The following is a 274,841-nucleotide window of genomic DNA, read 5'->3' as shown; positions in this document are numbered from 1 at the left end:
TATTAGTTTCAGGTATATAGCGTAGTAGTTAGACATTTATATAATTTAAGAAGTGATCCCCCTAAGGTAAGTACCCACATGGCACCAGACATAGTTATTACATTATTATTGACTATATTTCCTAGGCTGTGCTTTACATCCTCGTGATTACTTTGTAATTACCAATTGTGCTTCTTGCTCCCTTCACCTTTTTTCACCCAGGCTCCCACCCTAAATTTTTTTTCATTAAAATGTAAATTCCATGTTAGTGGGAACTTTTTTTCACTGTTACTAGTATATCCCCAACATTTTAAAAAATATTTTTGTATGTTTTTATTTCAGAGAGAGGGAGATAGAAACATCAATGATGAAAATCTTCAATTGGCAGCCTCCTCCACGCCCCACATTAGGGATGGAGCCTGCAACCTGGGCCTGTGCCCTGACAGAAATTTGAACCATGACCTCCTAGTCCATGGGTCAGTGCTCAACCACTGAGCCACACCAGCCAGGCATATATCCCAAACATTTAAAACAATGCCTGGTATGTAATAGCTGCTCAAATATTTGTTGATGAAAAGTCAGAATCATGCTACTTGAGAGCTGAAGGGCCTTGAAAGGCTATCTCATGTAATCTCATTGTCCAGATGGAAAAAAAAGAAACCCAGAGAGAGAAAGCGAGATGACCAGGGTCACAGCTCATGGGCAAGCATTAGTTAGAACCCAGGCCTGCAAACACCCACCTAGTCTTGGGGTCATTGTGTCAGCAAACACCTGTGCCCTTTGTATAACCCACAAGGTTATGGTTTTTACACAAAATGATTGAGGAAAGAGTCAAGAATACTATTTTATGACACATGAGAATTACATGAACTTCAAATTTCAGTATCCATAAATAAATTGTTTTGGAGCACAGCCATGTCCATCATTTGTGTATTTTCTATAGCAATTTTCCCACTGCAGTAACAGTTGAATAGTGCAACAAAGACTATGGCTCACAAAAACTATGTGCCATCTGGCCCTTTATAGAACAAGTTTGCCGAGCCCTTCTCTGAACTATATTCTATTACTGGAAATGTCTTTCTTAATCTGTGTGTGTATTGAAGGTTTTGGTGTTAATGGCACAGAATCAAATCAACACCAGGTGAAGGAATGGTGTGCAGTGAGCACTGTCAGTTCCTCATCAACTCTCTGATTCCTTATACATCTTTTGAGATAGAGAGCTGGCTATCCATGCCTAGAAGCATCACTAAACTGGAAAACACTATGCAAGTGCAGACTAAATCCCATCATCTGTGTGAAGAACTAAGACCCAAAGATCTTTGGTGTCAGAGGTGCCTGAGTTTGACTTCTAGCCCCAGCTGTGTGACCAGATTCGTCAAGACTTAGTTCAAGTGACAAAAACCCTACTCCAACTTTCTTCTGGTAAGACACTTATTGGCTCATGTAACTGAAAAATCCAGGTGTTCAAATGATAGGGTCAGGAATCTGTCTATCTCCTGATTGTGTTTTCCTCTGGGTCGGTTTCATTCTTAGATAGGCTTTCCTTCGTGGTCTCTGGAGAAAGACTTGAATCCTAGGTTTAAAAACACAATAGGTCTGTCAGAATTTATCCCAGAACATGCTGCTGTACCTTCCTTCCCTGTGCATTCAGTCTTACTTGGCTAGGATTACTGATTATATAGAATGCCATTTTATTTTTTGCTATGTCCTATGACTTTTCTAAGCTAGAAATAGAATTTAAAATTCAGCCTTAAAAATAAAACAAACTAAGTTTTTCTCTTCTGGCCTCCCCCCATGGACAAGCTTTCTGATAGGTACCTCATCCAAAGGAAAGTGACTGATTCCTCAAACACATACTGAGCATCTGCTATGTGCCAGAGGCGGGGGATGCAGGGAGGAGGATGCTAAGTTGTGGTCCCTGTGCATTGTCATGAGCCAGGATAAAGGGGAGATTCAGGAGCTGCAAGAGCACAGAAGATGGGCACCGAACCAAGCCGGAAACGGAGGTGAGGCCATATATACACGATTTCCCAGAGGCAACAACACCTGAGCTGAGCGCCGAAGGATGTTGAAGCCCTAGCCAGACAAAAGGGGTAAGAAAAGTGCTGGAGGAAGAACAAGCCCAGGGAAGTAAGTGAACTGATCAGGAGAGGAGCTAAAACACTTCTGAATACTTAGAAACAGGATAAGCCAGGGGGCTGAGGACTTCTAGGATCTGCCCAAATGTGTATTCTCCCCTAACCACAGGACAGTGCTTGTCTACCCAAACACGATGCAATCTCCCAGCTCTCTATGTCCCTGTGCAAGGCTTTCCTTCTACTTGGAAAGTCCCTTCTGCACACCTCCGTGTATCTAACAGACATCTTCCCATCATCCTCAGTCCCCTCCCCCCACTCTCCTCCCCCACGGCAGTTAATAAAACCTTTCTGGGTCTTAAATACCTGGTTCTGGTTTAGTGCTTATCACTACATATATGCTTTGTCATTTAAAAATGATTTCTACTGAACATAAGATAAGCCTCAGGGACAAGTTGCTTTCCCCTGAAATTAGAAAGCAAATGAGTCAACCCTCTTCTGTACACGGAGTTGGTCTTGCATGCTGTCAAATCCCAGCTCCCATGGCTTCACCACCCATCCCTGCACTGAGGTCTCTGCAGTTCCTGTCTCAGCTCCAGCCTCTCTTCTTTAAAAAAAATTATATATATATATATATATATATATATATATACACACACACATACTGTATATTGATTTCAGAGGGGAAGGGACGGGGAGAGAGAGAAACATCAATGATGAGAGAGAATCATTGATCAGCTGCCTCATGCATGCCCCCTTCTGGGGATCAAGCCCACAACCCAGGCATTTGCCCTTGACCAGAGTAGAATCTGTGTCTCTTCAGTCCACAGGCCAATGCTCTATTCACTGAGCCAAATCAGCAAGGGCTCCAGCTTCTCTTCTGAGCTACAGACCTGTGTATCCAGTTCATCCCTGGCCACCTCCACCTGAATATTACCCTGGTACCTTGAACCCAAACTGAGCTCATTATCCCCCTCTTGAACCTTTCCCCAACTGCTGCTGTGTTCCATATTTTTGGGAACAACATATGGAGAGAAAAAAATTAGAAACCTGAAGTTATCTTTGACATTTTCTGCTCCCTGACTCCCACACCCAGTCTCCTAAATAATGAACTTTATATTTTAACATTATAGGTGATGTTATATAGAGTCACATATTACATATATTGTATATAATATATGTATTAGTATTATATATCACATATGATTCCATATTAAATAGAACTTTATTTAATATGCAAAAATTATTTAGGAGGCTGTTTTATTATAGGTTTTATAACATGTTTATAATATGTGACCATATATAACAATAAAGTAACATACGGTTTTCATTATATTCCTCTTTCCATTCTTCTTGTCCCTGCAGCTGCCTCATCCCCTCTCCCCAAGGTTATTGCAATATCTTTAGGGCTCAATGAAGGACTGGTCGACTGCTTAGGTCATCTTTCCAAACCCCCAATTTGATCATATCATCTTCATGCTTAAGAGCCTTGGATGGCCCCTCATCATTTATATTTTGAAGTTGAAATTCCTTATCATGCTATACAAGGTTGTTCCAATCTAGTCTATTTTTAGCCTTTTCTACACTCTGCTGGGAAAAGATTAGCATAAGGGACTTACTTCAAATAGCGAGGTCAGGGCAGAATTCTCTGAGAAGGAATATTTACCCTGTAAAGGACTCCCCCCTTAGCTACTGTCTCCTGTGCCTTCTTTGTACTCTCTTCTTACAGATAACAATGGCACTAAGTGACTGGGTGCTTATTGGATGCCAGGCCAGTGCCAAGGTTTAAGCTTAGAGATGTGTCTTGGTCTCTTGGAATCACCACAGCGTTTGTGAATGGGTTCTCTGTTGATGTCTGTTTGTGGTTGAGGAAACTAGGGCTCATAGAGTTTGTCACTCACCTTAGGTCCCACAAGCAGTGTGTAATAGAGTCAGGTATCAACTCAGGCAAGCACCTGCCTCCAGACCAGGATCCCTAAGCACCACATGCCGTGTGCCTCTGCAGAGTCAGGAGGCTGCTTCCTGGAACTGTTGGCTCGTACACCCAGAGCTTTGAAGATGGGATCGCCTTAAAAATTCAGCCTTCAGCCGAAACCGGTTTGGCTCAGTGGTAGAGCATCAGTCTGTGGACTGAAAGGTCCCGGGTTCGATTCCGGTCAGGGGCATGTACATTGGTTGCAGGCCCATCCCCGGTAGGGGGTGTGCAAGAGGCAGCTGGTCGATGTTTCTCTCTTATCGACGTTTCTAACTCTCGCTCTCTCTTCCTCTCTGTAAAAAATAAATAAAATATATATTAAAAAAAAAATTCAGCCTTCAACTCAGCTTTCTGTCCTCCACGGTCTGGCTCCTACCTATTTATGAGTCTTCTCTCCCAACATTGCCTCAGCAGAACACCACTAGCTGTGCACCCACTCATCATTCTGAGCCAACTCTCTACAGGCATGGCCTGCCTCACCCTTACTCATCCCTGAGGACTTCACTGAAAGGTCACCTCCTCTAGGTTGCCTTTCCTGATACCTACCTGAAAGCCAGGTTAAATGCCCCTCCTCCTCCTTCCCCAGCACCTGTGTCACTGCGCTGCAAATGCTGGCTCTTGGCCCTTCCAGTAGACCGCGCTCCTCATGGACATGGGCGAGGATGATACACTCTGCGTTTCCTCTGCCCAGCCTGGAGCCTGGTTCAGAGCAAGTGCTTCATAAATGTCTACTGGCATGAAGTTCCACAGTGAGTGTCAGAATGGGAAGGGGACTTGGTGACTGTAGCTGCTCCTATCCAATGTACTTTGAAGTCCAAAAAGCCCTTCCACACGAATTATCTCACTTACTCCTCCATGGTTATTATCCCCAAAGTTTAAGAAACTCAGGTTCAGATAAGCGACTTTTCCAAGTTCACCCCGCCAGGACGTGGAGCTAGGGCTTGACCTCAGGTCTCTCTGACTCCAAGGCTAGAGCTCCCTCCATCACTTCCCCACTCATCTGATTCAAGCAACACACACATTTTAGCGAAGAGGACACAGAGGCCAGGAGAGGTAAATTTCTTGCCCAGGCTCATGCTGTGCTACGCCCATTCCATGCTCTTTCCTCTAGTCAAACAGGAAGTGCCCAGGAAGGTGACAAGGTGAGGAAGGGGTCCTGCGTAGGGAGGGGTGTGCCGCCTGTGTCCCATGCCCCCTTCCCATTTGTCACAACCTGAATGTTTAAATTTTGTATTTAGTATTTACTCTGAAAATGGCTTTCATCTGATTTCCCCCCTTGCTCACCAATTTAGCTGTCAGAGTAAATAAATGTGAAGCCGGGTCTCCAGCCTCCCCCAGCTCACATTACCTTCCTAGAATTACTCCCCGGCAGGGCGGAACCGCTGCTGGGGGCGATCCCACAGAATTACCCAGTTACTAATGAAGCCCCTTTTCAAACCCAAACCGAGGACCTAGACTCAGGTGGAGGAGGGTAGCAAAATCCACCTCATCCTGTTTGGGGACGAGGAGAAGGATTGAGGTGAGAATTGGGTGACATGGCACACAGGATGCTGATGACATTGCCTATGTAGACTCCTTATAACAGTGTACAATAGTAGGTGCTTACACAGGAATAGAGGCAACACTTCAAAGATATTAGTTTCTAATAGATGGTTCATTGTCACCACACTCCAGAGAGGAACATCCCCATTTTGCAAGTTGTTACCCCCATTTTGCAAGTAAGGGAACTGAAGCTCTGAGAAGCGAAAGGACTTGTCCAGTCTCCTGTAGGGAGAAATCAAATATCCTGATGGGATGTCTTACATGTGCTAATCCTGATTTTGCCAAGGTCACTCCTGTCTGGACTCTCCTTCCTGCTGGAGCCAGGCGTTGCTGGAAGAGAGTTTTCTCTTCCAAAGTAATTTCATTTTTATCTTCTTTGAAGTCAGGCAAGCCCTGGGTTGCAATAACCGTTCTGCAGCTTCCTCAGGCAAGTTATTTGGGATAATATTTGATTATTTGGTTGATTTATGCCTTGCCTTCCTCCATAAAATATGTGAAGTGGCATCTAGAAGCGTAGCAACTGGACAACGCAGCTAGTCCATACTGTGATGATAGCTAATATTTATTTGTTGCTTTCAGCATGCCAGGGATGATTCTGAGCCTTTTTTTTACATGTAGCATTTGCTTCATTTTCACAAACATAAGAAGTGAACTCTGTTATCATTCCCCACTTTACAGATGAGAAAACTGAGACTGAAGAATGGCTGAATCACTTGTCCAGCGTTACCCTGGTACTAAAGGGCTGTGCCAAGATGGGCACCATGGCAGTCTGGCTCCACAGTCCTTGTGCTTCTCTGCTGAGTTCAATGCCTCTTATTCCAGGTTTGGTTTTCTGTGCATCTAATCAGAATTCAGGAGCAAAATTGAATAGTAAGTAAGCATTTGGGTTCTGGAGTCTGAGTACTAGAGCTTGAAATGAAGCTCCTATAAGCTTGTTTTCTCAACTATAAAATAGATATAATAATACCAGTATGACATTCTTCAGGGTTCCCAAAAGAGAAATGCAGGTAAAATGTTACTTGGCACATAAATGCTCAACAGTCCAACCAGCGTGGCTCAGAGCTTAAGCATAGACCTATGAACCAGGAGGTCCCCATTTGATTCCCAGTCGGGGCACAGGCTTGGGTTTCGGGCTCTATCCCCAGTGTGGGGCATGCAGGAGGCAGCTGGTCAATGATTCTCTCTCATTGTTGATGTTTCTATCTCTTTCTCCCTCTCCCTTCCTCTCCGAAATCAATTAAAATATATTTTAAAATAAATAAACAAATGATAGACAAACGGTAGTTATTACCATTACCATTCAGAGGGTGCGTGCTTCACATTCCTTCTCATAGTGCCACTGCTTGTTTGTCCATCCCCGGGATCTTCGCACTCATCTCTCCTTTCATACTTCCTTTTCTCTCCCGAATCCACCCAAAGCTCCTCTGCCTCTAGTTTTAGCTCAAGCCTCTTCCACACTTGTTGCCTGAGGAGTTTTGCAAAGCCAGTACCATCCTCCTGGTCTTCTCCTTTTCTGGAGTCTTTCCACACTCGCACATCTGGCAGATGTGCAGTTCTGCATAATGTTCAATGACCTCCTGCTTTTCCCAGCCACCCAGAAAGGGAGGAAGAGAAGGAGATAAAGGTCATCCTATCATTACTCTCATTTTGCAGATGAGAAAAGAAGCTTAGCCATGAGTGGTGAGGCCAGGAGTCATATCCAGGTCTTCTGACAAATGTGTGTGTGTGTGTGTTTTTTAATGTGATTGTGCACACCTGAGTGTGTGTATGCAGAGAGTGGACACAGTCATGTACACAGCCTGGAATTCTTGTATAAGCTCTGATGTCAGACGAATCTGCTGTTGAGTTCTTAGCTCTGGCCATTAGCCATGTGACACCATTTTGGACCTATCAGGTGCTCTCTCTGAGCCTCAGTTTCGTCATCAGTAAAATCAGTGCAATAACATACACTACCTCATAACTTTATGGTTAAAAGAAAATGAAGCTATGATTATAAAATGCCAAGCCTGTCACAGATTAAAGTGTCCAGGAGCAGTAACTGGGCTTATTATGTGCAAAAGAGATTATTTGAGGGGGCGAGGCTGTGTGATCTTTTGAATGTTTGAAGGTGCATGCATATGTGTGTGCACATGTGTGTAAATGCACATGCCTCACCAGCTTTCACATTGCAATTGTGCTCTTCTTGTAAAAGATTGAGGTTTAGAGAGAAACTTTTCCCTCTGAATTCCTGTCTGAGAGCCATCCTGGTAAATGACTGGAATGCAGGGGTACAGAGGGTGGAAGATGCCATTGGCTGGGGTTGGGGCTGTTTCTGTGCACCTTAGTGCCAGGAAAGGAACAGATATGTGTACTTTTCGAAGATGTTGCTGTGCAAACACCCTTGTCTGCCCTTGTCTATTAGGAAGTGCCTGTGTGTGCACATCTGTGGGTGTCTGAGGAGAGGGCAGGAGGTTTGCCATGTGTTTGAAGCACTGTGGGAGTCTGTGCTCTCTTGAGTATGAATGTGTGTACACGTGTAAGAACACTTGTGTGGGGTGTTTACATTTGTAACTAAGGGTAACTAAGGAGGCAATGGCATGAGTGAGGACACCTCACCTCGATAGGGCGGGGTCTAAGTCTGAGTGCTCACATTTATTTTCAGAAGAGTCTGTATATTTACCTGTGTCTCTCTAGGGTCAGTTTGTGTGTGGAGAAGGGGGCTGAGGCTTTGAGTTCACGTGTGTGTGTGTGTGTGTGTGTGTGTGTGTGTGTGTGTTGTAGGGTGTTAGTTGTCCAAGGTTCTGTCTTTGAGAGTTTGTGTCTGTGTGTCCTATCCAAATGCCAGGGGCCTCCCAGCCTTTCCCTCCTCTATCAGCAGAACCATAGAGAAGGCAAGTGGGGAAATTGGGCTGGATGGCTCAGCACATCTCAAAGGGAAGGGAAGGGAAGAAAAGGGAAGGAAAGGGAGATGTCCCAAGCAATCCCTCCCAGGAGAATTCAGGGGAACACCTCCCCTCCAAGAAGCTTTTTCCCCAGCCAAATCCCATTCAGTAGTTCAGAGCTAGAGCACTCTCTGGTTGTTACGGAGCAGAGTTATCCATGCAGGTGTGTGAGGGCAGCAGATGCCTGACCTCCTGTAAATAAGGTGAAGGGCAATCTTTTGCCTCAGCATGGACGCCGAGGGACCAGGCGTGGGTCTGCACCAACAGGGCATCGCGTGTGAGTTCATACGGTGTGTACCTGGGAGTGCGGCTGTGCCTAGGGCTGGGGTGCCCGGGAGGGAGGGGACGTGTGGGAGCTGGGTGGCTGTGGGCCTGCCAGTGCCTTTGTATGTCCGGTGTTTCAGACTCTGTGTGTCTATATGACTGTATGTGTGTGTCTCTGGGTCGCTGCCTCGCTGTGTGTGTCTCGCTCTCCCTTGGCGGGGAGGGGATTGGTCACGCATGACTCATCTTGAACCGAGCGGGGCTCCAGCGGCAGGGCGGCCGACGCCACAGCTGGAGGGGGTGGAGGAGGGAGTGGAGGAGGAGGAGGAGGAGGAGGACTACCGGGAGGGGGTGAAAGAAGAGGAGGAGGAGGAGGAGGAGGAGGAGGCGGCGGGGGCCTCTCTAAGTTTGTCGGGACCTTCTTCCGAGGCAGCGGCGGCAGCCGAGGAGGCCGGGGCTGCGCGCGGGCCGGGGCGGGGGCAGGGGCTGGGCCCGGCGCGGCGGAGCGGGCGCCTCCGCTCTCCTCCTGCTGCTGCCGCAGCCGCTGCTCCCGCCGCGGCCGTGGCCGTGGCCGTGGCCCCTCTCGGCGCGGCTGCCCGGCCCATGTACTGGAAGCATGAGAGCGCCGCCCCGGCGCTGCCCGAGGGCTGCCGGCTGCCGGCCGAGGGCGGCCCCGCCGCCGACCAGGTGAGCCCGCCGGCGGGGGCCGAGCGCCGGGCCGGGGCGGGCGGGGGCCCGGGCCCAGGGGGGCGCCGCGGGCGGGCGGCCAGCGCGGAGGGGCGCGGGGAGTGTGTGTGTGTGAGTGCGGGAGCGCACGCGAGCGCGGGGTGGTGGGTGGGTGTCGCGGAAAGCGGGAACACGTTCTTCAAATGTTGGAGGAATTTCTCAAAAAGCGATTTAGCAAAGACACGGGAGAATCAGAGGAGGCGAGGCGGGCATTGTCCCTCTGGATGGGCGCCGGGGCTGGTGCGAGTGACGCCGCGGATCCCGCCGCGGGGCCGTCCCGGGCGCGCAGCGGGGCTGGAGGGCGTCTTCTCCTCTTCTCGGACGCCTCTGCGTCCTCCTTTTGGGTCTGTTTCGCCCCCGATCTCGCCCTCATTTTGCTCCAGGTTTCCTTTCGAGGGGCCCTCGAAAGGTACCTGAATCCGCGTCCACGTCGCCCTGTCGGTTTGGCCGCGCGCGCGGGGCGGGTGGGCTGACGCTCCCGCTTTTTATTTCCCTCAAACACTCCCCCTCCAATCTCCTTTTTTATTTTCTTTCTCTCTTTTCTCCTTTTTGCATTTGGTGTCGAGAGGAAGGAGAAGGGAGCAAGGAAGGAGGGTGGGGCGGGCGGGTAGAGGGAGAAAAAATTCGATTTTTTAATTACTACCATTAAAAAATCAAATTTGCAATTCTTTGGGCGGCCTGATGGATCTCCCTGATTGACAGCTGGAATTGACACTCTGGCTACCTCTTATCTCGGGCATTCACGACAATTTCTAATTGCAGGTAGTTTGTGTATGTGCGCGTGGGTTTTTTTTTTTTTTTCCTTTCCCCCCTCGGAGGCTTGGATTGCAAGGGAACGAAGCGATTACTTCAAGAGCCACGGGTTAAGTGCAGGGAGAGGGGGAGAGAGAGAGGGGAGAAAAAATCCAATCCAAATTCAAATTGCTTCATTAGAGAGACACCGCTTTTGTGGGGAAGGGCTTTAAATGCCCACTACAAAGTTAGGACGCATTGTTCCGCGCGGGTTTATATAACGGGCGCGGGGAGGCGCTGGGTCCGGGCGGAGCGGAGCCAGCTCTGCAGCCGCCGCCGCCGGCGCCCCCTCTCCCCTCCCCCAGGTGACAGCCCAGCCCGGCTCCGGCTGCAAAGCGACCGCCCGCGGCCTGGAAGGGACCGCGCCGCCCGCCATGGTGAGTGAGGGCGGCCCTGTCTTCGGGCCGCGGTCCCGTCTTAGGGACCTGGTCCGGCTTTCCGGCCCCAAACCGCGCTGCTCTGGCGCTGGGGAGGAGGGGAGGGACCCCTGAGGGCGCCGCCCCTCTCGGAGCCTCAGTTTCCCCACCGAGAATGTGGGCTTCGGCCGCTCCCGACCCCCAGGACACGCGCATTCCTAGCAGAGCCCATCCCGTCCTCTCCAATAGGCGCTTCCATCCAGGTTCTCTAGCCCGTGGCCCGGCGGCGTCTCGAGGGGGATTTCGTTGCTGTCCATGGATGCCCTGGGCCCCCCGATGTGTCTTGGAAGGAACTGCTGGGGCGCTGGGCCCCGGGCTCAGCGATCGGCTCTCCCCCTCACCCCCCTCTCCTCAGGCTCAGTCGGATGCGGACACCCTGGCAGGCGCCCTAGACAAGGACGAGGGCCGGGCCTCCCCCTGCACACCCAGCACGCCGTCTGTCTGCTCGCCGCCCTCCGCCTCCTCCTCCGTGCCGTCCGCCGGCAAGAACATCTGCTCCAGCTGCGGCCTGGAGATCCTGGACCGGTATCTGCTCAAGGTGAGACCAGGGCGGCCTGTTTGCGGGTGGGCTGCTGGGGCGTGGGGTGCAGCCCAGAAGGCTACACTGTATGAGGAATACAGGCCCAGACGCTGCGGGACCTTGGGGCTGTGAGCCTGTCTCAGTGTCTCTCTGTGTCCCCGGGGTCCCCGTCTTCCCCGTCTGAAACAAAAAACAAAAAACGGGAAGAGTTTGTTTCTACCTCCGGAGCCTCAGAGTTGCAGAAGGAAAGTGGGGGAGGTTACGGGCAAGTCAGAGCTCCGGTGGCATCTCCGCCTGCAGGGTAGCTGGAGTCTGGGCGCATAAAGGTCTGCACTGAGCGCCCCCAATCTGCCCCTTCCCCAGGTCAACAACCTCATCTGGCACGTGCGGTGCCTCGAGTGCTCCGTGTGCCGCACGTCGCTGAGACAGCAGAACAGCTGCTACATCAAGAACAAGGAGATCTTCTGCAAGATGGACTACTTCAGGTAGGCCGGGCCGCCGGGCCAGCAGTGCCTCCGCCGCGGGCAGGCCCTGCGCACACCGAAGCCTTCTTTGCCGCTCGCTCGCGGTGGCTGGCTCCGGAGCCTCGGAGCCCGGAGTGCACACCCCGCTGGCTCTCAGCGCCACGAATTGGGAGCTACAGGCTTCGCGCCTGTGCCAGCACCAGTCTGGCCCGAGATCCGCCTCCTGTCCCTGCGGCCCGCTCGGTTTCTGTCGCGTGTCCGGCTCTGTCTCCGGTCCTGCCTGAACCTCAGGCTCCAGTTCCCATCTCCAGCGCCGCCTCGGTTGAGTTCTAATGTCCCGGCTCTGGGTCCTGGCCTTGGTCTGGCTGCCTCTCCAGTGCGCTCCAGCCCGGGTTCCAGCCCTCCTCCAGCTCCAGCCCCGCTGCGTAGCTCCCAGCGCCGCCGGGACCCTGAGCTGGATTCCAGAGAGCCCGTTTCTGACCCCCGCTCGGATCTGGGTTCAGGGCTGCTCCGGCCCCAAGCACTAGTTTAGTATGGGTCTCAGATCTAACCCATATTCAATTGGGCTGCTAGGACAGGATAGGGGGTGTAGGGCCCGCAGCCCAGCCTTGGAGTAGCATTACCCCGGGGTGCACTCTCCCGGAGGCAGTGCCCAGTCCTGCCGGCTCCCCACTCAGCTGAGTCCTGGTTGCTGCCGAGCCTAGCTCCAAACCTAGAAAGTCCCGCCTGACCCGGCCATGGGGTCAAGTTCACTGTGAGGTCAGGGCGCACTGGCCACCCGCAGGATCTCTACCGGGAAGCTGAACCAGACCTGAGTCCTAAGAGGGTCCAGTGTGATTAGTTCCCGGGAGGGGATGTCTGGTCCCAGGGCTTTCTCAGGAAATGGAGAAAACTACCCTCCTATAAACCCCACCACCACCTCCAGCGGCCTCCCTTCCGTCCTCTCCTCGGGAAAGGCCATGGTTTCAGTCTTCTTGGGAGTCAGGGAATGTGGTGGAAGTCAATGCAACCTCCTACCCCCTTCCCTTTGAGTCTTCTGGAAAGAGAGGATCTTCCTTGAATGTAGGGGGAAGTTGGCAGCATTTTGGACTGGGATGCTCGGGAAATCATAGGAAGCATGGTCCAAGAACTGGACTCTTTTTTAGTATGGGTATGAAAGGACGTACAGCCGGGTGTGCAGGTGCGTGGGGTCTTTACAAGGTGGCCTAGGACTCAAAACTGTGTGTGTGTGTGTGTGTGTGTGTGTGTGTGTGTCTTGTTTGGATCTGTGTCATGACACTGAGGGAGTGTGTCATTAAGCAAGGTCAGGGATGTGTGGGCAGCATCTGTGTTCCTTTATGACATGTGTTTGTCTTCTGGTTCACATGTAAGCGTGTGTGTGTCTGTGTGTGAATGCCAGTGCACAAGAAGGTCAGGACAAGGTTACATACGAACAGGGAGCTGGAGGTGAGAGGGTGAGGCTTCAGAAAGCCTGTGATTCCTCATCCTACCCCCTCCTCCTGTGCTGGGGCATTTCTACTTAAGGCCTTGGCCCAGGCACTGAGGACACAAGGGATGTGACTGTGGATTTGTGTGTGTGTGTGTGTGTGTGTGTGTGTGTGTGTGTGGCAGAGCGGGGTTATTGTGTGGTATACAACCAGAGGGTGATGTCTCCCTGCACTATCCCATCTGCTATAGGCTGGCCAAGGCAGGAGTCCCTGTCCAGCTACCTCCTTGTTCTAGGCCTGACCCTGGTCCAGCTTCCATTTGGGGGACTCCTTGGGCTCATTAGCTACCCAGGGACAGAGCTCCCACTTGGGAAATCCAACAGGATGATATCTCAGCCTTCTTCTGTAGAGCAAGGCAGGACTGGACCCTAACCCTGGCTCTCCTGGTGATAACCCACCTGGCAGCCCTATGAGCCACCTGCCCACATTTCCTTGCTGCTTCTCCAGCCCCATCTCATGCCCAGGCTGGACCAACCTCCTCAAATGCTATGCTTACTAGACCTTCTAGGGCTGGTCAAAACCCAGATCCTGACCCCATGTTTCAGAACCTCCACTGGCTCTGGAATCCCCCTTCCCACTTTGGTGAGGTGGAGTATGGAATGTGCGGCTATTTTGGGGAGAGGCAGAAGTTGAGCTCCATCAGGACAGCGTTGAATCGCTGTGTGACCTTGGACAAATCACTGCATCTCTCTGCCCTCAGTGTCCTTCTTCCAGGGTTGCCTCTGGGAGCTGCCAAAGAGGGAGTGAACGGAGGAAGGCTCAGTAGAGGCTCCTTAAATGGCAAGTGATATAGGTTTCTTGATTATTACCATTGTCACCCTGGCTGGGTGGATGCTGGGCAGCTCTGCCTGGAGGGATGGGGCTGGGCCATTTCTGGGCTGAAGGTTCTGAGCCACAATCCTTTTCCACTGACAAGAGTCCTCAAAGCAAAACTAAAACAGATTTTGGTTAAGAAAGTGGAGTGAATAAAAGCTCATAGTCTCTGAGAGGAGGGGAGAATTGTGGCTCTTCTGATCATTTCTCCCCCAGCCAGGTCTCCCCTCAGGCATAACCCTTCCCTGGCAGCTCCACCTGTAAGAAAAATAATGAAACCCACAAAAAGGGAAAGGAAGAGCCGGCAGAGTGCCAGGCAGGGACTATTGTCTGCTCTGAGCAGCAGCCCAGGCGCTGGGTGGCTGTGTAAGGGAGGTCTTTCTGGAGAGAGCATGAGTGATGGCGCGGGAGGCAGAGTGCTCCTCTCAAGAGCTGCGGCTCAGGAAGACACCACGCTCTGAGATTCTCTAGCCCTCTGTTTCCTGCAGCCCAAGGTCACTGGAGCACTGCCCAAGATAGGTCAATATCTGCATCAGAATGGGGGGGAGGGCTCTGGGGTCTTATCCCCCACTGAAGGGTCTTCTAGGCTCCATCCCCCATTTCACCCCTCCTTATGGACAGTCTCCTTAAGCAGAACCGGAAGTTAGAAGTTAGAAAGGCATTCCAAAGTCACCAAGAGAAGCTGTGAGGAGGGGTGGGAGAGGGGGGTTGAAGGTCTAGTGCTGTCCCTGGCTCATTTGCATTTTTGAAGGGATTGGCTTTCCACTGGCTGTTTGCCTTGATAACAGGTTGCTGGATCCTCTGTCCCAGTTTCTCCAACTCCCTCTTTAACGGGGACCTCCTTGTGGGTTCTAGCAGATTTCCAGCTCCCCACCTCCCTGAGTCCTAGCAGAAAACAGTTACCACCGGGGAAATATGATATTGCTTTTCATTTCTTTAAATTTTTGTTGTTGTTAAGACCATTTTTCCCTTCCATTTTCTTTGAAGAAGTAAAGGCAGAAACGGTGTTCCTCTCTGGGGCATTCGTATCAACCACAAGCTCAGGCAGCTTCCTCCCTGTAGGTGCTGCCCCTGCCGCCCCCCTTGGGTCATGGGCTGATCTTCAGTGCTCTCCTGGCTCCCTCAGCCTCCTGAAGCATCATGCCCATTGTACAGTTGGAGAGACAGATATCCTGAGAGAGTGGCAGGTGAAGAATCCAGGGGCACACAATGAGACAGAGAGTGGAAAAGGATTGGGGTTGGGCAAGGACACTGGTCATCAGAAGCCAGGAGCTCATCTCGTAGCCAGGAACTGTGCTAACTCTTTACATGCCTTATCCCATTGGATCCTCAGGTCTACCCTGTGATTATGATACTCTCATATTCCTCACATCATAAGAGGGGAAACTGAGGCCCTTCAAGGCAACGTCGCAGTTAGTAAGTTGCAGACCTTTGATAAGACCCAAGGTTGCTTAACTCCACCGTCCCTGTGTCTAAACATTCAATCCACTCCAAGCTTTTTCTATTGATTAGCTATGTCAGCAGCCCCTCTCTACGAGGAGGTGGGGCCTGTGGAATGGCAAAGACCCTTCTCTGCCGCCCCTAAGATTCCTTGTCCTGTTCATTTGCCTTCACACAGGGAGCACCTGCTGGGTGATGTGATGTGAGACTCCCTGAGTGGGCTCTGGGAGCACTGGGGCTGGAGTGGCCTCTGAAGGATGGATCAACTTCGCCAGGATCAGGCCCCCATGGTCCCTGGCCCTCCTGACTGTGGGAGCGGGGAGTAAAGACTTAAGTGTGCTCCTGGAGTTTGTGGGCCAACTTCAGAGAGTGCCCTGGGCTGAGCCACTGAGGCTCCCCCTGAACTTCCTGCCCCCTGGCCCAGTTGACTTAGGGCAAGACCCCAGGCTTCGCCTGCCTTCTGCCTAGATAGAACCCAACCTCCTACTGGAGAACCTTACCCCCTCTTTCAGGGGGAGGGTCCCCGGGAGGCTCCCAGCTGGGAAGCGACCCCCCCCTCCCCCCCAACCGACCAGCGCAGAGTGCAACCCAGCTGTTGGGGGACAGATGTTGAGGGAGCAGAGAAAAAAGTTAGGTGGGGGAGGTGCCTCAGGCCAGGGACCTCCAGGTGTGGGGGTGCGGAGTGTTTTAACCTCTTAATTGCTGGTTCCGTTTTTTTCTTTGGCTTCTACGAGTTAGCCTAGAAGAAAGGGAACAAAGGGGATAGGCAGGGCTCCCCCCACAACCTCCCTTTTTTGCCTTATAGAATCTAAGGCCATCAGGGGAGCATCTTTCACTTAAAACAAGTAAACTCTGGTTTGCGTGTTGGCACCCTGGCTCACTGGCTTCGGAGTTAGCATTGGCCTTCTCGCTCTGAGCGCCGGCTTCGTGATGGGTACCCCGTCCTAGTGAAGCTTCCGTGGGCTCTTTCGTTGAGGCTCCTTCAACCAACGAATGGTTTCTGAGCGCCTGCTGCGCATCCAGGGGACATGGGCCGGGAAAATGCGCTTCACTTGGTCAAGGGGGCACAGCGTCCTCCACACAGCACGGCTACACGCTTCGGGAGGAGAGAGGGCCAGGCGGTGCGCCGCGCCCACTCCCCCTCTTTTCAGCAGTGAAGACTTGCAGCATCTTTCCGGCATCTCTCCATCCCCAGAGCGCCTCCGTCCTTTGCGCCTTTGCCAGGAGGCACACGACGGAACCCAGAGAGGGGTGCGCCGGAGGCTGGGGCGGAGGGGTGGGAGGCGGTAGCCGGCCCCCTAATCCCAGTTGGCGCTCCGATCACAGCGCCCCAACATCCTTTTCTTAAAGTTTCGTTTTCTCCGCCGCCCATTTCGCTGCTTCCGGAATCCGGTGGCTCAGGTCTCACAGCCCGCCTGGGAAGGAGTCTGTCAATTCGGCAGAGCCTCCACCCAGAGGCCAACTCGCTCCCCTTCTTTGTGCTGCGGATCCCTGCCCTGCATGGAGGACGCGCTTCAAAACGGCCTGCAACGCACCCAAAACTGCGTGATGATCCCATCTCACCTCCATGCAAGGATCCAACTCGAAAGATTTCGTTGACTGGGTTTAGCCACAGAGAGCGCGGGGAGATCCCAGGACTAGGACAGCTGGCATTTTTGGTGACGTGTGGGGAGATGAGAAAATTGCTTAAGGGCTCACCCGCATCACCCACCTGGAATCGAGGGGATGGGGCTGCTGTGAGCAGCACTGTAGGCGCAGAATCGCACGCATTTGGGCTGCCTGGAATGGGAGGATCAGGCGTGTGCAGAGTGTCTCCAACGCGCCCCTGGCAGAGGACAAGAAATCTCGCACAGCCAAGCGCGAGGACCCGGATGCTACACAGCCAAGCGCGAGGACCGGGGATGCTACACTGGCATGGTGTACCAGCTGCAGTGCACCCAGACGACAGAGGGGAGGCAAAGTCACCTGGCTCTTCCCGTTCACTGGGCATGCACTCCCTGCCTTCCCAAACCCTCTGCGCCCCAAGCCCTGCATGCCAGAGTTTCCAGGATCCAGGTCAGACCAAGCCCCTTGGCTCTTCATCACTCAGGATCCAGATCTTCTCGTCTCCAGTCTGGCTTTTCCCTCGGTTGCCAGGTATTGTTTGCACCTTGAAGAGGACCTCAACCCGGGCCCTAATCTGTGGTCTTGAGCTACGTAGTCACTGGCCCGCTCTGGAGCTCCGATTCCACCAGTGCAAAGTGGGTACCGGAGCTCCCACCTCACGAGGTGTGCATTGAAGACTTTGCACCCCAGGACCCGGGACTGCAGCAAACCCTCTACCCCACTGTCAGCTGAACCAGGGGTGGCCTGCGCCAGGAATAGGCTGGGGTGGGCAAAGCAGATCCTTCTCCCCTCCACTGACTGCAGGATGTGCTGGGCTTTCCCCTGGGGAAGCCGAATTTCCCAGGCAGGGAATCGCCTCTTTTTTTTTGGGGGGGGTGCGCATTTGACCAGGCAAAGTCCTGCAGTGGGGTCTGAGCTAACCCTTTCTGGCTTCTGGTCCAAAACAGTAGGATTGGGCTGCTTGGGGCGGGGTGTTTCTCTCATGCACTCACAGCGTTTCTGAATGCTCCTCGGGATGGAAGTGTGCTGGCCCTGGGGACACAGAGGCACATCTTCCCAGTCCTCTCCCAGGAAGGCCTGGGGTGGGAGATCCAAGGAACCAGATGTCTACAAACCAGTGTGACCAATGCGGAGAGGGCGATGCTGGGGGAGCTGTGGCACTTTTCCTGGAGGGTGAGGGAGTGTGGGAAAAGGGATCACCCGTGCAAAGGCCGGGGGTGGGAAAATACTTCAGAGGGGGCCACGAAGACCTGGGAATGACCTTCCATTGTGGCTGCGGCTCATACTTGGGTTTGGGGTGGGAGATCTTGAGGAAGGTTAGGGAGGAGGAGATGAGCCTGACAGGATGTGGTTTGTTGGGCTTTGTAAACGCCAAGGGTCTTGGACCAGATCCCAAGGGTAGATTGGAGCCACCAAAAGATTTTAGTCAGGGCAGGCCAGGATTCGGTATGCATGCTGGGAACTTCCTGATGGCCACCCTGTGGAGGATGGAATGGCAGGAGTGGGCCTGGGAAAAGGGACATGAGAGCTAAGACTGGCGGAGAGGGGTGCATGGTGGTAGCCTGACTTAGGAGGCTGCAGTGACAATGGAGAGGAGGAGATGGGTCCCGGAGATACTTAGGAAAGGAACCAACAGTGAATCCTGGTTGGTTGGATGTGGGGTTGATTGGATGTGGGGTTGAGGAGAGGGAGGAGTGTGTGAGTTAGGTTACTAAGCCTGAGAGGCTGAATGAGTGGTGGCACCAGTCCCTGAAAGAGAAAACTGGGGGCTGGAGAGTTCAGAAGGCTCCTGCCCACTTAGGGAGCAAGCATTCCCTGGTTCTCAGGGATCAGACCTTGGGGTGACTTCTGGAACAGTCTCTGCTGCTTTCTGAGGGCTCCCAGTTTGGGGTGGAGGCAGCTGTACCCACAATGCACTCTAAAAGGGGAGGGAGAAAGGAAAGAGAGAATAAAGAAAGCCTCAGAGCGGGAAGAAGGCATTTGATCTTGGCTTTCTGTGTTTGTTTTTAAGCACTTATTGTTAGAATGGATGGGGCTCCAGAGTCTGTGACTATCTGGTTACTTAATAGACTGCCGCGTGCTGAGCAAATAGTAGCGGGCATTGCTGTTGTCATCTAGTTCAGCTCAAGGCAAGGGAAATGAGGAGTCTGAGGGGTTAAACAAGTCTCTCAGAGTCATCAAGCCAGTCATGCACATCTGTCTATGCTGCTGAGAAACTCGGAGCTTCCCTACCACTGGGGCACAGTTTATTCATCTCGGGCTTCTACCTTGCTAGCTGTGTGACTGTACAAGTGACTTAACTCCCCGGTCCATTTTCCTCACCTGAAAAATGAAGATAAACTGGGATACTCAATATAAAACACTTAGGTTCTTGCTGGGCACATGGTAAGTGCTCAAAGGTTTGCCTCTTCATTATTACTATTATGTTTTCCCTAACACATGATATATTTTTATTGAGTAGATTGGTGTTATATGAAAATGTAAGTGTTCATTGTAGAAGATTTGGAAAATTCAGGAAAACGCCAAGAAGGAAATAAAAATACCCACCAGCTTACTTTCTTAGGCAGATCTTGTCTGCAGGAGGTGGGGAGAGAGTGGTGGATCCAGGCGTAGGGATATTTGTTAGCGAGTGACAGCTCCGAGGCCAGAAGCCTGAGTACAGGCTGGCTACTGGGTTTGTAGGGAGGAAGGGTGGCCATTCTGAGCCTCGCCATCCCCTTCCCTGCCCCGGTGTCCAACAGCCGATTTGGGACCAAGTGCGCACGCTGTGGCCGGCAGATCTACGCCAGCGACTGGGTGCGGCGGGCCCGCGGCAACGCCTACCATCTGGCCTGCTTCGCCTGCTTCTCGTGCAAGCGCCAGCTGTCCACGGGCGAGGAGTTTGGTCTGGTTGAGGAGAAGGTGCTGTGCCGGATCCACTACGACACCATGATCGAGAATCTCAAGAGGGCCGCAGAGAACGGTACCCAACCCGCCCCGCCCAGCACCTGGCCACACCTCTGCCCTCAGCCCTACCCCGCCCCCCAGCGCCCCGGGTACTGCCCACAAGCCTCTAGGGACAGCTGCTCCTCCCTTTATCACTGGGGGCGGTGCAGGGGGAGCCCAGACTTCTGGCTGCACCACTGGTTTGAGAGTCCTGGGTTACTCACTGCCTGTCCCTGCAACTGTGTTTTCTCATCTGTAAAATGGGGCTTATGATAGGACCTTCTAAAGAGAGATGAGCTGAGGTGTTGCACAGCCAGGAGGCAGTCAATGAACTCTAGAGACGATTCTCATAGTGGGACAGCCTACTCCACTCCTGGACAGCGCTGGTTGGCCTGAGGGCTCGTCCCCTCCAGCTGTCCTGGGGAAATGACCCGACCCTTTGCTTCCAACTCCCAAGCCATCAGCTCCAAGCCAGAGGTTTGGAGGTGCAGGCTTCATGCTGGATTGTGAAGAGTCAGGGGAGGGGAGCTCCAGGTTTGCCTCTGGCATGCTATTCTGACTTATGAAGTTTCCTTTCCTCTTTGGGCTTCAGTCTCCCCATCTATGCAAGACAGAGGGTGGACTAGAAAGATATCCCTAAATCTCTCTGGTTCTGATATTATGATTCCCCAAGACACATTGGTGCAGGTACAGGGTCCAGGTCTTTTCAGAGATTTGTGGTGGCTGAATTACAGGTAGGTTGGGGGTGAAAAGAGGGAGCAAAGGCTGGGCTGGGGGGGGGGACCCTTTCCATAATTCCCTTATCTGGATTTGTGAGAGCTGCTCACTTCTCTGTGATGTGGATTATTCTGTTATCCTTGCACCCCTAGGAAGTAGCTGGTGTATCCCCATTTTATAGGTGAGGAAACAGGCAGAGGTTATCTGCAGTATGTGACTGGCCAAAGGTTATAGACTAGCATGTCTGCCTGACTCCAAGCCCAAGTTCTTAACCACCATACTATACCATACCATACCATACCATACCATACCATACCATACCATACCATACCGTACCACCCCATTCCAAGCTCTGAGGCCCCTTAACCAGACTTGTCCAAGCAAGGGAGACTGTTGGGATGTGGTTCCCTCTGTGAGTTTAATTTTTCCATGGAAACAACAGGCACACCAATTGTTGTCCTGCTTGCTCTCCTAGGAGATGTATAAATACCACAAAATGTCTGTCCTATCCACAGTGTCTCTGGGGAGGGGTGTGGCTTACCCTACCTCAATTTCCATTCTGGGGACTAGCTAGGGATCCCCAGAGAATTCCTGGCCAGGGCCACACCAGGACCATCACTGAATCCTGCCAGGATTCAGACTAAGTGAATCTGGGGTGCTATGTCCACCTGCAGTGAAGCTAGGCTAGAACCCCAGGAGTCATAGGTCTTCCCATACCATGGCCCATCAGGGACCCCAGGCTCCTTCCACACTTGGACCAAGTAGGACCATCCCTAGTCAGCCTTGCCCGTTAAATTCTTGCTCTTTCAGGCAGGCACCACTTTAGACGCCTACCAGGCAGAGGCGCTTGAAAGCTTGGGACCTTGGATCTTCTTTATTGACCAGCCTGCAGTTTTGGCTACTGTTTTACTTTTTAAACATACACACACACACACACACACACACACACACACACACACAATCATAGAAAATTTAGAAAAAATGGTCAAGCAAAAAGAAAAGAAAATCACTCCAGATGCCACCACCCCTTATGTTTTATTGTATATCTTTCCAGATTTTTTTTTCCTATGACTGTATCTTGGAGAATTTATTTTGTTGTTCCTCAACGGGGTGTTTTTTTTTTTTTCTAATTTAAAAATACAATACATTATGAACAGTAATGGAACTGCTAGTGATGATAATTTTCTTTTTTGTGCTTGATTGAAATTTCTGAGTTTTTAAAATTTTCTGAGTTTTGGATAAAGAGCAGGCATTATCTTTGTAGTCAGAAAAAATGAGATATTAAAAGTAAAAGGGGAGTATATTTCGTGTGATTGTAAAAGTAATATAAGTGGAAAGAGAATAGCTACATAGAGTGCAGTTAACAAAATTAAACCTCAGAGAAGTAAGGTGACATATGATTGTAAAAACCTCCACAGTTACAGAAATATTGAAAGTAAAATCTCCATAATTGCACTCCTGAGAGGAACCACTCCACACCTTCCAAACTTTTTGCTTCCATACATTTAAAAATTTTATGTCCTCCCAAACCTTTTTGCTTTTATCAAGTTTTACAAAATTAGGACCACAGGTTTGTAGCCTGATTGCTTATTATTTTCACCAGCCATTGATTTCTCCAGTTTAGCTTGGGGCGCTGGAGTCAGCCAGCTGTCAGAATACTAGTGTAAGGTCGGAACAGGGGGAGGGTTTTCTTCTCTCTGAGCCTCAGTTTCCTCCGCTTTAAAGCAGGGATAATGTTGTCCATCCTCAGGGCTGTGAGATGGAAAATGTCTGATACTAAGCAGACGCTCGGAACTGAAAGCCCTTTGCCCAAGGACTGAGTTCAGAGACTAGGATCCTGGGGTCCCCGTCCCCAGCCAACTCCGCTACCTGCCCCTTCCTGGGACCAGCTCCCCCCCACCCCCGTCCTTTTCAGGCTGCCGTTAGAAGAGATGCGGACGCGAGGTCAGCCACTTCTATCGCCCCCAGGGAACGGCCTCACGCTGGAGGGGGCAGTGCCCTCGGAGCAGGACAGCCAGCCCAAGCCGGCCAAGAGAGCGCGGACGTCCTTCACCGCCGAGCAGCTGCAGGTACCGGTACCCGGGGCGCGGGGCCGGCCGGGTGTGGGCGGGGAGCCGGTGTGGGCGGGGCTGAGGGTCTCCTAGCAGCTCCTCTCCCGGACCCCCGCCTCCCACCCCCAACCCGGGTGGGCGGAGGGGCGGGGCTGTAGATGTCTGGGGCGTGGCCTCCAGGCCGGAGCCTCTGATTGGGCCAGGGCCCCGGACCTCCGCGTGCCGCTGCCTAACCCACCACCCCGCCCCTTCCCGCGGTGCGCAGGTTATGCAGGCGCAGTTCGCGCAGGACAACAACCCCGACGCACAGACGCTGCAGAAGCTGGCAGACCTGACCGGCCTCAGCCGGAGGGTTATCCAGGTGGGGCCGGGGGAGGGCGGGGCCTGGGGGTCTGGGAGTGGGCCCTGCAGCGCTGGCCCAGCAGGGCCGCGGCCCCGGGGAGCGCACGAGGCCGCTTTCTTCTGGAAGCGCCGAGGCAGTCCTGTCTGGGTCCCTCGGTGGCGCGTCCGAGCCTCGCCCGGGAGGCTGAGGCTGCTGAGGCTGTCGTTCCAGGTGTGGTTTCAAAACTGCCGGGCGCGCCATAAAAAACACACGCCGCAGCACCCCGTGCCGCCCTCCGGGGCGCCGCCGTCCCGCCTCCCCTCCGCCCTCGCCGACGACATCCACTACTCCCCGTTCAGCAGCCCCGAGCGGGCGCGCATGGTCACCCTGCACGGCTACATCGAGAGTAAGTGACGGCGACGCCCGGCCGCCGGGCCGCGGGGGAGGAGCGCGCGTGGGCGGCGGCGGCGGCGGGGGGAGGCCACGGAGCTCCATTGGGTGAAGCTGTGGGCTTGGCAGTAACTAGGGTGTGGGGAGAGGGGCTGTTCCCTGGCTCTGCCTCAGGAGAAGCAAACCTTCAACCATTCAACAAGTCCTTTCCAAGCGCTGGTTCAGTACCGGGGCCGGGGGGACTTAGGGAAAGAGCAGGAAGGGTCAAGTCCTTGTTCTGGTGGAGCTTACATGGAAGAGTAACCAGGTAGAGAGATGAGCGTGTGTGTTCATGGCCGCGATTCCTCTAGGAAAGGTGCTGGGTGGGAGTGTGGAGATTCCTATAGGAATGGTGGGGAGGATGAATGAGTCACAAGGCGTGGGAAATAGGAGTGCCCGGTGTCAGAGGACCTGGATGTAGGCAGGTCTGCAGCCTGACACAGGCAGCGTGTGGCATTGGGTGCATCTGGGGTTGCAGAAGGCCAGTGTGGAGGGAATACTCAGGGCTGCGAGACCATGGGCAAATCACCCAACCACCTTAAACCTCAGTTTCCCCATCTGTAAACTGGGACATTAATAACGTCTACCTCGTTGTGAAAATCCACTCACATCCCGTAGTTATTTTTAGAGTGCCTTTCGTATCCTGAGCACGAGGATGTACCATAGAACACAATAGACCAAGGCCTGTGGCTCACGTTCCAGGGCGGGACACGGGTGGAAAGACAATAAACTAATATGAGAGGGAGAGCAGGCATGGCAGTGGGCACTGAGCACTGTGGGCAGATGGAGGGCAGTCATGGTGGAGAGAACGTGGAGCAGGAACCTGGAGGAAAGAGGGTGTAGTGATGTGCATTTCGGAGGGACACACACCAATGAATCTGCTATTGAGCAGGTGCTTATCACACATTTTCCTTCCCTTCAAGGGCATTTCCATTGCTTGTTTCCTCCAAGCTGGGCATGACCAGAAAAATAAAAGTGGCTACAATATACTCACAAACTCAAACCCTCTTTTCTGTGGCTCTAAGAGGTCAGAGAGACGCTGCTGTTTACTGAGCCACTGCCAGGTGCCAGATGCTATCTATGATTCTAAACATTAGAGATCACTGTCCCATTATACAGATGAGGAAACCAAGGGTGGGAACCCGTATTCTTTGATGACTGAGTGTGGGCTTTGACATTAGGCTTAAGATCCCACCCCTGCCACTTCCTGGCTGTGTGACACTGGGCAGGCTTCTTAGCTTCCCTGAATACCAGTTTCCTCATCTGTAAAAGTGAAGACAAAGCAGTGTTGTGAGCATTAACGAGATCATTGACTTAAGTCTTCAGCCTTTGGTAAGTGCTGGATAAGTATTAGCTGCTCTGTGATAGCGGCGGTGGTTCAGGTTGGCAGAGCTGAGGGTGCAGAGTCCTGCCTGCTGCACCAGCTGCCAGTCGAAAATTGTCTCTTTGTACCGTTCCAGTTCTGAACCATCTGCTCAAGTAGGAAGAGATGGTTTTCTCCCTTTCTCTTTTACACGATGACTTAGTTCAGGCTGCACAGAGCCGGTAGGAGATCTGGTTCTTCTGTGAAAGCCACCCGGGACCAAGGGCTCTCCAGGAGCCAGGAGTTTGCCCTGCCAGCTAGCATTTGCTGTGGAGTTAGTAATGGATCTAAGAGTCACTTAGATCCATTTCTAACTCCACAGCACCGTAGACCAAAGATCTGCCTTTGATGTCCAGCTTGGGGCAGGAGCTGTCAAGGGTATTTGGACCTGCTGCCTCTTGCTGCGTGACTGAAGGTCCCCCTTTGCTTTGCAATTAACTAAATCCATAGGACCCGAGTTTCCTGGACTCTTAGAGCTTAGTATCTGATTTAAAAAAACAACAACAAAAATCTTTGGAACCGGACCCCAGAAAAATGCGCACACGTGCGCGCGCACACATACACACACACACAGTTTTCCAGATCATCTCAGGCTGTTCATGGACTCCTAGAACACCCCAGGTTTAGAATTCCCAATCGGATTCAACAGACGAGGGAACTTGGCCTAAGAAAGGCACAGTGACTTGTCCCAAGTTACATTCCAATTGTAAATCTCTGGACAGGGCTCTTTTTGTTACTGTTGTTACCAAAGTAGATGAAGTGCGGGGAGGAGGAAGCCAGGGACTTCTCTACTGCAGTGATAAAGAGGCTGAAACATGAGCAATTTGGGTCAGACATTAGGACGGACTTTCCCTCAAGTTTTAGAGGATAGACTAGGGTATGGAGACTTGCTCAACAAATATTTAGAGTGCCTGCTGGATGCCATGCCTCATTCTAGGTAATGGAAATCCACAAAAACCTAGAAACAGGAAACGGACAGAAATTCCTGTCCTCACTAGAGCTCGCGTTCTAGTTGGCAGAGATAGGGAGTGTGGGGGTGTGTTGGTGTTGGGTTGCAATTATTAACAGGGCAGCCAGGGAGAGTGTCATGAAGAAGATGCCATATGAGTGCAGAGTCCTCTCAGGTGTGCTTGGAAAGCTTCGGTGATACCTGGGAGGGAGATAAGGTACAAGGCACCAAGGGAGGATCCTAATAGATGGGGTACAGCCTTGCATGTAGGAGATGTTCAATATATATTCATTTGTTTACCAGTCAGCTGGACAATTACATAGAACTTCATAGGTTATAAAGCCTTTCACATAGACTCTATGTCATAGAGCATTGCAACCAACCCTATTAAAAACTTCCCCAGGGTCAATCAGCTGGTAAGTAGCAGAGGTGAAGGTGGTCCAGGTGGGATCCTGCATGGAGGCTGGGCATGGGCTCCAAGGCGTCCTCTCATCCACAGGTCAGGTACAGTGCGGGCAAGTGCACTGCCGGCTGCCTTACACCGCACCCCCCGTCCACCTCAAAGCCGATATGGATGGGCCGCTCTCCAACCGGGGGGAGAAGGTAAATGGAGCCAGGTTGGGTCTGGTGGGTCAGAGCCATCCTGCGGGGAATGGGTTTCTGGCAGCATCCCTCATCGCTGAGCAGGCACCAAGCCTCTCTGCCCAGCACGCTCTGTGCCACCCAGGCCGTCACTCCAGCAGGGGCCGGCGTGTTCAATGTGCCCAGCCCTCCTTGAAGGTCTGCACTGACAGCCTGTCGCCTCTTTTTTCAGATTTCTGAATTTTGTTACTTTGCTGAAACTTTGTGGTTCCAGAGAGGGCTCATATGACACACCACCCTGCCTCCCACCATCTTTGGTTCCTCCTGCTTTCTCCTTTGCATTCCTGTCTGTCGGGAGTGAATAGCCCCAGCTTGTGAGGCCCAGGATAGCAGGCAGCAAGGGACCTTGTCAGCCGGCAAGGTCTCCTTTGTGGCCTCCTGGTTTCTGGTTGTCTCCACCCTTAGGACTACATATCCAGAAGGCTGCTTAGACAGCACCCAGTCCAGGGGCTTGAAAGTTTTGTTCGCAAGCGCTGGAAACCTTTGTTAAATCTTTTCCATAATCCATAATGGAGATGAAAGTGAATGGAGCTGCTTTGGGTGAAACGGCACAGGGAGTTCCCCATTGCCCCAACCTCTAAGACACCTCCCACTGAGGCTGAAAGCCACAGCTTTAAGACACCTACCCCCATTTTTGAAAGGGGAAAATTGAGGCTCAGGTAGCTCAAGGTCACAGAGCTTGAATGAAAACCTGTGCAGTTACTCATTCACTTGTTCATTTATTCCCCTGACATTTTCTATATGCTGACTGTGCCCAGGAGCCCTGCGTCAGTTGCCAAGAGCGCAGAGATGAGGAAAGCATGGTCCCTGCCCTTGAGGGGGGAGCAAAGGGAGCACCTACTATGTGCTGGGCTTGCTGCTGAGCACCATGGGGGAAGGCAAATGGTATGGAGGTACAGATAACCTAGTTGAACAGATAGGTTTATAAGTAATGGGTAGTGCTCAAGACAGAATCCCACAGTACTTGGTGATGGGTGAGCATGTCCCAGGAAGTTCCCCTGTGGGACTGCCATACTCACAATAGGAGCTGCTCCTCTGGTCACGGCAGAAACTTACACACATTGTCTGATGCCTCCCAACCCCTCTGTGGGTGTGAGGACGGCATCTGCATGGTAAAGATAAGAAAACAGGCCAGAGAGGCGACGACTTGGCCAGGGATGTAACAAGTCCATCGGACTCCGGAGTCCACCTCGATCAGTAACCACGTCCTTTCACGGAGCACTTTACAGTTTACACAGCGCTCTCTCTGACCTTGGCCCCTGGGAGGATAGTTACATTGACTCCGTTTCACACCCGCTGACACTGGGGCTCAGACAGCAGTACTGGCCCAGGGCCACAGAGAGCGTGGGAAGGGCTGGCATCCATCCTAGGACTGCCTGCCTCAGAGCTGCCCCTCCTGCAGGAGAGCATTCGCCTCACCAGACCTGGTACAGGCCTGCAGAGGCCAGCTGGCACGGCCCCGGTCCTCTGGGAATGTGTGGCTTAGGGCAAGCAGAGGGTAGCTGCAACCCAGGGTGACAGGGCACTTGAGGTGAGGGATGAACATGGCCTTCAAGGACCCAGAAGAGGGAGTGAAAGTTCTAGAGGAGAAGCAGGGGATGAGGAGAAGGGCATTCCACATTGGGAGCAGAGAACATGCTAGTCACAGAGGCATGCATGGGGGAGTCTGGACTTGAGAGACTAAGGGGTGCTTAGTGTGACTGAGGCCAGGGAAGTGTGTGTGGGGGGGTAACAGGGGTCACACAGTGATGGGCTGCACTGTTGGGTGAGGGGCTCGGGCATTGTCTGGAGGGGGTTAGTCTTGGGAGTATTCAGGGCTGCGCTCAGCTTGGAGAGGAGCCCTGGCCTTCTGGTTGCTCAGCTAAGCTTGTGGTTATGTCTGGTTCAGCCTGAAGGACGAGCCAGCCAGGGCTCTGGCAGCTTTGGCTGTAGAAGGTTTCTGGCCCCTGGGTTTGGCTGCTGAGCCAGAGCTCTCTTGCTGGGATGCGTCCCCAACTTCACATCCAGCAGCTCTGCAGAAAAATGCCCTCCCTCCCCTTAATGATCTTTCTCCCTCTCACTGTCAAGCCTTCCTGCCAGCTCCAGGGGGCCTTTCCTGTCCACATCTTGGCAAATTCCTGAGGGCTGGTGGGCTGTGGGTGGTCAGTTGGTAAAGAACTGTATGGGCTTTCTCCCAAGTCACTCCAGGCCTGAGCCAGCCTAGCTCTAAGGAGACTTAGTGCCCCCTGGGGCAGGCCCCTGACCCCACTCGTCGAGAGCATCACTGGCCTGGCCAGGAGAATGGTCCCTGAGCATTCAGGAAGTAGCCACCTCTGCCCCCCACCACATCTTCATTTGGCCACACAAACCAGAGCCACATTTCTTCCAAATCATGGCCCCCCAGTCCCACAATTTCAGAACTTAGAAGGTGCTTAGAAATCGGGGCCGAGCTGTCACTGATAAGATGGAGAGGCTGAGGCACACAGAGGGGAGGGTCTTACCGGAGAGTGTCCTTTAATAAGAGCCCAGAGCCAGGTGTCCCGGAGCCAGAGGAGAGCACTGCCTGAGGCTGGGTGTGTGGCTGAGGCAATGTGATGTGAGCTGAGCCAGGCAGACTCCGAATCCCAGCTCTGCCACCTCTCACTCTGAGACCTGGGCTTCTCTGAGCCTCGGTTCCTGTAGCCGCAAAATGGAGACAAATAACAGGCCCCACAGCCAAGCTTGTTGCTGAAAGCAAATGCAGTAATGTATGTAAATAACCTAGCTCAGCCCAGCCAGTGTGTCTCAGCGGTTGAGCGTCGACCCAGGAACAAGGTCTTCAGTTCAGTTCCCCCGGTCAGGGCACATGGCCAGGGTTTGGGCTGGATCCTCAGTTGTGGGATGTGCAGTGGCAGCTGATAGATGATAGATTCTCTCTTATCAGTGTTTCTAAGTCTCTATCCATCTATTCTCTCTAAAAATCAGTAAAAATATTTAATGGGGGAAAAAAGAACCTAACACAGTGCCTGGTACACAGAAAGTAGACTTAGATGGTGGTTATTGCTATGCTTTCCTCCATCTCCTCCTCACGGTAACCGATTCGGGCAAGTAACCTTCCTGATCAGAAAATGAACAGCCATATGGCTCTGTCCACTTGATGTCCCGAGAACAATTAACTGTGGTCCACCTGACCCTTTACGGAGACATTACATTGACCAGACAGCCAGGAATCCTCATCCTGACCTTCAGGGAGCTGGCTGTGTCAGCAGCATGAGAAGTCGCCAGGTGCTTTGGGTGGAAGAGGAGAGGGACAGGGGCAGACAGTCCCTGATCATTTGCCGTGTGTCAGGTACCTGGCCTGTCTCAGCCACCTGCCTCTCTCTCGGCTTTGTGAAGACTAAGTGCGCATGCAGTGCTTGGCCCGTTGTGTGGTGTGTCATAAGCATGATGACAGCTGCTGTGGTGATCGTGGAGAGGTAGAGGCGGTGTGACACAATGGAGAGAGCCCACTCTGGAGCCAGGCCTGGGCCACAGTGCTGGGTCCGCCGCCTCCTAGCTGTGGGACCTATCCGCGGCTCACTGACTTTCACCTCTCTGAGCACCAGTGCCCTCCCTCTAAAATGGAGATACCGGCGGGACTCCCTCGAGGGGTTGTGATGAGGCTCCACAAATGCAGGTCAGGCACTTTCCGCAGTGCCGGGTGCCGGATGCAGTGCCCAGCAGACCTTTGCTGCTGTTCTCGTTTTTCACCGAATCCTCTCCATCCTGAGAGAGAGAGAGAGAAAGGTTTTGTCATCCCCATTTTACAGAGGAGGAAACAGGCTCAGAGAGGTGAAGTGAGTTGCCCAAGGTCCACAGCAAGTAAGTACCAGAGCCAGGATTTGAACCCAGATCTGGGCCCTGGGCCATCCGCATTCTCTATGCCTTCAAGGAGCTACTGGAGGGGCAGGCCCCCAGCTCAGCCACCTCCCACACCCTCCTTCCGCAGGTCATCCTTTTTCAGTACTGACGCTCCCTGCACTTGCGCATCTGTCCACGGGCACCCCACAGCTGTCCCTCAGCCGCTGAGCGCTGCCAGGAATCCACCCACCTCTGCATCCACCCCTCATCTGCCACCCCGCCTGCCACCAGCTGGGCCCGTGGGCCTGGCTGCTCTCCCCTCTCCTGCTGAGAACCAGAACCTGCCCGGAGCACCGTGGAGTCCTCCTCTTGGAAGGCAGAGCTCCCTGAAATTTGGAATCAGGGTGACAACAACAGCCCAGTTTTCCCATGTAGACAGGACTCATCTTCAACGAAGCTGATTACCATAGCAAAAGGCCGGATTGAGTTGTGCAACGCCAACAGCCTTCTAATTTACAGGTTTTCTCTCCTCCCATGTTGGCCTTTACTCACTGCTTCCTTGGAACCATCTCTGAATTCTGAAAGCCGAAAACCCCCAGTGTCGTCCACTCTGTTGCTTTTGTCTGAAAAACTCTACAGTGTCTGTGGGATGTCCCCAAAGGAAAGCTTACGTTCTGGTTTTATCATTTCCATCTGTCTGGTTATGTCAAGTTAAAGAGAGAAAAGAGAACACTGACCAACCCTGAGAGGCCCAGAAGGGCAGACATGGAGGCCTGCCCAGACCAGGGGGTGGGGACAGGCAGGGGCCGGGAGGCACAAAGACACGCATTGGTTTGGAGCTTGAGGAGAAGGATGTGGCACATGCGGCTGGGAGACGAGAGAGAAAACTCGGGGTATAAGTGGGAGACCCTCTTCCTACCTATTTATCCAGCACATATGTATACAGATGACATCACTGAGATGGTGTATGAACTATGGATGACATTTCCAAATGTTTGGGCAGGTTAGAATTGGGGGCCCTTTTTGGCCACTCATGGAATCCTAGTAGGAGTGCTGGGGTCACGTCTTTTTTGGGGGGACCTCTCATGGAGGGCTGGGGAACAGAGTCCAGGGAAATGGCAGTCTGAATGTTAACTCTGGACCTATATCTGAATAGAGAGAGGGTGCCCTAGGTGAGCGTGCCAAGCCCAAGACTCCAGTTGGCCCTCTGGGCTTCCCCACCCACTGCCGAGAACAGAGGCCAGACACAGCTGTGCTCCTACCCACCCTGTCCTGCTGCAACTCTTCAACCCCAAACAAAAGGGCTTGGGCTACACAAGACCATAACTTACGTTTTCAGAGGGACACCCATTTGTCCCAAGTTTACCCTGTGATTTTACAAGTACTTGGTGTCCTGATGCGTTTCCCACTAGAGGCTGCCAGCAAGCCTGGCTTAGTCCAAGTCCTCCTTCCCGCCCTGGTGAACCTGGTACTATCAATATGTTGCCTTTGGAAGGAGACTCTAGGATGGGGAAAGCAAGCCCCTGGCACCTATGCACCGACTGTCCCTGCTCTTTCCCAGGGCAGACTGTGCTAGTCAGTTACAGTATCCTGTGTTACTGAGTCTGGAGATGGTTTCAGAATTCAGATGTTTGAAGTTGGCACTTAACCATGAATGCCTACACAATATGTCATCCTTTCTCTGGGATCTGGAGGAAGGCAAGGCCTGGGTGCAGCCTGAGAAGGGGACCTGCTTCCTTTCCCTTCTGAAGATCGTTCCGGATGGCTCAGGGCAAAGAGAAGGCGCCGTTCGGAACACGGTTAGCACAGCTGAGCTCAGAACTCATCCGGTGAACGTCTCCTGGCCCTGTCCTGGGGGCTGACGGTAACAGGAGCGGAGTGGGCCTGATCCCTGGTCTTCGGGAACTTGGATTTTTGCTCCTGAGGCTTCAAAAGCAACCATGTGGTTGATGGCCAGTGGCACCTGACCTAGGGTCACTCAGTACCCACTCTGCCTGGGCCTCCCCCGGGGTCTGTTCCTTGCGTGGATCATGTGGTCGTAGCATGTTGCAGTTCAGACATGTCTCCACTAGCCTGTTAGAGCAGCCTGGGAATGTACAGGCCATCGAGACTATTTATTTAAATACAGAAGGGGGAAAACATACACACACATACATGGAAAAAATATTGTAAGCACTTTTTTGTAAAACCAATGTTTGTTTTGTTACATACCTTTCATGTTGTGCTTTGTAAATGTCTTATTTGTGTAATAAATAAAGTTAATGCAAGTAGAAGTGCTGGCACTGAAATCCAGAACGCGATGGGATTCCATTTCTTTCCTGCTCTCTTCAAGGTTCAGTGCAGTCCCCTTCCTGGAAAATGGGTGCTGTTTCCCCAGTTAGTAAACTGATTGTCATAAAGGCGTGACCGTGTGCTTCTTCTCGAAGTAAGCTTTGTAGGAAAGCTGGCTGCTGTCCTCTGTTCCACTCCTGGGCTGGCTCGCTCTGTGGGACTCTGAGAAGAGCCAAGCTGAGCCGACGGTGCCCTGGAGGATCTCTTGATCTGGCAAATGCTGAGAACAGACAGATCCCACCAACGTGGTGTGAGAGCCAAAGGGATCTAATTGGATGAGGAGTTCACAGAATAACTGCAAAAGAGGTGTTGGGGGCCAGAGGGGCAGGGTTAGGGAGGGTGGCACAGAGGAGCCTGTTTGGAAGATGGGGGAGAATTTGATATGTTGATATGAAGGGAGCTAGGCTTGAACTTGGGCACAAGTCCGGGTCTCATGCTGGCCTCCCTGGGTTCCAGAACCACCACGTAATATGTAATCTGGGGAGTGAAAGAGTACCTTTCTGCTGGCTGCCACCACCATCATCATCATCATCATCATCAGAACAGTTTATTCAAGCCAAAGCTCTGCAGGAGAGGAGAGGCGTGGCCTGTCTGGTGCGGAGGCTTCCCCAGCATTTCCCTCCCACATGCCAGGCGCCATGGCCCTGCGCAGTCGTCTGTAAACCTCAGCTCAGGGTGTACAAGGCCATCGCCCCTGCAGCGCCCCCTTTTTATTTTATTGTTGCACCTCCCATCCCTGACTCCATCTCTGCCTCTTTCCCCTCCACCCATCTATTTGTCAGATGTAGATTTAGATATATATGTGTCTTTGAAAATAGTTTAGTTTTGTGTGTGTGTTTGCATGAATGGGTGTAATTTCTGTCTTCAAAACCCAGTTTGGAACTCCCTAGTGGAGCTCCACCCTATCATTCTACTGAGGTGGTGTTGCACCAGAGGAGAGAGGTGACCCCCACCCCCACCCAAGATCCCTCCGTGATGTAGCTGAATGGGCCCAAGCTGCCCTCTGACTCCTGACTCTGCCCCAGCATGCCAACTCTAGCTCCCTAGTTTGAGGGCCAGTTTCCTGGCTCCACCGAGTCCTCCCTGACTCCCTCTTGGGCAGCTCCTGATGAGTCAAGGGACAAGGCACAGGAACCTGCAAGATCCAGCAGCCTCTAAGGAGGGACAGCTGTACAAGGATCCAGGATGCTTGTGGCCCTAGAACATGTCACTGCTTCCTCTTCTGGCTGTCAGCTGGCATGCGATCTCGGGGGTGATTTTGAGGAATAATTACTCAGTGCACAGCTAACACATTATTCTTTAAAGCAAGCACTCACTGAATACCTGCTAAGTGCCAGCTCCTTGGATTATCTCATTCAATCCACACAGCCACCTAATGTTTTCAGCATCATTATACCCTTTTCACAGATGACGAAAAGGCTCAGAGAAGTGAAGTGACTTGCCCAAAGTTACATGATACCTGTGGTTGAGCTGGGATTTACATATAGGTGTGCATGATGCTGAAGCTGCATTTGTTCTATAGCACCACGCTGATTCTGTGCTCAAATGGAGCAGCTGCCAGAGGGAGAGACAGCCCTCGGGTAATCATTCCTGGGCCTACCCAAAGGTACCAGCTGGGAGTCTGGGCACAGCCATCCCATTCTATTGCCCTGTGAGACCAAGACTGGTAAGTCAGGCAACTCAGTATAATAAAAAGAATCCTTGTCTTCAGAAGGACTTGGATTCAAATGCTAGTGACCTGGGGTAAGTCACTCAGTCTCTCTGACCCTCAGATTCCCTCTCTTGAAGGCTGTAGTGAGGAGCAGAGATAATACACACACATACTACCTGCACACATTAGTATGTTGCTCTGTCAATTACATATATCTATTATTGTAAGGCGATGGTTCTCAAACCTCCACGTCCATAGGGAATACGAGGAAGTGCAAATGGTTAGACCCCAATCCCAGAGATTCGGATTGGCAGGAATATGTAGTCCACAGATTTGACCAGGTGATTCTGATGCAGGTGAAATGAGGATCCTGTTCCAAGAAAAAGTTTAAGTACACTGGAGCCACTAACTGCAGAAAGCCTTTATTCCTGAGTCAAGTTCAGGTTCTTAACTACAGCCTGCCACCAGGGCCAGCCGATGCCAGTAGAGCAGAGGGAAGCCTCTGGCTGAGGTAGCCACCTCACAGCAGAGCTCACAGCGTGGGCCTGTGACCCACAAACTCGTCCCAGCCCTTCCGACACGTCCGGATAATCCACTCATGCTCATCATCATCTGCAAGGGAAGAGGAAGAACAGGTCATCACGGGGGCTCACGGTGGGTGTGGGTGAATTTCAGCACCCCGGGGTGGCCTTGGGAAGGAACAGACCTTTCACTATCAGTGGATCCTTCAGATGCCCATGAGTGCCTGGTCTTGGGGGAAGTGAACACAAAAGGGTTTATAGCTGGTGGATGCTGCTGATGGAGGTAGGAATGACACTGTCTGGCCACTCTAAGCTGGGCAGCCTAACAGGTACTCACAGGGCAGCTCACTCCGGCATCTGCCCAGTCTGACATCCATAAACAGCACCCCCAGGATTGTCCAGGCCCTGCTGGCAGTACAAGGAGCCAGAGCCTTCCAAGTACCTGTGGTTCCCAGGGGGCTGACACCCTGTTTACTCAGAACCTTCCAGTGGGCAATGGAGAGCATCTGATGTTCATGAAGGCCCGACATGTGTTTATCTCTTAACTTAATCCTGTGACCAGATGACCGCAACTACCCCACTGTTCTGCACATGGACAAACTGGCTCAGAAAAGTCAAGCCACTTGTTCACAGCCAGTGTCAGTGTACGGAAAGCCCGAACTCCAACCTCGAGCTGTTTGACTACAAGGCCTGACCTGTTCTCTAAACCTGAGAGCGCGCTGGGCATAACCCGTTCTTCAGCTCACAGCCCACCACCGTCATCTCTCTATTCCAGGCCCCTCTGCAGACTGACTTGATTTTTATTTTTCCCCTTATCCCCTCACTCCCAACCAGACCCAGCCCCTCCCCATCTGTGACAGAGACTCGAATGGTGGGATATGTACCCCTAAACATGCATGCAGCTCTGTACAATACATTTGTTTTGTGTGCGTATGTGGTTTTAATTTACACAAATGGCATTGTGCTGTGCGTTTCATTGTCTTCATTTTTTCACTCAGAGGTACATTTTCAAGATCTGTTCTTGTAGCTACACATACATCTAGCTTGTTGCTTCTTGTGCTTATGCTGCTGCATCGGCTCTGATCCTGGTGACCCTGTGAATGAGTGAGGGCCACAGTGCCCTGTCCCAGCAGCCCTGCTCGGCTCCTGTAGATTCACGCCTATGGCTTCTTTCACGGAGCCAGTCCATCTCGTACTGGTCTTCCTCTTTTCCTGCTGTCTTCTGCTTTTCCCAGTAGGATTGTCTTTTCCAAAGAGCCCTGCCTTCTCATGATGTGTCTGGCAGGACAGCTTCAGGTTTGTCATTTCTGCCTCTAGCGATGCTTTAGGCTTCATTTGCCCCAGGACCCACTGCTCACTAGTGCTCCCCTACAACGCTTTATTTCAAAAAAACTTTTTTTTTTTTTCCTGTCAGTCTTCTTCACTGTCCGTCTTTTGCTTCTGTACATAGTAATTGGGAATGTGAGTGGGTGGATGATCTTAGCCTTGGTCTCTAATGACATCGTTGCTCTTGGTGATCTTTCTTAATTCTTCCATTGCATGGCTTTTTTAAAAATGTGCTGCCTAATATTCCACAGTGGGCTTCCATCATGTGTTGTTATCCTCCTCCCAGTGTTGGACATGCAAGTTGCCCCTGGCTTCTGTTACCAGGAATAATGTGGGGACAAGCGTTCTTGGGCACACCCCTTCATGGACATGTGGGAGAACTTCTCTGGGCTACACTCCATGAGAAGGGTCATCGAATCTTACATGTGCTTCCTTCTCCAAGTTCCCAACTAAACCCTAGTACCACCAAGCTGTCTGCCTGCTGTCCCCCCCTCATCCCTGCTTCCCCCTGTGCCTGGCCCTGGGGACAGAGAGAAGCAGCCCAAACCCCTGCCCTCAAGCAGTTCTCAGGGCTACAGATCTTGCCTAAGAGAGGGAGGAGAGGACCAGCTATCCTCCTTGAGTGACAAATGGCGGTAGCTGGAGAACCAGGGGACTCCCTGAGAGCAAGACACAAAATTCCTGCCCTCAGAATCAGATCCCCCTGCCCACTGTCCTCTGCTGTGGAAGCGCCATGTCCAAGATTAGGGAGAAGGCGGCATACTGACAGCCTTCTGTGTGCTTTGTGCTTTACAAATACCAGATCTCACTGATTCTGTGTCGGCCGAATAGGGTAGGGGAGATGCCCCCCATTTTACAGAGGGGATGAGCCTTGTCCCAGGTCTGCATCCACTGGAATTCAAACCAAGGCTCATCAGCCTCCAAAGCCTGACTCCCTGCTCCAAGGCAGAAGTGACAGTGACAGTGCCCCCACCCCCGCTGTTTCTTCACAGGTGGCCTAAGGAAAAAGGCTGGCTGCCCCGCATGCTTGGAAGGATACCCTAAGCAGTTAGGGGGCCTCAGTTTCCCCTGGGGAGGCTGCCTGGGAATCTGAGAGCGGCTGCCAACCCCGGGGTGGGGGTGGGGATGGGGTGGGGGGGAGAGTGGCGGCACACAAGGAGTTAAGCGCTGGTGAAGCCCACTTTTGCCACCACACGGAGCAGCCTGGTTGGTAATTACAGTTCTGAAGTCTCCAGGCTATTCGAATCAGTGCAGCTGCAACCTCTTCAGTGGTAACCCCTGAAACCAGACAAACCGGGCGCTTTGTGCGGAACCAGTCCTCGGCCCCTCCCTGATCGTTACAAATTGACAGCAATGGACTTAACAGCCCTCTTCACTACCCCTTTCACTCTCTACCTGGCGGCACAGCCACCAATTTGAATCGCAGATGCCTCCCCTCCCGGCAGCTGCTCACCAACCCTCCCTCCACCGCCCTGGCCCGCAGAGGCTCCGGGCCCTGCCACGCCAGGGTGAGGCATCCCAAGCACATTTCATCAATATTTAAAATGGAATTAAACCTGCCGCTTTGATTAATGCCTCCCAGATCCCGGGAGTTGTGATTACTATTTTGCAAATTGCAATTGTTGGAATATGTTAATATGATTGTCTGAGAACATCTTCACCTTCTCAGATAATTTCTCCCCTTTTGGGCAGGAGGGGGGAGGAGAGGAGAAAAAATGATGGGGAAAAACACCCCACAAACTCTTTAATCAATTGTAAATTATTACCCTTGGCACATTTGCTGGTGGTTCAGAGGGAGGCGGAGGGAGATTTCTGGTTCTGTGCATTTATTTTGAAAAGTTTTGCACCCCCCACCCTGGTTGGCCCAAATATTCCACTATGGGACGCTATCCTGAGGGAATAATCTATTTCGAATCAAGAAAACGGAAATAAGCTGCATTTGTAAAAACAGCTGAGTGATTACTTTATCATATATTCATTCATTTAACAAATTATTTCCAAATACCAACAATGTGCTAGGCATCGAGTTAAGTTGGGGAGCCGGGTGGAGAAGGGGGACACTGAGTCACGTGAGGGGATATTTAGCAGCAATTGAAAATATATGGCTATGAAGTCTGTAGTGCAACATAGGAAAATGTTTTTATATGATAAATGAAAGGTGGGAAGAGGCAAGACACAAAATTACACAGCATAATCTGTGTAAAAACTGCACAAGAGAAAAATTAAAAGTAATAAACTGAATGTGACTAATAGTCAGCTCTGAGCAGTAGGACTAGAAAGATTCTATTTTTGGTAGTCTCAAGTCTCTCATTAAAGTGTTTCGACAATAGGGAAAAATAAAAATAATCACTGGCTTTTTTTTCCTGCCCTCCAACTAAATGCCTTGGTAATGCATTGTAGTAATTGAAATAAAATATCTGTAGGATCCTCGAAATACCAATAGGGTGCTTGAACTTCTAAACAGTACAAAGACCCAGCAAAAAATGTTGATAACGCAAAAAAACCAGAGAGTAGGCAAATCTTCTATGTAGAAGAAGTCCAAGTGATTTACGGGATTGTGCCACCTTCAAGGAGATGGAACATAACCCCACTGCTTCAGTGTGGGCTGCGTAGCGACCTCCTCCCAAAGAGGACACTCGAGAAAGGGAGTGGCAGCCATTACAGTGGAGAAACCTGGCAGGCACACTTCAGCCGGGTGGTCAAGGGCGACACCAACAGCGATCGGTCGTACAGACAGTGTGTCGCCTGGATCCGACGTGATGCAAATGGCGCTTTCTCTCTATAGTCCCAAGGCTTGACTCCGACATTCTTCAAGTTTAGATCTGACTGTATTGGGGGCAGGAATATTTCTCTGTCTCCTTCTGCAGCTTTAGGAGTGACCTTGCTGCCACCTGCATATGCCCTCCTCCTACCTCCCACCCAATGGCTCTCACCAATCACTAGGAGAAATGGGCTTCTTACAGAGAAGAAAAGGAACCTGCTGCAGGAGGCACCCCAGACCTGACCACGGGCTCCCCTCGGAGAAGCCTTCCCTGGAGAGGCTCTCCACTCCTCTGCCTGGGCTTCAGGGCCCTCCAGACCCTCCTGCTGCTGAGCCGGCCGCCCTCCCCCAGCCTCCTCACACTGTAAAATGCAGCCACCTTAAGGTCTGCAGTTGCCCCTGGGTACATGCTCACCAGCGCCTCTGGGCCTTTGTCCATGCTGTTCCCCATTGGGGAACACCCTTCCTTTCAGACCCGGTTCAGGTGGAAGGCCTCTTGTATCTGGGCCTTAGTGTGTTTGTAAGGAAAGACCTAAGCGAGAGTGTAACAATTGTGGTATGTTTTACACATGTCCACTTGACAAACGAATGCTTTTAACATAAGCAACCAAATGTGATATGAGTGTTATTTCAGTATTTCTTTCAAAGAAGTATAAGTCCACATTAGAGGCCGTGTGACTGCCGGGAAAGGGGGTGTGAATTTAGAGTTGCCTGATGAACGTGATTTTCTTTTAGTCCTGTCACAATCCAAACTGAAGGACCCTCATGAATGTGTGTGGCTGGGGCCCTGCCCTCCTGGCTGTCCTCTGCCCCCATGGGTCCTGCTCGGATGTCACCTTCCCTGACCCAGCCCAAGGTCATGCTGTCAATCACTGTCACCGCCACCAGCCCGGGGCAGCCACATCTGATTCACTTCAGATCTTCAGCCGTCAGCACAGGTCTGGTACTTAAAATGTACCTAATAAATATATGATGAATGTACTTTATCCATTTGAGGACATAAAAGCAATAGGCCTATTACCCTGTGGGATTTGGACAAAGGGGGAAGAATTTCTTTCCCTCCCTCAGCAAACGGAGCTCCTGAGGGCAGAGCACATGCCAGGGCCGCCAGCTGCTGTTTCCTTCTCTGACTTGAGGCCATGGATTGAGCAGCCCAACCGCACCAGGAGGATGGGTTGTCTGGGTTCATACCTGGGCGCCAACCACACTCAGAAAGCACAAAGCCCTGGCGGGCCTGGGGCCTGCCTCACAGTGAGGGTGGGAGGGGCAGGCCAGCACAGGCCACTGCGCAGGGCCCAGGTCACCCAGGGTGTCATTAGTGCAGTCTGCAGGTCAGCGGGCCGGTGGGGAAGGAGAGTCTGAAAACCTCACGACAGATGCGAGGTAATATGAGCCCCTAGTTGGGAGGCAGCGTGGCATGATGGGTAGGAGCCCAGGCTTAGAGCACCTCTTTGGGTCTCTTCCTCATCCATGAAGGAGCCTGCCTGGAAGGTTTCTTGTGAGGAGCAAGTGAGATCATTCCTCAGAAGTACCCAGCACAGTGCGTGGTGATCAGGGAATGTTCCAGACTAGAAACAAAGGCAAAGGTTGTCTCTGCAACATAGACATCAGGGCCCCAGTGACAGCACAGCACGGCCTGAGAGTTCTGGGTCCTACTGAGCCCCCGTTGCCACTTTCTTGGTGACCTTGGACAAATCACTCTCCCTCTCTGAGCCGGGCTCCCTGTCTCTACGGGGCTTTAACCAGCCTCCCGCAGAGGGCAGTGAGGACTGGTCAGGATGGATAACACGAGGCGGGGGGCACTCAGGAAGTGGGAGCTAGGATCACCATTTTGATGGGTGCCTTCAAGGGTAAGATCTTGAAGAACTCGTCAGAGCACCCCTGGAACTTCTGGTTCCTTGTGGGGAAGGAGGAGACCTTTACACAAGGATCATCACCCTAAGGATGAAGAGCGGCAGCTCAGCTAATGGTTTTTGTTCAAAGCAAGGTGGGCAGGCTGGGGCAGGCAAGCCCAGAGAGGGCAAACGGGCGGGTTCAAGTTCATGGGACCCACAAGCTGAATCTGCTACCTCTTGGCACGCCTTTGAGTCAGGCACACCTGCGGTCAGCATGCAGCTCCCACCCTGGGGGTGCGGGGTGGGTGGGGCAGAAAAGGGAGGACACCTAGATGAAACAAGACGTCTGGCTTTGGGAGAAGGGCAGAGCTCACGCTGCCCAAGTTCCTAGGAGGTGCCCAGCTCTGTGGGCAGAGGGTCATGTCTGTCCTCTCCTGGGTGAGTGAGATGGGGTTGTCCCCATTTCAGATGAGGAAACTGAGGCTTAGAGGGTGAATCAATTCACCCACCTCATTCCACCAGGGCAGAAAGTGTGCAGGTGCAAAATCCACACTCCGTGAGTCTGTGCATGGGCACAGACGGGCATGTTTCCAAATGAGTGAACGCGTGTGAGAACCCGCGGGTGGTGCGTGTGCAAGTGTGAGTAGGTGTGTACTGTGAGTGTGCAAGTGGTGATACTGAGGTGAAGTGGAGAAAGTGTGACACGCAGCATGTGGCTGGCCGGGGCAGTGTGTGAGTGCCTGAAGTCTTAGCATGTGTGTGATCAGATGCCGAGGGAGGAGGGACATCCAACCCACAGAGATGGCTCAGTGCTCATCCAAACTGCCAGGCAGGACAGGCTCTGGGGAAGGAGGCTGTGGCGCGGGGGCTGCACTCTTGTCCTGGGGTCAAGACCTCTGTGTGAACCATGGCTCCACGCCAGCATGGGAGGTGCACCCGCAGACAGGTGCCCGACCCAAAATCCTGGCCACACCCTCTGTGCAAATGCAGGGCTACGTGAGCTGGTGGGGCGAGGTCAGGCCCTGAGAGGGACCAGGGCCTGAAGTGAGGGTGGCCACACCCTCGTCACAACTCCTGACAAGAAAGAAGCTTTGAACTTTGCTGGCAGTGGTGGTGGCCAGAGGCCAAGGCCACAGCATCACCAATATTGGCTGGGTTTGTGGTCTAGGCACAACCTGCAAAAAAAAAAAGGGGTGCGGGGAGAGAGCACTGAGGACTGCTCTTGCTTTTCCCTGCAGAGGAGCATCCTCTGGGTGTGGTGGGTGAAAGGTGGATTAGCCCCGGCTGCTCCGCCCACTGGGAATGAGAGGTGCAGGGTGCAGCACCCACAAGTTTTTCAAGGCCTGTGCAAATATGAGGCTTGGGAAAATGATTGGCTCCAAAATAAAAAGCTGAACTTAATGTTATAATTAATGCATTCAGGCTTAATTAATTATTAAATTTAGAAATCAAAACAATTTTATTACACTTGAAACCAATTTGTAGGCTTGGTTTCCTTGTTTTTTTTAAGAATTCTCCAGTGTGCACTTGGCTCTTCAGAAGTCACAGCCGGATGTTAAAGTCTGTTGGTCACACAATTTACCAAGCAAAGTTTAAAAAATCCTTTCGAAGTGTTAAAGCAAAAAGTCACATTTAACGTGGTAGTGTGGATATATTTTGTTTAAAAACGTTGAAACGATTGGGGTGTGGCTTCCAAGGTCAGACAGACCCAGGGCTGGATTAGGGCTGTGGCTGGGGAGGGCTGAGTCTGGGCGAGGACCATGGCTACCAGGTAGTAGGAGCCACTTCCATGTCTAGGTGCCGTGCCCTGCACTTGGCAGGCCTGACCTCATGCAATCCTCATAAACACCTCCGTCACAGGCACAGCTCGGGTTGCCCCAGACGGGAACTTTAGGACCTTTAGTTGATGGGTAAAGGAAAAAGTGTGCATCGTCATGCCGACCCTTGGGAATCTCTTAGGAAGTGCCTGTGCAGTCATCTCATTGAATCCACACAGTCAGTGTTCTGACATTGTTGGTACAGTTATTTCTGCGAATGAGGTCCAGATGCAGACCACATTGTTAAAACATACATATCCTCAAATATTAGAGTCATCTTGAGTGTGGCAAGGTGCTCACGTGACAGGAGGCATAGAGGGCCCAAGATCAACTGAGCCATGTCTCCCACATTCACTCAAGATCAAGTGTGTGCTGAGCCGAGGGAGGGGGGACGCGGCAGGGGGCGGGAGGGCGGAACAAGGGGGAAAGAGATCAAGTCACCAACATCAGCACCACTGTTGCTATTCTGCTTGCTTCCCCGATCCCCACTGTTATTTTTCAAGCACTCATAACTGAATCAGCATGCCCTAAACACACTCATGATGCCACTGCACACAGGCAGCTTTGGGGGCAACGTACTGAGGCCAAGGTCACTCGCTTGGCCTGACTCTGACCTCTGCTCCCTTCTGTCCCTGCTCTCCAGCTGGGTGTGGATGATGGACCGAAGGGCAGAGGCCTGGCTGTTGGGACCTCTGTCTTCCTGCTGGCAGAAGCTGAGGGCTGAATTAAGGCTGGGGCAGTGAGACATTGGAGCTCCGTGAAGGTCTGTGTCTGGGGAGACCCAGAACAATGCTGAGGGTTGGAGAGAGAGCGAACACCCGCAGGCCTCCAGTCCAGTCTTTGAATCAGAAGCAGGTGGGTGGAGGTCAGAGGGCAGTTTGTCAAGATGACACTGGCTCCTTCCTCCCTTTGGAGCACAGAGTTAAGGAAGCCAGCACCCCCACACCAGGTGCAAATAATGGCAACTGTGATCGCTGATGTGCACTCAGCTCCTCATGGACCAGGCACGGCTCTCGCTGTGCCCCCTGCATCATCTCAGTGATGCTCACCACAGCTAGGAAGGCCCTAGGTTCTACCCCCATTTTTCAGATGAGGAAACAGGCTCAGAGAAGTTAAGAGACTCCCTCAAGGTCACACAGCTGGCAAATGGCAGATCTGGCTGTCTCTAAAGCCGGCCCCTAACCACGCCTGCTTCTCCTGCCCTGAAGTCTAGCAGGGCTCTCAGCCAACTGCCTTGACTCCCAGAGCTTTGGCTGAGGAAGAGAGGTGTGACTTCTGCCCCTGCGCTCCGGCCTGGCATTCTCCTCTGACTTCTGAGATAACTGCACGGGCACTTCCTAAGAGACTGCAGTGCTGGCCTGGGTTGGCTCCAGCCACGGAAGGGGAAGCTGCGTCCTCTGGATGCCTCTAGGAGGCTGCCATAGGGGGAGGGGCTGTTACCAGAATCTGATGGGCACAGGATGGAAGGGGAATTTCCAGGAGGGCAAGGGGCAATTCCCGAAGGTCAGGCAGGGAGAGGCAGCGAGCTGGGGCGGGTGGTTATCCCTGGAGCAGGGATCCTGGAGGGGCTGATTCCAAGCTCTGTGGGCAGAATTCTCTCTGTGGGTTCAAGTACACTTCTCTGGGGAGGCCCACAGCGCTGCCTAGATTCTCAAAGGGGTTCGTGCCCCAGAAGAGGCCACAGCACATCCTGGTGGTTCGGAGCATGGCCTCTGGTGTCAGGGAGACCTGTTTCCAATGCCAGTTCCTCCTTTCAGTAGCTGCACCCGTCGGTAAATAACTTACTTTCTGATCCTCAGTTTCCCCCTCAGCCTGAGGGATAGTGATAGATTCCTGGGAGGACTGGGAAGGGATTGAGTCCCTGGCACCATGGAGGTACTCATCCTCTTCCTTTGTACCCCGCTTTGCTTGTCGCCAATGCCCAAGCATGCTGGCGGGAGGTGTGAGCTGTGCGGGCATTTTACTTGGCAGTTACAAGTGGGATATTATCCCTCACAAAGCCTTCATTATGGCGCCGCTAACAATACCACAGATAAGGCAGGGACGCTCCTGCCTGCCAGGCTCCAGGTGATTATACATTTAGGTAAATTGCCTTTTGTCTTGCTGAGAGATGACAGCGGGAGGGGCTGTGCGGGAGACTCACTGGGCCTCCCCCCCCCCTCAACCCACAAAGGAAGCCTAGAGACAGACAGGTTTGCAGGAGGAGGCCTGGCTGGCGGTGGGAAAGCGGGACCCAGGCCACGGTCCCTCGGGCAGGCTGTGTAAGGTCAGGCCGGTGTTTTGTCCTCTCTGGGTCCCCAGTTTCTCACCAACCAGGTGAAGGCAGTGGCTTCAAGATGAAAGGAGTCTGGGTTTGTCGGTGGCATGGGAAGACCTTCTTTTTCTTTGGCTGGTTTGAGCAATAAAGTAGGCAGAGAACTCTAGAGTAAGGTGACCAGACGTCCCGATTTTGGCGGGACAGTCCCGATTTTTAACAATTTGTCCCGCATCCCTCAGTGTTTTAAAAAAGTCCCGATCTTTAAAAAAAAAAAAAAAGGGGACTTTTTTTTAAAACATCGCGGGACGCGGGACAAATTGTTAAAAAACTGGACGTCTGGTCACCTTACTCTGCCCTATGGCCATCTTATCATCCTGGGATCTTTTTGTAGGTCTGGGCTATCAGGAAGGTGTTCGCTCTGGTCTTCCTTTCATTAGTAAACTCCAGCTTCTCGTTCAGAACCAGCTAAGCGTCATCTTCAGCTTTGAGTCAACTGGAACTGCGTTCCAAGGCCAGCTCTGCCGCCTATAACCTGTGTGACTTTGGGCAGCGCATTTCACCCCACCTCCGTTCTGTCATCTGTATGGTGGAAACGCTGTGATCAGGACCACTAGTTCACAGCACTGCTGTGAGGACTGGGTGAAACCAAGTTAAATAAAACATGGGAAGTGCTCAAGCCAGGGCCTGGGACATAGTTAGTACTCAGTAATGCTGATGGATAAGCTGTCCTGCTTTGTCACCTGCATAAACTATGGGCACCTCTGAGTATCAATAGAACCATTTCTTCACTCCCATGCTAACGGCTGCATTGCATCTGATGCTAAGAACATACCATCTATTATTCAATCAGTTCCCTCCTGTTGGGCATTTGGGATATTTCTGGTTTTCAACTGTTTAAATAATCCCAGAGAAACTTCAGAGGGCCACGTGCTCTTTCATTTCCAGGGGTTCACTCTGCAGCTTCTCTCCGGCTGGGTGGGAGCAGAGACATGCCACTGTCTGGGAGCACTGCGCCCTGCCTCTGTGGACAGACGATCCTGGAGCTGGCCTGGCCAAGTGGGAAGAGGAAAACCTCTCGGAGCAGGGGATCCCACTTCCTGCCAAATTTCCTGGGGAAATTCTTTAACCCCACAGAGCCCACTTCTTCATTGGTCAGGCAGGGATCATGCCAATATTCCCTTCCCCCTTAGCTGAGTGTCCCGGGCCTGGCAAATGCTCAGTCAGAGTTGACTCTCACCACATGGTGATCTTCATCCTCCTTCTGCATCTGTCCTCACCTGGTGAAGCTGGAGTTACCGCTCAAAGACAGCAAATCACACAGGCCACGGGGTTTGGGACCCCAATTCACACCCTTTCTTCCCATTGTCCATTTAACTGAGCACACATTCAAATGAGGCTTGCAATTTGATTTTAAATTCTGTCTGGAACCCACAGGTTCAGGCACAGAGGGGCCCTCTCTGCAAGTAATCTCCCGTATGTGATATTTTTAAGAAGCCAAATCCATTGTTTCTGATTGAAGGAAAGTTGGTGCTATTTTGAAGAGAAGCACGATTAAGATTAAGCGGTGGCGTTATCTCTTTAACCATCGAATTACACGCTGTTTGAGAGATTTGTGAGCTCTAGGACATTTGCCAGATGTGCTTGATTCGACGTTTCAGACAACAAAGGGGATAATGTTGGTGGGAATCTTAACGGCATTTCTGATGATCAGGATATTCTTTGAGGCTGGTACTGAGACCTTTCGGGAAAGAATCTCAGCTTTTACATAAACTAATTTGGGATGCTCACTCGCTGTCTTCCACAAAGCAAATTTAGTTCATTGTTAGCTGTATATGTTAAAATGGTTATGAGGGTTTTTTTTTTTCTCCTTTGAATATTAATAATGTGCCTTTCAGCTGAGACACTCGCCTGGGGTGTCATTAATTGCGGGGAGGGAGGAAGGATTAGTGGTGCAGTTATTCTGTAAATGATTTCTGCTAGTAGCATTGAGGCAAGCAGCAGCTACACGAAGAGATGTGTGTGCAAGCTGCCAGCAGCTCTGGCTGAGCCTTCCTGGGAGGAATGAAAGTGGGGGTGGGGGGTGGGGGGGTTGTGCACAGAGGGGAAAGGGGCAGAGTCCATCTCTCAATTTCCCACCATATTAAAGGTAATTATCCCACATACCCTAAGTGCTTCCTGATTGGCCTGCAGTGTGTTAAGGACCCTTTATAAAATAAGATAGCTTTTCGGTTTGGGAACTGCACAGTGTTTTTATCTTACGACTCTAAAATGGACCACTGCATTCATTTAGGAACATTGCTGTGCCAGGATCTGTGTGTGGTAGAGGAACAACTGTGAATGAGTCATGTCTAGGAGCGGAGATAGCTGAGGAAAAAAATAAACCTCAGAACACGGCTGACAAGGAGAATGATAAGAACAGAGTTGGGACCAAGTTGGGTTAGATTCTGACTGTCACCAGCCGTGTGATGGGGAGCAGGTTACTAACCTATCTGGGACCAGGTGTCCTCACTGCAGATAACCCACTGGGATGGTAGAAAAAAGCAGAGATAAGCAGGTAAGGTGCTTAGCAAAGGCCAGACAAGGATCCCACGGGGGACCATTCCTTTCCCTGCTTCATTTCCCTGAGCTGTGGATGGGAGGTGCTGGTTTGAGACCTCTGATGGCTTAAGCTTTCAAGCTTTTTGAGGTGCAGAGAACTATACAGTCATGTGCCGTATAACCACCATGATCCACATATTCAATGGTGGTCCCATAAGATTACACAATGGGAAAAATTCCCACCACTTAGTGACATCATAGCTGGTGTAAAAGGTCACAGTGCAACACATTCCTCATGTGTTTGCGGCGATGCTGGTGGAAACAAACCTACTGCGCTAATTGTATAAAAGTATTGCAGGTACAGTTATGTATGGTATGTAATTCTTGATAATGATAATAATGACTGTGTTACTGGCTTATGTATTTACTATAGTTCTTAACATTATTTTAGAGTGTACTCATACACCTCATGTTTACCATGTCTCTTGATTGCATTATTTTCTCCTGTGACTGATTCAATCTGCATTGTTTTGTACAGTGACATGCTGTACAGGCCTGTAGCCTGGGAGCAATAGGTTATACTATACGGTGTGTGTGGTGGGCTAGACCATCTAGGTGTGTGTACGTGCACTTTGCAATGTTGGCACAACAATGAAATCACCTAACGATGCGTTTCTCGGAATGTATTCCCTATTGTTAAGTGGCACATGGCTATGATGGGCTGTTTTTATTACTCAAAATAATGCGTTGCTTATTATGTGCCCGGGGCTGAATATTATATAATTTGTTGAAGAATAAAGGTCCTCTGCCCCCTTTCCTGCTTTCATAATCAGCTCTGAGTCATGAGACCTGTGTGAGGTGCCAGGGACCCAGTGATGAATCGGACATAGTCATATAATCTCTGCCTTCAGGAAGCTCCCACTCACGTGGGGGCAATGAGCAAATAAAGCCACTCTGTCACAGGCTAAGCGCCATTAGTGAGGTTGTGGGGCACAGAGAAGACACACCTAACCCAGACAGAAGGGTGGAGGAGGGAGGAAGGAGGACAGATTGGTTAGGGAAGGCTGCCTAGAACAATGGCCTATCAATGCTGGCCCTGGCCCTTGGGGTTGTGAAATCAATTTTGCAGATAGCAACCAGCACTTTAAAAAATTAAATAAAATAGAAAATATCATAGCATATCACATGTAGAAGAATACATGCATATGTCTGTATGTGTACTGAGCCATGATATAAGTCTTTCCTCACTGCCAGCCAGGGTCTAAAGGTTTGAGAGTCGTAATCCCAGAGAATTCTTGCCTGCCCGATCGGCGACATCTGACACATTGTAGGCACTCAAAGACGCTTTGATGAGTGGAGGGATGGATTTCAATCCTCTCAGCAATCTGGCAAGCAGGAACCACCCTCCCCAGTAAGAAAAGCATTCTTGAGAACCCAGACCTAGTAAACTCAGACTGGTCAGGCGTGCTTGCAGTTTGCAGCTTAGCAGTCCCGCGCTTTCCAGTCAGGCCGAAAGCAAGCTTCTCTGTCTGGGAAAGAAGCTCAGGCAGTTCCGAGAGGCTCCACGGGCAAGCAACCCTTCTTGGTGCCCCACCAAGGTGGCATGTGCTCAGGCCGCTGTGTTTACTCTGGGTTGGCCTCAGTCACCTGCCTTAGACCTGCATGGTCAGCACCCTTGTGCCTCCAGGATGCCAACAGGAAGTACTGTTTATGGGGACAGACCCGAATGCAGGAGAGAAAGGTCCTGGGGGAAACAGAAGATGGACAGAAGCCCGAATCAGTCCCTGGCAGGGTGAGTCAAGGGTAATGACTAGGTGGCACTCACAGAGACTTCCTTTTAGTGGTTTTCCAGGACACTCCAACCTTGATTTGTCCTATAATATCAGGACCAAAATACCCCTTGGCTGCCTTTCTCCTCCATCATAGACTCTTCAGGTTGGGAGGACCCTAGAAATTACCCACCCAAAGCCCTCATTTTACAAAAAAAGAGAAAGGGGTCCAGAGAGGGAAGGCATTGACCCAGGGTGAGACAGCAAGAAGCCTAAGAGCAGGTCGGGGTGGGGAATGGAGGGGGGCGGGGATGACCTCAAACCAGGTCTCAAACCCAGGGGTATGAGGTCCTTCAGATGTCCCTCTCTTGATATCTTGCCAGAAGGATCTCCTATCCAATTTTATCCCCTTTGTCCTCTTCTCTATATGTAACCACAGAAACCTTTCTAAAGGGTAAATCAGTTACTTCCTACCTGCCTGAAACCTTCCCTTGCTCCCCACTGCCCTTCAAATGCAAAGACACCCACAATCTTTCCTATTGTCCTCACCCTTCCCACATCTCAGGCTCCTTCCCTTGCTCTTTTTCCTGACACATTGCTGTCTCACCTCCAGGAGAGATGTGCCCCTAGAAGTGCAGGGTTCTCCCCCATCTCTCCTTTCACGGGCTGGCCCCTCTGCCTTTAACACTCTCCCCAAACCCTGCACTTGTCTGCTCGTATTTAGGTTGCACATTAGATCTTGCTTTTCTTGCAGGCCTCCTGGGTTAAGTATCCCTGCTAGCTTCTCTTGCCAGCAACTTGGTGGTGTTATGATCCATTTTACTGTCAGTTTCTCCTGCTCCCTGACAGAAGAGGCCATGCTGCAGCTATCACCTTCATGCAGAATTCAAAGCCATAGTAACTGTTCAGTAAGTATCTGTTGACCAGATAATCATCAATGTCTGTCCTTCTCCAAACTTCCTAAGAATGGCCTTCCCTTCCCATGATGCAATTTTAAGACTTAATTTTTTTAGAGCAATTTTGGGTTCACAATAAAATTGAGATGAAGTTGCAGAGATTTCCCATGTACCTCTTGTATCACACATGCAGTCTCCACCATAACCAACATCCCCCACCAGAGCTGTACATTTGTTACAACTGATGGACCTATGTTGGCAGATCACAAGTACCCAAAGTCCATAGTTTATATTAGGGTTCACTCTTGGTGTTGTACATTCTATGGGTTTGAATAAATATACTGTATAATGGCATGCATCCATCATTATAGTATTCAGAGTATTTTCAGTGTCCTAAAAATCCCTGTGCTCTGCCTGTTCATCCCCCTACATGCTTTTTAAAGTTTATCATTAAGCATAGCTTTTGCCCACAGGATTCTCGGAACACAAATTCTGATTTCCCAGCCACACCTTATTTTTACATGCCTCTGTGTCTTTGTACATGCTGTTCCCTCTGCCTGAAATATCCTTCCAAAATATTCCTGTTTATGAACTCCTTACTCATCTTTAAGACCCATCACTTCTGGCACCATTTTTTCCTGACTGACACCATCCACCACCTAGGCCAGGTGACTAGTTCTCCCTCCTCAACACCCTTTCCTCCAGGGCTTCCCCCGACCAGGGCCCATATCTCATTACATGGTGATTGTATGTTTCTGTGTCTATCTCCCCCACTAGACTGTGAATCTCCTTTGGACTAGGATGTCACCTCAGTGAGATAAGACCAGAATACAGTTCAAACCTAAAAACCTGGAAATGAATCAGTTGCACTATACCACAACTGAAGAACGATTATACCAACGCAGAATTCCCAAAATATGTCCATGGAACCCTAGTTCTATAAAAATGCTCCCAATTAATTTATACAGTGTGGTAGAGGGGACATTGTCTTTCTGTGTACATTTCTCTATGGGAAGAGGCTCCTCTCATCAACCAGGACAGGACTTCTGGTCTACCTGGCAGTTTCTTTCTCTTTATAGAACTGAGTTTCTTGATCTGGATCTTTAGAGAGACTATCAACCGCCTAAGAATACATGCAAAATACGTTTATATATGTGTGTGTGTAACATGTAGGCTTGTATGTGTGTGTGTGTATGTCTATGCATTTTTCTAGGAGGAGGTCCATAGCTGTTATTCCTAGTGAGTCTGACTCTAGACAAAAGAAAGGTTAGGAATCACTGTGTTAAAGGAAAATGCTCATGTTCTCACTTGTACAGGGTGTCCCAAAAATATATGCACACTTTAACAGCTGATGATTTCTATTAAATTTTGAAAACAAAATGTATTTTAATAAACACTGCCTTTATAATTATTCAAAGTGTGTATACATTTTATTTTTGGATACCCTCTATACTGGCTTCCTGCTGGCCTGGTCACTGTCAGTCAGTCCTCCTCAGTCTGATCAGTTAGTGTTCACTTACCAAATTGAGTTGTGGAACCTCCCAGGTCCTCCCCTGGCTGAGGGGCCACCGGTCCTCTTTGACCACATGGTATCACTCACATCTAGGCCTTTGCTGTGATGTCTCCTTTGGCTGGAAAAACTCTCCCTGTGCCTTATGATCAACTGTCAATTATTCTTTGGGTCTCAGCTTAGCTGTCACTTCCTTCTTGAGACCCTCTTCAAATTTCCAATTCTGGATTAGGTTCCCTTCTTTGTGCTCTCACAGAAGCATTCCCACCTCTCTGACCCCATCCCCTATCTAGGGCCATATTTTTCCCTTTCGTCGTGCTTATTCCATGATGTAGTCAATTGTTTGTAGGAATTGTCTGCTACCTGTCCAACTATAAACTCCATGAAGGAAGGGGTTTGGGTCTAGCTTTTCCATGTTTTGCTTCCCACACCAGGCACAGTGTCTAGCATACTGTGTCCATTAAATACTAGCTGAAGGGGACCATGCAAAAATAAGTACCTTAACCTGGCCGGTGTGGCTAAGTGATTGAGCACTGGACGTGTGAACAAGGAGGTGGCTGTTTGATTCCCAGGGAGGGCACATGCCCAGGTTATGGGCTTGATCCCCAGTGTGGGGTGTGCAGGAGGCAGCCAATCAATGATTCTCTCTCATCATTGATGCTTCTCTCTCTCTTCTTCCCTTTCCTCTCTGAAATAAATAAAAAATATATTTTTTAAAGTATCTTAAGCATTTCGGTGCTATGATTATGTGCTGTCACAGTTAGACCACTAATGTCCTTTCCCTCACTCTGTGACTGTATAGAATTGATAGTTTAAGATTTTCAATTAGTGAAACATTCAGATATCAGTGTTTGTCTTTTATCGGCAAAATTTTCTTTCTCATCCAATGCATGTGTGCACACACATGCACAAACCTGAGCGTGGAAGAGAGAAGAGAGAACATGTGCCACAGGGTGTCAGAATGAACATACCGGCATTTCGCAGAAAGCGGTTCTTATAGTCCCTGATGACCCTCGTTTTCGGGTTGTAGAAGCCATCTCCACAGTCATAATAGCCTGGAGGGATTTTTCTAGGAGGGTCCATATTGGAGAGTTGAGAGATACCTTGAAAGGATAAATAATGGATAATTAACTCGTCACCAAGGCCAAATTCAAGCCCAGCCTCTGCCAAAGTCCAGTTTGGGCCAGTTGCTCATGTGAATACTGGTAACACCGTTGGACTAAACACTCCCCATTGAGGGCCAGGAGCAAAAGCAGCAGGAGCAGTGCCCCAGAGCAGTGTCCCAGAAATGGCTCAATGAGGGGGTGTCTTAGGAACTGGACCCCCATCTCTTTTCTTTGACCCCATCTTCCATTTCTAGGGACTCCATGATAAGGAGACATTTCTGGAGTAGATGAGACCCTGAGGATGCCTCTGAGTTGGCCTTATGGATAGAAGGCATGTGAGGAGAGGAATGGCATTCAAGGTGCTGGCCCAGGCCAGAGCAGGTGCTTACACCTCACTCAGAAGCCCGTGGAGTCACGCACGTATAAGGAAGAACAGAAGGAAAGAAATGAGCCAGGTGGGCAGGGATAAGGTAATAGAGAACCTTGACTCTCACCCAAAATACCATCATAGCCGCCATTTATTGCTTATTATGTGCCAGGTATTTGACTATGCGCATGACTCCTACTTTTTCACTTCATTCTCACAACAATTCTGTGGCCCTGTTTTACAGGTAAGAAAACTGGGGCTCCAAGAGGTCAAGTGGCTTGCAAGGAAGGTTATCCAGCTAGGAAGCGGGTAGATACCCAGTTATGTAACCCGAATATTAAGTTTCTGCTATCAAGGGAGGAGAGGGTCTCGGCACCACTCCCAGGACTGGGGACACTAGAACCACCACGAGCTGGTGCATCTTTTAGGTCATGTTGTACATCTTGGAATATGGAGGCCTAAGCAAAGGGGACAGGGTTGGGATGAATAACTTCCTGGGTTTCATTTAATTTGTGGTTCTTGTAATTCCCTGTCTTCTGGCCCCATGCTCAGAGCGCAGGGTCCTGCACACTGTAGGCTCTCCTATGTTGGTTAATGGTGATCGCTAGGTACACCATTGACTAACAATTATTGAGCACACTCTCCACGCCGAGCACTTTCTAGCCATTCTCTCCCTGAAGCCTCTTGCACATGGCCATCTCCTAGATGCTCAGAGAGGTGAAGGGGCAGCCCGAACCCTCTTCCTGCCCTAACAATGCCTGCCCTGGCACTGAGGGGAGGCTGTTGGAGAGGTCTGCAGAGTGCTGAGTGACTTGGGAAGGAAGTGGGTGCTTAGGATCAAGCTGCTCTGCTGGGAGTCACAGGAGGAGAGGAAAGGGTGCAGGAAAGATCATCACACTGCCTTCAGGTCTGAAGAGGCCCAGCTTTGGCCAAACCAGCCGCTATGTGAGAGCTAGGGCCTGTGGCTGGAGAGCTCTTTGTCTCTGTTGGGGTGAAGAGCCCATCATCACTAACCCAGGAGGAGCCATTTATAAGTTTCTCAAGTGGCTCCAGGTCCTGGCTCTCCTGTGTTCTGTGCCCCTGCTCCTTTCCTCCTCTCCTTTGGGTTACTTCAATAGGCCACGCCCACTTATTAAAAACTGCCTTTCCTCTCCCTCTCAGTTCGGGAGTGAAGGAGCCTGGGTACCTGTAGGCTTCAAGCCGTGGCAGATCTCGGTGTAAAACCTCCGGTCATAGCCGTCACAGTAATGCCAGTTCTTTCCGTCATACTGCAATCCGTCGGAGAAGGTGTATGTGCCCTGGACGACAAGGAGCACACAGCTGGATCTGAGGAAGCCCTTCTTTAACCAAGAAGGACAGAGGCCAAGGGAAGAGGTGACTGCCTAACTGCCACAGAAAAGAAGTGATAACTTTTGCAGCTGATGATAAGAAATGGATGTACAGTGCTGAGCTTGGTGCCTGACACTCAGAATATGGCTAAATGTGACCTTGGGCAGATGACCTACCCTCTCTACCCCTTTGTTTCTTCCTTTGTACAATTAGGATAACAATAGTACATATTTAATAGGGTTGATTCCGTGAAATTCAAGGCAATAGTAGATGCAAAGCATTTAGCTCAGTGCCTAGCATGTAGTAAGCATCCAACAGATGTTTAAAGTTATTATAACTCTTTTATTGTTATCAAAACTCAAAAGGTCAGAGCCATCTGTCACAGTCCTTTGTTCAAACACATCCATTCTGCTTCTGCTGCCTTAGCGCTAAAGGAAGAAGCCCCAGGATGCAGACATCGCATTGGCCTGAGCATCAGGAAACACGGGTGGAAATTCCAATACTATTAACTCACTGTGTGACCTTGGGTAAGTCACATCCCCTTCCTGGGGCTTCGATTCTTTAAGCTATAAGACAACGGGTGTTTCTTAATCTTTTGTAGGTCATGAGCCAGCCTCACACACACCCTTGGTGAGTCTGATGAAAGGTATAGATCCTTTCCCCAGAGAAAAATATAGTCCCATACACACAAGACTTTTCTATATAAATCAGGAGCTTTCGCTGGCTCCCTGAATTCTATTTGTGACGACCCACAAATTCCAGGTTAAGAATCCTTGGATTAGATGACTTAACATGATAGCATCAGTGGTGGTGGCAGTAACAGCTAACACTTATTGAGTGCCTACTGTGTGCCAGATATTGAGCTAAGCACTCACATATATTATACTTCATTTACTCTCATAGCCATCCCAGGAAGTGCCTGATACTATTGTAGCAGGCTGAATAATGGTCCTCAAAAATATTCACATTTGATCTCTGGAACCAGTGACTATGCGGACTGTACGTGGGAAAGGGGACTTTGCAAATGTGCTTAAATTAAAGATCTTGAAGTGTCAAGATTATCCTGGATTATCTGGGGAGGAGGGGGGCAATGTAATCAGTATCCTTATAAGAGGGAGGCAAGAGAGTCCGAGTGACAGAAGATGAGGTGATGACAAAAGCAGAGGGAAAGGTGATGTAATGATGGAAGCAGAGGTCAGAGTGATGGGTGGCCATGAGCCAAGGAATGTAGGCAGCTTTTAGAAGCTGGAGAAGGTAAGAAAATGGATCCTCCCACAGAACCTTCAGAAGGAATGCCGTACTGCTCACCTGTTTCAGACTTCTAACTCCAGAACTATAAGATACATGTTTCTGTTGTTTTAAGGCACTGACTTTGTAGTGATTTGTAACAGCAGCAATAGAAAATTAATAAAACTCATCCTCAATTTATTAGATAAGGAGCATGAGCCTTAAAGGGGAAGTCATGGGCTCAAGGTCACACAGTTAGTGGCTTAACAGGATTCAAACTCATCATGGCCTAACTCATCAGGGCTTCTCCAGGGGCCCTTCTGGATCCAGAGGGAGAAGACCCCAGATCCCTGGATGTCAAGAGGAGGCACCGAATAGGGAAAGCAGGGTGTTGTGTGTATGTGTGCATGTGTACATGTGTGCGTGCGTGTGCGTGTGCGTGTGTGTGTGTGTGTGTGTGTGTGTGTTGGGAGTCCTGTCTGAGGCTTTCTCCTCTGCAGTCCCCCTCCCAGGCTAATCACCTTAACAGCCAAACCCTTCTCCCAAATGGCATCGTATCGGCTCCCATTGGGGAAGTACAGGGTTCCTTCGCCGTGAAACATGCCGTCCTTCATTTCCCCAACGTATCTTGTTTCAGTAGGGAGGATGTATTCGGCATTACCCTCCATCCTGTAAGGACAAAGGAAATCACTGAGCCCTGCGTCGCAGGGGGAGGATCTGAGCCAGCAGGCACAGGAGAGCAAGGAGGAACCTAACTCCGGGTCCTCAGATGTTATCATCCCAGCAATATTCTGCTTAAAACCAAAAGTTTTGTGTTGTTTCCCTCAGAAGCTCAAAAATAAGAAAAGCTGATGGAGGGAGGCAGAATGTGATCTGTCCCTCCTCTTCCTCACAGAGAGGCTGTCCTGAAATACCCATCATTCCTGGGAACATCCCTGGATAGGCTCAGAGCGGGGAGGGGTTTGCTCTAGCTACACAGTAAGCACTGTGAAGCAGAGACGTGAGCCAAGTTTCCTGGTGACTGGCTCTGTGTCTTTCCTGCTAAGACCAGCCCAACCCTACCCATCACACCACAAGTGGGATATTTGGAAAAGTATACAATTTGGACAGGTTACCTGGGTCTGCTTAAGAAATATGCTTTCATTCATTCCTTTACTCATTCTCCATTCTTCTTCACTAGCTGGAAGTCACTGCTCCTAACTCTGAACTTCTTTTAGGCTTTTGTTTGTACTTCTGTTGGACGCTTGCCTAGTAATTGTATATTTCATCTCTCCTATTTAATCAAAGCATCTAGGAGGAAGGCCTCGGTATCCTCAACTCTTAGAATCATGTTTCTTCTTAAACAGATGCTCTATAAACATCTACTGAGTAAGAAATGAAGGAAACAGAACGGTCAGTGAGATGACTGAACGGAAGACAGATGCCACTGAGCTCCAGTCCCAAAGTGTGAAAGCACTGGTTAAAGCACAGTTTCTGAGCCATGCAGACCTGGAGTCCAAGCCTGGCTCCCCCTCTCTGTGCCTGCGTGACCCTGGGAAAGCTCCTTCACCTCTCTGAGACAGTTTCTCATCTGAAGAATGGGGATAATGACAACAACCCCCTAAAGGTGTTGGGTAATTAAATGATGGCTACACACTGTAGCAGAATGCCTGGCATATACAAAGGGTTCAAAAACTATTTTGTCTTTATTCTACCTAAAGTCTTCCTTTTTCTTCTACCTCTTTGCTTGAGATTACATAATTTCTTTCTTTTAAAAAAATATATTTTATTGATTTCCTTATAGAGAGGAAGGGAGAGGGATAGAGAGTTAGAAACATTAATCAGTTGCCTCCTTCACACTCCCCACTGGGGATGTGCCCGCAACCAAGGTACATGCCCTTGACCGGAATCGAACCTGGGACCTTTCAGTCTGTAGGCCGACGCTCTATCCACTGAGCCAAACCAGTTTCGGTCATAATTTCTTTCTTTATTTTTGAAGTTTACATTTCCTTTAATTCTTGCTCTTGTACTTGGCTTGTGATCAGGAAACATAAGTTAATAAACATGTATCCTTTTCTCTCTTTTTTTGTTTAATCCCATCACATCATTTCTAAGCTTAGTTTCCATCTAATTCTTCCCTGAGATTATATATCCCCTTTTTATTACTGCACGTTGGACATCATTGTCTTTCTATAAACCTTCAACAGACATCTCCAGCTTACCCAAAATGGAACTCACCCTCTTCTCTTCCAAAGCAGCCCCTCCTCAGAGTTCTCACTTTTTGTGAAATGTTATCAGAATTCCCTAGGTTCAAAACTTGGAGCTCTGGGCACTGGGCTGGGACTGGAAGCATTCTCTGAGTAGGACCAGGAGCCAATCAGCTGCCAAGCCCTGGCAATGAAATCCCCAACCTGTTACATGTTTCTATTTCCTGCAGACCCACTGCCTCTGCCTTGGCCCAAGTGTATATGGAATGAATGTATCTCAGTTTTGACGCTTGAGCAAGTTGCTTCTCTTCTCTGGGTCTCATTTTTACTGAACTGTAGGGAATAAACAATCCTACCTGACATAGTGGTTCTGAAGGTTAAAAGAGATAAAGTTTGTGGAAGTGTCTGCTACAGGGTCCCTTTAAAAGGCACAGATGTCCAAGACATTATGAATCAAATGAGGCCCTTACCTCCCATCTACAAATGCTCCAATATATTGGCTCCCCGTGTACTGCATGGCGCCTGCCTGCCTGCTTAGAGTTTCCAGGCCGAGTCTCAGTGTACACCGCCTCACTATGACAACCAGGAGGGGTGGGCGGAGCCAACGCGCACGCTCAACTTCCTGCATTGCGCACGCTCCCTGGCTCGCAGACGCGCGGAGCAGTGCGCACGCGCGCCGCCAGCTGCGCATGCGCAGGCGCAGGTGGCCCTTGGCGGTCGAAAGGGGAGTTCAAGGAGACGGGGGCGACGCGGCTGCGGCTGCCTCGTCCGGGTCGGGGTTACCGACATCATGCCGGGGATAGTGGAGCTTCCCACTCTGGAGGACCTGAAAGTGGAGGAGGTGAGACTTGTCCGGGAGGCAGGCAAGCGGGGCATATGGCTGAAGTTTCCCGGCCCTGGGCCCAGCCCTGCTTTAATTCAGCGGACCCTGGGCCCAGGTTCCCTTACCCCTGACCCCCCAACACTAACCGGTCAACCCCCCGAACGCCCTTCCTCGGCTCCGGGAGTCGCCACTCCAGCCCGCTGTGGCTCGAGAACTCTCCCCCCTCCCCCACAGCGACCTGCTTCCTTACTGTGAGTTACAGTGGGTCCATTTTATTAAGCACCAACCAGGGGCACTTCACTTACTTTATGTCACTTAATACCCAGACCTCCCTGCGAAGTAAGTAAGCAGCCCGGGCTGCTCACAGTCAAGGGAAAGAGAGAGGCACCTTAAAGTAGCATCCTCGGTGCAGAGTGCATTAGAATGGAGGTAGAAACCCGCAGAAAAAGGAGATGATGGTATTGGAGAGTGAAGTTGCAAGCAGCAATAGGACATTGAAAGCACTCAGTTATTCAAGAGGTACTATTTGAATAATTACCGAATGAACATACACTGGGAAATAACAGGTAATGTCCCTGCCCTCATAGAGTTTATAATTTAATAAGGAGAGAGATGTACGAGGAGCCAACTTCAACAAGTGGTTAGAGCTATGCGAAGTGAAGACAGTATAATACTAATTATAGCACCTCTGAGCAAGCCTTTTCCAGATGCCACGTGGGATTTCCGTGCATCCTTCCAGCAACGCCGAGGAAGGATGTAATTGGTCTCGCCATGTTGTAAGTTAGGAACAGGTCATGAGAGAGGACATGATTTGCCCAAGGTCACATGGCTGGTAAGTGGATGAGCTGGAATAGGAATCCAGCTCTGATTTTAAAAGCCATGCTTTTAAATGACTATTTTGGGCAGACCCTTTTCTATTTAGGAAGACAAGTGCTATTTGACATGTCTCTAGTGTTGGTGGGAAGCAGCAGTCGCTGAGCCGGAAGAGATACCTGGGTTGAGGCGGGACTGGGAAGCAACTTCCACAAGGCCAGACTAAGAATCTTGGACCTTATCCTATAAGTGAGGCAATGGGGAGAGGTGGGAGGTTTAAGGCATAGGACTGGCAGGATCCGGTAGAAAAAACGATCAGGCCACATTGAAGGAGAGAGCAGCAAGACTAAAATTAATGTGCCAGAAATTATATCCCAGGCGCTGTATTAAGTGGTTTACCTGCATTACTCCACTTAATCTTATATGGCTGTGATATGGCAACTATTATTTTTCTCAGATGGAGAAATTTTTAGTTGTGTTGAGGGTCGTCATCAAGTGAAATTTGCTATACGGTGGGGAGTGGGGGGGTGGTGGTTTCATCAAGTGAAATTTGCTAAGGGGGTGGGGCCAGTGGGGGGTGTTGCTGCCAATAGTCAATCTTCTGTTTCTTGCCCCATGGCGGCGAAGCTGGTTTACAACTTGCTGTGTTTTTCGGAACTTTAATTTGGTACAACAAACAACAGATTTCACTTTCTGCAAGTATCCTATATCTGGAATAAATTTGCCTTTAGGCTTCACACAGTTAAATTGAGAAGCAGGTAATCACATAAATAACTAAAATACAAGACAGAATAATTAAATGCTATGGGAGAGGGGCAGGCATGGTTTAAGCAAAGAGTATGATTTGCAGTTGTAGCTAAATTCTAGGCCTAACTGCTCAGTTACCTTGATTAGTCACTTTTAGCATTTGCGGACACCGTTATTTTATTTGTAAGGTGAAGTGATTCCAGCTGTGTAATTAATTTCCCGAGGCTATAAAGAGAACAGAGAAAACACTTCTTGGGCATAACGTAAGAATTACAAGCAGAGATGGAGTGAAGAGCTTTCTAAGCGAGGGTAGGATCTGAGCGAAGGTAAGGAGATGGGAGAAGGCAGCGGACCAAAAATGGGTGCTGGGACCAGGGAGTTCAGTGTTCTGAGAGAACAAGAAGCTCCCTTTTGAAGTGTCATGGGTGGAGGGCTTGAAAGGTGACTTGGATTCCCTAGGCTTTGAGAACCCCATAGGAAGTTCAGGCTTTTTGCTTCAGTTAAATCCGAATCCTTCCAGGGTTTTGTTGTTAATTTGTTTCAGTGGCAGAGTAAACTAAGAGTTGTCTTTTAGAAAATCTAATGCTCTCCTGAATTTGAGAGGACACGAGAAAGAGGAAGGCTAGTCTTGGTGACTAGTTATGTTGACCCCAATATAATTGGTGACTGTGCTTACAGAGAGGAAAGAACAAATTTGTCTAGAATTGATCAAACTTAGCCAAAACTTAAGGTATCAGAAGCAGGAAAAGTTGAGGAATCAGTGTCAGATTTGCAACCTGACATTGGGACCGAGAAAGCCAAAGAAGGATGAGGTTGAGAGGCAAGTTAAACACATTTCGGAACTCACTGACTTTGGAGTTACAGTACATCCTATGGAGAAGGTAGTCAGAAGCTTGAGCTGGAAGATCCTTGTACACATTGACAATTTTCAGTGAAAAATACAAGCTAATACGATGTGCTATCTATGCACTGTTCCCAATATATTAATCATGACAGTTCTATCAAATAGGTACTATTATCCTTCATTTTACAGAAATTAAGTAAAATGTAAGTCAGTATAAATTAAGTACTATAAAAAGAGGTGCTGCCCTGGTTTAAGGAAGAGAGAACAGGACTGGAAGATTGGGTGTAGATTGTAAGACTTTTTCTGCCTCTTTTCCACACCTGCAGACGAATATAAACCTGTGCAGTGAGGATGTTGTGAGGATAAATGAGGAAGGAGGTTGAGGTTCTGTGTTCTTTGAGACAAAGGGAGCTGAATGGATTTGAGAGGGTATTCACGGTGAGCAGCTGTGAAAGGAGGTTGTTTCTATTAGAATTCGTCAGTCTCAGTGAAGAAGCAGGTGGAGGAGATGATGACATTCGAAGTTCTGGGCCACCTCAGTGATAGCGATGTCATGGAAGAGGCCTGGTTGGAGGTCATTCTCTGGATTCTAGTTTTGTGTTTGCCACTGACCTGCTATGTCAGCTTGAGCACATCTGTTTTTCCTCAGAGTCATTGTGTGGTTCTCTTTATTTCCCTGTGATAGCAGATGTTACATGCTCACAACATGGGTGTATCTAGATTTTGGTAGGACCTCGACTTTTATAGGAAAGTAAAACAAAGAATTTCATTGTCCTTTGGGGCATGATAGCTAAGAAGGCATTTGAGTTATTAAATCAGCCATTTAAAGATTTTTAAAAATATATATTTTATTGATTTTTTACAGAGAGGTAGGGAGAGGGATAGAGAGTTAGAAACTTCGATGAGAAAGAAATATCCATCAGCTGCCTGCTGTACACCTACTTCTGGGGGTGTGTCCGCAAACAAGGTACATGCCCTTGACCGGATTCGAACCTGGGACCTTTCAGTCATGGGTGACACTCTATCCATTGAGCCAAACCGGTTAGGGCCATTTAAAGATATTTTAGTACATTTGACAAAGAAATAAATATAGCTAACTTAATTTTTAAAATATATTAAGCTTTAAAAAAAAAGTTTGCATCTTGATTTTTATTTTTCCAGTTCTTTATAGGTAATATAGCAAAACAAGTGTGTACCACTTTTAATACAAAATTTTTTTTATTAATACAAATTTTTATAGATTTTTAAATTTATTAGCATTGCCATGGCAATTTTCACTTATACTGTATCATAAGTAATTGCTTTGATAATTGTAACAATTGTAATATTAATAGGCATGGTCATAACTTTATTTTCCTCTTCCTGTAGTATATAGATGAATTATTCTCTTCATCTTTCTTTGCTTTTTAGCTTAGTAATAATTAAAGCTAAGCTGGATGAAATTCATAAAATAAAATTACATAATTTTATTATAGAAATAATAATTATAAATTTTTCACATAAAACTCAGTGGTATCATAAAACATAATACACTGTGACATTCTAGATTTTATTCTAGATACAATGGGTCAGTTTTAGAAAATTATTAATGTTCTACCTTACATTTATAGATTAATGAAAAGGAAACCTGAACATTTCAGTCTTTCCTGGTGGAGAAAATAACAGTACAACTAAACCAATTAGGATTAGAAAGAAGCGCTCTTAATGAGGAAAATCTAAACAGTATCCCAGATACGAGCAGCAAATGTCATTCCAAACTTTGAAGTTAAGAAAAAAAGCATGGATGCTGCCGGCATCGCTGTTCATCTGTGCTGTCCTGGAGGTTTGGGTCCAAGCAATAAGATGGGAAAGAGAACAAGAAAGAAAGGGTAGCCGAAACCGGTTTGGCTCAATGGATAGAGCGTCGGCCTGGGGACTGAAGGGTCCCGGGTTCGATTCCGGGCAAGGGCATGTACCTTGGTTGCGGGCATATCCCCAGTAGGGAGTGTGCAAGAGGCAGCTGATCGAAGACTCTCTCATCGATGTTTCTAACTCTCTATCTCTCTCCCTTCCTCTCTGTACAAAATCAATAAAATATATTAAAAAAAAGAAGAAGAAAGAAAGGGTAAATATCAGAAAAGAGAGGAAGCAGTTTCTATTTGTAAATAGAAATTTTTTTCATTAATTCTCTTGAGTTTTGCATCAGAATGTACAAGAATTCAGTAAGGTATAGCTAGAGAGAAGAGGCAATGTACAAATAAGCATGGACCAATTTGAAAATCTAATAGAAAAAATATCCTTGGTTATTCCTCAGTTAAAGTACTGAGGAATAAACAAGGAATGTGCAGGGTTCGTATATGAAGGAAACTAATTTTAGCCAAAGGACACAAGAATGACCTGAATAAATGTAGTGACATACTGCATTCTGGATGAGAAGGCATAATTCATGTATTCTTACCTTATTTGTAACTATCATATCCCCAGTACCTGGCCCAGAAGTGAATATTCAACAGTTACTTCTGCTAGATACTATTTTGGGTGCTTGGTGAACCAAAGTAAATGTTACAATTTCACTATAGTTTGACATCTTTTTGGAATCTGTGTTGAAAAATCCATATCCTCTTGGACCTTACATTCTAGCAGTCACACACAGGGTGACCGCTGATGCAAGTTTACATAGGATGATTAGAGGTGGAAAATTAGAACAGAGACTCAATAATGTAAAAATGCTCTTTTAATTTAATATATAACTAAATATAATGCAGTTCCATTGCTTTTTTTTTTTTTTTTATTTATTTTTTTTTTTTTGTGGAGGCCGGTGTTTGTTTGGAAGAATAGCAAAGACGATTTTGAGAAGGAGGAATAATGGGAAGGATAGTCTTCCCAGACAACAAAGTGTTCTAATAAGTTACAATAATTAAAACATTGTGGTACTGGCCCAAGAAAAGGTACAGAAGGCCAGCAAGGCCGTGGCTGCAGCAGCTCAGCTGGTAGATAGGTCAGTTGCTGCGCAGTTCCTCAGAGCCACTGTAGCTGCCCTGGTGCCTCAAAACAATGCTCTGGAATCAAGTGAGACTGACCTAGTTTTAGGGATGCTACCTGGGATATACTCTATAATTTTTTAAATTCACATTTTTTAATACTTTATCATTAGTAATAACTTGCTGGATGACATGATTGTACTGATGCTTTCTAGTCTCTCATCTTCTGTGATTCTGCAATCTTCTGGGAATTTTAGATATCTTCCTACTATTAGATATATTCTACTAGTTTAGTACCTGTATTAGGTAGGTATTAGATAATATTCTTGTGTACTCTGATATTCTTTCACTTCTGATCCTGGAGAAGAGACTCATGAAAGCTCCCCAGGGTTGATTTCTCTCATTATGCCCCAAAAGCCTCCATGTTTCAGAGCTCCCTTCTTTGCCATACAGACTAAGGATTCTGTTAGGGCTGCCATTTCCATGTCTCAATGGGGATAGGAACATCAACCTAAAGAGATGGTCATGAAGTGTATAAAGCCATGGATGTGAAAGAGCTTTGTGATCTCCAAAGCAATGTAAGTCACCAAGGCTCACTAGGACAGTCCCCTTGTCTTTACTTTTTTTTTTTTTTGGCAAAGTTGTAACAGCTATCTTTGTGTCCCCTCTGATCTGAAGACTGAGGTGAAGTTGAGAAGCCATGTCCCAGTCACAGATCTGTGGTCTTTCTCCCATTGCTCCTTTCCCCAGGTGAAAGTCAGTTCAGCTGTTCTTAAAGCTGCGGCCCATCACTATGGCGCTCAGTGCGACAAACCCAACAAGGAGTTCATGCTGTGCCGCTGGGAAGAGAAAGACCCGCGGCGGTGTTTAGAGGAAGGCAAGCTTGTCAACAAGTGTGCTCTGGAGTTCTTCAGGTAAACGTCTTTCACATCAGTGCCTATTTGATTGAACCATCCAGGTATATGTATCTCGGTGAACATCAGCTCATTAAAGGGAAGGATCATTTTTGTGACTAATGTTAGTAGGCAGAGCAAGTCTTTGAAATCAGAGAGACCAAAGTAAGCACACAATAACTGTTAGTTTTGTTATTTGTTTTTTGGAAGATTTTAATCTTCATGAATCTCAATTTAAAAATTATAGAATAATACCTATCTTATACAGAATTGTTAAGAAAAATTTGAAAAGGCACATAAGAACAACTCAGCTCAGTGCTCACTAGCAGGCATCCCTAGTTTGTTATCATGGCCATTACTATAGAACACACAGAGTGGAAAGAAAAGTGTGTTCAGAGTCAAGTTTTGGGTAGGCCACTGTGCTTGATACTATAAGTAAAAAATTCAGATTGTAGTTGTAGAAAAAATGTTTTACAGCCATATTAATCAGATCTCTACTAAAAGGGACTGGAATTTAATGCCAAGGGATTTGACTCATGCAACTGTTAAATCCAGAAATAGGACTGGCATTGGGCAGGGCTGGATCCAAGGCCTTAAATAATTTCAGAACAACGTGATGTTTTTTCCTCTCCTCCCCCGATCTCTTAGTTCTGCTTTGCTCTGCCAAACTCATTTTCAAAGAGACTCTTTCCTTGCTATAGCAAAAATGGGCACCAGCTATTCCAAGCCGCTATGCCACTTGCTTAGCAGATGTAGACACAGAATGCCAACTTTCCAGTAATATGAGCAGACCAGTAATATGGACTGAGTCTGATTGGCCTGGCTGGTTGACTCCTATGCCTATCTTTGAATTAGTTGTGTTGTAGGAGATAAAATGCTATGGTTGGTCTGGCCTGAAGTGGGAGTAGACTTAGCTTCATCTAAACCACATTGCTGAGAGATAGGAAGGGGTTGTTTCCCAAAGGAAAATTAGAAGAATGTTACAGAAGAATGGGGAATGACTGCTGGCGAGGCAAAACCCACAGATGTCTGCTAAAATGATGTTAAAGAAAAAAATCTAATTTTGTCACATAATAGCTGGTTTTCTTTTTTTGTTTCTGCTGTCTTTGTCCACATGCAAAGATATTTTTGTGGTTAAAATAACGTGTCTACATTTTAAAATTGATTTTTCACTTGAAACTGTTGGGAATGTTCTTTCAAGTTATATTTTCTTCATGGTCATCATTTTTACTGACTATATAATATTCTATTGGTGGATGAACCAACCATAATGTACTTGACCAGTTCCTGTTATTAAACATCATTGTTGTTCCAGCTTTGATTGTTTTGAACAAATGTGCAGTGATTACCTTTGTGAGTAGGTCTTTTTCATTTTTAAATTTGTTCCTTGACATAAATTTTCCAGCGGTGGAATTATTTTATAAAAGGCTTTAAACATTTTTACATCCTCAGCACTGTATCTAGATATACCTCACCAGCATTACATGCTGTTTAAATATTTGGTAGGTACAGCCGAAACCGGTTTGGCTCAATGGATAGAGCGTCGGCTTGGGGACTGAAAGGTCCCGAGTTCGATTCCGGTCAAGGGCATGTACCTTGGTTGCGGGCACATCTCCGGTAGGGGGTGTGCAGGAGGCAGCTGATCGATGAGACTCTCTCATCGATGTTTCTAACTCTCTGTCTCTCTCCCTTCCTCTCTGTACAAAATCAATAAAATATATTAAAAAATAAATAAATATTTGGTAGGTACAAAATGGTATTCTTGCTTGAATTTGCACTGATTTGATTTCTAACATTGCTTATTTTTTAAATTAAAAAAAAATTTTTTTATTAAGAGTTTATATAAGCCAAAACTGATGACATTGCCAGGAAATAAGATCTCAAATGCTCCTAGGGTTTTTATTTTCTTTATTATTTTTTAAAAATATATATATTTACTGATTTTTTTACAGAGAGGGATAGAGAGTTAGAAACATCAATGAGAGAGAAACATCGATCAGCTGCCTCCTGCACACCCCCTACTGGGGATATACCCGCAACCAAGGTACATGCCCTTGACCAGAATCGAACCTGTGACCTACAGAGCCTGCAGGCCGACACTCTATCCATTGAATCAAACCAATTAGGGCCAGATTTTTTATTTTCTGAGAGAACGTTGGAAAGCATTTCTCTTTTGGCCCAGAGTTAGTACATTGAAGTGGGAAATATTTGTGTGTTTTTGTTTTTCTTTTTGAAGAGGGAAATATTTGGATTCACGAGTTCCTGAGCTGTCTAATTGCCTCCAGGAGAGGAAGTTCTCACTGGTGAAGTTGCTTGTTATAAGTATTGGTAGATGACTGTTGGGTAGGGTGCCAGGGCCCAGAGCAGAAACTAAGTACCAGAGTAGTGGGTTTCAGACCTTCTTCTACAAAACTCCCATTGGAAACAGTAGCTCACTGACAGTGATTCGCAGTATCACTTGTGAATCACTTTTGTGCACCATGGAAATCCAGCCAGGTGAGGCTACAGGAAAATCAGAAGTTAACTAGGGCTTTCATAGTCCTTCTTTCTTCCTGTTGCACACTCCATCACCCCCAAGGTTATACTTGTACTCAGAATAGCTGGAAAGGGTATGTAGGAAACCGATGCCAGTGGAACCAAGCAGAAATACAAAGCAGATTTTTCTGTTTCTGTAGACCATCTCTGAGGCTCTTTCTGAGCCCTGATAAATAAGATTCCTATGTTGAGTGTAGAATATGTTGAGTCTTGAATATGACAAGCAAGTGTTCAAAATTATTCTTTTTTGTACAGGCGATGTTCTGCATTTCTTTTTTTTTTTTTTTAATATATTTTATTGATTTTATACAGAGAGGAAGGGAGAGAGATAGAGAGTTAGAAACATCGATGAGAGAGAGTCATCGATCAGCTGCCTCTTGCACACCCCCTTCTGGGGATGTGCCCGCAACAAGGTACATGCCCTTGACCGGAATCGAACCCGGGACCTTCAGTCCCCAAGCCGACGCTCTATCACTGAGCCAAACCGGTCCCGGCTGCATTTCTTCCATGGCCTCAAATACGGCTTTTACATGAAATAATGGTATTTTATTTTTGCTTTAGCTTGCATTTATTTGATTACTAGGAAAGCTGAATGGTAAGAGAAAGGGGATTCTGAAAAATAATTAATATGCTACTTTGCTTCTTCGTAGAGAGCACCAAATATAATTTTATTACTGACAACAGTAATCTCTGATTTTTGTTTTGTGCATTAATAGAATGAGGACCTTGAACTTTTGAGGAGTGTAGGGCATTCTGCCTCTAACCTGGATGCTCCCAGGATCTTCTGTTTGGTAGTTTGTATATTTGCTTTTTATAATCTGTCTCCTTTGCCATTATCTGTCAGCATGCCCATCTCCGCTTATGCCTCTGTCTCTTCTAAACTTGCTAAGTTGATAATCTTTAGAATTGGGTCTAAAGGATAAATAGGATCCAAGTGAGGAGGTCTGGTCTGTTCCTATTTTCCCCACATTTCTGTTTTTCATTGTTTTTCCCCTAACCTATCTTCTTTTCCAGGCAGATAAAGCGTCACTGTGCAGAACCTTTTACAGAATACTGGACCTGCATTGATTATAGCGGCCAGCAGCTATTCCGTCGCTGTCGCAAACAGCAGGCAAAGTTTGACGAGTGTGTGCTGGACAAGCTGGGCTGGGTGCGACCTGACCTGGGAGAGCTGTCCAAGGTATAAAGGGTGTCTTGCTGGCAGCTCACTCTGCTCACTTTCTCACTAAGGGGAGGTTAAGGAAGGAGTTGGTCAGAAAAAGGTTCTCTGCGAGTACAGGTATGATGTGAGAAATCCAAATTTACCCAACAGGTTAATTAGGGAGTGATTATACACAGTCCTGAGGGAGTTTGACAGAGATGCTCCTTTAAATAGATCTTCCAGCATGTGCAGATTTGTTTGTGGGTAATTAGCTAATTGAAGAACAGAAAGGAGTAGATGAGGATAAACAAGTGTTAGGGGACAGACACATTGTTGGTTGAAAATATTGAGGTTATGGTGGAATTCATTGGGGAAATAGGATCGGGGTTATGCCAGATTTTTCAGGAACATACCTAAGGTAAAAAAAAAAAAAGTGCATGCCTGTAGCTTAGACAGTAAGTTTCCTACCCTTTCTCTTGTTTTTCCTATCTCAGTTGTGATACCACCACCTGTTGAAACATCAGAGCTGGAAACCTGAATGTTGTTTTTCTTCACTTCCACTCTTTCTCCCTTCTTCATACAGTCATCATTCCTATAGATCAGCAGGAAAATTTTTTGAATTATCTCAGTGTCCCCACTTCTTGGCCAGGAGTTCCTCACCTGGGCTACGTGAATTTCTGGGAAGGGAGGTAGATCAAATCGGATTTTAGAAGACAGTCCATCCTCTGACATTGAAGAATTTAGGAAATAATTACATCTTCATGATAGGCATGATCTTGTGGAAAATAAATGTCACTGTCTTTTAAAAAAAACTTTTTAGGGGTTCCCTGTTGCCTGCTAGATAAAGTGTCCTCTCCATATCTTGGCATAAAAAGCCCTTTCTGATCTGACCCATCCCTGCTTCTTGAGCCTCATCACCCTGCAATCTCTCTGGGACAACATACATACCAAGGCATGGAGAGAAAACTCAGGTTTTGAGTGGAAACAGATAGATTTGAATCTTGGTTCCACTTCTTAATTGCTATAGGATCCCAAGCAAATCGGTTAAAATTTATTATCATATTATCACGTCTGGCACTTGTGTTAATCCCCAGTTTTCTGTGAGGATTAAGCCAGAGAGCCTGTGTGAATCTTCAGCCTTGTGCTGGGCACACAGACCAACAGTTACTGTCTGTTTCCTTCTGTGAGTGTGTATTATCTGTGGTCTTAAGCTCCGGGTCATAAGAAGATGGATGGCTTAGCAATTTGTTTTTGTTTTTAGTACCTGGCTTGATTATTTTTACTTCAGATGCCTTCTTTTGCTGCATTGAACAAATTTTTTTTTTAATAGTTGATAATTCTAAATTGGAAAGAGGTAGAACTTAAATATTTAATAAAATTACCTTTTCTCATTTCTGTCTTTCATGAAGAGAGAATTAATAAATCATGCTGTTAAGAAAGCATATTTATTTAGGAGTCTGTGTGTTAACATTTTTAAAACCCTAAAAAAAGGTATTATTTCCTTTTTTCAAAAGTTATTTCTTTAAGGGGTTATCAGTTTTAGTTATGCTGAAATCTGTATCCAGTCTCCGATCAGCTGGACAAAACCTGACTTATAACTCTGACATTTACCATGTACTTTTTTTTTTAAGTTGAAATTTATCCTTGTTTATTTTATTTTAAATTTCTTTATTGATTAAGATATTAATCATATTTGTCTTTATCCTCCCATTCCCATCCCACACCCCTCCCCATGCATGGCACCACCCCCCTGTTGTCCTTGACCACTGGTTAGGCTCATATGTATGCACACAAGTCCTTTGGTTGATCTCTCCCCTTTATCTCCACCTTCCCCTACACTCCCTCATTTACTGTGCACTTTTGTCTTAGGCAAGTTAGCCTCCCTGTCCTCATCTGTGAACTAGAGATAATAATGCTTCGTTGGGTGGTTATAGTAATAATTACTAATTGTGTACAGAAAAGCTCTGTTCATGATATAGGAAGACTAATCTGGTCATGTTATGTGGAGTGACTTAAAAGTTCAGACCTAGATAACCAGACAGTAACTGTGGCCTTGTTGTATCTGTCTTCTCTGGGCCTGTTTCCTCATCTTTAAAATGAGAACAGTTTCTGCTAGGTTTTCAATAGAGATTTTTGTGGCCATTTCAGGGGATAATGTGGGTGTAAACACCTTCCATCTCTCTCCCTGTTCTATAGTTCAGGGTTCCACCCTCTCACCTGGCCTGTGAGCTCAGCTCTCCACTTCTGTCCACTTTAGCTTCTACACCTTTCAGCCTGCAGATGTGATTGAGTTACTTCCCTGCTTCATGTTACCATCAGGTTAAAATTCAAACACCTTGGCATATCCTACCCTTCATCATCTGGCCCCTGCCTACAGTGTAGCGTGCTATGGAAAAGCACAGGCTTTGGATCTGGCTTTGGGAATTAGCTAGGTAGCCGCAGTGAACTCTGCAGAATGCCCCAGGGTGTGAGAATGAGGTGGAACAGTGTGCCCAGCATCATTTCTGACAGCACTGGGTGGGGTTAGGTGGGTGCTCTGTTTTCCTCCACTCTCCATGCAGCCTTTGCTTTGGCCATTGTAAAGACACGCCTCTCTACCTTCATATGGACTGTTTACTGGGAATCTTCCTGCTGGCTCCTGGTCATTCTTCAAGGTTAAGCTAAACATTGCTCCCTCCCCTCCTGAAATAGTCCAGGCCCCTAGCCCTCAGGACAGTTAGATGTGTGGAGTCCTTGCCATTCTAGCACTCAGTTTGTGTCTCTGTTACTGTAATTCGGTTAGGAAGTCGTTGTTGATTTTCTTGTCTGGCTCCCTCACTAGACTGAGCCCCTCGATAGCAGTGTATACCTTGTTCCCTTCTCTGTCCCAAACTTCTACCATGTGGAGTGACACAAAGTGAGCTGTCTTAATGTTTACTCAAGGGTTAAGTGAGTGTAATTGTGATTTGCTGGCGCTCAGAGAAGAGGAGTAGTTGGGGCAGAGAAGCAGAGAGGAAACAATGGAAAACAATGGGGTCACAGCCACTCCACCTGACTTTCACCTTTGCATCTTTTCCTCTTCACCCCTCGCAGGTCACCAAGGTGAAAACAGATCGACCTTTACCGGAGAATCCCTATCACTCAAGATCGAGACCAGAGCCCAACCCTCCGATAGAAGGAGACCTGAAGCCTGCCAAATATGGCAGCCGCTTTTATTTCTGGACCATGTAAAGATGGGTCCCTGGCCCCCACTCAGCCACATACCCAGACAATGGATGAAAACTCACATGCAGTTAGCATCGACTGATGGAGCTCTTTCCGGGTTCACAAACATTAACAGAAAGTTAATTTATGTGACTTGGCAGTTATTCTATACCATTTCCTGGCCATTAAAAATTTTAAAGGAAACAGTTGTATTTTATTATGCTTTATATAACCTTTTGGCCTTTAAAGACAACTTCCCCTTGTGTTTTCTCCTTGTGGCCCTGCCTGTTCCTCTCTCTCTGCTTTAAGTAGACATTTGCCAATGTGGCAATTTGGTGGTAGAGAAATGGCTATGATGGAAAGGCTTTGTTACCTGAGACAGCTGCTTGGGGCAAGGAGGGGAAGGCATTCACACATTTTGGAGTCTACTCTCTTTCCAATATGACCTCTGAAATAGATTTCCTTAAAGGTCATATAAGGGGAGCGTCCTGCATAGGAAAAGCAAGAAATGTTTGAGCCTGTGACTCAGGCCACGGGAGGGGCCTCCTGGCTGAGTCCTAGGCAGTTTTGCTCAGGCTTTCTTAAAGAACCAAACTTCCACCACTTCCCCTTGATATCCCATCCTCAAGCGTTATAACCCAGATGTTTTTCCTGATAGACCAGGGAGGTGGACGCTGAGCTCTCAGCTCCAAAGCCAGGAAGTCGGGAGGTCTGAGTGTCAATTCCAGCCTTGGGTGTGTTCCTTAACCTCTTGTGAGAGGTTGAATTTGAGGACAAACTAAAGGGAACATGCTTATCTACCTCCTGAGCAGGTTAAAGCCACAAGTATTTATAAAACTCTGGTTCAAAGCCCTATTAATGTCTTTATTTTCCCCTTTCATTCGGTTTCTTTTTCACTAGTGGGCTATTTCCTCTATATCTGACTGGGTCACTTTACACCTGGCTGTGGCTTGAAATTGCATACGACCCTGCATGTCATTTCAACTCCCAGGGCGTTGGTTTCCAATGTGCAGAGTTCAAAAATATGAAGTCATCACATAAGAGTCTTTCTAAAGACCATTCCAGCTCCCCTTCTGGATAGTCTAAGTGGGGAGATTGCTGAGAGGCCCTGGGCGGATGAGGTGCAGGACCCTTTGGCCCAACTGTTCGGACACTCAAGACAAAGCACTGCATGGTCTGCTCTCCTCTATCCTCACCCTATTTGACCCCACAGTTGGGATCATTTTAGGTGAGCCTTCCCCCCTCCTATTCTGCAAACATTCCTTGCCAGCTATCTTTGCCTCATTCTCCAATTTAAGGAAGAAAAATAATTCTTCATTAAAGAAAAGATTCTTACATTTATAAAATAGCTATAGCAACATCCCTTAACCTCTTGGAGGCCAAGTAATTGGGAGTCACTGATGTGAAAGTTTGGAGATGGCTCCAAGTTGGCATTTACATGATGCCTCAAGCTATGTGTTGCTTCCTAGGTCTCTTCTGCAAAGGAAGCTGGGGCTTGCAGTGTGTGCCTTGTGCCAAATGCTTTACATATGTCACCTTCAAAGCATAGAGCCTGTTGAAAACTGTTCTATTTGCCATGCCCATTTCACAGATGAAGGCACTAAAGCTTAGGGAGAAGTTTAGCCCCAGTCTTCTATGGGATGCAAACGAAGATTGTCTGGTTCCAACGGCCACACTCTTGTCCTTCAGAATAATCGGTGGCTTTCAGCCTTGGGTGCAGGCTACAATCACGTGGAGACCTTTAATTACTGATAATCTGGATCCCACCCCTAGAGACCCGGATTTAAAATGTCTACCTGGTGGCCGGGGTATGGAGTTTTTAAAAGCTCCCCAGATTATTCTAAGTTGAAACCAAGGTATAGGGCCACTGAGGCAGGTCCAGGAGGCTAAGTGACTATGCTGAGATATAAACCCAGATTCATCTGATACCAGACTCCATACTTTAAATATATGCCATGGCTTATGAATCACCTGGGGGTTTTAGAAACATGAAGATTCTGATTCAGAGGGTTTGGAGTAGGACCCACTCTGCTGGTCGGCAGACTGCACTTTGGGTAACCAGGTATAAACCATACTGTTTCTGAGTTCAGAATCTATGAATATCCTGCTTCAGTGTCCAGCCCTGGACACTCCCCGAGTGTTGGTTTACCTCAGAATCAGAGCAGCAGGTCCTAAACTGTTAATGTCTTTAAATTCAATTCTAGGATGTTTTAACTTTTGCCCAAGTTGGACAGCAGTTCTTGCCTTCCCTCCTCCACCCTCCACCCTCCACCCTCCCCACCTTGCTTTGAATTCCTTGAACAAAGAAACTAACTTTTGGCTTTCCTGTATTCTTGATAGAATTATACCACATCATAGCCTTCTAGGACCAAAGAGTCGATAAGTAAAGATAAAATTCCTAAATTCTTTCAGAACAAATGCATCTTGCAATTTCAGTAAGCAAAAGGTCACGGGACAATTTGGAAGTAGAGTAAAGGATCCCTGAGCAGGGCTCCAGATAATAGAAAAATCTTCCTGCTTGAGAATAATGAGGCTGATTCCTCACATTCCCAAAGGAATTTTATCTGCCCCCTTTCCTCGGCCAAGCCTGTTCCTGTCTTCCCTGAGTTAATGGTGTCTCCATCCTTCCAGTGTCAAAACATGAGATGCACCTTTGACTCCTGCTCACTCCGGTACCCGGCCCTGGTGAGTTCCTACTATTATCTCTCACATTGGGACTTCCTCTTTTATCTCACTGTCACTGTCCTGGCCTGTTTTTGTCCCCTTGCCTGGATTTCTAACACTATTTCTGATGCAGTCTCTTGCCTTCATCTCACCCTCCACTCCCTCCTCCACTTGCGGCATGTGCCTCTGCTGCTCAAAAACCTTCAGTGGCTCTTGAAAGGCCATTAACTACCGCCAAATCCTTACTGGAACGTGGATGCCCCGCAATCTGGCCCTCGCCTAGTTCATTGTCCCCACTGTTATCTTACTTCTTCGTACCATGTACTCTGTAGTCTCCCAAATGTCGTTTCTCAAGAGTATTTTCCAAATTCCAAGTCTTCAATAAAGCTGCCATCCACTTGCCAGGAAACAATTCTTTTCCCATCTCTGCCTCTTGAAAGTCTACCCATCTCTCAAGGCAAACAAGAGTGCTGTCCTCCCCAGGAAGTGTCCCCTTCCTACAGCCAGAGTGGCCTTTCCTGCTCCTTTGTTCCCCTGGCACAGTGTAGCCTGAGGGTTGAGCACAAGGGCTCTGGAGTGGGCTGGCTGGATCGGAATGCAGGCTCTGTCAGTTAATAGCTGTGTGATCCTAGGCAAGTTACTTAGCCTTTCTGTACTTTATTTCCTTCATCTGTAAAATGGGGAACAATAATAGTACCTACCTCGTGGGATGCCTTTGAGAATTTAATGAGTTATGCAGATGAAATGCATAATATTGTGTTGATAAATGACAGCAATTATTATAACACTTTATTTTTGTAGCACTGGTCATGGCACTGGGTCTCAGTCTTGTAAGACCTGGACTTCCACCTTATTTATATGTCTACATTTTAGTGCCCAGCACATGCCAGACATGCAGGATATGATCAACTGATACACCAGGTTTATCTCCACCCCCCCACCCCCCCACAATATATTTTTGTTGATTTCAGAGAGAAAAGGAGAGGAAGAGAAAGATAGAAACATCAATGATGAGAGAGAATTATTGATTGGTTGCCTCCTGCATGTCCCCCACTGGGGATGGAGCCCACAACCTAGGCATGTGCCCTTGACCAGAATTGAACCTGGTACCCTTGAGTCCACAGGCCAACGCTCTATCCACTGAGCCAAACTAGCGAGTGCTATCTTTCCATAGAACATCCATTTTTTAAAAAATATATTTTATTGATTTTGTACAGAGAGGAAGGGAGAGAGAGAGTTAGAAACATCGATGAGAGAGAGTCATCGATCAGCTGCCTCTTGCACACCCCCTACTGGGGATATGCCCGCAACCAAGGTACATGCCCTTGACCGGATTCGAACCCGGGACCCTTCAGTCCCCAAGCCGACGCTCTATCCATTGAGCCAAACCACCCTCTCCTGGCCACAAAATAACAAGTTATGTAGAGATAGGAGTGATTCTTTGAGATTAAACTGCCATTTTGTAAGTATCAAATCCTCACTGAAATGTTTTGGGTATAATAACAGATACATTCTTATACCCTGAAATGGATCATGATATACGTATTTTCCGGCGTATAAGATGACTTTTAAAACAAAAAAAAGTCAACCGAAAATCAGAGGCAAAAGACCAAAATTGCACAAAAATTACCTGCAGATCTTGACGGCAAAGTAAGTCTTTTCTTTGAAGAGGGGGGTAGTCTTATACAGCGAATATAGGCCTAAACCTATGTTTTAACTGTAAAATTAGGGGGGTCGTCTTATACGCTGGAAAATATGGTACTTGGGTTTTAGAAAGTACCAGCTGCCTCAGTTTGGCGGTTGTGATGTCTTTGTATGTCATTTATAATGTGTGTCCCATGCTATTTGTTTTAATAAGACAAATACTGACATTTACACATTTACTTACTTTGCAAAAATAAATTAAAACAAATTCAAGAGATTCGGGAGAGGTCCAGGAGGAAGCCCCGGGTGTCACATCTGAGAAGTGGTCTGTCTGGGAAACAAATGGAGGTTGTCTGCTTCCAATGGCCTTCAGCATCGTTGAATCTCGCCTTTAGTGCACACTGGAATCACCTGGAGACCTTCAAATACTGCTGTCTGGTTCCTACCCGTGGTTTTCTGGTTTAATTGGTCTGTGGTGTGGCCTGGACATACAGATTTTGTAATAACGATTATGACTCTTGCTCATTTATACTCAGTCTTTCTTCAGTGGGAGAAAAGGGGATATAGTTGCAGCTAGAACCTTGGGAATCTATTGATTAACTCTAATCTATTGAGCCAATATTTTACAGCCTGCCAGGTGCTAGTTAGTGTGCCAGACATGGGTGATGAGCAAGACAGGCAGGGCCCTGCTCTTGTGGGCATCCAGCCGGTGGTGGAGGCAATGACTAGGTAAATACCGAAACAAGGTGGTTTCAGATGCAAAGGAACCAAACAGGTTCAGATAAAAGCCAGGAGCTCAGGGATGCGGGAGGGTGTGTTTAGGAAGAGAAGCCATGGAAGCTCTCAGAGGAAGCTCTGTTTGCCTTCCTCCCAAAGGGTAAAGAGGAGCCAGCCAGCTCGGGAAGAGTGTCCCAGTCTGAGGGAACAGCAGAAGGAAAATCCTGAGGCAGGATAGGGCTCGGTGCTTCAGGAAGTCTGGCTGCAGTATGTTTTTGTGTGTTTAAGCATGTTTTTGTGCAGTTGTGGCTTACTTCCCCATCTTTAATCTGACAGGCACACTTCCTGACAGGTGTCTACACAACGTTCTGGATGACGTCCACACTGCTCAGTGTGACAGTCAGTCTCGCCAGAGTCTGGCTCAGATTCCTGCAGCTTCATCTCCTGCGTGTCTCCCCCCACACTCGATCCAAATGAGCTCTCCTCTGTGCCATTTCCCACAGCTCACCTTTCCTTGTGCTGGGTCCTCTGCCCAGAGGGTCTGCCCACTGCTTCTTGGTGAAATGCAGCTCAAAGTCCCACAACACTCCCCCCCCCCCCCCCAAGGTAAATGGCTCCTTCCTCTGTGTTCACGAGTATTGTGCCTTCTGGCCGTTGGATGCATTATGAGCAAGAACTGCATCTTGTTTTCCATGGCATCTGCCTCTTCACAGAATGGTGGCTAGGAATTAGTCAGCACTTGGTAATGACTTGTTCAGTGAATGTCACCCAGCCACTGGCCTTCCCCAAAGAGTGTAGCCTAGTTAAGCATTAAATGTGTGTCCTTCTGTGCAGAATAAACATGAGGGTGTTTTCTATTCAAAGAGAGGCTCAGGTTTCCCCTGTAACGATTAGCACCACCGCAGGGGAAAAGAGAACACTCAGGGTTTTTTAAAATTTTGTTTCCGTTTTATTCCGAAAGAGCTTTCCAAATCCCCATCATGGTCTCAGTAAAAATGCCGTCTGTGAACTGAAGGGGGAAGCGGAAAAAAAAGGTCAGACTCGGCTATGCTAATAGGAAATATAATTGCATGCTGGTATTCCTTTAATTTGAGGATTGAATGCAAATTAAGCAGATATGCCCTTTCTGGAAGCCTCGTTTTAATCAACTCTGTTGGAGGAGTTGGAGCAGAAAAGAAAATAATAGGAATGTTTCTTCCATCTGCAAACTAAGGTGTCACGTGATGTGACCATGGTTTGATGTACAGGCTTTATTTATTTATTTGTTTAGATTGTGGAGCGTGGAGCACCTTTGTGGTCCAGGGTCATTCCCAAGGATCGGAGGTTCCCAATGGTGAACTCAAACCAAAGAACTTTCAAGAAAATTCTTGAGCAGCCTTTCTTCCATGTCAGTGTGCTGGATAGCAGGTACCTGCCTCTGTCTCCATCTCTGACTTTGTCATATGACCTTGGCAAAACACGTTCATCTCTGAGCCACTTTGTTTAGCAGTAAAACAAAGTATTGAGCCAAGAGGGTAACTAGGCTCTTTTCCATGCCAAGGGTTATACGAAACATACTTTCTCTACTGGCCAACTTATTGGGGAGATGGTAGAATTTTGATGATCTTCTTGAGGTAGATCTAATCACCTGGGAGGTTCATTTTGAGATTTTTATTAAAATGAGAAGAGCATTTTGGGCCCTTTGTTGTTTTTCTAAAAAGTCACCCACACTGACATTTAAAGACATGACATGGAAGAGGTTCAGGGATTTTGTCATCCATCTCCCTAATTAGGAATCGTTTCGTGTAACTTTCTTGTTATCTGAGCCTAAGTTTGTTCAGAGGATTATTATGAAGGCTTTGATCTTAAAAGTCAAAGGACAGAAACCCTTTGGAGATCACAGCTAATTGAACCACCTTCTGACTGGGCCAAGTCCAGTTTGAAGCCCTCAGCCCTTGTACGTTCCGCTGGCTGAGACCTCAGGGTGGTGATGGAGTGGGAAGTTCCCCCCCCCCCCACCTCCCCCGGCCCTCCATCTCCCGCACTGAATCAGATAGCAAGCTCAGGAGTAACAGAGGGGAGCTGAACCAGAAGCCAAGGAGCCTGGAATGAGATAAACTGAGTCAGGGAGTGGTTGGGAGACAAGCATCTTATTTTTTATTTTTTTTAAAATATATTTTTATTGATTTTGTACAGAGAGGAAGGGAGAGAAATAGAGAGTTAGAAACATCGATGAGAAAGAGTCATCGATCAGCTGCCTCTTGCACACCCCCTACTGGGGATGTGCCCGCAACCAAGGTACATGCCCTTGACCGGAATCGAACCCGAGACCCTTCAGTCCCCAAGCCGACGCTCTATCCGTTGAGCCAAACCGGTCTTGGCGGGAGACAAGCATCTTAATAGAAACACCTGCAAAGGCTGTGTACTGGCAGTTTTCGGAAGAAAAAATCAGAAGGGCCACTAAACATATGAAAAGACGTTAAACCTCACTAGTAGAACAATGCAAACTAAAGCCACAACGAGATGCCATTTTATTAGTTCAGGAAACCCATAAAAGGTTAATAATATCAAGTATTGATCCAGATATGGGGAAACGGGTATTCTCTTACCCTGCTGGGAGGAGTATAAACTGATATGTTTGGAGGCCAATTTTCTGCACCATTCCATACCTGTAAAAATTTATACTACAGAAGTGCTGATTCAAGTACTTTAAGATGTGTACAAGGTTATTCATTGCCCGTTGCTTGTAAAAACGGACACTCAGGAGGAAACAACCTAAATGTCCTTTGGTCATAGCAGAGCAGTTGAATGAGTTGCAACAGTCAGACAATGCGATGCAGACCTGAGCAGCCAGTGAACAGACAGGAGTGACTTTCTATTCACATGAGAGCTGACTATGAGATATGGCTCCCTTTCTGTTGAATTAAAGGTCTAGTAATAATTAATGTCGTTTTCTAATACTTTTTTAAATCGAATTTATTTAAACAATACAACAAAATTTAATCAACAATATAGTTGCCGTTGTTTTCTACTACTTGTGCCCGACGCTCAGGAAGCATTTTAATCCCTCTGTTGTAAAATTCTTGTGATTTTGATGCAAAAAATTCGGTCAATGCATTTTTGAGGCATTCTTCATTATTAAATTTTTTTCCAAGAAGAAAGTTTTGCAAAGAATGAAACAAATGGTAATCGGAAGGGGCAATATCAGGAGAATATGCAGGTTGAGGGAGAACTTCCCATTCCAACTGGCGCAGTTTTTCAGCAGTGATTCTTGCAGTACGCGGTCGTGCATTATCGTGGTGAAGAATTACGCCCTTCCGATTAATCAGCGCGGGTTCTTTTTCTCTTAAAGCTTGGGCTAACCTTTCCAATTGGGCACTATACACTGCACTTGTAATGGTTTGGTTAGATGGTAAAAGTTCATAATGAAGAATTCCTTTAAAATTCCACCAAACACACATCACTTTTTTCGCTTGCAAGTCAGGTTTTGGCGTGGGCTGCAGAGCCTCATTTTTGTCCAGCCATTGAGGCCGCCTTTTCAAATTAACATACAGCACCCATTGTTCATCTCCGGTAACAATTTGCTCTAAAAACGGCAAACGGTTTTGACGAGAGAGGAGCGAACTGCAAATTGTGACTCTTTGATTACAGTTGTTGTCGGTCAACTCATGAGGAACCCATTTTCCAAACTTTTGGACTTTGCCAAGTGCACGCAATTGATTGGAAATTGTTTTTTGTGAACAATTTAAAGTTGTCGCAAGCTTTTGTTGGGTAATTTGAGGATTTTGCACCAAAAGAGCTTGAAGAGCTTCTTGATCAAAATTGGACACACGGCCTCGACCACTCTTGTCAATTAACGAAAAATTTCCCTCGCGAAATTTCTCAAACCAACACTGGCATTTTCTGGCGCTAACTGCATCTTGACCAAGAGCACTACAGATGTTTTTGCAGCCTCACTTGCTTTTCTTCCTAATTGGAACTCGTAAAGCATGCAGTGCCGAATATGCTCTTCATTCGCCATCTTCTTAACCCTAGTTTTGCAACAAAAACCAAACCAAACACAATTTTTTTCAAGCAAAACTTGTTAATTGCACTTCACACGTTCTGTAGATACCACGTGTTTGAAGGTTATGTCAATACAAGTCAACGCCAAGCAAGATTTTAAACGAATGTTTAAAAACGACATTAATTATTACTAGACCCGATATTCAGCGATTATTTGTCCCCAGGTCTACCTGTCTTCCTTGTCTTGAGCATCTCAAAAACAGGAATTGTGTGTATGTTATCTCTGGCAGAAGCAGACTTTAAACTGAGACCTGATTACCTCCAAAACCTGGGGTCATTGCTTCACTCCAGGCTGAGCTGTTGGTTTGGAGTTGGTGAATGGGAGAATTGGAAATGGGGGGAGAAAGAGGGTCAGGAGAGAAAATGGAGAGAAGTGGCTTGCTCAAGGCCCTTCAGCTCTCTCCACTTACTTGGCAAGCAGGATCCAAATGGCTGCTCCATCTGGTGACTAATGAGATGGTTCAGTCCTCTGCTGGACTGGAGAATACTTCCCTTCTCTGAGGTTTAGTTTCCTACTCTGAGAAACAAGGGTAACAAGCGTGGCTATGTTGATTTTGGTAACAAGATGATCATACAGTGCCTGGCACCACATGGATGCACAGTAAATGTGACCCCCTCAAGCTGACAGGTGCACCCAGCAGTGAGGTTGATTGACAAGCTGGACAGGCAGGGGAGCCCAGGTTTTCTAGAGAAAGGGGAGGAAGGCTGATGGAACACAATGCCCCCGGAAGGCATCCCCTGTGCAGCATTCCCTGTGAGTCAGATTTGGGCTAATTGGCCCACAATGATGCCAATGAAAAGGCCATGTTCCAAAACAAAAACACCCACCCAGCTCCCAAGCCTGGAGACAGCTTGACTCAGTGGATAGCTCTCATCTTTGGGGAGGATTCCAGCCTGTGGGTGGACAGGGGATGCAGGGGCCCTCTTGTGCTGCATCTAGCCTCCCACTTGTTGACAAACCCAGGGCCAGAAATCTCACAGGAGACTGGACTAACTCACAGGGCATCAGAAGAGAGAGGACTTCAGAGACCAATACATTCCTTTTACTTCACATATAGGGAAATTAGGGCCCACAGATGGGACAGACTCAGATAGAAGCAATGCTAGGACTGAGCTTTGACTTCCAACTCCCTACTTTGGACTACCTGTGGGGCTGCAATCAGAATTAAAAAGTTGTGCTGAGCTGGTTGTGTGGACAATAGACAGGAAGGACTTGCCTGCAGGGGGAACAGCGTGAGCCGAGGTCTGAAAGTGGGAGGCCCCTCATGGAAGCGGTAATAAGCACAGCTAACATTTGGTGCCTACTCTTTGCTGGGCACTGAGCCAAGTGTTTGACATTTATTGGCCCATTTACTCCTCATAATGGTGCCGCAAAGTAGGTATTCTTGTTGTTCCTATTTTGCTCTGTTTCAGAAGAAACTGGAGCTCAGAAAGTTATGGCATTGTCACACAGCTGGAAAATGGCAGAACTGGGATTTAAACCCAATTTCGTCTGACTCCAAAACTGTAAGTCTTTCTAAAATTTGTATTAAATTTGTTGAGGTAACATTGGATAATAACATTATATCATTTTCAAGTATACAATATTGGAATTTGATATCTGTAAACACTATAGCTTGCTCACCACCAAAAATCTAGTTTCCACTAGTTTTCATACATTTGACCTCCTTTACCCAGTGTTTCCTTGTGCACTCTGGTAACCACCATTCTGTTGTCTATATTTATGAGTCTGTTTTGTTAGCTTGTTACTTTTTTGTTTTATATTCCACCTATGAGTGATATCACATGGTTTTAGTCCTTCTTCCATCTGACTTATTTCACTTAGCATTATACTATTGAGACCTATCCGTGTTGTAGCAATGGCAATATTTCATCTTCTTTATGACTGAGTAGTATTATCTTGTGTATATACATCTTCTTAACCCATTCATCTGTTGATGGACACCTAGGTTGTTTCCATGTCTTGGCTATTGTAAATAGTGCTACAGTGAACATAAATGTGCATATATCTTTACAAATTAGTGTTTTCATATACTTCAGATAAATATCCAGAAGAATTAATGGGTCATATGGTAATTCTATTCTTAATTTTTTTAAAATATATTTTATTGATTTTATACAGAGAGGAAGAGAGAGAGATAGAGAGCCAGAAACATTGATGAGAGAGAATCATCGATCAGCTGCCTCTTGCACACCCCTACTGGGGATGTGCCCGCAATCAATGTACATGTCCTTGACCGGAATCGAACCCAGGATCCTTCAGGCCCCAAGCCGATGCTCTATTCGCTGAGCCAAACCGGTCTCAGCTATTCTTAATTTTTTAAAAGACCCTCCATACTGGCTGCACTATAACTCTTCACCAGTCTTAACACCCCAGATATTGATAATGTGTGTGGAAATGCTGGGCACTTAGTAAGCTTGAAAAAGGTAGTTGACAATTTCCATGATTCAGACAAACTCACATTTTCCAAATGACTACTCAGTGCCCAGCTCTCCCACATGCATTATCTATGCCTGGGTATCAATTACTGCTTCTGCTACTACTGTTGTGATTGCCCACTTGGGTCAATGTGCCAGTTCTTCTAGGTAAGGATAAATTCCCAAGTTTTAGTTGGGGAGAGTGGGGGCTGAGGCCCAGGCCTGGTCACAGAAACACAGCCAGCTGGGGACAGTGAGGCATCAGACTCAAAGAGATAAGCAAAAAGGATGGCCTGGCCAAGTCTCAGGAGGTGGGGAGGAATGGGGCAGGCCCAGGCCCAGGGCAGCAGCCCCTTCCTGGCTTCCTGACAGCGCTATTGTTTGAAGCCTGTTCTTGGACATCCAGGAAATAGGCGACATCACTCCCAACAAAGGAGAGGAAGCTGCTTGAATGTTTCAGCTCCACCTCACGCGCTTGTCCTGGGGCTAGAGATGGGAGGCCAGCCAAGGCCGCCTGACCCCTCGTCTCAGCCAGGCCATCCATCCCCCACCCTCGTGTCTCCTCTCTGCCTGTCCAAATCCAAACCCTTCAATCCCTAGGAGCCATCACTAGAGCCCCATTGGTGCCCCTCGTGGTGAAGGCCTATAGCCCCTAAAGTCCTGTTCCGTGGAACTCCCCTTTCATTCTGGCTCCAGCTCTGGCTCTTCCTCACAGGGCCTCAGTTTCCCCATCTGTGCAGAGGCAGAACCGATCAGGTAGGACTGGTCTGGATCAACTCAAAGGGCTCTTTCACCTCTGATGCTCTGGAATTCTGAGTCCAAGAACTTTCCTGCCTGGATGAGAAGGAAAACGTGTCATGGGCAGCACATGGGACCTCAGAGAGGAGTTCCAGGGGGCAGAGCTGCCACTGCAGGTGGGACAAGGCGAGTGCATAAAGCAGAAATCGGGAATGGTCATTCTCCTGGGCTCTGGGATCAGATAGGCTCTGGTTTCAAATTCCAGTTCTACCATTTACTGACTGTGTGAACTTGAATAAGTTATACCCCCTCTCTGAGCCTTTGTGTCCTCACTCATGAAATGCAAGCAGTAAGACCTACTTGGCAGAGTGGTTGTGGGAATTAAATGGAGCCATCCCTGGGCATAAACGGGGCACGAGGCATGTGGCAAGAATGTGGTGCCCTTTTCCTCACTCCAGTGACTTTTCTGGCAGGAATCTGACTGAGATGGAGACATAGACACTGCAATATCCTAGTTAAGAAGCTCGAAGCTCGGGGGCACGGGGAGAAGAGGCACTGTTCTGTTTCCTGACTCTCTGAGTGAGTGTGAAGCATGGCCCATCAGTCCACGGGAGAGGTCTGTGTCTGGCATTTCCCAAGACCACAGGCCACTGTGGCCCAGGATTTGCAGTGTCCCCTCAGCGTGTCTTGGTTTAGAACAGAAAACACAGCCTGTAGGATTGGGACATGCCCTTGAAGGTCATCTGGCTCACCTTCTAAACTAGAACACAGTGAGGCCTAGAGATGGCAAAAGCTCCTTCCCCCGAGGTCATAGGGCCAGTCAGGATGGAACCCAGGCCTCTAGCCTCCCAGCCCCAGGCTCTTACTGCTGCGGAGGGCCCTGGGCTCTGAGAGGCTCCCTGCACTCCCCAGCTCTGGAGGAGACTCTTGGCTGGAGAAGGGAGGGAGGCAGGCTCAGCTGTGCTGGTGGAGAAAGGATGATCCTGAGCCCCATCCTTCCCAGAGAGCCTTTCTCCTGGGGCTCCCCTGCGTTCCTGACCTGGCCCATCCAGTCGGGGCTGGTGGCCCCACCTCTCTGACCTCAAGCTCCTCTTCTGTTAAACAGACACCTTGAACCCTGTAAAGACGAGGGTTTGTTTTAGACCTTTATTGTTGGTTACCTCAACCTGAGTCAAAAGAACACCTGCCAGGGCCACCCCTACCAACTCTGAAGTGCCTTAGGCATACATCCACCAATAACCAACTCAACCAACCTTCATCCAACCAACCTTTTTACCTGAATTCCTTCTCTACTTCCAAAGAAGGCCCCCCCCCCCTCCCCATACTACACTGTCCCAGCCTGGCAATGGTGCCATCTGGGGGTGGGGGAGGGGTGTACGGGAGAAGAGAGGAGGGTTGGAGGTTAGGAGCCCCCTACCCTCAAGCCTCCCGTCACAGGGAACAAATCTCCAGGAAGCCCAGCGGGGTGGCCAGGTCCCAGCGATAATTACAGGAGATGCCAGGAAGGCCCAGCGGTTGCCATGGCGACTTCCTGAATTGCAGTGCCTGTGCCTGCTGAGGCTTTGGGAAGTTGAGACAGCCTGGGCAGCCCCTGCGCCTGGCTGGGCCTCTGGGAGGGGGCGGGCGCATGGGAATGTGGCATGTCTACCCACATAGAATCCGTGGGTGAGCTGGGGCAGCAGCATGCGTGTGGCTGAAGCACACACTTTGGCCTAGGATACGTGACCCATCCAAACCCTGACAGTGAGTGGAGCCTCTAGGGATGACAGCATGCGAAGGAACAGAGGAATCCAGGAAGGGTGTTCATGGCAGAGGGAGCGGCAGGGGGCGCTAGAGAGCCGTACAGGGAGTGGCTGGTTGGAGGATAAAGTTGGCAGGGCCAGATCATGCGGGGCTTTGCATGCCAGTCTAAGGAGCTTGGACCTTCACCTGGAGGCCCTGGGGAGCCAGAGAGGCTTTCAGGGAAGGCGGTAGCATGGTTGGATCCAAGATTCCTCAAGCAGCCCAGGGAGGGCAAATGAAAGGGGAGAGAATGAAGGCAGGTGGATTAGTGTGGGGGCTGTTCCTTCTTACCTGGCTGCATTTTGTTTTTAATTAGCTTCTATCAATATCTTACTAATTATTTATAATGGATGTTGTTTATTTTCTATCTTCCCCACTTGGATGCAAGCTCACAAGAGCAGAGGGGTCTGGCTGATTCATTTATTGATGTATATCAAGCACCAAGAAGAGTATCTGGCACATAGGCACTCAATAAATGAATGAGGCCTGGACAAGGAGTGTGCAGAAAGGATGGAGAGAAATCTGTGGGGTGGGGGTGGGGGGAGGAGAGAGAGAGAGAGAGAGAGAGAGAGAGAGAGAGAGAGAGAGAGAGAGAAGGTACCAGGTAAAATGGTTGGTTGGATGAAGGTTGGTTGAGTTGGTTATTAGTGGGTATATGCCTAAGGCACTTCAGAGTTGGTGGGGGTGGCCCTGGCAGGTGTGCTTTTGACTCAGGTTGAGGTTGTGGGATGCAGGATACTGGGGCCACAATGAACTAGAGGGCCATATGGGGAAATTGAGTTAGGCTCCATGTGCTGTGTGCTGGGCCTGAGGGCACTGGGAAGGAGCCTTAGGGTCACCAAACATCCAGAGTCTTCCCCTGAGTCCTCTGGGGTTTGCCGTCTTTAGCCTCTTCTCGATGCTGTCCAACGAGAGTCATACCATGTCATTTGAAATGGTCGAGTAACACATTACAAAACTAAAAAGAGACAGGTGAAGTTAGCTGAATAGCACATTTTACTTAATCCAATGTGTCCACAATATTATCATTTCAATAGGTTATTAATATAAAGACTTGTTAACAAGATACTTGACATACTAGTTTTTGGTACAAAGTCTTTGAAAACAGGTATCCGTTCCACATTTAGAGCACACCTCAGTTTGGACTAGTCACATGTCAAGTGCTCAATAGCCATATGTGACTACTGCATTAGACATACCAGTAATGAGGTCCTGGGTGGGGCTGAGTCTGTAGAAGTGGCGTGGGGACACCAGCTGATAAGGGATTAGGTGGGAGGAGGGGAACAACATGGGCCAATGCCCAGACTTTTTCTGCTGCTTTCTTTTGGTTCAGTCCTTCTCACTCCATCACTCAATCATGCAACACACGTTTAATGAGCAGTTACTATGTGTGAGGCTTTGTGCTAGGTGCTAGAATAGTGAATTGGGCATGGCATACCAATTCTTACTACAATATTAAGTGACAGGAATATCACCTAGATGAGGAAGCAATGGCCAGAGAAGTTGAGTGTCTTTCTGGAGGTCACTCAGCTAGTAAACCCTCTGAACTCTTTCCCCTGCCCCATGTTACATGGATCACCTAGAAAATAAAACCCCCAGGAAGGAGGAGGCTGGGATACAGGCGGGATCTATAGAGATCTTTCCCAATGAAATGCATTCTTCTAGGTTCTACACCTCCCCGGAGACATGCTTCCTCTCCTCCCTCCTCAACACTCCCACCCCACTGCCCAGCTTTCATGCCCAGGCCTCGGAACCAGTATTTCCTGATTAACCTGGGTTTAGGCCATCTCCTTCCTGGATCACTCTCAGTCCAGCAGTCCCCAGAAGGGACAGTGATTAGTGGCTTTTGCTGACTTTTGCTGACCTGGTGACAGCTCCAGAGGCTTGACTGGCACCAGCCTGGATTTCCCCAACCTGAGAGCACTGTTCTTAGTGTTCAAAGGTGAGGGTTCAAGTCCTGATGCCTTTTTTTTACCTGTTGGTGACCTTGGGGAAGAGACTTTGACCCTCAGGTGTTGGGTCCTGCTTCCACATGAGCAGAGCAGCCTGACCCTCAGGATGGGGCCATACGACGGCCCCAATCACAGTGTCTACGCGAGGGGTCACACAGGGCTTGGAACGAGACACTCTTTCAAGAAAGACAAACTGGTATGAGTTTTGCTTAGATACCCTGACTCAGTGACCTTCCGCAGCTGGGGGCCTGGAGGGAGGGCCCCTTAGGAGGAAAAGCTCTGAAACACATACCTGGCCTCTGTGCTCTGGGATAGATCTGGGTTCCTTTCTTTGAGCTCTCCTTCATTCTATCATTTACTAAGAACCTAGTGCCAAGTGGACACCAAGGGAATTAAATAACTCTTCTTTACAGGTGAGGAAACTGAGGCACAAGAAAGCTTGGCAAATGCCCAAGGACACCCAGCCAGGAAGTAGCGGAGCTGGGCTTTAAGCCCTGGCCTCCTGGTCCAAAGCCATGGCTGCTGGCCTCTGTCCAGCACGCCAAGGTGCCAAGGGCTGGCCCCCAGGAATCGCTCCCGGCAGCTGCCTCAGCGATAGCCTGGGTCCCCTGAGGGCCGGGGTTAGCCGTGCAGCAAGACACTCGTGTGGGGCCGAGCGTGGCCGGATTCACAGGTTGAAGACTGTTCCTCTGGGCTTCCGGCCTCCGTGCCTTCCCCCACAGCCCCTTCCCTGGCCGCCTCCCTTCCTGGCCCGGTGCTGGGGGTGACCGGCGGGTGGAGCGGCATCCGGGCTGGAGCTCGAGCTGTGAAGAGGGTGTCTGGGCAGAGACTGATGGCCTGTCAGTTGGCTGCCAGCACATCCTCAAATTCTTTGTCTCTGCAGAGCAGGGACTGTGCAGGGGGGTGGAGGGCAGGACACTGCAGAAGAGGGGGGGCGTGTAAAGTGGCGGGAAGTGGGATATCTCCATAGCCTGCAGTCTCTGTTCTCAGCTAGTCCTTAGGCTTGGACTGTGGTGTGTGTATGTGTGTGCACACACAAATGTGTGTATGTGCACCCATGTGTGTTTGTGTCTGAGGAAATCAGGCCCCTGCCCCCTGTTTGGGGACCAGACAGACAGGAGTTCACATTCTGGCTCTGCTCCGCACTCTGGGGAACCTCAGGCAGGGCTCTTTCCCATTTGCTGTTCCCTGTGGAAAGCTGAGCTGATGAGAACCTTTGGCCCTGGAATTCTGGAAGCCTTGGTGTTCTCTCAATGAGGGGAGCAGCAGGCGCTGGGTCTCACAACTGGGGATGTGAATCCTCCAACCCCACAGGGCCTGTCAGGAGAGCAACGGCTCCCCTGCCCAGCCTGGGCGCCCTGGCTGCCTGCAGGGCAATGGGGCTGAGGGAGGGGCGGCCAGGGAGGAGGTGGGAGAACAGAAGCTGTCATCAGACCTGAAAGAAACTGCCCCCCAGCAGCGCTTGAGCCAACCACATACACGGTCCTGCAGGTCACCTGGCTGTAAAGGAACCCCCGCCCACCCCCACCCCCCCACACAGAGTCACATAACCCTGATCACACAGCCATCCCTTACACACACAGACATACTCATCCTGCCACTCAGCTCCACGGACTCCTAGGGAGGGAGCCAAGCAACCGCGCGCGCGCGCACACACACACATACACACAGAGTTACAGGACACATGGTCACAACCACACAGGTACAAAGCCTTTTGTATAGTCACATGATGACTTGTGGAATCGTAGGTGCCCTGGGGCACACAGACCCTGCCCCTGCTGCCAGCAAGCATGGAATCCACACAGGCAAGTATGCCCCTTTGGGGGGCAGCCACCCTGCGCCCAGCTCTTTGGAGAACCAGGGTGAAACCTCATAGACATTCAGTGTCACAGGGGCCTGCTCTGGGCGGGGCCTGGGGTCATGAGGAGCCTTCTGCGGGACCCTGATCCCCCTCTTTAATGAAAGGGGCTGGATGCCCCCGCCCCCACCATCAGATTCCAAAGCACTAGGTATCCTTTCTCCCAGCGGATGCCTCCTCTAGTTCTTGGGGGAAGGAGGGGAGGATGCAGTGAGCGCCTCACGGAGGGGTAGACAGACCAGGGAGGAGGAGGCGGGAGTGCCCAAGGACACAGCCAGGACATGTCAGAGACAGGACTCGAACCTGGGGTGGTGAGCCCGCAAACCCGCGCTCTCCCCGCCGCCCACTTCCCACCTGCTGGCCTGGGGCCCCGCCGCGGGCTCCGCGCCCCTCCACCCAGCACCCACGGGCCTCGGGCACAAAGCCACTTGGCGGCGCTCGAGGGGGCGCGCGTGGGGGAGCGCGCGCGGGGGCCCGCGCCTCCTCCGGCCAAGATGTTCCCTCTCGGCGTGATTGACAGGCTCGAGTGCCGAGAAACAAAATTGTTTATGCGCTAATGAATAAGGCCCTGATTGCAAGATCCTGTTTGGAAAATTATAGTGCGGCGGCAGCGGCGGCGGCGCGGCCGCGGCGGCCCAATTACAGCCCGCGCTGCATATTCATTTCATCTCTCTCCTTTGCATCGAGATGAACGGGCGGCCCCGCGCCCCGCAAAGGCAACGCCAGATTCACTCCCAGGTCCCGCAGGCCTCCGCGCCATTGTCTGTCCCGCCACCTGCCTCCCGCCCGCCTGATTGCGGGCACCGGCACCGGCGCGGCCCGGAGGCGCAAGGAGGGCGGCCCCGAAAGTTCGCCCTCCCCCGCCTCTCCTTGCGCCCCTTCTCTGTCCTCTCTCTGCCTTCCTCAGGGGCCCGCCTCTGCCTTCCTTTCTCTTCCCGGCTCCATTTTTCGCTGGTGTCTCTCCCTCTTTTCTTTCTCGTTCCTCCGTGTGTCTGGCACACTTTCTCGGACTCTGTCTCCCTGTGTTCAGCTCTCAGGTCTGGAGCCTCACGCACAGGGACTTCCAGCCCTTTCTCCTCTTCCCTGCTCCTTCTCTGGCTCCTGGGTCCCTGGGAGCGGGGGTGGGGGCCTGTCTGTCCTGTGGAGGCCCTGGAGGTAGGAGGTGGATTGCACCACCACCTTGGCCTTGAGGATGGGGTGGCTGGGCCAGTCCCCCAAACCAGGCTGCTTGGGAGAAAGGTTCTGTTAGCTGTTAGCTCCTGTCTCCCTCATGTGTCTCTTACCCTCCCCAACCCCCCCCCCCCCCCACACACACACACATCCTGCATCCCAGGCACCTGGCCTGGGCAGGCTATGCTTTCTCCTCGCTGGTGCCTTTGCACAGGGCTGTTGTTCCCTCACAGGCAACCCTCCTGTCCTCAAGACCCTCCTAAGCAGCCACAGGACAGCTGCCTCCCTAAGCACCCTGTTTCCAGGCCAGTCCTTCTGTTACAACAATGGGCCGGGGCACACACATCTCTCTCCAGGGGCTTGACTCATGGGGCCTGGGGACTGGGGCCAAGTCACCCTGGTGCCCAAACTAATACGGCCTCTGTGATATGGGGACACAGTTACCCCATCCTTGTTGTAGGGTGTTGGTGGGCAGGGGCAGAGGCTGGGAGGGGGGCCTCATGGTTCCCAGCCCACCTGGGCCCCACAGGCCAGGATCAGCGGTGCCTCCAAGCCTTGGACCTCAAGCCACAACAAGCACGACTGCCTCTTCTCATTGGAGTTGGTGCCTTAGTTGACAGGCGTCTGCGGCCCAGGTGTGACCAGCAAATCTCCTGGTGATGGTGATGGTAGTGGGGGCTTTTCAGAGGGCGAGGACCACACACATGGGAGGTTGGGGTCCTCCCTGGGCCTCCTGGAATGACCAAGACACTTCTTCTTGGGGTGGGATTGAGGAACTCAGATGTACACAAAAATGGACTGCCATGTACACCAACTGTTCTAGACAAACATTCCTGTCAGACACACACACACACACACACACACACACACACACACTGTCCCTGAAAGACCCACACCATCTGAGTCTGGTCCCAGGGGCCGTGTATGAGACAGCACTGCCACCTGGTGGCTGTTCTGGTACATTCTTTGTCAGGCCAGACTGGCTTCCTAGAGTCACAGCTCAGCCATAATGGGCGCACCCAGACCCAGAGAACTGGGACCCCCGGGGAAGAAAAGGCATGCAAGTGTCCCTGAAGACGAGTTTCAGTTCCCTGACCCTATTTCCATGTTCCCCAGGAGCATACAAGCTGAGCTGGCACCACCTGCAGATTGTTAGCCTGTAGTGGCAGAGCAGACAATCTTGTAAGTCATCACCAGCTTGGGATGCTATATCCAGCCTCATACCCCACCCAGTCCAGACACCCTCCTGTTCACTTTGTTCATGAACCATCAAGTCTGAGAGCTTCTCAGCACCTGGAGCATCGGTGTGGCATGGGTGCTGGGAGATGCAGTTGCCAAGGGTGGCAAAGCCATATCTCAGGGACTTTCAAGGCCAGTCTTAGGAACATTGACTTTATTTGGGGGTAACAGGAACCTGGGGGCAGGCTCAGACAGGGAGGTGACATGTTCAGATGGGCATGCAAAAGCCCACTAATGAGAAGAGGATGAGGGCAGGAGGGCCAGCTGGGTGACAGCAGTGGCCTGGCCAGGGCAGGGGTTTGGCGTGGGTGGTGAAAAGGATGCAGATTCCAGAGCTATTAAGGAGATGGACCCCACAGGCTTTGGTGAAGGATTAGCCTGTGGTGGGAGGAGGTGAGGGGAGGACATCATGACAGTGAAGTCACCTCCGGGGATGTCAGTGCTGGATGGGGGTTCGGGGAGAGATGATGAGAACAATTTGGGTCTGTTGAGTCTGAGAGCCAAGGGCACATCATGGGAAGGTATCCAGAAGGCAGGTGAAGTCAGGTCTGGTGGCATTCCTGAGGGAGTTGGAAGGCTATGGACTGACAGCGAGTGAAAGCAATGAGTAGGTGAGGTTACACAGGCAGGGCCCTTAGAAGCCCTAAGCATTGAAAAGTTGATGGCGCTCACCCTACCTTCGTTAGTCAAACAGAAGGATGCTAAATTGTAGGTTATAACGTTTCATGTGTTATACAAATGCCATTATCATCAAACGGATGGGATCATAGAAACTAACATTTTCCTCTCCCTCTTCCTGGTCTGATGGCGTTCTGCAGCTATCTGCCTGCCTGCTAGGTGGGCCAGCTACCAATCCAGGCAAGAGCGGTGAGGTCTGAGGTCCCAGAAATATCAACTCTCAGAGTCAGAGGGGAGCAGGTGTCACAGACTGGCAGGGAACAGTTGGGGAGTGTCACTTAGTTGGGGGCCAGGGAAAGAGACAATTTTAAGAAAAAAGAGTGTGATCAGTCACGGAAAAGCCAGAGAGGATAAAGAAGTGAGGGCTGAGGATGTGTCCCAGATGTGGCAATGGGGCTACCAGGTGGGCCCTGATACAGACACTAACTAGCTCAGTAACGCGAAGCTGGTCCTCCCTCCGGTAGGTGTCCCTGCCTAATGAGACCAGCCTTAGGTGGGAAAACCTGGGTGCTTTGATTTTGATGTCCTCCAGCCTGAGAAACTGGATGGGTTGGGACCCCAGGGCAGGGGTTGAGGGAAGCTGGCCTGGGAAGGAGAAAAGCAGGCCAACCAGTACGTCTATGGACCTACATTAGTACTCCAGGGGAGCGGCTGGGCAGCTGGTGGCAGTCCTTTCTTTACCACAAGAGGGCAGCATAAGAACAGGTCATGTCTTGGCCCAGCATTCTTCCATCTAAGGACTGTATTTCCTGATCCTGCTGTGTGATCTTGGGCTCGCTGGATATCAATTTCTTCCCCTGTAAAATGTGGCAATTGGACATCATCATGTCCTGGAACAGGTTGGGGATCCCCTTCATTTCATAGGGAGAAGCACAGACTTGAAAAATGTGCACAGATCCTGTGTCATTAGCATGCACATGCATATATGCACATATACATACCAGCTGAGGCACACACTGACTCATGCTCATGGGCACACGTAGAGAAACAAGCAGACACACGGGGGATGTGCCTTCCTCAGAGCACACCTCCAGGCATCCCTGCATCCCGAGCAGACATGCCCCACCCCTTGGCAGATGGGGGAGGGAACTTCATCTTCTTCTTGGAATGGACGACATGGAAGGTGTCTTGGGTCCCATCTTGGATAATGTCCGGAATGTCTGTAGGTCCAGGGAGTCGTTGAGATTCTGGTGGAGGGTGAGGTGCAAGGCATGATCTACAGCTGAAGCCACCAGGCCCCATGTGCTTCCAGCACCCAAGGGCTGATCTGAGCTGAGGGACCCCCAGACCTATGGGTTCAATCATCCAGCATTAAGGCCAAGTTCCCATCCTTTAGTGGCTTTGGCCTTGGCAGAGAGATGAGAGGAGCCCCATCATACCCTGGGGTAAGGGCTACAGGGCCCTAAGCCACTCACACAGGCAACAAACAGACCCAGCTAGGCACAGCGGGGACAGGAAACATTAATGGATGCCTGAGTTTGCCAAGGGGCTGGAGTCTTTTGTGGATACCAGGGCAGCTGTAGGAGAGCCATCCAGCCCTGCCCTGCAGCTAGTCCTTGGATTGAGCCAGGATTGGCTATGGCATTGACCTCTGAGGTATAAGGGCGACAGAGAGATCCTAGCCATGGAGGGTGCTAGGAAGGGAGGGATCTAGGCAGGCCAGAAGATGCCCCAGGTCCTAAAGGGGGCCAAGCTAGCTGTTGCTGGGGTCCAGAGAGTTCCTCCTCTGAGTGCCCACTTGGGGCCTGGTGCTTTGCAGCCATTGCTCATTTAATCCTTACCAAACCTCACGACAATTCACATAAATAATTTCTTTGGCATTTAAAAAAAAAATTGAGATACTGCCAAAATCGATTTGGCTCAGTGGATAGAGCGTCGGCTTGCGGACTGAAGGGTCCCGGGTTCAATTCCGGTCAAGGGCATGTACCTTGGTTGCGGGCAGGAGGTGTGCAGGAGGCAGCTGATCAATGTTTCTCTCTCATCGATGTTTCTGACTTTCTATCCTTCTCCCTTACTCTCTGTAAAAAATCAATAAAATATATATTTATAAAAAATAAAAATAAAAATAAATGAGATACAATTCACCTACCATAAAGGCACCATTTTAAAGCATACTACTTAGTATTTTTGTATATTCACAGGCAGGGCTAGAGGGTCTGGTGAGCTCATCTGCCAGGCGCTGAGCCCCTCTGTGCAGCCCCGGAAACTAGGAGAGGCAGGATGTAAGCCAGAGGGATTGGGATTGTGCAGCAGGCCAGCTGGGGAAGCCACCGTGGAGAGAGGCAGAGAATTGGTTGCTGTCACTACCCCAGCTGAGATGTGACTCGCACCCAGGATGTGAACCCTGGTAGGGACAAGTCTCAGGGTCTTTGAATCTGAGTACTTGGGGGGTGGGGGATGTGGAAGCCCGCCCTCTCCTCTCTGTGTAACCCTGAGCTAGCCCCTGCCTCTCTAGATGCCACTTCCCCATCAGGACTCTCTGCTCTGGGACACCACCCCTGCGATCTGAAGATGGAGATAGCCATGGAGTTCCTCAAGTCTCCTCCACTGCATTTACCAAGCACCTACTTTTTGCCAACCACCGTGCCAGCATTGCCTCCTAAAACCCTCTCCACAGCCTTACGAGAAAGCTGAGGCTCAGAGAGTTAGGCAGCTGGCCGGAGGTCACACAGTAAGTATGTACTGAGATAACATCCCAAGGTCTTTTTCCCATTGCCCCATTCATCCTCCAATTCCATGGCTTTTAAGTGCCTCTGCTTTGGAATGTGCTTCAGTTTGTCTCCGCATTTTTAGGAATTTTCCCCTACCCCACCTTCCCGGTTTGGTTGCAAAAGGAGGGAGCATGGAGGGGGCAGAGGTTGCTGTCAGAGAGGTCTCCTCTGCCTCCCAAATTGCCTCTGAATTCTTCCATGGAAGCCTGGCAGCTTTTTCAGGCACACCCCCCTCCCTCCCTCCCTGCAATCCCCTGGCCTCTTAAGAAGCCGGAGGAACAATTGCTAATCAGCTCCCAAGAGAGAGACTGGGGAATGAATGGAGGAGCCAACAACAGGCCTCAATTGCTGGCAGCTGGTCCCCTTCCCCAGCCCCAGCGCTGGCTCCTCACTCTCCTCAATTACCATTTTTCTCTTCATGCCCGATTTCCTCAGGTCTCTTCAGGTTTCTTCCTTAACTCAATGAAGCCACAGAGGTTAAGGGACATCCCCCCCCCCCCCCGAAACACCCATTCCTTCACTTACCTCCCCATGGTGAGGCCCCCAAAATGCTGATCACATTTTCACCTCCAAGCCTTTGCACACCCCACTCCTTCTGCATGGGCAGCCCTCCTCTAGCTGACAAACTCCTACTCATCTGCTAAGGTCCAGCGTACATGTCCCCTCCCAGCGACACCTGTTACTATAGGCAATAGAGGGGGATACTGTTTCCTATCAAGACTGACAGCAGCAGGGGGTCCCCTGGGTGGTAGGATTTTGGCTTAGAGGCTGCAGGCAAGAAGAGTCTTTTCTGCCCTTCCCCATTCACTGTCCCTCTCTCATTTTCCTTCCTCTCTTCTCATGTCTGACCCAGGGACTCAGGCTAAATGACCTTCAAGATCCCTCCCAACATCCCATGTTGATACTTCTGCCATCATCAATTGGGGGCCAGGTGGCTATATTTATTGAGTGCCAGCCACGTTCCAGGCACGTTCTGAGCATTTTACCGCCCTCACCCTGGAAGCTGCCAGAAGCCCTTAAGCTCCCGGAGGGCCACACTACTCTCCTGGAAAGTGTGGTTCCGAGACTGGGGGCCATTACCCTGGTCCCTATCTGAGATGCATTGTGGTTGTCCTGAGGGAATTCCTTAACCACCTCTGGCCTCCTCCTTCCTCAAGAGGTGGGACTGCCTAGCTTTTCTTAAAGGAGGTTTTACTTGCTCTGGTCAATGCTAAGTAAGCACAACTGTTATGCATCACTTCCAAGTCAAGCTTTAAAAACAAAAACCGGTTTGGCTCAATGGGTAGAGCGTCGGCCTAGTGGACAGAAAGGTCCGGGTTCGATCTGGTCAAGGGCACATCCCCAGTGGAGATTGTGCAGGAGGCAGCTGATCAATATTTCTCTCTCATCGATGTTTCTAGCTCTCCATCTCTCTCCCTTCCTCTATGTAAAAAAATCAATAAAAATAAAAAAATATATGTTTGCACATAAAACCGGGTGGGAGTTGTTCCATTTTATTCAGATGCTTGATGGGAACTTCTCTGTACCTCATCCTCCTTCAGCCTCTTCCAAAACCGGACCCAAGGCGCCACCTGGTGGCAGCCTTTGGTTATAACATGGCAGAAAAACCCAGCTGGAGTAAAAAAAGCTGCCCACACCCCTCTTCCCTGAATGTTTCTTTCCCTGGATATAACTTGCTATAAACGTGATAGAACAACAATTGATGAACATTTTTTTCAATTTTTTATTGATTTCAGAGAGGAAGGGAGAGAGAGATAGAACCATCAATGATGAGAAAGAATCATTAATTGGCTGCATCCTGCACGCCCCACACTGGGATAGAGCCTGCAACCCAGGCATATGCCGTGATTTCCTGGTTCATAGATCAGGGTTCAACCACTGATCCTGGCATATTTGAATCCAATGTTTTTTTCTGTATGTAATTTTCCACATAGCTGAGGATTAGTTTGTTTATGTATAAATATACACTCAGTTATATTTAAACATAGGTTGTAGGTTTTATAAACAAAGTCTTGGTGTGGGAGTTGGTGTGAGTGTTGGGAGTCAGGTGCTAGTGTCAGATCACCCTGAGTTTGAATCCTGTCTTTGCCCTTACTAGCTATGTGACTTGGGCAAGTGACTTCCCTGAGTAACAATTTCCGTCACCATCTGTAAAGTATGGTTAATAATGGGGCTTATCCTGGGCTGTTGGGAAGGTAATGACACAATGTATGCAGTTCATTGCTTTATACAGTTCCCAGGACAGAGAGGTTTCTCACTGATAATAAATGACTTTCAGTCCACAGGCTGACCTTCTATCCACTGAGCCAAACCCGTTTGGGCCATAGGCCATTTCATGTAAAGATATTCGTGTTGGCCTTATCTCTAATGCATCTTCTGCCTTAGGGCTGTGGCACTCGCCCTTTCCTCTGCCTTGGACACTCTCTCGATAGGTCTTTGCCCACTTCTTCAGCATTCAGTATAGATAACACATCTATAGAGATCCCTCTGATCCCTCAATCTAAATCAGACCTTTTCAAATGAAATAATGATACAAGATGGGTCATAAGGCAGGACACAATTAAGTGCCAAATAAAGCAAAGAGTTAAAAACTAGGGCTTCACCCTAAGTGGTTTGGCTAGAGCATCAGCCTGCAGACTGAAAGGTCCCAGGTTCGATTCCAGTCAAGGGCATGTACCTTGGTTGCAGGCATATCCCCAGTAGGGGGTGTGCAGGAGGCAGCTGATTGATGTTTCTCATCGATGTTTCTAACTCTATCCCTCTCCCTTCCTCTCTGTAAAAAAATCAATAAAATATATTTTTTAAAATAAAATAAAAACTAGGGCTTCAAGGAATGAAAAGTTTACTGTGGATTAGGATGCTAGATAAGAATTCCCATAGGAGATAGAATATAAACTGATGGGGTAAGATTCAGGAAGATAGAAGGTAGGCGAGGTGGTCACTCCGGAGGCTGTGGGCAGGGCTGCCATATAGAATCATACAAGTGAGCCACAAGGCCTCACAAGAGTAGATATTCAACTTGTGTCCTGCCCATCAAGGCTTTCTCTGCCCAAAGTGGTCACCTTTGCTGATTGGTTCAAAGGATCCTAGGGCTAATGGTGGCTCTGGGATGAGGGGAAGGTGAGGAAAAGGCTCAGTGCACATAGATTTAAGATGATGATAATCATAAGCCTCTTGGGGAAGGGGGAGGGGGAGGGGGGACAGGTTGGACTGTTTGAAACACAAGCCTTGGAGGAAGGAAGAACAGGAAGCAAGGCCTATTTGAGCTCAATGTCAGGTGTTATCAGGAAGCTCTAATATATGTTAGTGGAAAACTCAACCCCATATGTGATTCCCCAAAGAGAAGCTTCAGTTATGGCTGCTGAGGAGCAAGAGCAGGTGAGAGTTAGGGACTAGGACTACTTCCAAAATACTATACACAAATGTTTTAAAAATGTTTTAAAAATTCTGTCCAGGTTCTATTCCGGTCAAGGGCACGTACCTTGGTTGTGGGCAGATCCCCAGTGGGTGATGTGCAGGAATCAGCTGATCGATGTTTCACTCTCATCAATGTTTCTAACTTTCTATCCCTCTCCCTTCCTCTCTGTAAAAAAGAAAAAAAAGAAAAAAAAAGAAGAAAAAAAGAAGAAAAAAAAGAAATGGCCTATGTAGGTTTGATAAATAAAGTGGAAGACAACTTACTACGTGGTGAATTCATACTACTTTATGAGTCAACCTTTGTTCTAGACCCTGGAAATGAGGCTATGACGTATTCCTTTCCAGACTAACGAAGGAGGCTAAGATGATTTCAGGAGGCAGACCATGGTGGGAGGTTATGGTGCATGTCAGTAGAAGGGTAGAGACAGTAACTATTTCTGCCTTTGGGGACTGAGGGAAGCTTGGTCAAGGAGACATCTGAGTGGGGTCTGACATAGGAGTTTCCCAGGCAGAGACACAAAGGGAGAGGAAGTCTGGGGAGTGCCCAAAGGGATGGAGGCAGGAGAGAAGGGTGATTTCAGAGCGTGGCAACCAGGAAGGGCTAGGAAATTAACTGTCATGTCCATCATCGGGCTGATAGGTAATGAGATAGGGGAGGTTCCTAAGCAGGAGGGTGGCTGGCCTGGCTGTGGCGAGGAGAATGAATAAGGGATGTGGAGTCTGGGAGACCCATGAGGAATCTGGTACAGTGACCCAGGCTAAACACTTACATTGGGACAATAATTATAAGAACACACAAGAGAGGAAAGATACAAAAGACGTTTTCATGTGAAAATCTATAAGCCTTGGAAATGGACTGATGTTTGGAAGGCTGGGGAGAGGATGAGTTAAAACTTTGCAACTTTCAGAGATGGGTGACTGAATGAAGGTGGCGCCCCTTGCTGAAATACTAGGAGATAGGATTTGGGGGGGGGGGGCAGGTTGGAGGAGAGAGATTGGGGTGCTGTGAGAGCTTCTCTTCGGTACCATGGACAGCGCCAAGGTTCTCCAGAGGCCCTGGAGTGCACTATGGAGGGCAATGGTTTTGGACGGTGGCTGCCTTAAAACCAGCAGAGGAGCTAATGTGACATGCAGGCTTCTGGCCCACGCAGATGTTCCTCAATTTAAGAGGAAAAAGTCCTGGAAATGGATGTTGGTGATGGCTGTCCTTATGCTAAAAAATAAAAATTAAAAAAAATGGTTCCAATGATAACTTTTTTGTTTATTTTACCACAAACCCTACATAATAAGAAAGAGTGGTTCATGTCCTCAACTTGAGAGGGAATCTGTAGGGCTTCTTCATGGCTTCCCCATCTCTTAGGGCGCTCTCCGACCCCAGGAAAGGGGGCTCCCCTTCTCTGGACAGGGGCTCTCCCGGGAGCAGCAGGCGTTTCTTCACACAGAAAGCTGCGCCCTCGGGGCCTGCACTGGTCATGCCCATCATCAGGCTGATGGTGCAGTTCCTCACAATGGGAGAGGCAATGTCTCCTCCTCCAGACCGGCAGTCGTCCCAGGGCGTGGGTGAGCGGGGGTGGGGCCTCTTGTTGGGGAGCTTTGTCTCTGCTCCCAGGCCCAGGCTCAGGCTCAGGAGCCGCACTGGAGCCCAAAAACTTTCCTACCCTGCATGTCACCTCCTCCAGCCTCTCCGAGCCCTGCGCCCTGGGCAGGCAGGTCAGCGGACGCCGCTCCGCCCTCTCCCGGCCCCCAGCTCCCCACTCCCCGCTCTGCCCTCTTCCAAGATGGCCGCTTCCGCCTCTGGGACCGGACTCGTCACGTGGTACCGCCGCCTGTGAGGTCGCAGAGGCTTGGACGGCGGCGATTGTCCCTCCCCACGCGCCGTCCTCAGGCGTCGACTGCCCCTGTCAACTGGAGCCTGAGCGATCATGGCAACGGGCTCGGGCGGGGAGCGCGTGGCAGCGGCGGCGGCGGCGGCAGAGCGGCGGCGGCGGCGGCGGTGGCAGTGGCGCTGGCACCGGCCCTGAGCGCCATGCAGCAGGGCGGCTCCGAGAGGGAGCCGGCGGCCGGATGGGAGGAGGAGGCGGCGGGGCCGGTCCGCGTGGACCCCGGCGCGTCCGGGGAGCCGGAGCGCAAGGCGAGGGAGGAGCGGGCCTCGGCCCGGGCCCGGGCGCAGCCCCGCGCGGCCGAGGAGGGCGACGCCCGTCTCCCCCGGCGGCGGCCGCCGTCCACGCCGCTCGGGTCCAGGCCGAAGCCGGCGCCCGCGCGGGGCCTCGGGCCGCTCGGGAAGCCCCGGAGCAAGGGCCGAGGCTGCAAGCGGAGCTCGGGCCGCCGGTCGGACGAGTACTACTCCGTGCGGCCCATCACCGTGGACAGCTCCAAGGCCAGGACCTCGCTGGACGCTCTGAAGATCAGCATCCGTCAGCTCCAGTGGAAGGAGGTGAGGCGGGCTGGGGCCGGGGGCTGGGGCCGGGGGCGGGGGTGGGCGGCCCGGGCCAGGGCTGGGCGCCGCTCCCCAGGCACTCCCAGAGGCTGTCAGTCCCCAGGTCCGTTAGCGGCCCCTGCCTCTGTCTCCCCTACAGCTCTCGTCCCCAGCGCTCAGCACCTGACCCCCCGCTTTCTAGATATTTGTTTGTATGTCTGACTCCTCCACTAGCGTGTGAGTCCCGGAGACCTGGGACCCTCTCTCTTTCGCTTTTTCATTCAAGTTGTATTTGCGTGGCCCTTCCCGTGTGACTTTTGCGCAGTGGAACAGTTTGTACTTTGTAGGCGGACAGACCCGGCCTCTCACCATACCCCGCTGCTTAGCCATGTGACCTTGAGCAAGTTGCTTTGCCTTTTAAACCTATTTTGTCCTCTGCAAAGTGAAGCTAATAATAACTATCTCACAGTTTTGTAGGTATTAGAATATTGTAGCATAGCACACGTGTGCAATAAATCCCATGCTCTCTCTCTTCCTCTGTCACCACTATGCCCGTCCCCATCACCACCATCACCGCCATCATCCTCATCATCCTCAGTGCAGGCACTGTATTTTATGTTGCAGGGCTTGGCATGCAGCAGGTTTCAGTCAGTGGTAGACGAAAGGGTGAATGAAGGAATGGGTTATTTGTTCCTGAACCCATTTTTGACCCCGTGGAGGCTGGGATGAAGCACCAATGACATCCAGACGTGTCTGTTGCAGTTGGCTTAGTGGATAAAGGCATTTGACTTTATTTGCAGCTTCTAAGACTATTTAACTTGCTTTCTTGTGTGTGAGAACTGTGATTTAGGGTAGTCGAGTCTGCAGACTTAGGCCCACGTGGCCTGCTGATGGGACAGGATCTGCCACAGGCCGCTTGAGGACTCGGGGACTTAAGCCCTGAGCCGTGGCTGGGGGAGATGTCCAGGAACAGCTGTGAAGTTGGAACATGCATAGAGACGGTCACAGGTTTGATGTCCCAGCAGGAAGGAGTCATGTAACATGGAGGGAAGTTAAGAATCAGGCAGGGCAGACTTCCAGGTAAGTAGAGGTTAGCCATTGGGGAAGAACTCCAGGTGTCAGGGTCCTCAGCCTTGGGGCTTGGAATTGAGGGGAGGAGTTTCAAGCCTAGGAAACCTGGAGAAAGGGAGGGAGGACTCCCGGTTCTGGACAGGGTCCCAGGTTCACACCAGAGATCTGAGGACGAGAACAAGATAAAATTAGAGAACTCATCAGTGCCAGAGTCCTGATGAAGAGAGAACCTAGGGACTGAAACCAGGCCACAGTGCCAGGCAAGCTGATTGGCCAAAGCAGGGCCTGTGCGTAGCTTAGCCCCGTGGGAGAGAGATGTGTAGCTGGCTAGATCTCGAGAGCCAGAGACAGATGGACTCAGAAATCAGCAGGCATGCATGCCAGCCCAGGTTTGTTCTCTCATTCCGTAAGTGTTCACAATGGATGCTGGGCCCTGCAGATCAAAGATGCTTAAGATATAAGATGCTCTTGCCCTCAAGTTCAGCAAGGGATAAAACACAATGAAGAAACCACTGCAGTAACAGGGTCTTTGCTTCTGCTTCTGGAAACCCTCTTTTCCCAATTAGGTGTATGTCTGACCCTGTCACTTCAGATCTCTGATCAAATGCCACTTCCTCAGACAGGCCTTGCGTGCTGATCCCTCTATATTTATTTATTTTTCCATAGCACTAGACTCTGACACTGTATTGTGTACTGTTCGTTTATTGTTTGTTTCCCTCATTAGAATGTAAGCTCCATGAGGGCAGGTGTTTTATTTTACATATTTACCTCAGCTGCTTGGCACATAGAAGGTGCTCAATAAAACGTTATTGAATGAATGAACATGTCATGTGACAAGTGTTTCTCTCTCTTTATGTAAAGTTATATGTGTTGTGGGAGGTGGAGGAGGGCCACTCAGGGCGGGCTTCCTGGAGGAGAGAGGTGGGAGCTGAGTTCTGAGTGCTGAAAAGGAGTAGGCGTTATTTAAGGACTGTCGACTCCGATCCCTGGCAGAGGAAGTATTTGGGCAAAGCAGAGGTGTATTTGGGGTTCAGCATGGCTGGATATTGAGTGGGTGGCACAGTAGTGAGAGATGAGGCTGGAGAAATGGCAGGGATCAGATAGTGTGCCACACTGTGGGATTTGGTGGTGTTTTTTTTTTTTTGGAAGGCTATGTGAGTCACTACAGAATTTTACATTTCTTCCATTAATTGGCTGTGATGTCTTGGCAAGTGCATTAAATGTTGTAGGCCTCAGTTTGCCTATCAATCAGATGGAGGTGTGTTGAACTGGTTCAGTGGTTCCTACTCTCTCTACTGCTGCAACCACACAATGGTGGTGTTTTCTACCTGAGACCCTTACCAGTTTCTAGGGCACTACTGGTAACCAACCTGTTTCCCCTAGTGTGAGTAGGGATGCTCATTCTAGTATATTTTATACCATAATTCTCTCACAGTAAGATTTTACTATGAGATATATGATCATTTACTTCATGCCATTGTCTCCTATTTGTCAGTGAGATTCTGAGGACGGGTGGTATCTGACTCATGTCCCTAGTGCCCAGCACATTGAGGGTGTTCAATGAATAATCACCAAATGATTGAGTGAAATATTTGCAAAGGAGCCCATATCTCATCTGAACCATGTGCCCTGTAGCAGAGCAAATTCCTAGATTGTGGAGTTTGAAAAGTAACAGACTAAGTAAGCTTTAAAGTTTCTTCCAGTTTTAAACCTGGATTATGGCATTCCTAGTACCGGCTACAAAGTTGACTTCGTGACAAGTAACCTATATGTAAACCACGTCCTAACAAAGTGCCAGCACACGAGCTCTCCAGGCCTTGGGACCCGTCTGTTACAGGGCAATGTTGGACAGGACCATCTCTAAGGCTCAGCACTGACCTTCTAGCAGCAGGAACATCTCCTGGAGGCTGTCATGCAAGGGACACTGGAATTGAGCCAGTGTCCCTTGCATGACATTCTGTGCTACTGCTGCAGGATGTGAGGGTGCCCAGCTGGCCGGCTTTGGCAGGTGGTGGGTGGTAGCCCAGGCAAGAAATAAGGTCATAAATACCAACCAAGGTGAAAGTTCTGTCTCCTCTTTTGAGTGCATAGTGAGGGGCAACATGACACAGTCCCCTTAGCAGGGCAGTACCCAATCAGCATGTGAATTCCCACATTTGCTCTGCTACAGGGCACAACCTCTTTCCCTCCTTCACTTTTCTTCATTCCACGTTCATTTAACAAACCCTTGTATAGCTCTTAACCTGTCAAACACTGTTCTGAGCGTTTTACATGCATATGATGATTTCATTCTCTCACCACCCCAATATAGTATGCCTGACTGTCTCCCTCTTACAGGGGAGGAAGTGGAAATGAACAGAGGTTAACTTATCTAAAGTCACACTTATCTAAGCTGGTAAGTGTCAGAGCTAGCATTTGAAATAGGTATTTCATTTGAAGCCAGCTGTCAGTTCTGTCTTTCCCCCTGCTCCCTCTGGCTCTGTCTGCAGACCTGGCTTAGGGGTCATAGATACAGATGTGACTGGGATTTATTCCTTGCCCTCCCAGCAGTGCCCAGTGCAGTCTAGCCTGGGACAGACATACTCCAGACTGTTACAATCTAGTCTGGGAGTTGAGTGGGTAAAGGGCATTTCATACAGAGAAGGAACAAAAGCGAGGAGTACAGATCAGGTTTTATGTGTAGGATGGGACGCTGGCAGCTTAGGGAGCATGTGGGAGAGTGGGGAGGGAGGGAGAAGGAGCCAGATCACAGACACTGAAAGGCTGTACCAAGAAGCTCGCACTTCTGCCTGGATGTGATCATGGGTTCTTGCCACACGCAGCCTGGGCTTCCCTTGCCCACTCACCGTCCCAAGTGAACCACGCCAACTGATGATTCCTTTCAGTCATGTCCACTCTGGTCAGGTCTAATTCAACTGTGCCACAGCCTTAAAATTTGTTTGAAAGGAAAATTCACATATGTTAGCTCTGTGAACGTGGAGATAAAGATGTAAGTTTATTGTAGAACAAGAAAATCATGTTCACAGGTTCACCACTGAAGTTACAACATGAAAGAGTGGGATGGTTTCTGGCTCATGGTAGATGATCAAGGAATATTTACAAAATTGTATGGCCCACTTCCAGTCATGTGAGCCTCTCTCTTCATCTCCTGTATATTCTTTTGTGGTTTTGACACACTCATTAAAGAAAACCTTGGGGAGAAGGCGCCTCAGAGAATAGATGCCACTGTCGTTGTGAGCTGCCCTCCCTGGAGATGTAGGTTGTGTATATGCGCACAGTGGTGCCATGGACACCGGCTAATGTGGGTGAGAGAGTCGATAGAGGGACCTTTGTTGTAAAGGAATACTAGAGGCCCGATGCACAAGCCCTGTCCCAAAATCTACGTTTTTACCGTGTGAGCTGTGTCTCAGAGACTCCAAACCTGAGAACAGTGACCATGTTTCTCTATTCCAGATGGGCTGACACCTCTCCTTCGGCATCGTATCACCTCCTGCCCTGCTGCCTCAGCCGCTGTTTGTGTACACATTTGTTTCCCTGGGTGTGTGTTTGAACCATTGCCTAGTATTTTTGTAAATGCTTCTTAAACTCTTAGCAGGCATTTCTGATGGTGCCTTCTCTTCTCTCATCTGCTTCCGTGTCATCTGAGTAAAGCCTTCTCATCCTTAATGGAGCTGGGAGAAGAGGGCGATTTGTCCCCCCTAACCCTTCCCGCCCCGCCTCCCCCCATGCCATCACCCCCAGTCGTAGTGTTACTTTTCTTGGAATTCCTTCAGTCCTCTGCCTAGGACTCTTATGAAGGCCAGCTTCCATATTTGCTCTATATGTTGATAGGGAGATTTTATTTCAATTTATGTTGGAACTATGAATTATTGGAATTTAAGAAAGCAAGAGTGGAAAACTTTCTGGAAGTCTGAGATTATTTACAAACTCTTAGTACAATTTTCCAAAACAATATGTGCTTATAAAAACATACACAATTCACAAGTATATAAAATAAAAAACAAAAATCCCTGCTCTCCACTCCCTGTTCCCCTCCCTCTTCCCACCATTTCTCCTTGGAGGCAACACCAGGATTACAGCTTGGTTTGTTTCTTTTCAGATTTTTTTTTTTTCTAATTCCTGTATGTATCAGCATAAATAAATTGGGCCATGGTAACAAGCAACCACAAAATATTAGTGGCTTCCCAACAAAAATTTATTGCTTGCTCACACTTAAGCGTTCAGTGTGGGTTAGGGGTGGTGGTGGGAGACTGGGGGTCTCATCCATCGTGGTTATTCAGAGACCCACGCTTCCAGCTCATCACAATAAGTCACTGAAGGAAGGGAACATAGGAAATTGTGGCTTTTAAGACTTCTGTCCAGAAGTGATTGCTCACATCTTATTCATCAAAGCGTGGCTAATTTCAGGGGGGTTGGGTTGTGCTGTCCTCCCCTGAGGGTGTAAGAGGAGAATCTGAATATCCGTGGCAAGGACTACTCTGTAGCTGTACATTTTCAATAAGTGAATTGTCTGGTATGTGAAGTACCCTATATAATAAAACCCTAGCTGAAACCGGTTTGGCTCAGTGGTGGAGCGTTGGTCTGCGGACTGAAAGGTTTCAGGTTCGATTCCGGTCAAGGGCATGTACATTGGTTGCGGGCACATCCCCGGTAGGGGGTGTGCAAGAGGCAGCTGGTCGATGTTTCTCTCTCATCGATGTTTCTGGCTCTCTATCTCTCTCCCTTCTTCTTGTAAAAAACCAATAAAATATATTTAAAAACAAACACACACACACACAAAATACACACCCTAATACGCAAATTGACCGAATGGTGGAATGACTGGTTACTATGATGCACACTGACCACCAGGGGGCAGACGCTCAATGCAGGAGCTGCCTCCTGGTGGTCAGTGCGCTCCCACAGGGAGAGTGCCACTCAGCCAGAAGCTGGGCACAGCTAGTGAGAGCAGCGGCGGTGGTGGCAGCCTTTCCTGCCTCTGTAGCAGCACAAAGGACCCCTTGGGGGATGTCCACCTGCCAGCTCAGGCCCGCTCCCTTTGGCAGGCGGACAACCCTTGAGGGGTCTTAGACTGAGGAACCTCCCCCCCCCCCAATGTACGAATGTTGTGCACTGGGCCTCTAGTATTTCAATAAAGCTGTTGAAAAAAAATGCTACGTGCTTACCCAGTTCTCATCATTGAAGAATTTTTGTCTTCTAGGTTGTAATTGCAAATATGCTTAGAAACTCAAATTAGTCCAGTGCACCCTGTTAATTCCGCATTGCACTATTGCCTGTTATTGGTATACTAGAGGCCCGATGCATGAAATTTGTGCAAGAGGAGGCCTTCCTTCCCCTGGCTGCCAGCACCAACTTCCTTCTAGCACCTAGGACCTGGGCTGGCTTCCCCCGTCCGCCCAGCTTTGTCAGGAAGAATGTCTGGAATGATGTCTGGTCTAATTAGCTTATCACCTTTTTATTATTATAGACCGTAGGCCCAATGCATGGTGCAAGAATGGCCCGATGCATTGCAGAGTTCAAGCCAGAAATAGAGAGCCTTTCCCTGGCTGCCGGCACTGCCTTTGCTCCGGCCCAGATCCGCCTTTCCACCTTCCCACTTCCCACACTGCCCAGAGGTCTGGAGCGGCTGGGGCAGTGTGGAACGCCTGTATCGTCCCCATGGCAAATTAACCTGCTATCTTTGTTGGGTTAATTTGCATACTCACTCCTGATTGGCTGGTGGGTGTCATGAAGGTACAGTCAATTTGCATCTTTCTCTTTTATTAGTGTAGATGGGCTTCTTGGTTACCTGTGTCTAATGGAATCTTGTCCTGGTGGCATAAAGTAGTAGCAGCTGTAACAGCTACTTGTTTTGTTTTTGTGGGTGTTAACTTGAATATTTGCCTAAAGAATAAAGTTTATGCTTCTTATGAGGGCTCCATATAATTCTTTCTACCACCTGAGATGCAGTATAGCATGCTGGATAAAAGCTTGGGATTTGTAGCCAATTTAACATTAGGCCAATTTTATTGTGAGCCTCAGTTTCTTTACCTATATAACTAGAGGCCCAGTGCATGGGTTCATGCACTGGTGGGGTCCCTCGGCCTGGCCTGTGCGCTTTCACAATCTGGGACCCCTTGGGGGATGTCAGACTGCTAGTTCGGCCTGATCCCCACAGGCCAGGCTGAGGGACTTCACCGATGCTCGAATCCGTGCACTGGGTCTCTAGTATGCATATAAGATCTTTGGTTAATGTCTTCTCACCTTCCCCCTTCCCCTGTTCCCTCTGAGATTCATCAGTCTGCTCCAAGTTTCCATGCCTGTGCATTGAGCATCTGTCCCCCGGTGGTAAGTGCCCATCATAGCTACTGGTCAAATAGTTGGATGATTACTTAGGCATATATATATATATATATATATATATATATATATATATTTATATATTTATATATTTATATCTATATCTATATCTATATCTATATCTATATCTATATCTATATCTATATATCTATATCTATATCTATATATCTATATATATATATATATATATATATATATATATATATAGAGAGAGAGAGAGAGAGAGAGAGAGAGAGAGAGAGAGAGAGAGAGGGAGATGGACATCAAATACTAGTAATCAGACCTCATGGAGTTGTTTGTTGCCAGCCTAAAAAGATATAATCATGTCAAGTCCTGGTATATAAAGACTCGATTGGATTTTTTTTATTAGCATCTGGACCTAAGCTTCTTTAGACTTACTTCATATATTCCAGGCAGCAAACTCATCCTATCTTTGGCATTGCAGAGTTCAAGCCAGAAATAGAGAGCCAGCTGTTTGTAATCTTTGGGTTTTGGCCGGGTTTACTTTCCATGATAATATAGCTTTCTTTAGCCTGTGCTCTTGTTCCTTTCTTAAGGAATCTTAGGCTCTGTGTGAAACTACCTACACAAATCCTTATCCTCTTACTGGATTTTTATGACATTTTCTTTGAAATCACAAAACTTTATGACTCTCTAGGTAGGTTGCAATGATGTTCCTCTAATGGTATGTTCTAATTATGAAAACTGATTACTCCTAAGACATTTTTCTCGGAAAAAGGGCTGTGTGCAGGGAATAAAAGGGGAGGCAAATGGTCCTTCTTGGGTGACAGTTTAATAAGCGTCAGCTGTTTACTAAGGATTGCTGTTTGAAGAGTTTATGCAGCACTATTCCATTAGAATGTGCAGAAGTATTTCTGGAAAGTACGGTGACTAAAGCATGCAGTTTGATCTTAAATTCTGAGGCTTTGAAAAGTCTTCATTATTCAACAAATATATGCTTAATGTCTACTGTGCTCTAAGTCCTGTGCAAGGCACTGTTAGTAAAGACACAACCAGATGTCATTCCTGTCCTGAACCAGGGCCACCTCTATCCCAGATTGTCCTCTTGTGTAAATTAGAAAAGGTGTCCCTGCTCCTTAAGGAGAAAAATATTAAACTAGTCAATATATTATTTATACCTCAAAACAGATTTGTTATAGCAAATGGATTATTAGTGAGAAATGAATACTAGCTATTGAATAATATATATTAATAGAATGAAGTTCTTATTGATGTTAAACTTGGAATTCAGAAATATTCTGGCATAGTAAACATTAGATGATTGAACCCCAACATGAAACTTCACATTTATCTAGTATACTAATACAATGAAGTATTTTTAAGAAAAAGTTAAAAGAACTCACCAGTTATACATCAGATTTAATAGCAGATCTTATTTAGAAACATGCTCTATTTTATTTTTTATTTTTAAATATATTTTATTGACTTTTTACAGAGAGGGAGAGGGATAGAGAGTTAAACATCGATGAGAGAGAATCATCAATTAGCTGCCTCTTGCACACCCCCTACTGGGGATATGCCCGCAACCAAGGTACCTGCCCTTCACTGTAATTGAACCTGGGACTTTTCAGTCCGCAGGCCGATGCTCTATCCACTGAGCAAAACCGGTTTCGGCATGATCTATTTTGAATGTTACTGGACCAACAAAGTCTTTTGGTAATCCAATTTGCCAAAGGAGAACATATATATTGTCTTGTTAAAATAAGACACTTGAAATTCTCATGTGCCAGAAATTCTCATCATAAATACAAAATTGCTCAAATCATCTGATGTTTATTTACCCAACCATAATATTTCTGAATTTCCTGCTTAAATCAACAAGTACTTTCATTATGATAATATGTAAAATTACATATTACTAAAATTTTTATGAATAATTCATTTGTAGTAGAGTAGAAAATATAATTATAAAATATGAAAAGTGTTCAAAACATTAAAGATGTCTGTGTGTGGACGGCATCATGGCACCCTTCTTCATGACCTAAAAAGCCAGATGTGGTGGCCCTATAGGCCCCAGGCCAGGGGGGTAGACATAGCTGGTGATTCTAATGTGAGACGCGAGTTCTACTAGCCTGTTAACCGAGCGGGACGTATAAATACGTCAAACGTAAACAATATCGGATACGGGCAGGACATATGAATACGTCCTTGAAATATATGTTGTGCCCTGAAACGGGAGGGAATATATTTCCGAACAACAAAGGTATTAGTCATCCATACATGTCTTGACATGAATTTAAGACACGGAGGGAATCAGTATAATTTCGCTATTGAGAGTGGTGGACGTGTTCTGGGTGAGCAGTGACGGGTACGTACTTACACTTACCTACCTATTTTTGTATTATATATTATTTACTTATATTTTTTATATTTCCAACCTTTATATAATAGAAAAACATAAAATTGATTCAACCATCAATAATTTGTTAGAAAAGTTTAAAAGTTTTTATGTATGTGAACGAGAAATATGCATAGATGAATCGCTTTTATTATGGAAAGGGAATTTATCTTGGAAACAATATATATCTACAAAAAGAGCTAGATTTGGAATGAAGTTGTTTATTTTGAGTGAAAGCCAATCTGGATACGTACAAAATATAATTTTATACACAGGCAAGGACACAAATTATGGTTCGAACTACCCACAAGAAAAACAATCAACAAGAATTGTTTTGGAGTTAACACATGACTTACTGAATAAAGGGTATAGGATTTCTTAGATAATTTCTATACGTCAATTCATTTGGCTGAACTCTTGTGTCAAAACAATACAGACATTGTTGGAACAATGAGGAGAAACAGAGTCAGAATACCCAGTGAAATAAAAACAAAAAAATTACAGAAAAATGAACATATAGAAGAATCAAAGACAAACTTATGGTTTTAAAATGGAAGGATAAAAAAGATGTATTGATGCTCAGTTCTATTCATAATGACAAAAAGACAATGATTGAAAAGAGAGAAAGAAGGCAAGAAAAACCGAATGTTGTCCTGGATTATAACAAGAATATGGGCGGTGTAGATTTGGGAGATGGAGTTATGGTGGCCTACACGGCTGCCCGTAATAGAGTAAAAAAGTTTTATAAAAAAATTTTTCTACCATTAATTGATATGTGCTGCTTTAATGCATATATTATATACAAAAAAGATAAAGGTCATTTGGATCGATTACACTTTGATAGAGTGTGTAGAGAAATTGGTAGGTAACAACATAGTGAAAACCCACCCAAAGACATCAACAAGCAGCTCTACATCTAAACCATCATGCTTAGTTGAAAGGCATTTTCCAGAACAAACGAAAAGCAATATAGGAAAAACTAAATCCAGGAGATGCCGAGTTTGCTACAAAAAAGGTGTTAGGAAAGAATCTACATACTGGTGTCCAGATTGTAAGGTAGCACTATGTATCAACAATTGTTTTAAAATATATCACACGGAAGTTGAGTTTTGAATTTTTACATCTATATTTCAATTTTTTAAACTCAATATTTCTATTTTGTTTGTGTGCTTTTGTTTATTCTGTAATTGTTAACTTTTTTATATTTTTTTATTGTGTATAGAAATAAAAAATATATTTTTGTAATCTTTATAATTGTTTGTAAAATTTATAATTTTTTAATTCGATGTTTCCATTTTTTGTTGGTATTCTTTTCTATTTGTTTGTAATTTTGTATTTTCCTTTGTGCTTTATATATAAATAAACGAAAAAATATATATTTCATTAATTTTAATTAAGTATAAATTAAAAATAATAATATATACATCCACTGGGCGTGACGTACTGACACGTCCTAGTGAAAGAGTATGCGCCCCTTGTACTTTGCGTAATTAAAAAGAGAACTCCTGGTTAACAGGCTAGCAGTGTGTATACAATGTGATGGGAGGCAAGACAAGGTCAAAGGCTTGTGTGTGTGTGAGAACTGAGTAAGGAGCATCGTCTTTTGATATATTTGGCTGTCAAGTAGCCTCTAAACCTTCTTTCTAGATTCCAGCTACTCTCTGAAAAAGTGAGGTAGCTGAGTTCTAGTTTGGAGAGGTGTTTATACTTTTAATAAGACTGTGATGCTCTCTCCTCTTGCCTACACCTTCCTCTGTCTTTAGGTCTCTGTTATCATAACATGAATCAGCTTTATTGTTATAGCTTGTTTAATTTTCTTTCTTTCTCTGTTATAGTTTAAAATTTTTTCTTTATTTTACTTTAAAAAATATATATATATCAATATATATATATTTTTTATTGATTTCAGAGAGGAAGGGAGAGGGAGAGAGAAATAGAAACATAAATGATGAGAGAGAATCATTGATCAGCTGCCTCCTACACACCCCACACTAAGGAATGAGCCTGCAACCCAGGCTTGTGCCCTGACCGGGAATTGAACTGTGATGTCCTGGTTCATAGGTCCTGGCTCAACCACTTAACCACCCTAGCCGGCCTCTTTCCCATCAAATTTTAAATTCAACTGGTGCAAAAGCCACATCTGTCTTGTTTATTATTGAATCCTTACACTCCAGTGCACAATGCATGGCATCTTATATAATAAGCTTTTGACAGAATATTGGCTGAATGATTTTTTTATTAATTCCTCAGACATTTCCTGAACTCTTATTTTGTGCCATGGAGTCCACTGAGCACAGGGTAAACAAAGAAATGACCCCAAGAGTGAATCAGGGAGCTCACTGTCTAGTTATCATGCTCTGGTGGAGGAAGAGCAGTATTAAAGAGAGATGGAGGATGTGAGGGCGATCTGGCTGCGACATCTGTCACCCCATTGATCGCCAGGGTTGATTCGGCTGATCTGGCTGGCTAGGCGGGTGTCCCCCTCCTCCCTCACCGATCCATGTGCGTCCCTCCCAAAGCTGCGCGCTCGGTCGAAGAGGATGACTGTCCCCCAAGAGGAGAGGACCGGTCTTCGGTCAAGGGTATATGAGTAGCTGCGCTCCCCTGCTAGAACCTCCAAACAAGCTCTCAAGAGAGATGGAGAACAGCTGGCTCAGACTCTGGCTCAGTGAGGGTATCCTATATCAGGGGCCTCTCAGCTGAGACTGGATGGGAGAGAGGAGCGAGCAAGGTTTCTGGGGGGTGGAAACAGGATAAGTATTTAGACAGGGATCAGCATGTTGGCAAGGTAGAGCACAAAGAACTGGGGGGATGCAAACATTTATCTGGCTGGAATACAGAATTTGAGGAAGGGAGAGCAATGATTGGGCCTGAGAGGTAGGCAGAGCCAAGGCTGAGAGGTTGGAGGAGCCATTGGAAGGTTTTGAATATGGGTGTGTGTGTGTGTAACAAAAATCACATTTGTATATTGGACAGAACTCTCTGGCTGTGGTGTGGAAAGTGTGTTTAGGGGTTGGGTGGTTAATTCGAAGTAGAGAAAACCCTGAGGGCAAAGACGGAGGCTTCCTGCTCAATTTCCAGCTTCTGGCAGGGGAACCTTCCAGCACCCCTCTGATGCAAGTGGTGTTTATATCATTAGCTCTGCCTTACAGATGAGGTAACCAGGGCCGGGACTGACCGAAGGACTCAAACCCAGGTCTTCGGCGATGCCAAGTTAAGTGCAGTCTCCTTGTCCCATGTTGCCAGGCAGGTTGGCAGAGCTGGGGAGAGAATTGGCTCCTGGTGTCTCTCCTCCCCAGGGATCGCTCTCCTACTTTCTGATGAGCGAGGGGACTCTGTCTTCCAGCCACCTAATGTGGCCCTTCAGGTCATGGTGCCCCCTTCCCTTAGCCTCCTCCCAGGCAGAAAGAGATGGAGACCCAAGGGGGCGCTGAAAGCTGTCTTCACGAAAGCAGTGGGGAGAGATTTGTGGGCTATCGGCATTCTCATTGCCTGGGTATCACGCTGCTATTTAATAAAGGTCTCATTGCTTGATGTGCCATTACATAACCAATGATATATTTCAACTGCATTGAGGAGGAAGATGCAGAGTTAAATCACATTCAGACAGTGTGGAAACAAAAGCATAAAGAGGCCATTCACATGCATGGCCTTCCTCCAAGAGGGAGGGAAGGGAACAAACCATCATGGGGTCCCAGCTGAGCCAAGCACACAGGTTAGGAGCTTTTGGATTTTTTTTTTCTTACTTGGTGCTAGTGGAGAAGGTGCTGTGCGTTCTGTAGGTGAGGAAGCCGAGTGTCCGGGACACTGGCCATCCCATCGAGGTGGAACTGGCATCTCAACCCTGGGTCCGCCCTCGCAGTGCCTGTTCCTCCCCTGTGCACTCTGTTCTCTCTGGGAGACAAACCATGACTGATTGTTGTGCAAAGGATGAGCGGTGTGGAGGTTCGCAGCCTGTGCCAGAGAGGGACTCTCTTAGTCTTCACTGTGTCCCCAAGCCCAGTGACACTGTTGAACACCAAGGGACTTTGTGCTTCTCAGGATCTGTTTTCTTTGTTCACTGTGTGTGTGTGTGTGTGTGTGTGTGTGTGTGTGTGTGTTTGTGTGTGTGTGTATTAGACTAGGCTGAACTGTGTGACAAGGAGACACTCCATGTGAGGCCTCAACATAATGGCAGGCTCGCCCTTGTGAACAGCCTGGGGGGAGTTACTCAGTTTGGTGGGGTGTCATTCGGGGACTTGGGGCCTTTCCATTGGTGGCTCTGCCATCCCTCGGAGTCTCTGCATCAGCAGCCAGGCAGCAGGCGAGGAAGGAGTGAGGAGGACGGGAGGTTTCTCTTCGTCCTTCTGGCAGCACAGAGCACTTCCGCCCACGTTCCACTGGGGGGAGCCGAGACACACGGCACAGAGGAAACCAGCGTGGACAGGAGTGGCAAAAGCATTTTATTCAGGAGCTGTTGTAACAGGAGAAAGAGACCTGGCTATGAAAGTGGGCTCCACTCCAAGAACAAGTGGGGACTTAGAGCCAGGGAGCAGGGAGGGTCAGTGGGTGGATAATTTCTAAGAGGAAACGTAGGGGTGAAGGGGAACCCCGGCTAAACCAATTCAATAGTGTTCTTACTGAAGACAGGCCAGGGAGGTGATAAGCAGGGTGGGAGATGAGGAGTCTGATTACATATCGAGGGGGATTAGATATTGGGGAGGTTCTTGCTAATAGTAAGCAGGATTCTTGCTAAACTGGGCAGTGCAGAGACCACTATGGAGGTGCAAAGGTTGAGACCTAGGGGGAGAGGATTTAGAGGAGCCTGATTGGAATTTGGTCAAGGAGAGAGTCTTTATCACTGCAAGGGGGACTGGGAAATGTCATCCACTATTGTGTGCAGGAAAAAGAGAAGGATTTTGGGGAACAGCCCATGATCTGCCGCAGTGAAGTGTGGAAAAAGGATTTGGAGTTTGTCAAAACCGGGTTCAAACCCAGGCTCTGCTCCTTGCTAGCTGTGTGGATTTAAATTAAATTAAATAACTCGTCCAAACTTCAGCCTCAGTTTCCTCAGCTGAATAATGGTGGATAGTGACCCCTGCCCTAGACGATGATTGAGAGATAAGTAGTACATAATATTGATAGGTATCCAATACATTGTGACCATTATTATTACTCTAGGCACTATTCTATTATGTATCCCAATTTTACTTGACTGAAAATTTATTAACATGTACATGATAAAAACCTACATAATGAAAGTATAAACACTGAATAGTATGTACCTCACTCATCCTACCTTCAGTTCCCTTCCTCAGAGGCAACCATGATGAGCAGTCTCTTGGTGTGTTTCCAGAGCTATGTCTACACAAGCGAACTAGTGTACACAGCCCTTTTTATTGACTAATGCTTTCAGGTGATACATTCTACTCTGCACCTTTGATTTCATTTAACAAGTAACTTAGCTATTGATTGATATCAGCGTATAGTGACTTGTTGCATCCTTTCCTTAGGGCTGCGTCATATTCCGTTGTAAGTGTCTAGCACTTACTCAACTGGGGGCCCATTGATAGCATTTAGCTGGTTATAGTGTTTTGCCACTTTATAAAGCTGCAGTGACCATGACCTTGAATATTTCTCTGTGCACTTGTGAGAAAACTTCCATAGGATAAAAAACCTAGGATTCATACTGTGCATTAATTCTCTTCAAAAGTAGGATTTAACATTTGGAATGCTTCTTTCTGAGAGCTGTTGTGGAGAGAGAGGATTGGGAAACAGAGACTTGGGTTGTCAGGAGAAGGAGATGGATAAAGTATCTTGTTGTTGTTGTTGTTGTTTTTACATTTAAAGCCATTACTAGCATAAACCTTTATTGCCTCTTACCATGGGGCCTCGATTCCCGATTCCACAGCAGGAATATTTGGCAGATTTATAAACCATTGCAAATGCAAATCGGCCTTTAGCTTCGGAATTTATTTTCCCACATAAACAAATTGTCAACCAACTTTCTAAGTTCTACAACCAACAAAGGAGTTGGATTGACCACAATAAAAACAAAAGTCTATGTTTTTGTTTGTTTTTGAGTGGCAGATGCTAACAGCATCCAGTGCTTTCTCTATATTAGCTATTTTTCACACATTATCTCATTGAATCCTTGCAGACCTTTGAAATGAAAAATATTATCCTTGTTTTCTAAACAAAGAAAGGAACTTGCTCAGGGTCATGTAAAACCAAGTCTTGATGACGATACTACTCAGTGGTCCTGCTTTCATGGGACTTAGAGTCTAGTTGGGAGTAATGGACACTTCAATACTTACTACAAAAATAATCATGAATGACCCAGCATGTATTCTTACTGAGGAAATCAGTAGAGCTTCACTAATTGTCAAGTTTTACCTATTGCATGAACATTTGATGATCAGTAGTGCTTCTTAAAGATTTTTGTGGCCTTTCGGAGTATAGTAGAGGAGGACCTGTTATGGCTGCAAGCTAGGTATCTGGCACCCTTAGGCCTGACCTCATTCATCTAGTAACTCTCAGGTGGCTAGTCCAGTCTGCGTCTTTGGATGGTCTCAGCCTCTCAGTTCAATATTGCTCTCTGCATAACCCTGAATCTGGCTTGGTGATTTGTGTCCTTCCCTGATGTCTTTCCCACACCCTTTATCAAACTTCTCCATTTAAAGCACTTTCTAAATTATATGCCATTATTATTATTAATGACTCACCACACCCCCACACCACCACTCTGCTCCCCCTGTTCCCCAGTCTTTGAGTTGGTGTCACCTCGACACTTAATCTCTACTTTTTGGAAACTGGGTTTAGTTCTTCTTGCTCCCAGGAGATCTACTGCCTATGAACAAAAATTGGCACATTAAACGCCCTCCCATTCCCACATTTTCAAACATCATATCAAGAGAACTGCATCCATTGTATCCTGGGGAGGGCCAGCTTTTCCATAACATGGTGTAGAATTAGTGCTTTGTGCCTGTGAATCTTTTTTATTAATTTCATATATCTTATTAGCTGTTGGTTCCATGTTAGCACACTCTTCTTGTTGGGCTATAAATTCACTCTTGTTTTATTTATTAACACACATTTGTTAAAGGCCTGATAGCATTAGGCCCACCACATCTATTATCTCACTTATGGCTCTGAAATATTATAAGTCTGCAGAGGTGGTATTATTAGCTCCCTTTGCCGTTGGGGAAAGCGAGGCTCAGAGAGGTTCATTAACTTGCCCATGTTTCATCTAGTGAGTGGTAGGTCTGGGATTTGAACCTAAGTGTTTGGACTCTAATAAATTCGTAACCTCTCCCAGATGAAAGCTGCAGCTTCTAGTTTCTTATTAACCTGCTGCTTTGGTTACTCTACTCAGCTCCTTAATTAGCAATGACACCGAATCAGTAGCATGTTACTGAGCCTTCAGGTGTGGGAATGGGTTTTGTTTTGACAGAAGTCACATAATCCATACTGAGAAGACATTACTTAATCCAAAATAAGAGACAGTAGAAATCCATAGGAAATCTGGAAGAAAGGAAGGGGAGCATTTTAATTTGACTGACTGGCTGATTGATCTCTAGAGGATTTTTATTGCCATTCTCCCCCCCCCCCCCCCCACTGCCCCAATTCCTTTTCTTCTTGGAAGGCTAAGTTACTTCAGGGAGCTCTGCCTATTTCTTAAAAATATCTAGGAGCTGGCAGTTAAAAGTAAGTTCCTGTGTATTGAGTTTTAGGTTTCCTGAAGCCTTTACTTAGCATCTCCCAGACTTACCTGATCATAAGAATCACCTAGGGCATTTGCTAAGATTTGATTTCTCAGGAGTGGTGTGACCTGGAGACTTACTTTTTTTTTTTTTTTTTTTTTTAACAAGCTCCCTTGGGCTATTCTTATGATCAGATGATATTGGGAAACATTGAGCATCATCTTGGGGAATTAGACCCTCTTTGTGGAGTGACCACCTAAGATTTGAAGCTGGTCACATTATATGGCAGAGATGAATGAGAACATGAATTTTGCACTCAGAAAGCACAGGATTCAAATCCCCCATCTGATCACTTAAAATGGTGTTATCTCAGGCACATAACCAAACGTCCTCATCTCTGGACCTCTGCTGCCATCTCTCCTGCCTGCAGACAGGACATGGTCTTCCTTTCTATCATCACCTCACCTCTCTTCCTTTGTCTCCTTATTCTTCAGCTCTCAGGAGTACACTCCCAAGTACCCTCAAGCTGAGTCATTTATGATTATTTTTGTAATAAGTTTTGAAGTGTACATGACTCCCAACTAGACTCTTAAGTCCCATGAAAGCAGGAACCATGATTCTCATGATTATTATCCTATCTAATAAAGAGGTAATATTAAAATTGACCATCACTCCAACACACAAGATGGCCACCCCCATGTAGTCAAAGATGGCTGCCCCCATATGGACACAAGATGGTTGTCACAAGATAGCCAGTAGGGGAGGGCAGTTGTGAGGGACCAGGTCTGAAAGGGAGGGCAGTTGGGGGGGATCAGGCCTGCAGGGGAGGGCAGTTAGGGTGACCTGGCTAGCAGAGGAAGGCAGTTGGGGGGGACAAGGTCTATAAGGGAAAGCAGTTAGGGGCAACCAGGTTGGCAGGGGAGGGTAATTAGGGGTGACCGGGCCAGCAAGGAGGGCAGTTAGGGGCAACCAGGCCTGCAGGGGAGGGCTATTGGAAGGGACAAGGCCTGCAGGGGGGGAAGTTGGGGGATACCAGGCCTGCAGGGGAGGGCAGTTGGGGGCAACCAGGCCTGCAGGGGAGGGCTATTGGAAGGGACAAGACCTGCACGGGGGGAAGTTGGGGGATACCAGGCCAGCAAGGGAGGGCAGTTAGGGGCAATCAGACCAACAGGGGAGGGCAGTTAGGGGTGACCAGGCTGGCAAGGGAGGGAAGTTAGGGGTGACCAAGCCATCAGAGGAGGTTAGTTAGGGGCAACCAGGCTGGCAAGGGAGGGCAGTTAGGAGTGACCAGGTCAGCAGGAAAGGGCAGTTAGGGGCAATCAGGCCAGCAAGGGATCAGTTAGGCATCAGGGTAGTGGTTAAGAGATGATCAGGATGGCAGGCAAAAGCAGTTAGGGGCAATCAGGCAGGCAGGCAGGTGAGCAGTTGGGAGCCAACAGTCCTGGATTGTGAGAGGGATGTCCAACTGCCCATTTAGGCCCAATCCCACTAAACGGGCAGGCAGATATCCCTCAAGAGGTCCCAGATTGGAGAGGGTGCAGGCTGGGCTGAGGGACATCCCCACCCCATGCACGAATTTCGTACATTGGGCCTCTAGTTTATTACTATAATGTTCATTATGTTAGTATTATGCCTCTTGTGTTCATTATTGCACACCCAACACTTAGCACATGCAATGTGAATGAACTCTGGGCTTTGTTATCCTCATCTATAAAAATGGATGAATACAATCTATCCACAGGGGTACCAGCAGATTACTGGTAAATGAAATAGTGAGCGTATTGATACACTGATATACAGTAGGCATCTAATAAATGTTAATTTTTGCCTTCCTTTGGAGAACCCACTTATGACTATTGTCCTGGATAGCTGATAGGTTATAACTGAGGCTTTAAGGCAGTTTTCTTGACACACTATTCTAAAAAGTCCCTAATATTTTTAGAGGTTAGTCTTCTATTTTCCTCCCAAGCCCAAAGACTGTCTTCCACTAGTCTTTTAACTTCATTCTGGTGATTCATTTTGAAGTTTCCAATAATTTTCCCTGATTTTCTTTGGCTAGCATTTCTTTATTCAGTTTGGTGCTGGGAATGAAAATGGCATAATTATAGATTGAACGTAGTGTTTTAAAAAGATTATGCATGGTAGAATGGGTTTCAGAGATAGCTTTATGGTATCTCTTTTCCTAGAATTCTTTAGAAGAGAATAAGAACATTGACTTGTGAAGATTTCTTCTAATCCTTTGACTGTGAAATCCAGGCTGATAGTAGCTGAATAAATTCAGAATTTTATCTTGTTTTCCTACCCAGTTAGGAATAACTTTTGCATGTGTGACTGCCACTCAGATTTAAAGTATAGGAGGACTTGCCCTTATGAGGTCTTTCCTCCCACACCTGGCCAAAGGAGCTGCCAGTGCCCTTTATGAGGCTGAAAACTGAAGCAGTTTGCTTTACTTTTCTGTGCCTCTATTTTCTCCTCTACAAAACGGGTATGAAAATTGTCCTTACCCCTAAGGTTGTTAGCAGTTTTAGGTGACTATATACCCTTGAAATGATTAGAATTGTGGCTGGCACATAGTAAGCACTTGGCAAGTGCGATATAGTGCTTTTGTTATATCTCAGCACCTAGTCCAGTAGCCAACTCATAATAGACATTCAATTCATGTTTGTTGAATGGGTAAACTAATTAATTAGGGCTAGAATCTTAGGTCTCCTGATTTTTAATTCTAGAATATTTGTACTTACATTATTTGCAATAGTATACAGGCTTTTCCAAGGCTAACTTTGCTGGTTCAATTTCTTTAGGATGTACAAGGAAAGCACCAGGTTTATAACACTGTGAAAATACAAAGGCGTTGAAACTGGTACCAGAGTGCTTAAAAACCCATGGGCTGTGGAAGCTGACTGCAAGCCATGAGTGGGATGGCTTTGCCTTAATAGACCATGTTAGCTAATCTAAAGGGTGATATACACTTAATGCAATTGCCCAATTATGTGGCCATCAGGGAAATGCCAGCTGTCATTGTCCACTGAGCTGGCCATCAATCAGTTTGTTCTGCTGTCACTAAGTAATTAAAAGGTATTACTTAAATACTTAGTAGAGACATAAAATACCCTATCACAAGGAGCAAGGGAAAGTAGTGACTTTTGCCACAGCTATTGGCTGTGTTAAGCTGTGAAAAATGAGGATATTTGGAACTTGACAACGTAGTTTAACATGGGAAACAAAAGGAGACTCCCAAGTTTGATAAGGATGCTCATTTGCTCACCCCTGCTCCATCTTATTTGGTTGTTATTGCTTTTAAAATAGTTTCTTTTAAAATTTGAACAGAAGGGGTAGCTCTAGCTGTGAATTAGTCTGTCATCCTTGAACTGGCCCACATTGAAGGGTGTACAATTCCTTTATAAGAGCTGCCTCATTCACCTGCAGAGTCATTAAGCCCTGGGCTGGAGAAATGGATGACCAGAGCCTGCACATATCTCCTGTATGCCTGAGCAGTTTCACATTAAGATTTGTTGAGGCCGAAACCGGTTTGGCTCAGTGGATAGAGCATTGGCCTGCAGACTGAAAGGTCCCAGGTTCAATTCTATCAAGGGCATGCACCTTGGTTGTGGGCACATCCCCAGTAGGGGGTGTGCAAGAGGCAGCTGATCAATTATTCTCTCATCAATGTTTCTAACTCTCTGTCCCTCTCTCTTCCTCTCTGTAAAAAAACCAATAAAAATATATATAAAAAGAGATGGTTGTGAGGCTTATAGATTCTGGTTCCATTTGGTTCCCTTTCTGTTATAAGACCCCATAGTCTTGCTTTATTCCCTCCACACAAAACCACATGTCATTCATTCCTCCAGCATTTATTACTTGCCAACACCCAACATACCCCTTTGCTCTTGGCAAGACACCTGGAATACAAAGAGAATTAAGATGTTGTTCCTGCCCTGGAGAGACTTCTAATCATGTCTCCGCGTGCTCCCATGCCTTTACTCCTAGGCTGACTCCTCCACCAGAGACTATCTTCCTGGCTCTGTGCTTAGCAAATTCCAGCTCAACAAGTTTCTACCAAGTCACATCTTTTCCCCCAGAGGAGTAACTCACATCCTGCTTCATGCCCCTCATGTGCTGGAGCATTTGTCACTTTGCATTGTGATTTATTTACAAGTCCACATCCTAAAGACAGGGACTGTGCCTTATTCTTCTCTGAGTCCCCAGTGCCTACCATTGAGTTGATGCATAATAATGTTTACTGAGTGAAAGGCTGAGTTACTAGAAGAGTAAAACTGTTATGTAAGTAGTGTAGGAGAGCAGAGATGGGCATGGAGCCAGAGAATGAAGATGCTTTTCTAATATTTCTGTTACCAGCAGGGGGAGAGATGTATTCATAAATGTCCCATGGTGTAAGCCTTGAGTTTCTGTGGTCTGAAAGGCCCACGAGAGGCTCAAAGTCTTTCTGAGTGCCATCTCAAATTTATAATAGGTCTGGCCTTGATTAACGTAAATCATGTCACCTTATGCCAGGCTAATTTCTATCTTTCCCTTGAATATGTTGTCATTTCTTGTTCTTCTTTGGAGGGAGGTTGAGGAGTTGTAGTTATTTATTCATAGATTCACAGTTATAGACAACAACATTCTGTCCACTCTGAACTCCTTTGGATGTAACATTGGAGTTCAGTTGTTTGTTCCTCGTACCCACTGTCTAGGACAGCTGGAAGGAGTCCCCTTCCCTTTCTGTCTCTTTCCCTTCGATTTTCTCTCTTAGTAACCATTCAAAAAATGCACTCACCCTTCCTCCATTTCTCTCTGTGATTCATGAATTTACACTTCTTGCTTTGACTTCTCTTCATGCCCATTCTGGTATTTCTAATCCCTGGTAAGCTAATTCTAATTAGATGTCCTGTTGTCCCCTGAGCTTAGTACTTCTAAAAGATAACTGTTTGTTTCACACATATACTTCCATTTCTATTCACTCCATTCCTTTAATGGCTCCACTGAGCATGGGAATCGGAAGGCGAGGGTTAGGTTTAGCAGAGGTGCCAGAAGAAGCAGGCACTCAGAGTCAGAGTACTTTGGCAGAGGTGGTTCAGAACCCTGGAGAGCTCCAGTGGCCCAGTTCCGTACTCACCCTTCCCCACACATCAATCAGCCTTGTTATACAGCGAGGTGTCCTTGTCTCTGGAATTTTATGGTTGTTAACAGAACCTCATTCATTTCTCCTAGGCCTTAGTTCTCTGGGGACTGAGGACATAATGGGCTGAGTTCTGTTCCTTGCTCTACCACTTACTGGATACACTATCAGGGACCAAGTTATCTAATTGCTCTGTGCCTGTTTCTTCAACTGTAACATGGAATGGTAATCTGTCTACCTATCTGACAGTGTTGTTGTGAGGCCTGATTGAGATAGTGCATGTAAAGTATGCAGCATGTATTAATAATATGAACTCAATAAATAGTAGCCACAATTTAAAAAATTATAGGTACTGTTGGTACAATCATATTTTTTATAATATGTGATGGTATGAGTCAGTGGCCTGTCTCTGGGAGATTACAGGCTGGTTTTAGGGCCAGGAGGCACAGAGGAGTTTAGTGGGGGCAGAGTCTATCCTCCTTTATCTAGCTAAGTCCCCCGGAAACCACTTTTTGTCCCTGGGGAACATTATTAAGACAGCACTGCGTGACTTGGGGTCAGCACAAATCATAATCAGTGTTGGTAAGGAAGAGCAGACCCTCATGGGTTTGCAGAATGGGAAATACCTGTGTGTGGCAGATGGGTAACAGGCCTGAAGGCAGGTCGGGTGTTCGTGGCCACAGACGGAGGAGGCCTGGATCTCCAGGCTCTCGCCTGCTCTTCACTTGGTCTTCACACATGCTTTCGTTTCCTCCCGTGGAAACCCCTTTCCCTCTTTAGTCTGGCAACTTCTCTTTCTCTCATCGAGAGTCAGCTCAAATGTCCCCTACTTCTCTGGGCCTCGTTTGTTTCCTTTGTAAAATGAGGATAGAATGGTTATTCATAAAGTTGTGTAGCAATTAAAGATGACAATGTGGGTGAAGAGGATAGCTCGGAGGCAGGTGTGTAGTAATGCTCAGTAAGAGAGTGGCTACAGGCATTACAACAATCTGCTTAGGTGTCTGGCTCAGCTGCTTCCCTCTGAGCTCCTGGAAGATCAGGACTCTTTCATTCATCCTATTTTCACCTCTCCAGCCGCAACTCCTGCCACTAACCCTCTGCTCCCACAGGTGGAGCCTCTCACTGTTCCCTGAGCGCTGCCTGCCTCAAAGGCACAACTTGCTTGTGTGTTGAATGGGTTGACTGATGTCCTGGCCCAGCCAGGGTGCCTACAGACCAGCTTTCAGTGGAAGTTGCCACTGTGGAAAGTACTGAAATGTCATGGGAATCTGGTTAGCTGGGGAGGTGTCAGGAGTGACTTCAGGAAAAGTTGTTTGATATCCTGGCTGGGAGGAAGTGTTGCTGAAATGGAAAACCCGATTTGCTTTGTTCCATTTCAGTTAATAAACACATTTAAAATTTTGATGTGGAAGAGACTTAGTAATTGGAGGCCTCATGGTGGATTGATATAATTTACCCACAGTAAGGGAGTAGAGAGCAGAGAGATTACTGTTGATAATTTTGCAGAGTGTAATGGAGTTAATTTATAATTGATATTGGAGTGCTTTTCCATAGGCTGAATTATGATGGAATGGAGAATCATTTAATGTGGTTATTTTGTTGTTTGTGTCACCCTTATGAATTGGAAAGTGGAAAAAGAACATAGTGCTAAATTGGTATCTAATCTTTTCAGACTATTTGCTAAATAAACTGGAATTTTAATTAAAACTGCAAGCTGAGAGGTAAATCACTTCAGAATTTTGTGAAGTGTTTCTTTTTCTCGTGCCTAATATAATTACTACTAATATAGATTCTTTATGGGTGGGAAATTAGACACCAGAATAAATAACTGGAGAAGATTGTTACAGGACACTGAAACTGTGAAGTGGGCAACATTATCTTCCTCTGCTTCCAAAATGGGCTGTTTTTTTCCCTGTAGTTAAATTGTTTGGTAACAATTTTATCTCATTAAAAGTCTTTCAATCAGAAGTGGAAGCAAGGCAGAGGACAGGCCTTACCACAGCTCTTCCAGCTTCAATTCATATGTGTCATTTATAATGAATGGATTTAATAAAAAAAAATACAACCTGCTTTGTATTAATTCAGTGAACAGGGAATGGCATACTTACCCAGAGTATCGTACTTTCGGTAAGGAGGAAGTGGTGAACAGGAAAGGGAAACTTCATAGATCACGAAAATTGCTACTTTCCAGCAAAAGGTTGTTAATTACTTATCCTCCTGCTGTATTTATTGGCTCTATTAGAGGATGAGTAATGATTGTCTTCCTGGGAAACCCATTGGAGCCAGACGCGCCTGCATTAAACATCCCCGTGGGGTGCTCTCCATCCCAGCGACCAGGAGCCGGGAGGAGGTGGGCCACACATGTGCCCACGGGCACAGAAGAGGCACAGAAGTGCGTGGAGTGGCAGAGTAATTCTTACACATTGAACCATGCTTTCCCACGCTTCTTCCCAGAGCATTCTTTCTCTCTTTGCCCAGCCATCACCCACCCATTCCCTTTCTCCCAGCCTTGGCTGGCTTCCTCGTTTTCAGGCCCTGTCCTCAGTCTCTAGACTCTACCTCCCCTCCACCCTCCACTCTTGCCCGGCCCAGCCTTGCCCTGCTTGAGCACTTCCCTTGGCCCTCTTCCACCTTCAGAATCGCGTTCCAATTCCTCAGCTTTCCCGTGAGCCCTTTGTGATCTGTCTGACTGCTCCAACTTTGGCTCCAGGCACACGGAAGCTCTCATGCTCTCTGAGATTCCCTGCCCTGCAGGCATCTTCCCGTTGCCTGATTTCCCTTTCCCTTCATCTCTGCCTAGCAAATGCCTCCTTCCCACTAGCTCAGATGGCCCCCTCCTTGGTTAAACTTTCCTCGCCTGGAGTGGAAACGTTGCTCCTCCTGGGCTCTCACAGCACTTTGTCACACAGAACCTGCTACCTGTTAACACCTCTATCTCTACCCCATGCTGGCTCCGGGATCTCTGGGGCTGTGATTCACAGAACCTTGTGTTCTCCAGAAGGTGCATTTGTTGCGGGCCAGCCTCTGCTCTCTACACTGGGGATGTCTGGGGACTCTGCTTCTCTCCTGTAGCTCTCTGCCCCCGCCCCCCCCCCCCGCCCCCCCCCCCCCCCCCCCCCCCCGCTTGTAGCCAGTAGCTCACTGCCACCCCTCCTATAGCTCTCCACCAACTGCCCTGCCCTCCTGTAGCTCCCACTGCCCCACCCTCCTGCTGATCTGTGATTCTGGTCCTTAAGTGGTTGGTCATTACATCATGGCGCAACAAGCATTTGCATATTATATCTTTATTATCTAGGATTAGCATATTGGAGGTATCCTAATATCAGAAGGTCACTTATGCTGTAGCTATTGGTCACATAGACCAAGTCTGTGACAATGTGGGTGAAGACTACACAGGGTATGAGTTCCAGGAAACATGGATGGTTGCAGGCTCCCTACAGCAGATGGGTAGGTAGGGGAGAGGGTAGCCTTCTGTCTGGTGGGGAGGCAGTCATGTAACCAGAAACACCCTCCAAAGTGGTGGCTGCATCACCCACATTAACGGGTGCAGAGGGTCACTGGAGGGGACTCTATTAACTCTGCCTGGGGACACCAGGGAAAGTACCCCAAGTGCAGGTTACCACGGTGTTTTTATTCCAGAAGTGTCCTAACGATGCTTGATATTTTCATGGCATCTTTTTACATTGAAGTTACTCATGACATGATTTCCTTGGACATTCAAAACAATAACCTGCCCTTTATAACAGCAGTTTTCTGTTTACAAAATGCTTTTCCATGCATTGCCTCTGTCCATATAACAGCCCTGAGAGGTAGAAATGTTTTATTGTTGTTGTTTTCCTCTTCAGTAGATGAGCAGCTGAGGGTTAGAGGGGCAGGATCTATATATTTTATACATGCCAACGCCTCTGTGTGGGGTGTGGTGGGTCAGGGCTTGAGCCAGGGTCTTCCCAGTTCAAGCATGGTGCTTTGGCTGCTACACTTTCTTTGTGTTTCCCCCTGAGGCTTCCAGCCCCTCATTTTAAAGCTGCAGTTTGGGTCAGTTCCCTCTGTAGATGCATTACACACATGCTTGCCCATATCAAAGCTTATTTGCCACTTTTATGCCCAATCACTTGCGAGATTTTCTGTTCATGAAGAAAATCACTCACAAAGTACAGAAATGCGAATTGTGCTTTCATCAGCATGCACTGTGACATTTCTTTTTGCAAAAGCCCTTGGAGGGATTCAAACTTGCTCTCTGGGTCATTAAAGAGGGACCTGAATATCAGTTCCTTAAGCACAAATATGCTCTAAGAACATTTACTGATTTCAATTCTTGTCTGAGCCTGGCTATTTTGCAAGTGCGTTTTAGTCCTTTTGGGCAGGAGGGAAAGGGATTTTGGTTCCCTTTAGGTGTATTTGCTGAAGGAGGAACTTCCTTTGTGGAAAAGATGGTAGCATGAAGTGTGAGGGTAGGTTAGTTACTACAGTTCATGTGTGACTGGTAAATACCCCAGTGATCAGTTCAAGATTAGTTGTGTGTAGCTGGTTAAGTACATGGGCCTTGGAATCAGGAACACCTGGACTTAATCCTGGCTCTGCCCTTACTAGCTTTTACTTTGGGAAAATTATTTAATCTCTCAAAGCTTTGGTTTCTTCAACTGTAAATAGGATTAATAATAGCACCTTCCTCATAAGGTTGTTGTGAGGATTAAATGAGATAAATTGTTTAACAATTAGACATAGCATTACCTAAATGTTAACTTTAATGATAAGGATGATCATGATGATGTATTGTATTTGAGTAGCTGCTATTCATAACTTCACATATTCATTCTAACATGGTATCTCTTAAACAGCTAGAGGCTTCAGGGAGTCTCTGAATCCCCTGGAGTAAATGTGATGATGTGACCTTGAGAAAAATGGGGAGTGGGGAGTCGGGAAGCATTTGTCAATTTTCAGTTGCGCTATGAAAATCCATGCACCATTGCAGGCTACAGAGAGCTCAGAGTAGAGCCTCAAATGGCCCCTTAGTGTCAGAGGGTGTAAGCAAACAGTTTTTGATGTTGCTTTATTATGGTAAAATATACATACCATCTTAACCTCGTTGGGTGTACAATTCAGTGGCATTAAATACACTCACATTGTTTTTCAACCGTTACCACCATCCATCTCCAGAACTTATTGCATGTTCCCAAACTGAAACTCTGTACCCATTAAACAAATAATTCTGTGTTGTTCCCTCCCCCACCACTAGAAACCACCACTTATTATACTTTCTCTAGGAATCTGACTATGCTAGCTATCTCATATATGTGAGATATACAATATTTGTCCTTTTGTGTCTGTTTTGTTTCACTTAGCATAATGTCCTCAGGGGTCATCTGTATTATAGCAGGTGTCAAAATTTCATTCCTTCTTAAGGCTTAGTAATAGTATATGTATACCACATTTTGTTTATTCATTGATGGACAGTTGATGGACACTTGGATTGTTTCCACTTTTTGCTTGTTGTAAATAATGCTGCCATGAACATTTGTGTATCAATATTTATTGAAGCCCCTGAATTCTTTGGGTATATATCCAGAAGTGGAATTGCTGGATTATGTGGGAATTTTGTTCCCCACAGAAGTTTTTTTTGCATTCCCAATGCCCAAGAGTTTCAATTTCTCTACATCCTTATCAACACTTATTTTTATTATTATTTTTATAACAGCCCTTCTAATAGGTGTGAAGTGGTGTCTCATTGTGATTTCAATTTTCATTTTCCTAGTGATTAGCATTGTTGAGCGTCTTTTCATGTGCATGCTAACCATTTTGAAGAAATATCTATTCAAATCCTTTGCTTATTCTTTTAATTTGGTTGCTTTTTGTTGTTGAATTGTAGGCAGTATAAAATAAATTCTGAATATTAATTTTTTGTCAGAGATATAATTTTAAAGTACTTTCTCCCATTCAATGGGTTGCCCTTTCATTCTGTTGACAGTGTCCTTTCATGCAAAAAGTTTTAATTTTGATGAAGTTCTGTTTGTTTGTTTTTTTATTTATTTATTCCCTGTGCTTTGGTGTCATATTCAAGAAATCATTCCCACATCCAATGCCATAAATTTTATCCCCCATACTTTTCCGATATTTTCTTTAGTGTTAGCTCTTAAGATTAGGTCTTTGGCTCATTTTGAGTTAATTTTTGTGTATTGTGTAAGGTAAGGATCTAACATTATTCTTTTTGCTTGTGAACATCCAATTTTCCCATCCCCATTGAATAGTTTTGTCATCCTTGTCAAAAACCATTTGACCATAAATGCAAGGGTTTATTTCTGGGTTCTCTATCCTATTCAATTGATCTACATATCTGTCTTTGTGCTAGTACGATGATATTTTTTTAAACTTTATTTTCATTATTTTTATTTAGGGCTATAATAGGTTCACAGCAAAATTGAGTAGAAGGAACAGAGATTTCCTTTATATTCACTGTCCCCACATATGCACAGCCTCTTCCACTATCAAAATCCCACACCAGAATAGTACATTTATTACAACTGATACATTGATACATCATTATCACCCAAAGTCCATAGTTTATATTATGTACCCTTGGTAGGGTACATTTATGGGTTTGAACAAGTGTATAATGAGTTTTGTCTTTTCCAGAATATCATATAGTTGGAATCATACAGTATGTAGCCTTTTTAGATGGGCTTCTTTCACTTAAAAATATATACTTAATACCTTCCACCATGTCTTTTTGTGACTTGAGAGCTCATTTCTTTTTAGTGCTGAATTGTTGTAGAATAATCCCCATCTTACAAAGGACACCTCAAAAAAGTCGAATTATGGAGTCATTTATTAAAGGCTGGCAGCATACGAGGGTGCAAAAGCTCTCCAGACCTTGCAGCTCCGAACAGCTTGCCACCTCTGGCTTATATTGGCAGAATATCACAAAAGTATCGATTACATCTTTGGGTCTGGAATGAGGAACCTGTTTCACGATTTTACGGAAGTGAAACTGAGCAAGTAGATATCTAAAGTATCTAAGAATCACTGACTCAACAGAAACACATTATCTGGAATGGACTATCTGGACAATTTAAAATAACTGTGCTGTCCAGATTCTGGGATCACTGAATCAACAGGAATGCACTACCTGTAGCTACTAAGGCAATTCAGGATACTTGAACTGTCCTGGGTCCCAGGAATGTGCTTCAATGACCAGTGAGATCACAATCAATGGGATATTCAAACCATCATCAATAGAGTATTGGGATAGCATACATAAGTTTAGAAAATCAAAATAACTTTTAAATGAGTACATAACCCAAAACAGCAAGCTTAAAATATTAAATAACAATTTTTACCCAAGTATGGTTGTCACCATACTTTAGAATAATATTTCATTGTCTGGATATACCACAGTTTATTTATATATTCACCCATTGAAGGGCAGCCGAACCCAGGACCCTTCAATCTGCAGGCCGATGCTCTGTCCACTGAGCCAAACTGGCGAGGGTGAAAAAGATCTTTAAAAGAGATGGGATTATGAAGTCTTTGACCTATTTAAAATTGTGCTTCTCTGTGTTCTCAGTATCTAGCACAGTGCTTGCATGGTAATAATGAATGAATGGATTTTTAAAAATAGGTAGTTTCTCAAAACAAAATGAGTTAGAAGCACTTCTGAATGAAGGTTTGATAGGGGAGAAGGTAGCAAGGATTGAGGTGTGACCATACGCGTGCTAAGGAGTCAACAGTTGTCCGCTGACAGAGAGCAGGTGTTGGTCCCACATTTCGAGCAGCAAAACCATTTTGCATCGTAGAAACTTTGCTGGGAGAGTCTGCTTTTGAAAGAGCTACCTCCTTGATTAAGTTAATTCCCTTTCTTCATATTAGCACTTAACAGCTGGAAGAAAATAACAATGTTTGTTGTATCTCTTTGTATTTATGACTACTGAATTAATAAGTTCAGTCCATTGGAAGCAAAGAAAATGAGTGAAATGCTATACATTATAGATGGACTTGTTAATGCTAATGGAGTACAGCATATGCCTCACTTTGGCACAGTTTAGAAATAATGTGAATGATTTAAAGTGTGTGAGTCTGTTTGTCTTCATTCTAATTGGGAATAGTTAGAAAGCTTCGAGTCACCACCATGTCATTAGCAATGCTGTGTTCTTCCATTGGAGTGTGGCCCTCTCAAATTGGAGCAGATAAAAATTCTGATTAACTGTAGTCTTAGAGTGGGAAAATCAAATGATCTTATTAAATGTGTTGGTATTTCTCTTCATCTGGACTTTAAACAAGCAGGTTCTAAATCTGGACTCACTTTTTCCTTTTACAAGGGTCATCTGAGTTACAGATTTTTAAAAATATATATATTTTATTGATTTTTCACAGAGAGGAAGAGAGAAGGATAGAGAGTTAGAAACATCGATGAGAGAGAATCATCAATCAGCTGCCTCTTGCACACCCCCTACTGGGGATGTGCCCACAACCAAGGTACATGTCCTTGACCGGAATCGAACCCGGGACCTTTCAATCCGCAGGCCGACGCTCTATCCACTGAGCCAAACCGGTCCCGGCAGAGTTACAGATTTAAAAATACATTCTGTAAATGCAGAATTTGGTAACTTTTATAACAATTCTGTAAATTCAGAATTAGATCAAATTTGGTCATCTAGGCTGCGGTGGAAAGAGCAGGCCCTTTGTCTCAGTGAGGGAAACCCTATAGCTTGTGCAAAAAGCAGGTGTGTTTTAAGGTTACAAGACTGTCCTATAGGACCCAAGGACAGGAGGACAGCCAGGCTCAGGAGGTTCTGAGTCCAGGATCTGGAAGCTTAGGATATGGGGCCCTTAGTATGTGTCTCCAGGGCCACAGCGTCTCACCTCCGCTTTATTTCTGCACCTGCTTCTTTTCTCTCTCAGCAGATTGGCTGTCTTTGCTTCTCTGTGCACACAGTGAAGCACAGCTGCCTGGCTCTGGCTTTTTAAAAAATTTTTTTTATCACTTCCAGTTCAAGGGTCAGTTGAGGCTGCCAGCATCTCTGATTTCCAAATTCCTGGGAGCATCTGATTATCTCATCTTGAGTCAGATGACCACTCCTGGTTTGTTCATTTATTTATTTAAAACTCTTACTGGATGCCAGGAACTGTTTTAGGCACTGGGGATGCATCTTGCCCTATGGACTGTGTGTGTGTGTGTGTGTGTGTGTGTGTGTGTGTGAGAGAGAGAGAGAGAGGGAGAGAGAGAGAGAGAGAGAGAGAGGGGGGGAGGAAGGAAGGAAGGAAGGAAGGAAGGAAGGAAGGAAGGAAGGAAGGAAGGAAGGAAGGAAGAAAGAAAGAAACTGTGAAAACTCATTCTTCTTTGGGGATTGGGTTAAGCGTTGTAGTTTTCAGAGAAAAAGAAGAATGGCTTGGAATCCAAATAGGCCTGGCTTTAGATCTTGATTCTTCCCTACCTGCTATGTGTGTCCTTGAGCATATTAGAATACCATTCTCAGCCCCAATTTTCCCATCGGTAAAATGGGAATAATCCTTGGTAGGTAGTTATGAGGATTAAAATGAAAAGGTACCTGTAAAGTCATGAGTGTAGTGCCTGCCACATGGAATCAGTACTCCACCCTCCTGGTTGTGACCCTGAGCAAGTTACTTAACCTGCCCAAGTCTGTCTCCTCCCCTGTAAAATGGGAAAGAATATCAGCTATGGCACGTGTTTATTATGAGGACTGAATCATGTGATGTGTGCGAGGGTGCCGGGAGTTTGTATACACTAGACATCAGTGTGGTCACTGCTCCTCTGGTTCTGGTGATGATCAGTCACATCTTTTTCTCTTTCTCCTAGATCCCTTTTGGCCGCCGCTCGCCCTGTGATATCTACTGGCATGGTGTTTCATTTCACGACAACAACATATTCTCCGGTCAAGTGAACAAGTTTCCAGGTACCCACTGTTGTTTTTGTTGTTGGCATTTACAAATGTTCCCAGGCTGGGTCTCAGGGTACACTTGTCCTCAATAACATGGCAGTGCTTTGAGATCAAACTCCAGATCTCTGCTTTGAGATCAAACTCGAGATCTCTTCACTGGAATTGCTGCCTGCACTCTGCCCCTGCGCCATCACCTTGGGAGGGATGCTAACACAGAGGAATCTGGACTTAACCCACCAGGGGGTTGAAGATTGGAGGCTCAAAAACATCAAAAGACAGGCTTTCCTGGTCTGATTCCACTGGTGAAAGGACATGATTTTCATTTTTTCAGTTATATTCTCAAAATGAAAAATAGACCATTTTACTTAAATAATTTGCAGGAAACAGAAGTACTGAAATTCAAGGAATATGTCACAGAAATGGGGTTGGCAGTTTTCATTTTCTTGAAGTATCACATTTGGAGGTACTATTTTAAAAACCAAATGCACTTTTCTGGGAATAATAGGTGGCAGAACCTCTGCTTTTACCCAAAGCCATTATCCCAGGGAGACTTTCCTGCGAGGAAAAGTGGCATAGCCAACATTTTAAGATACCCCCTCAGTCCACTCCCTACCACCCCCTGTGCCTCTACCACCCTCTTCTGCTGTGATTGCTATTCATTATTTTTAAAAAAATATACTTTATTGATTTTTTACAGAGAGGAAGAGAGAGAGAGACAGAGAGTTAGAAACATCGATGAGAGAGAATTATCGATCAGCTGCCTCTTGCACACCTCCTACTGGGGATGTGCCCGCAACCAAGGTACATGCCCTTGACCGGAATTGAACCTGGGACCCTCCAGTCCGCAGACCGATGCCCTATCCACTGAGCCAAACCGGTTTCGGCTTTGCTTATTTTAAAAAGAAGAATCAGTTTGTTTTTTCTCTTTGGCAATACATGCCACATCTGTAAGAAAACACCTCTCAGAAAACCCAGTATCCATACATTATACACTGGCGGGTTGTGCCTTGTCCACTAGGGGCTTTTCAACTGAGCATGCAAACTGCCCCACACCACACGTGGCTGAGATTCACATGGAAGGATATAGGTCAGGATACACAGCTTACCAGCGGGCCAGTACCCAGCATGTCTCTCCAGTGGAGTCTTTGCAAGAGTTCCAGGGGCTAGTGTCTGGCCCCTCGAGAGAAAGCTCAGGTGCGAGGAGATAAGACCTACATTGGTGGATGGGAATCTGTCTTGGCTTAGATGATTCATAGGACCCAGGATCTCATGTAGCTACTCCACAGCATAGCTTCCAGGGTTCCCCCAGGGTCATGCTAAGTGACAAGCATCACCACTCTCAGGAAAGCTTGGAGTCCTGGCTTCCTACCTGGTATTTATGCAATTTGCCAATCAGGGTCATTTTAACCATATCCTTTGTTGTCTTGTCTAGTAACACAGCTGACTCTCCACCTTTATTGGTTTCCAGGGGAACAGAATTAGAAAATTAACCTGAGGTCAAATTTGTCCTTAGAGAAGGAGAGAGGATTTTGTTACAGAACGGTCTAATGGAACAGTTATTGCTTTCTGTCTTACTGAGCAGAAAAAGGTGACTTTTGTTATTGTTAATCCTCACCTGAGGATATTTTTCCATTGATCTTTTAGAGAGAATGGAAGGGAGGGGGAGAGACAGAGAAAGAGAAATGTCAATATGAGAGAGACAAATCAACTGATTGCCTCCCCCATGATCCCTGACCAAGGCTGGGGACCAAGGCACATGACCTTGACCAGAATCAAACCTGGGACCTTAAGTCTGCAGGCCAACTCTCTATCCACTGAGCCAAACTGGCTAGGGCAAAAAAGGTGACTTTTTGGAGCTACTAAAGGACTTTTTGGTGCTACTAAAGGATATCAGGATAGCATAATTTGAAAGAGAACAACTCTGAATGAGGACAGAGTTCCTAAGGCCTGAATCATAGGTGAGGTTTCATTTACATTTCTGATCTGCTCACGACTCATCTAGAGAGAAGGAAAAAGGTAGGAGCTGTGACCCTTCATTCAGAACACAAATTAGAAATACAGAGAAAAATATCGCCAAAGGCCTGGCTTCATTAAAGGTGAGAAAAGGATATTCATCTCAAAGAAGCAAGTTTGTCCATCCTATGTTCCACCTGCCAGTGATTAGCACTTATAATTTCCCCCTTTACTAATAGCAGTTAATTAGCTCTAATGACAAAGTAGGACCTCGAACATCTAGGCAGAGGACAGTGTGGCCACAAACTTCACTCTGAGAAAGACGGCAGTCCTCAACAATGGGTGATCACTGAGCAGTCTGTTCTTTGGCTCCAGTTTGTGTCCAAGCTTATCTTCTGTCTCTGATATATCCCATTATTTAACAAATGCACTTTGTATGCATTGTATGTTACTTACAGTAAGTCCTAGTGGACGTGCCTGGCAAGTATAAACACTTCCCACACTGAACAAGCAAAACCTTTGGACACGCATATGGGAGTAATTTATTTTGTTTGTGTTAGCACATTAGATTTTAGCCATTTTTCTATGGGCAATTTCCCTCAAAGTTTGTTATTGTATCTTAATGATGAATTAAGACTTTCTATAAAAAATAATCTGTTTTAAGAAAGCCTGAAACTCTCAGTTCTCAGCTTACAAACAAGTCTTTTGATGGGTTTCAGGGTCTGAGATGTTGACAGCACATGGCGGTGGTGCCTGAGAGCCCACCCTGAGGAGGGGACTAGGGAAGGGGCTCCACTGAGGAATCCATGGGTGCAGCCACCTGGCAAGCACTGGGCTGGGCTGGGGACTCACGGGCACGGAGAGAAGCATGTGGAGAGGGAAGTGTGACACCAAATATTGTGCTTTGCTAGAGGAAACTTGGGATACTGTGGGAGTTTGGAGCGAGGACACCTGCCCTCATCCAAATTCGCTTGGGATAGGTGAGGTGAGAGATCCGGGAGAGGAGGATTGGCATGTGAGCTGAGCCTACAGGGATGGATGGGCCTGAACCTCATGTAAAGCAAGGGAGCAGAGCTGGTACAAAGACACAGACTGCTTAGAACTCACTGCTCACTCAGCCAGGGGAAGTGGCCCATGGTGGTTAGAAAGGGTCACATGTAATAGGGGCAGTGAGTGATGCTAGGCAGGGACAAAGGTCATGGGAAGCCGCTGAGGAATTTTAAGCCACAGAGTGACACGGACCAGTTTGGATTTCAGAAAGATCATCCCAAGGGGTGCATTGGAGGTGGGTGGAAGCTAAGAGAGGAAATGCAGAGATTGCTAAGAGACTGCTGCAGCATCCAAGCAAAGAAGGTGAACTTATCAGTGGGGATGGGAATGGAGGAAAGAGGACATCTTGGGATAGACCTGATGAGAAACCCAGGTACCCAGTCAGCCTCAAAAGAACATGTCAGTAGCCCTGAAGTCACAGACAGGAGGACTCCAGAAGAACATTGGAGAGAACAAGGCGAAGACGTCGCTCAGGTACCAGGAACAAAAGACAGGTTTCCAAAATTTAGGGACAAAGCAATGGAACCCCAGAAAAGCAGTTGAACTCCTCCTTATTTAATTGGACTACAAAGCTGGGGTCAAACAGTGCCTTGTTCCTAGTCTTGGGAACTGATGGTTAGATCTAGGCTCCACCTCAGGTCAGAATGGGTCCCAAAGCCTAGGCAGAGGTCACAGACAGGGTCAGGCAGATTCTGGCAGTGACCTCCCTATTCACACATGTACTCTGGGAACATGGGCTCTGGCTCAGCTAGAAGGCCGGCTACTCTTGCCAGCATCTTATTGAGAGAAGATGGCCCGCCTCACATCTGTTTCTCTGCTACTGCCCGAGGGTAGGGATACAGCAGCTTCCTCATGGGCTCAAGTGAAGGTTGGAGACCTTCTTCCTGGAAGCACTGGGTGGCATCACAGCCAAGATATGGTAGCGGAACAAAGGCTTTGGTGGTCAGTGGACTGAGGGAGGTCTACACAGGTGCCTGCTGGAGACAGGTGTACCAGTGGGGTTAGGGCTGAGCTGTACAGCCAGCAGGCTGGCAGGGTCTGGGAAAAGTTGCCATTGGTGGGCAGGACTGCTTCTGAAGTTGACTGTTTTCAATAGAGGACTGTATGGAGACAGACACAAAGGTAAACTCGAAAACAGATCCTTAGCTGGTGTAGGGACCTCCAGTGTGCAGCACAGGAGTCACAGCAGATTGAAAAGGAGTATTTGCTCCACTTGCTGGACCTCGATTTTCATAAAACTTTGTTGGAACATTCAAATGGCACTCCTGTTCTCAGAGCACTTCTGTCTACGTTGTGTGTGTCCTTCTGACCTGCTGAGGGGTCTCTGAGCCTTTCTCGGTTACAGCGCCCTGATGCGGCACATACCACCACATTCTGGTCAGGAGGCAGCATCTGTGTGGTGTAAGGTGCTGCACCGCAGTTTGTCCCGAGGGTGTAGTTTAATCCTGACGGAGACCTTGGTCAGACCCGAGGGAAGTTCCCAAGAAAATGGACAATTTGTCTTTGTGTCCCCTGTGTTCAGCTCCAGTGCTTCACTCAAAATTTCATAGGGGAATAAAGAGGAATCGCTTTGATTTTCCAAACTCATGCAATATTTCTTGGGAAGCTCAGGACAGTGTCCTCAGTGAGTTTACTTTATTTTATATAGAAGAGTCCACATTAGAGCCCAGTTTATTAGGACTTTTTAAGCCCCTTTATTTCTCGCTTAATCCTTCTCTATATCCTTCTAAACAAGAACTAAGAACCTGGGCATTGACATGTTGAAGCTGCAATTTTTAGGTTTATCGCTCTTTTTAATATGCTATGGGAAGCAAGAAGTAGGTTATTAAAACCTTCATTTCAAGTGTTTACCCTTTAGAGAAACTTCGTTCAGTCTGATTGTGCACTCTTGTAAGGTGTGATAATTCGGACATGCTGAGCTAACATGAAGCTTGGTACTTTCTATTAATAAAAATAACTTCGCTCAGCTCTAGCTGATTTAGCTCAGTGGATAGAGTGTTGGCCTGTGGACTGAAGGGTCACGTGTTCAATTCCAGTCAAGGATTAAAAAAAAACCCAAAAAACTTCGCTCAGCAATTTTCTAGTGTAGCTCTCTCGGGGTGAAGACCATTTTTTTTTGTTGTTGCTGTTAATCCTCACCCGAGGGTATTTTCCCATTGATTTTTAGAGAGAAGGGAAGGGAAGGGGAGAGAAACATCAATGTAAGAGAGACACATCGATTGGTTGCCTCCAGCATGTGTCCCACCAAAGCCAGGATCAAGCCTGCAACTGAGGTATGTATCCTTGACAGGAATCGAGCCCAGGACCCTTTGGGCCGACACTCTATCCACTGAGCTAAACAGGCTAGGGTGTGAAGGTCGTTTTTAGCGGCAATATTTGCTTTGAGAAATAAGCATGCCAAAATATAAAATAATTTGCTTAAAATTTGCTAGGGTAAACTCTCACTTCCCTTGTCAGTGTTACTCAAGATGTGAAGAAAATAAAAGTCCAAATGTTTTATAAGTGAGATATTTCAGTTCCCTCTGGATAAATTAATGAGATCTGGTCAATGTCTGCATCAATACTTAGAACTGAAGAACTCCTATGGATTCCATTTTCCCCTTACACTATAATTATGCTATGATACTTCTCCAGTCCCTGTCTTATTTCAGGGAGATAGATTTTATGCTGAAAGGTATATATACTTTTATTTTATACATTTGATACTCATGAAAGATTAAAACAAACAATTTAATTAAGCTTCTCATGATTTAAGCACAGTCTACTAGATAATATTCTCTAGGGTATAAGATGGAAGGGATCCCAAAAATAGGTATTGTGTTCCCAAATTTTAAAAAGATATTAAGTTTTAAGTATAAGATATAACTTCGTCTCTTTATTCATTATCTAGGGGCTGACAAAGAATGGAGTAATAAGCTAGGGGGAAACTCGTTCCTTTGAATTGATGTTTCATTTTTGTAAGGAAAACAATCCACCTATCACCTTAGGTCTTCCATTAATTTGGTAGGTCTTAACAAATTAATGAGTCACCGCTGTGGGGAACAACTCAGACCTTTTTTATCCAGTCTGAGAAGTGACTATGTCAGGTGGGTGGTTGTAAAAGTCCCAAACAATGGCTGTTTTATAGCTAGTGGCCCCCTGCTGTTAAAACCTCACAGCTTCTCTCCTCCCCAGGCATGACGGAGATGGTGCGTAAAATTACTCTGAGCAGAGCAGTGAGAATTATGCAGAATCTCTTTCCTGAGGAGTACAACTTCTACCCTCGCTCTTGGATTCTGCCTGACGAGTTCCAGCTCTTTACTGCTCAGGTAGATGGCACTCGGTCCCGTGGCCTTGAATCACACTGTGGTTGCAACCGTGTCCTGGGTCCTGTGTGCTGGGAGCTGGGCCAGCGGTCCCCAGGGAGCTGAGCCCGGCCAGGGGAGTTTCCAACAGTGCACAGGAGGCACTGGCAGCGACCACGGCAGATTGCAGAGTTGAACAGGTAGGGTGACAGGTAGGTAAACTGAAGAAGTCCTGACATGAGAAGACGGTACTGATACTGATATTTGAAGCTGCATCAGGGGGTCAGGGTTTGGGGAGCCAGGGAGCCAGAGCAACAGAGCCGGAGCAGATGGCTGAGCCCGTAAGAGGACTGGGACTGTGAGTGAATCCTGGAGGTGTGGTCCCAGGGTGTGAAATGTGGGAGGTCAGGCTCCGCTTCAAGGCCAGGGAGTAGGTCTGACAAACTGAGGGGCGGGGGGGTGGGGAGAGGCTTTTAAGTGTCAATTTGTTCCAGAATCAGTTTTCAAATCGCCCATTCCATATTGAAACGGTATGTTTGAGTATGAAATATTTAGTTAAAAACCAATTGGCCATATATGTTTTGGTCCGTTTATGGACTCCACTTTGTTCCATTCATCTGTGTGTTTACTCTTAGCTAAGAAAGCCATGGCTTTATTGTCAATCTTATCAGGTAGTGCCAGTCTTCCCACTTGGTTTATCTTCAGAATTGTTTGGCTACTTTTGGTCTTTTGCATCTCTGGATCAGTTTTATAATCAGTTTGTCCCATTTCTACAAAGAAGTCTGCTAGGACTTTGAATCTATAGCTCAGTTTAGAGACAGTGGACATATTAACAATCATACTGTGGTTGAATACATGGCTTTTTATTTTTTTTAAAATTTAAATATACCTTTATTAATTTTAGAGAGGAAGGGAGAGGGTGAAAGAGATAGAAACATCAATGATGAGAGAGAATCATTGTTCTGCTGCCTCCTGCATGCCCCTCCTGGGGGTCAAGCCTGAAACCTGGGTATGTGCCCTTGACCAGAATTGAACCTAGAACCCTTCAGTCTGCAGGTTGACACTCTATCCAGTGAGCCCAACAGCCAAACCCATTGACCCCCTGTACCTTCTTCCCACTCCCTCCCCAGGCCTTCACCAATCTATTGTCTGTCCATGGATTATACATATATGCATACAAGTTCTTTGGCTACTGTCTTCCCACTCCTCCTTTCTTTATTTATATCTTCCTTAACTTATCTCAGCAATGTTTTATAGTTTTCCCTACAAGTTTTATTTTTTATGTTATTGAAAATGATATTTTTGAATTTTATTTTTCAATTGTTTGTTGCTAGTTAAAAACATCCAATTGGCTTTTTAATTTTGAATTTATATTATATGGCCTTGCTTGATTCCCTTATTAATTCTAGAAATCCCTTTTTGTAGATTAGGATTTTCTATGTATACAATTAATTCATCTGTGAATGAATGTTATTTCTTCCTTTGTAATCTACATGCCTTTTATTTATTTTTTCTTGTTAAACTGTCCTGGGCTAGGACCTTTATACAATGTTGAACAGAAGTTATTGGAGTGGACATCCTTGCCTTGTTCCCAGTCTTTGGGGGAAGCATACAGCCTTTCACTGTTACATATGGTGTTAATGTTAACTAGAAGTTGTTCACAGATGACCTTTGTTAACTTGATGATGATACCTTCTATAGTTTACAGAAAGTTTTCATCATGAATGGGTGCTTAATTTTGTCAAGTGCCTTTATGTATCTATGAAGATGATATGGTTTTTTTCTTTATTTTGGTAATATGATGAATCACACTGATTAATTTTTTAAATGTTAAACTAACCTGATATATGGCCTACTTGGCCCTAATATATTATTCTTTTTATATACTGTTATATTTTGTTAGGATTTTCTGTGTCTTTCTTCATGAGAAACGCTGGTATTTAATGTCTTTGTTTGGTTTGGTATCAGGCAATCTTCATTAAGTGATTTGGCAAATGTTTCTTCTGTTTTTTGAAGGTCTTATATAATACTAGTATCATTTCTTTCTTATATGTTTGATGGAATTCACTATTGGAGGTATTTTGCAAGGAACTTTCTGGAATATTTTATTTTTATTTCTAAAAATACATATAGGTAATTTTTCTTTCAAGGGACTAGTCTATTTTATCTAAATTGTCAAATCAATTGACATAACATTTTAAAAAATAGTATTTCCTTATTATTTTTTAACATCTATGAGATATGTAGTGATCTTCCCCTATTTCATTGCTGAGATTGGTAATTTGTGGGTTTTTTTTTTTATGATCAGTCTAGCTAAAGGCTTATTAATATTGTTGCTCTTTTCAAAGAACCAATTTATGATTTTATTATTTTCTCTCTTGTTTGTCCATTTTCTATATCATTGATTTCTAATTTTTATTATTTCTCTCTACTTCTTTTGGGTTTACTCATTGCTTCTTTTTAAAATAAAAATCTATTTATTATTATTATTATTTTTAAATTTTATTTCTTTGCTGTTTAAAGTTAAAATAAAACGCTATTTTAAAGAGGAACCTAAGTTCATTGATTTTAAACATTAAAGCAATAAGTTTTCCTCTAAGCACTGCTTATTACATCTTTGTATGTTACATTTTCATTACCATTAAGTTTAAAATGTTATATAATTTCCCTTAAGACTTATTTGATCCCTGGGTTATTTAGAAATGTGTTGTTTAACTTTTAAATAATTTGGAATTTTACCAATATCTTTTGTTATTGATTTCTAATTTAATTGTTGACATAAGAGTGTGTATTTGGTATTACCTTGCTCATTTTAACTTGATTGAAAGTTGTCTTATGACCCATATATTGTCTATATTGGTGAATGTTTCATGTGAATTTAAAAATAAAATGTACTCTGGAGTTGTTGGGATATCATCCTACAAATGTCAATTAGGTCAAATTGGTACTTGGTACTGTTCACGTGTCCCTTACTTACTTATTGCCTACTTGTTCTGTCAGTCAATGAGAGTATGTTGGAATTTCCAACTCTATTGTGGACTGTCTCCTCATTTTAGTTATGTCAGTTTTTGCTTTACATATTTTAAAATTCTGTTCTTAGTTTGATGACTTGACTCTTTTATAAGGTAACTTTCCTTGTCCTGAAGTCTACTCAATATTAATATAGCACCTCTGGCTTTCTTTGGCTTAGAATTTTCATGGTATATCTTTTTACCAGTCTTTTACGGTTAACCTGTCTACATTTTTTAAAGAGTGCTTCTTTTTGACAGTGTATTATTGGGTGTGGTATTTTATCCTGGTTAACAATCCTTGCCCTTTAATTGGTGTGTTTAGTCCATTCGAATTAATGTAATCACCAATATGGTTGGATTCAAGTATGCCAACTTGTTATTTCTTTTCTATTTATACTATATGTTTGGATTAATTGAATATTTTTAGTGTTTTGTTTTATCTTCTCTTTAAGCTTCTAAGTTATACTTCTTTTAAAAGTGTTTTTCGTTTTTGTCCAGCCCCTAGAATCTAGGGTTTACAATGCATCTTTAACTTACCACATTTACCTTTAAGTATTTCCTACTTCAAGTAAAATATAAACACCTTGCAACATTATATTTCTACTTCCACTCTTTTCCTTTGTGCTATTGCCATATACTTTACTTTTGTGTTATAAACCTCATAATACATTATTATTTTTGCTTTGAAAAGTCAGTCTATATATATAAAAGCCTAAGTGACTATTACAACCAATGACTGGAATGATCAGAAAGACCGGTCAACTAGTCACTATGACATGCACTGAACACCAGGGGGCAGACATTCAATGCAGGTGGTCAGTGTACTTCCATAGCCAACCCCCCACAGGCGGCAAACCTCCCATGGTCCCTCCCCCTGTCCTGCAGGCCCCGGCTGGCAGGCCCTCAGCCCCAGCAGGCCTGGCCCCAATCAGGACTGGCCGAGACAACTCTAATAGGCCCTGATCGCCTGCCAGGTCTAGAGACCCCCACCTGTGCACGAATTTCTTGTACCACACCTCTCGTTATAAAGAAATTGAAAAAGTGTATATTTGTCTTTTATAGTCACCCATACATTTACATTTTCAGAATTCTTCATCCCTTTGTGTAGCTCTGGGATTCCATCTGGTATTATTTTCCTTCAACTTAAAGAATAGTCTTTAACATATTTCTTGTAATGCAGGTCTGCTGATGACAAATTCTCTGAGCTTTTGTTTGTTTGGAAATGCCTTCAGTTTTGTAAATGTTTTGAAATAATTTTGCACTTACAAAAAAGTTGCAAATGTGTAGTAGAGAATACACATATACCTTTCATCTAGCTTCCCTTATTATTAATATATTGTATAAGTACTGAAACTTGGAAATTAGCATTGGTATAATATTAGTAAACTATCTATACACCTTATTTGAATTTTTCCTATTTCCCTACTAATCTCCTTTTTCTGGTACAGGATCCACTCCATAATCCCTCATTGCATTCATTGCATTTAATTGATGAGTACTTAATAATTACAAAGAGATATACCTCCTGATTTTTATCTGCCACATGTGGGTAGAGGACCAGCACATTGGTGTCTCCACCTCTCCTACCAGTGTGGCTTCTTCTTTATATCCTTACTTATAGGAGTTCTGTTTAGCTAAATTTCAGGGAGTTCTGAATGATGAGTTTTCTGTAGTTTAGTTATAATTTTGATGTAGTTGTGGGAGGATTTTAGTATCACATTTACCTACACTGCCATCTTCACTGGAACCCAGATCTTTAATCTCTTTGAACAGTGATTTGTTTTTTGTTTTTAATGCACAGCTCTTTCATATCTTTTGTTAAATTTATCCCTAAGTATTTCAAATTTTGATACATGGGCAATTTTTTGGTTTTAAACTTCAACTTCTAGTTATTCATTGTGAGTATGTAGAAATATAATTGATTTTTATTTATTAACCTTGTATTCTACAACCTTGCTAAACTCTCCTAATAAATTCCAGTAGCTTATTTTGAAGGTTTGATGGGATTTTCTATATAGACTATCATGTTCTCTGAGAATTGGATGGTTTATGTCTTGCTTTCCAGTCAGCCCTTTATTTTTCTTGCCTTATTGTCCTGGCTAGAATCCCCACATAGAGGTATGAAGGCAAAAGAGATGCTGAGGGTTATATTAAGACATTATATCTTATGTAGGGAAGGACAGATGTGAGGGATATTTCAAAGGTGGAATCTACAGGTCTTGGAGACAGATCAGAGAGGGATATGCAGAGGAAGGTACAGTTGATGTTTTCAGGAATCTGGTGGGGATGCAGTTGCCAAGATGGGAAGCCCTAGAGGAGGAGGAGGTTTAGTGGGAAAGATGGGAAGCTGAGCAAATGCTTGTTGCTTAACTGTCAGCTTTCTGAATTTAGTCACTCAGATAGATTCTTTATCTTTTGTAAAATGGGGATGTAGGGTTGGCAATTGCTCCACCTCTTTCTGTTTTAGCATTCTAAACTCTCAAGTATTACATCCATTTGATTAATGCTGAAGGTACTTAGAATGGATAGTTCCCTAACATAAGAAGGAATTGTCTCTTAAAGGACAATAATCTAGAATCTGCTGACTCAGGCTCTGGCACATGCAAACTAGACTATGAAAACCCTATCATAGTAACTTACTGGAAAGCCCAGGTACCATCACTATTCCTCATGGGATCTCAAGTAAGTCTCTTCTCCTCTCAGCCCCATTTCTCCAACTGTTAAATGGGGAAATGATTATAACCTCTGAGTGAGCATCCAGTGAGTATTTGACAATGAAATGCTTCATTAGCTGCAAATCTGAATTAAAAAAGAATACATCTGGATTCTAATTTTTAATATCACCTTTGTTTTATTACAAAATTATACATTCAGTTTAAGAATTCAAACATAGGGATGTATAATATAAAAAGTGAAAAAAATATTTCCACTCCTCAGAAATTACTGGACACTTTAGTGTGTATTTTTCCAGCTATTTCCTATTTATAAGCAAATATGCACTATAATACATATAGCTTTTTTCTTTAAAAATGGGATTTTACCATACATTCTCTTTTTTAGCTCTTTTCCTCACTGAATATGTTTTAGGCATCTTTCCATGTCAGCTCTATATAATAATCAATTGTATGAATGCACCATAACTTTTAAAATTACTTCTCTGTTGATGGACATTTAGGTGGCTCTCAAATTCCTTAGTTTAATAAGTTATGCTGTTGGGCATTCTCCCAGATTTATATTTTTCTACACCTGTTCCAGCATTTTCTTCAGGTGGACATCTCACAGTGGAATTACTGTATTAAAGGGTTCGCTTTACATTTTGACTGGTAAAGCGAAACCGAAGGCATCATTAGAAATAGTGCATTTAATTATGAGGGTAAACTGTCTTGCCAGGGCCATGACAGTGAGCTCTCGGAGCGGTATGTGGGCTTTGCTTTGTGATTCTTGGTAGCAACAGGAAGAGGTCTGAGTGGCTGTGAAACATTCTGAAAACTGACACTGGGAGCATTTTATTTCCGACATTAATTAGGATTAAACTTGCTTCATTAAAGGAAGGGGAAGATCCACACCCCTCTGCTATAACCATTTGCAAAACTGGTTTCCACATATGATCAGCAGGTGGCACCAGGGGGAAGCAAGTAGGATTCTCGGTGGAAATTTCTGTGAAAACTAGAGGAGAATGCAGGCTTCCTTTCCAATTTTAGCAGATGGCCAATAAAAAAATTCCTCGGCGTTTATTTTGCATATGGTCTCCCATCTGGGTATTTGAGAAAAGTACAGTTTTGTTATCAAAACAGTATTTATTATGGTGAAGGAGTTTGTATTTCGCAGAAGAATTTTTCAGTGAATGAAGCCAAAAAGCGGTTCAATAATGCTTTCAAGTTTCTTGGAGGGAACCAGTGAGCATGGTGTCCTTTCACTGTCCTCTCCAGTTACCCTCCTTAGTTAGCTCTGATTGATTCAGCTCCTTGAGGCTGAATGAAGCACATTATTTGCAAAACCCCCAGGGAACAATGTTCTCCACCGGCTTTAGAACTAGGAAAATGTGGACTTACTTATAAGTGGGTCAGAGTCCAGGCAGAAAGAAAAGCTGCAATAGGAAGCATATGTTCCTTGTCCTCACCCCACGTTTATCAAATAGACTTCTGGTGAGTTGCTTATTTGCATAATTTTCTTTCATGTGGACAGCATGCTGATCTGACTGACCTTCAGGGCACCCGATAGTTGGAGTTCACCTATAGCAGTGGTTCTCAACCTTTCTAATGCCGCGACCCTTTAATACAGCTCCTCATGTTGTGGTGACCCCCAACCATAAAATTATTTTCGTTGTTACTTCATAACTGTAATTTTTCTACTGTTAATGAATCATAATGTAAATATCTGTGTTTTCTGACGGTCTAACTGCTAGCTACTTCATAACTGTAATTTTGCTACTATTAATGAATCGAAATGTAAATATCTGTGTTTTCCGATGGTCTTAGGCTCTATAGCAGCGGTTCTCAACCTGTGAGTCGTGACCCACAGATTGAGAACCACTAGCAGGGTCGCCTAAGACCATCGGGAAACACAGATATTTACATTACGATTCATTACAGTAGCAAAATTACAGTTATGAAGTAGTAACAAAAATAATTTTATGGTTGGGGGTCACCACAACATGAGGAACTGTCTTAAAGGATCGTGGCATTAGGAAGGTTGAGAACCACTAACCTACAGGGTGAAGTTTAAACTCCTACAATGCCTTGCAGAGCCACTGCCCACCTCTGCAGCCTCAGCACCCAGTTTTCCACCACTTCCTTGGATTCTTCCATATTCAGCTGCTTTAAGCACAGGCCTCTGCACACGCCACTCCTTTTGCCTGGAGCACTGGCCGTTATCCTTCCTGCCCCTCTCCCAACTCCAGAGCTGCCTTCTGTCACCTGACAAATGTTGCTAATTTTTCAGACCCCTGCATATCTTTTACTTTCTCTATAGAGCCTACTCTGCCCTGCCCCACTGGGAGGCATTTTGGTTTTCTTTCTTCAACGTACACTGTACTCATGTTTATCACACTGTTTAGTGACTACAGGTTTAGTTATCTTTCTCTCCTGCTCTAAGTTCCATGAGGTCAGCGAGTGACTGGATCAGTCTTACTCACCATTGTATCCCTAGTGCTTCTTGTCACAGTGCCTGGCTATAGTGGGAAGTCAAGTATATTTGCCAAATTGAATTGCAAATTAATATGTATGGTTTATAATAATGTCTCTTGTGAGTTTAGCCATCAAAAGTTAGCTTCTCCAAGGCCAAGGATATTTGCCTGACCTAACCTGTCACTTTAAAAGGGTGTGGGCCACACCTGGGCCAGGAGGAACTGACCAAAGTCATGGCATCCGGTGAGATGGTGGTTGGGCTGCTGACCTTTCCCAATGATGCCCAGACCCTGCCCCACACAGAGTTCTGCACACGGGCACAGGCTCGGGAGCTGTCAGGGAGACCAGAATGCCTTCTGCTTATGCAGCCTGGCATCCCGGGAGGCCAGGGTTCTGGTGCATAACCAGTAGAAGACAAGACAAAAGTGAGGGGGTTCCAGCTGTCAGAAGCAGGCAGATGATTCAGAGCTGCTGGCAGAGACGATGTAGGCACCATGCTTTCACCTCCCTGGATGCTTCAAGTTTTATTGCCTTTGTTGCCAAAAATAGAACTTCACCGCCTGCTTAGATATATCATGCTGTTCTTGTGTCCCTTGCTTAACAGCTCAATTTGTTTACTGGAAAAATTGCATCCGAAACTCAAGATGGTGCTCATCTCTGGAAAAGCATGGTTAGGTCCTGTTCATTAGGACATCCTTTTAATAGGCCCGAGTGACACTGGCATCTGTGTGGTGCTTCCCAGTTCACCATGTGCTTTTTATATGTATGGCCTCTGTTATCCTCCCTCAATTTGGGGAATTATCATTATCTCCAATTTACAGATGAGAAGACAGAGGTTCAGAATCAAGGGTTCTTGCTCATGGTTACCCATGACTCTACAACAGCTAGTGCACTCAGACCTCTGACTCAGTACAGTTCAAACATTTCCTGAGACCTACTAAGTGCCAAGTGCTAGGGGTACAGGCTCAATGTATCCTTGCCCTATGCAATTGTTAAATGTGAAATGAAACACTGAACCAGGGTCAGGAGCCCTGCTCCACTTCTGGTTCCACCTCCTTTCCCCTAACCCCCAGTTTTATTGAGATATAATTGAGACATAATCCTATATAATAAAAGGCTAATATGCAAATCAACTGAAGGCAAAATGACTTGTCGCTATGATGAGCACTGACCTCCAGGGAGCAGATGCTCAATGCAGAAGCTTCCCCTGGTGGAAGCACCGCTCAGCCAGAAGCCGGGCTCACAGCGGGTGAGCACAGCGGAGGTGGTGGGAGCCTCTCCCACCTCCACAGCAGTGCTAACTATGTCTGTCAGTCAGATATTCCCCAAGGGCTCCCAGACTGTGAGAGGGCGCAGCCGGGCTGAGGGACACCCCCACCCCAAGTACACGAATTTCGTGCACCGGGCCTTTAGTATTGTATATTTTTACATCATGATGATTAGATGCACACATATATAGCAAAATGATCATCATAATAAGGTTGTGAACACATTCATCATCTCACATTAATTACAATATTTTTGTGGTGAGAACATTCAAGATCTTCTTTCTTAGCAACTTTCAAGTATATAAACCAGTATTGTGAACTATAGTCACCATGCTATCTATTAGATTCTCAGAACTATTTATCTTATAACTGGAAGTTTGTATCCTTTGTCCAATATCTCCCCATTTCCCTCATCCCTCATCCCAATCCCTGACAACCACAATTCCACAAACTTGAATTTGTCATGTGTTGCAAATGGCAGGATTGCCTGGCCAGTGTGGCTCAGTGGTTGAACATTGACCTATGAACCAGGAGATCAGGGTTTGATTCCCAATCAGAGCACATACCCAGGTTTTGGGCTTGATCCCCAGCAGGAGATAGCTGATCATTGATTTTTCTATTTCTCTCTTCCTCTCTTAAATCAATGAAAATTAAATTTAAAGAAAGCAAATGGCAGGACTTCTTTTTTTATGGCTCAATAATATTCTTCGGAGAGAGAGAGAGAGTGAGAGAGCGAGAGAGCGAGAGAGCGAGAGAGAGAGAGAGAGAGAGAGAGAGAGGTTTTTTTTATCTATTCATCTGTTGATGGGCACTTAGGTTGTTTCCATGTGTTGTTTATGGTGAACAATGCTGCAGCGAATCTGAGAATGCCAAAAATCACTCTTAGACATAGTAATTCCATTTCCTTACCCAGAAGTGGGATTCTGTATCATATGGCAGTTCTAGTTTTACATTTTTTGAGAAAGATTTATATTGTTTTACATAGTGACTGTACCAATTTATATTCATACCAGTAAGTGGGAGGTGACATCTCATTGTGGTTTTGATTTGCATTACCCTGATGATTGGTGATATTGAGCATCTTTTCACATGCCTGTTGGCCATTTGTATATCTTTTCTGTTTGGGCCCACTGCCCATTTAAAAAATATATATTTTATTGATTTTTTACAGAGAGGAAAGGAGAGGGATAGAGAGAGGGGCATCAATTAGAAACATGGATGAGAGAGAAGCATCAATCAGCTGCCACCTGCACACCCCATACTGGGGATGTGCCTGCAACCAAGGTATATGTCCTTGACCGGAATTGAACCTGAGACCCTTCAGTCCCCAGGCTGACACTCTATCCAGTGAGCCAAACCAGCTATGGCCCACTGCCCATTTTTAAATTAAATTACTATTGTTATTTACTATTAAATTGTATGAGTTCCTTACATAATTTGGATATTAATCCCTTACCAGTTATATGGTTTACAAATATCTTCTCCCATTCTGTAGATTGACTCTTCGTTTTGTTCATAGTTTCTTTTGCTGTGCAGAAGCTTTTCAGTTTGATGTTTTTGGCTTTTGTTGGTGTCATATCCTGCTGCCACCTCTTAGCTGGGAATGGGGCCCTGTCCAAGTCATCTACACCCCCACCCCCAGGCTCCAGTGGTTCCTGTACAAGAAGAAAAGATTGCAGAACATCACTAAGGTTCCTTTCACGTCTAACCTTTTGATTCTGTGAGTTTGGCTTTCCTGGACTTCCATAAAACTCTCTGCTGGAGTTAAAATTCTTCACAAATTTCTGTTGCCAAGGTCTTAGTTGGAGCACAAACGGCCTTATGTAATCAATCATCTTCTTGCAAATGCTGGGTCAGTGCAGTCCTGGGCTGATGGGAAGCGCTGATGGTGAAGGTTGCCCTGCAGCTGCTTCTGGAACCCTCGGGGGCCGGCTGGCTCCTCACCTCCACCTCACCCTCCCAGGAGGGCCACTGAAGCTGTATCTGCACATTCCGTCCTGAGCCCTATGGGGTGGTTGGCTGAGGCCAGCAAATATTGGCTAAGCCAAGACATCCTTCCTGTTGGTTCCCTCTAAAGCCCTTTCAGAAAGATTCACATCTGCCCAAGTTCTTGCCAGGGACAACCTTCCTGGGTTCGTCCATCCAACAAACTTTCTGAGCTTCCCTGTGTCAGAGTTGATGCCACCAAATCTATGAAGGCCTTTTCTGATACCCCCTCTCCCACTCCACCTCCCACTCTCCTGCCGCCCAGACCCTCTGGGTTCAGTTCCTCTGGGACCCCTTCCCTCAATTATAGGACCCCCCAACACGCTATTTTGTGGCAGTGCTTCTGGTTGAGAGATAGTGAGGCAAGGGCTCAGCTCATTAAGACCTAGGTTAAAATCCTTCCTTCATCACTTTTAAAGTGTGTCCTGGATAAGTTAATTATCCTGAGCCTCACTTTCCTCAAAACCTGTAACACCGCAGGGATGCTATGAGAATCATACTCTATCCCCTCAGTGAATGGACATTTACTTATCTTCTGTCCCTGAGAACCTGGGGGCTCCCAGGAGCTTGGAGAGTCATTTCCATCTGCCCTGTGCCCAGCACGTGTGTGTGAAATGAATGAATATGGGAAAAAGTTTTGCGGTCTTTGATGGAAATTTAAGCTAGCGCTAAGACTGTTTACACAAAGTATTATGCGTGTTTCTGGCTTATTGGAAGTGGCCTTATTTTAATTTTCAATATAAATCTAATCTTGAGACTAGTCATCTCATTATTTGATGCTAGATCATTTAGGAGGGAAAAGAGCTAAGACTTCTCTTTGACTGAATGGCATCAAGCTTGGCTTAAACATTTTCCTGCTAAGGTTCTCCCTCCCCCGCCATAAGCAGCCTAGTGCAATCATACTTTTAAAAGTAGAAACTCTATTGTTTAATTTCTACATTTCCATTTGGTCCCAAATACATCTAGCACTTTAAATCACAACTTATAATCTCACTGTTTTGCAGTCCTGATTTTGTATGAGGAATTTTGAAGTAAGTATGATCATTAAAGTGCTGCTGCTTTAAATGTCTCCCACTCCCCCCTAAAGAAAGGCAAGCTGTGAAAAAGTGACAGAGGTAAACATTTTTCTGGGAGACTGTTTTAAAGGTCAAGAAAACCCTGCCTTCTTAAGCGAAGAAAAGGTCACCTTTCACCCTTCAATTTTTGTCCTTTCATTTCATTTTGCAAAAGTTCTCCGTGATGTCGCCTTCGTCACTTGAGTGGAGATGCCTAATTTTCTGTAAGAAGACAGTGGAACCAATCTTGAGATAGATCAGTACCTCTTTCAAAGGGAAATTATGAAAATTGCTCTGCCTGTGCCCTCTTTCCTCATCTCCAAAGAAATGAAGAAGCCTCTCCTCCTCTGTTTCTTGTCCAACTTCTCTTCCCGGTAATGGCTTCTTGGAGGCGTTCTAAGGAAAGGCGACGCGGAGTCGAGATTTGGATTTAGGAAGATGCTGTAATTGAATTCTCTGGCCTCATTAATGAATGATTCTCTTGTCCTTCCCTCTCACCCACACTTCCATTGCCTGCCTCCTTGCCTCCTCCTAAAAATTAACCCCATACATTTTCTAGAAGGCTTAGAAGAGCAGGATAAAAGGACTTGTTTGGTTAGAAGAGATCTAATAAGTACCTTTCTATTCTTTTGGAACTGATGGCTCTCTTCCATTTTCTTTTAACTTTTCATCTTGTCATAATCGCAGACTTACTGAAAAATTGTAAGAATAATAAAAAGTTTTCTGCACACCCTTCCCGCAACCCAGTGATTCTCAACCTTTCTAATGCCACGACCCTTTAATACAGTTCCTCATGTTGTGGTGACCCCCAACCATAAAATTATTTTGTTGCTACTTCATCACTGTAATTTTGCTACTGTTGCCAGCAAAATTATGAACCGTAATGTAAATATCTGTGTTTTCCGATGGTCTTAGGCTCTACAGCAGCGGTTCTCAACCTGTGAAAGCCCATTGGAAAACACAGATATTTACATTATGATTCATAACAGTAGCAAAATTACAGTGATGAAGTAGCAACGAAAATAATTTTATTGTTGGAGGTCATCACAACATGAAGAACTGTATTAAAGGGTCGAGGCATTAAAAAAGTTGAGAACCACTGACCCAACCCCAAATGTTAACGTTTTGCTACATTTGCGCTCTCCTTTCTCTGTTTTGAGAGTAATTTGCATACATGATGCCCTTTTACTCCTAAGCATACCGTGCATATTTCCTAAATAAAAGAGTACTTTCTTTTATAGCCACAGTATAATTATTGAAATCATGAAATGAACATCGACCAACACTATTTTCTAATTTAATCATATCCACAATTTATTCAGATTTTGACAATTGCCCCTTTAGTTTCCTTTAACCTGGAAGGATTTCTCAGTCTTTTTTCATTTTCAAGCCATAGGTATTTTTGATGAGCACAGGGTATTTAGCAGACTGTCCCTCAATTTGGGTTTGTCTGGGGTTCTCTCTTTAGGTTCAGGATATACATTTTTGGCATTGAATAGCACAGAAGCTATGTTGTGTTTTTCTCAGGGGTGTCATCTCTGGGGGCACATGCTGGCAATATTCTCATTGCTGGTGACATTAACTTGAATCATTTGGTTAAGGTGGTGTCTGCCAGATGTCCACGGAGGAGTTGCCATTTCCCCCTTTCTAATGATTAAGTATCTTGAGGGAAGATATTTAAGACTATGTAATATCCTGTTATTCCTCAAACTTTTACCTCTAGTTTTATCCTCGGTTAATGATTCTTGCCTAAATCAGTTATTATTGTGATGGTTGCCAAATGGTGATTAACCAGCATTCCTTCTGCATTTGTTAGTTGAGTTTCTACTGCAAGGAAGAACTTTGCCTTTTAATTTATTTATCTATGTGAATATGCATGCACATTAGTGTGGATTCTTATGTTATTCGATGAGTTATAATCCTCTTTTGTTTATTTTGAACCTCGAATGCTCCTAGATTTGCCCAGTGGACTCTCCGAGCGTCTGTTCTGCCACGACAGGAGGCCCCAGGCTTTGTCGTGTTTTCCCTGCACCAGCCTGGGAGTCAGCCACGTTCCCAAAAGCCCTAGTGTTTTTGTGCTGGTGCTGGGTGCTCACTGCTAGAAGGGTGTCATTCCAATGGCCTCCCCTTTTATAAAAATATTTTGGGATATTCTCTTCACCATCCTGAATGTAATATAATCAACCTTTACACATATTTCTTTAAAAGACAACAACACCTAAATGTTATTTAAAAAAGAAAAATAAGAAAAAGCTCTTTATAACAAAATTTTATACATTTCAATAAGTAACTGCTCTGAGGGCACAGTTACATAAGAATATGTAATGAAGTGGCCTGATGCTTGCACCTACCTATAATGAATGAGTTTGGATATAAGGAAAGTAGGACAATTCGGTTAAACATTACTCATATTCTCTCTCATATGTCTATATATTATACATAATATCATAAATATGATATTTTTAAATACTTGGCTTTTTATTTTTTAAATATATTTTTATTGATTTCAGAGAAGAAGGGAGAGGGAGAGAGAGAGATACCGTGTTTCCTCAAAAATAAGACCTAGCGCATGGAAAGATAAGACATCCCCTGAAAAGAAGACCTAGTGCAACTTTGGGAGAAAAAATTAATATAAGACACTGTCGTATTTTTGGGGAAACAGGGTAGAAACATCAATGATGAGAGAGAGAGAGAATGATTGGCTGCCTCCTGCACACCTTCAAATGGGGACCAAGCCTGCAACCTGGGCATGTGCCCTGACTGGGAATTGAACCATGACCTCCTGGTTCATAGGTTGATGCTCAACCACTGAGCACACTAGCTGGGCTAACTATTTGGCATTTTAAACTGTTCTTGACATATAATCACATTGTGTTATGTGGTAACTCAGTTGCCAAAAGCTACGTGCCTTCAGCGATGCAGTGCTTCTGAAATATTCGATAAAATTCCAGGGCGGGGGAGGTGAAGTATAATTTTCCCTGTATTTACATGGTTGTTGCATTCCTGGAAAATGGTGGTGCTCAACTTAAATCATGTGGGAAATTCTTTTTGTTTAAATGTGACAGTGGGTAGGGATCTAGGCTATCTCTATGTCATACATAATAGGTCTTCCACTTTATGAAGGTGCAGCAGGGCTGCCTAGTGCATGGCAGTCTGGCATTCAGGCCCCTGCCCATCAAATGCCAGTAATACTCTCCATTCACTGGGACAACCAAAAGCACTCCCAAAAGTTTCCAAAACCCTCCCTAGGTGGCAGTATCGGTCTTACTGAGAAACACTGATTGATCTCTGGGGAGCAGGAACATTTTTCTCTTTCTTTAAGAAACACAAATACCTGTATTTGGCTTAAAGGCGTTTAATTTTTAACACTTTCCAGATTTGTGTCCAACACTGCAGGTTTCCCTGATTTCCACCTAACTTTGAGAATGAGGATGACCCCACTCTGTCCCTGCCTAGAGAGGGAGGCAGCCTCGGTCTCACTGCACACAGGCTGGGCGTCCCCACGGGGGAGCAAGGTTGTGACCTCAGTGTTATCCTGTAGGCAGTCTTGTCATAACCCGTGTTCTCCAGAGAGCTTCTAGAGAGAATCCTGGACGTCATAAGCAGAGAAATGCCTCCGTTGTTTAGATGAGGAGACTGAGACCCAGAGAAGGAAAGAGGCTTGGCCCAGTCACACAGAAGTCAGAGATACTCCTGAGGCCTGGAGAACAGAGAATAACAAATGTTGGGGATTGGGAAGGACCTGTGAAACCATCCAGGCCATTTCCCTTGGGGGGATCCCTTCCCCACCTGGACTGGTGACCAGGCTCCAGCCTGTACATGATCATCTTTAAAAATAGCTGGTTCCTCCTCTGTAAAACTCAATAGGGACTCTGCCTCTTGGGCTGTTGGCAGGCGCTCATGGGATGATATTAAATAAGATTGCTGTAGACCACCCACCACGATGCTCAGTGAATGGCCATTTCTTTCTCTTGCTCCTTCCTCCCTTCAGTGTGACACGTTTAAAGCAACTTCTAGATATTTAGGAAGTGCTTACAGCTCGGGGTGGAAAGATTTATCAGAGTAAAAGCACTCAGACTTATCTCTGCTGGGTGTGGACTCGCCCTTTGTTAAATAACGGGGAATGCTTTAAAAAGTATCTGGGCGAACCACTAACGAGGAGATCGATCCTATTTGGATTCAAGGTGAAGGCAAAAGAGTAAACGATCCCTCAGATTAATTGTTGTATATTTAGTGTTATAATACTTATTGACTAATGTCACCACTGACTAATGTCACCGTGTCACCATGTCTTGTACATGGAAATGATAATCGGTCCACATTATTAATGAGGATGTAGGTGAGCTCCTGTCACTGTTCTCCAGGTACATTACAGTTTTACAAGTCTGCCCTGGGCATGCATGGCTGAAATGCTGGGCCAGAGAGCTTCAATGTAATCCCATTTTTTACATGGATGAGGTTAGTGTTGCTGTAAGGTGACAAATACCTTACTATTTTTTGTGCACATCTCCCTGTGACTGTTAGTTTATGGGAGCGTATCCCGATATCCTGAAATGCTGTCCTGCCTTTATGGGTCATAGGCGAGGTCTCAGAGCCGAGCCTCTGGGACCCGATGCCTCCTAGGTCCTGGAACACACTGCCTACCACCGCCTGGGGGCGCACCTCAGAGCCCTGGCATGCTGAGAACAAAACTATGTATTTGCAATCTCTCCTGTTTACCTCCCTTCTGCTCCTCTCGGGTAGTCGATAAAGCCTTTTTAAAGCTTTGCATCTGGTCGTGAGGAACTCCAACAAGGAAAGTGTTGGAGCCCATGCTAGTTTCCGAGCACTAAAGGGGGTCAAACGCCCCTCCTGTCCAAGTTCATTGTGATGGGACAGTGACTGGTGAGACATCCCCCAAGGGAAGTGGATTTGGGGGAAGAGACAGCGGAGCCTGTTCCCACTTGGAGAGATGTCCTCCACTCCCTCTCAGGTTTATGAAGGCAACTGGGAAGTTTTCTCACAGGTGACTCTGAAGTTAAGTGATGGCCAGAGGTTTGGAAGGACTGCTGGGCTGACATTCCCTATGAGCCCATGGGGAGCTGAGCCCAAGTTCTCTTTCCCTGGTCACCTGCTCCCATTGAAGTGGAGGGGGCGGGGAGACCCGCAGTGTTAGTTTAAGGAAAAGTGGCGGATAGAGCTGGCCTTCCATGGCACAGGAGGAGTTTCTTTGTAAAACTCGCCCAGCTTGGCTGCCAACCAGCGTGCTCATTTAGAACACCACAGAGCATCGGTGATCAAAGGCGTGTGAGAGTAATTCCTTCCATGTCAACACCTTCCTGCTTCTCCCTGACATTTAAACCAGCGGCTGGGATCCAGCGCTTGTGGAGAACCTGTCCTTACTCTGCTGGTGTAAGCATTCAGGCTAATGACTGTCTGGTCCCCGGCAGGCACTTGGCTGCCCAGCCTGGTTCTCCAGTAGACTGGTGTCTTGGCTTGCAGGTTACCATGCAGTAGAGGGAAACCTCCAGTTACAAAATCCCAAAATGTATATGCTGTTACTTATCTTGTAGATTAGATCTCCTGTGTACACGGTGACAGGCCTGGCACAGTGCCTGGCCCTCGTCATTCTGCAGAGGGTGGAAGAGCATTGGGAGGGGAGATGCCCCGTGTGAGTGTTGCAAAGTGGGACACGGATATTCTCATAGTTGTTAAAGTGTGTGAAGTATGGCAAGAATGTAAGAGGCATACGAGGGACTCTGGCGTGGGGAGGAGGAAAGCTAGGGCTTTTGATTATAATGGAGTCATATACATTTGGAGGTGAGCTAAAGATTATTTCACCAGTTCATTAGCAGGAAAGCCTCAGTATCGGAAAAACGATTTTAGCTGGAAGGGGAGCTTACTCAGCAATCGAGTGTTGTGTTCGGATGGAGTCAGCGCGGTGCCTTCTGGGACCTCAGGAGGAGACGGTGGGGGAGAAAGGAAGGAAGTGCGGCCTGTGAGGTGGATTCTGCCGGGTGGTCCAAAGGAGTGGAGGAAAGGCTGCCATCCAAGGGGACCGGGAAACAGCTGAGTCAGGCCCAGGCACCGGGGAGCCACGCTGGTCTGGGATGAGCCTCAGTAGGGAATCTGGAGGACGATCAGGAAAACCAAGGCAGAGGAATACAGAAGAATAAACTAATAACACAGTAGTGCTGTGCTAAGTCCAAATGCAAGGCATTATTTTATCCTTACAGCAGCATGGGAGCTGGGCGCTGTTCCTGTGATGGGAGAGGATACTGAACACAGGTCAGGTAGCTCAGCCAGGGCCCTGCTGCTAGGAGGCAGCCGATCTGAAATTTCAACCCAGGTCTGTCTCCAAAGCCCTTGCCCTGCACTCTGCTGCTCCCCACATCCCTCAGATGCGTGGTCCCAGTGAAGGTGAAGGGGAGCAGCAGCCTAGGGGCCCCCATTTCAGGGATGCCCTAGGGCCCTTAGGAAGTAGCTTCAGGCCCAGCAGGCCTGGTGTGAGCCCTGTGCTAAGGAAACTCAGGGAGAGAGGGGGAGGGTGGGACAGGCCAGGCTGGGCTGACTGGCCTGGCTGGTGAACCAGCTGTCCTGGAGTTCTCACTCCCCTCATTCGGCTCCAGCAGTAAGGTTTCAGGCATTATGGGGGGAGCTGAAAGGAACATGGACAGTCTCACAACTGGTTCCTTCCTGTTAGGCAGGATTTATTGTCCCAAGTGTGTTCTAGAGTGGCGCTTTGATTGTTCATACCCTACCCCCAGGCTATCTCCTAGGCAGCAGCCAGAATAACATCTCTAAATACATGGCTAATTATGTTGCTTCCTCCTCAAAACCTTCCCTGGCTCCTCATCACATCAGGACATTGTCCAAACTTTCCAAAATGATATTCAGGGCCATTCCTGTCAGGCCCTCTCTCATACCCAAGTTCGGTCTTCCATTCCCCTTCCTCACATACCCCTCATTCATTCTAGACGTGGGTTCTGGAATCTGCCACCTGTGCTCAGATTCTGACTCCGGTCCTGCTGGCTGTGTACCTTTGGCAGATTTTTTTTTTTTTTTAACATCCCCGAGTCCCCATTTCCTCATCTGTAAAATAGGATTGTTGAGGATTGAATGAGATAGTGTGCATGAGGTGCTTCCCACAGAACCTGACCCCGAATACGTGCCGGGTGGGTTTGGGCTGATGGGATCATTGTTGCAGTGATCTGGCCCGGCAGGTCTCAACAGTCAGATTTCCCATAAGCCACTCTCTCCTGCCTTCATAAAAACCACGTGGCAGCATCTTCCTGCTCAGATCTTCCTCTTTGCCTCAACTGCCTACCTCACAGTCTGGCCCTGGGTAGCCTAATTTTCAGTTGACTCAGGAATTGCCTGAATGCTGGGAGTAGGGAGTTGCCCTGAGTATGAGGCTCTGTCTTCTGAAGCTGGAAGGGGAAAGGGCTGTTCCCTGCACCCCGTCCAGCATGTGCTTTGTGACATGTTTGTCTCCCCAGGGGCATGTTTTTGCTTAAGATCTGCCTGTGCGTGTGCCTGTGCCATGAAGGGTCTGGGTTGCTAAGACTGAGCATACATCCACCCGAGTGATAGAACCCTGCTCTAACTGGCTTTGACTTCCCGGGTATTGCAGATAGTGTTCTTTAAGAAATTGTCTTCCTACCTGCCCCTCACTACTAATAGTGCTTTATGGCTGGGTATTCCTGTTGCTGAATTTCTCTCTCAAAATATCTTAGCTTGCTTCCCCCAGATGCCCAGCCAACTTCCTCCAGTGCATCGTAAATCTCCCATCCAGATCCGCTCTGGTAGATTATCCCGATGAGCTGCTCACAGCAGCTCAGTATGAACTCTCCGCCGATAAATGTCACTTACATGTTTATAACACAGCCTTCAACTGTGGTGATGTCAAGATAAATCATTGTGAGAACCTGTGTGCTGGCAGAAGCCAGGAACCTTAGTGTGACCTCTTTATTTTATAGGTGAGTACAACAGAGGCCAGGAGGTCAGGTGACTCTTTCAAGGTCACTCTCACAAGGTCACCCAACTGAAGTGAAGTAGGAGCTAGATTTTCTGTCTTTCGCTTCAATAGTCTTTCTATTACACCAAAAGCTATTTATTTTCTATTTTTTAATTTAAAAATTTTTCAACTTTATAAAAATTGTGGGAAAATATGCATAACATAAAACTACCCTCTCGATCATTTTTAAGTGTCCAGTTCAGTGACATTAAGTACAGTCACATTGTTGTCCAACCATCACCACCATCCATCTTCAGAACTTTTTCCATCTTCTGAACTGAACCTCTACCAATTAAACACTCCCTCCCCTAGTCTCTGGCGACTATCATTCTACTTTCTGTCTTTATGAATTTGACTACTCTGTGTACCTCATAAATGGAAGCATACAGTATTTGTCCTTTTATGTCTGGCTTATTACTTCACTTAACATAGTGTCCTCAAGGTTCATCCATGTGGTAGCAGGTGTCAGAATTTCATTCCTTTTTATGGCTGACTAATATTCCATCACGTGTATACACCATATTTTTTAAAATCCTTCTTTTGCTGATAGACACTTGGGTTTTTCCTACCTTTGGCTATTGTGAACAATGCTGCTATGAACAAGGAGGTACAACTGTCTGTTCACCAAGAGCTATTCCTTATGAAAATCTTTATATTTAGAGGCATTCACTGCTGCCTGCAGTTGCTATTTTTTTCTAATAGAAAGTTTAGAAAATACAAAAAAAAAGTGCAATGAGGAATATAAAAATTACTGATTTTTTATGGCATATATTTCCAGAATTTCATATTCATGTTGACCCAAATTTTAGAAGTTTATATGGGCTGAGAGAATTAAAAAAGGTAGGCCAATCTATATAGTAAAGAGGACCCTTGAAAGTAGTTAAGACAGAGTATGAAAACTGAATGTGACCTTGGCTAGCCCTGGCATCTTAGAGATGAGTTCATCCCAAAGTATAATTTTACCTTAACAGTACCACAGCTTTTTAGCGGTGCTTCTTTAAGACAATTTTAACATCCTAATAGAGTGTCTTACTGCTAAAAACAACCAGAATTTTGAATGTGGGGAGTGGGGGTTGTCAAAGTTATATTTCTTAAATATCCACTAGGGGGCGGTAAAAGACACATAAATTTTTTAACAGGCTAGATGACTGCCAAGCAATCAGGCCACCACATCCTCATGGTATCTCTTTCAGCCATCAATGCATACAGTTACAAGATAATGGATTTCACATCCAACAGCAGGTTTGGGTAAAAATGGGAGATACCATCAGCTTTAGCCTAAGTGCAGGTCTTCCTCATGTTCAAGCTGACATCGATGCAGAAAACTTCATTTAGTATGTTAATCCCAGATTATCTTTTTAGTTAAGTCTCATTAGTCCAGTGGCTCTCAAACTGAGTGAACATCAGAATCACCCACCATGCTTTTTCCAAAGTACACCTGCCCAGCTCTTTCCCCACATCTATTAAATCAGAATTTCAGGGGTTGGGAACTGGTTATATAGATTATATTTAGATTCTGGCCCATGACTTCTTGCTAAGAACCAATGCATTAATTCTTCACATTAATAACTTTAAATAGCTGGGAGGAAAGGGTCACCCTTGAGTGAAACCTCAGAGGAGAATGGATTTGAAATTTTAGAAATCTCTCCCTTTTTAAAATAGAAGTTGCTGAAAGATCTGGGGGCTGGGGAAGCACATTCAGCACAGCTATCTGGCTTTCCCATCGACTGTGCCAGGAACCCAAACAGAAGGCCCTGGCAAACTCGGGGTCTGTGCTTCCAGTTCCAAGGAGGCCATGCTCAGGGGCTACTCTCTTTCATGTGAGAACAGAGGCCAATGCTGTCTGCTCCACTAAGAGAATCTTTCCTATAGTATTCAGAAAAATTTCATCAGAGGTAAAAATGACACAGGGAATGTGCAGTGGGGTGTAAAGACCTCAGCTTTCAACCTCATCATCCCCCTAGCCAGTTGTGGGACCCAAGCAAGTCATGTCACCTCTCAGAGCGTCAGCTTCGGCATTTGAATTATAGAGGACTGGGCTGTGCTGATCTCCGAGGATCATTCCAGTTCTAGAAATTCAGCGATTCTGTTAGTATTAATAATCCTGATTTGTATGGTACTACACTGGCAAAGAGCAAAAGAAATATCCAGTAATGCAATGAATGGCAGAGACTATTGACCATGCAGTTTAATTTATTTAAGGCATATACTGGATTCAAAGGAGAAAATATTGCTCCGGATAATATATTAAACTGTTAGCATCTTCAGCATTGCAAAAGCTTTCCAGAGGGAGGAATTACCCATCGGTGCAAACCTGACATTTTTCACTTCCTGATCCATAACTGCCATTTCTCCAGCACACTTCTATTTACTGTAAAGGGCCAAATGTATGAATGCTTTGGATGAATATTAAATAACTACACATCAACGTCAAGGTCACAGTTGTCAGAAAGGCTTGGTGGAGGGCCCAGGGAGGCTTGCATTGATCTCTGGTGAGGTTCCATTCTCGAATCCTGCTGACAAGGGGGAAAAATTGATGTGGGCCATTATTAAGGCTTTAAGTGTTTCTCCATTGTTAAAGATCTTTTACAAGCCTGGAGTAACTGATAGTGCCCAAGGAATTGGCAAAAGCTTCACTTAGAAATATAGGCTGGTCAGAGAGATAAGTAGAACTCAGCGTGCACATGTCCTGGGTTGGGCTTACACAGCAAAGGTGGAGGCCAGGGCAAGCCCAGCGCTGGGGCATGCCGCCTGCACTCTGAGTTACAGACTCCAGAATGGACGGAAGGCTTGATCGTGGGCTCTTTCATGCCAGATGTGGCAGAGAGGGTGGCTTAAAGCCCATCCTGAATTTCCTCCAGCCCCTTCACCTCACTCCCTGTGAAAACCTCTCCTGGCGTTCAGCCCATACATTCCCCATGGCTGCATGAAGGATATGTCAAGAGTCCGAGGGAACTGGCTGCCTATGAATTATGCAGACCTGGATCCAGACTGACTGTCTGGACTGGTCAAGTGGCCTGGAAAATTATATGAATGTCCTGCTGACCTGGAGCTGGTAGGACAGCAAATATTATGGATGGCAGAATCTAGTTTCATAAAGGTCTCAATAGACTGAAGGATTGGCTACATCTACTAGGTGAGCCTAGTAAGAGATATAAATGAGGAAACTAGCATTTCTGTGCACTGGCTCTGTGTTTAGTATGTGCTTGGCCCTTTGCACTTTTTAGTTTATTTCTTCTTTACAATGATCCATGAGGGTTTGTTTTATATCCCCATTTTTAAGATAAGGAACTCAGATATGGCAGTACAGAGGGAGGTACAAGCCCATTAGAGTCTTTGATCTGGATTCTGATCCCAGTTCCGCCCCTCTGTTAGCTAGCAAGATACTTACTCCATCTTTGAAAAACAGCCTCAGCTAGGCTGGATGGCTGTCTTGGATGTGTCAGGGCCTGTGGGCTTTGCCCTTTGCACTTATTATCTCATTCATTCTCAGAACACTCTTTCTCCTCTTTTACAGATGAGGAAGGCACAGATAACTTAAGTAATTTGCCCAAGGTCACACAGTAAGTAGTAGGGCCAGGATTCAAGACCAGGCAGCCTGATGTGATGCCCAGACTCTTAACAACTGATGCACCATCTCCTGTTTTCTGTATCATAAGCCACCATGTTTTCTTAGATAACTTACGTAAAGTGCCTAATATAGTGCCTGGCACATAGTTGGCACTCTTAAACAGTAATAGATCATCATCAATTACATGACTTGCTCAGGGTTATAGCTAATAACTGGCAAAGATCTGGAATTCGAACCTAAGTCTAACGACAGCAAATCACTGTGTTCTCGATCTCCCTCTTGGAGAACAGGATTGGGGGGAAGCCTTGGGTTACTGCGTTGGTACCTAGCACAGTGTTATCTCCCTGGCAGGCGCTCAGTTAGTGTCACATAGGCAAGACTCATGTTGTTACTCATTCACTAAACTTTTGCCAATATCCTGCCCTGTCTTGGAGGTCCAGAGAGGAGAAAAACATCATGCTAACCTTTCTTTTCTCCCCCAGGTTCAAATGGTGAAAGAAGGTGACCCCTCCTGGAGACCCACTTTTATTGTGAAACCTGACGGAGGTTGTCAGGGTGACGGAATCTACCTCATTAAAGACCCCAGTGACATCCGCCTGTCAGGGACCCTGCAGCGCAGGCCGGCGGTGGTCCAGGAATACATCTGCAAACCTCTCCTTATTGACAAGCTCAAGTTTGACATCCGCCTGTATGTCTTACTGAAGTCCTTAGACCCCTTAGAGATTTACATAGCCAAAGATGGACTCTCCAGATTTTGTACAGAGCCATATCAGGAGCCTTCTTCCAAAAATCTGCACCACATCTTTATGCACCTAACCAACTACTCACTGAACATCCACAGCGGCAACTTTGTCCACTCAGACAGCACTAGCACAGGCAGCAAAAGGACTTTTTCTAGCATTCTTTGTAGGTTGTCTTCCAAAGGCGTTGACATCAAGAAGGTCTGGTCTGACATCATCTCCTTGGTGATTAAGACCGTCATTGCCCTGACTCCAGAGCTCAAAGTTTTCTACCAGTCGGACATCCCTGCAGGGAGGCCGGGGCCCACATGCTTCCAGGTAACCATCCCTGGTTCCCAGCCGGGAGTTCCCAGCCTTGGCCTCATGGGGGATGAGCATGGGGGTGGGGGTGGGGGGTGGCCCGAGGTGGGGAGGGGTGGTTGCTGGTGTGATAAACCAGGGTCAAACTTCTGCTTTTGTGTCAAAAATCACACATATTTGCTAGCTGTGTGATTTGGGGTAAGTTACTTCTCTCTTCTCATCTATAAAATGAGACAAGTAGTACCTCCCTTAAAGGATCAAGGATCAAGGATCTTATAAGAATTAAATGAGACAACATATGCAAAGCACAGTGCCTGCCATTCCTTTATGCATTCTTTCTTTCGGCAACTTTTACCTCCAGCTGAGTAGGGGGCCAGGCACTGTCTGAGTTCCCAGTGAGACAGTGGCGTGATGGGACAGGGGTCAGAATTTAGGGAACTGAGCCAGAGTGTGGTAGGGAAGGAAATGAGGATGAGGGTAGAGCATTCTTTCAGGTCATTTGGCTGTGAAGGTGAGGGCGGCAAGGGGCCGGGAGAGGGAGAGGGGGGAAGAGGGAAAGAGGGACATGGAGTTCAGGTACCCAGAAGGCAGTTTTCTGCCACCAGATAAACAGAATGGGAAGGAGTTAATAAGACGGAGCCTGGGACCTCTCCATCTAATCTTTTAAACTATCTTGCAGCATTTGATATATAAAAAAAGAATTCACAGACATATATGTAAGCATATATTCACAGAACAACAAAATAATCATCCCCAACCCACCTCCCAACCCCAGAGTCCCAATTACCGTGCTGCTCCCCATCCCATTCTGACCCCCGCAGCATCCATTATCATGAATTTTATGTTTATTGCTTCCTTGCTTTAAAAATATTTACAGTACCCTGAATGTATCCCTAAACAAATTGTTTTGCTTTGCTTGCTTTTGAGCTTTATGAGAACTCTGTTATAAGGTGTGTAGACACAGTAACATTCTTTCCATGCATGTTCATGGGAACCGCTGGTGCCGTTTGATTCCCACTGCCGCAGAGCCCATTGTGAGTGTGCAGTTTGTTCGTCAGTTCTCCTGTCAATGAACACCGGGGCTGTTGCTAGTCCCCTGTCTAACACTGTGACAGGGAAGTAACAGCTGGAGAGGAGGCCGGCTTCACTCCAGGGAGGCCACCGCAGGCACTGGGCACTACTCAGCAGGATTTGCAGGCAGGCTGGCGGGACCCTTTGGGGGCGGGAGGGAACTCAGGCAATGATAAGTTTCAGGAGGGGCTAATTGTCACCCAGAGACCTGTCCGTAGGCTCTTGGACTCCCAGGCTTTGGTTCCCAGGCAGGATGTCCGGCTCAGCCATCAGGTATGTAGCTTATGGCATTAGAAAGGGTCAGTGGGCAGAGCCTAGAGGTAGCACCAGAAAAAAACAGGGCCTGGCCGGAGCCATCAATACGTTAGGGAAAAAAAGAGACAGTTGCAACGTGGAGGCATCCAGGGGTCATCCCGGGGGACTGTGTGGTCACATCTGTATGGCCGTGACAGCTATTCCCGGAGTATCATGTGGGCCTGGCCTGCATGGCCAAGCCACAGAGCTCTGGCACAGTGAGAGTGCAGGGTGGAGGGCCAGGGCGGTTGTCTTGCTGTGGACAAGTGGCCTGGGCGGCCATTGGGGTGGAACCTGGGGCCCAAGTTGTGGGGAACTGAAGAACAGACAGGGAGAGGCCACTGGTTTGGACAGATCACATCTAGTGAATGGAACCCCTGTCCTGTGACCATTTTCCATTGCTTGACCACGCTAAACGCTTCCAGGCCTGGGGTCAGGGGAGGAGCAGAGCACCAGAAGTAAACTCCAGGGGGAGCTCTTGGGCCTCTGCTTCTTTGTGAATGGCCACTCACTTCCCTACCTTTCTCCCTAGGAGCCTTGTGAAGTAATGTAGGTGAAAAGGCTTTGACAACTAGAGAGTGTTTACCACACATTTCAAACTCATAGCAATTGATAAAATATTATCCTTTTCTCCTTGGAGTCATCTCTTGCTTTTTTAAAATTCAGATCACTTGTTAAAACACTTGTTAGTTTGAGTTTCAACCTGAATTAACTTGGAACCCAAAGATTTAGGCACAACATATGGTTCCGCAATTGACTTGCCATGCAATGTTGCATAAGTCACTTAATTTCTCTGTGCCTCAGTTTCCTCAACTACCTTACAGGCTTGTTGCCCAACTCACATGAGATAAAGATTATGTAGGGCTCTGCAGACTATAATAATGTTCTGTGCATATATAGTATGATGCATTGTTTCTTTGTTATGAAGCCTCTTTTGCTTGTAGCTTGGGCCTGGCCCAGACTGCAGCATTCCAGGACATAAACCCCAGCCAGTAAAAGTACATTTATCTTAAATATGTGACTGTGACCCCTTTCCAATCATAGCCACAATAACTACTTGGGAAATCGTGATGGCCCATAGTGGCTGCTGGCATAGCTCGGGCTGTGGGCAAGTTTCCTGTAATGTGTTGCCTAGGAACGTGGCTGCCCTGTCATTCTGGCCTTTCCCCCTGTCATTTCCCTGGTCGCCCCCAGCAACATATCCTCATGTCAGTCTTCTTGAGGGCAGAAGTGTGACCTTGGCTTAAACAATGAGGTCTGTCTGGGTGTAGATGATTCATGTGGCAGAAATGCACAGGCGGAGGAAAAGTTTCCAGCTCAGCGTTCAAGAACATCGGATCCCAATTCCATTGCTTGGTCTCTATCTGCCTATAGCTCCGTGTCTAATTCTCTCCTTGGCCGTGACCTTTCCTCCTTCCTCCCGCCCCCATGTCTGGAGGAGACACCTTCCGTGGGTCCTCAGGTGCTTCTCCTCTTTCTTCTTTGTTCTTGTGACTTTCTCCTGCCCCTTCAGCCCCAGACAGCCCATGGGAAGGAGGGGAAAGAAACAGTCTAGGGTCTTGCAAGTCCTTGGGTTTTGTTCTCTGATGCCCTGGGTTTGAGCTAACCCCAGCTCCTCCTTCCAGCACTTCTAGCTGCAGCCTTGGCAAGTTAACCTCTTTTTACCCCAATTTCCTTATCTGCAAATAGAGATACTATTTGTATCTACCTCACAGAACTGTTGTAAGATTGAATGAGAGAAAGCCATATGGAACATTTGGCACAGTACTGAGCACACAGTATTCACTTAATAAATGACAGTTTTAGTTATTATATCATTTGTTATTTATAACAACAGTTCTCAAACTTGGCTCTGAGGAAGCTCCTTGAGGTTATATGAAACCATGAAATTGTCACATTTTAAACATTATGGAACACCAGTGTTCCTAGGCACCTAGTTTAAGAACCAAGTCCTTAGCTTAGTGTTGGCTGCCTCCCAGCCTGGCTCCAACCTCACTCTTTCCCCCCTACCCCCCACCCCCCACCCTTCCTGAACATTGCAGGTTCACCAAATAGAGCCAATTCCTGTCTCTTGGACATAATTTGTGTTTGTTCTCTTCTGTCTTGGCCTGCCATGCTCTCTCCTATTTTTGTAATTTTTTGAAATCCAATGCTTTCCAACAAGATACTACTCAAATCCCACCTTCTCTGTTAAGCCTTCCCTGACCACTTCTGATATCGGGCTTTTTTTTTTTTTTCTTTTCTTTTTTTCTTTTTCTTTTGGACTCTCACACACGCCTTGGGTACTCACTGAGACAAGCTAGTTGAGGAATATGTGGGTGTGGATGTGCCCTTAAGAGGTACACAGTTGAGTGGGGAAGACCAATATGTGGGAATTCCTTGTAATAAATGCTGCAAGAGGGCACGTGCAGAATGCTGGGAGAGCACAGAAAAGGGAGTCACTAACTGCCTAACTCAATCAGGGAAGGAAGCAGGCGCTTACAGCATGAAGAATTCACCAAGCAGAAAAAGATGAGGAACACCATGCTCTCCTTGTTTTCCTCCTACCTCTCAGCCCCTTCCTCTGGACCTGTCAGTGTTGAGATTCCCAGGACTCAGTACTCCCAGAGCTCCCCTCTTATCTACAATCACTCTCTGATCTCATCCAGCCCCAGGCCTTTTAAGGATCAGCTATGTGCCCTTGGCTCCTAAATTTTATCTCCAGTCTCGACCTCTCCTTGAGCTCCAAACTGATATAACCAACTGCATACTTAATCTTTTTACTTGGATTTTTAGTGGGCATCTCCCATTTGACATGTGCAAAATGAAACTCTTGATTTCCCTTCTAAAACAACTCTCCATTGTCTTTCTTGTTTCAGTTCATGAATAACACTCAATTAGTTGCTCAGAACAAATCTGAGTCATCCTTCGTTATTATTTTTCCTCCTTTCTACATCCATTCTGTAAGCAACTCTTGCAAATAAATGTAACCACTTCTAACCAGCTCCACTGCTACCATCGCAGGCTAGGCAGCTATCACCTTGCACTTAACACCATAGCAGTAGCCTTCTAGTTGATGCCCCTATTCCTGTTCTTATTCTGTAGCCTCTTTTTCTCCAAAGTGATTCTTTTAAAACATGCCAGATCAATTTCCCTTGTGCAAACTCTCCAATAGCATTCTCATTGCATTTAAAATCCTGGCTCCTTACCATGGTTTACAAGATGCTACATGATTTGTCCATTGTCTTTTTACCTGACCTCATCTCCTACTTCTCGCTACTCGCTGTCCCTCTTGCTCCTGGATGTTCTTCAAAAGTGGCCTTTGTTTTGTTGTTCATTCAGCCTGAAGTGCTTTAGCTTAGGTCTCCAAATCACTTATTTGCTCACTTCATTCAGTCCCTGTTCATACATCACCTCTTGAGACTTTTGCTTCTGGTCATGATGGAGTAAAAAAAGACTGGATCTATACATACAAAACCAATACATAAAAAAAAAAAAAAAAGGACTGGACCTAACTCCCTGCAAACAAGTAAAACACCAGACAAAATGCATGAAATAACTGTTTTAAGAATTTCAACAATAGATAGCCCAGCACTGGGATCCCTGGGGAAAAGGGGAATAAAACTACAGTGGACTTGGTTTTTTGTTTGGGGCAATTTCTGGAACATGGGAGAGAAAAACCTAACATATCACTGTGACCTCAGTGAGTTGAGAAAATGGAGATCAAATTTTGGAAAGGCCGAGGTAGCTGGAATTCTGTGGGCAGAATTCTGAAAAGAAGGGAGCTAAGGTGTATAATTATGTACAAAATTTTAAAAGAAAATATGAGCTTACTGAAGAGAAAATGGAAGTTATTAAAAAGAACCAGAATGGAACTTCTAGAGAAGAAAATACAATGACTAAAATTAAAATTTTACTGGATAGGATTAACAGCATATTAGACACTGAAGAAAAAATTATCAGTGAACTTGAAGACATAGCAATAGATTGTATCCAAAATGAAACAGAGATAGCAAAATGGCAGGAAAAAAATAAATGAACAGTCCATCAGTGACCTATACAACAGCAGGTGATCTAACATGTATAATTGGGTTCCCTGAGCATAAAAGACAAGGAAGATACAGAAAAATGTATAAAGAGTGGCCAAAGATTTCCAACTTTTAAAAAAATAAACCCATAGTTCAAGAAGCTTGAGAAGCTCCAAGTAGGATACATAGCCATATACACACATGCTCACTCAAGGCTTATCATAATTAAATTGATGATAACAAAATTTAAAAGCAGCTAGAGAGAAAATAAACACACATTGTGTTCAGAGGAACAAAGAAGAACCAACAAGTTAACATCAGTACAAGTCAGAAGACAGTGGGATGACCAATGTCACCTCTTTAGAAAGGACTTCCCTGACCATCCTTTCTAAACCACCAGAACCTCCCTTTCTCCCATTGTTACACTCAGTGTTCTTAACTTGTGTAAGTTCATAATTCTCATGTTGTGTCTCTCTCTCCACTGGAGCGTAAGCTCCAAGAGGGCAGGATGTTAAGATATCCTTTGCCTTGTTCACTGCTTTATCCCTAGTGCCTCGAACAGTACGTAGTATTTAGTAGGTGCTCATTAAATATTTGATAAGTAAAATTGTCTTCCAGGCAAACTAGTATAAAGGCAGAGTGGGGAGTAAAGCATTCTAGAACTACTCATAGTTCGGCACAGTTAGAGATGTGCAGTAGTGAATGGGGGTGGAGGGAAATAAAGCTGAGTGTGATACAGAGGCCAGATCAGAGAGGAATTTGTAGGCCATGCTGTGGAGCATGGGCTTCATTCTGTAGGCAGGGAATTTAGGCAGAGGAGTGTTGATATTCTAATTGCATTTTATAAAAATACTGTGTCAGCCCCCTGTGCCCAGGGTAACAAATGGGAAAGTCCCAGCAAGATGGTGCAGACCTAATTCAGACTAGGAGCAGTGAGGGGAGGGCAGATTTAGACAGTTCTTTGGAGGTAGAATGTACAAGAGTTGGTGTGCAGATAGATAGAAAGGATGAAGGAGAAATTTTTGGCTTGTGTGATTGGGTGATAAGGAATACTGTGTAGGCAAAGTCGACTTTAGAAAGATAGTATGTTAATTATTGCTGTGTAACAAATGACCCCAAAATTTAGCAGCTTGAACTAGTAAACTATTGTCTCACAGTTTCTGTGGATCAGGAGTCTAGGCTTAGCCAACTGCCTATGGCTCAGAATCTCTCACAAGGCTGCAGTGAGCATGTTGGCCAGGGTTTACTGGGAAGAGATCCTCTTCCAAGCTCACTCTCATGGCTGCTGGCTCAGGTCCCTGCTTTCCGCCCCCAGCTGTTGTCCCACCTGGGCCTCTCCATGGGGCAGCTCACAACACAGGCTGGCCTCCCTCAGAGTGAGCGAACAAGGGAGTTAAGGGAATGCATGCCAAGGTGGAAGTCATGATAGTTTATAACCCAATATTGGCAGTGACGTTCCATCATTTCTGCCCTATATTATTAGAAAGAAGTCATCAGGTTCAGTCCACACTGAAGGAGAGAGGGATAAACAAGGGCATGAACAGCAGGAAGTCGAGGTCATTGGGACCTTTGAGGTTGCCGACCACAGAAAGTGAGCTTGGAGATGTTTGATTTGAGGAGTCTGGGACTTCACTTGGAATACCCTGGATGCAAATGGATGTGTAGATTTGGATCTCAGGAGAGAATCCCCTCTCCTTGGAATGTAGTTTGGAGCCTTCACATTAGTGTTCTCCCCAACTTTGGAAGCTACTAGAAGTCAGAGATGAAGACTAGAGATCTTTTATTCCCCATGGTCCTCCTCAAGAAGGAGGCAAGCAACACATATGTGGAGGAGGCAAGCAATACATACGTGAATTACTTGGAGGAGGGCAGAGTATCACATGATCGAAAAGGTCTCTCTCTTCTCTCTCTCTCTCACACCATTTGACAATTCCTGCTTTACCATGGAACCAGAGAGAGGCCTCCCCCTTCCTGAGCTGCAGGTTTCTGGTCTGCATAAAGCAGATGTTAGACTAGATTAGTAATTTTTTCCAATGGAACTTTTTTCCTAGGAACCCCAGTATGGAAAATAGGTAAAAGTTGATCTGATCTGGCCTCTCTAGTGCCCAGAAGAAAAAAAAAAAATCACCCAATTTTGAAAAACACTGGATCAGGTAAATCCCAATTTTCTGCCAGCTCATCATTCTCGGATTTTACAAGGTTCACTCTAAGCTCCTCCTCGTTCTGTTTATTGAGATCCATTGGTGCAACATATTTCATTAAACTTTTGAAAAGAAAACTCATATTTCCTTGAACTTGTGAAAAACACATAAACTAAAGCTAACTTTCATTAATACTTACAGTCAGGCACCATGCAAAATACACTGAGTGGCCAGATTATTATGATCACCTGACATTTGTAGGCAAATTAGCCATACACTGCAATGTATGGGATATGGAAGCCAAAGGCCTGTTGGAACACGTTTACTGTCTGCAGTTACCAAGATAAAACGTCTCCAGTTCGCACAGGAACACAAGGATTGGACAGTCGGTCATTGGGAAAAAAAAGTCATGAGGTCCGATGAATTACATTTCCAATTGCATCATGCAGACGGCAGAGTGAGAATTTCACGGAAATAGCCTGAAAGTATGTGCCCCACATGCATGAGTACAACCCTTCAAGCTGATGGGGGCAGTGTTATGATTTGGGGCATGTTTTCCTGGCATGATTTGGGCCCTTTAATTTGTGTGGAACAACGTCTGAATAGCACAACATACCTAAGTATCGTTGCTGATGAAGTTCGTCCTATCATGTTGATGGCGTATCCCAATGGAGATAGCTTCTTCCAACAAGACAATGTGCCATGCCACGGTGCTCGTATTGTGCAGGAGTGGTTTAAAGAACATGAGGGAGACTTTACCTTGCTTAGGTGGCCCCCACAACCACCAGATCTCAATCCAATTTAGCATTTGTGGGATGAAGTTTAAAGAGCCATCAGGGAGCTGGTTCCACACCATCCAATCTCACAGAACTGGACAGTGCTATTTATCAGGCATGGTGTCAGATTCCTCACATCACCTTTCAATATCTCTTAGAGTCAATGCCAAGAAGAATTGCTGCAGTATTGAAGGCAAAAAGGTGGCCTGACAAAGTACTGATGGGGTGGTCATAATAATATGGCCACTCAGTGTACATTCTATCTCCCCCCCCCCCCACACACACACATTGTATCTTTATTTGGTCCTGCTTCATGAGGACAGGGACGTGGTCTAGTTCACCACTATATTTCCAGAAGCTAGGATGCTCCAGGACATAGGGAGCATTTCAATAGCTATTTTACAAATGAATGAACTAAGGTAGGGACTGTTCTTATTCCCATTTTACAGGTGAGGAAACTGGGGCCCTGAGCTGCTAAGTAACTTGCTTGTACATGCACAAATTAAAGGCAAAACTAAAATTTGAAATTAACTCCTCTGGACTCAAAGCCACAGTTGTAATTTCTGGTCAGTGAGACTGGAAGGGGAGTCAGCATATGCTGAGAGCTGGTCAGTAAGAAACTGGAATGGGAGTCAGTAAGAAACTGGAAGGGGAGTCAGCAAATGCTGAGAGCCGCCTGTATGATGGACATAGTCCTAGGTACTTTTTCCTTCCATGATCAATAGGTAGCCACTATTGTCTCCATTTATAAACAAGGTAAATGAGGCTCTGAGAGGCTAAGCACCATACCTAGGGTTGTTTAGCTCGAATAAGAGACTGAGCTGGAATTGCAGTCTAGGTCTTTCTGACTCCAAACCATTCTCCAGCTACATGCACTAAAGTTTGGGTTCTGGAAAATATTATGCCACTGGCAGGTTTAGGTCAGCATGGCTGGTGAGGTTTTGTCACCCCTTCTCCAGCATTTCTATAGCTTTACATTCATGAAACCACTGTGTGTTGAACTGGAAAGAGCCTGCAGGCTGAGAAAGTCCGGGTCCTAACTTCTAAGATGTAGCAAAAAGTAAGCTTTGATGACCAAGGATGATAAACGTTGGTACAGCAGCCCGCCATTCCCCGTGGCCTCATCCACATCACATGTCTCAGACCAGGTCTGAAGTTAGACAGATGATGTCACCAGTCTCTTACAGGCCTCATCACTCATATCCACTTGTCATATATTATTAAGCAGCTCTATAATACATGTAACGTTTTCTACTGGATTTCCATTTTTTTCGTTTCAGGGCCAGGGAAAGAAAAATAGAGTAAGGATGACTTTTCCCAGCTTCTCATTCTTATTGCCCTTCTTTGAAGAATAACCTTGTCTTGAATTATCCCCCAAATGGTCATTTAGGCTCTGATTTCATTAATAAGGATAAAGTCATAGTTTAATAATTATCATTTAACTGATGCATATTCCATCTAGACAAGTAAAATGGATTTCCTCCCGTCTTTTTGAGTCTACAGAGGAGAGTGCAGCTATATCTTTTTCTTTTCTCTCCTTTATTCTCCACATTATTTTTTGAAATGTTGGGATTGCATCAATTATGTTATAAGCTTTCTATCTTATCACCTACTGTAGAGATAATGAAAGGTCCCTTAAGAACCTGACATCCTCCCTGTCTCAGTCAGAATCTAATTAGGACCTGTGATCTCAAGGATGAGGAGGAATTATCTAGGTGAAGGGTTGTTTCATGCAGATGTACGGGTGGCTTAGGGCTTGTAAGGAATTGAATTGAGGCTAGAAGAGGAGAAAGCCTCACCAAGTCACCATGCGGGGTTCAAGGGCAGATGACCAACAAATGGTCAGCTTTTGGAGTTAGTGTGGGTGTGAGCCGGATTCGTGAGCATGTGATCTTCGCAATCACCCAGGGCCGCGTGGTCAGAAGGGCTCTGTGCCTGGTTTCATGCTCTGTTCTCACTATCACGACATTGTTAATACTTCTTGAACAAGGAAATGCGTGTTTTCATCTTGCATTGGGTTCCTCAAATTATGTAGTCTTGTCCTGATTGGGTGTGAAATCTGGCTCTGTCACTTATTAGGGAGGCTGTCTTGGGGAAATCCATTGGCCTTTCTGAGACTCAGTTTCTGCTTTATGAAGAGTATAATCTTTACTTCAAATACACTGTCACGTGGATTAAATGTAATGGTGAAGTTACCAGTACCTAGTAGGTGCTTATAAATAGTCCCTTCTCCTTAGCTAAGATGGTATATCAGAATCACCAGGGGAATTTGTTATTCAAAATACATTTGTCTGCATTCCACTCTGGAAGATTCTGACTCAGAGGTGTGGATTGGGGATGCACAGTGGTTGTGAAAGGGGTCCTTAAATGATACTGATACACACCCAAGGTTAAGAAAGGTAGCTTTGGGTTTTCAGAGATCTAGCTAAGAAGCAACTTAATAGAGGAGAGCAAAAGGAGAGGGAGAAGTTGATGGACTACTACTGATCCTTAACATAATGAAAAACCTGTTAAAGAAGAAAGAGGTCATCATCTCTAGCACTGCAGATGATGGTGACTGTGTTGCAATGCACTGTGGGAACTCATCCCATTATCAAGGCTCCTATAAAATGTTCTGCCATCCATTTGGCTTGACAAATATGCCCAGAGGAAGAGGGGCTGCAGAAAAGAGAAGCCAGGGTCAAGGCCCAGGTTGGGGGCCACATTTCAATTTATTTTCACTTTACTGACCTTTACACCAACCCCAATTCCTGAAAAGAAATTGCAGCTAGAGGGAGTAATTCTGAATTATTTTTATCCTGTGCAGATTTTAGGCTTTGACATTCTTCTAATGAAAAATCTGAAGCCTATACTACTTGAAGTTAATGCAAATCCCAGCATGAGAATTGAACATGAGCAAGAAGTAAGTCTTTTGAGTATCTCATTGAATATATTGCCTTACAGCTGATGTTTCTGCTCTCATATTATTCACTTGGCTAAACAAGATTCAGCTTTCCCAAATTTGCACAGCAAAGTTCTGTTTAAGTCTAAATAACTCCAATTTTGTTGAGCTCTGAATGTACTTTATTAATGTAAGACCTATCCGACCTGTGGTAATTTCCCAGCATGCTGTTCTTCCAATTTTTAAGATCTGGAAATGTAGAAGCAGCTGAGCCTTTCCATCAGTTCTGACATGAACTAATTAGCCTCGGGAGATGAACTAATTGAAATTCTATGAATATGATTTAGCCATGTCGACATGCTTGAATCACTAAGATAAATAGTACATTTAACAGTGGTTATATTACCACCACCACCAACACCACCCGCCCCCCCCAAAAATGCATTAAAAAGACTGGGAGGAAATACACCAAGTACTAGTAATAGGTTTTAGGGGATTATGTGGATTTTAAATTTTCTTAACTTTTTTCGATATTTCTAAATTTTCTACAGTGAGCATGTATAATTGTAATAACCAGAAAAACATACTATTATTTTTCCTCCTCATGCATTTTGTTAATTTGTAAAATGAAACTGAGGTAGTATATAGGGAATCTTTAAAATATTCTCGTCTAGATTAACATAAGCAAACTTGACCACTGGGTATTGACAGTCACTTGATACTGAATCCCTGAGTCTCTCCAGTGTAACATGGAATTCTTACCCATTCAAGCTTTCTCCAGGGGTGTTTGAAAATGTCCCCAGCGTTGTCGATGAGGAGGTGAAAGTGGCCGTGATCAGAGACACCCTGCGCCTCATGGATCCACTGAGGAAGAAAAGAGAAAACCAGTAAGTGCTTTTTGTATCATCTATTTCTATCAACTCTGCTCCCCTTGCCCTATGCAGCAGGTAAGTTAAGTTCTTGGAACATGTTAACGTCATGAGTGAGACTTACATATGAAATAATTGAATGAATCATTTTTCACTTACGAATATCATAAGTGAAGACTCGGAGATGGAGCTTGCCTATGAATTTCTAGCTATTGATAGTTGTTATCTGAATCTGAAAGTCTCACTAAAAGCCCATATCCCCCTAGTGACGGGGTCTCCTCTTGCCCAGCACTGTCCATGTGGTGCTTCTCTTTGAAATCCTCAAGCAGAGGGGGAGAGTAAAACAAATCAGAAGAGGCCCACAGGTACCATGGACATGGTGATTAGATTGCTTCCTTTTTATTTTCTTCATGATGGCTGCACTCTTTGCAGTATAAACTTTTCCTTTCGACATTTGCAGAGCCAATTTATTGACTTCTGGTGCTTCTATAATATTTACAACAGTTACAGTTCCTGTCAGTCCCACCTACCCAGTGGACGTCATATTGGGATGTTGGTGAAAGCATTTCCCCCTCCCATGGAATCACCTGAAATGAATGACATTTCACTTGGGTATTTTGTTTGTTTTGCTTTCCGGAAATTCCTGGCTTCCACAAAGTAAGAGTTGAGTAAATATCACTGTGGTGGTTTTAGGCAGAAAAATCAAAGACAGGCATTTCAAATAGCACTCCCCATACCCCCCACAAATCAGTCGGACCCAAATGCTCCCAGACAAGTAAAGCGCTTGTCAGCTATGGTTCCAGACTGTGAGGAATGCTGACTTCCCTCAGCAAGTGGTGTTTTGCAGGTTCCTGGACTGCAGCCCCTCACTGACTGGGCTCAAGCTCAGATACTGTTAGAACCACCCTGCAGTACTGCCCTCCCCTTGGCTGCATTCTCGAATTGTATGGAGAGCTTTCAGACACACCAGTGTGAGGGCCCCCACTTCTACAGATGTTGATTTTAATTAGCCGGGACAGGAAGCCTGGCCACAGACATTTTTGAGGTTCCCTAGGCGACTCTACCGTGCAGCCATGGTTGGCACCACTGCCCTGCAGGAAATGTCACTCTGATGGAGTGTTTGTCATACTCTGAGTCAGGCTGGTGGTGCCTGCTTGACTGAGTTCCCCTCCATAGTGCACTTCACCATGTGAGGTGCACACTGTCATTGTTGGCAAGACTCAGCCAAGGATGGTCACCTCTCATTTGCATGGGCCGAGCCTGCCAGATGTGGCTTTCATCCATTAGACATTAAAAGTGACAGCATGGCAGGTCTGCCAAATCCTCGGAGCAACTCAAACACTATGGCAGCCAGACAATGTCCATGTGTGCATGCTTGCAGCTGCGTTCTTGAGCCATCTTTAAAGAAAAGCGACAGATTTATGCAACTTGGTCAAATTAATTGCAATATAACTCATTTCTCAAAAATCTATGATGAGTATCTAATGGTTATTGATCTCACTAGTAGAGATTAGGTCTTGAAAGACTGGTGAGATTTTGGTGTCATGCTGGTTCAAGCATTTTAAAGGTGACCTTGATACATTAGCATTATAGTTCCTTAGTGGGAACAAGTTTAAAGGCCATTATGTGGCTCCAGCCCACTAAACTCTGCCACCAAAATCATTTTTGCATTAAGTGGATCTGAACATGACTTGCTTTCTTTTTCTTGTTCTAAGTTGTTTTGCCTTACCTCCTACACCTGGCATTCGGCATAGCTCACGTGAGCTGTGGATGCGATTTTTAATAGCAGTGGGACACAGAGCCATTAGGAAGTATGGGAAAGGCATTTACAACTTATTAAGTCATAAGTGGCAGTACTTCATCTTTAATTTAAAAAGCATTGACTTTTCTTTTAGTTGATAACCAGGAGCAGTTTGAACTTCAAGAATCTGACTTCAATTCTAATATAAAAATTCTTTCATCTCACCCTTTCCTTACCTACAATTATTAAGGGTATCTGTTAATAGCTAAATGTGATTTATTATATTTTCCCTTAATTTCATCTTAAAAAAAAAAAAGCCAGCAATGATTGTTCATGAAAGCACTTTGTAATGTATGAGGTGCACTTCTACACAAGAGAATTTTATGTTCATTTTGGTAACTTTACCAGGCAGAGAAAAAGGCTGAAATTCATCTCCACTCCTCTGTGTAGAAATGTTTCAGGATATTCTTGGAAAAGCAACATGTTTATAGCCACAAAAAAGGCACAGGGTTGCACTGAATCACATGTGTCCACATCTGAGACCACGTCACTCCAACTACAGGAAATGATGTCACATAGACTTCTCAGCTGGACGTTACCTTTAGAAGCCAGAGCTTTTGCGTTTGCATAGGATGTAACCTAAACCCTGAAAACAAATGATATGCTAGCCTTTATCTTCAACTTGTTAGCAAAAGTTGTCCCTCAATAGTTCCTTCTTAAGTATATTCTGTTAGCAAGATGCTGAGGTAGGTCTTCATTTTTCTGCACAGACTGAAGGCAAAAGGTAGATAGTTGCCTCAACTGCTCAGATCTCCAAATTCCTCTGAGACAATGCAGAGGAGGTACTAGAAGGGCCTAGTATGTGTGTGCATCTTCACACACTCCGGGGCCTATAGGCTGCAGTCATGTTCGTGGTGGGATTGAAATCAGTCCTCATGCCTTCTCTGGGGCAAGAACTTGCTGATACCCTTTGGCATAATTGAAAAAGCTTTTTTCTTGATCTAGAGAGACTGAGATGCAAATTCTGACTGGGGAATGTTGCAGAGCAGTTTTGAACCTCAGTATCCTTTTCTATAAAATGGGGATAATAACATTTATTTTTTTATTGTTTAAAGTATTACCCATGTATATTCCTTTTTTTAGTGAAACAATGTGCAAAATTTGTAATATATAATAGGCACTTAATAATATTTCATTTACTACCCAACAATAAAGTTATCTACTAAAATATTTTTTAAAAAACAACACAAAAATAATGCTCACTTCCTGTTATCTTTTCTGTATACTTAAATTTTGAGTTTAAAACCAATAATATATCCTAAAACTGAAGCTACTGGATCACTTTGACATTGACGCTGGTTGCCCAATGGAAACGTCTGTTTCCAACTAGCAAGATGTAACACGCCCAGGCATATTTATTTGTTGGGTTAGGAATAAAATCACTGTCATATGAGAACTATTTGGAACTATGATAACATCTACTGGTATATAATAAAAGCCTAAGCGACTGTTAGTTACAGCAGAACGACCAGTCGCTATGATGAGCACTGACGACCAGGGGGCAGATGCTCAATGCAGGAGTTGCCCCCTGGTGGTCAGTGCGCTCCCACAGGAGGAGTGCCGCTCAGCCAGAAGCCAGGCTCATGGCTGGTGAGCTCAGTGGGTGTGGCGGGAGCCTCTCCTGTCTCCATGGCAGCGTTAAGGAGCAGTGAGCCTAGCAGTAAGGACTAGTAAGCAGGTGGGTGGTAAGGAGCGAGGGGTCCTGGACTGTGAGAGGGTGCAGGCCAAGCTGAGGGGCCCTCCCCTCCCCAGTGCACGAATTTCATGCACCAAGCCTCTAGTTTTGTAATAAGTCGTTAGTATATTCATTTTCATACCAGGTCTCTTTGGAGGCACTGTTGGGACATTGGAATAGGGAGACTAGTGGGATAGGACTCTGGAACCATCATATATCTATACAAACACATATGTGAAGGTAAAAATTGCACAATATAAAATTAGCCATTTAAAAATGTACAATTTGCCTTGGCTGGTGTGGTTCAGTTGGTTGGAGCATCGTCCTGTACACTGAAAGATGTGGGATTTGATTCCTGGTCGGGGCACATGCCCAGGTTGTGGGCACCCATCAGGTTTGGGATAATGTATGTCCTCAATCTCTGATCATTGCTCCAGGAGCTTGGCCAGGTGGCTTTGTTCTCTGATCTTGTCTATAAGATGGGATCCGGCATTTCCTGGGCTGCATTGTCATGGTCGTCATATGAAATGACACATGGGGGAGAGCCTTAGACAAACTCGAGTTCTTCGGGTCACCAGGTGGCCAGTCAGACTTTACAGTTATGCTGACGGTGACAGCTAAGTCACCAGCTATGGGGCAGCTTAACAGAATTGTATGTATAGTGGTTCTGAATCGTAGAAGATAAAACTGGGAAGGAGGTCAGTAATTTGCCCCAAATCACAAAGCTGGTTAGAGGCAGAGCAGATGAGCTGTGGATCCTCTGACTTCTACCCCAGGGTTCTCTTCGTTTTGCTACAATGCTCCATTGACTTTCAGCTTCTACTTCAATTCAAGGCTAAGCTCATAAAGGAGGAAATCAGGAAAATCAACAGAACATCCTCCCCCGCTCTCCTTATTAAATAATAGGTATTTGGGTAGCTTGAAAAAAAATTTTTTTTAATTTGATCAGAAATAGAAGTGAATAAATTGCATTCCCTGATTAACTTAAAAACAAGATGATGCCATCAATTGATTAATTTTGGGGAAGTCAGTTTACCCCTTAAAGGAGCCATTTTACTCACATTTTGCTCCTTTTCTGGAATGTAGACATTTCTGGTAACCAGATTCCTTTCTCAGGAAATCGTAATAATTTAGGACCCCAGAGTAATAAAAATGAAGCCAGAGACAGGCGTGGAGGAGTCTGGGGGAATCTTCTTGCTATCAAGATGCCATGCAGTGCCTGGGAGCTGGGTGTACACTGCTTACCTCCTATTCAAAAGTGTATTTTTGGAACCTACCTTATATAAGAGGCCCCTTTCCCACAGTAACGTTTTCCCCTCTTCTCCCAGTTTCATTTACCTCCTGTCACCATAACAACCAGGCTTATTACACAGATAGCGCTTAGCCTGCAGGACAGCTATTGCCCTGATGCAGAGAGGATTGTCCTCTGAGAGCTTCACTGGGAGCTCAGGCTTCACTTCTTACCTTGACTCCAAGGATGGCCCCTGTGCCATGTTCAGAACCAACATATTAGGTGAATCCCCACCTGAGGTCCATTCCATATGGAATCTAGGAGAGGTGAGATATTCTAGGAGAACAGAGATCATGGAATCTCACGGTGGCTCTGTTCCATGCTGTGTGTGGGGGGCGGGGGGCGGCGCAGGGAGTGGAGGGGCTCATTTCTTCCATCAGGAATGTCCTTTCATCCATTGTCTTGTTTGAGATTCAGCTCATCAGAGGATGGTAACTCTGTCCAGGATTGTTGAGAGCACATTAATCAGAGGTCCTCAGAGCCTAGACCTCTGCCCTTAAATTGGCAGTACGTCCTACCGAAATCAATCAACACTAGATGAGAGGTTTCTACACCCTCTCAACTAAATATACCTTCGTACATGTGGAACATCACCTTTCTTATCAGAGAGTGTTCTTCTGGGAACACTTTTTTTTCCAGGAGAATGGCCTGTCCATGTGTGCACAGATGAAATTTTGGTGAAATTCTTGGGTTTCGTTGATTCCTAAGCAAGACCTCAAGCATCTTTGAACATTTCACATAAGTCAAGAATCTATTAATAGTACACTGAGAAATGAATATTTGCATATCCGTTTGCATTTCAGTTATACCATGTGTGCATTAGAGAAACAGGTATTGATTATTTAGAGTTTTTATAGAGCACTTACTGTGTGCCAGGGAGAAGACTACAGAAGAGAATTAGCTCGAAGGCCAGTTGAGGAGGCAAGACTCACACATAAATATATATGAGGTGGAAAGTGTGACAAACTGCCCAGGGAGGAAAATCTAGGAAAAGATTATTTTCTGAAGAGTTAAAAAAACAAACCACAAAAAACATTGGCAAAGAGGAGGTGGCACTATAGATGGGTTTAAATGACGCGTAGAATTTGAAACATGAAAATGGATAGAAGGCCATCCCTGGTGAAGGAGACGAGGCACAGGGCTCTATTGGGGGGGAACTTTGGGAATCTGAGTCAGCTGGGGAGAAAGTGTAGGAAGTGGGTTAGTGGAGAGGAGGCACTAGTCTGAGGTCACGTAGAATTGGTACTAAATTGGTCCCTGGGAAGGGGGATGGAGACCCAGAGGCCAGAGGTGATGCCGTGAATGTCCAGCTAAGGAAACCAGAGCTTGTTTCTAATCAGGAGTGCAGGAAGGACGTAAGGGTATCTGTGAACCCAAAAGCCACACAAAATTGTGCAGTTTTCCTGGAGAAACGGCTAGAAGTTCATCATAATTTCAAAAAGTTAACCCAATAGTTCTGTTACCATCAGAGGCTACAGAGAGCTGAAGCACTTTGTCCAAGGTTGGGTGTCCTGGCTTCAGATACGCTGTGCCCTCGCCCTCCCCTCAGAAGTTCTCACGTTGTAGATGGCAGTCAGCAAACTGAAAAAGGTGTGTGCGCGTTTTAGTGAGAGCAGACAGGACGTGACTGCTGATAGGTTTATTACGTTGTGTGCAAGACGTAAAACCAGGCAACTCTCTTCCATTGAAAAATGTGGAAGAATTAAGTCAGAAGTACCCAGCACACGCCTCTTTTGCACAAAGGAACCATTTCGGAGGCGTATGGGGAAGGTGGCGTTTCCTGAGCTGATGTGAGAGTGTCTTTTCAGAAACTATTAGACAGGAGCCGAGCCGTCTATCCACAGGGAGCAAATGGGACAGCAGACAAGCATATGGCTGGTCCATCCCCATCCTGGGGAAGTGCAGTGCGGAATCCTGCAGCAGCCCTTCCAGAGCCATTCCAGGTGGTAAAGGGCTAGCAGATGTACTTGGAAACTTCCTTACTCCTTGCTCCAGGGAGCCTTATATGTCTGTGCTTTCAACAAGGAGCTGCCGGCGTTGGGAAGGAGGCGGTATGGTCTGTGCTCAGGATACCAAGGTTTTGGTACCAAGTCTACGTCACCTCAGACTAGTCTCTATACTTTGCTGAGCTTGGTTTTCTCACCAGAGGAACAGTGGAGGTGAGGGCTGCCCCTCTGCCTCTCTCACCAGCTGTTTCTGGAGTGCTGAGCGTGTGCAGCACAGGAATGTGTCAACTCACCCCCAGTTCGGCCTCACACAGCTGCAAGCACTGGTGCCATCACTGCTCAGCTTATACTGGTAAGTGAGGACGCTGAGACTTGGAGAGGCTGAGTGACACCCCGAAGACCTACGAGCAACAGATGGAGACATAAAGCCGGGTCTGTCTTACTCTCGCATTGAGAGAGAATGTTTGTGAAGGTATTTAGCCCATCAGAGAGATGTATGTCCATGAGGTGTTATCACTGCCTGGTTGGGTTCCCGCCTTCCTTGTAAACTTTGGGGCACAGACTCATCTCTATCTGCAAGCACTGCACATGAGTCAGTGCCTGTGGCTGATTGATTATCTCTTGTGAGGAAACTCTGTGGCCATTTCATTTTCAATAACCTTCAAACCAGAATGAATAAAACATAAGCCAGTGTGCAGAGAACACCAACGTAAAGCAGGATCTACACATGAGACAAAAGAGAATAGTACCAGGTGAAAATTATTTGTGTGCAATGTGCCTCCTGGCTGGCAACATTTCAAAATTCAAAAAAGAGTGAGCCAAGAAGTAGGTCCGATCATATGATGGCACCAATATTACCCTGTTTCCCCGAAAATAAGACAGTGTCTTATATAATATTAATTTTTGCTCCCAAAGATGCTCTAGGTCTTATTTTCAGGGGATGTCTTATTTTTCCATGAAGAAGAATACGGTACACATTTATTGTTAAATGAAAATAAAGGAAATTTATTACCTGTATACGGTACAGTAGTATGGTAGTTGTCAGCACAAACCAGACAAACTGTGAATCCTACAGTATCAAGAATTTACTCATTTATTCAATGACAAACATGTCATCATCTTCTGGAACATCATCATAACAATCCAATTCCTGAATTTCCTGGTGAATTTCTTGTGACTCCATTTCTTTCAGAATCAGTGGACCAAATCTCTCATGTTTAGCAATAGCACTGTCTTTAAATGAGTACTTCTTGTCAAGGTAGCCTGCTCACAGTGCATTTGCAATGCAACTGTCAGTGATTTTCTCCCATGAATTCTTCACCCAAGTCACAACTTCTTGCAGTTTAGGTTTCACAAAGTTTCCACGCTGATTTCTCTCCATTCTATTTTCAATGTAGTCATTAATTTCCATGCGCAAATTATCTTTGAATGGCTTGTTTATTGCAATATCAAGAGTCTGGAGATAGGCCGTCATTCCTGCGGGAATCATTATCTAATCTATTTTTCTTTCGTAAAGAAATGTCTTCGTGTCTTTAGTGCGGTGAGTGCTGACTGCATCCCAGATTAGCAGACTTCTTTGGCTCCCTCGCATAACAAGTGGCAGCATTAAATCGACCCACTTCCTTATAACTGCTTGTGTGGCCCAGGCTTTTTCAGTTTCAAGAATAAAAACACCCAAACACGTTCAATCTTTTCCTTCTTGCTCTTAGAAATGATTAAAGGTGGGATTTTAGTGCCATCCAGATGAATTGCCAAAATACAGGAAACACGTGCACTTTCGTAAGTAGTGGAGGGAATGTACACTAAGGACGTACCCTGCTGTTCAATTGTTGTTTGAGATGATTGGCCCATAAACACTTTAGTTTCATCCATAGCAATCATGTTGGAAAGATTGAATTTAGAGAAGTCAGCATCATCAATAAAGGACTTGAATGCAAGTGCTTGCTTAATAACTTGAGTATCTTCCAACCTAAACAATGTTGTAGATCTTCTTAAAGACAGTTCACTTCACTGGAGGAAATTATCCAGCCAGTGTTGTGTTGCTTTGAAGTCTTCGGGGGCTATGTCAAACTGTGGTGCCATTGCAAGGGCAAATTCTTGAATCTGAGCCCTATTCACAACCAAAGCCTTTGCTCTCCTGTCAACAACCCATTCACAGATCAGGCCTTCCAGCTCGGAAAATAATGGTTGCCGACCTGATCCACACTTGTGCTTTTTAGCATTTCACTTGTCCACTTGTTCAATGAGGTTACCATACTCTGCTCGCCATTTTCGGACCAATCTGATACTCGACATTTTCTCTTTGCAGAAAGCAGTAAGATTTTGGTCCCAAGAGTCTTCCACGATTCCTTTCTTGTACTCCACGGAGTAACTTTTTCTTTTTGTGCTCATTTCTAGGGGTAAAAAAAAGGAATTGGGGTATCAAGGTGGGGGGAGGGGGAATCACTTAAAATGACACGGGGGGGGGGGGATCAGAGGGAGGAATCAAAATGGCACAGGAGAATCAGAGGGGGGATTACCATTTTAGTAACTCCTTTTGATCCTCCTGTGTCATTTTGATTGCCCCCTCTGATCCTCCTGTGTCATTTTAAGTGATCCCCCTCCCCCCACCTCTGTGCCACTGAGCACCTTCACCAGACATCCCGCCTACCCCTTTATCAGACATTTACTCTCTGGGGACTGTCACTGGGCTTGCTGGGGCCTGGATCTGGGCTGGAGCAGGGTCTGCCACTGACTGAGAACCTTCAGTCATCATGAGGGTGGCCGAGAGCATCAGTTAGTGTCACCAGAGACAGACCAGCACTCACCACCTTTGCCGAATCCCGTCTGCTCTAATCCTCCTGTTCTTCACGCATCTGCGAAAGCCTCCTCCTCTCTCCTGCCCCACATTCACCCCTCACTCCGATCTCCGCTCCACCACCACATAGCAGTGACCCTCCGCTCCGCCTCCACACAGCAGTGACGTCAGGACTCCACGTAAGGTCATTGGTTGCTAGACGCCAGTCGGGGTGGCCCTAGTGACCAGTTTACGGTAAATTAATTTTTATTCTGAGACAGAGCCTGGGGGGACCTTATTTTGGGGGGGGATACCTTATATTTCACTCAGAAGAAAACCTGCAAGTAGGTCTTATTTTCGGAGGATGTTTTATTTTGGGGGAAACACGGTAGATCTTTCGATTGATCTACAAGAATGGCAGTTTTCATAGGATTCAACCTTATAGCTGGCTTGGAGTAATCATGGCAGGCTTCTTGGAGGTGGTAAGAGCTTGTATTCACTTGAGCTTGGTTTGGTGAGAAAGTGTAAGTCTGGGGGAGGAAGGATGGAGGCAGGAAGCTGGGCCAGTGGGTTTGAAGGGTTGGGGAGGTCCATGGCATGCCAGGACCAGCAACCATGCTTCCTTTTGGGTACTTTGGGGTGGAGAGAACAGGTACTTCTCTGTTACACACTTCTTACTACATTTTGTTTTCTCGTAGAAAAATCATGTGCTTATTGTAGAAAATTAGAAAATGTTGAAATGTGTATAGCATGGAATAAAAGTCTCCAGCAAATTCAATCTCCAGACTTGAATTTCATTAATGTTTTAGTTCAAAAAACAGTAAAATTTTCTTCTCTCTATATTATTTAGAGTTGGGGCCATGTTATGTAATTTTTATGCTGTTTTAGTTTCTTTCCATTTTTTGTGACTTTAAAAATATATATATTTTATTGATTTTTTACAGAGAGGAAGGGAGAGAGATAGAGAGTTAGAAACATCGATGAGAGAGAGTCATCGACCAGCTGCCTCCTGCACACCCACTACTGGGGATGTGCCCACAACCAGAATCGAACCTGGAACCCTTCAGTCTGCAGGACGACACTCTCTCCACTGAGCCAAACCGGTTTCGACAGTAATTTTCCCTTTTGATTAATAACTCTAAGCATCATTTTCATGAATGGCTGGGGCAGAATCTGCCTCCATGTTGGTGAGTGCTTCATTTCTGTCCAGCATCTTGTGCTTAAAGCTCTGCGTGCATTTGAACGTTGTCTTAGGATGGAGAGAGCCCCTGAGGAAGCAGGCCTGGAGATCCACGCGGGTTTTTAGTGCACAGGGGTGAGCAGAGTGACTTAGAGAAGGGGCCCTGGAGTCAGAGGCTTCATAGTGAATCCTGGCACCGCCATTACAGCCGTAAATGGTACGGTTTTCTCCTTCTCTGAGCTTTAGTTTCTTCATCCATAAAAGGGAGTTTGCAGTTGGATATCTTAAACCCGCAGAGCAATGCGGAGTTCTTAAATTGGAGGAAAGGAAAAATGTTACTTACTCCTAAGAGCCTTTACCATGGGAAATGTCTCATCTGAATGCATTTAATTAAATGAAAAAAATATATACAACCTGGCAGCTTTAAAAAAAAAGGGGGGGGGGGGGGGGGCGGGAAAGGATTGAAGGAAGAGCTAGTGAAGACAGTTGGAAGGGAGCTCCAACAGTGACAGGTTCCTGTTTGGCTGTGGGGACGAGTTTGCTTTCCCACTAATTACCTGCTAGATTAAAAGAAAAGGAAGATAAAAATTAAAGCCAGTCTTAGTAATCATTTGAAAGCTCTTGGTTATCACACCAAATGGTGGGGAGTATCCTCCAGCTGCTTTCTTTCCTTTCTTGTTACAAAACGTCCTTTTTTTTTTCTTCTTCCCTTTAAACAGCATCACAGAGGCTGGCGACTCTCAGCACAGAGGCTAATGTGAGGGTGGGGAAGCGGGTGGAATCCGCACAGTTCAGCATGGGAGGATCCACCCCCAAGCCCATCCGAGCTGCGAGCTCCTCACAGTGAGAATCAGCAGCACTCCTTGTCCAGCTGGGGACTGGCTTTCAGGGTGTGCACTTCCTACTGAGGTGGATGTCTTCACTTGCTCAGTGAGGATGGCTTTCTTCCTCCAGGCCGGCCCTGCCTCTGCAGCCCCGGGGTCAGCCTGGAGGAGCTGCTAGCACGTGCCTGAGTGAATGCAGGCCTGCATGTGGGAGGGAATGAGTGTTGTGGGCCTTGTGCTGGCAGCGAAGTCAGGATGCAGTGGCAGCACCAGCAGCGAGGGCAGGGTGGAGACAGTGAGGGGCCTAGGCGCTCCCCCCCTGAGGGCCACAAGGCAGAATAGACACGGGACCCTCAAGGCACCGAAAGAACTTTAGCTGGGTGGTTCACAAAAGCTCCAAGCTGGAAGCAATCTAACTGTCCATCAACAGAAAAATACACACAGCATGGGTATTCATTCACTGGAATACTATACGTCAATGGAAACGCACAGACTATAGCTCCGTGTGCTGATGTTAGTGTTGAGCAGAAGAGACAAGTCATGGAAGAATATCTACAGCATGGTTCCAATGAAATAAAACTCAAAACAAGCTAAACTAAACTTTATAGATACGCAACCGTAATGGCAAAAGTATAAAGAAAAGCAAGGAACAATGAATGATCAGAGAGTTTGCAGCAGTGACTTTTAGGCAGGGCTGGGGAGAGGCAGATGTGCCCTGCCAGAAACACATGGCAGTTGGGATCCTGGCTCTGCTCTAGTGCTTACCCTGGGACATCTGCATAACTGTTAGTCTGTTTTCTACACTTCATAGTTTTACAGGTAAAGGAAAGCAGTCTGGGGAGGTGGGATGCTAGAGAATACAGGGAGGGTTTCAGATGCTGCAGGACCTAACGGGTCAGGCTAGGAATTTGGCTTTTTTCACCCTAAAAGCAATGGACACATTTTAAACAGCAGGGCATGATGAGATTTGTGTTTTTAAAAGATCACTTTGGCTGTAGCATAAAAACCAACCTGGAGCAAGGCAAGGATGGGTGTGGGGGCAGCAAAGAGTTTTGAGAGATGGTTGTGTGGATTAGATGGCAGTGGCAGGGATGGAGAGAGACGTCACCTTTAAGAGGTATTTAGGAGGATGAGTGGTAAGACTTGATGATGAGTTGAATGTGCGAGGTGAGGGTGGAGGAAGAGTCAGGGAAGGGGCCGGTTTAACAGCTGGGTGGCTGTTGGTGCCAGGGAGCAGCTTTGTAGGGGAAGGGAGAGCACGATGCTGGATTGGAGACTTCCACGTGGTCTGTTTACTCGTTAGTTGGGTACATGAGCCGGGGGGCGGGGGGGCAGGAGGGAGGGTCCCATTATGAGAATAAATGTTCCCTAAAGCAGATCAAGACATCCACATGGGCAAATCAGACACCATGTCACCCAGGGATCTAAGGAAACTGGTGAAGTGGAGGGAGCTGAGGAGGTCTAGGTGGAGATCCTGACTCTGCCCCTCTTTCTGGCAGATTCTTCAGCTCTTCCCAGCGTTAACTCTGTGGCAGCATGCTCATGGGCTCACCCGCTTTCTGTTTCCATTGCTGGGCATAGAACCATCCACCCTCTAGGCACCTTTCGTATATTATCATGCTGTTTTAATTTACTTTCAGGCTCTCAGAGCTGTGCGGGTGCTTGGTGTCCTTCACAAGCACCTGGCCCTGTGCCCTGGCAGGATGAGTGACGGAGGAACTAAGCTCTTGGCACAGGTGGGGAGGGTTTCTCTTCTGCACCTGCTTCGGGGGGCTTCCCCGATCAGCCTCCTCTTCTGCTCGTTATCATCATTGCCATGGTCACCCCACAGCTGCACAGTGCTCTGCAGCTCAGGGAGTCATTTCAAAGCCAGTGACCTGGAATAATACTCATCCAGCATGCAAACGAGGCAGGTGCGAATCAACATTCCCATTTTACAGGCAAGGACGCGTGACATTCCACAGGCTTGGGTTTTAGGAGAGGGCATTGCCAACCATTGGGTCGGTTACCCACGTGTGCAAATCTAGCCGAGGCCTCGGGTAAGTGGCACTTGTGCCCGCCATGACCTCCCTCAGGTGCTGTGGGGACAGTGACTGGAATCTGTCCTCAGAGGCCCGGTTAGAAAGTGGGCTGGACATCCTCCACTAGGAGGAAAAGAGGAGGAGAATAAAAGGCCCCAGAGGATTCTGCCATTTTTAGTTTGAAAGGTTGTTGTGTGGGAGAGGGGCTAAACCCCTGAGCCTCCAATAAGCAGAACAAGGAAACATGGCTGAAATTTGCAGAGAGATTTAAGCACAATGAAATGAGAGAGGAAAAAAACAAGTAACACCACTTGAAATATTAAAGGTTGGATCAAAGGAGTAGTGAGTTCACGAAGCTGGAAGTATTTAAGAGGAGACTAAGTGGCCACATGTAGGGCAGGTGCGCCAGCTCTGGAGTCACACAGACATAAGTTCAGTGTCCTGGTCCTGAGATGGTGGGCCAGTCACCTCACCTCCCCGAGTCCCGGTTTCCTCACCCGCACAGTGGGATAAAGGTGCAGGTGGGCTGTGAGCATCCAGCAGGGGACCAAAGCAGACCGCCGGGTGCACTACACAGTGTCTCTTGAGTTCCTATTAGTGTCGTGGCATCCGACATCTGGTTTAATTGTCACCAGGTTGCATGAGCAGGCCTGCCCCTCCCATCTGTGGGGCCTGAGAAGAGCACACATTGAGGTCCCAGCCTCCTGCCAGCCCTCATTCTCTCTCCACTCCCAACACCATCCACCACTGCACAGGGTGGGGAGGTTCCCCAGTTCACACTAAGCCCGGTGGGCACGGCTCCTCAGGTATTGGGGGGGGGGGGGGACTGGGGGTATACCTGAAGCACATTCATCTTTAAAAGGATGGACTCCAGCCACTGAAGAGGGGACTTACAGGGTGCTGGGTGCCCAGAGAGCATGGGACACAGCCATCGTGTGGGCATGTCTCCTTAGCCTCCAGGACTGCTTGGCCCATGGGAGAGGGCTGCCAGATTGGCCTGAAGCAGGGCCCTTTCAGTGCAGAGTCCCGGGCAGGACCTGATAGTCAAGTCTACGTAGCCAAGAATTTTCTGCAAGATTCTCAAGTGGTGCTCAGTTATCTTGGGAATGCTGGGCATGAGCAGGCTGAGAGGAAACGGACAAAGCCAGAAAGTGGGGAAAGAGCAGGGGACTGGGGTGGGGTGGGGCGGAACAGAGCCAGCAGCCAAACTGTAATCTGGATCAGGGATCTTATTTCCAAGACAGTGGCGGAATCAGGGAGCCTCCTGACTCTGGGCTGTCAGACAATGGGAGGGAGATCCGAGAGCACAGGCGGCTCCCCTGGGAGTGGGGCTGGAGCTGGGGTGGGGGAGAAAGAGGCAAGGACCAGGCCTTAGCCATCTAGCCTGAATTTCAGATGGAACTGCAGTCCTCTTAGCACAGCCAGCATGGCGGCTGGATGGCACAGCTGGCATCACACTCTGAGTCTGAGTCAGCAAGACCACCGCAGAGCCCCTTCAACAGGTGCTTCGGCATCTGCTAACTTACCCCTGCTGAGACCAGCACAGGCCTGGGCTGGATGGAGGCAGATATACTAGAAGGTCTTAGAGCCTGCAGCTAAGGAGGAGCCAACAGAAGAGGCTGTGCAGACTGTATGGGCAGCTCTCAAACTTTAGTGAGGGGCTAGAACCACCAGGATGAGGGCAGGGGTCGTTGCTAAACCCAGATTGCTGAGTATCACCCCCAGTTTTGATTTGTTTGCATGTCTAACATGGTCCCAAGGTGATCCAGATGCTGCTGGTCCAGGTACAACATGACACCAAGAACCACCTGCCTGCCAGCCCCCGGTCCTTTGTCTGTTCCAAGCCACTTGAGGACGCAGCCCCTCGGGCCCTGGGGAGTTTGGCACTGAGCTCTCACTGGGGTTGTCAGGACTCATCCTTATGCGAAAGAGATGTCCGATGCCCCTGGTGACGGAGGCGCTGGAGACAGTTTGTCAATAACACAGAGAACAAAATGCCCCAGTTTTCTATAATTCTACTCCTAGGAGTTGCTTCATAAATTCACGTCCCTGTTAATCTGTTTCCTTTTCTTGCCTTTCTGTGAGGTTTCTTAAGACAAGTGAAATATTAAGTGATTGTAAAAATCTAACCTTTAAGGCACAACGGAACCCTTATAACACACTTCTTCTAACGAGGGGAAATGTTGCAGATATTTCCGTCTCTTCTAGCTGGTTTGCAGGCAACGTCCTTGACGCATCCTTAATTTTGACTCAGCCTTTCTCTACAGCAGAACAAGTGGCAGAGAAAATTTTTCTCCAGGCAACAGCAACATTTCTGTCTCATTTGTTTGGTTTTCCGCTGGAACGACAGCTTGGGGGGTTGCTAATTTGAACGTAGGGCCTTCTAGGAATGCAGTGTTCATGATCAGTAAATACATCAGGTTGCAGATTTTAGCCATTTAATTGCTGAAAATGAGAATGCGTCCTTGCTATGAATATTTAAAAATGAACAACAAGCAAATTGTATTTTACTCCCAAATTTCACTGTAGTTCTGAACCAGTTTCCATTTCAGCATCATCTGATTACCCAATGCTGTGAGCAGTATTTTTCTTCAGGGAATTTAGTAGCGGGGTTACTTTGTTCCAACCCACAGACAAGGCATTTACAGGGAACAGGTCATCTTAGCACCATTTCGTTCATCCTCACCTTCATAAATACCCTTGCTGGAAATGGAACTTGAACCAGTACTTTTTATAAACGAGCTTGTAGCACCATGTAATGGAAAAGACAAAAGGTTCTAGAATTCAGTGGGTTTGAATTTTGACTTTTCTTCTCGTTCACGGTGTTGGGCGGGGCAGGTACTTAACTTCTCTAAGTCTCCGTTCATCTATAAAATGTGATCATAGTAATAACTACTTAGAATTGTTGTGATCATTACATGAATTAAAGTACTTAAACGCATAGCATAATAACTAGACATGCTAACTTTTAATAAGTAGTAGATACTTTGTAATTATTCTTCCTGTTATTATACAAAGTGCTTCTCACAGTGCTGAGCACACAGGAGTTCAATAAGGGGTAATTACTAGTATTATTATTATCAATATCATCATAATTCTTATCGATGGACACATTAGATATACAGTTTCCACCATGCAAAAATATGTTTTATTTTTAAAGATATTTGAGCCAGTGGAATTTATATGAGTAAATGGGCAGTTTAGTAAGGTTGAAGTAAATGAATGACGCTCATATTAATACTTTAATGAAAATAATCGCTCATGCAAAACATTTGCTCAGTTTGTGCCTCAAATTAAAAACGCATGTTGTAGATTTTCAAGAACTCCTCTGTTGCACCACAGGTTACGGTCCGCCCATGGAAAGACAGCTCTGACCATGGCAGATGACCTAGGCTGCGAGTCTGGGTCCTGGGATGAATGTCAGCCCCACAGTCAGCTCTGCATTTGACCTTGGACAAGCCCCCACACTTCAGGCTGTTGTTTGTTCATCTCTGGAGTCAGCTATGGTGGGAAAATGCTGGGAGCCCCTAAGTGCATGTGACTTATTCCCTTTAAAAAGAGAGATGTGAACGATTTTAAAAAGAAGATTTCATCCTTTAAAAAGCCTTAGACTCTGCACATTTTGCCAGTTGCTTTAAGCCGCCAGGTAGTAGGCGCCAGATATTTGCAGCAGGCTTAATTGGAAGCTGTATTCTTCGTCTGCGGTGTGCGCGTTCACACTAGATGTGCTTCTGACAGCTCTCGCCACCCGGCCTCCTGCTTCCCACCCGAATGAGCTGCCTCTCCCCTGCATTCAGAACACTCCAGTCCTGGTCCCGAACGTTAATTAGTCTGACGAAGAGAAACAGGATTGTGCTTCTAAAAATAGTTCTGATACAGTAGGCCATTTTTTTTTTTATCATCTCAGTGCTTCATGAGGGTGACATTACAAGGCTTTGCATTTATTCTCTGCCCAAGTTCATTGCTAGCATCTTTGAAATTGGTGAACTGGTGCTTGTAATCAGAGGACGGAATGGTGCTTATCTCTGTGCTTAGCTATTGCCCATGTGGTCCAGCATCTCCCATGGTTTGAATCTCAGCACCTACTCTACTAATTTTTTTGCGGGAAATCTTTCCTCTGGTCTTGGAAGCCTGTTGGCTTGGCCTTTCATAGGGTAATAGTTTGGAAGCATGATGTCAGAGAAACAGAGAGAAAGGTATCACTACAGGCAACACAATATAAGAAAAGGAAGGAGCGCTGGTGTGGGAGACCCGAGTCCTGGTCTTGGCTCTGCCGCTGACTTGCTTTACTCCCACATGCTGTAGGCCAGGCACTGCGCTGGGACCTGTGGGCGTGAAGCTGGTTCGCGTGGCTCCTCTATCCCGCTCCGTCACCTGGGCTCTGTCCCTTCACCTAGGGGCGTGGGCTTGACTGCTGGGAGCGCTTTCTATTCTAACATCTGTATTGGTAGGAATAGTAATACATCTCAGGCTTGTTATTTAGTAGACATTTTGGTAGAACTCTGGCAGCAGGCAAATCTCAGAAGGAATTCCAAAGTATAGATGGCTGTGTTTTTTTAGCTTGGTTTTTACCTCTGTAAGGTTTGCTGTTGGCTTGTGTGTGTGGGTGTAGGAGGGGGAGTAATCTCCACAAACTGGTTCTTGGCTCCATCTCAGTAATTGGGAAAATGGCTTTCAGATTAAGATCTCAAGGTGGGTAGGGTATGCCCTTGTACTCGTCTTGACTTAGGATGTAGTCATTTGAAGTTGTGCTTTATCTTTTAGTTTGTCTCGCATTTGAGTTGTTTTGGTGCTATCCCCGAACCCTCCCATTTTTCTTCTTCTCAAACTATGTGTCCCAATCTGAACTCTAGGAATTAGGTTCCTAGAGGGCAATGGTTCTCAACCTTTCTAATGCATCTACCCTTTAATACAGTTCCTCATGTTGTGGTGACCCCCAACCATAAAATTATTTTTGTTGCTGCTTCATAACTGTAATTTTGCTACTGTTATGAATCATAATGTAAATGTCTGTGTTTTCCGATGGTCTTAGGCGACCCACAGGTTGAGAACCGCTCCTGTAGAGCCTAAGACCAGAGAGACTCCTGCAGGCAGCAGCGCTACCCCCAACCCCAGGGATCGGGAGCCAGGGATTGGTGAGCAGCAAAAGAGGAAGGGCGGAAGGGCTGAGCGTGTTCACACATTTCTTCCCTCCAAACTCATAAAAAAAGGACATTTTATTTCCTCAGGGGTAAAGCAAGGGTGGGGCAAAAAGAAGCCTAAAATATTCTCCTAAGTGGGTACTGACCCTGGAAGAAAAATCAAGGGTCGGGAGACAGTGCCTTCCCCCAAAACAGCCACACTCACCTCACAGGAAGCAGATACTCAGAGGTTAAAGGAGAAGCTTTGGAGCCTGAGAGACCTGGGTTCGAATCCTAGTCTCCATTCACGGAGTGTGATCCCAGATGAAGGCCTCCACCTGGCTGGGCCTCACCTGTGAAGCAGCAGTCAAATCAGGCGTTGGGAACACAAAGCGAGATCATCCGTGGGATGCCAGGCACATGACAAGTGCTCAGTAAAGGAGAGAGAGTCAAATACGATAACGGATAGAAGCATCCTTTGTAAGTCACACCATTTCTATAACTGTGAATAAGTATAGTTATGCCTGGTGGTGGGATTAATGTAATATAATGTCATATTCTACTTGCTATGCAACACTATTAGTGCCCCGACATAGCTTATTTAAATAGGCTGGGGTACCCCTTGGCTTGTGAGCATCTCTTTTCTATCAACATTTCGCACAGAAGGTCCACAAGCCAGGAGGAAAAAGAAATTAAATTAACGAGAAACTTCTATGCATCAGCATGACCATTCCTCTGATTCCAGCTATTTTTGTAGATTCTCCTGAAAGCTGTCGTGTAATTCTCTAGCGGCTATTAGAAAGTATTCACTCCATTTAATTTATGCTGAAAAATCATTAGTGGGAATTTGACACAGGCCTGGCATGTTCACAAGCTGATACTCGGCTGTCAGGCTTCAAGGGACAGCTCCATTTGCCGGAGGCACCCTTGAAAGGGGAGAGAGGAAGAGAGGAGAAGAGAGTGAGGGAAAGAGAAGAAAGATGGGAGAGGGAAAGAAAGGGAGATGGAGAGAGAGAGAGGGACAGGGAAGGGAGAGAGAAATGGGAGCGGGGTGAGGCTGTGGTTCCTCTCTGCCTCCTCTTTGTCCTTCTCTGTCATCATCTGCAACATCACCCTTGTCCAGTGTCACCGTTACCAGTTATTTTCTTTAGTTTGTACCAAAGCCCTAGGAAGTCTTATTATCTGCTTCTCACTCTTACAAAGTCCACCCACTTACTTGGGCAGAGTCCAGTTTGGGAGCAGGTTTGGGTGACTCCAGTGCCCTAGTCTCTTCCTTGGGAGGAACCTTGATGACAAACTCTCAAAGGCTGGAGGAGAAGGCTCATGTGTGTCATTGTGGCTTCCATGTCACTGACGTTCGGCATAAACCAGCAGAGCAACCCTTTCCTTGGCAACTATTATATCTCGTCACTTCCTTGCCTCAATTTTCTCATTTGCAATATGGAGGTAATGGTAGCTGCTTCACAAGCTCTCTAGAGGATTAAGCGAGATAATGTACCTAAGGGCTGGGGATAGGGCTTGATATGTAATAGTTGTTCATTAAATGTCGGTGCTGGTACCATACATGAAAGCTCATATCTGTCTAGCTCATGCCTGGTTGTAAAAATAGACATTCAGTAAGCAGTGGTTTCCTTTATCCCCTTTCCATTTACAATCTTCTTCAACCCCTAAAAGCACTGGCCAGCATATCAAGGCTTATAGCTATGGATCCATGCTGGTGGAGGAGCCATGCTGTGAGGGAAGAATGGCTCAGAGCCGCTGCAACCCGAGATCACAGAGGGCGGGTCACTTCTGTTAGTCTCTCCTGTGCTTCCTCAACAGGAGGCTCCGATCCAGCCGTTCAGTATTGAAACTCCACCTATCTGGGCAGCTAACGCAGCGACAGGGCTGCCTGGCCGCTGGTTCCAGTGAACATTTTCTATTATGCTCCCGGTGGGAGACAGGGAGCACCTCAAAACACCGTGTTCCACACTCTTACCTTCCATTTCCACTGCTGCTAAGTGGCTCCGAGCCAAGCTCACCCAGCAAATAACAGCATACAAAGCGCGCTGTGCCCATGCGGCCCCTTTATAAAATTACAGGCGTGCGTTTTCTACAGACTCAGGGTGCATTTCTTTAAGCCCCCAAACTCCTTCAATTTGAACTGTTTGGAGATGAAATCTTCTAGAATGCATTACACACCTGCTTCCTGAATTTGAAGGAACATAATATGACTTTTTTTTTTCCTTCTCTTTTTTCTTGGTGCCGTGGTGTTAAGAAGTATGCTAGTAAACTGGCTTTCAGAAACAAAACAAACAAAACCAAAAAGTCCTGATTTGAAGTGTTTGCCTATGTCCATGGTGTACATATTCCTACAACAATCCATTTGAAGCGTGAGTGATTTTTAACAACCAGCTCCAGGAAGGCGTCGGTAGGAGCTGGAGCTCCCAGTGCAGGGGGCAGCAGAGCAGGGTGGGGAGGACACAGCCTGGCCGTCAGACCCGGACACCCCTGCCTCGTCCTCATTCCCTTCCCTGCCCCCCACACCTTGAGAGCTGCGTTATCAGGGCCAGGATAGTTAACCCAAACTTCTTTAAAGGTAAACTGAGTTAAAATGACTACCCCAAGGATGATGCCAAGGACTCAGTAAGGTGACATGGGTCCTGGTCCCAAACTCAAGTGCCACGCAGGTGACATAATGAAGGCAGGAGGCTGGTGGATCTTTTGGCAAACACCTAAAACAGCGATTCTTGACCTTGGCCAAAGAACTTCACCTGAGCCTGGGCCTCACCTCAGATCAATTAAACCAGAATTTCTGGGGGGGCCCAGGAAGTGGAATGTTTTTATTGTTTCCAGAAATTCCTCAGGGAGACCAGTTCCAATGACAGGATTTGTTCGTGATGGCGCATTGTGAACTACTTTCTTAAAAGGACTGAGACATTGGCTTTCAAAATAATTTCTCTCTCTAATGTTGTCCTAAATTAAGGTTAGGGTGAGTTTGGGGAATTGTAAGACTTTGGTTTGGATGGAAGATGATGGATGTAGGAAGCAGCAGGGATGAGGCATGGTTAGATTACAAAGTGCCTTAAATTGCCAAGCCAAGGAGCTCTAGATTTGCCCGTGGGCGGGGCGCAGCGCCCAGCAGACACTTTAGGGGAGGGATAGCAGTGACGTGGTCTGTGGTTGGGCAGGAGAATCATCTACCGCTGGCCTACTGAACAGACCAGTGGATCACTCACCCTCAGAGAGTCCTCCACCCCAGCTTGTGTGCCTGCTCTTCCATTTGCATAGTTTACCTTTAATTAGCACTTTCATTATTTTCACAATCCAAACTGGCAGGGATGGTCTGATGCCAGGTGGCATTAAACTAATGGGACCTCAGAAGACCTCCTTTGTTCATATTATTAATCTTAGTATTTTTCAGAGATTTTATTAAAAGAGATCATCTGGGGTTTGTTTTCAGCTGTATTTTCCGGAGAGAGCATGGCCCACGACTGTCCTTGTGCCTGATTTCCCTCTGTGTATGTGCATTTTTAAGCTGGTGTCACTCACAGCTCAGGGAGCGTCAGTTTCTAATTAGTTGCTTGTTAAACCACAGGCCTCCAGATTGTGCTGCTAAAATTACTAGCTTATTTGATGAAGAATCCCTGCTGGTAATTTTTTTTTTTTTCCACCCAGAAAACAAGCATATCCGGTGTTTTACTCCTGCCACATTTTTCTCAGATTGTTATTGTTACTGTTACAAGTTATTGTTACTGTGTATGGTGCCAGGGCAGTGCGGGTACTTTGCAGATATTGTTGTTTTGTTGAATGTTCACAGAAACTTTGCAAATCCCGTCTCTTCGAGGAAGAAATATGATCTCAGAGAACCCAAGGTCACACAGCCGTAAGGGTCAAGCCCAGCCCAGGGCTGGGCTCAAGTCCATGTTCTGTGCTATAATCTCTTCTCTGTCAAGTCCATGTTCTGTGCTATAATCTCTTCTCTGTCAAGTCCATGTTCTGTGCTATAATCTCTTCTCTGTCAAGTCCATGTTCTGTGCTATAATCTCTTCTCTGTCAAGTCCATGTTCTGTGCTATAATCTCTTCTCTGTCATGTGCTCATTTTGTCCACTTGCCTATGGTAAATTGGCCACATTTTATGATTTGGAATTTGTATTTTAGTTAAATAGCATCTAGAAAGTAATTTTCAAATGCATCTTAAAGAGTAGAGCAGGGATGTAGATTAAGTACCACTAATTCCTCCCCTGACTGTTGCCATCCCACCTGAGATCACTGAAAGGAACACATTCAGTTTTTCCTGACTTACTACAGCAGTCAAGTCCCAACTTCTAAAATTACAGCGAGGGCAAGAATTCATTTCGTCAGTGGTTATTCGTGGTGTAACCAGCCTCCCTAGACTGGGTTTATCATTGTTAATTTGGTCGTAGTTCATTCCTCCTCCCAGGAAATAGAAGAGAATCACCGTTGAGAGGTTTTTAAAACATCACATTGCCTTCTTTGTTTGTTTTTAACTCTCACTGTTAGCTGTTTACTTTGTTCTGAGGATAATTGTTATTCTTTGGTCAGACGTGAAAAGCAAGGAGGACCGGTTATAGAACCACTCACTCACTGACTCAGCAGACACTTCCCGAGCACCTGCTGTGTGCCGATGCTGTTCTAGGAGAGGGGACAGAGCCGTGGAGCAGACTCATGCCACCTGCTGTCACGGGGCTTGTATTCCAAAGGGAGAGGGATGTTAAATAAGTGCATTAAGGAGGAAGCGTGGAGAAGGGTGCTCTGGTGCCTGTGAGCATGATGATGGGCAACGAGGGAGACAGTGAGGCGTGACCCTTCCTCTGAGCAGCTCTCTGTATCTACAGGGGAGACAGACGCTTTGACAAATAGATACAAATGCTGGCTTCTGGGCATTTGTCGGTTTAACACTTACTATTTTCATTATTCTTGAGCAGTATGAAGATCTGCGAAATATAACAACTTGTCATTTTGCTGAGCTGTACATTTTCTTCCATTGTAAAGGGAAAGATTTTTGCTTCCTGGTAAAATAATTTGGATATAACCAGTAGGTGAGTTAAGTGTCCGGGGGCAGGGTGAATCTTTCCAGTGCCCAAGGAATCAATCTGCATAGGTCTTATTTCACTTATTACTTCAACAAATATTTAATTTAGTGTCCGTATGTTCTGTATACCTAAGGGGAAAGCTGGACTGCCCAATCCCTGTGCTGGAGAAGGGAGAAAAAGATGCATTAAGAATTAGAGTACAGCTGAAACCGGTTTGGCTCAGTGGATAGAGCGTCAACCTGCAGACTGAAAGGTCCCAGGTTCGATTCCGGTCAAGGGCATATACCTTGGTTGAAGGTACATTCCCAGTAGGGAGGGGTGTGCAAGAGGCAGCTGATCGATGATTCTCTCTCATCGGTGTTTCTAACTCTCTATCCCTCTCTCTTCCTCTCTGTAAAAAAATCAATAAAATATATATTTTTAAAGAAGAATTAGCGTACAGTTAGCTCTAGTCAGTCATGAGGGACACTCATGAGGGACTGTTGTGACTTTTTTTTTTTTAAATAGTTTTATTGATTTCAGAGGAAGGGAGAGGAAGAGAGAGATAGAAACATCAATGATGAGAGGGAATCATTGATTGACTGCCTCCTGCAGGTTGGACTGAGCCTGCAACCCAGGCATGTGCCCCCGACAGGGACCCTCCAGTCAGAAGTTCCGACACTTTATCCACCGATCCAAACCAGCTAGGGCTGTTGTGACTCTTTAAGTCTACTACTGATTGCCAAAACCGGTTTGGCTCAGTAGATAGAGCGTCGGCCTGCAGACTGAAAGGTCCCGGCTTTGATTCTGGTCAAGAGCATGTACTTTGGTTGTGGGCACATCCCTAGTGGGGGGTGTGCGGGAGGCAGCTGATTGATGTTTCTCTCTCATTGATATTTCTGACTCTCTATCCCTCTCCCTTCCTCTTTGTAAAAAATCAATAAAATATATTTTTTTAAAAGTTTACTACTTATTGTTGTGCAGAAACAAACCAATTGTTTATTGATCAGCTAGACTCATTCATCAGTGAAGTGACTTACTAATTCACATTTGCCTTGTGGAAGGTATGAATCAAGGCCATGCAAGTTGTTTTACATATGTCATCTGATTTCATCCTGGTGGCAATCTTGTGATCAGGATTTTTATCTTCTTTCACTCTACTGCATGCCGTGACCTTCAGGATCATTAATGCCAAGGGCTTACTGGGCACCACCCCTAAGTTCTGTAATACAGCACCATCCTTACGTTCTGTGAAAGAACATGAGAACACTGAGCAGTCCACTTGCTTGTGGGGACTGAGATACACCTTCTTGGGAATGTTAGATGGAGTCTTGCAGACTGAGAAAAGCCTGTCAGGCAGAGAAAGGGACAGTACAGACAGAGGAATCCACCTGTGCAAAAGCACGAAACTTTGTTTTGTTTTTTTGTTAATCCTCACCTGAGGATATTTTTCCATTGACTTTTAGAGAGTGGAAGAAAGGGGAAGAGACAAAGATACATCAATGTGAGATACACACCGTTTAGTTGCCTCTTGCACACACTCCAACCAGGGTCTGGGATCAAGCCTACAACTGAAGTCTGTGCCCTTAATTGAAATCAAACCTGGGATTTTCAGTCTGCGGGCTGGCACTCTATCCATTGAACCAAACTGGTTAGGGCAAGGCATGAAACTTTGAAAGCACATGCTATATTCAGGTAAAAAGAGATCAGAACTTTGGAGGGCTGGGTGGGGCAAAGAGATTGGATCCATCTGTTGAGAGGCCTGGGTGTGCTTGGAGGCAGAGTTGACAGGATTCCTGTGACTCCCCTAGAGGAAGGCAGGGAAAGGAATCAGAATACTCCTGGAAATGTGGTCTGAGCCACTGGAAGAAACTCGGAAGAGGGAGTTGGTCTGTACCACCAAAATGTCTCTTGGAGGACAGTCCCACAGATGGACTGGAAGAGTGAGAACTATAGGTGGGCTGGCAGGTAGTAAATGAATGCTCTGAATCAAAGTATTTGGCAGTGGAGTTGAGAAAAAGATCTACTAGAGACCATTCTTGGCTTGACTCAGCGGGCCGGGATCGCGGGGATCCGATGAAGGGAGAAATTGGAGAACTCACGTATAGGGAGGCTGAGAGTGGAACAGTTAATCTAAGTCAGGAATGCAGCACGGAGAATAGATTTCAGGGGAAGACATGAAGTCCAATTTGGGACAGGCTGACATTACCTGGGGGACTTCCAGGTGGGAGAAGTCTAATGGCTGTCATAAAGGCGAGCGGAGAGACGCCCTAACATGGGCTGTTCCATTTGTCAGCTAAGTACCAGGACAAGGAGCTTTCCCTCAGATAGCCTCAGTTTCCTGTCCATTTCAAATGAGGACATTAGCAGCACCTACACTACAGGTAATCACATGTGAGATATACATACAAGAAGTTCACAGGGCGCCTGGCATGTTGCCGGTGCTCAGTAAATGTTGCCTAGAGTCATCATTTTGTCATTGTCAGTATTGATTTCTTAGCCGTCGGCACATCAGTGGTAGTGAGGCCATTGGTGTAGATAGAGCACGAGGAGGGGTAGAGGAGGAACGCGGTTTCTACCTCCAAGTCTCTTAGAAGCCAGTGCAAAAGGCATGTGCTTGTGCTCAGGGCTCACTTTCGTGATGGATGTGGCTTGACTCGAAAGTTTCTTAAAATTAATTGTAATTGCAGACGGTAAGAAGTGAACCACTGAATGTGCCGGCGGCCCCGAGGTCCCCCTTGCACAAGCGCTCTTCTGAGCACGCGAGTAAGATAATGACAGGCTCAGCACAGCTAAGATATTTTAATGAGGAAAAATGGATATAAAAGGCAGAATCTTAAATGCATTAATTTTCAACATTGTGAAATTAATTGGCTCCCACTCCTGGAGCAGTTGGAGTTCTGAGGAGCGTCCCGTTTTTTTCTGTTACCTTTAGCCAACATTTCTGGGTTCAATGGTGAAGAAAGACCTCTTTTGTTTAGTTAGAGTTGAATCATGTTTTAAGACATTAGTATAATTAAAATTATACATCCAGTGTCTATGAAATAGAAAAAGAAGAGATCAGCAAATGTTTAATGGAGCCTCCTCTGTGCCTTGTAGTGATGCGGGGCATCCAGAGAGACTCCAGATGAGAAATGGTGATAGCCCAAGGTGCTGTCAGAGCTCAGGGGAGAAGGTGACTCCCTCGGCCTGGTGGGTCAGGCAGGACGCACTCTCCAGAGAAGGTGCCGTTTGAGGTGGGCCTTGAGGGAGGCCAGGAAGACAAGGAGGATGCCAGTCTAACAGGAGGCCAGGTAGGAGAACGTCGCAGTGGTCCAGGGAGTCTGAGGAGATCTAACCAGGCACCGATACCAGGGCCATTTTACCTCTCCTATGGTGTGTGATGAGGTGCAGGTGCGTGAAGGAGAGGATAATCAAGAAAAAGAGAGGAGATCATAGCTCACATACAGTTAGAACTCCACGGGAGGCAGAGATGGAGAGATCGAAAAGGTGGGCAAGAGAAGAAGCTGTAGATTACCATGAGCGTACAATTTAATGTAATTTAGAAATAGGATTTATGCCCAGCAATCAAACACGTATTCAAATAATCTAACGTGAAGCCCTTTGCTGGTACACCGTTGTTTGAAAGACTGGATAAACTTTGATCTGTGCCATTGCTGGAACCCCTGAGTGAGCCAATGTCAGATTCCAGTTATGAAGGAAGAAGAGCCTCTTATGTGTGAATACGTCCATAAGATCTTGTTATTCTGTCACATTCTCCGTCTTTACTGTCACCACCCTGTGCAGGCCACCGTCCTCTCCGGTTTGGATGGCTCTAAGAATCTCATAACTTATTTTCTCCACCCATTTTATTTTTCCTCCCAGCAGCCAGAGTGATCTTGCACTCAAATCTAACCAGTAAATTCCTGCTTAAAACACTTGAATGGCTTTTCACTGCCTGATAGGTTAAAGGTAAAACCATGTGAAATGCCTGATGAGGTTGGCACAACCTAGGCTAGACCAGCTGTTTTCAAAGCGAGGTCCTCCGACCCCAGATGTCCAGGGTTCTCCAAGATCTTCTCGGGATACCTGGAGGGTCAAACTGTTGTCGTTATAATAATACTAAGACGTTATTTGCCTCTTCATTGTGGTGACTCTTGCACTGATGGGGTAGAGCAGCTCTGCAAACAGTGCTAGCACTCGCTGTGTTCTTCACTGCCAGCTTAAACCAAACAGAAAACCAGATTCACGTAAGGAAGTCCTTGAAAAAAACAGTGAAAGTTATTAATTTAATTAAATCTCAGCCCTGAGTGCACTTCTTTTTAATATTCTGTGTGACAAAATGGAAAGTATAAGCTGAAGCACTTCCGCTGCCGCCTGAGACACGGAGCTTGTCTGGCAGAAAGCTCTCGAATGATGGTTTGGGCTGCAAGCTGCACGAGAGCCCCTTTCTGGCAGACATTTCCTTAAAACTGAAAAAAGGTGAGCTTCTTTTTCAAAGGAAACCCACCAATAGCATTTGCCACCAATGATAAAATGGGAACTTTTAAGCAAAAATTTGAATTTTAAGAAAACTTGTATCTATCACCACGAGCTTAACAGCTTTGCAATATTTAAAGATTTCTTTCATGAGCTCAGTGGCAATACTAGTGAATGTAACCTTTGAGTATCATATAATGAATTGTACAACATTTGGATGATCTGCGTAAACTAGTGTTTTCCAAATGTCCAGTGTATGATGGAATAGTCTGCATGGGTTAAAGAATCATGCAAAGTGCAAGAAAGACCAATAGATTTCCTAAAAGAGTGCAGAGAGTTTAGTAATATGGTTTCAGCTACCACCTTGGGACTGACCTTTAACATTTGACAAGGTTTTTATTAAGCCATACATTAAAGCAATTTGTACAAATATAACAATATTTTATCTATTGTTGTTTTGGGGGAAACATCCTCACAAAAATGTGATTTACATTAACATATAATGCATTTATTATTGTTATTTTTAGTGAATTTTTAAGTTGTCCATTTTAATTTCTATTACGGTAAATTGGTAGATTCTAAGAACATAAAAGGACTCTTCACACCAAAACATTTGAGAATCACTGATGCAGACCTATGCCTCACCTTACACCAGTCCTGACAATCCTGACTTACCCCAAACTGCCTTCTTTTCATCACTTCATAACTTTGTGGCTGAAAAAGAGGCCACATACTAAACCTGACAAGTGCAGGGGAGGCCTGCACAGTGGCCTTACAAACTCAGAGAACGAAAGTAACCACAGAGGATGGTCTGAACACAAAAATTCCTAACTGGAAGAGAGTCTTGGCGGGTAGTCATGTCCTAGGTGTATAGTTTCCTTGATAAAGGTCAATCTTTACCTTAAGTGAGCCCGTCTATTCTGTTTTCCATCTAAAATAACACACTTTTGAAATGTCAGGGTGATCTTTTCCAGACCTCTCAGGGCACAACTCCCACCAAAGCAGAAGACCACACAACCCTCAGGTTATCTTATCTCTCCCTCCGCCATGCCATCTCTGTGTGCTGCAATTGATTATTACCTATCCTGTAACACCTCCCAATGTAAAGCAAGTGGATGTTTCTCTATTTTGCCTTTTTATCCCATCCCAGAGACTTCCCCCACTTTGTTTTCTATCACCCATGGATTTCCTATAACCCTCCTTATGTCTCCTCCTTTTATTCTAATGCATAACATAAGTTACAAAATGGAGCATTCTCTGGAGCATTTTCTCAGTCTATTGAGGTTTTGCTTCCCAGCAACTGTCATCAGTTTGGCCTCAAATAAACTTATAAAAGCTTTCTCCAGGTTTGGACTTTTCTTAACATCTACACGTTCCTCCATTCTGTCTCCCTTCTACTTCAGGGCCTTTGCACATGCAGTTTCTTCTGTCTAAAACATACTTGTTCCCCATTCTCCAGGTTTCTCTTATTACCTCTGCTCACTCTTACCCATCACAGCTCAGGAAAGCCTTCTTTTCCTGTATCCATTATGTCCATTCTCGACCATCCCTTCCATGAGCTCCATGTTAAAATATACATGTTCTACCACTCTACCTTCAGATCTAAACTCTTTTTTAAAAAAATATATTTTTATTGATTTCAAAGGAGAAGGAGAAGGAGGAGAGAGAAATAGAAACATCAATGATGAGAGAGAATCATTGATTGGCTGCCTCTTGCACAGCCCCCACTGTGGATTGAGCCCACAACCTGGGCATGTGCCCTGACTGGGGATTGAACCATGATCTCCTGGTTCATAGGTCACTGCTCAACCACTGAGCCATGCTGGCCGGGCTAAACTCTTGTTATATCCCTCCTTTATCATTTCCCTTTTGTGCCTCTCCTGCAAGTACCACCTCCTCTGATGTCTGTTGTATTATATTAATCACCACCTGTCTCATACAAGAGAGAGGAATAATTAGCCGACATTTCCAAGGCTAAGGGAGCCGCTGATGAATCTTTTCCTTGAGATTTCATACATTTTTAAGAGGGTCCTCACATACCTCTTCACAGGCTCCAGTGTAATATACTCGGTGGTTTCTTCTCAGCTCAGGAAGAAAAGCATCTGCATTTTGTCATTAATGAAGCCGATTTTCCTGTCTCTTGTAGTCAGAATTCCCTGCAGTGGGTACTTATTTTTTGTACCTGCCAAACAGCTCATTTTAATGGCACATCATCTTTCCTATGAGCCCAACCTCTTGAAGTGTAAACTCAGACTTTCTTATCCTCAAGATCAGTGGGAATTAGCCTTATTATTCAATTTTCCTTTAAAGAAAAAAAAAAAAAAAAAAAGCCAGGTTACCAGGATCTATCCTCTGCCATACTGCTGTGAAAGGTTTGATGCTATGTTCTTTTTGAACTATTGGAGAAAGCCTCTGCAGTAGCTCAGGCCTCTGTGCCGCTGGAGAGGTCTGGGAGTGGAGCTCCTCCTGGCAGCAAGTGACCCAGACAGGCCTCTTCCCCCACTTGTGAAATGAAGGGCGTTCACCAGAGCTCATCCTGCTCTGAGACTCTGTGATCCAAATGCATCCCAGAGCCTGGTGTGTGCCCAGGCTGCGTTTGCTACCGAGCTGGGCTGCAGCCGCAGGAGAAACAGGCTTGTGTTCCCAAAGAGGACAGTGTCCTTGGAAATCAGAGCTAAATTAGATGCAATACAGACTGATACTCGTTTTATAATATATACATACGTTCATGTGTGCGTGTGTGTGTGTGTGGTGCACACTTTGTGCCATGTGTGTGTGTGGGTGTGTGTGTGGTGCTCAACTTGTGCCAGGGTCCTTGCTAAATCCTGGGCATGGTGGAGGCAAGTGACCACAGTGTATGAAGGTCAGCTCTCAAGAACTCATGGGCTTGTAATGGAGACAATAGAATGTACAGCCCACTGGACCCCAGAGCTCAACAGGCAGGACACATGCTGTAAGAAGTACAGACTGAGAGGCCCTCAGAGTGTGCTGACATCATTGAGAAAGCCATAAAGGAGGATGGCGAGAGAGGAGCCAGGGTTGGCACCAACATTTCTTTGCTGAGAATGCAGTAGGACTTGCGGTACCATTAGGAAAACGGGGTGAGTGAGTGGCTGGCCTGGTGGGACAGTGCCCTGTGGGAGGATCCTCTGTAGTGTCTTGAGGCATATTTCCAACATTCATCAAATTGCTTATAGTCTGTGGGCATTTCAGTTCTTCCTGGGGAGGGGAAGGTCCAGTAGAACAGGCTGGAAAGACAAGGGTGGGGCAGAGAAGAAGGAGGAGAGAGAAATAGAAACATCAATGATGAGATGATGGGAGAACATTTTCCTCCCCTCACCTGAGGCTGGTAAGAGAGCAGCTGATTTCAGCCACTCAGCTCCCCAGTTTCTCTCTGGGAGAGGTCTGCATGCCGCAAGGTGCTCTGAGGATGTCGGTGGCCCATCACCATTGTACGTGCTCTCTGCCCCAAGTGCATTAGATCATTACTGAGAGCTCTCAGCACTTGACAAATGTGACAGCTGCCGCTCAGCAATTTCCTGGTTAACGGCTGAGCCGGGTGGAGTGGGTAGATAGCTGGCTTCACCGAGCAGGGAAAGCTAATACTAATCATTAGGTCTTTGAACCTTGCCATGTTACCAATTAATGGGAGAATAAAGTGAAACAAGTAATTAGATGGGTTCCAGCCCACTGGCTGTGCTGCCTGCCCGAGTGCCTCCGTCTCCGCTCTGTGTAAAGGAGTGCAAATTCAATTACGGGGAGAGGGGCAGGGTGGGATTCTATGGCTTCTAACACTGATGGCCGCCCTCCACAGGAAACATAAAGTGAGCACTTACTATGGGCCAGAGTCTGTGCTAGGAATGTGCCTCTAAACACGTTTCCTCAGCACTGCCCTCTGAGGTGGGATGGTGTCTCAGCCGCATCTCAGACACCCAGAGGTCAAAGTGCAGGGAGGCGTCGTGACCGCCAGCACCAGCCTGCCTGTGAGTGGCACAACTGGCATTCAAACCCATGTCTGCCGAGCCCTAGCGCTCTCCCTACTGTCCACTCTGCACAGGACACCATGCTGCTGCTCACATGCACTCGACTCCTTTTATCTCCACAGCACCCTCCCAGGTGGGGAGTGAGTGTGCATTCTGAATTCCCCCGAGAGGGACCTGAGGCCAGAGAGGTGGCTTGCTTGCTGGGTCCACTTGGGGAGTTGCAGGCAGAGCCTGGTTTCTGCCCGACATAGATGTCCTCTCCATTCCCTGGGGCTTCTGGGCCTTGTCTACACTGGAGTAAGCGCCCTGGGGCCATGATGGCTCAGCCTTCAGCATCTCAGCACCCCTATAGCCCGTAAGGCCCTTGTGACAGCAGCAACCCAGGGCGTTAGGAGCTCCGGTCCTTCTGACCCTTGGCCCAGGATTCCCCAGTACCGCCCAACTGGTGCAGCAGGTGACTTCCAGGACTAGCACTGTCTGGTGCAGATGGATATGGGATTGAGTTTAATCCGTCACCAGCCTTAAGCTTTATTATTGAGTGACACGTCTTAAGATGTGGAACATGGTTTCAGTAGTTGCATAACTGAGAAAACGATCCAATTTGTATCTGTATTTTCCCCAAATGATCACTTCTGGTTACTCTCTTTTGCCCTCAAACTACCGAGTATAAGAGCTCCTGGAGGCCAAGTGCCTTGAAGAGCTGAGCGCCTTTCTCTCTCCCCCTGAGCCCAGTTACTGCTAGTGCATGCTTTACCCCATACCGTGCAAATCACAGCCACTGACCCCCTGGGAGCTGCAGCTGGTCCAGCCAGGAGTATCACTGCTCAGTTCTCTTTTGCCTCGAATTCATTGCGGTCAGAATAGCTTCCCTGGACCTCAGTTTTCTTAGATGTTGGAATTAGACTGGGCCATCTTTAAGGACCTCTTCTAGTGTTCAAATCCCGTGATTTTCCATTTATTGACCTCTCATTGCCTCTCATTTGGGGAATAAAGTGTTCCCTGTAAGTGAACTCTTTTGAAAAGGCAGGCGCTTATGCCACTTATCACCAAAATGTAACAGTTTAGTCACTCAAAATTGAAAATCATTACAAAAGCTTACATATATTTCTCTTCTTAACTACAGTAATATTAACTTTTTTAGGGTCATCATTTTGCATATCAAACCATAGACCTTATTGCCCAAAAGAACTGTGATTGATTCACCCTCCCTGCACATACACCTTGTTCTACAAATGCTCCAAGGAGCCAGGTGGCCTGTGCACTCCGCTTCCTTCTGTCGGGCTCTGATGAACTGCTGCCCTGAGACCTGGCCTGTGTTCCCAGCCCCCTGCCGGCACAGAGCGAGCACTGATTCCTGTTTCAGGAACGAGTGAGCGAATATCCCTGTGCACAGCCCTGCTTTGTAGCACTGTTGTCTGATTGTGATATTTTGTCTCCCCGCCCCCCCCCCCACACACACACACATTTTTCAGACACACTCCTACACCAGGAGAGAAGCTACGAATGCCCCCTGGCTCTCCTAAAATAAGATGCATGAGTTTCCTGGTAGCTCTGTAGTCCTGGGGCCTTCGGGCTCCCTTCATGTTGGAGGCTGTTTTGACAGCTGAGGGCCTGTTGTACTGAAAATCACAGGGGTTGTCTCTAGCAGGCTAAAGATTTTTTTCCCCCCCAAATAAGAAGAAATAAGACATTTTATACAGTGTGGCAAGTGTATGTTGGTTATGTACATACAATCGAACAAAAGTTTTTAAGATACTCGACCGTGACTATAAAGAAACAGCATCAAATTTACCATGGAGGGGTGGATTGAGAAGTGGTTCTGAAACAGAATTCTTGATCTTTCTAAATCACAGACACCATGTGTCCCACACTCCTCTTCTCTGGTTCTCAATCATCTACTCGGATATGCTCTTTAAGATTGTGGCCCCTGAAGCACCCCATCAAAATCTCCTGGCTCCTTATTCAATAATATCAAAGTCTCTGGGCTTGAGGCGAGAAACACACATTTTAACAAGCTCCTTGGTGATTTCTTAAGCACACCAAAGTGTAAGGGTCATTGGCCTCTGTGGTAAGATCCAAACCCAATACCATGGGACATATAAGGTCCTCCTTGACCAGGTCTTGCCGCCTTGCCAGACTAATCTCCCACCATCAGGGAAGATCACAGTGGTCCCTACTGTAAGAGCAAATAAATTATAACTCCCGGCCCAGCACTCACTGCTCTTCCTTCTGCGCAGAGCTCTCATTCGGCTCTTGCTTTGCCTGGCCGACTCCTAGTCTCCCACCAACATTCTGCTCAGGATGAAACTCCCAGAAGTCTGCCCTGACTTCTCTTGGTGTCATTAGCATCAAAGATGCCCATTTTCTGTGCTCTTGTAGTACTTACTATTTCATTTCAAAACTATTAGCCATCTTCTTTTCACCCATACACTGCGAACTTCCTGGGAGCAAGGAGGGGGCCTCATATGTTTCTAGATTCCTTTACCTGGTAGTGCCTTTGTAGATACTCCATCCATGGTGCTTTTGTGTGTGTGTGTGTGTGTGTGTGTGTGTGTGTATGGTTGTGGGTTTTTGTATGTGTGTGGGATTGTGTATTTTGTGGGGTTTTTTTTTTTGTTTGTTTTTTTGGGTTTTTTTAGATTTACTGATCTAAATAGCTGGATAAGGGTTCAAGGACAGGCAGTTGATAGAGGATAATGGTGCTGACATTTGTTGAACAAATATAGTTACCAGGAAGGTCAATTCCAAGGGAAAGTATAAAACCCAGAGACAGTGATGATAATATAATCTCTCTGTGTGCATAGGCATGTGCTCTGTGTCAGACACTGTCCTAAGAGCTTTGTAAACAATTTCAATTCATTTTTACAATAGTGCTGGGGGCGGGGGGGAAGCATTATTCTCTCCATTTGCTGGGTGAGGAGACTGTTATAGAGACATGCAGTGGTGTGCCGAAATACAGCTAAATTCGTGGGATCCAAAGCCAAGTGTGTCTGATGCCTAAACCACTGCTTCAACCTTGACGAGAAAGAATGACTGAAGGGAGACACAGCGGTGACATGGAAGCGAAGAGATGGTCTTAGCTGACAGGAGATTGGGCCTGAATCCCCCACTCTGCCACAGCCAGCTCTGCGACAGGCCACCAGCTACGCCTCCTCCCCAGGCTCAGCTCCCTGGCGCGCACCAGCGCGATAAGAGCGCCGCCTCTGAGGGCTGGCGGGGCCTCCTGTGTGTGCCATCCTTAGCCCAGCGCCTGGCACCAGGCCCACACATAGTAGATCCTGGCCGGTGTTCCACCGTAGGGTTGTCCTGAGAATGAAAGGAATGAACGAATGTGAGTAAGTCCTTAGTAAACTGCATGGCACTGAATAAAAGAGGAGTTATTTTTAGATTCTAAACAAAGCGTGGTGAGCAGAGGCCTGGAGGCCGGATGGAGCAAGCATGTGGGTGGCAAGGAGAGTTTGGAAGCGCGCGGCCTGGAATGGGACGTGGGCAGCGCCTGGCCTGCCCAGCACATCCTGGCGGTGAGCCCAGACCTGGCTCCTCTCTGAAGCAGAGGCTCTGCACATCTAAAAACTCGTGCCTACTTCCCGGCAGGCACCAGTGAAGGGGAACTTCAAAGTGTGTGATCCCCTTATAACTCTGAGGATTGAAAAGCCCCTCAAAGGGCGAAAGAGCCTCAGAGCCTTCACGTGGGTAAACTGGTGTCTTTGAGAGGAACACAGAACCTGGGAGAGATTGATGTGCCAGAGCTCCCGTGGCACAAGAAAGGCGAGAAGGCAAGATGAAGGCTTTGTCTTCGGATGATCGCCCTGTGTCTTTGATCCTGAGATCAGAGGCCCTGGATGCCCACTCCCTTTACCCCCAGTGGGTGGTGTTCTTCAACAAAGGGTGTTGGAGGAGGGGAACGGGAACTGCCATCCTTTCAGTCATCCCACAGACCTGCCTGGAGCCGATGTTGTGCCAGGCTCTGGACGAGGCCTTGTGCACAGAGAGATTGCAAAGGCCATCGAGGAGCATGCGGTCTGCCCAGGAGGCAGCGTGGGAGCCAGGAGAGTCCTGGTATGAGAAGCTATGGGAGCCCAGGGAGGAAGCAGCTCGTTGGGTTTAAGGGTGTCTTGGGGGCTTCCCATGAATTGGAAGAATGAGTAGCTATTTGTGAGAGGAGGAGGGAGGGCACCTTGTGCAGAGGGAAGAGCACGAGCAGAGGCCCAGTCATGAACAGGCCTGGCATGTCCAAAACAAGAGAAGGGTCATCAGAGGAAGGGTGAGCTGGAGGCCAGAGATTGGCATGGTGCTGAGGGCCAGGCAGGGGATCCTGGGCCTCTGAGTGACATGGAGTCACTTTCTGTGGGTTTTAGTTACAGCCTCAGCAACAAAACTGTACATCCTCTGCCTGTCATGGTCTTCGGTCCCCGGTCCCCACTCGAGAAATGTCCTGGTAGAAGTAGGGACTGAACATCTGGGTGTTAGACATCCACAAAGAGTCTTTGAGGAGAGAAACGGAGCGCCTGGTGCCTGACTCGCTCTCCTCAGTGTCCGCTGAGCCTGTTCTCCTTGCCATGAGGAGAGAAATCTCGTGTAATGAGATGATATCGTTGGATTAGAACAGGTCGAAAAGAAACAAAATCAATATTTTGCCATTTGTTTCGTGATCTAGAGCCCCAAACCTGCTTACGGACACGTTGGTTAGCTTCCAGCCCCGGTGACAAATGGCTGTCTGCGGGAGAGATAAATGTCTCTCAGGAGCCGGGGGAAATCTCCGGAACGCATTTGAGATGATAAAAGTGGCTGGGCTTGACGATTTTGCTCAGGTTTAAAAAAAAAATGCTTGTTATCCCCACAGGTATTTCTGCAGGAAATTGCCTGGGTCTGTTTTTTCTCTCTTCTTTCTGGAAGAGCCCAATTTCACGCTGACCCCTGCCTTTTCATCAGGGCTCTCTGCCAAGCTCTTCTCTCCACCTGCCGTCTTCTGTTTCATCCTTAAACTTCTCGTCTTCATCCACAGAACCCTCGCCTGCCCTTCCCCCGGGCCCCGCTCTGCCAAGTCTTAACCATTTTCCTCTGAAAGGCTTCTTCTTAGCGTCTTCTAACTCTGAATTTACGTTGTGGTTAAAACTAACAAAACAGCCAGCCTCAGTGCCCTGTAGAGAACCCAGGGATCCGGGAAAACCAGGGCCCATCCTGCTGCCCTGTTAGGGAGCTGGGAGGGAGCGAAATGAGTCTGATTCAACAGCATTGCTCTGCACTGAGCAGCTACTATGTGCCAGTGCCAGGCCTTGTGTTGGATGCTGGGAGCGTGAGAGAGTTGGTGGCTCACCCCCAGTTGGTGATGTCTGGGAAGACTGCGGAAAGCCGATTGTTACGAAGCGAGTCCCCAAGAGATGGACCACCGGAGCCAATTTGATTAAGCATGCTAGAATTTATTACAGATTCGAATCTGGACTCAAACCATGGCTGACGCAACAGCCAGTAAACACCCAGGTAAGAGCCCCGATGGAGGGGCAGTCCCTCCAGAGCGCTCACACAGAAACACAGACAAACACACACCTACCGCGGCCAGTCAGGCTCTTCGGAATGGGGGTCCCTCATGGTCCTGGCTGGGGATTCCAGTCATGATCCCCAAGGACCACCAGGGAGCCGAGTCCGATGCAATAAACAAAAGAGCCATCTCTATGCTAGCATAGGCTATCCCACTCATGCCGGCAGCATGGCGGAAGAGAGCGAATTTCACCCAGTCCAGGGGTTTTACTCAGGTCGGTGATGTCACTGCCTCGGCTAACCCTGATTGGCCCCTCAGGACTAAATTCTAAAGACTGGGGACGGCCTGCAGGGTTGGTTCCCAGTCACACTCTGCTTGACATTGGATGTGGCCCTATCTTGCCCATAATACAAAAGCAGAACTAAAGGTTATCTACAGTTTCTACCCCTGAAGCTACTGAGTCAGTGGGAGTCAATCTCCTGTAACTACCCTATTGTTTAAGCAAGCAATCGAAGGTAGAAGTCAGATAGCAAGGTTAAAATTCAAACAGCAGTTTTTACCCAAGTATGAGTGCTACCATATTTCACCGATGACCACACTAGGCTGAAAGCAGACATCACGGAGGGAAGCATTCTCTCGTGTGAGGATGAAAACCAGAGTGTCCCTTCCCTCAGAGCCAAAGGAAGGCAGGGTGACACTGGAGCCAGACAGCTCAGTGTTAGCCCTGTGAGCAGGGAAAGCCACTTATTCTCACTGGACCCGTTTCTGCACAGCTAGCGTCCTTGGGAGCAGTAAACGTGACTACTCTCTTCAAGCACCTGGAGTAATGCCTGGCCCACAGGGTGTCTTCGTAAGTGTTGGTGTCACCTGTTTCCCAAAAGGTGCTCTTTGCAGTTTTTGAACAAATTAGTAAACAAACAAACACCCCAATGGTAATGCTAAAAACAAAAATTTTAAAACAGTGAAATAAAACCCAACCTCAACTTCTCTCAACATAGTGAGTGCTTCTCCAGACCTGTCTGTTTGCAAGTATGCCTTTAATACTCTGCTGAAATTTGCAAGCGATTTGACTTCTGTGGCTTTTCAAGGGACTGGATGGCTCAACCCAGTGGAGTGGATTTCAGAAACGCCCTCTGGAAGGAGGGAGTGGAGTTGAAGATCAGCAATAGCAGCAGCGGATGTTGAGGGAGTGCTGATTGCTTGCAGGTAGCCTGCCCAGCTTCTGAGAGGTGTTATCTCCCAATCCTGGAAACCCACAGGGAAGGGGTTTAGTCTGTGACGGTCATGCTTCCCCGGTTCCCTGTGGGCTGAGACGCTCTCCAGGGCAGACCATCAGCCCCTTGTAGGTTTCTCAGCTCTTCCTTCTAAGATTTGGGATTACTTCCCTATATCTGCCCTTCAAGGCTGCCTGCTTTGCTTTCTTGCTCTCTCCCTAACAATCCCGTGCTCCCTCTTTGTATAGCCACCCCCAAAGGAGTGCCTTCTGACTGCACTAAGCTGGAATCCTCAAGGTGCTGAAAAAGCAGCAGAAACAAATCAGCAAGTGCCAGAATTTCTCCTAAAAGGGCTCTGCCCCAGGGAAGGATTACTGAGGTTTAATTTACACAACAGCTGTGCTTCTAAAAGGGTGTGTAAATCAGACCAGGGGTAATTGAAAGGCACGAGGGGAAAAATTTGTTACTTAGAGGAATCCTATGGTGAGCTCTTTTGTAAAACAAATCTCACTGATCTTTTGAGGTCCAGCTCTAAAGTCACCTCTTCTGGGAAGTTCTCTCTGATCACCTCCCTTTCCCTGACTGGATGAAGCCCTTCCTCTTAAGTGCCCCTAGGACATTGGTTGGTGCCTCTGCTTAGCAGCCCGATCCAACCTGTCTTGTGATATAAATAGATCTTGGCACCAAAAAAGGTGTGAAATGAACGTTTGCTGAGTGAAGAAAGGAGGAACCGGTGCATTAGACTCTGCTCCCCGAAGAATAGACATATGCCTGATTTAACTCTTCTTCTGCGCACCGCCAGCAAGTCTTCCACCATGATCTCCCTCTTCAAGCAGATATTTGAATAAGTAACCGACAGAAAACAAATGAGTGTCTCTTCATTCATCCTTTATGCAAACCCCTCTTTTAACAACAGAGCGATAACTAATTTTAAGATTGGAAATTTGTTGGCAGGAGTCAAGGTAATTAAAAGACAGAAGGATGTCCTCCACGCTGTTCACATTAATTGAACATCCTTTTTCTCCTTCCCTTCCCCAGGCAAAGGGGTCCTTGGCCCTGGCAGTAGGTAGGAGTGTTCCTCCCTCTTTAAGAGCACCTCCTCTCCTGTGATGGGGCTGCTACATTTATATCACTGAGACGGAAAAAAAAAAAAAGGCCATATTTGGTGGCATGAATGTGGGCCTACAATCTTAGAGACTGGTCTTTGTGTTTAGAGCAGACACACGACAGTTTTGAGAGGGCAGTCTTAGCCTTGGCCTAGATTCTCCCCTGGCCCACTTCCGTAGGATGGGGTGGTCATCTATTCAAGCATAAGTCTTGTTAGGCACATCAACTTAAAATAAGGATTTGATTGACTACCAAAGAAAATAGCTTGGGACCACATTTGCAAGACAATCTATCTACTTCCCAGTGATTTGCTGCTTAATGACATCCAGGAGTTTACTGAAGGACACGGGACCCGTGTGATCACTATTGTTGCTCTAGCGACATTGTTCCGCTGCCTTTCCTGACTCTGCTCCTGTGCTGGCTTTGTGGTGGGAGATGCTATAAGAAGCCTTGGTTTTAAATTTACATTGTGTGTGTAAAGAACTGAAAACAGTGCATGGCACAACATTAAATCATGCTTTGGTTTTAAATTTACATTGTGTGTGTAAAGAACTGAAAACAGTGCATGGCACAACATTAAATCACATGAAAGTGTTAGTGTTAGTGTTAGTGTTAGTGTTAGTGTTAGTGTTAGTGTTAGTGTTAGGATGCTAGGGAGGACGTCATGCCTACCTCGCTGGCTCACCCCGGGGGACTTTTCTCTCTGGCATCAGTTCCAGGAAAAGCTGGCTTCTCCTTGAGCAACTGGCATGTCTTCTGTATCGGAACAGCTTGCTGTCAAAGTGAAGCTTTCAAATTTTGTTTCCCTCTTTCTTTGGTTATCAGGAAGCTTGGAGCCAAATCTGTGACCCGTGCCTCCCCCATCCACAGTGCCAACCATTGGAGCATGTGTTTCTTTGTGTTTAGTTCACCTTTATTCTTATCCTACCCATGCTCTTTCTGTAACACTATTAAATGTGGATCCATTTTAAAGCATCTATCTATCTATCTCTGCAAGCCACTGCATATCCTTTTTTTTCAAAAGGTCGTGCATGTGCATGTGTTTCTTATTATCCTATTATTTTTTAATTCATATGTTTTTTAAAAATCAAAATTTAAAGTATTTCAAAGGCCAAAGCCATCTAAGCGTTTATCTCTAATGAATGGATTATGAAAATGTGGTATATTCTTACATTGGCATATTATTCAGCCTTAAAAATGAAGGAAATCCTGACCTATGCTACAATATGAATGAACCTTGAGGATATTATACTAAATGAAATGTCAGTCACAAAAGTACAAATACTATATGATTCGACTCATGTGAGGTACTTAGTCAAACCCATACTGACAGGATGTATAATGGTGGTTGCCAGGGCTGGGAGAGGGAGAGGGGGAGTTAGTGTTTAACAGATATGGAGTTTCAGATTTACAAGCGGAAAAGAGTCTGGGATGGATGGTGGCAATGGCTGCAGAGCAGTGTGAATGCATTTCATGCTCCTGAACTGTACACAGGAAAATGGTTAAGATAGTACATGTTATGTTATATATATTTTAACACAATAAAAATCACACTGTTTTAAAGTATTTCAAAGGGATGAAACTCTTAAACTTATATGGCCATCTTTAAAGTCACCTAAGATTGATTTTATTAAAAAGCACAAAAATGACCATAACTGGTTTGGCTCAATGGATAATGCGCCAGCCTGCAGATTGAAGGGTCCCAGGTTCTATTCTAGTCAAGGGCATGTACTTTGGTTGCGGGCACATCCCCAGTAGGGGGTGTGCAGGAGGCAGCTGACTGATGTTTCTAACTCTCTATTCCCTCTCCTTGCCTCTCTGTAAAAAAAAAAAAAAAAAAAAAAAAAAAAAAAAAGTCAATAAAATATATATATTTTTAACAGCACAAAAATGGATACTTTAAATTTATAATCAATTAAATTAGTCCCTATTTTCTCCATCATGTATTCTAACTTCTGATCTTTATAAAATATCCCTGTTAAATGGACATTTACTTTTTTATTGACAAGTACCATTCACAGAGAGAAGCACATAATTTATGCTGCATTGTATACTGCTCAGTGCATTGTGCAGTGCCTAGGGAATTACAGAGTGAACACACTGGGGTAACAAAATCCAGAACAAAAAATGGAACATCATCAGACAAAAGCCCTCCCCTCCAGACCTCTTCCTCCATCCACTGCCTTCTCCGCACAGGTAACCACTGTCCTGATTCCTAACACCATCTGTTCTTTTTGCCTATTTTTGAATTTTACATATAAATGCAGTTTTACCTAGATTCTTTGGTGTCTGGCTTTTCGCACTTAACGTTATGTTGGTGATAGTCATCTGTGTTGTTGCATATAGTGGCAATTCACTTTCATTGTTGTATGAAATTATATTTTGAAAATGTGCCCCAATGTATTTTTTTTCTACATTCTATAATTATTGAGCATTTGACTATTATTTCATGTCCTTTGGGGGAGCAAGATCAGTAAGAGAAGAAATTAAATGAGTGAATGAAGGAACTTTTTAAATTGTCACAGATAATGCCTCTTCACTCCCAATGGCTTGGCCATAGAGCCTCTAGGGCCAAGTTCCTCCCCCACCGCAACTTCTTGGAGAGCCCCTCCCTGTATTGTCCTTAATGCTATCCGACCTAGACTCAGCTCGGTGGCACCATTTATTCATTCATTCAGCAGATACATATTAAACCTCTGCTATGTGCATGCATTGTTTTGGGCTCTGGGGATACAACCAGCATGAGAACAGATGGCAGTCACTAACTATCCTAAGGGAGCACAATTCTGATGGCATGGAGTTCCCCCACCAACACTCTAATATTTCCCATCACTCTGCGACCTCCGGTCTTGTGCTTACCGGAATCAGCCCTTCCCTGTTAGGCCTCACTGAGCCTGGTCCTGCATATTCAGCCTTCAATCAAGGATGTGAGGAGTGCCCCCCACCCCAAACCCAAACTGCTGCTCCCAGTTTTCCCACCCCATCCAGACACCTCAGTCCAGACACCTCAGCTCCCAATGCTGATCTCGGCCGCAGCAGCTCTGAGAATCGGCTGCTCCCCACCCCTCTGGCCCACGGCCTTCAAGGTGCCTAGGTCAGTGAGGCTCACCTCCTGCTTCCCTTTGTTCAAGGATCGCAGGTCTGCACTGCCTACCGTCCAGTGATAACACTTTCCTCAAAAACGGTCTTAGCTTTATGGTTGTTTAAGGCAGGAGTGTACGTTTACTATTGCTCTGTCACGGCCCAAGGAAGTGTATGCTTGTCGTTTTAATGGCCCCATATTATTCCATTATATGGGCAGAACTTGATTCTAGTGGATTTTTTAAAGTGCAATGTATTTCCTATAGACTGAGCAATGAGAAATTTAAGATTTAGAGATTATATCCCTTGCCCCTAACTCACGCTCACTTCACCAGATGCTGGGATTGCCTTTTTCCCTTTCTTTTTTTATTGTGGTAAAATATACATAACCTGAAATTGACCAGTTTAGCGACTTTAAAGTGTACTGTTCAGTATCATTAAGTATATCCACAGTGTTGTGCAGCCATCAATTCTAGTGGGTTTTAAAGGTAAGTGTATTTATTGAAGTTAAAGTAACTTCCGGCATGACACAGAAAGCATACTTGTGAATAAAACATATGACTTTATCCTGTCACTGGAAAGAATATTTTGTTGGAATATTTTGGCTACCCGTAACTGAGAACCCAACTTAATTTGGCATAACTTAATTAGAGGAAACGAATTGCCTCCATGAAAAGATGTCGAAAGCTGGAGCAGCTCTAGAGCTGGTTCGTGTGTGGCCCCATGACATTCGCGAGCATCCAGGTGCTTTCCCTCCTTTGTCCTCCATCCTCAGCACAGCGCTTTGTCCTCGAGGTTGTTCCCCTCTAGTCACTGGGTGGCCGCATAGTTTCAGGCATCGTATTCCAAATGATTATAGCAGCATCTCCAGTCAGGAAAGGGGACCACCCTCCCCATGTGTCTCTAAAGAGTAAAGAAACGGTTCTCAGAAGCCCCCTGTAGATATCCTATTACATCACAGCCAGAATTGGGTCTCAGTCCCAAACCTTCATCAATGTTGTCCATCGTGGGAGGGAACTCACCCCGTGCTGCATCTTGGGCTGGAGTCAGCCTGCCTTGAGGCATGTAGTCTGAGAAAGAGCATGGATTCCTAAACAGTACATGCGTTCTGCCAGGAAAAGGGAAGGGAGGAGATGGATGTTGGATGGGCCATCAATCACATCTGCAAAGTTTCTAAATAAACCGGCCAGGGTTCTGAGTAAGAGACATTTACCTGGTGAGAAACTGTTTGCCTAAGTAAAAATCACAAGAATCTTAACTAGAGATCAATTTTCCTAAGAGTTTTTCTAACCATCTAACAGTCATCAGCTACAAATCAAAGTCTAATGTGGTTAGCCATCCTCAGGCTCCCAGACGCTCATGATTCCTTCAGCTGGGGTGCCATTTCCTCTGCTCTTACTTCCAGCCACCTTTTCAAGCCCCACTCAGTAAGAATTTCCTCTGACACCTTTCCCTGAACCCCAGAATCAAAATGAATTTTTCATTTTTTCTGTCTTTCATTCTGCTTTGCATAACCACTGTATATCCAGGCTTATCTCCCCCCCCCCTTTTTTTTTTCTTTGTATAAAAATAATAGAAGTAATACTATATCTTCCTTGTAAATAATTCAGACACTGTGTCAAGTATATAAATTGAAGGCCAATTGTCTCATTTAGCCTTTCCCTCAATCCTAGGCCCACTTTCCAGAGATCACCACTATATAGATTGGCTTTATCTGGTGTTTTAACCTCCAAGGAGATGTCAGTTTGTTTTCCTATTGTAAATTTTAGAAAAATGGAATCACACTATGCACTCTACTGCTCCCATGTCATTCTATGACTTGCTGTTTTTACTTATCAGGATAGTAAGGGCATCTTTCATGTCAGTAGAGCCAGCTACAGACATTATTATTTCTACGGCCTGAGTGTTATTCCATTTGAGGTCCTTACCGTACTTCCTATAATCCCAGATGATAGGCACTTGTTATTTCCACTTTTCCACATTTTAAACAGTGTTACCAGGAATACCCCCACCCCCACCACAGTGTGTGTGTGTGTGGGTGTGTTTCTTTGTCTACATATGCCAATATTTATGTAGGATAGATTCCTAAAAGTAAAATTGCAGGGTCCAAAAATAAAGGATTTAAAATTTTGATAGCTCCTGCCAAGTTTTATGAGTGGGTTTTGGGACCAACTGCTGTTGGTGTAAGATAAGTAATTTTCAGACTTTCTGACTTAATAAATCAATTAACGTAAAAACACATTGTGGAGATAACATAAAGAAAGTAGCCGACATTTTTTTTTTCTATGTAAGGATAATGGGGTGGGGGTGGGGGGTACCTATCATTAGCCTGAACCATGTGAAACTGACATTTTAGAAATGTCAAACTAGTCTAGGTTTGTCTGAATAAGGTAATAAAAATTCTTTTTAAAAATGTTTTCATTGGTTTGAGAGGGAAGAAGGGAGAGAAAGAGGGAGAGAGAGAAACGTTGATGTGAGAGAGAAACATCAATGGGCTCTTGGGCATCCAGCAGAGTACTGGCATGTGGATGGAGAGGGGAACTCAAGAACTGATGGGGAACACCCCACCCCTAGTCCCACGGCCCAGCTTCCTCTCCCCGGATGTCCAGGGACTAACACAAAAGAGTAGGAAGCAGGACTTGTAAGGGCTGACAGAATGAAATGCTTGGGACTTAGATGTTATTTCAACATGCGCTCTGAGCAGAGACCTAATGTCCCTGATCCTCCGTGCACAAAGCCTTCGGGTGTCAGTTCAGTAGCATCTCAGTTTTATTACATCCATCACAAGCAGCTTACGGCTTCCAAAAACACCGTCCAAGACAGGTGTTGAGCCTGTCAGTGGATTAGAAATATCCTTCCCATTAAGCATAAATTAACTTAATCACTGGGTGCGAAAGATAAGCAACATAAACAGCATCCCCCGAAGCTTTCATTAAAATTAATATTCTATTTAAAATTTAGCTTGTATTTTCTAGGACCTGAACCCCTTCACAGAGGTAATATCTGCTGTAAATTTTACACTGAACCGAGTGGCAGAGATGAACAGGCCGAGGACAGTGATGTACTATGCAATTTAACTTTGCCTCCTGGACTTCTTTTCGCCAATGGATGGATCTGTACGTCTTAAAGAAATAATTAGTCTCATCTTTGACCATTTTCAGAGGCCGTCAGGCTGATCCAAAAAAATGAAACTCAGTCAAGATGACTACGAGCAGGGGCTTCAAGGCTCACTGTTGAGATCTGTGTTGTGGAAAGTGCTCTTAGGGTAAGACAGGCAGAAAGGTGCTGATAATGAGTTGCCAGGGGCCCTCTAAATGGACTGCTTTGGTTTGGCTTGTTTGTCTGGGGTGGAGCTGGTGCCTGGAGAACAGAGACAGTGTCAGGGCTCCCTGCATTCCTTATCAAAGGTCACAGGAGAGAGGAGCTTAAGGGATCCAGCAGGGTCAGCATGGTGCTCAGGCAGACCTGAGCTTTGGATCCTGGTTCTTTTTCCTGACTCTGATCTTGGGCAAGTCTCATAATTTTTCCAAGCCTCGCCTTCTTAATCTGTAAAACGAGGAAAATAATGTCTGCCTCATAGAATCATAGTGAGGGTTGGGGATCAGCTTAGTGCCTGGAATTCATCCCATCTTGGTGCTTACCAAATGCTTACTATTATTTATTCATCTCAGAAATAGTTGTTGAGCATCTGCCCTATGCCAGATTCTAGACTAAGTGCTGAGCATGCAGACCGTCCTAAGAGCCAGCGCCCACTCCCGAGATGTGGAGAACTACTTCCCAGAACATGCTAAATACAGGAAGTGTTTCGGTGCCTGAGTTCTGGGGGGAGATTTCTCTGCTACCCAGTAGTCTTGTGATGATTGCTTGTACTAGCCCTTACCCTTCATCTCTCCTCTCTCCCTGCTCTCCCGCACCGCACCCCTTAGGCTCTCCTCCATTACCTGAGTTCCAGAACTGGGCCCATTGTGCCCATGTTCCTGTTTGTTTAAGCACGTGGCTTCTTTTGCATGGAATCCAGGCATTTCTCTCTTCCTACCTGCTCCCTTGAAGGCTCTACCCAAGTCTTTCACCCTCTCGGCCCCAGCGCAGTCCCCCATGGCAGGGAGGGCCCTGTTCCGCTTTGTACCTTTAGTACCGGCAGTGTCTGGCGGTACTCAGTTAGGGTTGGAAGAATGAATTAACAAGAAAACAAAGGATTGAATTAGTTGATTACCTGACATGGGCTGAATTGTGTCATGCCCAAAATCTGTATGTTAAAACCTAACCCTCAGTACCAAAGCATGACTTTATAAAGGTAACAAGATAAAGCAAGGTTGTTCGGGTGGCCCTAATCCAGTATGACCGGCATCCTTGTAAGGAGAGGAAGTTGAGACCAAGGAGAGAGGCCTGACCACCAGCTTCCAGAGGACAAACCCTGTCTCCATGCATGTTCCTCAGACTAGATGCTCGCCCAGCTGGAGAAATCTTTGTCTGTGTGGACAAACAGATGGAGATAAGGGGAGAAAACCACTTGAAATGAAAGATGACTTTATTAGTTTCCAATATTTTATGGATTCCCAGTGCAGCACTGGCAAAATGGAAGATGGATCTCTACTTAGTTCATGAAACACCAGCATGTGGCAGGATTTTCTCGGGCAAGTGCTAATTATTCTGCTTATAATTATAATAGGGAGCTGGGCTGCTGGACATGTGAAAGCCCGAATGAGTGTTGTTTTGATGGCAGTGTTGTCACTGCTCTTGGCTGAAGGACTGTCCCCTGCCTCACACACTTGAGAAAAGAGAAACAAGGGGTCTGATAAAACTTCAGAACTGGGCAGGGCATGGAGTAATCTATTCCAGCCTGCTCATTGTACAGGTGGGGGAACTGAGGCTGTTCAAGGGGAATGAATGGGAGTCACCCAATGCCTGGGCTCCTGTTCATTCTTCTACCTACCAGAAGGTTTCTTCTCCCGTAAGCCATCCTCAGGCCCTGTGTTTGGGCACTAGATATTCACACCCAGCCTGTAGAGAGCCCTCTGCTTCACCCACCCCACCCCACCCTTCTTTTTTAGGAGGTAGGCATCATTATCACTCTTTTGTAGATGAGAATATTGATCAAGGTCATTGGATTAATAACCAGCAGAACAGGGACTTTATCCCTGGCTGTCTTACTCCCAAACTTCCCACCATCCCATGCTTTTTCTTAATGAATCTCTATCCCTAGGCCTCAGACATTTTTCCCCCAGATATGAATAACATATTTTAAAATACTATCCATTTGGTTCAAAGTAATACTTTTTCCATGGCAGACCAGCATATGTGTGAGAGTCCCTGGAGAATCAAATGGTAAGAGTTAGCAGATTTCGAAAGTCTTACCTTTCTTTGGGAAGTGGCTACCAAATGAAAATGAGTGAGCCAGGTGACCTAGACACAGGCAGGTGCTGGATCATGGTGACTGTCCAAAGACTCTGGAATGATTTGTAGATAATTAACTAAAGGCAGTAGTCTCCAGTTAACGGGAGACCAGACTGTCTCCTCTGTCTGGCATGCGCACTTTCCCTCGTCCATGGATAACCTTTTAGTAGGATCCTTGGAACTTCGGTGTGGTCGTCGTTTCTCCATGAGCTCTTGGAAGGCAGAAAGGATTTCTCATAGTCACCCCTCCCCCACTTCTCTGCGGTTTCCCTTTCTGTGGTTTCAGTCACCCTCGATCAGCTGTAGTCTGGAAATATTAAATAAAAAATACCAGAAATAAACAATTAATAGGTTTTGAATTGTGTGCCATTCTGAGTAGTATGATGGCATCTCATGCTGTCTGCTCTGTCCCACCGTGAAGTGACTCACCCCTTTGTCCAGCAGACCCACGCTGTACACGCCCCCTGCCTGTTGCTCACTCTGTAGCTGTTTCCATTATCAGATCAGTTATCGGAGAGACACAACACATTCACATAGCTTTTATTACGTATGTGGTTATCATTGTTCTGTTTTATTATTAGCTGTTGTTAATCCCCTACTGTGTCTAATTTCTAACATGTATCGCAGGTGTGTGTAGAGGAAAGCCGTAGTATCTATAGGGTTTGGTACTACCTGAGCATCTTGGAACGTATTTCCCGCAGAGAAGGGGGGACTGCTGTATTCTTCTCTGCATTCCATCACTTAGCACAATGCTACCACCTGGGAGGTCCTCCATAAATACCCGGGAAAGAATGAATGAATTTTTCTTTCATTTTGGAACCACAGGCTTTTTAGCAGAAATAGTCTCGTCTTCTGACCATTGCTGCATGGACAGCCTCAGGGCTGGCATTGCGCCTCCTTCTGTTTTCCCTTTGGGTCCATCCATTACACCAGATTTCCTAGCAGCACACAACCCACATGCTTACTGGCAAATTGAAAATCAATCCTCCTACCACTTAGGTGTGCCTGTTATTTGTTGATCTTCGTGCTCGGACTTGAGAATCACACTAGGTATGCCTGCTAGGAGCTCCCAGCCTAGCGGGCAACGTGAACAAATAACTCAAATCTAATGAAGACCAAAGCAAGTATTAACTGAGGCCCCAGCAATGAGCTATGGGAAGAAGGGTGATTAATTCTGCCTGAGGGAATCGGGAGGATTCATGGAGAGGACAAATATTTTTCTAAAATTCATTATACTAGTATGAATGCATTCTGAGTAGCTGACATCCCAAGTTCACATTCTACACAAGAAACTCAAAAATAGAGTTCACTGTTTCCAGTGCTGGCTGTTTAGGGTGCTAACTCAGACTCGGATTCATAGCTTTGAGAGCTGGATATAAAGAATAATTAGAGATACAAATCTCAATAACTGTTTCCTATGATTAGGAAAGTGACTATGGGTCACTTGAAAAATATTGCTTAATCTCATTTCTTCTAGTTTCACACTCTCCTATGTGAAATATTTTTAAACCCATATTTGTGTTGAAATTAATAGAAAAGCATGCCACCCTATTTTATTGTGATGTCAGGAGTTAACTTCAGGGCAAACAAAAGATTATAGATTTAAAAACTTTGAATTGGTGAATATGAATTTATTCCTTGATAACTTATAAAGTCACAGACTAAAGCCAGATTATATACTACGGGCCTTAAAAATGTTAATATCTCTTTTAACTCAGAAATTTCATTAGGACTTTACACAAAAGATATAATAAAAAATTTTGAGAAAGACTTCTGTAAAAAAGTGTTCATCCAAGTAATAAAAAACCAGAAACAATCTAAATATCCACTAGTTTGAGAGATAGTCATTCAGTCATTAAATATATTTATAAATAACTGTGGTGATTGGCAAAAGGCATATAATAAAATGTTAAATGTAGAAGCCGGCTCCAAAATTGTATATATAGTATGATTTCAACTATGTGAAAAATTATATTCATAGAAGAGGACTGTAAGGGAATTTGCAAGGGAGGGCAGTTTGGGGTGATCAGGCCAGCAGGGGAGAGCAGTTAGGAGGGACCAGGCCTGCAAGGGAGGGCAGTTGGGGGCAATCAAGCTGCAGGAGAGAGAAGTTGGGGGCAACCTGGCCTGCAGGGAAGGGCAGTTGGGGGATGGGGGGACCCAGGCCTGCAGGGGAGAGTAATTTGGAAGGACCAGGCCTGCAGGGGAGGGCAGTTAGGGGCAAACAGGCTGGCAGGGGAGCAGTTAGTCATTAATCAGGCTGGCAGGGGAGTGGTTAGGGGGGCGATCAGGCTGGCAGGCAAAGGTGGTTAGGGGCAATCAGGAAGGCAGGTAGGCGAGCAGTTGGGAGCCAACAGTCCTGGATTGTGAGAGGGATGTCTGACTGCCCTACCGGGATCGGGCCTAAACAGGCAGTCAGACATCCCTGGAGGGGTCCCAGATTGGAGAGGGTGCAGGCTAGGCTGAGGGACACACACACACACCCGTGCACAAATTTCATGCACTGGGTCTCTAGTCATATATAAAAGCCAAGCAGTTATCACTATCCCTTTGATGACCGTTATTCAAGATGGAGATATTTTTAGTTGTTAGATTTTCTCCAGTGCTGTTTCCAGGGAGCTTTGTCATGAATGTGGGAATTTAAACAGTTTAGGTTTCCTTTTCAGACTTGGAGTGTGAAGCAAAGTGAGCCCATTTCTTTAACCCAGACTGTATTTAGTATCCCTGAGCTGTGCTGGGGAGGCCTGCGGATCCCTAACTGTAAATGACAGGATAGATATTGTTCCATTCAAGCACAGAAGAGCATACTCCTCAATGTCTTCTTTTTTTTCTTCTTTTTTTCTTTTTTTAATATATTTTATTGATTTTTTACAGAGAGGAAGAGAGAGATATAGAGAGCTAGAAACGTCAATGAGAAACATCGACCAGCTGCCTCTTGCACACCCCCTCCCTACTGAGAATGTGCCTGCAACCAAGGTACATGCCCTTGACCGAAATCGACCCCAGGACCTTTCAGTCCGCAGACCGACGCTCTACCATTGAGCCAAACCAGTCTCGGCTCAATGTCTTCTTTAAATATTTTACATTTGCCTACCCATAATTCTTTTAACCACTTTACTGATCTGTTCTCCTGGACAGATCTGTGAAGTGTGGAGATGGCCAGCCGAGAGAGCTTGGTGACTGCTCTATACCAGCCTCTGTGTATACCTACGTGTGTGTGTGTAAAATGAGTGTTCTGAAACATTTTACCAAAATAATATATAATTTCATATTTTATATATTATATGTATTTATATATTACTTAGTCTTTATAACAACCTTGCAAGGGAGCTATCTCCATTTTAAGGATGAGAAAACAGATCAGAGGAGCTAAGAGACTTGCCCAAAGTCACACAGCATCTAAGTGGCAGACTTGGGACTTGAACCCCACCTGGATGTCTGTTACTCTCCCAACAGCACAGGAGGGGCTTCCTCAGCGCTGGGATCTGTGCCATACTCCTTGCAGGTCCTCCGGGCTCCTCCCTGAAGTTCAGGCGCCTGCAGTTTTCCTTCCACATACCTTTCTGTGCAACCACGAACATGTCTGTTCCCACCAATGAGAAGTGTGAGTTACTCCTGTTGGGAATAGTTAGAAAAAGATGACCTGGGAGTTGGGAAGGGAAGAGGGAAGAGGGAGAGAGAAAGGCAGCACAGAGGGAAGAAGGAGAGAGAAGAGGTTGGCCACTAAAGCCGAGAGTGAGCCAAGGGAGCTAAGAGATGTGGCTGGGCTTTAGGACTGACTCCCTCGCGGTCACGAGGAGAGGAGCACCTGGGTGAAGTGGGCTCATGGTGCGGTTCCTTGGCCTGGAGTTAGGAAGTGGGGCTGAAGCCCCCTGGAGCTAGTAAAGGGTCCGGGGAGTGTGGTAGGCACGTCAGGAAATCGCTCAGTATCTGAGCACCTCCCCGAGGTGGGAGCACCAAGCATTTCACACTCACAGCAACCATGTGGCTCTGGTAGGATCTGGAAGATGGGGTTCGACAGCTGAGTATTCAGTTAGAGTAACTGAGTGTGTAGAAGTGGAAAACACACACTCACACCTACAAAAGCACACACAGAGACACATAGGAACAAGGCTGGTCCTGCAGCAAAGCAGAACTGGTCCCAGCCCTCTCGTTCAAACTGTGAGGGGAAGCCCCCGAAGATGTCTGGGAAGCCAAGCGTGGGATCTTATTGTTCCTAAATGAGAGCTATGAAAGGTAAAGATAAGATAAGATACAGTATTTCATCCTCTGTCTTTACTGTTTTATTTCCGTGCGCAGAGGGCTGTCATCCATTTGCTTCTGTCCTGGCCCCCTTCCTCCAACTTGTCTTCTCAACCATGAATTCTTTCATCTGAAAGGAATCGGACCTTGAGGTTCTGTGTCTGCATCCTTTAGATCTCTCTTCTCTCAGATGGCTCCTGCATCAGCTGTAAGCCCCTTGCTAAGTGTAAGCCCAGTGCCCAGTTTATCTGCTTGGTGCCAACCTAAAGACGTTTGGTACCTACAGCTTTGTCAGACCATTTGAGAAAGCACGGAACCCAGGCCATTGCTGCGCCCTCCCCACGGGCGTGTAGTGTCCCCTTTAGCAGCTTGGCTGGTGGGGCTGGAGGAGGCCCCCAGGCCATCGTCCTGCAGCCGCCCTCTAGAAGTTACTTGTTTGTCTTATGAGAAACAGCTTGCCTTCTGATTTCTGCTTCGCATGTGTCTACCTAGACAGAAAACACAGGTCTCTCCGGTTTTTGACAGAATGCCTTCAGCAAAACTTCACCTGTCAAAGCTTTCCATAGTCAGTGCTGGGCAGCCGAGTAGAGTAGCTGGAACTCTGCATCTCCCACACCTGCAGCTGCACCTCTCACCTCTCAGTAGGGGGCGGTCCAGCGACACGGGCAGGGCGATGGGGCAACAGGAGTAGAGATGTAACGAAGACTATTCCCAGTTCACCCTTAATGAGTGGGGAGCAGCCTGGCAAGAGGGGAGAAATATTTTGACAAAAGAAAAACTCGACTTGAATCTCTGTTCAGCCATTTATGTGCTGTGTGACTTTGGGCAAATTACTTGCACTCTCTGAGCCTCAGGTTCCTCATCTGTAATATGGAGATAATAATACCCACCCAAGTTAAAAGTAGTTTTTTGTAGAAGGGAGAAAACAGCTATGTGAAATCTCACACGCCGTGCACACGAACACATACCTGGGGAAGGCAGGGGCACGGAGAGCCATGCTGGGAAGAGGACGCCAGTATGTGAGCGGTGGCAATGTGTGGGCGGCGAGACAAAGGCTGACTGGACTCTCTGGCCCCTTCTTCTGCTTTTCCGTAGCTTTAAATATTTTTTCCATGAGCACCTATTGACTTTATAATGAGAAAAATAGAAAGTAAATAAGCATGAAATAGGAAGAAAGAAATAATATGCTATAAGTACCAAGCATCAGTTGGCTTGATAAATGGTAGCTGTTTTTACTAATTAGTCATCACACCTAAAAATAATCATTAGGAGTAATGCTTTCCTCCGAGCCAGAGGCTGTGCATTAGTCTGCTGGTGGTGGCGGGTAACTCACAGCTTCCTTCCCACTGGGGCCACCCCTTGCTCCCCTTCCTGATCCTTCCACTAACATCCTGAGCTCCGGCTCTGCATGGCTCCGCCGCTGCCCCCTCCACAAGTGCGGCCTCCAACAGCACCCCTGTGCCCACAGCCAAGAGGAGAGTGGCCGTGGCTGTGGCTGAGGCCCTGGTGGACACTGCCATCCCTCCGTCGATGGCAGGCCATTTGTCCCGGGGCCAGTAGGACTGAGAGGATTGAGAGTCACATCTGTTTCTTCTGTTTGCATAGCAGAGAAGGTCCTGGGAAAGTTTCCCCGCATCTAAAGTGAACTTGATGGCTGCCCGTGGGAAGATTATGGAAGTACAAAAGGTTTCCTCTTGTCTAAAGTGATTACTATTCTGATGACATGGTCAGGATTTAGCTGAAGTGAGAGTTTTAGATTAACCTATCAAATTCCTTAAGGTCCACTAGGCTCAACCAGAAAGAATTAAAATTCTGCATTAAGGCAGGAGGAAGCGAAATCCCTGCCTAGCTGTGAGCCTGTGAGCAGGCCGGTCAACCTCTCTGAACCCATGTCCTCAGATGGAAAATGACAGATCCACACAGTTGGTCCTTGAGGCACCGGAAGTTTTCAATTCCATGGCGTGCTGGTTATAAATACAGTCAGTTCTGAGGAGAGGACTTAGAGGTCTTCTCTGCTCAGCGGGCAAGCTGCCAAAATGTGATGGCTAAGACAGCCAAGGACATGAATTCTCCCTGGAGCCCATACTTCTCAGCGTGGCCCCCCAGAGGTGAGGATGATGCCAGGACTTCAGCTGATGGCTTCTAGAACAGTGGAAGCAGCAGATCTCGCACAGCAGATCCCTCTGTTGCATCCAAGTGCTGATACTGAGCTGCTAGGTTAAGGTGACCAGACGTCCCGCTTTTGGCGGGACAGTCCTGATTTTTAACAATTTGTCCCACATCCCACGTCGTTTTAAAAAAGTCCCGATTTTTGGAAAGAATCGGGAGTGAGTGAGGTTATCCTGCCCTCATGGAGCCGGGCGTTAAGAAACAGCTGCTGAGTAAATGAGCAACTACAGTATAGTGTGTAAGACTCCAAAAGAAGTAAAAATAGGGTGCCATGGAGGGTAGTGGGGGAGGGCATCCGTGCCAGCAGAAGAGTGGGGCGAGGTGACATATGACATTCTGGGCAGAGGCAACAGCACGTGCAAAGGCCCAGACCAGGACATCACAGAAGGACTTGGTGAGCAGGCAGTCTGGCTGGAGTTTACATGGGAATGTGATATGGCCAGGGCTGAGAGGGGCACAGCCAGAGCATGAGAGGACTTGACCAGCCAGAGTTTAGACTCCATTCTGCAGACAGAGAGGAGCCAGCCATTTGTGGATTCACTCACTCAGCCAACACTCATGGGCATCCGCTGTGTGCCAGGACTGGGGAGTCAGTGTACACAAAGCCATCAAACCCCCTGCCTTTGTGAAACTGACCCTCTTTATTGAAGCTGCAGAGTGAGAGGGCAGGAGATGGACAATAAACAAAATATAAATGAGTAAAACCTATACTCTGATTTATTGTGGCAAGTGCTAATAGGCACTCTGGAGGGCCGGAGGCGCCTGTAAGCAGAATAGTGGAGGTCACAGGATGAGTTTGCCCCATGGCATGATGGGACCCCCACAGTGGACTGGTGAGGAAGGGGTCAGTGATGAGACCAAGAGGATCCTGGAACCCAGAGGTATGGGGTAGGGGCTGGAGGCCAAGGCTGCAAAGATAGGAGTGGAGACTGCAGCGGGGAAGTTCCAGGCTCACTGGGACCTGGGCATGGCTCACCCCAGGCCCCTGGCGCCCCACCCCAGAGCCATTCAGGCTGGATTCCCAAGGAGCACACCCGCCAGCTGCCCTGGCAGAGGAGGCTGCCTGTGAAGGCAGGCGCATTCTGGACTTGATCTGCCTGTAGGGGCGGAAGCACTCTACTCAGATCACATCCCTACCCTCGGGGCAAAGGAGAGGACAGCTTTCTGTGTCTGCTCCCAAGCAGCCTCTGCCCTGCCGGAGGATCTGGAGGAGTTTGTATCTTCGGCCCACATCCCCGCTTCACCTGTGGGATTGCAGGGAAAGTGTCTGTCACCTTCCTAATTGCTGGTCTGCCTTCTGGCTCTCTCTCCAGCTCATGCCGAGACATGATCGCTCACTTCACATGGGATGCTGCTCAGGTGCTTTCTTATCTGAGTTGGAATTAAGTCCAGCGAAGTTCGGTCCCAGGGATCATTGATATGTGCACAGGCAGCGCATTTCCCATTCAAGTTCTCAGCGGCCAACTGCTGCCGATTAACGTAGGGAGAGAAATTGCAGGTTATCACTGGACCACTGCAGGCATCCATATGCATGAAACCCTGGGACCTGACTCCCTCGCAGAATTAAGCATCACCTTTAGAGGGACCAATTTCAGAGAGCTCGCTACTCCCCGCCCCCATCTCCCCCAACTGCTACCCTGCCACAGGTCTGCAGGCACGAAGGAAGCCAAGCCACGTGGGCTGCCCACGAGCAATCTGTGTTCCCGAGGAGTTTGATGGGCTCATGCCACTTAAGATATTGGTCACATTTAGAAATATTCAGCTCCAGTGAACATGTCATGGCTGAGTATAGGAAAAACATACCATTTTCTCTAGAGCTTGCCTGAAACAACAGGCTTGTTCCTGAAACAGATGTTTTGTGAAACCCGCTGTGACAGGCTCATCAGCGCTGGAGCCGGGCCAGCACTAGTTACCAGCCTCCCAAGGACACAGACGTCTCCGCCGACTTCCGCTCATCCCCCGCACCTGGGCTTGGAGCAGATACTCCCTGTGGCTCCTCCTTCTGGCTCTTGGGTTCTTATGTTAAACATTTTACAAACCTGATATTGTAGACGGAGGCAGTTCGCCAGGGGTGCCCTGGGGAGAAGTTTCCAAGATAATGACTCAGACTCTTAGTTTGCTTCAAGTAACTTGTGTGGAGGACAATTCGGTGCACCCGGCGCCATTCGGGTTGCTTTTCAGCTACATGATCTCCTACTAGCTCTCTGAGGTTACCCATTTCAGAGATGAGGAAACTGAGACCTTGTATGTATTGATCTCCTAGGGCTACCATCAGACGTTACCATAACCAGAAACGCAATCCCTCGCAGTTCTGGAAGCCAGAAGTCTGAAATCGAGGTGTGTAAGCCCTCCTGAGGGACTCTCCCAGGAGCCAACCCCAGTGACCTGGGGCAAATTAGGTCACCACTCTTGTGTCTCATTCAAAAATGGGAGTCCTGGTGAGAATCATGGTAACCTCAAAGGCTGTAGTGAGGATCAGAGGAGAGCAGGTGCTTAGCACACAGGCATGAAATCAGCAAGAGCACAGGCACCTGGACCCCACAGCCTCTGTGGAACTGTGGCACTTACTGCTTCCGCTGCTTGGACTCCCTGGAATATTTGAATCAGAGCCTCTGAATGCAGAGGGGACAGTGGAGGCCTTCTGTTCAGGTCCCCAGATACTAGGGTGAGCAAGAGAGATGAGCCAAAGCTGACTAGAGGGTTTTGAGCTTAGCTCCCTGGGAGGCTGAATTTGCCAATAACAACATGGAAATGGCAAGAGGCAGTTCAGGGGGCAGGGGCTGGGGAGCAAGTCCTGTTCAACTTGGGTGCAAGTGGGGTGGCTGAGTGGATTTGACTGGCAGGTGATGGACTTAAAAGGTGACTTTTAAAAGCCAAACAGAGCTTAAGAGTGAAGGGAAGAATGGAAGCACTGTCACGGATGGAGCCTTTGGGGAGGCAGACGCTAATCAGGAGAGAGAAAAGGAAAGGGTCGGTCCTCACCAGTTTGTGGTCATAGCTCTCAGTTTTCTTGCCTGTAAAATGGGCACACTGCTTTATTTTCCCCCAGTTGCATTAGACCACAGAGGGGAAGCATAGACTGGGCACTGCACTGTAGCAAGAGGTACCCATGCAGGCCCGAGGCTGCCGTCCTCTAAATGCTGAGCATGACATGAAGCACAAAAGGCGCTTTTCCTCTCTCTGCTGAGGAGTCTACATCTGCTCATTCACCAAGGTTTGAACTGGCCTTTCTGGTAGCTTCTACATCCAGTTATCACCAAAGGACTACAGCATAAAACAGGAATTCTTCCACTCCCTGGCCAGGGGTATACTTCTGCCAGCAGGTTTTTAAACAGATGAGAGTACTTCTCGCATGAACCTGGTCCTGCATCCCCCGCTCCGCCACCTCCCAAATGTCCCCCGTGCTCCCGGCAGGACAGGGTAAGTCAGTCAGCATTGCCATGACCACCAACAGAGTCCAACCCTGACTTCAGCTCGCTGTTCGTTAGTAAGGAAACCAGATGACAGACTCACTTTTGTTTTCTTTCTGGGAGAGGGGGTCCCCACCACGTGCACGTTGGAGACCTTGTGTTCCCACCAGGTCAAGTGGGACATTCATGTGTTTGAATGGTGCTTGGAGAGGCTGCTGAAAGAAGGAAGTGTCAGGACTGGGTGATTCTGGCCACTGCTGTCCCAGTAAATACACTGCTCACCAAGGCTGTCCCTTGAGGGAGTGACGAGTGTGCAGCAGTCTCTAGACCCCGATCTCGGGATGTTCAAGCTGTCTCGTGTTGAGGACCAATGATGTATCTGGCATTCTTCTCATTTCTTTACCTTTGGTGTTCCATTTAGTGCTCACTAAAATCCTGCGCACCAATTTCCAAACGAGGAAACTGATGCTCAGAGCAGTTGAGTGCCTTCCCCAAGGACACTCAGCTAGTAACTGGCAGCATTGGTGCTAAAACCCAGGCCTGCTTGATGTGTAATCCCTACAACTCTGCCTCCCTACCCTAACCTTATACTTGAACTTAAAGCAATCTCTGAGAGTCTCTCAGGCCATCAGGGAGACATCACCGAAAAGATGTACCATGATAACTAAACATTTAGTACTTCTGTGAGAAACAGCTCTGTGAACTGTCTGGATGTCTGCTCGGGGAATTGTGCAATGACAAGTGAAATTAAATACTTTAATGGATTTTGACAACAACTCTGTTAGGGGAATTCAAATTGCATGAAGAAAAAAAGTTAGACTTGCTCTCTGGACCTGATTGCTAATATGCATGCCTAATTTATTAGCTGCATTTTTTTTAAACCTAATTTTGTTAGGATCAAAGTTCTCGAAGGAAAAGAACGTTGTGGACTGGAAGAGGCAGTTAAATCTTCCCGGAGGAGGTTGGGCTTGCGCTGACCCAATGGCCCTGATTTCTGAGGAGGGTATGCTATAAATATGTCAAGTGAGTGATAACTACCATTTCTCTAGCACTCCAGCCAGGATGCCTGCCTCTTGTTTTATGTCATCCCACTGCGTCCACTTTTACAGAAGAGAAGCAGGCTGAGCAATAGTGCGTCTTCCCCGAGGCCATTCACTTAGTACAGAGTGGACCCAGGATGACTATTATTCTTATTACCATAAATTACTTTTGTTGCATTAGTACGCTAAGCAATGTCTTTATAGAACCTTAAGTTGAAACTGACACCCAGAGGTTACCCTGTCTGTTTTCTTGCCTTTGGGCAAAAGAACACCAAATTCCTCATTTATTTGTCCTGAAGAATACGTATCTTACACAGTCGTTTCTCGGCACATCTGCTTTTGCATCACCTATTATCATTAAGTGGGGAATACTATGAGGGGAGCAAAAATGGATTTATTTTCTTCAAACGCGCAGTCCGTAGGAGAAAGAAGCCACAGGCTTCCATGGCCACAATGTAAGTTTAGAAAATGGCAGATTCCACAAGAAAGGAAGTGCTGTGGGAAACTGGAAGAGAGTATTTCTGGGTGGGAGGGACCAGGGGAGGACTGTCCTGGCATTTGAAGTGAGCTTGCAAGGACGAGCAGGATTTGGACCTGGCTGTGGGCAAAAGAGTGAGCAGGACATAGGCAGCCAGGCCTCGGGGTATGGGAAGGAGGGGGGGGGGGGGGACCTTGGCATCATCTCTGCATGTGAATGAGGTTGCCCTGGAGGCTATGCAGGGCAGGAAGCAGGTCAAGGACAGGCTTAGGCACCACCTACCAGTAAGGGCCCTCAGAGGAAGAGCAGAGAACAGGGAAACTCTAGGAGAATGCGTGGGCACAGATGCATTCAGAAAGAGTGGCCAACTGCATTAGATGCTATGAAGAACTGAGCTGGAGAAAGATCAAGGTTGATGGCAATCAGGAAGTCCATGGTCAACTCTGAGAGAGCAGTGTGTTTGGAGCAGTAGACACAGAAACTAGTGTGCTCACACTGAGGTCAGGCGGGAATGGGCTGTGCAGAGTGACTTCCTGTAGGTCACGCTCCCAGGGTGAAGGCTGTGATTGTAGTCTCCTAGTGGGGGTCCAGCAGAAAACCGCCTTGAATTTTCCTAACCTCGATTGAAGCCTAGAAAGTACAGGGTCACACAAGTCAGACAGACCCAGGTTACCACATGATAGTGTTAGGTACTTCATTTAACCTAACTTTAGCTTTGATAACAACATCTACCCCGATTGAGTGCTTACTGAATGCCAGGTAAGCACTCAATAGGGGGTAGATATTGTTATCTAAATGCTCTGTGTGTATTCACCCATTTAATTCTCACAGCACTGCTGTGACAGGGGTAGAATTTTTATCCCCATGACACAGATAAAGACACTAAGACATTAGTAGGTTAAGACCCTTTCCAAGTCCCCAGCTTATTAGGGACAGGATTCCAACCCAGACATGCTGGCTCCAGAGCGTAGGTTAATACCCTATTTCCCTCGTAGGGTCTCAGTGTGGCCTAACCAGGATAATTAATGTGTTGGAGAGTTCCTGGCCCATAGGAGGGGCTCAGTAAGAGTTACTCTCCTTTCCCCCTGACCAAGTACAAATGCAAAGTCAGGGCTCCATTCCTCAGACAGTCTGTGGGATTAGCTCCATGGACCTTACCCACTAGTGCAAATCCCATACAGAATGACACACAAAATTACCTTGGAAAATGGGATGCAAATGCCACGAGCCCCTGAGACACAGTCCAGCGAAGATGGTTTTGCATTCAACACCCGGAATGCAGGGTTGACTGGCAGGACGCCCTGGACTCCCTTGGTAGGGACACCCTCAAGGCATATCCATGGCAAGTGAAATTCACAAAACCGCCGTTTCATCGGAAATCTGAGGGGGAAGGATATTTGACGTGAGACTCGCCTACTGAATGCCTGGATCCTCATCACTGGGCACACAATATATAAAGGAAAATTAGGATCCTGTAGAAAAGGAACTGGGTTTAGAAGAAATTGAATGCCAAAAAGAATTACAGTCCCGACAAAAAATAACTTCTATACATGGTTTTCCTCCTATTGTCTGTATTCACACAGCTCTAGACTTTAATGCAGAACTGTGTTTAAACACTAAAATGCTTTGTTTTGCAGATAGACACTAAGCATGTAATTAAAAGGATCCCTTCATTAGCCAAACTAGACAATGAAAGCCCAAGTTGGCCTTCTCTGCTAATTTTGGAGGTTGTAAAAGAGGGGCTAATACAACCACTGATTATGGTTGTCACATAGTGCCTTGCTGTTCTCCAGAGATAGACTAGTCTTTCCAGTAATCGGAGAGAAAAGGGAAGAAAGATTCATTCTGGCAGCCGGAAGCAGAGGGCTGTGGTAATGGAGGGGTTAACATGTGGTCTCTGGAGACAGCCACTGGTTTCAGTCCCAGCTTTTCTCTTAGGCAGCCCACTTAAACCCTCCCAGCTTCAGTCTCCTCCAACGTGAACCTGAGCCAATTATTATGTCTAATTAATCGAATTGTCATGAGAGTTCATTGAAACAGTTACTATATCTACTGCCAGGTTATCTGAGCACCTACTATGTGCCACGAATGTATTGCGGCTATAAATGCAGTCATAATAAATGAGAGCACCGCCTGCCCTTCCAGCTCTCAGTCTAGTAAAAGAAACAGGCATCAAACAGTTGAACATATCACCCTTTCAGTCATAATAATGACTGTGAAGAAAAGATGATGATGATGATGATGATGATGATGATGATGACGACGACGACGACGATGGAAGGTTGTCTAGAAAGGGATGGTTGATTCTATCTCCAATAGCTTTGGGAAGCTTTTTGAAAAAGGTGGCATGGAATCTAAGATGGGAAGGATGAGTGTTTTTCAGGGGGTTATTGGGAACGAGCATTTAAGAGAGGAGGGAGGGATGTGCAATGTGGAAGACAGGGCAGTAAGCAGGCAGTGACCAGATGTGCCTGCCCAGTGGGCCCTGGGCAGCCAGCACAGGCAAGGCTCAGAGTTTGAAACATCCTTCTCCGGGCTTCTGTAAGAAGCTAACATGAGCCTAATCGTCCAGAGAGAGACAGGGGTGGTGTACTCAAAGGGCTGAGGAGGGACGTGGCAACCCTTTTGGGCAAAAGAATGCTGGGCCCTGCCTGCCGGGATGGCTGGGAAAGCCTGGAGCTTCTCCCTCAGGGTCAGGGTTCCGGCCTCTCTGGCATTTCAGCCCAATAGTGATGCAGTTTTCTCCTTTTTTCTTTCTCTTTTTTTTAAGGCTCTGGACAGGGAGTCAGGAGAAGTGGGCCTCCCTTTGCCTCCACTTTAAGCAAGTGGCGTTGCTCCGACTTCCCCAGAAAGGAAAACGAGGTCACTGCTAGTGCCCCTCTAAGCCCGCAGTCGAACTCGCTCTGTATGTGGAGAGAGGCAGTAACTTTGTGGCGTTGTTTTGTGACATCAGTAACCCTCAGTAGAGAGCCAGGGTATCAGGTAAGGGGCAGGCGTCTAGTGGGGCTCAAGAAAATGGGACTCATGTGGGGCTTTAGTTAGGTTGGGACAAGAGGCAGGTGCAGTCCAAGCTTAGGCAGTCCGCAGTGAGGTTCCCCAGGTGGCCTGAGGAACGGGGCCACCGTGTGGTGTCCAGTGACGTGGCCTGGGGTGGGGCAGAATGTCAGAAATTGGTTAAAGAAACTCCATACTTTCCTGAGTTCCCAGAGCTGAATGCCCTCCTCTCCCCTTGAGGCTGGTGACTGGACTGGGGCCTCTCACAATGATGGCACACGGGAGATAAAGATGTGGTGAATCTAATCAAGGTGTCTCACAGGTATGGAGGCTGTGCTAAGCACCAGGCGTTCCTTTGCTCTGTGATTACATCAGTTCTGGAGTGCAGACTGGGATCTGCACGAGCCTCAGCACCCCTTGCCTCTCCCTCGAATCACCTGGCAGCACCCCTCCCTGGCCTGTGAGACGGTACACTCACTAACTGCCTGAGCTCTCAGACAAAGAGCAAGAGGGACGAGGCGGAGACACCCGCTGTGGGCAGAGGGCAGAGCAGAGCCCTGTTAGAAAAGCAGCTTATGGAGGTCTTTGAAAAGTGAGTTCCTTCCCCCAGAAAATGAGAGCACTGGGCCCCATGAGCCCGAAGGCCCTCCCAGCTCCTCAGTAGTGTGAGTTCTGGCTGTGGGAACAGTGGCCATAGAGTAAGCCCTCGAGAGTGTCCTTGTGTTCATGCGCTACCTGGCCTGGCAGGAAGATACTCCTGCAGAACCCTGGTCAGGCAGCTCAGGGGATTCATCCCGAGCAGGAACAGAGACCTGGCCTGCTGCTACTGCTGCCGCTGCCAGGCCTTGGTTAATTCACACGCGACAAACTGTGCATCCCTGATTCATGTGAGCCCATGGATGATTTGTTTGCAATCAGTGGAACAGCCCGCCCAGACAAGTGCGGGTCCCTCCCAGGTCATCACACGGAGGTCAGTTACAAGCCTCTGAGCAAACTCCTCTGATGCTTTCTAGAAAGGCTGTGCTTTGTCCTGAACAGTTGTGCACTAGGCTTAGGCTCAGCACCCACCCAGCCACTCTCCCTCGTAAGCAGAGACTTCGATAGGGAGGAGAAAAGGAGTTCAGAGAAGTTGTGTAACTAGGATGAGTTGTAGCATGATAGAGTGGAAAGCACCTGGGCTTTGAACTCAAATAGATCCAGGTCAAATCCTCATTCTCAGCCATTTAATAGCGGAGCAGCGTTTGGAAAGTGGTTTAACCTCTCTGAAGCTGATTTTTTTCTCATCAGGAGAAATAGGGCCAGTGGGGCCACATATAGTACCTAATCTATAGGCTCCTTGCCAGGGTCAAAGGAGTCCTGACAAGTAACCACCCGGTCCTCAGGTGCTCAGTGCCTGGTTACTCCCATGCAGGAAGCAGCATCGTGCAATAGTTAGAAATAAGCAGCCCTGCCTCCTGGGTTTCTGTCCCTGATCCACGACTTATTTAGTTTGCATCTTTGTGCCTTGGCTTCCTCATCTGTAAAATGGGAGTGATGATAACACCACTTCATAGGATTTTAGAAGATTAATTGTTTTTAATGACAGTTCCTGGCACATAGTAGGTGGTACCAGGTGTGTCGCTGTTGGTGTTGCACGATGCCATGGAAGAAAGTGGCCGAGGGAGGTGGAAGTGACCAGGCCAGCGTTCAGAGGCCAGCAGGTGGGAACAGACCCAGTGTGGGTCTAGGTCTTCTGGGGACTTGAACGTCAGGCAAAGATCTCTCATTCAGACTTTCTCCTCATCAGTTTGGAAACACATGCCTCACCCATTGTGTAGTCTGTCGCCTTCTCTTCAAATAGCATAGCATCGCCATCAAGCAAATGGGGCCTCTGTGATGGCAGACATTTATCAAGTGACAGAGCTGGACGGCATGGTAGTTAGGTTTATTTTTAGTGCCTTCATCCTCCAACTCTTTAAATTAGCTGCTGGGCTAATTTAAGGGATGTCTGCCACACATAGCTAGCAGATTCCTCAAGAATGCCAGCGTGCATTTGAAATTCCAAGTGATGGTGGGGACAGGTCTCGACCAAATTACGGGGGAGGAAGCCCACTTGCCTCCCTTGCCAGTGCAGCGCCACTGCCCACCAGACTCTCCTGCTGGATCACAGGAGCCAGGGCATTCTGTCCCCCACAGTCACCTTTCAGTTAGACTGTAGCTGGCATCAGCATCATGTCAGGGCTCACTAAAACAGACTGCCCACTCACTCGCAGGTTCTGAGTCCACAGGGCTGGGTGGACCCAAGAATGTGCATTTCCAACAAGCTCCCGGTGATGCTGATCTGCTCGTCCAGGGACTGCCCGTGCTTTCGGAATCATTGACTTGGATGTTCCAGTAGCTTCCTGGCATCATCCATTCCCAATCAGGGTCAGTCCTGCTGACAGATCAGATTCCCTTGTCTTCACCGCACTTTTCTCCCCAAAATCCACCAAACCCAAGCCCCCTTGTCTGACATTCCAGATCCCATGAGAGCCAGGCCCACACGGGCTTTCGGGTCATATGCCCACCTGTTTCTCTTCAGGCATACCATCTTGTACCGAGACCCAGCAAACCTGCTCTTTCCACATGCTCTGAGCCCCAACTCTGGACACTCTCGTGGCCACCTCCACCTCCTCAGCGATTGGTATGGATGGGGCTTGTCTTTCCCCACTGGGTCAAGTGCTTCTGGACTGTGTGCACCTCACCTGTGTGTCCCAGGCCCCAGGGACAGGTAAGTGCTTGGGAAGTGGCTCATGAATGAATAAATTGCCGAAAGGATGCTTAACTGAAAATGCAAAGTATTTCTCTGAGAGAATTCGAGCACCTTCTCTGAATCGGCAACTTTACCTTGCTTTGTCTGCCTTTCTCTGTTGTTAATTTCTGGAATATATATGGCTTATACAGAAGAAGAAAAGTCTTTGGTTTGATTTCAATCAAATTATTAGCATAAGAATTATATAGTGAACTATACATAGAGTGTTTAGTGAGACAATTCTGAGAATAACTTCTGATCCCACTATTGATTTGTGACATTGGGCATGTATGCAGGTTCTCTGGGCCTCAGATTCCTAATCTGTAAAATGGGACCAGTTTCTACCTACCTAATAGAACTGTTATGAGGAGGAAATGAAATGATATGTTGCTTGGCACAATGCTTGAAATATATGTAGCAGGTCCCCAGTAAATACTGGTGATTTTTGACAGGTGGCTTGCCAGGCAAAATAGAGATTAGGTGCTTTTTCACAAGAGTTTTAATAAAAATAATTCCATTTTATTTGAAAAATGATAATAAACCATTCTGGGATGCTTTTCCCTATTTTAATGAATCAAGTATACACCAAATTCAATTTTTAAAAAGTACCCCAAAGGACTAGTAAACTGGATTTATATTCTTTTACTGGTCACTTCTATTACATAATCCCGACATTTCTATTAAAGTGCTATTAAGTAAAAACAGGATTTTATAGTATTTGTGATAACCTGGGTCTCAATGTGATAACTGAAATTATCTCCAGCAAAGATACTATTTCTCATTGTTTTATTTCCTCTTATATATCAGCTATATCTTTACTACTTCTTCCAGTCGAGTAAAACCCTTCCCCCCTGAATTTGTGGTTTTGAGTCCAGGAAAATGGCTTCTGTGGCATGGAAGGCCCTTTTCATCTTGAGGTTGTTAACTGGGATGCAGGAAGGAAGGGAATGCAGCCCTTGAGAGAAATGTGAAAGGCTGTGTGGCTCTGGGGGCAGGTGGGACGCAGGCTGTAGACCCCGGAGGGAGACATCCTCTGACATGCCATCCGGAAGACCTGTGGGGTCCCCATCACCAGGACAACCGAGCTAAGGCCACCACACTGGAGGGCCTGCTGATTAAATGGCCCATTGGTACTGATGTCTTTTTTTTTCCCTCTAAACTGCCATCTATTGTGAGACTGTTCTGGCACTAGAGATGGTTTTGCAACATTGTGAAGGTACTAGATGCCATCGAGTCATATATTTCGAAATAATTAAAAATGGCGAGTGCGTGTTATATACATTATGCCATAATAAAAGGCAATGGATGATGTCATTGGACAGAATGACTCCAAGGCTGCATCTAGTCACATACTCCTTAACTCAGTGATGGTTCAGGCACAATACAGAACGTTGCGTGTCCATGAGAAATTGAGCTCCTGAAAACATGTTCAGTTTCACAGGAAGATACTTACAGCGTGCAAGTAGAAGGATTTTAACTGCGTGTCATGTGATCCTAACTTTACAGATAAATCAAACCGTTAATACAGTTCATCCCTGACTCGTGGGGTTACAAATGGTTTTGATTCCGTAACACATTTCTCAAGTTGTCTACAAAGGGCATGAATTACTATTAGAGTCCATAAAAACGATTTAAAGCAAATAATAAATAGCAGTACTTAGGATTTTGTAAGCCCCGACGTGCATGTGATATGCTGCAGAGTAATGATGGCAAAACGGAGTGAGCGTTGGTGAGAAGCATGGGTTTATGACTCAGGGCCTGCCAGGGTGCAGAGGCACCCCACCCTGCTGCGCCTCAGTGTCTCCATCTGGATCAGGGGTGTAATAACCACAGACTACCTCACAGGGCTGCGTGAAGAGCACACGAGAGCGTGCAGATGGGACAGTTGTGTCGATTGGCATTTTTTCTGAGCTGTTTTCCTGGTCACTAAATGTATTCACACCGTACATTTCTCAATCTTCCCTTTAACAACAAGTGAATGAGTGCCTATAAAGTTGGTGATTGCCACTTACCCAGTAACTTAAGAGCTAACTTCCAGCAACAGTGCCGCTTGCTTTTTCTCATCTTTCTTCCTATAACCTTAATAGGAGAACGTTTCATTTCATCTGAGAAGGAACCACCTGGCTTTTACTTCCTGCCTCCAGTTGAAGGAGACGAGGATGAAGCCAGTTTGGCTGCCGAGAAGTTGCACCCCCTGGGAACTTGGGCTGCTCCCCTTTACAGGAGGCAGCATTTGTATCCCCAGAACACTGCTGAATTTTATTCAATGAAATCATTTCAGAATAATTTCATACAACATCCTGACTAAGGAATCACAGTAATATAAGCATTTTTTGTATGAGTTCCAAATAAGAAAATAGTTAAGCCCGAAAATATAATTGTGCCTATTCCTAGAAACAGATAACTGATGTATCTTTGCAAATTGTTCATTTAACCATGCCTATGGCTTCTTGCCAACCCTCAATGAGATTTTTATATTTCTTAATTATTCAATTACTACCCATAAGTAAGAGTTTAAAAAGCAAATCCAGACTGTTTCGTAATATAGTATTCTCTTGAATCCTGCGTACATATAATCAAGGAAGTTGTTCTGTGGGGAAACCCGGATGGTAGGACAAGGGAAGCATACGTTTCCATGCAGGACCTGTCCTGGGTATGAATCCTGGCTTTGGCATGGACTGGCTCTGTGAGTGTGGGCAGGTTGCTTCTCTGAAGTCAGTTCTCTGGTCTGTACAGTAAAAATGGTGACGATACCCACCTCCCGAGGTTGCTGTAAATCTAAAGGAAAGATTATGCAAGAGAAAGTCTCTCTGTGCTGTAAAGCCCGCTCCAATTGGTTCAATCGTTCATCCCTTGTGTGCTTCAGGTCTCAGCAACTGGAGAACCCACCAGCCGGAAAGGAAGACCCTTCCGACAATGATCTGGCCATCTCCTTGGAAGGCAACCCCAAGCATGAGACCCACCTGCCCTCCATCTGCCTCAAGCAGGTGTTCCCCAAGTACGCCAAGCAGTTCAACTACCTGCGCCTGGTGGACAGGATGGCAAACTTGTTTATCCGGTTCCTGGGAATCAAGGGGACAATGAAGTTAGGACCAACAGGCTTCCGTACCTTCATAAGGTCAGTGAGACCAGCCCTTCTGACCTGGGCTGCAGACAGAATAGGGTCCAGCCCTACTTCAAGCCAGTCCCATCTGCTCTACTGCTCCTGGGTTGGGGGTGGGGGTTGTGGTGCTGGGTCAGGGTCCCCCTATGATTGGATCTGACCAGTGTCGTCTTTGTTGAATGAATGGATGGATATTATGAGTGTGACAGCATTCACAACCTTATGTTGTGATTAAAAAACAATTCTGCGCTACCTTGAACTAGGTACTTAAACCACATGTAAGTAATTCCCCCCTCTGGACTCAGATAGCCGGGGCTTCCTGAACTAGGCTGACCTTGTCCCAGCAGCATGTGGCTATGTGGGGAGTGTTTATGAAGCCACAGCAAAAAGACAAGGTACATCTTTCCAAAGTGTCAGTTTCAAGAGAGAAAAGTTAAATAATTCAGTCAATAAATAATTGAACACGTTTGCTCTATTATAAAGATAACAAGGTTATATTATAGAGTATAATACAAATTTTGCATGGTTTTCAAGATAAAACTAGATTTTTGCTGACGCCTGCAAAATAAGCCATTGCCACTTAATCTCTTTAGATTATTCGTTATTCGCCTCTTACCTGGGACATTTGGGGGCAATACAGGAGCACCCACTAGCTGTGTAACCCTTGGGCAAATTAATGACCATCTCTGAACCTCAGTGGGCCCATCAGATGGGGTGAAACTCCCTGTACCCCAGCACAGTGTGTTGTACACCTCAGACAAACTGTCAGCATTGGTGCTGCCATTGTTCTTCTCATCGTTGGTTTTACTAATTCTTCCTTGCTCCTCAAAGTCACACGCTTCATGGTTTATTCACTAAAGCAAATAATTAGAAGTCTTGACTCAGGAATCATTTTTGTCCCAATTTTCTCTAAGGGAATTTTACAAACTCTAACTCCAGCCTTCTGATGTTTCTGATAGGATGGTAAACGCAGTATCAGCGGAATTTTTGCCATTTCAGTAACCCTGAAGCAGTATTTGCTCAGTGATTCTGAGAAGGGCTTTGTGTTAGTTTCAGGGGCAAAAGGAGAGCTAGTGGAAAAGCACAGGGGTCTGGCTTCAAAGCCAAGCGCAGTACTGTGTGATTTTGGGCAAGTCCTCTATCTCCTCTGAGTCCCATCTGTAAAATGGGAACAATCTCTCCTGCCTGGCAAGGTTATCGTGAGGTTGGGATGTAATATATCATAAAATACAGTGCCCAGTTCAGGGGAGCCATTTGTTAAATGGGAGTCTGATTATCATTTCTAGCAGGCAGTTGAAATTTTCAAGAAAGTCAACAGACACTTGTTGTTATTTCCCTAAGAAAATAACAGCACCCTCTGACTCACTTAGGAATGGCATTGGATGTGCAGTAATGGATACCCATCTATAAATGGTTTAGATAGTGAAGTCAGTTTCTGTCATATAACAGGAAGTTTGGCAGTAGGGGTTCTAGGGCTGATTAATGATTCCACAGAATGACCAGCACCCCACTTTCTGTCCTTCTGCTCATCCCTCCTAAGCATGAGCTTCTAGCTTCAGAGTTGCCTTGTGGTCACAAGGTGGCTGCTCAAAATCCAGCCATCATGGCCAACCTCCAGGCAGAAAGGGGGAAGAAAGGAGGATGTGCAGAACGCCTCTTGCTAAATGAATTAGATCCCCTTCCAAAGCTTTCTAGGAGCTATAGTCAATGACTTCCATTTCATCCATCTTGGTCACTGCCGTCTGCATGGGAAGCTGGGAAATAGAATTTTTCTGTGTACATTGCTGTCCTAATCTAGTGACGTGATGACACGACGAGGAGGAAGAGAAAAAGGTAAACATTCTCTGCCCCTTTGTGATTGCTGTGGCAGGGGCCCTAGGAAAACAGCTCAGTGACAGGGGCCCCACGTCATGCGGGCTCTTGAGGTACCGTGGATGTGTGCAGGGACAGGGGAGTGATGAGGGTGCGCAGTCTTCTCTCAGCATGACACGTCCAGGGGCTCAGACCAGAGCAAAGGCAGGAGGTTCCCGGACCCTTCCCAGCCCCTGTGCCATTGCACAGATGGGTCCACTCAAGACCGGCAAGAGTGAGGGATGGCTCGGCTTTATGTGGACAACAGCCTGGGTGCTGCAGGGGACTGGCCCTGGGAGACCTGCTCTGTCTCAGCCTCGTGTGGGGAAGGACAGTGTCTAGTTTGACCTAACAACTTCTCCCAAGCACCCGGTGGCCATAGGACAATCAGAGATAAATAATGGCACCCCACCTACCTCAGGGGATTCTCGGTCTAACGGACAGCACACAGGGAACAAGCCATTAAATGCAATCTTTGACAGAGCCATGGGGTAGCAGACAGAATAGGGGACAGAAGAGGGAAACCCTTCCTCTGCCTGGTGGAATCAAGGCAGGCCCCTCAGAGGAGGCAGGTTTGGGCTGTCAGAAGCCGGAGTTTGCCTGCGAGTGAAGGAGGCCTACCCCGTCCAGGCAGCGGGGAGAGCCTGAGAATGGCGTTCACGGGTGGCTCATGTTCAGAAATTAGGAAAGGTTGATCATCGGGCTAAATTGATGGTGGAAACAGAATGCTTCCTTTTTATTCCTAATAAAATTCAACTAAAATGGAAGACGGGGGGATTAGGAAAGCTAGTGTACCATAGGATCACAATCTCCGGTGGCTCCAGGAGCAGGCGGGAAGCTGCCCAAGCGCAGTGACTGACCTGAAAGAAGGAGGGGAGGACGGCCTGGAGCCTGGAGAGCACACCCGCGGGGAGGAAAGACCTGGGCTGGCAGCCCCCAGCTTGTGATTTTTCGGGAGAAACTAGAACTACTGGTTTCTGTGTAGAGCCTTAATATACGTATATCGATGTTGGCCATTCAGAAAGTAACTTTTAAACCCTATGGGGTTCAGTGAAAGTGTGGCCGCCCTTGAGAGCACGGGTGTGTGAGCTCAGCAAGAGGACTGTTGCGTCCACACGCTGCCTGAAAAGAAAGCCATGGGAACCATTCTCGCCGAGAAGACCCCTACGGCGCGCTCAGACTGGAACTGGTGACGTCAGAAATATCGCTGCAGACCTGTCTCTGTGTGATCAGCCTTATGCTTCTCCATCCCTTTGTTCTTTATAATTAAGGACATTTGCATGAAAAAATGAATTTGGGATGTTAGAGACTGTTAGGTCCTGCAGCCGTCATTCCCCATCTGTGTTTGTGTGTGTGTGTGGGGGGGGGGGGGGGACAGCGACCGTGAGAAGAGAGCCGACGTCTGCAGGTGGGATAGTGATCTCTGCAGGTGGGATAGCGGCAGCAGAGCAGACGGGCTCAGACAGTGAGCTGCTCCCCCCTTCCCTCCCCCCCCCCCCTCCATCCCCCTCTCCTCCCAGCACACACACACACACACACACACACACACACACACACCCGGCAGCAAATGCCCTGAGTAATTAAGATGCAGGAAGAAATGGAGAAAACGTTGCACGGCTGTTAATAGATTTTTCCTTTTTCAAATGTACCAAGAGATCCCAACAGCAACTTAATCATGAAAGACAATACCCTCTGCTTTCAGATTTATCTGAGTATGTTCGGCCTTGCCAGCTAAATTTAACAACAAGCATTTTCTCTTGCTAACCACTATTCTCTCTCTCCTCTGCACTTCGTTTAAATTTCGCTTCATTATGAATTAATAATATTTGCGCCATATGTCAAATCAAACCAAGTGCCTTCTCTGGAGCACCGCTCGGGAGACACACGCCGGCCGGACAGACAGAGCCTCCGTTCAGAGCCCACACAGGACAGAGGCCGCCCTTGGCTTTCATCGCTGCCACCACCCTCTCTCCCCACGTTCCTCGAGGAGAACCGGAGGGAACAAAATAGCCAACATGCCGCTGAATTTATTTCCAGTGGCCATCGCTCACCGTGTGCTGCACAGATCAGCAGTTTCCGGAGTGAGTTATGCTAATGCCGCTCCGGCCATGTCCTATTTTTCTCTTCCACCAGGAAATGAGGAATAACGAACTGTCGTTCTCTTGTCTAGACTTAACTGTCTAACCAGCTTTTCCTGTCATCTCCTCGGGAGGCACATGAGAGTAGCACAAATTACCATGAATTAAGTGCCTCTTTCTCTGTCTCCTCTTTATTATTATTTCATAATAATTGCTGGGGTGTGGAGACTTCTCTTTCGCTGAGAAACAGAAATGATCTGGCTCCTCGGTGTGACAGCTTCCTTTGAGGGAAATGCATTTGTGTTGTTTTGCTGCGCCTGGGTTGCTAATTTGGGGGCGTCCTGTGTAATTCACTAAGAACACGGTTTCCGAGTGCATCCTCCATCAGGATTTGACATCAGTTCCCACATGCTGCACTGCCATCTCTGGAGCCTGAGAACTAAACAGTCTCCCGCAACTAGGTTAGTTTCTAGACAATGGAGGCGGCTGCCCCACACTCTGAGCATTTTTGCTTCGTGCACACTGTCCTGCTTGGAGATCCCCCGCTTATCCCTTTGTGGTCTCTGGTTCTGATCTCCTTTTAAATTAGAGAATGGTTTTCTCTTTTCCCCCATTCTGCCCCCTTCTCTCAAAAGGAGATATTAATAGGCTTCATAATGGGTAGCGGGGTGGGGGTGGGGGTATTTTCTGAGAGGCAATATGGTATGTTAGAATGTTCTAGAAGGGAAGTGTAAGGCATCTTGCCTCTCTGGCATTAACTCCTTCGTGACTTTGAAAATCCCCCTCTTTCCTGATGACCTCTTTCTGGCAATGTTGTGAGAGTCCACACCTGGTTTGCAATAGCCTTTAATATGCTGTATGCATTATTAACCGGAGTTGCTTCCCCTCGCCCCGTAGGTGTTTAAACAGTGGCTTGTGTTTTTTAAAACAAATATTGATCATTTGTTAGCTTTCACCTTATAGACACATCTCCAGGTAAAAATAAGCTCCCTCTCTGCACAGAGAAGGATGAACACAAAAGAAATTCTATAAATAGGATTTTATGGAGTGGAAAAAGTTGGCGTCTAAATTTCCCATGAGATGTTGGTAGTTGTTGAAAGGAAATGGGGATGATCATTTCAAATCCTTCTGTACTTGGGATCCTAATGAACTTGAATGATTTGTGGTTCTCTCCCATCATCTGTGCCCAAATTCCTTTGATTCTAAAAACAAAACATTTCTCCGAGCTGGTTCTGCATCATGGAGGAAGGCCGGGAGTATTTGTCACTTCCCCACGTTCCAGGCACTGAGTTAGTCCTCAAAACAGCTTCGTGTGGTGAGAAGCCTGATTCTTGTACAAATAAGGAAATTTAGATGCAGAGAGTGTCAGTGACTTGCTCAAGGTCACACAGCAAGTTCAAGGTTCAGGACCCTGTGCGTTTGGCTGCACAGCTCACTTTTCCCATGTACGTTGCTAGCCCATCTTTTCTTAGGAATTTTTCTGGCTTCTCGTGGTGCCATAATGCTTGGACTCCTCTTCTACTGAAGAATTTATCCTTTAGTTGTTTGAAGAACTGCATCCCAGGACAAAAAGGAGAACTGTTCTCAAGGATTCAGGGCTACCAAGGCTTCACATTTTTATCCGAGGCTCCAAGGTCACTTCCACATCCGAGAGTGGTACCCGAGACTGACTGGGCTTTGCATCACTTACTGGGCCCAGAATACTACCTGCATGTAGTGGACGCAAAATAAATTCTGCATGGAGTGGATGGATGGACAAAAATTAATTCTAAAGTCTTGACCCGCAGAGTCCTTCCCTTTTGGAATGTCTATTGAGAATGTTATAACCACGGATACGAATGTAGGAAGACCTGTATCCCAGTGACCCTGACATTGTCCCAGCTTTATATTCCAAAGATTCCCAGCAGGGGCTCTCTTCAGTCTCCTGATTTCCTGTTGTGGGCTGACACCCCCCCCCCCCCCCCCAACCCCACTCCCGAGAATTTGTGTCTTGCATCCTGGGTTCTTCCTGGGGCCCAGGGCTGGGCCACCTCCTGACATCTCCCCAAAACTCCCAAGTCTACCACTCTGTCCTCCAGGGGGATGACTTGGTGTGGATTCCAGCTGTGTAATTTCCAGCTGAATCTCAGCTTCCCCATCACTGAAATGGGACTAAGAATACCTCCCTCGTAGAGTAGTTGTAAAGATCCAGAGAGCTAGTGGGCAGGAAAAGGCCTGGCATGCAGATGGTGCCCCCAAAACTGCCTACAGAATCAAAATCCCTTTAAAGCACTTCCTGCCCGCTGTAGCCAGCGCGGATTCCTCCCGTCCCCGCAGCAGATGTTGCGATCAACTGTACTTGCCGGCATCACCAGGGAGAACGAGTTTCCTTGGAAAAGGAATAAGTGGAGAATTCTTCTTGGTAAATTACGGCTCCTGCTAAAGGTTCGACACTTCTATTTTCCACCTGTCAGGGAAAAAAATAACTACATACCAGCGGTCAGTTCGGTTTCACTCTTTATACTCTATTAACCCACAGAGCAAGCAGTGGCACTCCTGTCCTGGGGGGAGCAGGGAGCCCAGAGGACACGGATATGATAATTAGAGAAAAGCGTGGTGCTCCTGATGAAGCTGTGGAAGGGAGCGGTGCAGGGTGTTGGAATACCTGGGGAGAGACGAGCCCCGCCCCAGGGAACCCGGTAGAGATAGTCATCGTGGTGACCGGGGACGTGACAAGCTCTGCGTCTGCTGACATGTTGTTACTGGGGCTCAATAACTGTGCGCTGATGTGCTTTGAAGTCTGCCACGGTGACTGGTGATTGAAATATGGAGCCAGCCCAGGAGGAAGCGGATGTGAATTGATGGCTTGAGAAACATGCACAGGGCTGGCGGGGAAGAAAGGAAGGTGGGGGGAGCAGCCAGAGAGAGTGCTAGCGTATAAGGAGCGCCAGCCTCGTCCAGGCACCTGCGGCACACACTGGCACCTTTGTTAGGGATGTGCGTGGGTTTGGAGAGGGGCCTCTGAAATGCCCAAATCCTGCTTGCCAATCTACCCCTGGCCTGTCGGGTTCCTAAGGGAGATATTCTCACAAGGGTTGATGACAAATGGAAAAGCAAAGAACCTCTTTATCGTTACCTGGGGGGCAATGGATGTGGACATGTTTGGAAAGTTAAAAGCAGCTTTGAGTGTAATTTGGCCAACGGACAGCTGGCCCAGGGGTCTAGCTTTCGGGGTTTTCAGGCAAATCCAGCCAGTGTTGGGACTCTCCTCACAGCACAGACCAGGCCAGGGGAGCCGAGCCCTGGACCCACATGTTGACTGGCCAGCAGCGTTTCTCCAGACTGGACAGGGCCACTCGCCACAAGGTCAGCCGCAGGCAACCTCTCACAGACCGAGCTGGTTCAAGTTCTGGAGGAGGAGAAGAGAAAGGGAAAGAGATGGAGAGGGAACCGAGAGTTATCGTGGACCAAGCAGGCGCCAGGCACCATGCCGGCTCCTCATCCCATCCTCACATCAGCCACATGGGCGGCTATTATCTTCCTTTAGAGAACAATAAATAAAGGCTCGGAGGTTTAAGTAAATCACTCACAGTTGCAGGATTTCAGTCCTGGTCTGTCGAATGCCCAAATCGTGCTCCATTTTTGTGTGCCAGACTGCCTCCCACATTTCCAGACAAAAACACACCAACAAATAAGACACAGTTGGGGGGAGGAGGATTCTAAACAGCCTCTGTGACTTGGACAAGGCGCACCATTGCTGACGTCAGACTGAAAACCTGGCTCCCTCGGCCTCTCTGCTCCTAACCTAGGGGACAGCTGCAGCTCAGAGCCCTGCCCTCTCCCTCCTGTGTTTCCAGGTGACTCCCCTAAAGACAGGAATGAGCATCAGGGGTCCCCAGCGATGCTGCCTCAGCCCACACACAAGGGCGTGGGGAGCCTTGCCATTCTGCTCTGAGAGTCCTGGGCTCACAGTGCTGACTTGGGCCACGTAACATCTCTGGGTGACAGACTGAGATGGGTGAAGTGCAGAGGCCTCGAGCCCGTCTGCAGATTTGGCCCCAGGACTCTCCTGGCGAATGTTTCCTGCGGGGGGTGGGGGAGAGCAGCTTCTGCACAGCAGTGGCGCCTTCAGTGGTCCCGGGGACGCGCCGTTATAATTGGGTCACCTGAGCATGCCTCTGTCCGCTGTGGGGCACTGGCCGGAGAACACGGCCCAGCTTTCCTTCCCTCTGCAGAGCCCAGCGGAGGAGAAGGGGAAGACACGTGTAGGGTGTGTTTTGGAATATGGAGTCCCCATTTCCTCTGCAGAGCAGACAGAAACCTACCTGGATGTGTAGGGACAGGTGGGCACAGTTCCTTATAGATGACTGCTCTTTGTTGCCCATTAAAACCCTAATTGGCTAATACAGGAGCCCACGTGACCTAACCTCAGCTTACATGTCCAGCCTTCTCTCCCACTATCCCCTGCCATGCACTCTTCCTTAGCTCCAGCCCTGGAAGGGAAGGCCTGTCATATAAGGAGCACCAGCCTCGTCCAGGCACCTGATATGATAGAGAAAACAGTGTAGGGACCCAGCCCGGGCAGAGACCTGGATACAAGACAGAACAGGGCGGGTTTGGCCTGGCAGTGAGTGTCCTTCCTGTCTTTTGCAGGAATTGCAAGCTGAGCAACAGTAGCTTGTCCATGGCCTCCGTGGATATCCTCTACATCGACATCACGAGGAGATGGAACTCCGTGACCCTGGACCAGCGGGATTCAGGTATCTGGCCACTGGCCTCCACCATGTCCCTCGGGAGTTCAGTACATTTTCTGTTCCTTCTCTTTCAGGGTCAAGGTCGGGGGGGAGGAGGAACAGCGTGCTGAATTTGAGTCCAGGGGCACTGTCTGCTCCAAGGCTGTGCCCACCCAAATTCTAATTCCCCCAGCAGAATCCCTTGTTTTTGCTTAAGGCTTTGGTTCTACTCATACTGGGAATACTCATTCATTCATTCATTCATTCATTCTTCCCTCTGCACACACTCGCTGAACACATGCTGGGCCGGGCCCTGGATGGACCAGAGTGGAGAGTGCTCGGTTCTCACCCTGAAAAAATTGGCTGTTGAGCGCGAGGCAGATGAGAACACAATACGAGTGCCGTGGTGTGTGCTGTGGGAGGGAAGCACAGAGGCTCTCGGGGCACCCAGGGGCACTGCTAATAAGGGACACCCGCAGAAGACGTCCTGGAGAGCCAGGAGTGCCAGCAGCTGCTGCACAGGGTGGGGCAGACCGCCTCCAGCAGGGTGCGGCCTGGGAAAAGCTCTGGGAACCCCCAGTGGCTTAGGTGGGCTGGAGCGAGAAGGGAGGGGAGGAGGGGAGGATGTGGGTTTGCAGGAGCTGCTGAGGCCTTGAAGGTCACACGGACATTTCCACTGGAGCCTCCAGGTTACATGGCGTCGAGGCTTCAGTTAGAAGGATCCACCTTTAGGTGGATGAGTTTCTGATCTTTTTCCTTATAAAGGGTGTTTTTCTACCAAGTCATAATAACCATACCTGACATTTGTACCGCTCATTGCAAAGTTACAAAGTGCTCTCATGCGTACCCCTCAGTAAGTGTCCCCGTGCAGAAGGTATCACCGGGCTCATTTCACAGATGAGTAAACTGCAGCTCAGCTCACCTGGCAGCTCCAGTCCCTTGGCACCGGCTTCCCTCCGAAAGGGACTCGCAGGGGAGGGGGCACCTGGGAGCAGCTTGCTCCTGTGATCTGGTGGCGAAGACAGGCAATGGGGTTGGGAGGTCCAGGCTGGAACTGTCTGCCTGTTCTAGGATGTGAACGTGAAAAGCCATTTCACCTCCTAATCCCCGTTCTTCTCCCGTAAATGGTGCCAACGATGCCTGCTCGCTAGGTGCTGAGGCCTCCTGTGTCAGGGCGTGAAAGCCATTAGAGCCCTGTTGGCAGCTAATCTTGTTAGTAGGCGCCCCTGAGGGAGAATCTGGGGTGCGCCGTCTGACAGCACACGCTCCCTGCCAGATCCCGCGCACACCTGTGGTCTGCCCTGGGCCTCAGCCTCCTGACACAGGGACCAGCAGGCCCTCCTGCAGGCTCGGTGCTCAGGCTGCGCCTGCTGATTGGCTTCACAGCTGATAATGATGCTCCCACCTGCCCATCCCTTGTCGGGTGTTTCCTACGTGCCACGCCCTCTGCCGGGCCCTTTACATGTGCAGCACTGGTTAGAATCCTCCTGGAGACAGGTTCGGTTATCTCCATTGTAGAGAGGGAAACGGAGGCTCAGAGGCATGGCTGGTGGGTCAGGCCCTCACTCCACACTGGCACTGCCCCTTCTCGGTTGCTTTGTCCTACCACTTGGTCCTAGAGTAAGAGGACCAGCAGCTCCCGGCCTTGCTTTAATTCAAAAGCAGACCAAGGTGAGCGCTCCCGTGCGTCTCGCAGCTTCCCTGGCAACAGGAGGGTAGGCAGATTAATTATCATCTCGGGGGCCGGAGCGCTCATGTGACAGTTGAGCAGACAGCTTTTGCTGACGCCTTCAGAAAGTAAAGAGTGTTTGCTCTGTGAGTTGAATGCGGGGAGTGGTGGCAGGATCCCAGGGAAGGGGCCAGCCGAGGGGGTGGGGTGGCAGTGGAATTATTAAATATTGAAATTGATCAGGAGTTGCCGCAGGAAGCTATTTATCATGTTTTATTGCTTCAAACTAGCATTACCATCTGGCCCGTTGTTAATTCTGAGCAGCTTTTCCTGTTTTGTTTGCCTCTCAAATTGCTCCCTGGACATGGAATCCATGGGGGATGGCCACAGTTCAGGCACGGAGAGATTTTCTGGGGTCTGCCAGTTTTCTGGGGAGTCTGCTGACCAAGCTAAGGAGATAAGAAAAAGACTTCTTTTTAGCGCATTCTGACAAGAGAATCCCGGGCTGGAACCCTCCAGGCCTTGCGCCTGCCTCAGCCAGTTTGGAGAAGATCATCACCCAGCACCCACACCAGCTATGTCCGAGTGCTCACGCCCCGTCCCCTTTCTACAAAGTAGCCCAGACCTTCCTTCTGCCCTGAGGAGACTTCAGGTGACCACACAGGGGGTTAACCTGATTCCTGAGCCTTTATGAACCTACCGTTGAAATGGAGAAGAAAGGGGGTGTGTAAAAAGAGCAGGGAGGGGAAAGAACTAGTATGAAAAAGCATGCACGTTCTAAAATCTCAATCTCAGACCATCCTTTTGAATAGGCTTGTTTTCTATTGATTTTTGTTTTCTTGGGCGGGTGCACAGGATTGGATTAATCCTAATCCTTGCTTCATCAGATACTTCCATCCTGGTTCATGCATAGCCTACTTAGTTAACTTACTTTTAATAATGGCATAAGCATTTCCTAACTCACCACCCAAAACAAGAGCGAAGACCTGACAGGAACCTTCATATAACAGGTGGCTCTTCACGACACCAGCCCATTCCCCGCCACTCCCACCCAAGGGACCCTCCCCTGCACCCGGTGCTCATGGTCCCCCGGCAGGCCGCCTTCCTCCCTGTCACACTGTCAGTGACTGTTGAGGAGTTGATGGAATTCAGTAATACACAGCCTCACATTTCCCAACAGTCCAGTGTAATGGTCATTTTAAAAAATTAAAGATTTCAACTTCCAATTTTAGCATTTCTAGCAGAAAACAGGAATCCAACTGAGGGCATTAGCAGCCTCTGGGGTGTGGGAGCCTCTGGTTGCACAGCATCACGTGAAGAAACGAGTCTGTCAGTGAAGTTGAAGTTACTTCATGTAAATTGTGCTCACGAGCTGCTCCTCATCACTGAGACTCTGCTCTCAACTCCTCCCAGAGTGCCCTCTCACTTCTCTGTTGAGAGACGAGGGCAGCATTCAGACTGGGCAATGAAAGGAGGGGTCGGCAGTGTTCTGGTTGAGAGACAAACATCTCACCTGCAAATGGGACGTGTGAGCCCAGCACCTGGGCATCTAACACAGGACCAGCATCTTGGGGCTTCTGCCCCCTAACAACTGTGTTCACTTCGTAGCCAGATGGTTTGCTGTTTTAAGATACAAGCTAAAGGTCCCTCCAAGTAACCAAGGGAACAAGATTACAAAGCAAGAAAAAGTAGACTGGAGAGTTCCCCCCCTCCAATCTCCACCACCCATATGAGCATGAGTGAGGGACACCTGTATGAATGCACAGCACACATGAGCACATATATACATCCCTTGTCCACAGAGAGAAATCTAAGAGTCACGTGGCTTAATGTCTGATAGATGCTTTGACCGAATAAGAAATATTTCCTCCTCTGCTTGAAGAACGCCTGAGCTGCGTGCCCTCCCTCCTGGGGCGGCCGTGGTTTGACTGGCAGTATAACCAAAGCCCGGGGTCTGGGAGCCGCCACGCCTGCCTTCGAACCTGGGCTCCATGCCTGGCTCCCTATGTGGCCTCTGCAAGATGTGTACCTTCCTCTGAGCCTTGTGCTCGCCCTCTGTGAAGTGGAGCTGATCATGAAATCACTGACATGGATGAAGCGAGACAAGGCGCTGGAAGCACTCAGAGCAGGGTCTGCCGCAGGGAAGGCTCAGTAAGGGGGCTGCTACTGTTGTCATCCTGTTACTCTCACTGCAGCCCTCTCAGGAAATGCATCCTGGACGCCTGCATGTGTTGGGAGCAAACAGAAAGAAGTGCCTGTCTTGGGATGCTCACAGCCTGGGAGAAGGATGGAACAGGTGGCCACAGACGTCCCTTGGTGCCTGACAGAGTGCCGAGCCCTCCTCACCTCTCTCTCCAAGACTGTCCTCCCGCCTTGGCCTGGACTGTTGCTGTAACAGCCTAGCGCCAGCCTGCCCCATGGACGCCCCCCCTCCCTCTGAAACCCGGGGACCATGGATAACTAGGCAGGTTGCACCCAGGGCCCCATATGACGTGTCTGGCACAAGTGACATTCTTCAGCCTTGAAATCATCTTGGAGTCAGATGGGCCTCGCTGGATGTGCGCCCTACACGCTTACCAAATAGTCAGTGTCAGAATTATTTTAATAAAAGCAAGTGAGCCAAGAGAAACGCCAGCTCCCTCTCCCTCGCACAGACACTTCCCTCAGCCGTTAGCAGCAGCCTGCGCTTTCTGTGATTCCGCCTTCCCTTGGTGAGGGCCTCCAGGAGCCCTGTGTTCACACCACAGCCCCTTCGTCAGGCCAGCGCCTGCTCTTCATCATCCTCTCCTCACCTCCCGCATGCAGGGACCAGGAGCCCCGCCCACTGTCTGGCCTCAGGACCCTAAAAAGAGAAGAGGAAAACAGGAGTGGTTTTTGTGCAGCAGAACCCTTTTCTCAGACTTGCTGCTCACCCTCTCCAGATCTTACAGGAATAGCGGCGGCAGTATGGAGTGTTGTGGGAAAAGCATGAGCAACAGAGGCAGACAGGCTGTTCAGTGCCCCCCATCTCCCTCTGGGAGCCCCAAGAGGGGGCGCTTCAGCTCTAGCAGTTGCAGTTTCTCTTAAAGAAGAACGGGTGGCATCCACCTTGCCTTGCTGTAAGGATTTAGGAAGGAAGGAAGTAAACGGGAGCTCTTTTTCTCTGTTTTAACCACCATCGTTGTTCCTGGCATGTGCGGATCGTTTACAAATTACAAAACAGTTTTCCAGTCCATTTGTTCTTACTCCCGCGGGCTCAGTCTTATCCACAAGACTCCATTTAGGGAGGAGGAAATCAAGGCTCAGGGGGGTAAAGAGCAGGCACTGGGTCCTGAGATCCGTCCTATGCTGTCTGGGGAAGTGACAATAGTCACAAGCTCCTGACCATGGAAGGACCATCTCAATCCAAAAATGTCCCCAGGCCCAAGAGCACAATTCGGGTATTGGGGCATCCCTAAGCATTGGGCAGAGCTGTGTTTGGAATCTCTAAACCATAGTCCATGGGATGGATGCACTACAGTTTTTTAATCTATTCACCTACTGAAGGACATCTTGGTTGCTTCTGATTTTTGGCGATTATGGAAAAAGCTACTATGAACATTTCATTTGCAGGATTTGGGTGAACACAAATTTTAAACAGATGTGGGCAAATACCTAGAAACATGATTGCTGGATTGTATATTAAAACTATGGTTCGATTTTTAAGAAATTGCCAGGCTTCAAAGTGGCCTTACCAATTCACATTCCCACCAGGAATCATTGAGAGTTCCTGTTGCTTCCATGGTATTGTCAGGCTTTTTGATTTGGCCAATCTAACAAGTGTGTATAGTGTGTTGTAGATATTCTTTATCAAGTGGAGGAGTTCTCCCCATTCCTAGTTTGCTGACAGGTGTGTTTGTTGTTTGGTTGGTTGGTTGCTGCTTTAAAATCATGATGTTGAATTTTGTCAAACGCTTTTCTTGCTTCCATCAATGTGGTCCTATGATTTTTCTTCTTCAGCCTGTTACTGTGAAAGATTACATCATTTGACTTTTGAATGTTCAGGCAAACCCCCTTGGTTATGGTGTAGAATTATTTTTATATATTGTTTGGTTCAATTTGCTAACATTTTGTTGAGGATTTTTGCTTTGTGTTTATAAGAGATATTGATCTATAGTTTTCCTTTCTGGAAATGCCATTATTTGGTTCTGACATTAGCGTATGCTGGCCTTATGAAATGAATTAGAATGTGTTCCCCTGCTTCTGTACTCTGGAAGAGATTGCAGAGAATTTGTACTGTTTCTTTCTTAAATGTTGGGTAGAATTTATTAGTGAAGCCATCAGGACCTAGTGCTTTCTTTTTTGGAAAATTATTAATTGTTCATTCAATTTCTTTAATGGATACATAAAGCCTATTCAGATTATTTGTTTCTCCTTATATGAGTTTTAGTAAGTCGAATTTCTCAAAAAATTGGACCATTTAATCTTAAGTTACCAAATTTGTGGGCATAAAGTTATTCATAATATTCCTTTATTATCTTTTTAATGTTCACAGGATCAGGAGTGATTATCTCCTTTATTTCTGATGTTAGTAATTTTAAATTACTAATTAGTAGTCTAGTAAATCTTCTTTTTTTTATTATTTCTTGAGTTGCCTGACTAGTCCTTAACACATTAATTATTGATCTTTTCAGAGACCCATCTTTTATGTTAATTCATTTTCTCTATTGAGTTCCTGTTTTTAATGTCATTGATTTATACTCTAATTTTTATTATTTCTTTTCTTCTGCCTACATCTTGGATTTAATTTGCTCTTCTTTTTCTAGTTTCCTAAGGTGGAAGCTCAGATGATTGATTTTTAGATATTTTATCTTGTCTAATATATGCATTCAATGCTATAAATTTCCCTCTACGCACTGCTTTCACTGCATCCCACAAAATTCAGTAAGTTCTATTTTTATATTTATTTAGTTCAAAATATTTTAAGATTTCTCTTGAGACTTATTTTTGACCCATATGTTGTTTAGACATCTACTACTTAATCTCCAAATACTTTGGGACTTTCTGTTGGTAAGCTCTAGTTTAATTACATTGTGTTAGGAGAACAAACTTTGAGATTTTTAGTCTATTAAATTTGTTAAGTGTGTTTTATGGCCCAGAATTTAGTGTCTTGTGAACATTCCATATGTATTCTGCTCTAGTTGGATGAAGTGTTTTAGAAATGTCAATTAGATCCAGTTGATTGATGGTGCCATTCATTTCAACTATCTCCTTACCGATTTTCTGCCTGCTGGAACTGTCAATTACTGATGGAGGGCTTGAAATCTTCAACTATGATAGTGGATTTGTCTATTTTTTGTGCAGTTCTATCAATTTTATATGTATTTTGACCCTCGATTATTATGTAATGCCCATCTTTATCCCAGATAATTTTCCTTGTTCTGCAGTCTGCTTTGTCTGAAATGAATAAAGTGACTCCAACTTGCTTTTTGGCTTGATGTTAGCATGATCTGTCTTTCTCCATCTCTTTACTTTTTAATCTATGTCTGTGTTTAAGGTAGGTTTTTTATAAGCAACATGTAGTTGAGTTTTGTTTTGTTTTTTATCCACCTCAATTAAAAATATTTTTTTGTCTTTTAATTGATATATTTAAACCATTCACATTTAAAGTAATTATTGCTATAGTTGGGTTAGTAGCTACCGTGTTTATAACTGCTTCCTACTTGTTGCACTTGTTCATTGCTTTTTTTTTTTTTAATCTTCCCTTCTTTTCTGCCATCTCTGGTTTTAAGTGAGCATTTTATGTGATTCCATTATTTTTTTAACATATCAATTATATATTTTTAATTCAGTTGTTGTCCTAGCATTTACAATGCACTTTTCCAACTATAATAAGTCCATTTTTAAATAACACTATTCCATTTCATAGAAAGTGTAGGTGTCTTATGATAAAACTATTCCCATTTGTTCCCTCCTGCCCCTCACAATGTTGATAGTATTTATTTCACTTATTTCTAAAATATTGTCACCTAATACATTGTTGCTATTATTACTTTAAACAGTAACCTATTAGATCAATGAAGAATAAGAAAAATTAAAAGATTCTATTTTGCCTTCATTTATGCCTTTTCTGAGTCTGTCATTCATTTTGGAAACTTCTTAGGCATTATGAGTTCATATTATCTTTCTCCTTTCTTCTCCTTCTGGTATTCCCATTACACGTATATTACACCTTTTGTCAATGTACCACTGTGCCTGGACATTCTCCTTTCTTGCATTCTTTTTTCTCTTTGCAGTTCAATGTGTGATGTTTCCATTGACATATTTCTAGCCTGACTGATTCTTCCTCTGGCCATGTCCAGTCTACTGGCAAGTCCATTGTGGGCATTCTTCATTTCTTGTATGGTGTTTTTATTTCTAGCATTAGCTTTTGATTCTTCCTTAGTGTTTCCATCTCTTACCTACATTGCCCATCTGTTTTTGAATATTGCCTATTTTCCCCATTAGAGTCCTTAACACATTAGTTATTTTTATTTTGAGTTTCCCATCAGATAATATTCCAACATCTTTATCATATTGTGAGTCCAGTTCTGATGCTCACTTTGTCTCTGCAGATCACGTTTATTCTTGTCTTTTAGCAGGCCTTGTAACTTTTTGTTGAAAGCTGGACCTGATATATCTGGTACTAACTTGAAACTAAGGCAATCAGGCTGTTACTGTGAGGCTTTGTTAACCTGGCTGGAAGCTGGGCAGTACTGAATGTTCACGGAAGCAGTGGGTGCCAGAGGCTTTTGTTTCCTTGGTTTATGTTCTCTCCCTCTTACCTTTGGGTTTCCCCAAAACTCCTTTTTAAATAGAGTCTTTGTCATGCAGCCCACTCAGTAGTAATCCACTGTTGTTATATTGGAGCCCTACTGATGTGGTGGTAGAGTACTGTGGAGAGAAAACACTTTATAACCTTTTAATTAAATCACAGGTTCTTCCTGGACTGTGACTTTAGAAGTGTTTCTGAACCTCTATTCTTCGTCTTTAAATTCTAATGGTCTGTGAAAAGCTGCACAAATCACAAGCATTCCAGAAGTGTTCATCATACAAACACTTTCAGAGATTTTCCATGGAATCCCTGGTGAAATCTGGGTTTAGTCATTTAACCTGAGAATGAAGTGAGAACCTCATGAGCTATCTGATCATGTTGCTGTCGCTAGTCAAGTAGATGGTCGATGTAGCCAAGACAGAGCTTTACCCAGCCCATAGTTCACCATCTCTCTCATGGGGCCAACTCCAGTATTCACTGGTAGCATTCTCTGATGTGTGTTCATTTTACTGCCATAGAATTGTAGTATTTACCACCAGAAAGGCCTTAGAGATCATTTATTCCAACATCCATACTTCACAGATGAGGGTCTCTGATACCCTGGTGAGTTAATGGGAGAACCACCTGCTGTTCATTGGCTTTCTTCCTTCCCTCCCTGCTCTGTTTCCTAGATATTTCTAAGAAGTAAGTCACACATTTATTTTTTACATAGCATACAAGTTTGTGACGAAAACTACACTTTGCTCATCCTTTGTCCATGGAGAGAAGAGAAAGTAGGGTCATGCCCTTGGAGTGCCCAGCATTCCCACTGGAGGACTTGGGAGACTTCCGTGGCTGGGTGTCCTTGACCTCCATGTATTCCCTGAGGTCTAGAGAAATCAGTGGTTCTCAACTGGGGGCAATTTTGCCCCTTCCCTGTGGGACATTTTTGGTTGTCACAACTGCAGAAGGAGGTTGCAATTAGAATCTAGTGAGTAGAGGCCAGGAATGCTGCAAAACATTGTGTAATGTACACGGCAAACCCCACAATAGAGCCCTCTGGCCTCAAATCCGAAAGGGGTTGAGATCGAGAAACCCTGAGATAGAGAACACCCCTTGAGTGTCTCCACAACAGCTCCATGTGTACTTGAAATGCTTCCCTAAAAGGCAGTCCCCCGAGCTGTGGGAGCAGTTCCCTGTGCCCCACCGCAGTCAGAAGATGCAGCTGCCGCCCAGCTCAGGGCACAGGGTGGCAGCCTGCTGGGAAAGGGAGCACACCTGGGCTGCTCATGAGACCTTACATGACTGAGATGCTTTTTTCTCGGTCGTAGGTGGGTATCTCTGCCCACACTTCCCCACAGATTGCGTCTGTGAAGGGAGGAGCAAGCTTATATAAGCGCAGCCTCGTACAACCTTCTGTCGCTTTGGCGCTCCAGGGCCTGGGACCCCGCTCCCTCCTGAAGTCTCAAAGGAACGTGGTTCTGTCCTTACAGGCCCTGCAGAATAAAATCAAAGTTCTTCAGCCTCAAGATTGGCCTGGCCAGCCTCCGGTCCACCCTCTGCCACCCCAGCCCCCAGCCTCACCCCACTCTCCTCCCACACACCCTGTGCAGCAGCCACAGGCTGCTCTGGCCAGGCCAGCACGCTGCTGGCTATGCCTCTGCTAAGGCACATCGCCCTGCCTGCCATGCCATTCCCTGTCTTGATGGCCTGGACAGTGCTCACATGCGAGACCCTTGTGAAGCCTCCAGGCCCCTCTCCCCCTTCCTGACAGTCATGCCCTCTTCTGTGTCTGTTGGTTCTGGGCACATTGGCCCTTTATTCTCAGAGTAGCTATTTCCTGGACCCCTAAGGGTTCCCTGTTGCTCACCTGGTTAACTGAGACATAGGTCACATGACCTCAACTCTACCCCTTCTGCCATTGATGCTATATGATCTTGAACAAGTCACCTGCCCACTACACTCGGGGCACCCCTGGTAACCAGCGGGGGCACTGTAGTGTGTCCCTCACATGGTCCCAAGTAGAGGAGGTAATAGAATCCTAACCAAGCTCAGAACTCTCCCTAACTCTCCGTTTGCAGTGATCCCCTGGCCCCCAGACAGCCCCCTGATCCTGAAGTGAGTACAGGGAGAGAAACGTTTTCCTGCACTAATAAAATTACCTCCTCTAAAGAAGGCAATTTGCATGTTAATGTTTTGGGTAATTCTGTGCAGCTCCAATGCCCCCAGGGCTGCAATTTCTCGCTGACAAAATGACAAAAATAAACTCCCGCATAAAAGAGCATTTCTCTTCTCTCATTTGTACTCTAAAGTGACATTCTTAATGTGAGTCAAGTTGAAACCCGCCTCTCTGTCTTATTTTTGACACTGATCTGTCTCCCCTCACCTCTCCAAGTGACAGGCCGATTCCTCAGAGCTCCGCAAAGGGGTCTCTCCTGAGGTCTGGGCTCAGTCCACCTCCAGGGCTCCTGACTGTCTCCTGTGAACCCCAGAAGGCCCAGCCAGTTCCCTGGGGCAGGCAGAGGGAGCCGGGCAGCGTGCCTTTGCTGGCTGAGAAGGCGGTCTAACTGCCCCCAGCTGGACTCTGGGAAACGAAGAACAGCTGCAGTGGATGGAGACTCTGGGCCTCCGTGCCCAGCAGCAGACGTTTCTCTGCCAGGCTTAGCCCCTCGGACGGCTCAAACAGTGAACAGTCTGACCTCAGGCCTCTGTGATACAAAGCCGGGTTCTATTCTAAATGGATGCTGAAGGCTCGCTCACAAAATCCGTCAGTGACCCAAGCAGGGAAGGGAGGAGAGAATTGACATTTGTCAAACACCTACCTCGTGCTATGAGCTACACAGATCAATTGCATTCAGTTAGTCAGCTGACGTTCAGTGAGTGCTGATCACATGGCAGGTACTGGTAGTGATGGGATGTGCAGTGATCAGTACCCAGGCCCCTGACAGTCTAGGAGCAGAGATGGACAAACACAGAAACACAAAAATAAATGTGATGAGTTCTATGAAATAAAAACTGTTTTTAAGGAGAACAGCAGAGAAGGCCTGATTTATTCTAGGAGGTGGATCAGGGAGCTGAGATCTAAGTGCAAACTGGGTGGAGACCAGGGAAAGGGTGTCTGGCGGAGGGACGGCCCAGGACAAGAGCCCCAGCTGGGAAAGTGTGTGGCAGCTTCTAGGAGATGAAAGCCAGCAGGGCGAGGGGGCAGACATTAACATGGGGGCACTCGGGACAAGGGGGGGCACTGGGTTTGGAGCGCTGCAGAAGCGGGCTCGGAGCAGGTAAGGAACATGGATTGTGTTCTGAATGCTGTGGGGCAGCTTAAAGCAGGAGAATCCCCTGCCTGGTTGCTGCTTCTAAAAGGTGCTCTGGGTGCTGGGAGGAAGGGGGCAGGTGGAAGCGGGGACCCTGCAGGGAGGCTGCGAGGGAGCCCAGGGGGGGATGGCCTCCCCCGCTGTGGATGGCTGTGGTGGTGATGGTGGAGATGGAGAGTAGGGGTGTGAAGCACTCCAGACGTTGGGGGAGGAGTTTCAACAATGGTTCTTGGACTTCTGGCTTAAGCGAGGGTTTTTGTTTATTGAAATGGGTAGGACTTAAGGAAGAGTGGGATTGGGAAGGGAAGACTATGAACTCTATTTCTAAGGGGCTTTTAGAGATGCTAATGAGATATCCCAGTTTGGGGCCAGGTGGGGGGAGCAGTCTGGCCTGGAGATAAGGCCTGGAGGCGTGGCTATTTAAAGCCTAGGGAATGAAGGACAGGAAGAGGGAAGAGAAGCTGGGCCTGGGCCCAGCGAAGCAGAGAGAAGCCAGAGGAGGTGAGCTTGAGCCCGAGTCCCAGGAAGATACAAAGAAAAGCAGGCCAGTGGGGAGTCAGAGAGCAAGAAGAGAGTTTTTCAAGAAGGGAGGTGTCCACGTACATTAACAAATGCTGCAGAGAGAGCGAGCTAAGAGGAAGGGAAGGGGCAGTTCCCAAGTTTTTGGCAAAAGCAGTCGAATGTCCCCCCAGTGAGCAGGAGGAAGGCAGTGGAGATAGCGGTGTGCCAGCATCTTTCTGGGACATTTGGCTGATCAGGGAGCAGTGATCGAATGTCCAGTGAGATGCCCTATCAAGGCCACCTCTTCAACAATGCAAGACCCAGGGTGTGTCTGATGGCTGATGGGCACGATCCAGGAGAAGGGAAAGGACTAAGGAGCAGGGGCAGCAGGCATTAACGCCAGACCACCTGCCTCTCCTTCCTCAGGGCTTGGACGCTTGCCTGCCTCTCCCAGGCAATTCCAGGCTTCTCCTTTGCATTCTAACACTCCACTTTCCAGTTCCACAGCCCTCTCTCCCCTCCCTGAGTCCCCTTCCCTTCCACACAAGGGCATCCCCCTGCCTCACCCCCACATCCACCTGACAGGTGGTCAGGTGGTGTTAATCACCGGGCTGCTGCCTTACAATCCCCCAGAGCCGGCCATTGTGGAGAAGGTGAGATTTGCTCTATGGGAAAGCAGCCCAGTGGGAGGCTTTGCACATGTCAGCTCTGAGGTAGAGGGCACACAGCGAGATGGGGCCTCCTGGGGATGTGCTGGGCACCCCACACTGGAGATGGCCACGTGTGGCCTAGATGACCATTGTTCGCAGTGTCAGGGAGGGTGACCGCAGCTGCGAATCTCACAGGTAAAGTACGTGAAGCTAGACAACTAGTGCTAGAATCGGTTTTGCCAACTCACGATTTACCGCTTCTTCCCTGCCTCTCTGAGTAAACCTGACACTGTGAGGGCAGATTCACAGAGCTGGGTTCAAATCCCACCACCACCTCCAGTCTGGGCCTCTGAGGAATGTCTCTACCTCCCCTGCAAGGCCAACCAAGACAAAAGCAAAGCTTCAGTTTGTCATTAAACACAGGTGAACAACCAGAGGTGGAATGGGTGGGATCCTAAAATCACCCACCATCCAAATTGCATTCAGAGGATACCTGAGAGGGTCCCAAAGAGCTCGCCGCAGTGCCTGGTGTGTACTAAGCATGCGCCCTATGCCAGCTGCTCTTACTCATCCTTGTTGTTTTTGGTGTTATTATTGTTATCATGTAAGGTCTGGATCGCGTGATCTTCAAAGTCCTTTCCGAGCCAGAGGTTTTGAGAACTTGCTGCGGAATGAGTGTAGAGCCTCAGAAGGTCCCATTGGAGCCATTAATCACACGAGAAGTGTCTGAAGAACACAAAGAAGTTGCAGGAAGTGGTGACCAGTCCTTAGACTGTCTTCCCAGATCATGACTTAGGGCCTGTGTCCATGCCGCGTGGAATCAGGGGTGACGCTGGATGGGACTGGGGCAATGGTGTGACCTGTGGTCAATGAAATGATGGAACAGCTGCCTTCATCTTTGATTATGTTTGTTATTGGTGCTGCAGGCCTCTGCGGGGGAGAGAGGGGTAATGGTTTTCTGCAAAGTCTGCTTATGGTTCCTTTATGACCCTTATTAGTTTTCCCATCTAGCCAAGGACAAAGGTGACGCTTAAACACTATGACTGTGAGAATGTGACTTTCTTCTCTGGAAAGATGGGCTGTGAGGAGGGTCCCGCCTGGTGTGGGGAGAGGCATGTGGAGCGGTGTTGGCTCCCAGCCCCACACTCTCCCAACAGTGTGACCTTGGGCAAGGGAAGTGTGACCTTGGGCCAGTGGCTGGGCTGCCGTGAGACTAAATGAGCATGCACAGGGAAAATGTACCGTAAGAGTCGTGGCGGGCAGAGCGTCCTCAGTGAATGTGGTGTGTGATTTTAGTTACCATTTTTAAAACATTCCGTAGCTGCCATCAGCCCAGTGCCTCTGGAATCCAGAGAAATCGCCCAGGCTGCTGCTCATCTTACAGAGGGGAGAGGGGAGGCCAGGCGCTGGAGGTAACGCTCACAGCCACGCAGTGCACAGGCGCAAGACCCGGCCTCCCTGCAGGGCTTCCTCCTGTGGCCCCGCCCGTGGGCTCATCCATCCCGCAAACACTTGTCAGGAGCCGCTCCGCCTCGCCACAGTCACGTGTGGAGACAAGCAGCCAGCCCCCTGCACGGCAGGGTAAACAGTGTTCTCAGCACTGCGGGCGGTCGCTGTGAGGGGAGCGTGAGCAACAGAGTGGGGGTGACGGGCGGCGGCACCACGGCTATGTTGAAGCATGTAGGGAGCTTTTCTGGGCGGTGCCTTGTAAAAGGGGCAGACGGTACAGTCCCCACTTTCCAGGCAAAGAAACAGAGACCTTGAGGTGGCAGGACTCACTAGAGGCTAGACAGCTAGTAAGTAGCAGAGTTGGGACCCAGCCCAGCCCGTCTGACTGCCAGTCCCTGTTCCACAGACCTGAATGCCACCTCACAGGGAATGGCCAGGTTTGCTGTCCCTGTGCAGTTCCTCAAGACACCCTCCCCTACACACACACACACACACACACACACACACACACAGGCCTGGAGAGACCCCGGGCGGCAGCAGACCGGGAGCCAGGCAGGGGCTGCCGAGCGGACTGGGAAGCTGGTGATTAACCACCCGCAGTCGCGCCGCCTTCACAGATCGCTCTTGTGGGGAACATTCCACCGCACGGAGAGGAATCACTGAGCTAATTCCAGTCAAGATCGCTCAGCTTTATTTCCTACCGACGCTTCCGCACGGAAGGCTGTGTACTTACACATTTAGGATCGCACTGTGGGACAGAAACGTCTATTCTGGGTGAGTAATGGGGAGGAGATTTAAGGGCTGGGAGAGAGAGAGGACTGGAAAGGGCTGCCCCAGCCCAACACACCAGCACCGTGAAACAGAAGTCCTAGCAAGGAGCTCGGTGTGTTCGAGAGGAAAAGAAACATCTCCCAGCCAGTCTGGGGTAGCATCTCTGGCAGCCGACAGTGATTTAATTATCTCATATGCAAATGTGCCCTGTGAACTAGAAGATAATTCGTGGATGTCAGATGTAGGCAAGAGCGTGCACTTGGCTGGGCCTGGGAGTCAGATGGGTGTGGGTGTAAGTGCTGCCTCACCTACTTAGGGGGCCTGACAAGCTGCTTGCCTCGACTGTAAATGGGGAGCACTTGCGGTAACATCGTCTTCCAAGCATTGCTCTAAGGGCCAGATAAGGAGACGGATATTCTTTATAAATTGGCAAGGGCTGTGCACTCGCAGGTATTATTCTTGTTTCCATCCTTAAGCCCCAAAATAGACGATGGGATTATCAGAGAGCACCACCAGGGCTGTCACTAAGCCCCGTGCAGGACCCCTCCCTGGGAGCGGAGAGGGAGGACTGGAGCCGTAGGAGCCCGTGGGCCCGCCCTCTCCTGTCGGATTGACAGAATGAGGCCATCTTCTGTCAGGGGCCGCATCCCAATAGCCAAGCAGCCGTCTGGGGGAGAGACGTGCGTACGGCTACAACGGGAACGTTTCAAAGGCCGCTTTCTCCAGCGACATCCGTTAGCCCGAATGGAGTTTCACAAAAATACTCCACAGCTTATCTCGGGGCGTGGGAGGCAGGTGGGGACGGCCGTGTACAGAGCTTGGCAGACCCGGCTGCGCCCGGTGCTGGCAGCCCATGAGGAGGCGGCCATCCCTCACTCCTGCAAGGTGGGCGTCTCTTCTGTCTTCTCTGCAACTGGAAGTACACTCCTCGCAGCCGTGGAGTAAAGAGTCAAGATAGCGGACCTGGGTCTGCCGCCTGTCAGCTGTGTGTGACTCTGACGGACCTCTAATGCAAAACGGGTTTGAGTTTGATGCTTCCACCTACCTGCTTCATACAGTTTCTGTGGAATTAAGTTAAGTAGCCACACTTAGCCCAGGGCCATGCACTTAATGAGGACTCAGTAAATACTCACTGTTATTGTTTCCTTTCATTACTTTTACTGTGACAGGTCACTAAAGCAGTATTACCAAAGGCATGCTTCCAGCTCTGATCAGAGCTGCGAGGAGTTTTAGGGGATGGGGAATAGGGAAGAGGGTAGGATTACTTATATTTCTGGTGAATGGCTCAGGTCATTTTAGAGACTTGACTAGTGGTAGGAGAGTGTCCCCAGGTGCTGGGGTGCACCTGAACAGAGCTGAGCATGCTGGGGTGCTGTGGGCTTGTGTCCCTGCCAAGTCCATATGTTGAATCCCTAACCCCAATGTGACTATTTGGAGACAGGTCTCTGAGGAAATAATGAAGGTGAAATGGGGTCATAAGGTTGGGGCGCTGATCTGATGGGCCTGTGTCCATATATAAGAAGAGAGACCAGAGAGCTGGCTCACTCTCTGCCATTGAGGACAGTGAGAGGCGGCCGACCGCAGGCCAGGAAGAGAGACCTCACCAGAACCAAACTGCTGGCCCCTGACTCTGAGTTCAACGACGTCCCTTTCCCCTTTACTTTGTCTATTTTCCCCATGTGTGTTAGTTAATAGATGTCAAAGTAGAATATATGTGCAGAAAGCTTATATTGTATTCTTTTCCAAGTAATGCAAGTGCATAACTTCTAATTTAAATAGTAGCAAAGAGCTCATAATTAAAAGCGGTGGCCCTTGCACCCCCTCTTTCCATGGCCTATTTTAGAATTCATATGTGTTTACTACAGAAAATACAGAGAAGCAAACCTAGTATAACATTAAATCCCATTTCTCATTTTAGAATTTCTTCCAAATCACTTAGCCATGCATTTTCCCCGGGAAAGGTCCTCGGTGTGTTTTTCTGTACATTATAGCTCTAATCACCGTCTGCTTTCAACCAAGGGGAGGAAACAAATATTTGCTGAGTAGCAGGCGCTCAGCCCTTGATGCTCAGAGTGTGTTCCCAGGCCAGCAGCCAGGCATCATGGGAGCTTGTCAGGAATGCGAGGTCTCAGGCACTCCCTCATATCTGCGTTTAACAGGATTGGGGTGCCCGGGGTGCATGTGGAAGCCGGGGAGGGCTTTGTGGACTCGAGCTGCTCACAGGCGCCGTCCACGCACTGCTCCTCAGTCCCGACCAGGAGGCTGAGCCGGCATGCGGACGCGTGCTGCCGCCTTTGCTGGGAAACGTGCCTCAAGGCGCTGCCAGCTGAACTGAACAAGGTGATTGATGAGAAGGGGGACTTCCTTCCAGGCCGAGCTCCTTATCTTGTCAGGGCCGGGACACGCAGTTCCTGGACGTGGCACCAGGCTGCAGACCACACCCTGGGTCGTGCTGTTTAGATCACAAGCAGGACAGTTGGGGGCTGGGATGGCACCCGGCTTCCCTGGCTCTGGATCCCGACCTCTTCCACTCCGCATGCGCCTGACTCTCCCGCCTACGGTGACACACTCGCGGGCAGGCACATCCCAGGAGAGCCCTGGCCCCGGACTCGGTGATTAGGAAGCGTCTGCCTCTCGATTCCCTGCCTCTCTGTCCCGCCAGCGCTCTGTGAACATTACCGGGATTTACACCAGGGCTGTTCTCATTGTCAGCTCCTCCTGTCAGGGCCAAGCAGAGCAGGGGACTTGCAGCGCATCTGGAGTCAAAAGAAGCCGCGCGAAGAAGCCTTGGTGGACATGGAAAGAGACAGAACAACTTTGCTCAGCTCAGGTTCCCAAGGCGAAAAGAGCCCTGAGGTCCCAGGGTGCGCACAGAGCCCAGTATTGACAGACTCCAGGCCTGGCTCCCCCTGTGGTGGCGGAAGTGGGTGAATAATGCCTCTGAGCCAGAAGCAAGGCCACTGGGAAGGTGTGGGCCGGCAGCGGCAGCGCCGGCCTCATCGCAAACACTGCAGGGTCTTGGGCGCCACTCAGATCAGATTCCGTCCAGCCTCGTGTCACCCTCCCCAGGGAACCCAGGGGATCCCATGAATTTGGGTCCTGGGGTTCATTTTCACTTGGCCATTGGGAAGACTCAGAAGCCTTCATACAGCACAACTTAGTTAAACGAGTTGGGAGTCAGAGTTTGAATTTCCAGGCCATTGTTCTCTGCTGTGTGACCTTAAGGAAGTTACTCAACCTGTAAGCCGGTGGGGGGGGGGGGGGGGGGGGCGGAGAGCATAATACTGACTTCGAAAAGGCCTTGTAAGGAGTGTCAAAGAGCCACACAGGTGAGCACTGAGCAGGCCGTGGTGTGTGCTCCAAAGGAAGTGCAGGCAGCTGTGGGGCCGGGTCTAAGCTGGGAGCCAGGAAAGGTCTCTGAGTAGATGATTTGGAGCTCAGATCCCAAGAATAAGAAAGGATATTCCAGGAGCACAGAGAGGACTACTATTAATACGATGCAGAATATAGTTTTGGGTAGAGAGAAGAGGTCAGTTGCATTTTACTTTTTTGAGGTGAAATTTACATACAGCCAAATGCACACATCTCAGGTCCAAGTTGATGACTTTTGACAAATACACCCACAAAGCCAGCACCCCTGTCCAGATGTGAAACATTGGCATCAGATTGGCTGACCTGAGTAACTGTCTTCCGTCGGGTGGAATCAAAGTCAGGGCCTGGCTTTTACCAGGAATGTTTTTTGGGGTGCAGAGGGCTACAGCTTTGGGCTAGGCTTAAATCCCAACTCCACTTCCACCCGGAGGACTTGGCCCAGGTCTCCCCACCTCTCTGAGACTCAGTTTTCTCCTCTGTAAAATGGGGCTAATTAAACCTGCTGCATAGGGTTGCTTAAAGGATTGAATCTGCCAAGGGCTGTGTATGCCCAGCTGGGCGTGTGGTGGGTAGGAGCCTGTGACTGAGCCCTGTGTCATTTCCAGAATGGGAACGCTGGTGGGAAGTGCAGTGATTGGAGCCGGGCAGCTGTCGCACACCTGCTCACACTGGTCTCTCCCCCACAGGGATGTGCCTGCAGGCCTTCGTAGAGGCTTTCTTTTACCTGGCGCAGAGGAAGTTCAAGATGCTGCCCCTGCACCAGCAGGTGGCCTCGCTGATCGACCTGTGCGAATACCACCTGTCCCTGCTGGACGAGAAGCGCCTGCTGTGCAGCAGGAGCGGCAGGTTTGGGAGCCGGCCCCCTCACGGCGGCGTGTCCCAGGAAGTCCCCCGGGCTTCCCCGCCGGTGGAGGGCCACCACCCACCCGGCACAGGCAAGCTCGCCCACTCCCCAAGCGCCCTGTCCTGAGGGCCACTCTGTCCTCCCGGAACAAGCAAGCCCCTCAGGGCTGGAGAGAGGCCCTGGGCTTCCACGTGGAGAGACGCCGGCTGCCGGGACTCTGCGAGCTGTGGGCCGGCGCTTCGGGAGGCCGACCGACTCCGCCCGCCTTCCTCCCGGTGCCTCGTGGTGGTAAACCTGTTTACAAGTCGCAGTGGACATATGACATCCCAAAGGCGACAGGTGGCATCTCCTAGTCTGAGCTCATGGGAAGCGACAGCGGGGGTGACACTGTTGTGTGTGGGGCACCACAGCCCCAGACTGCGCTGTGGTGAGGAGAGGACGTGGGGCAGCCGAGTCCCGGGTCTGCGGGCCCAGAGGGAGCCTGGCTGGCGCCCTGGCTGGAGCCCGGGAGCCACAGGCCCACGTCCTGCCTCCGCTCTGCGGGACGGAGTGGAAATACCCGCGACTCCCCGCTCCGATCATGTGCTACATGGGTGTAGTTAACAGATTAGCCTCATTTATTTCATTAGCTTGCCTATTGCTGCAGTGTTCAGTTTGTTATTAATTAAGAAATAATTAACTAAGAAGTCACTAACTACGGCTCCTCAAGTCTTCAAGCTGGCAGGAGCCACAGGGGTTGTTTTGCCTGATTTTGTTTGACCTTGACCCCAAGGCAGGAGCCCCATGGCTGTATGGCCTCTGACGGAAGCCCTCCCCGTTTGGGGTGCTCTCTGTGTGGCCAGCACTGCCCAGGGCTCCTGGGTGCTGGGCACCCTGGTGAGAGGAGGAGGCTCCTAGGGGAGGAGACAAGAACGGGTGAGGGTGAGGAGGAGGAGGAACATGAGGCCAGACCCAGGTGCCAGAGGTGGTGGGAGGAAAAGGGGAGCTCCTTGCACAAGCGTGGGCTCCCCTCCTCTCAGAGGGGAAGCCACAGGGGCATTGTGGGTATGGCCATGGGCAAGTGCGGACCTAGGGCCCACCCACAACACGTGGACGGAGGCTGCCTTGCAGAGTCACGCTCCCCACAGGATGCCAGGTCTGAGGGCATCAGCACAGGGCCTGGCACACAGGAGGGCTCAGGAAATGCTGGCAAAGGAAGGGCAAGGAGGAGGGTCCTGTGGGCAGGAGTGTGCCCCGGACCAGCACGTCTGTCCTCCTCCTCCTCGGCTGTCCTTGTCTTCTCCCTCCCACAACCCTCCCTGTCTCCTGAGTCCCCTTCGCTCAGGCCACGGGAGCAGCTGAGGCAGCACACACAGCCGCACACAGTCCCGAGCAACTCAACCTCCCAGGAATGTCTCTAACCCAAAGAGAAGGTTGTTAATCAAGATCCTGCCCGC

At 46.9% G+C, this 274,841-nt stretch overlaps 4 protein-coding genes and 1 long non-coding RNA gene across 11 annotated transcripts; 4 read left to right on the top strand and 1 right to left on the bottom strand.

The window, feature by feature from the left end:
• The first annotated feature begins 9,138 nt into the window (after positions 1 to 9,138).
• On the top strand, positions 9,139 to 32,507 carry LHX6 (LIM homeobox 6). 2 transcript variants are annotated; one of them, XM_036432902.2, is made up of 10 exons: positions 9,142 to 9,443; positions 10,580 to 10,651; positions 11,046 to 11,228; positions 11,574 to 11,695; positions 19,761 to 19,981; positions 22,630 to 22,730; positions 22,978 to 23,073; positions 23,266 to 23,440; positions 26,275 to 26,378; positions 30,364 to 32,507. In XM_036432902.2, the coding sequence occupies exons 1-10, from the start codon at positions 9,360 to 9,362 to the stop codon at positions 30,382 to 30,384; spliced, it is 1,179 nt and encodes a 392-aa protein (XP_036288795.1). In that variant the 5' UTR covers positions 9,142 to 9,359; the 3' UTR covers positions 30,385 to 32,507. The 2 variants fall into 2 exon arrangements, with proteins under 2 accessions (XP_036288796.1, XP_036288795.1); XM_036432903.2 differs by lacking the exon at positions 26,275 to 26,378 and having other exon boundaries at positions 9,139 to 9,443.
• A 2,103-nt stretch (positions 32,508 to 34,610) lies between these two features.
• MORN5 (MORN repeat containing 5) lies at positions 34,611 to 58,248 on the bottom strand. Of its 4 annotated transcripts, none has more exons than XM_036432899.2 (5): positions 58,113 to 58,248; positions 55,978 to 56,125; positions 54,087 to 54,198; positions 52,399 to 52,530; positions 34,611 to 34,809 (listed from the first exon to the last, which is right to left on the bottom strand). In XM_036432899.2, the coding sequence occupies exons 1-5, from the start codon at positions 58,157 to 58,159 to the stop codon at positions 34,730 to 34,732; spliced, it is 519 nt and encodes a 172-aa protein (XP_036288792.1). In that variant the 5' UTR covers positions 58,160 to 58,248; the 3' UTR covers positions 34,611 to 34,729. The 4 variants fall into 4 exon arrangements, with proteins under 4 accessions (XP_036288792.1, XP_045435840.1, XP_045435841.1 ...); XM_045579884.1 differs by having other exon boundaries at positions 57,999 to 58,220; XM_045579885.1 differs by lacking the exon at positions 58,113 to 58,248 and adding an exon at positions 57,674 to 57,817.
• Positions 58,249 to 58,327: 79 nt separating this feature from the next.
• NDUFA8 (NADH:ubiquinone oxidoreductase subunit A8) lies at positions 58,328 to 71,785 on the top strand. Its single transcript, XM_036432901.2, has 4 exons — positions 58,328 to 58,483; positions 64,580 to 64,743; positions 68,272 to 68,437; positions 71,471 to 71,785. The coding sequence occupies exons 1-4, from the start codon at positions 58,433 to 58,435 to the stop codon at positions 71,606 to 71,608; spliced, it is 519 nt and encodes a 172-aa protein (XP_036288794.1). The 5' UTR covers positions 58,328 to 58,432; the 3' UTR covers positions 71,609 to 71,785.
• On the top strand, positions 58,490 to 62,536 carry LOC123652111. Its single transcript, XR_006741216.1, has 2 exons — positions 58,490 to 58,716; positions 62,480 to 62,536. It is a non-coding gene; the product is annotated as an uncharacterized LOC123652111 (long non-coding RNA).
• Positions 71,786 to 100,357: 28,572 nt separating the features above from the next.
• TTLL11 (tubulin tyrosine ligase like 11) lies at positions 100,358 to 274,099 on the top strand. 3 transcript variants are annotated; one of them, XM_036432895.2, is made up of 10 exons: positions 100,358 to 101,047; positions 133,411 to 133,507; positions 139,670 to 139,803; positions 164,275 to 164,850; positions 175,928 to 176,023; positions 176,774 to 176,889; positions 242,131 to 242,319; positions 245,207 to 245,458; positions 254,005 to 254,111; positions 273,248 to 274,099. In XM_036432895.2, the coding sequence occupies exons 1-10, from the start codon at positions 100,640 to 100,642 to the stop codon at positions 273,529 to 273,531; spliced, it is 2,259 nt and encodes a 752-aa protein (XP_036288788.1). In that variant the 5' UTR covers positions 100,358 to 100,639; the 3' UTR covers positions 273,532 to 274,099. The 3 variants fall into 3 exon arrangements, with proteins under 3 accessions (XP_036288788.1, XP_036288789.1, XP_036288791.1); XM_036432896.2 differs by lacking the exon at positions 242,131 to 242,319 and having other exon boundaries at positions 100,360 to 101,047; XM_036432898.2 differs by lacking the exons at positions 242,131 to 242,319; positions 245,207 to 245,458; positions 254,005 to 254,111; positions 273,248 to 274,099 and having other exon boundaries at positions 100,360 to 101,047; positions 176,784 to 176,874.
• The last annotated feature ends 742 nt before the right edge of the window (positions 274,100 to 274,841 follow it).

This window comes from Pipistrellus kuhlii, unplaced genomic scaffold (genome assembly GCF_014108245.1).
Source record: "Pipistrellus kuhlii isolate mPipKuh1 unplaced genomic scaffold, mPipKuh1.p scaffold_m20_p_12, whole genome shotgun sequence".
NCBI classification, from domain to species: domain Eukaryota; kingdom Metazoa; phylum Chordata; class Mammalia; order Chiroptera; family Vespertilionidae; genus Pipistrellus; species Pipistrellus kuhlii.
This window is presented reverse-complemented; position numbering and strand designations above follow the sequence as displayed.

Bases quoted from the DNA above. Each gene is read 5' to 3' on its own strand.
- TTLL11 (XM_036432895.2), top strand. From the start codon at position 100,640: ATGCAGCAGGGCGGCTCCGAGAGGGAGCCGGCGGCCGGATGGGAGGAG. The intron at 101,048-133,410 runs GTGAGGCGGGCT...TCTTTCTCCTAG, and splicing joins GTCAGCTCCAGTGGAAGGAG to ATCCCTTTTGGCCGCCGCTC. The intron at 176,890-242,130 runs GTAAGTGCTTTT...GTTTCTCTTCAG, and splicing joins AGGAAGAAAAGAGAAAACCA to GCATACCATCTTGTACCGAG.
- MORN5 (XM_036432899.2), bottom strand. From the start codon at position 58,159: ATGCAGTACACGGGGAGCCAATATATTGGAGCATTTGTAGATGGGAG. The intron at 54,199-55,977 runs GTGATTAGCCTG...CTTGTCGTCCAG, and splicing joins AGAAGGGTTTGGCTGTTAAG to GGCACATACACCTTCTCCGA. The intron at 34,810-52,398 runs GTATGTTCATTC...CTTCCCTTGCAG, and splicing joins CCGCTTTCTGCGAAATGCCG to ATGATGATGAGCATGAGTGG.
- NDUFA8 (XM_036432901.2), top strand. From the start codon at position 58,433: ATGCCGGGGATAGTGGAGCTTCCCACTCTGGAGGACCTGAAAGTGGAG. The intron at 58,484-64,579 runs GTGAGACTTGTC...TCCTTTCCCCAG, and splicing joins AGGACCTGAAAGTGGAGGAG to GTGAAAGTCAGTTCAGCTGT. The intron at 64,744-68,271 runs GTAAACGTCTTT...CTTCTTTTCCAG, and splicing joins TGTGCTCTGGAGTTCTTCAG to GCAGATAAAGCGTCACTGTG.
- LHX6 (XM_036432902.2), top strand. From the start codon at position 9,360: ATGTACTGGAAGCATGAGAGCGCCGCCCCGGCGCTGCCCGAGGGCTGC. The intron at 9,444-10,579 runs GTGAGCCCGCCG...CCCCTCCCCCAG, and splicing joins GCGGCCCCGCCGCCGACCAG to GTGACAGCCCAGCCCGGCTC. The intron at 19,982-22,629 runs GTACCCAACCCG...TATCGCCCCCAG, and splicing joins CAAGAGGGCCGCAGAGAACG to GGAACGGCCTCACGCTGGAG.